We start from the raw sequence: 288358 nt of genomic DNA on the forward strand, positions 1-288358 counted from the left end.
GCAAGGTCGGAAGGACGGCCAGACTAGAGCACTATATAGCTCCTACGGAGCAGAGTAGCGCAATCCTTTGAACCCCGTGTTTTGCCGACAACATGGCCGACAGAGCGGCTCGGCGCGAGTCACGTGGTACTCAGGGTTGAGATCGATACAACACGGCTGATTAAAAAATTAACGGCGAGTTAACACTTTTCAAAACTAGTCTGCCGTGAAGTTAGTAAAGCACTAAACACTTTATCAAAGTTTTAATAATATCGGATGCGTGTGCAAATTTTGAGAAGGCAATTTCTAAGGCAATGGCGTTTGAAGCAGACGAGTTTTGCTCGCAGCGGAGATGGGCGTTTTGGATTGGCCGGAACGGGTCACGTGAATGGAGTGACGTCGCCGTGTCGTCTGCTGCATGATGCCGCTCAAGCAATTTTTTTAAAAAAGTCAGGTCCTTGCGGGGCACAAAACTTAGCGCAAATTATTCTAAAATGTTCCATTATTATGTCAAAACAATTTCCATTCCGAATATTCAAACAATACTGAAGAAACAACGATTTTCTCACGTTCTCCATGCATTTCTGACCGCAGTTGGAACCTCCGGGCGTTCGCCGCTAGTCGCCGAGAGGCGGCGTTCTAGATTGCGCTACTCCAATACACGGCTCTGCGCTACTCCAGAGCCGTTTATCTGCGCTACTCTGCTCTGCTAGGCCAGACCAGCATTGGGCCAGACGGCATAACCGGCACAACTTTCGAACAATGCCTTGGTTTATATTCTGTTTTCCTAGTATAGACACTAGGTTGCGCAAGCTACCGCCCAATACAAAAATTAAAATATTACTCTTTATTTATCTACCTATTTACCTACAGTACTTCCGGCCTTTTGTCGTGTTCTCTTCCGAATGAATATTTTGATGCGTTGGTGTAATTTCACGCAAACGCCAACGATTCAAGAGACGACCGCCTTCCAGAGGTTTCTTCAGAAACTGGCGGCGACCCGGCCTTGGCCTGAGACGTGAGAAAGCTTCAGCTACGAGACGTGAGAGATAAATGTTTTTGAACTCGAGAGAGCCATTCGTTTCGCCCGTCGTCCAGAACGATGTCCGATTGGCAACAAAACCATCCATCAATTCAAATTTGTTTCACAGCTCTCTGATGCCGTGACGTTCTGTGACAGCACATCTTCGTGGTCATAGCCGGTCCCGGTCGCCGCTGAGCGCACGACTTGCCGAGCGCTCCCGAACCTCGCGTGAGGTCAACTGCAGCGGTGAGCCCGGGTCCACGCACGACTCCGAAAGATTTGTTTCCTTCCTCTTTCCCGGAGCGGGCGAAGGCGAGAGTCGAGCTCGAGCCTCGTTAAACGTCGAGAGACGTCCTACCGTGGGTGGCAGAGCGGGTTCTGGGCAGAGATCGGACGGCGGAAGCCGTCGACAGCCAAATGCCACGAAGACAAGATCGGTCCCAAAAACAAGGCGGCAATTACGGCGCCGATGGGGACAAGAACACAGCGGCCCTGATCCGTACTGCCAAGAGGCGGCTTATGACTGCTCTCGGCGACGCCGAAAGGCTGGTCGGACGGCCCCGTGTGCGTCCCCCGCCCGTCCGCCGTCGTCGGAGACAACTCCCGGTCCACCGCAGGCTGTCCGGGCCCCGCAAGGTGTCCGCGGCCACCTGGACGGTGCAGGAGAACGGAGAGCCCGTGTCCTTCGTGTCGCATACCCGCTGGCGGGACCAGCCCCGCTGCGTGCGCGGCGCCGCACCGGACACCCTGGACGAGCTGTTCCGAGGGCGCACGCTCCAGGATCGCCACCCGAACGAGCCCAGGGCTGTCTACTCGGAGGCCGAGGTCGGCAGCCTGTGCCCGATCTGCGGCACGCTCGTGTTCCAATGGGAGGCCCACGCGGCGGGCGCGCTGCACCTGGAGAGGGTGGCCGCTCTCTCTGCGAGCTGCCCGGAGCCGACCGAGAGCGACCTGCAGGCGGCGCTTCATGTGCTCCAGGCTGCGCAACCCTGGATGTTGGCGGCCTCCATGGCTGCGATCCAGCCGCCCCCGCCGCCACTGCCCGCCATTGACGACGAGGAGGCGCAACAGGCACCTGCGGAGTTCTCGCCACCGTCGTCGCACGGGAGTAGCCCCTACCGGCCCGAGTCGCCAACCAGCGAGCCTCCCTTCAACCCGGAGCTTGACAAAGACCCCCCACGCACGTGAGCAGCTGTTGTTGGCTACCGGCCTACGGGGGGGGGAGCAGAGGGCTCTGTAGGCCGTTGCTCGCATGACGAGGCAACGTACGATTTGCACGTGACACCGCTCGGACGACTGTCCACACAGCAGGGATTGATCCTCCTCGTTGCTCACTGTAAGCGAAGCAAAGATTGTCATTAAGGAGAGAGGCATCTGTACAGGACATCCGTTGAAATGGTAATGGATGTTGTGTGCAGGTGTAGCTTCATATGTTTGGGGGGGCGGAGTGACTGAGGCAGAGCTTTGATTCTACATGTGAGCACGACAGCTCTAGTGCCAGAGTCCCACTAGAGTGACATACAGAAACAATAGTCACGGTTATTTCGTGCGCGCCGGGCGGAAGTGAGCGAACGCAAAAGGAAGCGCATTCACGAAGCATTAATCTCGAGAGCCGCCACTTGCTGTCGGAAGGTACAGCCAGTCATTTCGGCTGGCGCTTCCGTCCGCCGCAAACTTTTGCTGCCGACTGTATCTTCCATAGGCTTGCAGTCTCTCGACGCTCCTGGTGTTAGCACGAGAGACTGCGAGCCTGCCAAAGAAACTTTAGCGTGCTTTCTGCGCATGCTTGCTGCTCGTTGGTGTTAGTTATTTTTTCCGGTCACTCCAGTGGACCTCCAACATCAACGAGAACGGCCGACAGTGGTGTCTTCAGTGAGTAGCCAACATCTCGGCCACGCGTTCTTCGCCTCTTTTAGGGCGTCTGGCACGCTTCGTTTCACCTCATAATGGACCATGGCAGATGCTACGAGTCGTCCCGGCCGACCCAGTACTGTCGATATACCGCGTGCCCCACACATTGCTGTACCCAGCCTAAAGGTTATATGACACTGGTGTGGCATTCTCATTATTATTATTATTATTATATTGACTCCGATGGTTTCTTGCGCCTGCTGCGTTCTGTTGTGTGGAATCGCATACAGTTGTGTCTCGTTAATGTGAACGCCTCCGTTCCCCTGGAAATCATCCGTGGTGTGACACGTCCATAATAACGAATCGGGCTCAAAACACTCATCAACAAGCGCAGCAACAACCAGAAATACACGGTTTATTAAGCTGCACTCGCATACTGCACAGATGTGGGAAGTTGTCTCTCTTTTGAATTTGCAAACTTCTCGTTTCCAGTTGAGTGGAAGGCTATGTTCGTGTGCGTTCGACGCCCGACACAGTCTCTGACCTCTTCCGCTTCTCACCTGACATTGTCTCTGCCTTCCAAATGACTAGAGTAGCGTCTGGCCTTGCCTTTTATGCCAACGACAGGCTTATGACTTAAGGGGGCTTTCGCCGTGAACCACTTCGAGAACGAGAATTCCCTCCCCCGTCGTAGCCTTATCTATACTCCGTTTCACCGCAATTTGGCAAAGAGCGAATGCCACTGATCCCTCGAGCTTATCGGAGTGATGGAGGCAAAGCATGTGACAGGCAGGGGCTAGACTGTAGGTGGTTTTCGCATAACCCAAGCAGTTGGAGAAGAGGGAAAGGAGGAACTCGGCACCATCTTTTGTGTGTCACAGACGTCCCCCAGAGCCTGTCACTCAAGATTTGTACAAAATTGTCATTCTCTCTCCTGGCCGTGTCTTCGACAGCACTGTGCACGCTAGTGAGACTGGTGTCTTGACGTGCCAATTTGTTCACTTGGACCGTAGCCTTTGCCGTATGCCAACAGCGAAACGGAGTGTACAGTGCAATCTACTTATAACGATAATAAGGAAACCCAAAATTGCAATTGTTATAACCGAATATTGTTGTATCTGGACTAGAAACTGAAAATTTCCAGTCTAGAAAATGATTGTTATAAGCTGTACATTGTTATATGTGGTATAATTGTAAATGGGTTGCACTGTAGAAAGAATTAGCTTTGTGGGTCCAGTGCTTCTCTCTTATTCTTCAAACAATGACAAAGCCTAGAGTGAGGTGACCTAGCTGCTTTAGGGTTTATTCTTTGTTCCCGGTTGTAGGTCTTACACAATCTCAAACAATAGACTGCAAACAATAATGACCCATTTTACGTACAAAAAAGATTATTTCTTGGTGCACAACTTTTGTTGCAAGACCCGCGACATCCGGGTGCACACTGTGACCTCTTGGGTTCACCAATATCCTAGAAAGTTTTGGGATTTTTTTTTTTCAGACCGGGGTAATGGTATTTGTGACAATGAGACAAAAATGCTTGTATTCGCCCGATCCACTGATCTCTATGACAATTGCTGGATCGCGTTTGCCCGCTCCGCGAATGCGGTCACTGGCGGCCATCTTTAGGTAGAGTTATATCACCTCTAGCCAATGTAAGCTGCTGCAGCCGCTATCATCCATCCATGGCAGATAGCGTTTTGGCAGGTGGGTTGGCAGGCTGCGGTCAAAATAGCGTGGGTGATATTGCGTGCTTGATTAAAATTATTTGACGAAACATGTTTTTGAAACCCGGCGTGAACAGTAGTCTGGTTTCTGAGGACCTGGTAAAAGTTTCACGAAATCGAAGCACTGGGAGAAAAGAAACACAGCACGTATCGAAAGTCGCATCGAAAGAAGCATCGAAAGCAGACGACGGTACGGAGTCTGCTTTTGATGCGAGCTGCGCTGCTTTCCCCCGGTGCTGCGCTTTCGTAGAACTTTTTCCGGGTCCTCAAAGGTGAGGCTACTGTTCACGCCGGGTTTCAAGAATCTGCTTCGTCGAACAACTTCAATCAAGCACGAAATGTCACCCACGGTACAGTGTACTAGATCTACGGCTATTTTTATGGCAGCCTGCCGCCATTGCGCTGTCCGCCATATTACTATGATGGCTAGAGATGATATAACTCTACCTAAAGATGGCCGCCAGTGACCGCATTCCGGTCCATAGGAGGAGCTGGTCAAACGCGATCCAGCAAATAGACATAGAGATCAGTGGCCCGATCCATCCCCAAACTAGCTGTTTATATTCCAGACTGCGGGTTTCCGCGTTAACAAGGCAAAAAAAAGTACACGGCGAAAGATCGGTTGCCTAAAAGTTAGTCCTTGATATCGTCCCATCTTAAAGGGACACTGACGGGGTATTTACGCTTGCCAAGGTTTTTAGTTGTACCTGAAATATGAGAGCCCAAATACCCAGAACACAATTTGCGGCCCGAAATTTGGTTTCTTTCCGCCCGAAAACCGGCAATCAAGAACTGGCCATTTTGAGTTGCGCTCACTCTTTTCTGTGGTCACAGGCCGTTTTCGAAGGTTTAGACACAACCACCGAATTTGATCAAGGTCGTGGGTCGTTGAAGGCACACACTCAGTATTGAAAATAGAGAAAAATTTTAAGCGCATTTTTTGTGGCTTCTAAAAAGCTGCAAATAGGTTGATTGAAAAAAAAAAAAAAAAAAAAGCTACGCAGAGCATTCTGTGCATTCGCTGCATAATTCTCAACGTGACGTTGTTTCGCGTATTGTGGGACTCGCGAGGACGGCAATGGCAGCGGACGACGGCGTGGGACTTGTAAACTGTCGTTTGCGGTACCGGCGAATTCTGTCTACCTTTGATAGAGAAATTTTGGACCGATCAAAAGAAATGGTATTCATCCCGTACGACACTCCTGACCACCAAGCTGATTTGCACGAAGACATCGCCAAGCCGTCGCCTTCCTCTCGTGGCTGAAGACATCGCTCGCGCAAATGTCAAGCGCTAAATGCGTACTTCAAGTTGAATATGAACGCGTACGATTCAACGTTTATCGAAGCAACACTTCTTTTTAATTTTTGTCGTGGGACAGATTAGTATCACTACCTGCATGAGAGGCAGGGCCAAGTTCAAGTGGAGAAATATTGATGCAAGTGCATTTTTTTGTGTCTGGCATGTTTACGCAGGGATATTAGATATTTTTATTCTTGAAAAATAGAAAATACTGCAAAATGAAACTCTAAATTTCAGGGAATCGGGAATCTAACAAAAATAAACTTAGATAAGCTCAGAATGTTTGGCTAAAAATAAACTTTGAGAAATACCCTTCCAATTTAACGAAAACAGGAAAATCGTAGTTATAAAGCAGAAAGTAAAAACTAAATGCAGACAGATTGCTTCACTACAAGAAGACAAACAAAAGCTTGGGGTCCAGAGTGGGGGTTATTCATACTCAAACTTGCTTCAAACTACATTCTTTGGTCTCCTAAATGCAAGCTATCTTTTTCACAAAACAAAGGTTATTGTAGCTATGTTTAGGCTGGCAATTATCATGAAGAATTTAATGACCTCTCTGCCTTAGCATTTGTTCTTCCCTCCAATGACAAGATTCCCTGAGATTTTAGGGCTGCATCCCTAGTATTTCTTGGTACGAAGTAGTGTAAGATGAAGCGACTTTTCTACAACTGACACGTGTTATGTTAACATGGATGAGACACTGTCGAGTTGAATCTAGTTAGCATATTAAATTAGCCTATGTAAATGCCTTCATTTGCAAGCCAAGTGTGTTAAATCTCACCCAATGCTGTCCACTAAAATTTTGGTGACTTGAGATTTTCAAACCAGATGAAGGTCTCCATGTAAGTGCAAGTAACTCAATTTGAGTGTTCGCACGAGGAATGACAGAAATGTTGCATTAAGTCAAGAGGGGATACCAAACAGTCAACAGGCCGGCAACCAAGGCAGCAGCTGGCCACATTTTTTTCAACTTCAAGTAAAGTTACCGGAAGGTTAAACAGAGAGCAAGTGCAGCAGCATTGATTGCCATTTTTGCTGCTTTAAATAGATTCAGAGTTAGAAAGCTTGTCACTTCCGTCATGCTGAGCAAACCGGAAACGATTGACGGGTCACGGAGGTTGCGTTGGGATTGTTCGACATCATGTGTTAATGCGGATACATCTAAACACTGTGGTTAGAGTAGACTCAATGGGTCAACTGTATTTGTCGAGCTAAGGTGTCATTCATGTAAGCATAGCCATGGTCTCCTTGTGGTGTTCATGAGGGTGATCTCTGATGCAGCCTCCCTTTTACCTGTGTGCATTATGCCAGACATGGAACGGAGCATCACTTGTAGCCATAATCTTCTTCACTAACACCGCCTCCATGGCTTACGAATGGAGGGTAAGGTAAAGGACAGAAAAATGGTAATCTTCAGTAGGTACTCCCAAAGTTACTCTAACCAGTTAAGTCATGAACAGACACTCACCTGGACTGCACTGATTTGAGAAATAGTCTATTGGCATATTGAGGAAAACTAATCGCCCCAGTTGCTGTGCTCACATGCTGTGTTGACCTGCCTTGTGTACATCTTGTCCCGTCAGAGTATGTAATATAGACCCTTTTCAAAAGTCCATCAAGCAACATTGACAGTCGCCTTTACTTGGATTTGAGGATTACCATTTTTTTGTCTGATACCCCCAAGGTTCATCTCGGTGATATCCCACACTGCCTGGTGACAGGGGGAGAAAATTGGCCTTAGAAGGGCAGGAGGCACATGTTTTGTCGTTTTAGACTTGGGCTAGGTGGCGCAAGCTACCGCACGTTACAAAGGGTATAGCCATTAACATCCATCCATCCATCCATGGACACGACGCGCATGATCCTGAGTCCTAACCGAACGCCAATGCAACGCTCGTTTTCAATACGAGCTAAGCAGAGTTCACGCCGAACTCTGACACAGCCCTCGTGTCCAAAACATTTTCAGAGTTTGTGATCAAGCAATGGCGGACAGGCGTTGGCATGGACTTTTGAAAACGGTCTATTGTAGGCCTTTTGGTGTGCACAATACCTTGCACAATAGATTATGTGAAAGAGGGGATGGAATTTTACGAAAAGTTCTAGGATAAACTCGAGTCGTTGACCAATGTTTGTAAAAGTAACTTTATTGCTGGCAAATTTAACAGCAAATTGTTATATTTGTGAAGTCTTGAAAAAAATGGTGTATAGGTTGGATGTCACCCTTTGTGAAACTCTTCGTAAAAAAGGAAAAGCCATGAAGGGGTTACTTCTTAGGGGAATATTGAGGGAAAAGTTGTCGATGAACTTTCCCGTGATGAAATGGAAGTCTCCGAAACTGAATTTGGTGCTTTTTGTTATATTGCCTTGGCTCAGTCTTTTGGTCCAAAGGCTAACTATATCACGGATTATCTTTGCTCCTGACAGCACCCCCAGTTTCCTTTATCTTTCACTACTTTTATTTTCATAAATTTTACATTTTCTCGTAGAAGAATCTGTCGTTTCATGTATTTAAAGGTATCTGGGGTAGGTAATGGGCACTTATGTCTTGAGACCGAAGAACTAAATGCCGGGCACATGTGATATTCACTTTGTGGAATGACGCACCATTGGCAGAAAAATCCTCAGTAGTCTTTAAGACAAGGGAGTGTGGCTAGTGCAACCAGTATTATTCTACTTCGTTCCTGGAGTGCTCATGGAAAGCAAAAAAATATGCCCAATGGCAGCAGTCATTAGGGACCCAGCAGAGTTCGACTTTGTGCCTTTTCAGAACAAACAGCATTCGGGGTTCCTTCATTTCACAAATACTACACCATTGCAAAGCATCGTCTTGTATGCTACTCTGACAGGGCAGCAGCAGTCTCTTGGATCCAAGAAGCTTTTTATGGTAGCTTGTGATGCAAGGGGCAAACCAAATGACTGTTGCTGACTGCTTGGACAGGAAGAGGTCACTAGACGTTTGTCTAGGACTTTGCTTAGATGTTTCATAAACAGCTGACCCCAAATTCAAAGATTTCTGTTGCTTGTCCAGGAAAGATTAACATGTGAATGGTTGCAACAAAACTGCTAATGAAGAAGGTCCCTTCACTTCAAGGATTGCCATCTGGGGTGCATGTCCTGTCCTTTTGGTCCAAAAACCTGCAAGAAGGCGTCACAGAAGCGTTCATCTGGGAAGCACCTTCATGGAGCTGCACTGTCAGGCGTATTGGCAAGAATGCCGGTTGTGACCCTTGCTGTATTAGCCCCACTTCACCTCAGGTTGAGCAGACCGTAGGCCTCACCCCCGATACAGCCTTTAACGACCATCCTTCAGCGCCTCTTGCCACCCTGCATCACCTGCTGTGGGAGTGCTCAGCAAGACGACAGGAGAGGGAGGCTGCACTAGCCAAGCTCAGCCCAGCGAGTCGACTTCAGACGCTTGAGGCTTGGACGGCACCAACAGACCCCAATGAAGCAAGGAAGCTTGTCTTCGACTCACTGTTGGCTTACATCAGAACAACTGATGTAGCCGGCCTCAAATAATTCTTCATCCTCCTCCCTCCCCCCCTATATCCCTCTCCCCTTCCCCTTCGTGACAAGGCATACAACCAGCCGCGTCGTACCCTCCTATGCCTAAATAAAACGTTTTCAACAACAACAAACTCAAGTTTGCCACCACAAGCATCAGATGACTGTTCGTGCATCCACTACTTCGAAACACTTACTGCAGGCTAGGTTCTGTACAACGGCGTAATAAGCAGTGTCTGGAGTGTCCAGAATTTGGTTGCTTCCATCCTTCCAAGACCTGTCGCCACTCTGAAACAATGCATTGCAGGCGGCCCCTGCTGGAATGGCAGGCCCAGGACGACGTTTCCTGCTGGATTCCTGCTTTGACCATTTCTCAAGGAATGATGAACTCCCGCTGCCACAGGCTGGTATGGACTGAAACGTCTGTTTTTATTGACAATGGGGCAGTGTCTTATACGCTGTCTGTTGCTGAAGTTATGCCTCAACAACCACCACTTTCTGGGAAATTCTGGCAAGGATTGAAGCTTATGAAAACCCCCATGTGTGTTGCCTCCACTGGTGCAAGATTACATTGAATGGAGTGTCTACAGATGACATAGCAGCTGTTTCATGCATAATTCTCTCTCGATGTGCTCCACACCCACACAGGGAGGATGTGTGCTGGCACCTGAGGCTATCCATGGAGCGAGGAATGCATTGCAGGCAAGCATGGTCATGGTTGCAGTCTACCAAGTGGGCAACATACTGCAGGCAAGCATAGCCATGTTTGGAAAGTGCCGACAGCCACACGGATCACTGCGATGGATCACATCCACATAGGTCAAGCAGGTTGAACTCTCATGCTACATGCCATACAAACTATAGTTCTGTAAAGCACTATATTGAAATTTTAGTGTGCTAGGGGCAGTCTTGGGTAAGTTAATTTTAAAAAGTAATTGGTTACAGTTACGGGCAGTACGCAAAAATGTATTTAAGTTACAGTTACTCAAAAATAAAAGTAATGTGTTACAGTTACAGTTACTTTGTCATGGTAACTTAGTTACTTTCAAGATACTTTTTTTTTAAATTTAACTATAGAGACATTGATGACAACATACAATGACTATGATTTATATATATCACCTTCCCCTTCTTCAAGAGCTCTATTATTCCCCTTTCTGAGCTGACAGGAGAGAGATAGTGGTAAACAGATGGGTCCATTACAATATTAGGGAGGGGAGCAGAATGCTAAACCATTTGGAACTAAATAAAGTGGAAAAGACCGTTAGTATTAAAGAAGATAAAGAAGGAGTGAACAAAGACAACACAAGGTTTTTTCGGAAGGTGTTCCGCTTTTGTTTTTAATTTCTTTTATGTATATATATGCAACGCAGAACAAAAAATTTGACTGTTGATCACGGGCTCACGGCCTCTGGGAAAGGGCAAGTCGGCCAGTAGAAATGTCGTCTGTGGCCCGGGTCAGACAGTGTTTACCGGCCGCGACTCGCTTTCTCAAAAAAGGCTATTGCCAGGACTTCTGCGGTACTATCGACAGAGGCTATCGTTTGGAGCATAATAGAGCCTTCAGGTGTCTATGCGTCGTGTGTTTCCCCATGGTGGCTCTGTCTCTTGTCTGAAGAGGTGGGGCTGTTCGATGGAGGCCAGAAAGGGCGAAGACAAGGCGAGAGAGTCACGCACATAAAGGATGAAATAAAGCAAATGCTAAATGCGCTTTTCCAATCATGAAAAGCTAAAAAAAAAAAGTTGAAAGACGTCTACCCTCATTGCGCCATTTTGCTCGGACAAAACAAGTTTTGAGTTCTTTTTTTTATTTTGTTGTGTATAATGGTGGGACTCAACCTCCGCACATGATCGAACTCGCTGTAGTGTTCACAAAAGAAGGTAATTTTTTCACGAAAAGTATCTATCTTTGCAGATACTTTTCAGTTACTTATTCAAAAACAATTTAAGTTATTGTTACAGTTACTTAGAAATAATGTATAGAGTTACAGTTAAAATTTACAAAAAATTGTAATGTGTTACAATATCGCGATACTACCCAAGACTGGCGGGTGATAGTTGTTTTATGGTAGTGTATCAAAGGGACACACCAATCAGTATTTCCAAATGAAACTGCCCTAAAATACCAGATAAGTGCCTACTGAAAGGGGCGCAGAGAGGATTCTGTGATCATCTGTTCTTTGTCACAACTGATTCTACGAGCCCTTAGCATACTAAAAATTAAAAAAAATTACACACGCGCGACGCCACTTGCTTTAATAAAAGCGTGTTGAAAGGTCGGGACCCACCCCTTTCTAAGCAGGTTTTTTCACTCGGGAAAGGCGGGCACACCCCAGCTGCAGTGTCAACGCGGTGATGATGGGTGCTTGTCGGCCAATAACAAGCCGCCTCTAGAGGCAGCTTGCGATCGGCCGACGAGCGCCCATCGCAAGGGCACTTCTTTGGGCATTTTTTTAGGTCCGAGAGGTATGGTAGAGGTACACAGTATGTTAGTTTTTATCCCACGGTGCGGTAGGGGAACAGTGTAGGGGTCTGGTGGACCACCAAATTCCTGAAACAGCCGTGCCAATCTTGTCAAGCCTGCTTTGCGCTGTCGCTCTTGTGTCGAGCTTCATTGCCTTACTCCGGTGCTCACACAAAAAGCTCTACCGCTTTGCATCGACTTCTTGGAGAAGCAGCAGACGGGAAGTAGCCCTCTGGATAGCTTGATGGGCTCTAAGATTAGCCAGGGTGGATAGGTGATATGTGCCTTGCTTCAATATTTGAAATGTTTCAAAAATAGGAAGGAAGCACTTAATGCGACTTAGGTGCATGGCCGGTATTTTACAGTAAGAGATTTTTATTGAACATCAATTTCAGCACTAATTTTATGTAATGTCTGGTCTGCAAGAACTCTTTGTAGAGTGCATTAAAAAAGGAAAGACGAGCAAAAACAATACAGTGTAATGATAGCAACAACAAGACTGAAGTATGACAGTCCAGCATTGGTACTCCTAATTGAAGTGGAGAGAAACCAGCTACTGGCAAAATACAAAAGAATATAATTTTTAGGACCCTCAGGGTGGTGGATTAGTGTACATTTTGATTTATTTAATGACTTGAGCAAGTTGCATTGAGAAACATGGACTGTGTGATCTCGAAGGTGTGTTTGGTCATCAAGGTAAGTTATTTCGTGTTAAAGTTTATTGCAGTCTACAAACAACAATATTTTCGAAGAAAATTGAGTTGGGAAGCTTAATAATAATTACTAGAAGAGAAAAGGGCCAAGGACTGTGCCTTAGGGTACACCGGCTGTACTGCAAGTTGCACTAGATTCATCATAATGTAGAAAACTCGAGACTGTGGTTGGTAAAAGCAAGGAAACGGAGTCGAAAAAGAGAGACAGGGGAAAAGAACATCTCAAACTCAGCTACTGCGTTTATTTCCTCAAAGTCCTATATACCCACAATCTAACCATCGACCACCGACGTCACAAGGTCACATTCTTTTCCCCTGTCTCTCTTCTTCGACGCCGTTTCCTTGCTTTTACCAACCACAGTCTCGGGTTTTCTACATTATGATCAACATCCACCAGCTCACATGTGCACTCACAGTTTTTTCACTTGATTCATGTCATTTACGACTGCACTTTGAGTAAACAAAACAATGAATACAGTTTCAGCATATCTTCTCTAAAGATGCAGACTATGAATCTATTGAGCCAACAAAGTGTTGGAGAAATGCACATGATACGCTTATATTTTTATAGTTTACGATGGTGATGGTCTCGATTAAGCTCGTAATTATACTGCATGAGTCGAATAGATTGTTGGCTCTTTGAAGGGAACCACATACTAAATGGCTTTCTTAATGTACTGAGCAAAGCATTTGTGCAGATATGTTTGGAGGTAATCCATTGTGTCTACCAAAAACACAAAAACAAAACAAGCTTACCGGGTAAAGAATGAAGAAGTAAGGAGCGGGAATTAGGTACCTATGGCAGCCGTCTGCAAATTAATGTTGCCTGGGTGAGAGCCAACAGATGGTGACAGCTGTTGATGTAGTATAGCCAGAATAGTCCAACAAAGGCTCTTTCTTGTTGGTTTTGTGTTCGCTCAGCGCCTTCAATGAGCGAAAATAACAAAATGATGCTCTATGCTGAAAAAACCTGCACCACATTTTACTTAAAGGCATTGTCTGCTGTTGAAGATAAAGTGCCTTTCCTTTTGCCTGCCTCTGTCTGTCAGTAGCTGTGACGCAAACAAGATGTACATGGTTAAAGTCGGCGAGCAATGTGAGGAAACTAGAAGAATACAGGACACAGGATAGATGCAGTGTAATGCTTACCAGCTAGCCCAGCTCGCTATCCTTCTACAAACCAGAGTCTTTTGATAACAGACGGATGCCGTAGGCAACAAATTTGATCTCCTAATTTTTAATTGTTACTCAGGTAAGTTAATTTGTTGAAATTTTGAGGCATAATATACACCATTTTCGGCCACCTCTGTATAAAATCTTTGCAGGATGCATTAAGGCGTTAATTTATGCAGTTCCTTCCAAGTGCCCAGCAATTCATATGACTCGTGCAGTAGAATGTACCGGGTGATTCAAGGAGACTGCAGGCTCTTTAAATCGACCAGAAAATTCGGTTTCTTAACCTATCGCGCTACGACTTTGTGCAGCGTTGCCCACAGATGGTGCATTTTTTTTGTAAAATTTGCAAAGAGCGAACTTACCTGAGGAAAAAGTAAAAAAAGAAAAAGGCTTAGCTCCTATGGAAACGCAGCGACGTCACCGATCTGCAAACAACACGGCGCCGTTTCGCACGGGAGATAAGAGATGGTGCAAGCGGTCGCGACGCCAACTGCCGCCAACGAACGAGCAGACGACGTTGAGAGCCGGCATATTTAGCAAACAAGGAACTGCAGTTCCTTGTTGTTACCGCGCCTGTTTTTGTTTCTGCGACTGTCGCCGCCTGCGGAACGCGTGCCGCTTTTGAGTCGAAAAGATTGTCTGCTAAGGACGCTGGCTCTCGGCGCCGTATGCTCGTTGGCGGCGTTCGTTGCACCATCTCTTGTCTCCCGTGCGAACGGCGCCGTGTTGTTTGAAGACCAGTGGCGTCGCTGTGTTTCCATAGGAGCTAAGCCTTTTTCTTTCTTTACTTTTTCCTCAGGTAAGTTCGCTCTTTGCGAATTTCACAAAAAAAAAATGCACCATCTGTGGGCAACGCTTTGCAAAGTCGTAGCGTGATAGGTTAGGAAACCGAATTTTCCGGTCGATTTAAAGAGCCTGCCGTCTCCTTGAATCACCCGGTAGTATAGCACTCTACAATGGCAACACCTTATACCAGCGGTTTTCAACCGTTCGTTTCGCGGACCCCTTGTGTATCGGTGGAGATGATGGAGGACCCTGTTCATGGTGAAGGAGGGGGAAGGTATAGGTTAAATACAATAATGATTTAAAAAATTAATATGATTAAGGGCTAGTGTGAAGTAGAGTTTTCTTATTAGCATACCTATACACGAGAAAACTCGCCCGTAAACTGAAAGATTTCTCGATCTGAAGAAAATACAACTTTTATTGCGGGGAAGTTACTGATGAGACAGGGCTTCGCGGACCCCCATTTGAAAACCACTTCCTTAAACTATAAAACCATTATATTCCAGTTGCAACGATGCTTCTGCAATGCATTGCTGTGAAGCACTGTTCATGCTCCCTCTTTCAGCCCCAATACTTTTATTGTCTCACAGAGGCTAAATCCTCAGTATACGTCGGCCTTAGCTGCCGAAGTAATGACAAGATGCCAAAGTACTACCTATACTTTTTTTCACCCTTAGTCGTAGCGTAGTCAAGGGCTAGAAGAGAAAAGCTCCAATATTCAGACCGAAAATGCAAGGTCACAGCACATAGCAGTGCACGATTTGTTTGGTCAGTGTTAGTGTACGTACTGGTAGACAACAAACACCTTAATGTTGCGCTTTTTGCACTGCTTGATTGGCCCCATTGGCTGGGTAGCTCTGACTTCCGATGAAACAAAGTACACATACACAACACCAGAAGCAGTAAAGGAAATCTCCATTTTGTCTCGAAAACCACCCTGGAATCAGGACGGCCATACTTCGTTTCGGCACAACTTAGCTAGGAGCAAAAGCTAAGGCTCAGATGAGCCGATCGGAGCAAAGGGGCAAAGCATGTGACCCTCCTGCGGGAGGTGGGAAGGTCACGTGCTGGGTCTTTTGCCAGGCCTATGGCTTTCGTTTCCTATTGACTTGTGCTGAAACATAGTATAGTGGCACTTGTTGCTGTCTTGTGAGTGATTGATTCAGTCATTCCAACATTTTCACCTGGTACTTATGGTGGTGTGGATACGGTTGAGATGTGCGAATAATACATTTTCCTGCGAGTTGAATATGAATATAAAAGTTTGAGTGCATGCGTCTAATTCGCATTGTCGAATACGAGCATTTTACATTTCGTTTGAACGAAGCATAGATGCTTTAAAAGATCATAGATGGAAATCTTCTCTAGGAAGCACACCTATGAAAAGGGATAGATAGTTACGGAAGAGACATTTCCGTATTTGTAATTAACAAAGAGAGGCCTCGATAAGACGTGCTGGACAATTCATAATTAGGGATCCGTGTTTCGAGGGTTTGTTTTTCTGTTGTGTTGTGCGAATATTCAAATTTTCAAATAGTAGATTCGAATAATGTGCTATTCAATGTTCGCTTCAAGATGAGCTGCGATATTTATACTTTTTGAAGTGTTGATTTCGGGAAGTTAGCCCCGTTGAGCATGCTTCTCACCGAGGACCTGTGCAGTGCTCGGAAGCAACATCCACGGAGCTTGCAGGCTCCGCGGGTATTGCTTTTCCGCAGTGCGCAGGTGCTCGGTGAGAGGTGCGCTTAACGGGGTTAACCCACCACGATTATGCCAGAGTGTGCGTTACACTCTGTTCCACCTTACGTCCAAGCGCAGTGGATGTTAGGAGCCTCCGGAGCCAATCCTAGGCCGTGTGAATGTCACGTGACCTTGGAGGGGGGCTCAGCGATGCACAGAAAGCGTATCACGAGCGGCGTCCACAGAACGGGATTGGCTAGGATAGCTTGTAGCGTCCACTGCGTTTAGACACAAGGTCAAATGGAGAATAGGCAGCGATGTCTTGACAGCTCGGGGTCATCATCCATGCTTTTTTTTTGTGACAAATTTGAAATTGAAGATAGAATATGTGCATATAGCAAGCAGACTTATTAATTCCCTCAATTAGAAAAGCTGCAGCAATTTTCTCATTTCTATGCATGGACAAGTGGAGGGTTGGGAATAGCCTTCACGAGTTCAGCTGAATTTTCGTTTAAGCGTGGTGCACGGTAGTGAAAGGTCTCAAGAAACCATTATTGACTTCGAATTTGCTTCGAACTCAAAATTCACTATTTGCACATGGCTATTTTTCTGCAAATTTGGGGGTGTGCCAGCATCACGTGTGTGGAACGCTTTGTGAGATTGGTCTATGAAAATGCTCAGACTTGTCGGCCGTTTCTTCCTGAACGCCGGTGCAAAGCAGTGAAGCTTGATGCCTGTGCAGAGTAGTGAAGCTTCGCTGTTTTGCACTGCTGCGGAGCAGTGAAGCTTAGTGCAAGAAGCTGGGGAATTCTGTAGAGTTTATTTGCAATTTTCGAATATTCAAAGTGTAGAATATTCGCACACCTCTAGAATACAGGCATGGATTATTGAACCTAGGTGGAGATGTTCAATGACCACGTCCATGGCAAACTCTTTGCATTGGAGGCAGGAGGGGCCGACGGCGTCCGAATCCCACATGAGCGTGCCGGTCGCTTGTCATGAAAATTGCTTCAGCTGAAACTGTCTCTATGGTGATTATTTTGGACTAATTGTGGCGCAGGAAACCGTGGCATTAATTTGGCAGTTTTAGCCACACAGTTGTCCTAACTGGGGTCATCACTTGTACTTTTTGCCTAGCTATGCTGAAAATGAGCTTACTGTAATATACCGCGGATGCACCCATTTCGTTCAAGCGGCCACTATTAGCAATTCTCAAACTTGGAAATTCTGCAAATTATACATTAAACGTCCGGTTCGACCGGGCAAATGCCTGTATCTAGGTTAACCCAGTTTTCACTGAGCGGGGTTCAATCTCCGTTCCTCTGCGTGGCAGCTGCATGCGTTGCCAACTCTGCCACGCACGTGGCAATACGAAAACATTCTTACACATGAATGACTTGGATTTATTTTATGCAATATGGTGCTAGCGCTATTGGTATACAGTAGTAGCAAGACCGGAAGACTTCGCTTGAATCTTTATGACTGCAAGCAAGGCCAACCTACAGCTACCATTGTGTCGTTCGTCGAGGTAAAAGCAGCTCAGTTAACCTTGAAATGCAGAAGCGAAATAGCTATGGCATATAATGGCAGGTGCTCCAGAAATAAGCATCCTTTTGACACTGTGGAAGAGGATTTTGAAAAGTATGTTGGGCATTGATTAAAAAACCAGTGCCAATTATGGAAAGGATGATGCAACAAATATTATTCTTGACTCAACTTTGACGTGTCGGAGATCGGGGAGAGCGTACAAGATTCAGTAAAGTAAAAAGTCCAACGGACGCTGAAGACGCCACAGATGTGCATAGATCATTGATGCGTGGACAGAGGATCAAAGGGAAATTCTCAAAGTATATCATATGGATAAGAATTGACACATCTAGAGTAGGGTTCTATTCACCACTGATTTTTTTTATTAAAAGGAGAAAAGTGGAAGGAATTTTAACAAAGGTCCATAAAGTGTTGTCTTGATAGCATCCTTCAAGAAACTTTCATGACGAATTGAGGTACCAACCATGTCAACGATATAGGGATATTCACAATACTCAGCTGTGCTGCCCATCTGTTTGAAAACAGATTGTCTTCACTCATTTGGGTTGGGGTCCATGGAAAATGAGGTGCCAAACCTGAAAGAAACAATTGTACCTTACGACTCTTTTGTGGCAAGCAGGCCTGCCACATTCTCTGGGCAAGACCTTCAGCAAAGCTGACGAGAGAAGGTGGACGTCAAAATTGGCAACCATGTATTAATTTTGTGGTTGGCACCAAGGCATCTTAGCAATATTCAATCAAAGGAGCAAAACATCTGGAAGCCATACTCAAGAATTATGGATTGCACATTATTTAATATTTTTTTACCACAGTCTCATCAATGTCACATGCTTTTTAAGGCAGACTGACATGAACTCCTTCAGAAGTCTGAAGATGAGCTACAGTTGGATGTGGGCTTGGCCAGCCAAGGTCCAGGATTTCCTGGATGAAGGAAGTGATGCAACCAAGGATGATGATGGATGATGTACCACAGCAGTCTGATGTCTACCAAAGGATCTGACAGGCTTCATTTATATTTCAAATGTCTGAAAGTGAACTCTTCTGAAAGAGCCATCGGTAAGCTCCGAGGCTTTTCACGACTCCTAAAGCGCGTTCCTGGTGTCCTTGCCACCAGCACTTTCACTGGGCTTATGCAGAGAGATATTATTTTTGCCCTCCTCTGCCATAGTCCCATAGAGGACGGGTGTTTTGACATGAATAAATAAATAAATTAGTTTCTCAGGTACCTGTCACCCAGGAAGGAAGAGCCTGTGATCAGCTGTGACCTGGGATGGTAGTCTCTTGTGTAAAGATCTCTGCTGTTTCAGACTGGTGTGTTTAAATATGAATGTTTGTCAAGTGACAATAATGTTATTTATCTGACTTGCATGGGGCTTGCTTATTTTTCTGACTCAGTCTCAAAGGGCCAATACGTCCTGAACCATAATATTAGGACTGTTTTTTTATAGGTGTTTTATTGTTTAATATTGCTTCTCACATTTGTAAAAAGCAAAAAAGCCCTTTTAATGTTGTTTCTCAATGATTTTAGAGAATGTATTCAATGTGTATACGGTTTACATACTTTCTGCGAGAACTTGTGATTTACTCTTATATGAGCTTCTTTTCAAAATCCTTAGCTGTAATGTCTTATCTCAAGCAAAAACCAGGTGATTCTTCAATTGACGCTAAAATTAATTGAGTGCATGCTTTTTTTCCCGCTTACTTATTTGCTTGCGTACTTCGCCTATATGTAACTTCAAACATAAAATTAGTGTAATTGGGTTTACAGTTCTGCAATTAACAATTGTAGCGGTGGCAAGCAAGTCTGCCATAACCAAACCTTGGGACATAGTTTTGTGTCCTAGATAGGACCAGGCCGGACAGGGAAGAAATCTGTCTCGGGGTTTGGGCTACTAGGGATAGGAGTTGCTTGTTTCCAAGTTGCCCATGAGATGGTATTGGTGTGATTAGTAACACATGCCTCATTGACTGACGGCCGATTGCCCACCTTATCTTGCTGGGCTTGCTCTGCGCAACACCGACACCTGCGAATTTCAAGCTAGCACCCAGAAGCTACTGTGAAAAACCCGCACGAGTGTGCTGATTTTGCTGAAGAAGGCTGGGTCCAGTTGGGGCTGATCTAATAACACTAAGCTCTTGCAGGTTGCAAAATAGCGACAGAAACGACGACGGCGACTCTACCGGGAGCGGCGCCACCTTTGGTGTCGATAGAAGTTCTCGCAGGTCGTCGATATTCCCAGAGATAGTCAAATGCTAGGGGAATTATGGCAGAGTTGGCAAGGCTGGTTTTCTCAAGCAGTGCTCTCTTTGTAGGGATTCAAATGCTGCGGAGGAAGGCAAGTCCCACGACGACTACATCAGAGGTGAAGTGCATAATTCTTTTCCTTTTCCCATTCAAGCCAGTTCAGAGGTTAGAAGGGTATAGTGGAATGCGTGTACCACAGCCATTGTATAAGCTAATCTCTGAGCATTGGCTCTTCATTCCTAAGTGGTCTCGTAAAAGCCACTACAGTGGAATTTTGTTAATTTGAACCTAAGGGGACCCAAAACTTTGTTTGAATAATGCAAAGTGTGAATTATCGGGGTTTCCTTCCTAGAAACATGGGCTGACCTACATGTTAGTTTGAATTATCTGCGAGTTTGAATGAAGAGAGTTTGAATTAATGAGATTCCACTGTACCATGTCTGGGTGCTTGGTGCAGAGTGGGTGCAGTTAGCAAATATTATGATTTGAAAATGTGATTCGGAGCTTTCGATACAATGTCGGAAAGCTCGGACGATATTGTTCCACTCTGTCAGTCTGTTATGACATTTCTGGAGGATGGAAACGTGCTTCCTACAATTGAGATAAAGCTTCAGATAGCTTTCGACCATGATCAAGATGGCTGAAGTGTTGTTACACCTTGAAGTGCAGCTTACTTGGTTGCTCCAGTGCATATGTTCAGCATAAGCACAGACTACCGTATTTATTCGAATATAAGGCGGTCACGATTATAAGGCGAGGGGGCAGTTGAAGGACCCAAGAAAAAGAAAAAAAATCGTCCTATTGCTATACTGAGCTTCGAATATAAGGCGGGGTATGACTTTGAGACTAAGGATTTGGAAAAAAAACCTCGCCTTATATTCAAATAAATACGGTAAGTTTTTGCCGTTGCAATAAATGGGAGTATCCGGTCACGCCTGGACTGACCTGTGCCAGAGTTCATACTTTGCGCTTGACCAGTACTCTGAACTTAGTGGGCAAACATTAAGATGGACTTAATTAATAATAATAATAATGGTACCTTCAACAAAAACAATGTTTAAAAAGTGACATGGGAAAAAAGCTGTAAAAACAGCTTGACGAGCCACTTAAACCAACAGTCGCGATGCAGGCACCAAAGAAATTATACAAAAATAAAACATGACATGTGTACTACATGTTTGAGAAACTTTACAAAAAATAACTAACGCTATACAAGATAAGTAGCATATTGATACAATTTACACAATAGTGAAAACATACACAGAAAGTTAGAGCATCACTGAAATAAATGCCGAAGAAAACATTGATTCAAGAGATTTTAGCGCTTATTGTGGACAATTTGGCTCGAAATAAACATTTGAAATAAACATTTGAAATAAACATTTCCCGTAAGACGCGCACTGATATATTGCTCAGTTCAATTCCTTGCCTACTAAGCTGGTTAAGGGTAGTCGGCAAAGTATATTTTAAACTTTGGTGGCTGTAGTTTGTTCTAAAAAAGGGTACTTCCCAAGGTTCTTTAATTCGTGTTGGGTATCTATGAATTTTATCTGTTAGCTTCGCTACGTTTTTAAGGTGATATTGGGATAAATTTTTTTCTATTTTATACCTTGCACATAAACCATATTTATTTAAATCTAAAATTTTCATCACACCAATTTTACTAAAAAGATCATCAGTTGGATGTTCTAGTGGCACATTAGAGATACTTCTTAATATCTTCTTTTGTAACATAAAGATTTTTTGGAGCTTGGTATAGGTAGTAGTGCCCCATATGAGTTGACCATAATTTAAATGTGAAAAAAATAATGAATTATATAATATTAATTTTGTTCTGAGTGGTAGAATGTGTTTATGATGATATAGCATACCGACAATGCTAGCTAATTTTGATATGATATGATTAATACGATCGCCCCATGACAAATTTTCTTCTCATGGGGCAATTTCCCCAATTTCCCCTTTTAAACGTGGGAACAATTTCTATTTGAGAAGAATTTATAAAAATACCTATTCTTGGTAATATTAATATGTTTGTTCTTAGGTTGGAATATAACTGCCTTTGGGGGGGGGGGGAGGTTTTAACTGCATCTATTTTAATGAATTGTGTACTTTTCTAGTGCTTCGTTCGCATTATCAATAAGCTCCGACGTGTCATCACCATCAAACAATAAGCTCGCATCCTCTGCATAAATAAAAAATTGAGTTTGAATGATTAATATTTACGATATCATTTATATATATACATTAAATAAGAATGGCCCGAGAATGCTTCCGTGGGGAATTCTTGATTCAATCGGTTTTATTTCAGATGGGTACTGTCTGCGGAAAGATAAATATGAACGTAGAACTTTTGATACATGACCATGAAATCCATAAGTAGCAAATTATGATCTAGATCAGGGGTGGCCAGGCTGGCCAGTCCTAAGAGCCGCAAACAAAACCACAAAACTTCTAAGAGCCGGGGGGGGGGTGCAAACTTTTGTTTAGATTTGAGAGCAATGCATGAAACTCGGATTACTTTCAATCTATTCTAGTCAAAAGCAGTCCAACTGTACGTAAGGCACAAGACTACCAAACCACAACCTGTGTTTTGATTTAAAACGCGCTTCGTTTTTCTGTTTGGAGAAGTGCTCGTGTGAGCGGAAGGTAGGCGGCGCTGTGTGTGTGTGGGGAGGGGGGGGAGGAGGGAGGGGAGGGAGCCACGAGCCGCACTTTAACACGCGAAGAGCCGCATGCGGCTCGCAAGGCGCAGCTTGGTCACCCCTGATCTAGATAGTCAAACGCTTTAGTAAAGTCTACAAATAAGCCGAGAGTGAGTTTCTTTTTTTCAAAATTTCTAAGTATATTTTCTTTTTTGCGCAAGGAGAGCCAGTTTTGTGGATTAATGTTTTCGAAAACCAAACTGCGACAGGCTAATTAAGTCATGATTATCAGGAAATGTTGTCATTCAAAGTAGTATAACTTTTTCTAAACCCTTAGAGAAAACAGAAAGAATTGAAACAGGTCGATAATTGCCCAGTTTGTTTTTATTTCCTTTTTTTATATAAAACGGTTACCTTCGCTAGTTGCATTTGACGAGGAAATACACCATTTATGAAACAGAGATTGAATATGAAGAGAAATAAGATCAATCGCATATTTAACTGGTTTGATCTGCAATCCATCGGAGTCGCAACTTTTGCTATTTTTTAGTACATTAAAGACAGATATTACCTCTGAAGCCATAACAGGCATAAGAAACATGGATTGATTATTTCGAGCATTGATATGTTCGCAAACATCGAACTCGGGTTGTTCTTTAACTAGATTTGCATAATAGTCATTAAACACATTTAAAAATGCTTGTCCTGACAGCTCTTGACCATTGTGGCTGATCTTTAAAACTTGTTTCGTGGCGCATGAACGACCCAAAACAGAGTCGTTTTTTCTACACAACGTCGACTCTGTTACTACACAAAAGAAAAAAGTCACAAAAATAATTTTCATAGCATTTTGGAGTTCTTTGTTTAATTGGCTTCGATAACATTTAAATACTGTTAGTTGTTCAATTGATTTTGTTTTTACAAACTTTTGATATAACCCATTTTAGTATGAATTTTTGTGAGCAATTGTTTTGTAATCCATGGTTTACGACTTTTTCTATGTGTGTTTCATTTTTTATACGGTAAGCAGCTTTCATATATATATTTTTTAAATCTGTTCAAGAACAAATCATATCCTTTATCTGCGTTCATTTCATGAAGGACATTGTCCCCATCCAGACAAGATAGTTTTGGTCTGAATTCATTCATGTTGTCAGGCGTTATATTCTGAAACTGTATAACTAACTGATCATTATATTTTATGTTTATAGTTTGCTTTTTCTTTATACACAAAAATATACCCAAGTGATAGCTTATATTAGCTATCACTACGCCAGATTTGATATCTGATGTATCGTAGCTTGTAATAAATAAATCCAATAAATCGACGATTCCGTTGTAATTCTTGTAGCAGTATTTATCATATTTTCACATTTGTTCAATCTAATTAATGCATCAAATTGTAATTTACATGTCGTATCAAGTAGCATATTAACATTAAAATTGCCTCCAAAGATTACGTTGTATTTATTTTCATTCGGCAACTCGAGAAAAGACTCGAAGTAAGCAAAAAAGGAAGAGAAGTTCCCATTTGGCGGGCGATAACAGTCAGCTATAACGCTCTTTCCTATCACTAGAGACAGCATCCCGTAGTCTTTGTGAACGCAGCATCTCGCAGGAAATGTCAGCCTTTACTATTAGGGCAACGCTCCCGCCACGACATTCTGTGCGGTTTAAAAAGTAACTTGTACATTGGTAAGTTTAAAACGCTAGTATTATCCATAAACCACGTCTCTGAAAGTATAATTATATCAGACGAAAATTCGAACTGATAAAAAAATAATTCAAGCTCGTCTGTTTTATTTTGAGCTGATCGAGCGTTCATATGAAAGCATTTAAGAGAATCGATATACTCGTTTCCTAAATAAGATTTCACATTTGAAGGAAGAAAATAATCACAACATAAAGTTCTGTTTTTTGAATAAACTATCCATGCCATCCATTTAAAAAGGCCTTGAAGCTTCAAGGAAAAATGCAAACTTTATGGGAAAGACCCAATTGGTTTTATTGCGGCATAATGTGGAAAACAGGCATTGGAGAAGTTGGATGTATTTTTCCTTGAAATTTTTAATGCAGTGTTAGACTAGCAATGCATTCTGCTCATCCAGAGCTTTGCCCAGGTGCTATCTATCTGAATGACAGGACGCCACTTGACTGTCACGCCATATACCTGATATGACACTGACATGATGTCACTTGACTGGCATGCCATATCCCAGTGGCTCTCAAATGGGGTCAACGGATCCTTTGGGGTCAATGAAGGCCTTTTTGGGGTCCCCTAAGCCCTTGACCATGTCAAGCGGAGCAAAAAAAACTTTTTTTATTGGTGCTGGTTGTACCACAAAGCCAAATAGACTAAACCAGTAGTGATGAGTGGGGGGGTTGATTATTTTCCTTTTCGGAGCTTCAAAGTTGGTTTGCGTAAATTTAGTTTCCTTAATTTACTCCTTTGTTATGGTAATCGTTCAATCCCCCCTTCCCCCCTCTTCCCACCCAAAGTGGATGGGGTTTCCCATCACTTCTTTGGCTCCTGAAGGGGTCCCTGAAACTTCAGTAGTTCAGAACCACTGTCATACACCATACCATGAAATACACCAGGGGTTGTTTGTTTTATGTTTATTTCTTGATGCCCATCAACAGCAATGTGTCTTCTTAGTGGTGCATCGCAATGCAGACGAAAAAAGAAACATGCACACACATCAAATGCCGTAATGTTATACACAGAAAATACCAAATTAAAAAAAAAAAAAAAAAAAATGAATTGTTGCAAACTGGAGGTGTGGGGGGCCGGCTGGAAAACTATGCTGAAGGGGTATCGGCCAATAGAAATGAAAGGTAAAGAAACTGCCACAAGCTCAAAGTGATGCACAGATGTTTTCGGGATTTAGGCACATGTGGGATTGCTCAAACTGTCTCAATAAGATTTTTGGTGTTCAATATAGTATCCAAGATATTAACATTGAAATTAAAGTAACGAATCGAGTCGTAAAACTTTTTGGCAGTGCTCGTCCTCATTTTTAAATGGACGTTAGATTTTACAGTTTTCATTTTCGAAAAGTATGTTCACAGTTATACCATAACCTCCTCTATACTGACGAAGCCAGGCAGATTGCCTCGAAACGTGGCTGCCGATAGTGGAAAGGTAGAGCGGCAGACAACGGATCAGAGGACAGTCATGTAACGGGTGCCCCGCTGCGGCGAGGAGCCGAAACACACTTCTCCCGAGCAATGGAATGTCCACTCATGCCCCTCGCGTTCCTTGCACTACCGCTTCTTCTCTCATCATGCAGCGATGTGATTGCTGCGCCAATTGCGCCAAACTGCGCCAAGGAGCTAACCCTGCTACATCCTGCTACATTTTGCCAAAATATGGGTAATCTGCGCCAAGCCTGCGCCAAAGGACCAATTTTTGGTCGCCTTTCTAAACCGAAACTGAACTGAGTACCGTAATTGAGCACGCCTCAGCTAGGTGGCGCAAGCGGCCGCCCGACACAAAGTACCCTGCACCAATCGTTCATCCAGTCTTGCATGGTTTTTCTTGCCATTTCTCGTTCCGCGCCCTCGTCGTCTCGCGTTTCTTTCTTTTTTTTTTTTTTTTTCAACGATAGACGCGGGCATGTGCGGACGCTCCGACGCTAAAACGTCCCGGGGTACCAGCCATGTCGTCATGCTATGAAACAAAACCACGTTTTTGCGCGGCGGGAGTTAGTTTGTGAGCTGAAGCACTCTTTCTTGAAAGCAATGGCCGTGGGAAAACTACATTTGGTCCCTGCCTGTCAGTCACCGTGGTCGCGCGACGTCGGGTGTTGCCGTCCCCGCGTCGCTGCAGATATGGCGCTTTCTAAAATGAAACTAAGTACCGCCGCAAGTTCATCAACATTCCTGTTCTTGTGTAAATCATAGGTTACTACAAAAATCCGTTCTTAACTCAAAGACTTTTCTGTCGAAGTATTGATTAACTATGTTTCTCTCGGTGTGCTTTCTTTCGGGAGGTACCCCGGTACGTGAAAAATCATCTGCCGCGAAAAAAAGTTGGTGAAAAAAAGTGAGCTAAAGCAAAGAAGGCAAATCTGCACGCTGAACCCACACAGCGCGCTTGTTTGTCTCGAATTCAGTCGTTGCACGAAGCGCTCAGGAAACTTTTTGACCCTGCCTCGCGATGTCTTGCATCAATGTGCTCAGGTTCTTTTTTTTTTTTTTTGTGTGTGTGTGTGTGTGTGTGCTTAGCTTGTACCTCGGCTGCCGGACTGATAAGCACGTGCCGCTGGACTGTTTTTTGTCGTATGCTGGACAGTTACACTTTGCATACAATTTTGGGAACCAGTTGGCGACGGAGCGGAGTGGCATGGTTTCGATCGAACAGCCATCTCCGCTCGCGCGATGATTTCGCATTGCACTGCAGTAATTACTTGTTTCATCAGTTGGAGACTGCTTTTATTTGTTTTATCACTAGTCAACTTAATGCTGTGCTATCTATTCTAAGCTGGTCATTTTCAAATAAATTTCAATATGTGCACTTTGATTTTTTGGATACATATATACGTATCATTTAACTGAAGCATTGCAAGATGTGTCATGCCTTTGGCACTTTAGTTATATTTTGAAAGACTCCCAGATGGTCTAACTTGACTATAATATGTTTATTGCGGCAAGCAAAGTGTCCATGGTTTGTCCAGCACTTGAAACAAATATTTTAATTTTTTTTTCTAGGAATATCTGCTTCCAAGGCCACTTCTGCTGCTGCGAAACACTGTTTTAGCTGCTCCAAAAGCCACTTTTGCTGCTCCAAAACACTGTTTTGGCTGCTCCAAAGGCCACTTTTGCTGCTACAAAACACTGTTTTGGGTGCTCCAAAAGGTGCTCCGAAACGGCTTAGGCCAATCACATCACTGATCATGTTTGAAAGTCATGTTTCGGTTCCTCGACGCTGCAAAAGCCGTGCGTTGAATACCAGGTTTTCCGACAAATGCTGTCTGCTACCAGATTTTCGCGCTTCAAATCTGCGACCGGGCACTCTATGGCTCTGTCGTCTAACTGCCAGGCTTTGTGAGTGTAGAGGTGGATATCGTTATACATTCTATAACGACCACTGCAATTAAGGCTGCTGCAAGCTTTCCTAGATTTGAAAACTTTGATTCAGGGGAACGAGCATAAAACTTGATGAAGTTGTTTGGTGTGAATGCATAGTTGGACTTATTGTGTGCATGGTGATCAGCTGATCAGCAAACTGTCTGGTAAATCTCTAGAACTTGAGAACTTGACCGAGGTTGGCCTTAAATAGATTAATGAAAATATGGACGTCGATCAAGTATTTCTGGAAATCAGCAAACAATTGACTTCCAACTCCCTGGCCAGATCATGTAATGTCTTGCAAAACTTTCTTCGTGGAAAAATGAGATCATATTTCCAACAGAAATTCTTCAAATTCAAGATATTTCTTGTTGGTAGAAATTTGAGAGCAGCTCGAGCTTCAGCTCAAAAACATTTACATCGGACAGCGTCCCTGCCATGAGTTTCTCTTCGCTTTGTAATGTAACGTTCAGGTCATTAGGTGTCAAAATGTCCCTGTAATTCTAAGTCACACGCATATTCAGAGTAAAGGAGATCCTGCAAGATCCAAAGATCTTGCAGGATCTCCTTGCTATCTCTTCAAGGATCTCCTAGAATTGCTATCTCTTCAAGGAGCTGAGAAAAAAAAACAATGGATCTTGCATTCCTTATCCATCAAACCTCTGTGGGGTGCTGGTCTTCCCCATGCTAAGCTTCCATGCACAATAAAAATTGTTTAACTTAACAATGTGATTCCAAATAAAATTCATACTAGATATGATGACTTTAATTATTCATACCCAATTCATCATATTGATATGCAACAATTGCTGATAGATAATATGAGGAGGAAACTATAACTCCCAGGGTGTGCCATTTCAGAGTTTACATGAAGGTTCGAAAACACTGCGCTTGGTTAGGAAGTGACGTAAAAGACAAAATTAATGATCAGCTTCCCAACTTTTCGGGGCTAGTTTGTTTTCTTGTGTGTGAGCGAGTGTGATCTTTTTCATAGGTGAGCTCTAATTAAAGACTCACCTGCTAATTAAAGGCTAGCTAGGGAGTAAACTGGTCCTGAAACGTTTTCTCATTAGAGTTTGTAATGTTTGTCTTTTGCAATTTCTGAGTTAATAGTACAGCTGATTGCACCAGGTTTGCAGCCAACCATGGTATTTAATACGCTGTTAGTATTGTTGGGAGGGATGGGTGGGGGAGTCTTCTCTGGTGACGTGCAGGGTGCCGCATAATATTACCTGGCAGACTAGGTCCGGCCTGTGGGCTGGCAGTTGCCAAGCTCTGTCAGATACCATCAGATGTTCCACTTTCATATGCCTGATGATATTTGTGTGCAAGTGGGATACACTCAAACCACATTCACATGGGAAGGAATTGAACAGATCTCAAAGTGTTGGGGTTCTCTTGTCTAAGCCATCGTCTGTGCTGGTGCCTAGTGTTTACTTTCATTCTGATTTCAATTGCAGATGCACCCCCCCACACCTGGAGGAGCAGCAGGTGGCAGTAGCTCCTCTGTACGTTGATTCTTTCCATTTCATGCTAACGATACTGTTCAGTTAGATACAGCTGCAAGGCCATTTGTTGTGGTGGAAAGACAACTGTGTTGGTGCCTCAGGCAGAGCTGTGTGTTCCCCCCCCCCCTCAAGCGGCATGAACTTGAACAAGAAAAGTGACGTGTGCAAGTGTTTCCGGTTTCAGAAATATCAAGTTCCAAATACATATTTTCCCGTTTACTTGACTATTGTTCTTTATTTGCTCTACCTTGCCATCCCATCACAATGTCACGGTAAAAGTAAATCCTTGTTAATCGCTTTTTTTCTTTGTCCATGTCAAAGGGGCTTTGTAATATTTATGCATCAACCTTTTTTGCGGTTTCCACGTCTTTTGGGGTTCGGGCAAGCCAGCGGGCACGGAGAAAGCAACTTAATATCGGTGCATCATATTTTAATCGGACGACGCGGAAACCTCCTCCACCTACGGGGGCGACCCGCGGTGCCGAAAGCGCGCTAAATGTCAAGTCATTGGTCCTGGGCTTACTACTTGTCAGAGCCGCTAAAAGCTTCTTTTTAGTCGCAATACAAACTATAAGTGGTGCAAACCGTTTCAGTTATTTATAAAAGTAGTTTTTGTTCAGTATTTTAGATTGGAAAAGAAACAAATGCAGTTTATAAAGTATGTAAACAAGAAATGACTCGTCGACATACCCGCCACCAAGCGGTGGAAAAGGTGGTGCATACTAGGAAGAGGCGGTGGGATCAGGCACCAACGAGTGGCGAGAGTTGAACGTTCCCGGATGTTTGCGGCGGCTCTGCGGTCATATACAGACTCAAGGATAGGACCGGTTCCGAGCATTCCGAAGGCCTTCGGCGAGAAGGTTTGGCTTGCGGTTTGGCTGTTTGGCGGTATAGCAGCGCGAAGTGGCTCATGTTCTGAATTGACCTTTACGCCGTGTTTGCTTTCGTTTGTGGCCAATGAAGTGTCATGCCGAATTAGTGTATAATCGCGCATCAAATGCAACGCGAGCCCCCCTGGCTGCCCACTTCATACAGCCTATTCATAACATGCTTTAATGGCGCCCTTTCGAGTCGTTGACATGGAGTGCGGCAGCCTTGAGTGCTTGCTGAGCTCACTACCCCTCCTCTAGTTCATGGCCACTCAAGCGACTAAGTACGTTATGAAGGCAGTTATTTTTTGCTTGTTTTTGTAATCTTGGTTGGCCTATAACTTTTAAAATAAAGCAAAATTTGAGAAGGAAAAGTTTCATTAAATTACTACGTTCAGTGCACTCAGTTTCGGTGCAAATTAAAACGAGTAGAAAAGTCCTTGCAGGGCCCCTTTAAAGGGACATTGACGGGGTATTTATGGTGGCCAAGGTTTTTATTTGTACATGACATATGAGAGCCCAACTATATAAACACAGTTTGTGGCTTTAAATTAATTTTTTTCCCACCTGACAACCGCCGATTGAGAACTGGCCGGTTTGAGTCACGCTCACCCTCTCCATGGTCACGTGCCGTTTTCTATGGTTTAGACACAACCACCAAAGATAATCAAAGTCATGGGTCATCGAAAGCACACGTTCAATATTAAAAATAGACAAAAAATATAATACCCATTTTTTGTAGTTTCTAAAAAGCTGCAAATACGTCGATTGAAAAAAAAGTTGCACAACCACATGAGTTCCGGTAACTTTTTCTTCTATATTTCTTCTTCCTCCCCAGTCCAGTTTTGGTACTGGGCAGTTGCATATTTTGACTCTATTAAAAATATATGTGACGCTGTAGCAAAATATTGATTGGGCATTTTTCGGAAACCATAATAAATCGACTGGAAAAAATATATATATATTTTTTTTTTTTATGTGTTAGTAAGTGTGGTTTTTACATTTAATTTGGAGGGAAACATTTTGGAGCATTAAATGAAAATACTGAGCTAGCAGCGAGGCAAAAGTTTGGGATAATCACTAAAAAGCAGGGATGGGTGCTTGTTAGGTTTGAAAGCAAAAAATGCAGAGGTGGTACATTGTAGGGTAGGCCCCCGTTTGATCCGACAGAACGGTGTAGCAGCAGTGGCGGGGTCTGGCGGAACCCCTAGTTTTCAAAGCAGCCGTACCACTCGGAAAGCCTGGTTTGCACCGGCGCTGTTGCGTCAAGCTTTACTTCTACGCACCCGCATAAAGCGCGAAACACATGCACGACGAAACCGTCCGATCCGACGTGCGGACTGCCGGAATGACCTTGGGGGGAGAGGGTTTTCGTAGCATCGGAGAGCGTTGAAAACCCTCGCCTCCGACCGTCGTATTGCGCAGTCGGACGTCGGATCGGACGGTTTCGTCGTACATGTGTTTCGCGCTTAAAGCTTCATCGCTTTGCACCGGCTCCTCAGAAGCAGGTGCCACAAGAATCACCTCGGCCAGCTCGGTGGGCTAAAAAAAGTTTCCTGGGGTGGATGCTTGATATGTTCTCTCCTCTGTCTCGAATATTTCAAAAGTAGGAGGTGCGCACTTATCGCGACACGGGTGCAGGCTCGGCATTCTACGGTAGATTTTTCCACAACCTGAAGTGTGTTTCGAGCCCTGATTGTTATCAAATAGCTTATATTTTGTGCTGTTACAGAAAGAGCAGAAAAGCGAAAGAGTAGTACTATAATAATAAAATCTCTAGGGTGATTTCAGACAGCATATTTCTGGCTCAAACTTTTGGAATTTGTACTGGGACACTTCAACCTAGACGTTTCTCCATGTGAGGGCAGTGTTTTCCCACTCATTCGAGTTCTCTTGCATCGCGATTGACCGCACCTTAAGAAGTAGTTGGCAACATAAAGGTGCATTGGCTGGTGCTGAATTTTTTTATACGTCACTCTTTATTCGAAGTTAAGAGAGTCGAGAAGAGAGAAGTCGGCGTGTCAGCGGCATGGCCTCCGAGATTCTCGGCGCGCAAAGCTCTCCTCTGTCCTTTCCAAATGCTCGCTTGCCCAGCAGAAGGAGCGTATGGGGACTATTCACTGGACACCATATTTGATTTCACTGTGTACTGGGCATGCTCAGAATGAGCTTATACAGTCTAAGCTCATTACAACAGACTTTTGGATATAGCACACCGATTTGTGAAGTTCGGTTGGTTTTCCTCTACATACCATTGACTTAACTTCATATCTGCATACAACATCCTCAACAACAGACCAAAATCTTGGTCAAAATCAATGTCTGTTATCACTAGGGCTCCGCATTGGTGGTTTTTATTTTTTAAAAATTCGGCATACTTCTTTTGGTGTTTATTTTAATACTCAATTTTCGTGGGGTTTTTTTTTTCGGTGTATATTTATGTCCACAGAAGTTTACCATTTTTTTTTTTCGCTGAATGTGAAAGAAACACCATCGGACACCGGATCAGATAATCCTTGTAGCTCTGATATTTGCGCCCAAAAAATAACAACACAGATACATTGAAAAAAAAAAAAAAGAAAAACACATTTAAACTTCATTTGGCAAATGTGTGCGACTGTAAAAAAACAACGCAAAAGTACAAACAAGTCAGTGCCCAAAAAACATGGAACTTCACCTTCTCTACATCAGGATTACGTGACCTTAGTATTGTAAATGCACATATACTTTCCCAGGTTCTCCTCGTTGTTCCACGCTCATTCTTTCCTATTAATGACCTTGGGCTTCGAGAATGCCCTCTAAACGTTAACACTGGACACTGGCAGGCTGAGGAGATGAAGCGCTGCCTCAACCAAAATCGGCCAATCAACCAAATGCGACTACCAATAGAGACACTGTGCGACGTTTTGAAGCACAACATATTTCGTGTACTCACTAAACTCTGGCTGCAGATCTTGCATGAAGCGAAAAACCAAATACTAGACCACACCCAAACTTCTTTTTTTTTTTTAGGACCAGGAACTTGACACACTAAGCCGAATCACAGAAAGGACACAGATGTCCTGCAAAGGACAACCATGGACCTCTTTGTTGCGTGTTGAACCTTGGAAGAGGGCAATCACGAAAAGGTCACACAATGCCAAACCTTGCAATGCCCTCTCTCCCCTTCCCCACCCTCTCCCGCCCATCTCGATGCAGCCCTAAAAAACTGACCATTTTCGGTTACCTAAAACAGAATTTTAGAAAATGGATTCGGCATACTTTTATCGCTTTTTATCGGTTTCAATCGAAAACGGCGAACCTCAAAACTGACCCTTTTCGGTTAAAACCGAATTTCAGAAAGTGGATTCAGCATACTTTTATTGTTTTTTATCGGTTTAAATTGAAAACTCTGAACCCTAGTTATAACGAGCTTAGACTGTAATAATAATAATATTTATTTATTTTGGTTCAAGAGTGCCACTGTGCCGCAGAAAGGCAAGTGTTTCATACCACGGAGACCTGCGGCGCCACACCTAGTGATGATATTGTGAGACAGTAGACAGAGGAGTGTGGACGATGTTGAAATGGAGATTATGGGCGCGGGTGGCGGGATGATGTTGCAGGTGATGAGGGCCCAGCGTTAACGGTTCCCAAGACCAGCAATCTTGATGGTGTGGAATGCATATTGTGAAAGTAGTGTAGAATCTCTCCACCTGCACGTGTTGAGCAGCTATGCTCAACACGTGCAGGTGATATGGAGCCAATATCAGTGCTGATGCAGATCCAGCATCAGCAACTCAAAAGTTAAACACGTGCACACAGTGTAGAGCTCATATCTTCGTTACCACTGTAAAGGCCGAAACGTGCGAGCACATTGAAACGGGATTCAAGTGGTGCTCAGCTCTTGCGCTGGCTCTGACAGTGCTTTCTTTCACCCAGCCTTTGCTAAGATGAGCCACCCCTGATCATCAGTAAACAGCGGGAAAGACAGTCGCAGAAGATTCTGTCGCGGTGAAAGGGCCGATGTCGTCAAAGCTCTGCCAATAGCAAAGGTAGGGCAAGACGGCGTCTGAGGAACGCTCGAGAGTGACGTGAAAAACAACAGAACCGAAATAATGGGTAAAATTAACAAAGATATTGCAAGAAAAAACTATATAATTTATGATCCCAGCAAAGGAGGAGACCAAAGAACCCCTCTTACCTCTTATTCAGTGATATGATCTGTGAGGGAATCGGGAGCAGGATGTTTCACCTGCCGAGTCTTGCAAAAAAAAAAAAAAGAAAGGTATTTCTGGGCCAGAAATTTTATTCAGGCTCCTTATTGACTCGCCTCTATTTTTTTTTTACCAAAATGATTGGGTGCACAGTGCATCTTGAAACAATCGGACACGCATTTATCTTGCATCTTTCTGGTCTAGAATGAGCAACACTCGTTTTTCAGCCTACTGCTTCCTCGAAAAAGTAGTGCGTGCTATGGTGAGAAGCGGCAAGTTGTACAACTTGTGCAAATGAGCGCATCTTTACTACTGTCGAGACTGGTTATAACGAAGTCAACGGGAATCGGAAATCACTTTGCTATATCCGCTTCTTTGTTATATATCAACTCAAATAACATGAAAAAAAAAACAACAAGATAACACGAGTTGTCACGGGACCATTATTTATAGAGCCTGCAGAAAGCGGTCGAGGCTTCCCTGCATGCATCCTCTGCTAGATCGGAGCTGCTTCGCTCCAACTGTGAAAAGCTCCAATCAAAAAAAGATCCTGCTGCATACAGACTGTGTTGACAGCTGCGATGGCCAAGCGGAGGATGCCGGGGATAGACGGCGTTCTTTACGTTTATGCTCACTCTGTTGAGGATGGCACGCTTTAGATTCAAGAAGATTTCCTTCGTCTTCCCCGTCGAGGTGCCGGTGGGGCCGGGACTCCGTTGTTAAGTGGCGATGATTCGCCGAATCGGTGCTTGAGCGAAGTAGACTTTTGCACAAGAGCAACCTCACCGATTAGACGCCGACACAAAGCAAACAAAGAAGCGCGCACGGCACCGAGTTAGCGCTCAAGCTTGTTTGACGGGGGTATAGAGAACCTAGATTGAAGAGATGGGGCAACTGCTCCATCGGGGTCACGTGGTTTGTGAGCCGCATTTGCAAAACGAGCTGCAGCATGCAAGGAGTCAAAACTCAAAAGTGTTTACCTTCTACAAACGTGTCCACCTCTCCTCCAAGCTTCCTCGTCACACTGGCCACGCGACAATCAAATGCAGGCATACTTACTGCTCCCTTTAATAAATTTAGTCTCTCTCCGTCATCTCCGCCGGTACGTTGTCGCTAGTGTTCTGAAAGTCCCTATCAGCATGCCACAACGGCTTCTTCGCGTGCGATGCAGTAAAGCCGCTTCCCAGGTGAGTGTGGAGCAGACGACGTTGCAGAGACTACCGCCAGTGGCCTTTCCAGCGTCTTCTGCAGCCCGTTCTGGGTGGCTTCTTGGGTGTGGCAGCAAAGTGCGGTGGTCCGAGACTTATTGAACTTTCCGAATTTTATTCTTTTTTTAAATTATCACAAAATTTCTCTTCGCTATATCCGCTGGAGCTGCTTAATTTCCTTTGCTAGAAACAAACAAATGCATAAAAAAAATGCAAACGGGAATGGGAAATCGTGATTGCTTTGCTGTAGCCCCTATTTCGTTATAACCGGTCTCAACAGTATCTGGGCAACTAACCAAGCAAGCCTGATGATGATGATTTGTAGCCTTGTACCTAGCACCACTACGCGGCAGAAAGAGCCTCGAGTCATTTTACAGCGACGGCTGTTTGTGGGAACCTCCTAGGGAAATCGAATGGTCATCCTTTGCAAAAAGTCCCGGTTACGTAATAAATTTCATGCTTGCTCCCAGCTGTTGCCGCCACTGCCCAGTTTTTCAGGAAAGAGAGATTTTACCCCCATCGAGCCGGATTCGAACCGGCGACCTGCGAGAGACAAGCGTTCTCTTTTAGAATAAACCTCTGCCAACTGAACTATGGATGCCTCTGCCAACTGATCTATGGACGAAATAAATTTTGACGAATTAAAGACGGTATAGATTCTATTTCTTTCTATCGACGCCTCGGCGTCTTGTAAGCCTCGAGCATGCCAGCGTGCGCGACACCGGAGGACGGTAAAAGGCGACGAGCGTGTGTTTGAGGAGGGACGTTCGAACGAGACGCCCCTACTTTCTTTCTTCGTCTGTGATTGTGCGGGTAGAAGCTGAGAAAGGAGTGTAGACAAGTGCGCCAGTACGTCGCAGCATAGAGTGCTCGTTAGAAAGATTAGCGGGTGGACGAAGGACTAGCTGCCTTTGTCCCTACTCGCTTTCCTAAAGTAAACGCCAAGCGCCGAATGCCAGCATTCAAACGCGTTTGAGCAGCGAGTAGAGACAGAGGAAGCAAGTTTTTCATCTACCCACTAGTCACTCTAACCGGCGCTTGGTGTCCCGTCGTCTCCTCCGCACACCCTCATCTCCTCTCCGTCAGTTTCTACACGTATAGGAGTTGGCTGTGGTCGACATCCCACCGTGCTGGCGCACGCGCACGACCCTCCGATTGGACGAACTTGCATGCCATAAAGCCAGACCTCAGAAGGTCTGCAGCGAGTTTGAAGAACGCGAATTTGAATATGGCACGCTGAGGCAATATCGTCTAGAAGAGGAGGCTTGTGATCCCACTCCCCTCCCTCCCCTCTACAATCATCATCCCTATCAGGTCCATGTAGCACCACTTGGGCTATGTCAGCATCGCTGCCGGCGAGTGTCGTAGCGTCTCGCAGCGAGTGCGACCTTAGCAGGCGGTGACGCCGAGACGGACGCGTCTGCCGGTTTCCGGCGACTCTCGTTGAGCTTTGGCATGTTTGCCACTTGGGGCGGGTCGAGGATCTGCCAATGACGTCAGGAGCATGTCTTGTTTTCTATAATCGCTGACAGGTTAAGAGTAAAGTGGAAGCTCTCCCACCTCTCTCCCCTTTGGCAGAGTGAATGCTGGAGAGGAGGCCACCTCCTTACCAGCGTTTGCTTTGCTGAAGGGGAAAGAAGTGGCCCGTCATCGACTATAGGTGGTATTGGCCGAGGAGGAGGAATAAACTTTATTATGCCTGTATATTGGTCTCTGGGTGGTTCCCTTAGTCCAGGGCCCCAACGCTGTCGGCTGTCAGCCTCGTTCGCCCGATCAACTTTAGTTGGTCGGCAGCAGACGAGCTGAGCAGTGCGGCTTCCCAGTTCTCAGGAGTGGGATCAAGGTGGGAGCGGGGGATGTTAGGGTGAGCAGTGCAAAGCCACGCGGTGTGCGATAAGGAAGCATATTGCCCGCAGTGCGGACATTCGGCTTTGTAGCTTGTAGGATAGAATTTGTGCAAGAGCACTAGGCTGCAGAACGCTCCTGTCTGGAGCTGGTGCCAAGCGACTGCGTCCTTTCTGTTGAGATTTTTGTGTGGCGGGGGTATTCATGCCTCTGGCCGAGGAGGCTTGTCGTAGACCAAGTACGGATAATGCATGGTTGCGGAATCACAAGTGGAAGCGAAAATAACCTGAAAATCCTGGAGAATGAGCTCAGGTGCAGGCGCAGAAATGACAGATAGCAAAAAATTACGCAAGCACTGAGCTGCCATTGCCGTGGAACACAATATACTGTAGCAAAAATGCAATCTGATTTTTTTTTTTTCTTTATGTCAGCCTTTTTATGCAAAAATAAAAATGCTGGAGGACAGCTTTGTGCGCTCGTTTGCGCAAATTAAACTGATTGGTTCTCACCACAACAGAATTACTTTTTTGAGGAAGTGGTAAATCTAAAATTGGGTGTTGCTCTTTTAAAACCAAGAAAGATGTAGAATAAATGTATGCCCGATTGTTTTTAAACAAACATCCTATAATTTTGTTAAGAATAGTAAAACGAGTCTTAATACACTTTTGTAGCCAAAAATAGCTTTTTCTTTTTTTTCTTTTTTTTTGTGGGCCTGAGTAAGTAAATTGTCATGCTCAATATTCCCCTGTAGATTGCGTTACTGAATAGGAGAGAAGAAGGGTGCTTTGGGTTTTGTCATTTGCTTCGGACTTCAGATTACATTGTTTTTTTCGTGATATCTTTCTTTAATTTTACCCAGTGCTTCCGTTCGGTCATTTTTCACATTTCTCGAGTGTTCCTTGGACGTCCTCTCGCCATTACCTGATGGAGGCAGGGCTTTGACAGCTTCGGTACCTTCACCGCTGCGGGGTATTCTGCTACAAACTCTCCTAATGTTTACTGACGACCAGGGCCGGCGTGCTAGAAGTGGTGCCTTAGCAAAGGCTGGGAAAAGAAAGCACTGTCAGCGCTCGAGCTGAGCGGCACTTTACTCGCATCTCAACGTGCTCGCGCATGTCAATGGGCTTGCACGCCTCAGCCTTCATAGTGTTAATGAATATACAAGCTCTATACCGCGTGCAGACATTTACCGTTTGAGATGCTCATGCCGGCTGTGTATCAACACCACCTTGCTGAACTCAAGAGGAGCCGTGCCATATGCTTCTGCTGGTCAAGCGAGCACTTGCAAGGGCCGGAGGGGAGCCTTGCATGCCGAAAATCTCCGAGATCATGAGCACATGCCGCCGTGGCAGTTATGAAGAAAAAGACAAAGTAAGCGAACATAGATTTATGCCACCCAAGTATCTCCCTGATCGTGCTGCTTGAGTTCTGTCATCGGCGGAGCCACTCGCCCTGCTCCTGCTTGTTACTAACGTCAAGCACGATGCTAATGAAGAATCGCTGACATGCAAATATATAGGGAAAAAATGGAGGAAAGCATTAACCGGCATACCCACTTACTGCCTACTGGGAGTGAAGAGGCATTTCATGAAACCGCTCTGTATGGGACGACTGATATAATGGTTATGTTAACAAACTACATAATTTGTAAGAAGGCAATTATCGGAGCAGCGAGCACTGAGAATACCAGCTGACATGCTAATGCTGGTTCAGATATTTGTGTTTGATTGTGGCTGACTGCATTGCATGTGCTTATGACAGCTTACAATGAAATAACACTGGCATCATCTCTGGGATAGCTCTGGCCCAGATGTGTTCTGCATAGGTACACATATTTCTTAATACTTTATGCATCCGTCTTTCACTATGGACTTAATATAATTCTCACATGGGTAAAAAACAATTGTACTTTAAAAGAAGTGGGGTTACAGCACAGGGTCAGTGGTTCTGAGCATAGGCCATTTGAGTTTCTTCTCAAATCTCAGACCGTTGTCCAAAGGGGGTTTACCATTCATTTTGTCAAGGCTCAGTCAGGACAACGGGTCATTGTATTTCTTTGACACGACAAAAAACAATGTTCCCATTCCCAATTTGAACTCTACTGTTTGTGTTTATAGGAAAAAAGGGGTAATGTTCTTATTACAGTGAAAGATATGAGCCCATAGATTGTATAGGAGGAAAGGTGAACTGAAGCTGCCATCCTTCCCAGCGACTACGTCCAAGTGTTCAGTTATTTAAAAGTCTCAACCTTTATCCGGGCAACACTTGTTCGCAAATTTTTTCGTGGGCAGTCAGCATTGTCAATATTAAGGGCACCAAGGATAACTCCACTGAAGGAATACAATACATTTGAATTCTTATGGATCTAGGGCATGTTTGCATCCAGATATCAATTATTTTTATTTTAAACTTTAAAAAATTGGGAACACAGTGAAATTGAACTCAGAATATCGGAGAATTCAGAATACAGCTAAAATGATCTCCGATTAACCCCGAAACTCTAGCGAAAAATAAGCAGAGTGAATTTCACTCAAAATACTCTGAAGTCACGGATCTCTAGTTATAAGCAACAATTTCTCATTAGATTCAATCTCCTAAATACTGCAAAGCCTTCAGTCTTCAAGGAGGGAAGCATTCAAGGGCTACTTGCACACTTGTGCCACGGCACGAGTTTGACACCTCGTAAGCAGTCGCAAGCGCAGTCAGTCACAGTCAAATGCAAAGTTGTGAATTAGCCTTTCGATGTCCCAACTCTTCATGGGTGGTTAAAGGTCAAGATCTTGTCGTTCATGTTTTATAGCGAGGCATTTAGGGTTTTCAATGTGCTTGATCGAATTACTAGATCTAGATAGTTTAGCCCTGCACTGTTGCTGAGATGAAACTTGAGGCCTACATCTTACAAATACCTATACGCAGTGTATCGCATGCTGTAGACTGATGCCACCATACCAATAAAACTAGTAAAAGAAAGTGTGACTCGTATTAGAGCATTACTAATTTCCTGTCATAAATTTAAGATATACATATTTGAGATAAGGTTTTTTGTAGATTATCAAAATATATTTCAATAGAAAAAAGCTTTGCTTTTTGCAAATACCTTTATATCCTGTAAGGATTACTAAGTGCTTGGAAGAAAGAACTGTGTTTTTTTTTTGCCGCAAAAATGGACTATATGCATTGCTGAAAGCACATTCTTTGTCCAAATGTAGCACTAGTGGTTTGGACCAGTTGCCAAAGTTTCTAAACTTACCATAATCTAATAAAAAAGTTGTAAGCCATTTCCACAATTTTTTATGAGGATAAGTGGCCAGTTAGTAGTAGCAAGTGGCAATCATCTCCATGTATTCAGAGACTCTGTTGGTCGACATCTACTTATTGAAAGTTTCCAGAAATCCCTTATAACTCTGATCATGTGACCATAAGTTCTGGAACTCTGACACCAACTGCTAGCACTACATTTGTGCTGAGACTGAGCATTCGATGGTGCTTAGCTTATTTTTGCGGTGGCAAAAATGTGGTTCCCTTGCAAACACCCAATAAACATTGCAGCTTACGAACTAGGGTATGTATAAAACTTCTATGGTGACGAGTCTAGGCAACCACCGTCAATGGCGCAGTCTGGCAGTGGTAATTTGGCATGTGAAGTTCATCACTGTCCTGCCAACATAATGTCGTCATTTTTTTCTCAAACTTTACGAAGATATTCTTTTTACAAAAGTAGGTGTTGTTGGTTATTTAGTCTGTATCTAGTATTTCATCTATACTCTGATCTCGCCAATTCAGAAAGTACAGAAAAGCATTGAGTTTTATTTTTTTAAGGTTCAAATATGAAGATCAGTCATGTTAGAAAACAGCCCTATTCATAGATTTATATTCTGAAAGTTATTTTTATTGATGAAAATTGTCAAAAGTGGTTTCTTTTATTATTATTACTGTGTACTTAGTCTCCATAATAGTCTTTAATTGTCTCAACAACTAAAGAGTCACTGACCCTTCAGCTGTTGAGAGAACTCCAGTTCGCTTCAGCTGATTTGGTGCAAGTCATCTCACACATTGAGGAAGTTGAGGCCGCTGTTGCTGTGCTGCGAGAATCGGGTGATGTGAGAGTCTTAAAAACGGCGAGGGAACTTTGTGAAAAGGTTCACATGACTCCCGAAATGCCAGCAGTTACATCTCGCCAGAAGCACCGCAGCAACGTCCCTGTGACTTTTGTGGATGAGTAGTTCAGACTCGCTGTATTTCTTCTCTTCATTGACCACTTTCTCTTAGTACAGCTCAAAGATGGATTCAAGAATCACCAGAAAATCCTTAAACTCCCATTTGCCCCACCCCCCAGAAAACTCCTCCATAGAGGAGAAAGAGCCTAATTAAGACAAATTCGGGAACCTCTACGTCGACTTCATTTCCTTAAATGAGCTGCCTGGAGAAGTCCTTCTTTGGTCTTGGAAGTGGAAGGACTACGATGCTCTGCACGTTTCTGCCGTGCAGGTGACGTCCCTTTGCCCGAACGCCCTGCACCCAAACATCTACAATCTATTTGAAATTCTGGCCACCTTGCCTGTTAGCACCGCCGAGCCGGAGCGCTCGATTTCAACTCTGCGAAGGCTGAAGACTTGCATAAGAGCGTCCTCGTCCCAAGATTGCCTTTTGGGACTGGCTCTTCTCACGATTCAGAGAGACATCCCTGTCAGCCAATAGAACTTTCTATTGTCTCTTTGCATCGATTGGAGACAGCTTCGATCGAATGTGTTACAAGGTTCTGACCTAATCTGGTGTTTAACAGTCAGCGTAAGGATGCACATTACTGACGACTGTTTTTTTCTCGTGTTTTCTTTCGCTGTCGTGAAAGCAACGCGTTATTATATTCTTGTCCTCTCATAATATTGTTAATATTCCACTCAGTTTTCAAATTTCTTCTTATAGCTTAAGTCGTGAATTTATAGAGTTTATTACAAAATGTATTTGAAGTGCACAAATGAATAAACAGTATCTTGTTGAACCAGTGAGATGAGCCGAAAAACGTGGGCCGGTTCTGGGATCTGAACAGGCCCTCACCGACCCCACCCTCACGATTGTAACACTTTCGACGGCACTGTGAGGTTTTCTGACCTCATATTCAACTGGTTGACCGCTGCGGCAGCTCAAAGTCGAGGCACAATGCACGCCAGCAAGGTTTGTGGGTTCTTTCTGGACACAACCTGGGGACTCGTTGACCCAAGTGCCACTGCTAGGCATGGTAAAATTACACCATAATTTATAAAAGAAGAAAAAAATGGTGGTAGGTGGGGGTCTTGATTTTCTAACCCTGTTTTTTGCAACAAAACAATTTTAAAACGGGACAGAATTGCAACGATATAAATACGAATATATGCGACAATTCTGAATGTGAATTAGAATATTAGTTCATTCGGTTCGCGACAAAAAGTCGTACCTCATTGCTGATATTAGGAAAGGTCGGAGTGCTCCGCAATTTTTTAACTGGGACGTCGGCTCTTTTGAGTGTGCTTCCTCAGCAACACACGTTCACTGCAGAGAAGCAACACCCGCGGTGGTGGCTTTGCACTAGCTATCTTGTACATTCTAGATACATGCACTCTCATTTTGAAAAAAATAAAATGTGGCTTTATGCTTGCACAAGGTACAGGTATACCTTACTGGGAAGTCAATGCCGTACCGCGGCTAGATAAAGGCAGTTTTCGTCGACCGTTCCAATAACTCCTATAACAATACGCGATACTCCGCCGGCACCTCTGCGTGTGCATCGTGTCGTTATTGGAGGTATCGGAACGATCTACTAAAACTCCGTAAAAAAGTGTAGCGGAGGTCACCACATTTTTTTTAAGCACTGTATACAGCTATATGGGATAGTGGAGACTTGATATGAAAAAAATGGAGGACACGATTAGTTGGCCCATATTGAAACAATTGATTTCAGATGACACGCAAAATAATGTGTTAATATTTAAATATTAACACATAATGCATAGTTTAGCTAGTTCTCCATGTAATCAGTGCAGATTTGAGCAGTCATGACTAAGCACAAACTCTTTGATACTCTCCCCAAAGAAGGTTGCCGCACGAGTTCTCAGTAGTTCTGTAATGAGCTCAACAAGACTGACCTTCTTTCGTGACCCCACCATCATCAAGGACGTCTGTTTGTGCTCACCAAAGCTTTATGCGGCTTTCTTCATACACCCACGTCTTTGGCAGGTGACGGACTTTCTGGCGCATGATGAAAGGACTGAGAACCCCGGCAGCAATCTGGTTTAGGGGGTGCAATCAAAAAATTCTTGCACATCGCAACTGCTCCTTTAATCTCTTTGGTGATTACTTAAAGAAGTAGCTAGGATATGTATCTGCATTCTTAGTATATTAAAATATTTTTGTCATTCTTGTTTTTTATAGCCAGATCAAAAGATGTTGAAAAAAACAAACATAAGCATATACTATTGCGGGCAATACGAGCTAAAACGCCGCTTATCGGGGCGCGTGGCGCTACCAGAGCCCCCTGTCGCATTTTTCTGCAGACTGATGCACTTTGACGACAAACTCCCCTCCGGCACTTTTGGCACCACGCTGCGCTTCCTTGTTGTCTGCTACCGAGACGGCAGTTCTCGACTGTGGCAGGACTGTCGCAAACTCCCGCTCCAATTGGACAGGGTTTACCGATACAGTTCTAATGACCTAGTGGTTCTCTTCGTCCCTCGTAACTCCGCAATGCTTTCGTGTGGTGCATTCCCAGGTCGACCTTCATATGTCCGTGGGCATGAACTTTGCGATTCACCTTTGCTAACGACATTACATATGCTATTTTCTTTTGACAATACGTACGTTTTAATGCTCAGATTTTTTTTGCATGCTATTAGCACGCAAATTGCTAGAATATGTTTTTTGTTCTTTTTTGGTGCGAATACATATATATGCAGTTTCGATTAAACTCAACTGTGGTCTGATGTTTGCGTGATATTAGGTCGGGGCTCTGCAAAAAATGTTTTGAGAAAGTTGACGATAGGTATATGCTGCGATGTGCCTAGGTTTTACAGCCCGATTAGACGAAGTCATGCCACCTCCACTTGCTTACTAGCTGATGACATGGAAGTGCAGTGTGGCACCGTGAGCGTTGGAGAGGAGTTATTTTGGTCCCAGCGTGCATCACAGTTTGCAGACAAATGCGATAGGTGGCTCTGATTATACCTGGAACCACACGGAGGGGCCTTTCAGCTCATATTGGCCGTGATGGTACATTAAAGGTAACTAGAATCTAGCCAGTGCAGTTAAACCGCGGAATATTTTGCAAATATAATTACGGTTTCGTAGCTTTCGAGTTTACATCATGAACGATTTGGCAAGTGTTATGCGAGCCCACATTGACATATCCAAAGAACAGAGCTTCATTGAAGTAGGATATTTTTGAAGCATTATAAAATGCTTTGAAGATATAGTTCAACGCTACGTGACATCACCTGTCAAGCAGTGGTAAAGTGCAACACCATGACGTTGGTGCTCTTGTTCTTTTTTGCTCGTATTATTGACATTTTATACAATCGGGCAGTAACGTGCCCAGGGACACTGAAATTTACTGCATGTCTTTGTTCGTGTTCAGATTTTGCACCAAAACAAACGCTCCAGTTTAAGTTTATGCAAACTTTCGACTTTATAATGCATTTATTGTACGAAGCAATGCTTCATGAGCTCAAGGCATGAACACGTTGACCTTTCAGGTTGAATTGGCAACGTTGTATTATTCTATTAATATGCTGGCATGACAAATGGTAGGTTGAAGTTCCTTATTAGGAGGCAGTGATTTGTAAACTGTAGTTCGTTCCACGTTAAGCACCTACACATATGCTTTGAACTTCGAAGATGGACTGAAAATTGCTGTTACTCAAAAGCACAAGTAGCTTGTCTCACAGAGGTTCTTGGTAGAACTTGGCACCATGATGCTTCAATTCCTTTGTTATAAACTCCGTCACCATGTTCTTCCCAAGATTTGCGCGGGGCGCGTACACTGTGCGTGGTCAGTTGTAAGTTAAACAATAGGCGCTTCAAGGCCTTTTGGTTTGACAAATGGCCCAGTTTGCTCAAGCGGCTGGGCAAGAGTTGGGGAGGACGTTGTGGAGCGAAGCCATGTCGATCCACTCGACGCGCTTGTCGTTGACGGCGACGTTGCGCAGGCAGCCCACGAAGTTGTCTCGTCCAAACAAGGCCCCGTTGGTGCTGCCCTCTGCAAAGGGGAATCCAATCAACCGGGTTAAATCGCGCCACTCCCCCATGGGTGGCGAAACTGGGGGAAGTCGCGACAGATTCAGCGTCGGGTTGCCAAAGCGGTTTGGGAACTTGGGAACTTAAAAAAATGCGGAGTAAAATTCTCTGCAATAACGACTATTAAAAAAAAAAAAAAAAAAACAGGCTGCAACTTTACTTCGAGCCTGGACTGAAAGTTGCGACCTTCAAGCTCGTTCCTCGTTTCGAGAAACTGCTCTAACAAGCAAGCCCACTTTACTACTTTAGCCATTAGGATCAGTTGTTGCGCCGACATGCCTCTTATTTTTGCGATGGTTAGCAGCCCAGCTGATTTACTTGGACTACTATAACCGTAAAACAAAACTCTGGCATCAATTTGGTGTATCACTGTGAATGCACTAAAACTGAAAAGTTTGTGGCAACAGGAAAAGCTGAGGGGGTCGCGACGCTACACTTAATGCGGAGCGCAGGTTCGTCTGCTTCCTTTGCAGGGGTTGTGGTGACGTCGGAAGGCCGAGGCCTGATTGGCCCCGATGGAAGGATAGTGGGTAGACTTCAAAGCAAGCTGCCTTGAGGCCTACCCACTATCCTACAATCAGAGCCAATCACAGCTCAGAGCCAATCACAGCTCGACGTTCCGACGTCACCACAGCCCCTGCGAAAGAAGCAGACCAACTTGCGCTCCGCATACGTTTGGCGAGTCTTGGCGTAGCACTGCTTTAAGGTTTACAGAAAGAAGGTGGCACTTGATGAGTACGACCGAAAATCAAAGTTTCAAATAGAGGCTACAGTCACGGACAGAATGACAACGGCAGGGCGTGTATTTTGAACGCCTGGCATGCGCTACGCCTTTTGCCGTGCTTGATTACGTGCGTGCGTCGAGGTGTACGAGACTTCGAAGCGTTCCTGAAAGAAATAGGAAGCTTTGGCTGGAGGCGGGGCAGGAGACGCTCCTCCCTGCCCCTTGTCGGTGACTAAAGAGAATCTATGCACCCACTTTGCTTTTAGGGTAGAGGTGGAGGCAGCTCGTCTCTCATCATTCAGTCGCGGGAAAGATGTCAAACACAAGTAAATCAAGGAGTCGGCTATGAGAAAGCTTGCCATCACACATTATAGTGTGCGGAATACATCTTTGAGCTATCGGAGCAGGCTATGCGAGGCGGGACATTAAATCAGATTTTATAGTTCTTCTCTTTATTTTATAGTTTATAATGAGATGTGCGGGTGCTTAGCCTCATGTTTTGTACTGTATCGAGTGACATCTTAAATAAACTATTGCTCTTGAAAAGGTTACCACCGTCACAGCCATCAATAGCGTGAGTCGGGCGACGATTGGTTCATCTGCAACAGGTATTGCCGGGAGGCGATGAATTAACAAGCGCCCACATATCGAAATAGCCTGCTAGAAGATGAAAAAATCTGAACCTATCTTTGGGGTTATATCGCAATAGATGGGCTTCCGTCTCGGTAGCGTCGTGCGTGAGTATCTGCATGTGTCGCACTTGTGTCAGTATGCTTGTGTAAAGAGCGTAAAGTTCAACCTCAGTAATGTATTAAGGTCTATTTAATCGTAGTTATCAGAACAAAAAAAAAATGTTTGTTTTTAACACAGTAGGAAAGGGTGATGCTAAAGGAACTTTATTGAGGATGCTCATTGCAAGCTCTAATCACAGAAGAAACCGACTTCACAATGTAGTCTACAATGCACCTGCTGCTGGATATAGTCCACCAGTCTGGCACCGGTCACCACTACCAGTACTACTATCCTGGTACCAATGCTAGTACCACAGCATCACCCGTGGAAGTACTGAAGCAGCACTAGCCTTTTACCTGTTACTTGAAAAATGTAATCAATTACAATTACAATTCCTCTTCGTTACTTGAGAAAGGAAACTTTTCGTTTTCGATTATCTCGCGTTTTCAGAACACAGATTTTTTTGGCCGGTTCGAAATTGGGCCTTGTTACTGCTCAATACTGGACTACAGTCACCGAATTACAAGCTACTTATCTTCTCAAACTTCCAGATTGAAAAACGACTGTTTGCATGTAACGAGGAAGTTTCTAAATTCCCTCGATTACTCATACCTGGACATCTCTATAAGTTTGTTTTTATTTCAAATGCGTCATTTACTTGCCATCTGAATGCAGACAAATGGACAAGTGCAAGCTTGGGCCTTCTTGTGTTCAGCTGGATTTTTTTTTTTTTAAGCAGTGAAAGGCTTGGAAAAACTTTGCGGACAAGGATTTACTCCGTTGCAGTCTGAATCCGACCGAAGCAGACGCTACGCTCCGACGGAGCCAGTCAAGCCATGATAAAAGAGCACCGTCACGGCGCTCATCTTCTTTGTGCATCTGCTACCTTTGACTAAAACAATCACGCACAGTGAATGCGTCACGATCCGCGCTTTTTACAGCGTCGGCTTTATTCAGCTTGTCGTACCCAACAAGCCTCGTGTCGCTGAAAACGAATGGAGCATGCGAGCACTCATCGCAGTTGGCTTTTGCGCCGGGAGAGGGCGCCACCCACTCTTCCTCGCTTTTGGTCGCCCATTCGCTCGGTCTCACCATGACCGTTGGGACGGAACGCAATGGCCATTCTGCGTGTCATCGATTGTGGTTTACGGGAGACCCGGCGTCTTTGCCGGCGGCTTGTCACTAGGTCCTTCAATCGTACCCGGACAGCCGGCCGAGTGCCTTCAGGCTGTGTTCAATGCGTACCCATACACCGTCTCATCCTGCGATAGACTAAAGCCCAATGCTACAGGCAGCCAGGTCTAATCACGTGCCTATAGCAAGCCATGTGGAACATTTGCTCCGTCGTATGTATTAGTGCGCCAAGACGCGTCGGCTCCGTCTGCTTGTTACTACTAAAGACTACTAAATGGATTAGATACCGTTTGGAAGCAATGGGGCGAAGAGAGCCCGGGATCAGAATTAGTGGCCATTAGTAAAGCACCTCGATGTGTTTGCGTTAGTCTTTCAAGTAGCATCAAATGCGCCAGTACACGAGGCCCGTGTCTCGAGCGGCCCTTGGAAGCAAATGGCGGCGGAGCACTTGCTCGTGCCACGTGTCTTGCACGTTTCCACAACAATGGTTGGCAATACTTGTAAGCGGGAATTTTATCAAGGGACTTTAGCCATTGGGGACCCTGCAATCATAATAAACGTTTAACTTTTTTGCGGTTTCCACGTCTCTTGGGGTTCGGGCAAGCCAGCGGGCACAGAGAGAGTAACTAAATATCAGTGAGTCATATTTTAACCGGATGACGCGAAAACCTCCTCTACCTATGGGGGCGACCCGTGGTGCCGAAAGCATGCGATTTGTGAAGTGTTTGGTCCTGGCCTTACTACTGGTCAGAGCCGCTAAAAGCTTTTTTTAGTCGAAACACAAAATATAAGGGGTGCAAACCGTTTTATTTATTTTTGAAAGGAGTTTTGTTCAATACTTTAGATCAGAAAAAAAAAAAAAACAATTGCAGTTTATAAAGTTCGGAAACAAATGACCTGTCGACATATCTGCCACCAAGCGGTGGAAAAGGCGCCACATACCAGAAAGGGGTGGTGGGATCAGGCACCGACGAGCGGCGAGTGTAGAAAGGTACCGGATGTATGCGGCGGCGCTGCAGTCGTATACAGGCTCGAGGATCCGAGCGTTCCGAATGCCTTTGGCAAGCAATTTGGCCATTGGGCAGTATGGCAGCGCAAAGTGGCTCCCGTTCTGAACTGATCTTTACCCTGTTTTTGCTGTCGTTTGTGGTAAATGAAGTGTCATGCCGAATTAGTGTTTATTCACGCAGCAAATGGAATGCGAGCCGCCCTGGCCGCCCGCTTCACACATTCTATCCAACACATATGCTTTCGTGGCGCCCTACCGAGCCGCCGACACGAAGTGCGGCAGCCATGGCCGCTCGCTGAGCTCACCACCCCTCCTCTGGTTTGCGGCCACTCAAGCCAGGACCAAGGACGTCATGAAGGAGGTTATTTTTTGCATGTTTTTATAATTTTAATTGGCCTATAACTTAAGGCCCGTTCACACTTTTGCGACCGAGCACGACTGAGAGAGACGAGATCTCTTAAATGAGGCAACACACTGGAATTGTGGCGCCATCTATGCGGTGACCCTGGAACTGCATTTCACAAGAGTGAAGGTTTTGCGGGATTTCCGAGATCAAATGTGCGTATACCCATAGAAAGGCTCGGTTATAACATTGACAAAAGTTTTTCGAGCCAAGAAAGAAAGGATAATGCACGAGAAATAAAAAAATATGTCGGACCATTGAGTTTACACTGCTTCCCAATAGATGGCGCCAGTGTGTTCTCTGGTTTAAGAAGTTTTAAGGAACCCAGGTTTAAGAGGTCACAAGAGTGTGAATGGGCCTTTAAAATAAAGCAAAATACGAGGAAAAAAAAGTTTCATTAAGTTACTACATTCAGTGCTCCCAGGTTCGGTGCAAATTAAATTGCAGTCTGAAAGTTGTTGCAGGGCCCCTTTAAGAAATGAAGATGAGTCGGATAGAGTGTTCGACACGGAGGCGTATGTGCGGACTGCATGTAAAAGGGAAATGCGGGTCCGGGACACAAAAGTTGGATTGGATTGGATTGTTATGGCTAAGGCAAAACGACTTTATGTCAGTGTTGCCTTCATGCAGTCCAACTTCTCCAAACAGTTGACATCGTTACAAAGTATGGCAAGAATGTTTTGAATCTAAATACCACTACATTTACTTCAATATAAAATAGCGCACTATCATAACAGATAACCATATGCATTAGATTAGTGCTCTTCATACTCTGCGTATCAGAATTTTTCTCGCGCGCTCTCTCGCAATGCGTACGCAAGCTTTTCTGAGGCAGCCTTCAGGCCCTAATCCATCGTTCGTACTGGCAAGACTCGAATCTCGCCCGTGCTGGAGATTCTGCCTTAGATTGGCGGCCGTTCGATGCCCACTTGGCGCTCTAGACTCTTTCGCGCAAGGATGGGGCAGCTGAAACCTACGCCGGAACAAGCAGAGGCTGCTCTATGGCGCAAACACGCCCGCAAGAAAGAATGCCGACGTGTAGGCTCCAGCTGCCGCTGTTCGTTCTTATCACGTCACGCGATCGTCTGCTCAACCTTTTCTGCACGTTATCGGTTGAGTCAATAATAGTAAACTTACGAAAACAACAAGCACCGTGATAATGCACTTTTGGCATTCCTCAATGGGGTGGTAGCACCGGCTGCGAGCGGATTTAAAGTGGAACGAAGTATAGCGGCGCGAAAGCATAGTAGAGCAGCAAGAAACACATCTGTGCAGCACAGCTTTGGCCAATCAGCTGGCAATGGTCAATGGCCAGATAATGGCCTGCCATAAGCCAATGAATTAGCTTTCTCTGGCCATCGGACTGCCATTGGCCGATGAATGGCCACTCCTTGGCCATTGGCCAAAAGACCATCGCCAGCTAATGGCCAATGCTTGCAGTCTACCAAAGATCCCCATGACCCGGCAGTTCTTACCGGGCAGTCCTCCGACGTAGAGTGGACTCTCCGTGTGTGGCTCTGGCGGCGTTGCCGGAGCCAGGCCGTAGGCGGCCTGGTGCCGGTCCACCCGGAGGGAGACCTCGCTGCGCGAGACGTGCACCACCAGCGTGTGCCATTGGCCGTCGCACATAGCCTGCTTAGAGGAGAACTTCTTGCGCGCCCGGAAGGGCCCCGTGCCGTTGTGGCCCAGGTCCACCGAGACGATGACCTCGCCCTCGTGCAGCTCCACGGCCAGGGCCGGGGTGCCGTGCGGCTGCTTGGACAGACTGAGGAGGACCCCGTTCAGGCGCCAGGTGCGGAACTCGAGCCGCACATCCAGTTTGTCGTTTACGTTGAAGCGTTCGCCTGCGAGACGCGCCCGTCTACTGTAGTACCGTGCCACGTTCCAAAGAAAAGAGCCACCGATGCAATCCGAGGCGTATCCAGCGATTTGCTGTATAGTCGCAACTCACTCGGCAGGCATTTAATCCTCTTTCGTCCGTTTCACATTTCAGCTACCAGGCTGCGCCGGCTTATTGCTACACACTTGGTTAAACGGTAGTGCCCATGCTTCTCTCCTCCAGATTTTCGCCCTTTAATTGATCTGCCTCCACTTGCATTGAGAAAAGTACTTCTTAAATTCCAGTTTTTCGGCATTGTATTTTGGTGCAATCTTGCGCAACTAGTGGTTTATCAGTGTCCACTTTTTTGTATTTGTGACGACTGCAGAAAAGTAGGCACTGAGTGTTATTATGACATCACGATATTGAGTGTATTAAAATATTTTTGGCAATTATTTTGTGAATTGTTTTGAGGACAAATCGGTGTAAAGCCTGGAGCAGTTCAGTCATAGTGTTTTGCAAAACTGTTGGTGCAAGCTGATTTGGTGGATCGTAAAATCGACAGAAGGATTTCATCTCACCTGCATCATAACCTTGAAGATCAAGACATTTGAGTCCTACCATGACAATTCTTGTGTAAGTGCACCCTCTTTCTCCTTGTCTGATCAAGAATACTACTTATTGAAGAACCAGTGACGCTGGAATTTGAGAGGGGGGGGGGGGGGGGGGGGTGTTTCTAGACCATATCTTTGTGCTCTGCCAAGTGTGCCTGATTTCATGTTTTAAAACTGTGTCATCAAAATAAACCATTCAGAATTGAAAGCTACACTGCGTCCTGTCAAGTTCTCTCTTCGTTTTCGTCCTTGTTGTTTTGGCGTACTATTACACCATGTTTAAAAGTTTGTATTTGGAATGGCACGTAAACTACTGCTCGCCGATCGCAGCATCCAAGATTCTGATTGCCACTCGTGGTAAAAAATAAATAAAAAAGTGCTATCAACTTGATATTAGATAAGCTGCTTATCCATTGTTCCAATTAACCTCAACATTATGCTATTCGGGGCTCGGTGACAAATCCGCAATCTTCTGAGTCATTTTTCTTTTAGAGGTATGTTCTAGATTCCCGATAGAGAAAATGCCTTCCTGAAGCTGTCATTGAATCATGTGTGCACGTGCTATGGCATCAGAGAAGTGTCGGATATACTCAAAAATTATTTGCTCTCCTATTGCATTAAACGAAAAAATAATGGTGAACTGGAGTATACACAACTGCAAGTAGTACAAAGCAGTAGACATAGAAAAAATCAGAAACTCGCCTCAACTGCCCAGAATCGCAGAATTAAAGAAACTGACGTCTTTGAAAGCACAGAAAACGCTTCGGACTTACCGTAGACAGCGTATGCGTCTCCCTCGAAGAGCGCCCCAGGCTCGATGGTGGCGAAGCAGACGCCGATGCCGCGAGACTCGCCCTTTGCGAGATCCACCATCTGGCCGTTGAGGTTGAAGTTGCGGATGCAGCCCTTGAAGCTCTCTCTCTTCTGTTCGGGCGAAAGGGGTGACTCGTGAGCGCTCAGTTCGGGGAAGGAGCGCGCACTGGAACGCCGAGAACAGAGCAGGCCCTGGCACTCACCAGTTCTTCAGGGACGGACACGCCCTTGGCGATGCCTCCGACGTGCAGAGGACCTCGGAAGGGCAGCCTCTTGTGCACCTGCAGCTTCAGGGTCGGCTTGTCGTCCACCTCGAGGCTTATTTTGGAACCCTCCTTGCTCAGATGCACCTGGAAGGAAAGAGGTGCTGAGGACGGGATCTCTCCGACGGCATTGTTGATTTGAAGTTTTTTTTTTCCTTTGGGAAAACCTGATAGATCAGTTGGAAAAAAAACCAAAAGGCAGCGGGCTAAGTGCGCAAAAAGATTTCGAACCGGTCGAATGCCTGCCCTCGCCTGCTCGCCCGGGTTGCCTCGGCCACTTCCATTGTCTGTTCCATCCAGTTCCGTACAGCCACTTCCCAGAAATCCTTTCGGCACTGTGGCGGAGGGTGCTACACGATTTGCAGCGGGTGGGCATTGGGGGAAGGGCGTGTGCATCTAAGTGATAGCTGGACTCCAAGCATAGGTGCAGAAATCCATTCTATGTAAATAACCTATACAGGTTCGACGTTTTTCTTTTGGCTGCTGTCGCATTCTTGCAAATTATTTTAAGGATTAATAGACTGCATAACCAAGTAAGGGATAAATTAGTTAAAACTTGGCATCAGCAACTGATAATTTGGTTTGAGAAAAAATTATGCTTCTTATGATTAGCTAGGCCATTGCGCCGGTAGTTTAGGTACATTGAAACCCGCTCCGATATAAACATATGTACTTCTGGAATGTATGTATTTGGAGTAGAATACAAACACTGGAAAGCATACTTTCAGTACAACTTGAAGTATTTTATGGTGCTAAATATTCATAACAGGCCCTTGTACTGATAAGGTCGTAATACTGTTGGCTCTATGTATAAAGTTTCGTTGCTGGATGAACCTATAGTGGCTTACGTGGTGCCATTGGCCGTTGTTGAGATTTCCGTGGCTGACTAGCTTTTTGGGAGACCTCTCAGCCACCTCGAGCTTCACCCTGCCCCCCGAAAGCAAGAGCGCCAGGTGCCGGTTGTGGCCTGGGTTCTGTGCCAGGACTAGGATGCCGTTCGGGTAGTAGGTGCGGATGTCCAGGCTCAGGTTGAAGCTGCGTATGAATAGAGGCTATTTAATTGCTAAAAACCGAGTCACCGTGCTTATGCGAAGCTTGTCAGTTTGTTTTCAAATGAGAAGTGCAACATAGAGAAGAGGACATAGGCCAAGATGAGCGTAACGTATGACACGGATTAAAATATTTTTAGGGGCAAAGCTCCTTAGGGTCTAGCCTTGTCCGTCTGTCCGTCCGGCTGGCGTCCATGCTCACATAAAAAGAAAAAATGTTTGCGCAGTCAACAGGATTTGAACCTGTGCGGGGAGACCCCAATAGATTTCTAGTTTATCGCTTTAACCACTCGGCCACGACTGTGGGACGAGTAGGGGGCTCTGATGTCATGGATGAAACATTGCATGTAGCCACTCAACGTATATACAGGAGAGGGCGCTGCGGTCAAATGCGTACATAATCGCGTTAAACTTTGCATGCATTGGCTCAATATTTATAGACGAGAGGGCGCTGTGGGCAAATGCTCAAATGCGTATATAACCACGTTCCATACCACACATTCTCTTTGTGACATGGACTGTTCCCACGGCTTCTAGCGGATCAGCTTGGATCCGCTAGAACCACTGGCTCTGCATTTCACCGACCAGAAAGCAGTAATAGTGAAGTCGAAATGCAACCCGGAACTCAGCACTACAGTAAAACCTCGTTATAACAAAGTTGAAGGAGTGGTCGTAATTATTTCGTTATAACCATTAGTTTGTTATAGCCAATGTCCATTTCTTCCCACTATTAGCAAGCAAGGGGAATTATGATTGCTTTGTTATATCCATTAGTTTGTTATATCCCGTTTTGTTATAACGAGGTTTTACTGTACCATGAGCAATAAAAAAAGATTCAGCACCATCAGCACTACCTACGAACAATACAATCAGTATCGTCAGCACCACAAGAGCTTCGCCCCAATTAACATCATTCACCACGTGGAGATGCGGTCTTTGTAGTAATATCCTAATGATGGTAAGACCTGACACGGAAGTTGAATAAAGGAAAACACACAGCGGAAGGCATAAAAAGGGGAGAATTGACAACCTCTCAAAATCAGCTACAAGGTTTATTTCGCCGGACATTTTACTACACCCCCTTTCTAATGTGAAGAAAACAAACGAAAGTGACACGTTTGCGTTAATGACGTTGAATTGCTCGCAGTTGTAGCCAAGTTTAAAACGTTGACTCCGGTTGTCTGTCACCGACCAGGATCGCGGGGCATAACCCAAAGAGGTTCCACTCACTCTGCCTTGAAGTGGACAACGTCGTGGAGCCGGACGTAGCTGTGCACGCTGTCGCCAAACTTGACGGCGCCCTCCTGGACGTCGTGGCTCGGAGCATCCGCGCACTGGTCCTGCTCCTGCTCCGTGAGCACCTCCATGCGGTCGTGCTCTACCGGGGCCGGCCGGGGACGTCGCAGGGGTCGGCCAATGCCCGCCCCCTCGTGGGACACGGGCGAGTTGAAGCCCAGCAACCTGTGTGGGCGTAAACAAGTATCTGTACCCACCGGTGGTTTGCATAAAACGGAGGCCAACACTTGGTTCTTTGCCTACGAAGTGCATTTTAATAACAAAGAAGACATCGGAAGACTGGTGGAAGTTATCTAGGGAGAATCGAATGGCGTACAACTAGGATAGGTGGTGCGAGCTACCACCCAATATAAAGGGTACAGCTGTTAGCATCCTTCCATCGAGGTTAACAGTTCATAATAGAGCTTTTGCGAAATGTGCAGCACCCTCTGTGGCGTCAAAAGGAATTCTCCAACACAAGAGAGGGCAGGCGAGCAAGTGCGTTACCCTGCCTTAAAGAAATACCACAACGAAATTTCGGCGCTTATTTTTTGGTCTATATGTGTTCAAAGGAGCAGTATCACATCGAACACACCAATATCTTGTTAAAAAAGTCACGAAAAGGAATTTTAAAACAAATTATACGATTAGCAAAGAGCACCTGGTGGATGTCACTAACGCCTCGTTTGTAATACCTGTCTAGAACCTTGAGAGGTAGTGACGGTAACTGTCTCGCCTCCGGTTACGACGAGAAAAGAGGGGAAGGAGGAACTCCCCTCTTCCCGAGAATCCCTTTTGCGTGACCCAGAAGTCGCTATTGTCCCTCTACAAGATTATAGAAGATTAACCCGCCACTCAAAATTTGTACAAAAGCAGCCGGTTCGGTGGCTGGAACGACTAGGCCATCCTCTCGACGTCAGCCTCGCCGTAGCTTTGCTCGTCCCGAGACGAAGTATGTCACGATTGCGTTTAATGTCACGTGGTCTCCGCTGACTGCTCTCCGAGCGCTTGCCAGAGTGGGTCATTTATAACGAAAAATACAGCCACCAGGCTCAAAATACAAACGTGCGATTGTCATTTACGGATATTCAACCTATTTTTGAATACGACAGTTATATTTCAAATTTCGTTAAAGTATCCCTTTAAGTTCTTTAGTGTCAGATGGTAAATGCCGCAGGAAAAAGTTTATACAGGGCGTTCTCGAAATTTGTATCTTGATTCGCGTGCAAACCTTTGAATTTTCATAAATGGTCTGTTGGAATAATCGTCTTGGCGACATCGTGAACTAAAGTGATCGTACCACATTGAGTGCATAGCTCACCTAATACCGCGTTTTTTCTAATAATGGATGCACCGTGCACTGGCTTTCTTGCAGACTACTGGGATAGCCAACCACTGCAGATTGACAAGGAGCCGGCTACCTACAGCACAGATGTAACGCCCTCACGTGAAAATGCTATCTGCAGATCACATTTTCGTGGAGAACCATTGTTTTTACTTTGTTATTTGTAACCTTCCTTATTCAAGACTTGGAGATTGGCTCAATGTGTGCTCTTCGAGAAAGCGGACGCGTGGGCCTTGTTTGTATAGACTGTGTCTATTACTCGAGAATATATAAGATATTTTATATTTCTTCGTAAAATGCTTTTTAGGTATTTTCGTATAACGAGCGTGTGCTACAGCTTTTGCTTGTATTTATGATCCTATACAATAGTGCTAAGTCCTTTCGTATTGCCGGTACCCCCCATTTTAGTCACATCGGTTCTGTGTGCTTTCACATCGAAAACTGCACAGCATGTTGCTGAATCGGCCCACATGCTCTAATTCAACATGGCTTTGTCCACTCACACGTCATTGAAGACGGCATCCTTAATGGTGCCCACAAAGCTCTCCCGGGTGGCGGCCTGGGCACCAATAGCAATGCCGCTCCGGATGCCTCCGAAGAAGAGGCCCCCTTGGGGGGGACCCTCCACCTCCAGGGTCCCTTTGGGAAGGCGCAAAGTTCCGATCTCCGTGTCGTCCACGTTCACCTGGACCCTGCAGGTGCCAAGGACCTGTCACCCCTGTCTGTACCACACTGTCCTTATGACACTATAATTACTAGGAAAAGTAATTGTCTTGTACATATGTCTAGGCAGAGGAAAGTTAAATGAGAAATGGTAGTCGATGCAGTACCATTGCTAGCCTTGGGCCCAGGCATGTAGGCGGGGGGGCGGGGCAGGGCGGGGCATGGGGCCTCGCCCCTCCCCCAAAATCTTTCATTTTGCTGGGACCCTCCTTTCCCCCTACCCTCATACAGCATTTTGTCATGGGTAAGACCCCCCACTTCCCCCCTTCCTTTCCCTTCCCTTCCCTTCCCTCCCTCTCCCCTCCCCCCTTCCCCCCCCCCCCCCCCCCCCCCGAAACAAAATCCTGGCTGCAAAGGACAAGGGACTTGATGAAGAAAGACACAAACACAGCCTTTAGTGTGCATCGCAGTAGCGATACACTATCACACGCTGGTACGATGCTCACCCAGATCGATAAGGGAAGAGGTAAAGATTGAGCCCATGATCACTGGGTTGTGCAGTAAGAGCTTTTGGCCCACGTGCTCCAAGCCGTGGTGCGTTAACACCCTCAATCACCGATCTCCAAATTTATAAAACCAAATATATAGATTTCTACTTTACGGTGAAGGCTGCTGACACTTCGTTAGATCTTGAAGGGTTACCAGAAGTTATAGTCTACTCTGTTTGGCCAAAAGCTATTGTGACCTTTATTTGTCTCTTCAGAAATTACACCTTTGTTGGATCAGACCATTGTAGCGATACTTGCACATTTTTGAAAAATATTTTATGGAACTATTCGTTTTATAGAACGCTTTAACGAAAATTTGGAAATGTATCGTAAGGGCACAACGAGACTTTGGCATCAGCCAAGATCCGAACGTTTGGCATAAAGAGCTGGGCGTGGCAAGTAGCAGGTTTTTTTACAAAAATTCGTACCTGTCAATGGAGAGTGCAAGTGAACAAGTGAAGCTGTAATTAAGCGCGTAACTCTGAATCACATTTTAATTTGCGGCTTTGGTTTACTTAAAAAGACCAAGGAATGCAGGATTATTCAAAAGAAAGCCGGGAGGTAATATGTAGAAATATAGCTTCAACGTGTAAACATTACAAAGCTGTATACTTCCCTCTTTTATGTATGAGTAAGGTCTATTGGTTAATAGTTTTTTTTTTTTTTTATCCCAGAAATTCCAGCCTCGAGGCCACGCGTCAAACAAAGCCACTCACTTTCGGTGCCTCTTCAGAACTGTAAGCGTGTGGAACTTGTTGTCATTGTACCGCTGCTCCGAGCGCAGTGCCACCTCGCCAGATCCTCCGTTCAGACGAAGCTCAAGGTGACCGTCCTTCAGGGCCACCGAGTAATAATGCTGGCAAGAATCGGAAGGGAAAGCCAAATTGTGAAGAGCTTGAGAGTATAGTTCACTCCGTTTCACCTTAGGATGGATCGCAGCGATGGCGCTACAAGCCATCGCAGCCAACTTTGCGCTGTGAACTTATGGCATGACTACGTGCTGTGCTCTTTCCGTAGGTCAGGCGGGACTCGCACAGAATGGGAATGGTTTCGAGGGCTTGGCTTCCTCCGTGGTTCATTGTGAGGTGAAACGAAGTAGAGTTGACGAAAAATAGTGAAGGGAGCAAAAAACCCCGTAAGTTCATCACAAACAAGACTTACATCCCGCTTCGCGTCGGCACCTTGGACTGAAGAAAACGTAGAGATCATAAGAAGACCTTCAGTTTGAGTTGATTGGAAGGTGAACCCGTAATTGCCCTCAGCGGCCAGGGTTTTCCCCTTCAGTTCCAAGTAGCCTGTCCCTTTGAAGCTCACCAGCTTCACTTTCTGTTACCAAGTAGAAATTATATATGTATTAGTAACCAAGAAGGAGATCCGGGAGAATGCAATCGAAACCAGACTGAAAAGAAACTTGCCCTGTCCGAGCAGCCAGGATCAACACCGTACGCTTCATATTTGAGTAAGTCCAGCGGTGTAGTCTCAACTTGTAGATCCTTCATGCAGCCAATGAAACTCTGGAAGCCCACAGTACTGAACCTGCATTGAAGCATTACTTTAGTGAGTACATTTTCGAATCGCTCAAAGTCGCTGTTGGATCTCAAACTTTGATACCTTGACCCATCAAAATCGGGGGGCACGGCGCCGAAGTAGAGCTTGCTGTCCTTCAGCTGAAGTTCACCCACAGTGCGCCGCGGGAGCTCTCCTTGCACCTGCTCATCTTCGACATATAGTACCCCTAGGCGAGAAGAGAGAAATATTCGTTCTGAGAACTATAAAATTACAAACATCAACACGCGTCGAGCTTATTTAAAAACAAGTAGCAGAAAGGCCAAACACAACACACTGCAGATGTGCTCTAAGAATTTTACGAAAGGTTTTTGGAGACAATATTACACTTTTTTTCCGCATTGGCCTGCATAGTTTCCCAGCTAGAGCTCCGACCTTATTATGTGGCGTTGAATATCGTGTGGCGTCGAACGTCACACGATATTCAACAGCAAACGCACCAACCGCGCAATTTGCTGTACCAGCTCGTCTGACAAGCGAGTCAGTTCATGGTTTTTATCCGCGATTTGCGTGCGCGTTATCGGATTCCGTATCACTCGAGTTGTTTCCATGTTGCACCGTGAAATGCGAATCTGCTGCGTCCGCGATTTGCGGTATTCGTTTCCGTGAGATGCGAGTTCTCGGCGAGTTTCAGCGGGTCCTTCGCACCTTGAAACGCAAATCTTCTGCATCCGCAACATGCGGTATTCTTTCCCAGGGCACGGGTGTTTGTAGCGAATTACCGGGTGTTTATCGCATCGTGAAACGCGAATTTGCGGTGTCCGCGATCTGCGGTATCATTTTCCGTTTCACATTCTTTGTAGCTGGTGCCAAGGTGTTTATCATTATTTTTGGTAAAGTTTTGCTGTGGTATCTCCAAAGATAGCCCACACTATATTTTTCACCATTTATCTTTTCATTTTGGTTGGGTGTTATTTCGGAACTTTACGTGGGTAGAAGTACTCGTTACTACTAACGCCTTACGTACACATCTGGTCACAATAAATCTTCTGTATTCTGCTGAGGCATAAGAACTAGGGATGCCGCGAACTTTTTTCGAATCGAAGTTTCGATGATCGAATCAAGCGGTTCGAAAGGTTCGAAAGATATCGATTTTTCGAATTGTCTATATCATAAAATTCGACGGTAGTCGAATTTTACGATATAGACAATTCGAATTTTCGAACTTACGAATTTTCGAACTTGTTAAGCTTAGAAGTTCGACGCTTTTCGAACCGTCGAACTTATTACGCTAAAATATTCGATCTTTTTCGAACTTTCGAACTTATTGCGCTGCAAAGTTCGATGCTTGTCGAACTTCCGAACTTGACTGACCAAAAAATCCGATGAATTTCGAACTTTCGAACTTATTTATCAAGAGAATTCGAAAAGTTTCGAACTTTCGAATCCTGAAAAGTCAGAAGTTCGACGAACTTCGAACTTTCAAGGTAAAAGTTCGACGTTCGTCGAACTTCGAAAGACCGGCGGACGCTTTCATTTGAATTCATCAAGTAGTGAGATACATTCGTAATTTTTGTTTTCGAACTTTTACACGCGGTGCTGCGTTCTTTACGAAAGACAATGCCGTTTGTTTCAATGTTCTGGCATGCTTAGTTTTAAAGAAATAAATTCCCAAAGGGGCGAGGAAGGATGACGGGTTTTTGGCGATTATCGTTTGCGCCAGATTTGAAGCGCGCTGTAGCCGAAGCTATTTATGGTAGAGATGTTATACTTGTTAAGAATGATCTATGTATAGCCTAGGTAACTGCCGTCTTAAGATGTGATTATTGTTATTCAACGCGAGTTTCGAAGAAATGTCCAAACATGTATCTACATGCAATTATGCCCTAAACTTGGTATTTATTTTCGTCTAAGTTGTTTGAGGTATCGCATTTAAACTAACACCACAGACAGTACATATCATTTCCATCTGCAGAATACAAAATAATGTATTTATTTTTTTTTTTCACGTTAAGGAATAAATTAACTCATGGGATAAGATTTCTAATAGTGTTCAAGTTTAGCACGTCATTAAAAGAAAACATTTTTTTTTTCGCTTCACGTTCCTGGGACGTGTTTCTTTTAGCCTGTACACATTTCGGAAAAAGAAACTCGTTTCGAAGTTCTGAACCTCTGAATATGCAAGAATACAACACTTCTGGCGAATTCTTGATATTTTTTTTTCTCCAGCTTTTTATCCCCGCATTTATTCTGTTCTTTTTTTTTTTTTTTTTTTTTTTTTTTATTGGCACAGTTATTTAGGTCGAAAAGACATAGCTTTGAACTTCCGAACCACTAAGCATGGGACGAGTAGTGCCTTCTGACGATGAGTTTCTAACAATGACCATCTACGCAATCTTTTATGCAGTGAAGAGCGACAGTAGCTAGACATATGCATAAAAAATTTCAGATTAAAATAAGCTCGACCACGCCCTCTTTCTCCGTATTGTTTTCTTTAACAGTCCAAAATATCTGGCAGGGGGAGAAGGAAGCTGAAGCTCCCCCCCCCCCCCCCCCCCCCCCCGCTACCCTCTTTCCCCCATTTTTCCTCTTGCGACGCCACTTGTATGGTATAACCCTCCTCGACCTCGAGTTGCGTCGGCTTTTTGCGAGGCGATTCCTCCGTCCCAGAAAATAAACCTCCAGGACAATTACAAACTTCTCTTACTATATGCCAGCGTCACTCGGGCGGCGTTCGATCGGATTACTACCAGCGTGCAAGAGGTGCCGAGGTAGTTTGCTAGGTCGCTTCAAGGTTTTTCTGAGCCTCAACCTCCTGCTCGCCCCTGGCCGTTTCGAACTGGATGAGTCTCGTAAAACAGCGTGTTCGTGTGATCACTACTGCGTGATGCAGGTTAAACCCCCCCCCCCCCCGCCCCCGCCCCCCCCCCCCCCCCCCCCCCCCCGTGCTGGTGGTTAGAATTACTGATCTATGGTCACACGTCACTCTGCACTGGCAAATATTCCAGCACATCCGGGACACTCGTCGTCTCATTTAATTGCCTGACCAACTTCGCAGAATCTAGATATCACACCCTAACTTTTCTAAACTTGATTTGTGAAAACCAGTGAGTCGTGAAAACGTTATTTGAAACGGAAACTGTGGCGGAACTTGAAAACCGGACTTCGAACTTTGAAAACTTGGACTAGAAAGAAAGGAATTCAAAATCTTCAAAGTTTTTTTTTTGTCGAATTTAGCGTTAAAAGAGAATAGAAACTTTCGAACTTTTCGAACTTTATGCAGAAAGAAATTCGAAACCTTCGGTTTGTTCGAACTTCATGTCTATAAAAATTCGAAGTGTTCGAAGTTTTCGAATTTTATTTCCAAAGAATTTCGAAATCTTCGAATTTATCGAACCTAAAGTAAAAACATATTCGAAATATTCGAATTCGAAATTTTAGAAACCGTGAAAGCTTCGAAATTTTCGATTTCGAAACTCCACTGTGATCGAAGGTTGCGAATTTTTCGAATTCGAACCTCGGTCGGTACGAAAATATCGAAATTTTTCGAAATCGAACCTTAGTTCGCTTCGCAAATATCGAAACCTTTCGAAATCGAACTTAAGGTGGTTCGCGACATCCCTAATGAGAACTCGTTACTAGTAACGCCTTGGGTAGATGTCTGGTGACAATTATTCCTCAGTATTCCGCTGAGGCGTGCCTGATGCCCTTTTGTTGGTTTGGTACGTAAAACCTCCTAATTTGACTTCGCAACGGCGAAGTGCACTTGTCATAGTTCGCAGAGCGGTTGAATATGCACAAGCGGCTAACACACCTTCGAGTTTGTTGCGGTGGGCAGACAGCCTCGTCCAGTTGCCCGTGTTGTACTTGCGCTTGCTTCGGAGCTCCATTGGGGCATTGGATCCAAGCTTAAACTGAAACACGACGTAGCCGCCGCGCAGTCCCAGCGACATGAAGTCACCCTAAAATGGGAAGAAGGTACGTTGTGGCTCAATGTACTTGGAGGAGGCGATAAAACACAGCTACTTACGGTCACATGGTTAGGACACAGGAAGAGAAGTGCATCTTCATCGAAGGTCTTGATGAGCATGGACACGTCGTAGTTGTGCTTGTCGTACCTGCGGATCTGGGGCAATATGGAATAGCCCTCACCCTTGAAGTTGTATGAACTTGGATCCACGTCTTCGGTAGGGCTGTATAGGATTGCGCGTTTGTCATGTTTGTCGTTTTCTTTGTATTCCGTAGACTGCAGCAGGTACCTACCCAGACTTGCAGCCATCACAACCATCGTTCGTGAGGAAGTTCCAGAGACCGACTTGTTTTCCGTCCAGAATTACCTCGTGCAGACATCCCACAAACGTCGTGGCCGTCAGTTCGCGGGCAGCCTGAAATGCAAATCTCTATCATTATCGAAGACAAAAAAAAAATAATAATAATAATAAAATGGCAGCGCTTTGAAGTTCCGTCATGCATGGAATGTAGCACTTATGGAGCTACCGTTTAAATTTGTTTTGAAGGACACCACTTTCTTGTCTGTCGCTTCCCATTATCACTTCACAGCCAATGAGACAGTGACGTTCCGTTATGAAGGCCAAAGAAGGAATCAGGCAGCGCATGAAGATAATGAGCCCCGCGACTAAGAAAGAACGGCAGGCAGGGCTTATTATGTCCCATGCGCTGTCTGATTCCTTCTTCGGCGTTCATAATGAGTAACTCTGCGATTTGATTGGCTGCTGAGTGATAATGAGAAGCGCGCGGTTCCGAAGAGAGTCATTTCGCGTGCACCTCAGTTGGATATGTGCGCCATCTTCAGCTGCCGCACGCTCCCTAAAGCTCACGTGATGTTAATTTTCTCAGCGGTTAAATACACGGGTGGACGGACGGACGAAGTTAATGAAATTTGGGGGTTCCGTCAGAAAGCAATGCGTAGTTTGAAAAGTCCTAGGAAGCTTCGATCGTACTTACCGGAATGTCATCCGGGATGCGCCCGACGTACAGGTGCGAACTGGCATCAAGGTCCATCTTTCCAAAGCCAGCTGGAGCGGCACCTGTGATCTCCTCGGGGTCGTCACGTGCACCGTCGGGCTTGCGCTTGACGCTAAGCGTCGCTACGTTCCCCACCCTAAGAGAAGGTGCCAGACGTCACTAGGTGTAACAGTCGCACCTGGCAACTCAATTACCGGTCTCGCAAAACCAACATTCCATCGATCGATAACTGACGCAGAACTTGCCTGAACACTTCCACCTTGTACCAGCGAGAGTCTCGCTCCAGCTGCCTCTCGTTGGTTTCAATGACCATATTGTGGGTGATGCTGTGGGTGCCTCCGCCGGCGTTCCAAGAAAACTTGATTTTCCTATTGACCATCTCAATGGCCATAAAGTCATCCTGCGGTACCATACAAGTGCTTTGATAGCGGCACTTAAAACCGGATCTGCTATGTGGGAACAACACTTGCCTTTCCTTTAGAGTTGGCAATAAAGAAAAGTAGGCTGTTTTGATCTTCTTCCTTGATGGCATAGTTGAGGACAATGCTGTTTGTTGTGGTTGATTCAATCTCGGGTCGGAAAGAGCGGGAACACTCGCCCTCTTGGTCGGCGCTAAGAGACACCCTTATCTGAAAAAAAAAAAAAAAAAAAGCTGTTTACAACTTTCTGTAACGCCGAATTGGAGCGCAGCTCTTGAGGAGGAGGATGGAAGCGTACTGAGGGATAGGCGACTCCTTGAGGTCACGTGACCTCAGGGGGGGGGGGGTCGTGTGACATCAGGGGAGTCACGTGACCTCGGGGGAGGGGGGGGAGGTCACGTGGCCTCAGGGGGTCACGTGATTTGGGGGTCACGTGACCTCGCGGTTACGCCGACGCCGCTCAAGCCGGAAACGGGCCCCTAAGAGCTGCGCTCTAAAAATAATGAAACACTTAAATCGCGCGCAGTCGAAGGGTTGTTCAAAGTATAGAGACAGAGTAGTAGTATTTTAGCGGCATATGTATTGGAGGTATCTCCGATCTACAAACTCCTTCGTCCTAAACTTGGGCCCTTGTTGCCCAGAAAGTTTCCAAATGAAGTTCGGACAAAATATGCTCACGCTGGAAGCCCGTTGCCTGGCCAGCAGGACTTTGTCACGCAGTTCCTCCAGGTTCAACTGCAGCTGGTTGTGAGTCTTGCGTGCTCTTGCAGCTGATTGCTCCGAGCGAGTGGCCAACTGGTCTGCTCGCTTTATGCCCCGTTGAGCGTCGTCAACTAGAAAGAGATGACGCCCGCTCTTAGTATCTTTCTGCAGACCCTTACATGAGTAGCTAATCAGCTTCAGAAGGTAGTCTATCTGCAAGAAAATAGTGTTTTCTTTCCTTTCGTCGCTATAATAAACTACCCATCGTGGATAGCTGTCTCCGCCCAAATGTAGCTTTAGCGGTTGGTACCAGAGGTCAGTGTTTCAGGGCTTGCCGATATCTGGTTCAAGAGGTATGACTATTTTCTGAAATATTAAACGGAGAGATGATGGTTGGTGAAGCCCACGAATGCATGGAGATAAATGGCGTCAAATAGCGGGAACGGGCCCCATTTTTTCTCTGAAATTTTTCTGAGATTCCCTTTAGATTTTCAGTCAAATATTTAACAGTAAAGTTTCAAGCTTTAGAATGCATTCCGAACCGCTAGCACTACATTTTGGCGAAGACTGAGCGTTCGCCAATGCGTCGTTGATTTTGCAGTACCGATTTTCCAGACTATATAGTCCGCAGGGGCAAATATGGGGCAAAAAAAAGTATTTGCTTGGATAGTCTGTTCCCGGTACATAGTCCGCACTTAGTGCCTTGTCAAAACGTAAACATTATCATTCACAGCACGCCTGGACAAGTGCCTCCCATTTTAGCTTTGAGAAAAACTTGTATCCTACATAAATCAATGTTAATATACTTCGTTATTCATAAAATCTTTCACGTCTTGTCACAGTGAACGACCTAGGAAAAAAAAATCATCCTCGTATAGTCAACACAGGTAAATAGTGCGCATCGGGTAAAATTTATCCTTTTAAACATGTATAGTCCGCGGACTATAGTCCAGAAAATACGGCAATTAAAAGCACAGCACAGTGTTTGCAGACACATTGCATTTTCTTTGAAACAAGAATTACCCATCTAGCCAGGTAATAGTCAAAATATTCAAAGTGCTTCAGTAGTCAAATGATATCATATCCAGTGAAACTCGAGCGTGGGAGACAAAGGTATTATAACAACAAAAATTCGAGAACCAAAAGGACAAGAGATGGGTGGGATTGATGATTTCAGTATGAAGGGGGGTGTGGAATTCATTTATTCTAGTTTTCTTTTGAAATCACCGTCAGTGAGAGCTTCGGTATCGAGTATGACAGTTGATCGACTCACTGAGGCGTGTCAGGTTATCCAGCCCTTCTGCCGAGCCCGTCTGCAGAGTGCCGATCTGGGCGTGCATTCCGGCCAGTAGGCCTAGGACGCCGTCAATGCGAACGTTGGCCGTCTCCTGCTTGCCGTAGGCGCCCCTGGCTTGCTGCAGTGCCTCTTCAAGAGGACCCGACAGGTCATGGGGCAGCTTGTCTAGTTCCCTGTTGATGGCGGCCACAGCACGGACCCCGTCCCCAATGTCGTTTTCCAGGGCTTTCAGCATGTTCTTCTTGGCTCGCATGGAATACTGCAACTCTGCAAGCGAGTAGACCCTTGGAGTGTAGCTTTCTCCTACTTCCATCTAGACAAAAGGAACCCGCATCAGAGTTGTCATCGCATCTCACCTGGGATGTCGTCATCTCGGAGCTGCTTGGCTTGCTGAAGAAGATCTTCGCTGCGCTCTCTAGCTGCGGCCGCCTTATGCCTCAGTGACTCTCCGTTTCTGGGGTACGCCTGCCCAGTGGGAAAAGGGAAGCAACAAAGGTTTACGTTTCTTGTAGGAAGCGGACAGGACTGGATTCGATACCTCATCGAAGGCTCGGTCAGCGGCTTCTGATGCTTTGCGCGCAGCTTCTTCGGCATCCTTGAGAGCGTCCTCGATGTTCTGGTAAACCTTGGCAGCCCTTAGCGGGTACTCAGAAACTTCCTGAGTTTTCTTGAATTGGCTGCAGACAAAGAAATAAATACGGTTGCGATAAAAAAAAAATGTTACACTCTGAACGGGCATCTGGGCCGTGAGGTAAATGAGACCGGCGCAGGGCAAATGTATTTTCTTTAATGAAGCGCCTTTAGAAATCAGATAATTAGCTGAGTTTCTCAATTCGTTTTATAAGGGACATCGATTTCTGGTTAAAGTGGAATGACCCGAAGGCCCTCCTGATTTCAGCTAGAGAGTATGGAGGGTTTCGGAAGAAGAGTTCTGATAATATTCCATAATCTATGTGAAAGTATTCGTTGCAGCCCTTAAATCGGCTTGCTCTGGGGTAAGCGAGTCACGCGAGGCTTATTAAAAACAAGTTAAGTGACTGGGTCAAATTTCTAATGAACTCATTCGTGGCGGAGCGGGGCTTTGATCTTTTTTTCATGAAGGTATACTGATTGTTGATAACTTCAGGAAAATCTGAACTATTCTATTTCTCTAAACTTCGTTGAAATTCCTAGAAACAGTTTTATCAAATTTTTAGATAATGTCGGTATTCTGTACTTTCTAAATCATAAAATAACTTGCTCGGTTAATTCCTAATGTTATTTGCACAATTAGTATGTATGTTGCAGTGCTTCTTGTGTAATATAGATACTAGGCTGTTTTTATAGTAGCTGTCTCAATACAATGTGGAAAAGTACACGGCACGTTACTAGGCACCATTTCTTTTTAGGCTTGTGATTCTCAGTAAAACCTTCAAAGTTGTAACGCCTTCCAAGACTTGAAAGACGTCAACGGGTGAGTATAGTATGTATAATGCGGGTTCTTTTCTGAAAGTGGTGAGAATCCAGCAATTTTATTTTTATCCTGAGATGGCCGCGGAGCTAGCCACCTAAATATCTTGCCACAGTCGCACAACATCTTGCCACAGTCGCACAACTATGTCGGCAGCTAGAGTGGCAGCGCCATCTTAAGAGCTGGCTGTCGTCAAATTTTCTAAAAGGGGCAGAATAGACCATCCCTCAAATACGCAGCGCCTCCAATTGTCTTTTCGATACATTACGGCAATCCGATACGCGATGCGTCGAGGAGTACCCATAAATAAAAGGAAATCGTTTATGGCAATGTGGTAGCTTTATAGGGCAACAAACCTCAGCAGCTGCGTAAGCACGAAATGTGTAGGTGGGTTAGTTCGCAACCGCTAAACAATAGCGAGTTTTAGTACACCGTGTTTCCCCCTCCGCTAAGCCCCTCCGCTATTTGGAACTCTACAGCCAAGGCCATCGGCGCGCAGGCGCAGTGGCGGTTTCTTCGTAGCGGAGGGTTAGCGGAGGGGGAAACACGCTCTACTAAAACTCGCTAATATTGAGAAAAAAATTAAAGCCGTTTACAACTCCCTGTAACGTCGAATTAGAGCGCAGCTCTTGAGGAGGAGGAGGAGGGAAGGGTGCTGGGGGTGGTTCAAGTGACCTCGGGTGGTGGGGGTCACGTGACCTTGGGGTGTCACGTGACGTCAGGGGGGGGGGGTTACGTGACCTGGGGGTCACGTGACGATGCCAATGACGTCACTGATGACGTCATCAGTGACGATGACGATGTGGATACCGATGACGTCATGAGTGACGTCACTGATGATGTCATCAGTGATGATGACGATGCGGATGCCGGTGACGTCATCTGTGACGTCACTGATGACGTCATCTGTGACGTCACTGATGACGTCATCAGTGATGATGACGATGCAGATGCTGGTGAGGTCATAAGTGATGATGACGATGCCGATGCGGATGCTGATGACGTCATCAGTGACGTCACTGATGACGTCATCAATGGCAATGACGTCAACGAGAGTCACGTGACTTCGGGGAGCGGGTCACGTGACCTCAGGAGGGGGGGTCACGTGACCTGGGTAACCATCGTGACCCTCGTGAGGGTAACCCTAGTAACCCTTGTGAGGGTAACTCTCGTGACCCTCGTGAGGGTAACTCTCATGACCCTCGTGAGGGTAACCCTTTTGAGGGTAACTAACCCTTGTAACCCTCGTGGGGGTTACGAGGGTTAGTAACCCCCCTAGTAGCACGAGATGTTGCAGGAACGTTACTGCAACGTGGCTAATGTTGTGCAACGTTATGCAACGTGTAACAATGTAACGACAATATTACTAAAACCATATTGCAAAAACATTATTTCGAAATATCAACACAATGTTACACAAATGAGATGCAACGTTACACTACTTTTACGTATGTTACTGAAATGTTGCTGCAGAAATGTTAGGGCAATATAATCCAGAAACAAAGAGCCTATGTTTCAAAGGTAACATTAAGGAGATGCATCTGTGATAACTTATAAAATGTTACAAAAACATCCCGCAACTTGAGAGGACAACACACCTTTCTGTCTGCGGAAACATATCTCGCCTGTATTTATTTCATAAGATCCACCACCACAATGACATCCCCCTTTGTCACACCTCCACCTATTGTCAGTCATTCCCGGCTATGTCATCACTAGGCAAGAATCATCCCCCCTACTTATCGCTGGCATAGCTGATTGCACCGAATTTAAAGATGCAGTGTGATAATGAATTCGGGGTCTTGTTAACAATATTTTGATTTAGTTTTTAATCTGTTTGTTTGCAATTAGATATTTCTGTCCACTCCACTCTGTAATGTCTCAATGCCCTAAGGAAATAAACCGCTACAATATTTCTTCGTCCGCACCCAGCGTGAAGCCCACAAGGGTTAATTTTGGCTCGAAAAAAGTGTTTTTCTTATACAGTCCCCACTCGGTGTACAGTCCACAGGGGCAAATTCAAACTGAATATCTGTTTCCTTAGACGGTCCACATTATGGGGAGAGGTCCTTTTGAGCCCGCTTGTCGTGGTGAATCACAGAGCTCATGAGGATTAAGCTTGACAAACAAAGATTGCCTGGAGGCACTTAAGCTAACAGCCAGTCAACCCCAAGACATCAAAGGCCTGGACGACACACTGACAGTATGACCTGTTTCTCACTTCAGCAAAGCAAAACATATTGTAAATATTGTATTGTAAAATATCTAGAACGAAAGACACAAAATGTATTGTATCCTCTGCACCTGCAGATAGTCTGCAGAGCGAAATATTAACTTTTAGGCATGTATAGTCTGCAGACTATGGTCTGGGAACTATTGTACTTTTGTATGTAGAGGGCTCCATTGAATGGATGTAGCAGTTTGGTTTTACTGAAGTAATTTCTGAATTAACTAATGAATATTTAATTAAAATGGACGGAGCATGGCCTCCCAGTAATCAGAAATAGTAAACGGAATGCACAGTCTCCCCAATAGACTACTTCCATAAAGCCCTGCATGCAACACGGCGCGCGTTGCACTCTGGGAACTAGTTGGCCAGGGAGGAGGGTGGCACGGTTTCGGTTTCGATCGACACGTCGACAATAGATTATACACACAGCGTGTTCTCATGTTTTCTGGTCCCGAGCGCGTCATTTTTGGTCTCTAAACTAACCTAAATGGCCAGACCTCGAAGCTTTAGCACAAGCCTGAGACGTATAGCTTGTCTTAACAGATGCTTGTTGTATTTTTGTACTTGAGCCTTCCTGTTAGCGTTCCAATCGAGGTATGTGGACGAGCCAGTGCTGGGAGTCTCGACGCTGCGAAGCTCGGGGATCTTGCTTGTGCGCGAATGAACAAGCTGTGGCAACCAATAAGTATGCATACATCGAGCTCGCGCCTTTACATTAGTGTTGTTTATCAGGAAGTTTTTTTGTTTTTTTTTTCGTGCGCCCATAGACGAAATATTACTTTTTGCAATTACTGGTTTTCTTTATATGCCTGAGTATGCGAGGTAAAACTCGGAGGCGCCATTGAAAAGCTCAATTTTAACACACTTCTTATCTCTTATCTGTAGTGACCCGCAGCACTGTACAAAGTGGTCCCCACCCGCTTCCATTCCACTTATATTCAACATCGCGTATGCGCATAAAGTTATCCTGCAATCATAAAGGCAAATTCGCACATACAGACCGTTTTAAGAAAGCAAAAGTCGAGCACTTGTGTGAAGAATGTCGCACCGTTCACCGGAAGTGCGCCGGACGGGCATGAACCCCTATGCAGTGCGCCAAACGAAAGAATTCAAAGCGCATTTGACGGTTGCTAATGGCCATAATATTTGTTATGTGTTTGCTTTCTTCCTGCCTGAGTATGCCGAGATAATTTCAGACACACCGTTCAGGCACAGATCTTGGGCGTCAGTAAAAGCTCGTCCAGAGAGGCTTAGCGAGGAGTAGGGGACGTTTGTTAGGGCCTCTATCGTAGCTAGCCGATCTCAGCGTTTGCGAAAAGTTAATCTTCTATCAGCATAAAATTTGAGTGTGAGTTATGTGATGACACGAGGAAGACATCATAGTAACTTTTTTCAGTAGTGAGGTCGAATTTATTGCGTTTCCTTAAAAGTTCATGCGTAAACGCTGGGCTCAACTTTGATACCCTGTAAGGATGCTGCTTGCTTTTCGCCCAATGAAGTAAGAAGCGGACGTTTGGCAAAAAAAAATACGTGTAACGCTCCAGATGAACAAATTTCAGTTCTAGTTGACTGGTACTAGACGGGATTATTGAAATTGAGCTCGGACATGCACTCGTGGGGTGAGGTGACTAAGAAACGACTTACTACGTTTGCATACGCATGCACAATATCCGGTGTTTCGGGGACCAAGGAAAGTGCCCCGGTCTTCGTTTTGTATCGCTCGAGAATGAGTGTATTGTACGTTCGTGAAAAGTCAGATTAATCGAAAACGCAAGCAGCGCGTTCGGTCGTGGCGTGATAGCATGAGATGAAGCTGCTCAGTCGAAACCGAAACTGAGTGGCCAACTAGTTCCCAGAGTGCACTGCGTGGTATTTCGCCGCGTTGGGGCGCGTCGGTTTTGGAAGAAGTCCATTGCCACTTCAGTTTTGGTAGAGCTACACCTGCATGCAGCACGAGCAAGCTCAAAAGCTTTCGAATGGCCCCAGTGAGCAAGCGCCCACGAAGCAGGATGCATGCACCACGTGCCCTTTCGCTCACTTATGTCCAAAGGGCCGTCTCACGCTGCAAAGCTGCGGTCTAGTGGCTGTAGCCTTCGCTGCACCTTATTTAAGGGTCAATGCAGTGTATAGTTCTGCAGGAATATTTGTCACCATTGTTTTTGTTTCTGTAATTGTAACTGCGATTGTAATTAATTTGCACACGGATTTGACGTGTATGCGACGACGTGCAAGGCTAGACAAGAAGGTGATAACCCTTATGCATATGCGCCTACTAGCAGGCCGCCCCCTACAGTACAGGAGACAGGAGAAAGGGGACTCAGTAGGGTAAAACAAAACAAGCACACACAGCAACAAAAAAAATAATAATGGTGCAAGTCACTGGTCGTCACGAGCTCAAAGCCAGTTGGCGAGAGAAGAGCTAGCAGTGGCAGGTGGTCCTCCCACGGAGAGGCTCAGGCTACCCAGTTCTTTTGCTTGTCCGCACTGCGGAGTACAACGAGATCCCGGAAAGCGGTCCACCAAGCATCCGGCACAGTGCGCGCATCCGTGAGGCCCGTCGCCTCTCGTGGGGGGTCGCCGACCAAGGGCACCCACACCAGGCGTGCATCGTACGAGCCGTCCGCTGTGCCACAGATGATCCGTGTCGCACGGCGCTGCACACTTTCGAGCCGTTCCCAGAGGTGCTGCTGGGGCGGGGACCAGGTCGCCGAGCAATACTCCAGTCCAAAATGGGAAGTACGAGGGCCGTGTAGAGCGCTCGCAGAGCTTCCGTTCTACAGTTTCGTCACCCGCGATATGAACTCACACATCTGAAGCGCCTATCAAAGAGTATGCACAGATGTAGCACTCGTAAACCTGAGTTTTTAAACTTCTGATGATGAAAAGCTTGTACGCGGATCACTTCGTCTGCTCTCAATCGGTGTCATCGGAAAAACGCTTGGAAAAATGCTTAGGAAGAACGGGAAAACACGGCCGACACGGCTGCCATTTTGAGTACGCTGCCTGGATGGATAGATAAATACCAGAGGCTCTGATAAATACGCTTTGTAACGAGTAGTAACGAGCGGTAGCTTGCGTCATCTAGCGACGTCGACCAATGTTCACCAACACAACCAAACTTTATTATCGACTAAAGTGCTAAAGTGATTAAAAACGATTTTATAATTAAAAAAATTATACGTGTTATTTGGTACTATATACAATAAAATTATTTATTTTGTTCATTAATAAAATGATCGAAAGCGGGGCCATTCTGGACTCTATCGGGCTCTAGGCCTTTCGTCTGTAGCCATAGCCAGAAGTAGCACTTTTCTTTTGTTTGCGCAGCCGTTAGTGTTCCCGCGCAAGGCCGAGGCTTTTGAAAGCGCTATCCGCACCATCGTCACCATCGCCCTATCGTTCAATCGCCGTTCTCCCTGCAAATAACACAAAACAAGGTACGTGGTACTTTGTTACTTGTTATTGTGGAGAATGGAGCACGTTAAGCGTTCGCTGTCGGAGTTGTCCGATCGCCAGAAAAGAAGAATCGCGCAAAACGCTCAGAGGGAACTAGAAAGGTACCGCAAAGAAGATCCCGTGGACTCCAGCACCGATGAAGACGTTTGCGCTCCTCCGGTGACGACAGAAGGTGAGGCAACCGAGAGCTTGATTGAGGTCAGAAGTCAACAAGGCTCCGAAGTTACTTCAAACGAAGACGATGACGTTTCCCTGATAGATCCTGTGGACTCTAGCACAGATGAAGATGTTTGCGCTCTTCCGCTGGCGGCAGAAGCCGAGGCAACAGAAAGTTTGATTGAAGTCCAAAGTCAACGAGGCTCCGAATTTACTTCCGAAGGAGACGATGATATTTCCTTGAATGACCCAGACTACCAGTTGTACTGCACTGGCTAAATATCGCATCTATAGCGTAGACGTATGCGCATCATTTGAATGGCTGATCAACATCAATATCCACAACCCATTTTTTTTTTTTTTTTTTGCAAGCTTTTAAGATTTGAGCATACAGAATGTTTTTTCTTATTTTTTACAAAATCTTTTAAAAATAAGAGCTGATAGCTACGTGAATGCCGCTTCACTGTATGTTTCTGGGGCTCGGCGTACATTAGGTGAGGAGATAAATGTCAAAGTATGTTCACTAATTAACAAAAACTGATAATTAACTTTTTATTTGATGGCTTAATTGGCCATGTTGCAATTGCAGTTTTAAAGGAAGCAATCAATAAAGCCCATCCCAATGGAGGTAATTTGCGAAAAGACAATGAGCTTTGCGATACTCGTCGTTAAAATTTTGCCGTTCTTCGCTTGATTCAAAACGCGCACCTGATTATGCTTGGTAGAAGAGTGACATAGCCACTTCTGTCCATCTGTCACAATCTCAGAAGAGTGACGCCGGCGCGTCTATGAAAGGCACGCTGTAGAGATAGTGACGATGAACCAGAAACAAATCCTTCACTATTCTACGAATCCTAACCAGGCGCGGTTTTCAGCACGCGGTTTTTAATCAAGCGAAGGAAGGCAAAATTTCAACAATAAATATCTTAATGTTTTTTGTTTTTTTTGCAAACTGTATAAATTGGGTTAGCCTTTACTAATGGCTCCCTTTAAAACTGCAATTGCAACGTGGCCCATTAAACCGTTTATGAAAAAGTTAATTAACAGAATTTTGTTAGCCAACATACTGTGACATTTATCCCCTCATAGAATGCCCTCCAAGCCCCGCAAACATACACTGAAGGCGAATCCACGTAGCTATCAGCTTTTTTTTTTTTTTTTTTTTTTTTCAATTTTGTAAAGAATTAAAGAAACGCCCTGTATAGCTTTACTCTTTAATATGCTTTTTGTAGGAGGGCACTGCTTTTGCCTAGAGGTGACTTTGTAGAAAGAGGCAAGCACTTTTTTTACTCTTATTATGTTTATAGTCAGCTTCTTTCACTCTGACTTTCCCTTTTATAACTACTTTCCAGGCATTGAGTGACCTTTGATGTGGAAATTATGTTCCTTAATATGTCAGTTTGTTTTGCTGACTTTGACTGCACTTTAGAAACAGTACTGAGAAAAGTGAGTGTTTATCTCGTTAATGTCATTACCAAGCAACATGAAGCCTGCCATGTGCACAGCTTTTTTTAGGTTAGGGGGTGGGGACCCATGTAATTTATTGATCACAATAATTATGACGTTTATGTTATTGACAGAGGACAAGCAGGACATTTGCCTGTCTCATTGAGGTTCCCGAAAATAAGTTTTTGACTTCTGGGAGTAATCTACAGCTAATAATGACACTTGGTGTAGAGAAAGGGTGACACTGCGCTCAAGATGGCGATAAGGGACTGTGTGCCCTCTAGTTTTATGTAACTGTTCCTCTTCCTTCTCTGTTCATTAATATGACATATGTTTGTTTTATGATAACTTTGAGCAGCAACAGATATGGTAACATCAGTGGCAGGTTACTCTAGTGTTTTTTTTTTATTGAACTTATTTACCACTATTTTCACAATCTAATATCTGTGTATATAGAACTAAGCGAGTAGCTGTCACATTTATTCCTGGTAAACGTCGATACTGCCTATGAATAGGATGTAAACATTTTTGTTATAATTTTCGTCTGTGTAATTACTTTTTTTTTTCCTCTTGCAGTTGCCCTACGGATGCAAGAATGATCCGTTTGTAACACACCTTTGCTTATATATCTAGTCAATTTTATTTAACTCAAAGTTACTTTCAAACTACATGTTTCTTCTGCTAACTTAAGCTTGGTTGTTACCACTCATTATACTTTTTGAGAAGTTGAGTATGTTTCTTAGTGAATCTGCAAATGTTTCCGCAGTATATGTCTGGTCCTGTTGCTGCAACCTTTTTCGTGATGTTTTCTCAGTTTATTTTAATCAAGTTGGCTGAGCTTACAGCTTCTACTGAGTGCAATGTAAAACTTGGAAGATTTATGAAAATAAACCCTATTTCAACAAATCTTTTGGATTCCTCTAAGCGTCCTACTTTATGGTCAGTGACAGGTGCCTCTTAGAGGGCCACTAAAAAAGTTAGAACAAGTTAGAATGACATGGATAGGACACCCATGTCATAAAATGCATTTTCCTTGAAAAAAAAAAGAAAGTATAACTATTTAGGGTGCAAGACTCATTTTGGCAAGACTGATTTTACATGGTTGCCTGAAAAGTGGTTGCTATTTCAAGGAGATAGCTTTCTTTTTGTAACTTCCTATTGGCTGGAAGGAAGTGATGGAGACGGATGTGCATACTTTTCCCAGCAACCCCTGCTTCCTTCTCTGCTTGCCACGAGGAGATGCGAGAGAGAAAAGTAGAGTGGAGGACTGCTTTAAATTGTGTCACAAAGTGAAAATATTGCTGAAATTATACAGTCTGGGGGGGGGGGGGGGGGGATTCCTCTTGTGATATGCATGTTCTATTAGTCAGTCTTCTGCTGTAGAGAGTAGATAATCCACTCCAAAATAATTCAGAATCTTGCAATTGGAGAAAAAATTGTAGAAGTTATCATGCAAATCAATTGCCCAATGGTTGGGGATACTGGTAATCCATGAAACCTTTTACTTTTGTGGGTTGTGAAAGTTTAATATAAAAGAAATGAAAATCAACACTAATTAATTTCGAAATATTGAGTCTGAATAGTTACAGTGCTGTCTCCACTATGCTCCGTTTCACTTTAAGTTAAAGCATAGTGAACGGTATGGGCCATCCCAGCTGATCCAGCGCCGGAAGAGTATCACATGACTTTCCAGTTGTGTGGAACGGGAGGCAGAGCTCAAAGTCGCATCAGACTTGACGCTAAATTGACTGGGATGGCTCGTAGTGTATGCTGCGCTTCAACTGAAGGTGAAACGGAGTATAGCTGCTAAATTTGGCTTTGGAGTTCCGCGAGGCATATATATTACAGGCTACATTTCTGGTAACCGACATGTTGTCAACAAGTGCTGTGCTCAACAGTTACTAAGGTGTCAACTTGGGTATTAAGGCAACTTGGGACAGACATTTTATCTTCAATATACCCATTCATTAGCTAAATGTGTCTAGCCTTTGTTGGTTAGGTTAGGTTAGGTAGCTAATTATTTTGGGAATTAAAATCAATGTTTGTCCTTTAAGATCATCAGAAGTTCTTTATTTCTCTGTCACGTAAGAAAGATTTTTTTTTTTCCCTCACAAAGTTTACTTCACAATTAGGCTAAATGTCTTTTTTAGTGACTTCTCTGCTCAGAAAATTCTTGTGCAAGAACATTGGAGTGACAAACATCTGAAAGTTAAACATTTTGATTGGCTGAAAAAAGTAAAAAAAAAAGTGGAGCTTTTTATAAAAGCTATACCTCGAAATAAAACTGGGATAGATCGACATGATTGAAAGCAGATTACAGAAAAGAGTATTCACGTTTTCTCAAGTGAAGTGAATAACTTCTTAGAGCGGTTCAGCAGCAGTGCTATTTGATGAACGACTTTCACACAGGCGAAGGTGGGGTGAAATCGCTGAGAGAGCTAGTCTGCGACTAATTTGCCCGAGACGAGGAAAGATAGAAACAAAGCTAGCACACTGCGGCTATGTATATGTGCTTGTCCGTTTTTAGCTGTCCTTGTTGTGGGTAAATTGATTTTTTTATAATGTAGCTCATGTAGAAAAGTAGTGGTCAATTGGCAATATATTAGGTGTCTCAAATAGTGGCCAGTCTCTTTAAATCGACCACAAAATTCGGTTTCTTAACCTGTCGCGCTAGGATTTTGTGCACCGTTGCCCACAGGTGGTGTATTTTTTTCTATAAAAATTGCAAAGAGCGAACTAATTGAGGAAAAAATAAAGAAAGAAAAAGGCTTAACTGCTATGGAAATGCAGCGAAGCCAACGGTCTTCAAAAATAGGGCGCCCTATTGTTTGAAGACTGGTGCCTTCGCTGAATTTCCAAAGGAGTTAACCCTTTTTCTTTCTTTACTTTTCCTCAGGTAAGTTCGCTCTTTGCAATTTTTATAATAAAAAAATGCACCGCCTGTGGGCAACGCTGCAAAAACTCCTAGCGCAATCGGTTAAGAAACCAAATTTCGCGGTTGATTTAAAGAGCCTGGCTGCTACTTGAGACAACAAGTTAATGTTACACGAATGTTGAGGACAAAACATACCACAAATGTTTGCTGTGTGGTCATTGGAAATATATAAACAATGTTAATAAATTATGTTCCACTAATGTTAGGGCATAACATACCACAAATGTTGAGGGCATAACATAGCACAAATGTTGAGGGCATAACATAGCACAAATGTTGAGGGCATAACATAGCACAAATGTTGAGGGCATAACATAGCACAAATGTTGAGGGCATAACATAGCACAAATGTTTACTGTGATGTTACGGGAATGTTTTCAGATAACGTTCCAGCGACATGACATTTTGCGGACATTAGCCACGTATACACAACGTTGGCGGACCACATTCCAGTAACATTGTGGCAACATTCGGTGCTACTAGGGCCTTGTAGCCCTCGTGATTCTCGTGAGTGTAACCCTCGTGAAAGTAACCCTCGTAACCCCCGTAACCCTCACGAGGGTTACGAGGGTTACTCGCAGTTACGCCGACGGCGACGGCAACGCCAACGGCGACGGCGACGCCGCTCAAGCCAGGAACGGGCGCCTAAGAGCTGCACTCTAAAAACAAAAAAAACAAATGGCAACTGGTGCCAGACAATCAATCCCGGTCGCCGGCGTGGAAGCCGAGTGCGCTGCTGACTGAGCTACGGACCCAGCATGCAGGAACGGGAGGAGCAGAAGCAGGTGGCGCAGAAAAAGCGCACAGAACGAAGAGGAGTGGAAAGGACAGGAAAGCGCACTTCCCCTCTCTTGGTGACCCAGAAAATTCAATGCAAAGGCTTTCTATCCGGGTGGTGCTGAATGGAAGCGTGCACAGCTTCACAGAGACAATGGTGTGATGTAATCTGTTTCCATACAAATCCCTGCCCTAGGCACCACCTGTGCTAAGAGCACTATCCACCCCAGGCACTGAAGGACTAAGGGTCATCCTGCCCTAGGCATATCCCGAACAAAGAGCTTAATCCACCTATGAAGCATTTAAACGCGTTTATCAGAATGACCAAACGAGCAACTATTTTTTCTTACAAATTTACGATTTAAGAACTTAAATAATAATTAATATTTGGGGTTGTGGGGATATTTATACAGCAGTCAGCCATTTCAAAGTTGCGACGACTCACTCGCTGTAGATGAGAAATTCAGCCAGTTCAGTACAACCGCTAGCCTGCGTGCATCACACAGTAGTGATGGCCGACCGCGTACCCGTACAATGCACATACAGATCGAAATGCGCAGAGGCGGCGATTGAGCCCAGGATCCTGGGTTCTGCAGCGCAAGCTTTCGCTCCACGTGCTCCGAGCTGGTGTACGCTTCCCACTCGGCCACCAAAAAGCAGGACGATAGCAAGAGGGCATGTATCGGCTTTGTGATCTGTTCGCTCTGTTTTCTTTGTGTTCTGAACTCGCTGTGATAAGAGAGAAGGAATTGAGTCACTTCCAGGATGTAGCATACGCGCCGGCCGTACATCGGTATGTCCCCACAATTCACCGTGTGGCGCGATGTGGGGTTGACGAGAGGTCTTGTGGAATTTTCCAGAAATGATCATTGCCCATGATAGCGGGACTCTGGGGCACATGTATCATAGAGAGACATGTAGGATGGCCAAAAAAGAATACATGGGCCAATCACACACATGAGACATCAAGTAATCAGGTGTCTCCCGGGGTTCCTGTACGCGTTGGTGCTTTAGATATCCACAGTGCGTTTGAATGCCCGCAAGCTCTCAAGAACATGTCGGTTGATGAGCCTCTCCTTATTACTGGTACTCACTGTGTCGCGTGCGGAATTTGTATGCTAGTTCTAACGGTAACCGCCGTTGAAACCCGGTACACTTTGTGGTATGTGTGGCTTCTCATTAGTCTGGTGTGAACTGCGAGAAATCGGACCCTCCCGTGGGTGCTAATGTGGACAGGTTGCCAGATAGACTCTAGTGGGGCCTATTTGAAAATGTCTGCAGTTTAAAACTCCACAAGGTGCAGCAAGTTCAACTCACTCGGCCAGGCGTCCGACCTCGGCCATCATCTCAGCAGCGTGACGCTGGCACGTCTTGACGTATTTCTCGCGGTACTCGGGGTTGATCCTGTCCAGGAGGCCCCGTCGCTCCTCCAAGGCGTTGGTGTCGTTTTGCAGCTCCGCAAGAAGCCTGGGGAGCTCCTGCAAAGCAGGCGTGAATCGGAGGGTTACCAGAAATGTGCGGACTAAGGTGCTACAAAACCAAGCCAAACTATGTTAATTCGTTCCATCACACTTACATTTGCTCTACTTCAGAACCTTGAGAGCATGGAAACAAAATAACTGACTAATTATGTTCCGAAATCGTTAATCGATCAAGTGCCTGGTTTCAATTTTGCTTTAAAACTTCGCCTATATGATCGCCCATGTTTTCAGTGACGTAATTTGTCCACCATTTTGTTGTTGTAAGCTGTCTGGCGCTAGCCAGACTCGAGCATTCCAAGGATTTATATGACCCCTCCAATGCGTAGAGCTCAGAAGCTTATGTCTTACCACGCTGACATCTCAACCGGTTGCGATGCAGTCATCCTTCAAATTAGTGAATTAGTTTGAAAAACAAACTAACAACAAAATGGCGGATTGACGTCATGTGCAAACACCCTATTCAAGGTGACAGGGTGCTCAACCCTTCAAATATAGCAAAATAATACATTTTCGTGACACTGAACTAAGCAATAAAGTACAAATAATACTGCTATAGACAGTGTGCAGAGATTTGAACACAAGTGTCCAACATATATCTTCGTTGAAAAGACGCTGAAATGAAGCTTGAATTTTGATTAGATGTAGCAAATTGGCGGCATCCTCTAGAGCTGTTCAATTGTATGGGACCCCTTTAGACAATACCAAATTAATAATCTAGAAAAAGTTCAAAGAATGGCAGCGAGGTTCATTTTAGCTAAATATAAGAGAACCGACTCCGTTAAAGGTATGCTGAAAGATCTCAATCTGCCACTTCTTCCTAGCCGGCGGACAACTGCAAGGTTAAAATTTCTATTTATGTTAAAAAATAATTTGTTTAACATTGACACTTCAAGGTTCTTACAACCCCGCCAATCTAGAACACTTAGGAAAGGCCACACCGCGGAACTTGTGGTGGAAAGGGCGAAAAATGACACTTTCCAGTACTCCTTTCTTTCCCAGAACAATCCTAGATTGGAATAACCTTTCACAGAGCATAGTTGATTGTGATGGCATTGATGATTTTATGAACAATCTGCTTACTTTGTCGACCGAGCCTTAACGTAATTGTATGTCGAACTGTTACTTAGATCATATTGTTGAGTTGGTGCTGTATTGCCTTATCTGTGATTATATTGTCATACATGATTTGATGTATTGTACAGTGGCATCTATAGAAGTCTAGAATTGTGTAATTTAACTCTATACTCATGTTTCCTAAACAATCAATCTTGCTGTTTTTTTTGCTCTGCATATTACTTCTGTGCTGTAACTGGTTTTGATCATTTTTACGCGTCTGATTGAAGAGCGTGCATTTCGTCATACCGGTATTTTGTATGTTTTTGTAACCATTACTCCTGTAACAACCCGATTCCGGGTGAACAGTATTAATAAATAATAATAATAACGCAGTAATACATACGAGAGTACCTCTTTGCGCACAGAAAGATGTGAAGCGGGCGTGATAGAAAGAACACTGGTGGCGACGCACCATCCATAGGGATGAAAACTTGAAGGGAACCGCTTTAGTAACACTTTCAAAGTTTGAAGGTGATGAAAAGGTTAGCTCAGGGTCAATCAGGGGGAAAACTTATGGGTCAGGCAAGGGGGAAGGGGGGGGGGGGGGGGGGGGGGGTCTGCAGAGAAACGTGACTTCATGGGCGAAGCATTGTTCAGTTATATTGTGTTGACATAACAGTTGTTATTAAACCCAGAAATAAACCGTTCATCTTAAAGAAAAAGCTGCTCGATATCGTTTCTTTTATTAAAGAAGTCGCCCTTGGGAGGGTTGGCCGGGTTTTTTTTTTTTTGAAGACACAGGCACCAACCTGCGGCTTTTAAGAATGCATCGGCCATATGTATAGACGGCCAAACTCTTGGGGATCCGCGCAATCCATTGCCCAGAAATTTTCAAGAAAATTAGCTTGACTGTACGGTTAGAGTCAAGCGTTCGGTGTAAAATAACTCGATGAGTGAGAAAGAGGAGCTCGAGGCAAGTATTTTTTTTTTTATTTAGAATTTTGTTTTGTGTAAGCATGCTTCAGATTAAAAAAAAGGTTTTCTTAGAAATACTGGAAAAATTCTTAACACTCATGGCTCTTCTTACCATCGTAACAAGCATTTGGTGTGCAAAACGTTTACGTTTTCTCCAATGTCCGCCTCATGCGAGGAGTGGTTCCTTATTTACTACAGAAAATGCTTACGTCAAATTTGAAGGAGGCATCGATGATGGCGTCCTTGGCCTTCCTCAACCACTCTCGTGCTTCCACAAGTGAGGCATTGGCTTTCTCCGCTTGGCCCACGCTGCCGTCTATCAGATTCTGAAAGAGATATAAAAGGTTAGAATTTCGCGTCTAAATAGGAATGCCAGCGAGGAGATTTCACTATGCACATGCCCAATGACACAATATCGCAACGCTACCCTATATCTAAAAAAGGCACGAAACCAAGAGCATTTAGTAGAAGGAACTTATATATAACAGCCTCAGGCCCGCTGTCGATGGCTCTTTAAAGGGACATTGACCCCCCCCCCCCCCCACACATTTTTTTCAATTATCCCCAGGCGATCTATTATTGTGTCAGAAGAATGTACCCAAACAATATTTTGCTACAGTGTCAGATACATCTCTAATAAAGTAAAAAGAAAAAAAACGCAACTGCTCTAAACCAAACCGGAAACTATAGTGGGGAGGACGAAGAAATATAGAGGAGAAAGTTACAGAAAGTGATGTGACTGTGCCACTCTTTGGTTTTTTCAATCAACATATTTGCAGCTTTTTACAAGTTACAAAAAAATGGGAATCATATTTTTTGTCTATTTTTAGTATTGAGTGTCTGCCTTCGATGACCCATGACTTCGATTATCTTTTGGTGGTTGTGTCTACTCTAAACCATGGAGAACAGCACCTGACCACGGAGAAGAGAGTGAGCGCGACTCAAACCGGCCAGTTCTCGATCGGCAATTTTTGGGTGGAAATAAAACGAATTTCGAGCCGCAAATTGTGACGGCCTGGTTCTTTGTTTTCCCCTCTCCTTCGCTTTTCCTCTACGTTCAGCTGGTATTCAAGGACGCAAATTGTGTTCTGGGTAGTTGGGCTCTTGTATGTCATGTACAAATGAAAACCTTGGTGAGCATAAATACCGTGTAAGAGCCCCTTTAAGTGACTGCTTTACAGACAGCTTCAGAGTTAAATTGGCAGCCGAAACTTTGCTACGAAATTAGCTTCACTGTGTAAGAGCGGTCTTTTATCAAAACATTGTACGGCACTCCGAAGCTTTTAGAGCGCAGCTCTTAGGCGGCCATCTCCGGCTTCAGCAGCATCGGCGTCGCCGTCGGTGTAACCGCGCGGTGCGTGATGGGTAAATTTCCCGCTAAATTTAGCGGAAAAATTTCCCCGCTAAATTTAGAAAAAAAAAAAATTCCCCGCTAAGTTTAGCAGAAAAAATTCCCCGCTAAATTTAGCGGAAAAAATTCCCCGCTAAATTTAGCGGAAAAAATTCCCCGCTAAATTTAGCGGAAAAAATTCCCCGCTAGATTTAGTGCAAAATTTTCCCCGCTAAATTTAGTGGAAAAAATTCCCCGCTAGATCTAGTGGAAAAATCTCCCCGCCAAATTTAGAGGAAAATTTTTCCCTAAATGGGAGGTGAGCATGAAAGGAGGAAAGGCGTAGCCCCTCTTCGCACCTTCCCCTACTCCTCCTTAAGAGCTGTGCTCTAATTCGGCGTTACAGGGAGTTGTAAACAGCTTTTATTTTAGAGCGCAGCTCTTAGGGGCCCGTTTCCGGCTTGAGCAGCGTCAGCGTAACCGCGAGGTCACGCGACCAACCAAAGGTCACGTGACCCCGAGGTCACGTGACTCCGAGGTCACGCGCCCCCGGAGGTCACGTGCCCCCGGAGGTCACGTGCCCCCCACCGAAGTCCCGTGACTCCCCCGAGGTCGCGTGACCCCCTAGGGTCACGTGACACCCCTGAAGTCACGTGACCCCCTGAGGTCACGTGACCCCCATGAAGTCACGCGACTCCCCCCCTCCCCCCCCCCCGAGGTCACGTGACCCCCCTGACCTCACACGACCCCACCCTCCGCCGAGGTCACGTGGCTGCAAGGGTCACCTATCCCTCAGTACGCTTCCATCCTCCTCCTCAAGAGCTGCGCTCTAATCCGGCGTTGCAGGGAATGGTAAACGGCTTTCATTTTTTTTATGAGATTACTAAGCACACTGTAAGCGTCACTCTCTCATCTTTAATCTTCAACTGATCAACTTTAACTATCGGTACTCGCTCTCACATAAGCCTGCCAAAGCCCCAAGCCCAGGCTAATACCTCTATTCTATTACATTTTCTCTCTCTCTCTCTCTGTCAGCTCAGCACATCTCGCTATTTTGTAACCTAGATTTTATCTGTTCTCCCGTATACTTGGTTTTCTTTCCTAATGCACAGTGCTCCAGCGTAGTGTGGGGGAAAGCAGATATGTAGGCCTCTTTTAAAAACGGGCGCGGAAGTGCGGTGTCTACCAAGTGGCAATACAATGCACAAACTCTACTCACTTTCCCCTCATGAACCATGGCAAAAAAAAAAGGCCTGCTCCTTTCGGAGCATGACTAATATGAATTTCTCCCTTTATGAGGAGAATTAGGATATATATATATATATATATAGGTGCATTTGAGATTACATATAGGTTATCTTATCCAGAAGTACACTCTTCCAAGGCCAAAAGCATCGCGCTTTCCTCCGATAACCAAAGCTCGTGAGAACTACTTTGCGCGGTCTATGAACAATGCGCAAAACTTCCTTTTTTTTGAGGTGGAGACGAGCGTATAGTTTGTTTTAAGTGCCGTCTTCGGAACGATAACTTCAGTGCAGGTCAACCAACACAAGACCGGAAGACCTGCTCTGGAGCTCCTAAAGCGGACTAGGGTGACTGAATGGGGGAGCGAGAGTATCGCCTTCCCTTTGATTTCTCCGCCAACTTTTCATTGGCAGAAAAGGGGGCACATGCGCCAAATTTGATGAAAGCGTTTGGGAGGGAGGGAGGGAAGGGGGGGGGGGGGGGGGGGGGAGCGGCTGTGCCTAGCATCGGGTTCGGGAACATATTTTCCGCACTGCGTTCGCGCAATACAGACATTACACTGAAGTCTGTTAAGGAAGATTCTTGAGCCCTCGGACATGGTGTGTGTATGCCTCCTAGACAAGTATAATCGCATTTTTCTTATAACGCAAGCGCTTTTTGATGGCGGCCGTGTACAAACAAACAACAACACAACGCAGTGAGCGCGCGAGCGCGCTTTCGTGGGACTTGGGAGCAGAGGTCGGCATTTTAAGTCGCCCTCACTCACCCTCACCCTCACAGCCACACTCACAGGGCCCTCATGAGTGAGGTTTGCCGAGGTATGCTTGGGAGACGGTGAATCGCCGCCTCCTGTCGTGGTGCCTCCTGTGAGAGCAACGGTCGCTTTCCCGCATTAAATGAAGTAAAAAAATTTAGACCGCTGCGAACTCTGCTTCGCAAGTGGATCATATACGGTTACTCTAGAGCAGAAACTCCTAGCATGGCTCCGTGGTTGAAGACCAGCTGATCAGCACTCGGGCGCATTGCCAAGTGAGGAGCTATACAGTGCTTGGGGCGCGCGAATGTCGTACCTGGATGGCGTTCAGGGAGCGCAGTTGTCCCTCCAGCAGACTCAGAGCCCTGGCCGTAGGCTTCTGCACTTCGTTTTCGATGCGTCGTATCATCTCGCTCAGCAGTCGCTCCACACGGTCCAACCGCTCGGACAGGTCTCCGACTTCTTGCAGGTTCAGCACCAGGTTCCTTACGCGTTCCAGAAGCTGGTGGGCTTTCCTGGGGGACAAATATGCACGCTATCAGCGGTCGACTGGTGGACTTGTATCTAGGACCCTGTAGGGCAATAATACACTTGCAGGGATCTTCTCCACCCCCCCCCCCCTTTTTCACACACACACACACACACACAAAATAGTTTTTAGAAATTTAATGCCTTTAACGTGCAAAAAAAAAAAATCAACGAAATGAAAACACGTTTTGGCAGTTGAATTTGTGCCTCAGCCTCCTTTTTATCTGGATTCCTTCCTTATCCTTTTTGATTTTGTGGTTTAGTTTATATAGAAAGTAAATAATAAGAAATCAAGAAGCATTGAAATTTATCTTCTAATGTAATATATTAATGGAATTCGCAAAATATGTTTTTATGGCCATCAAGAGCCAGCTATGTGTATGTACATGTATCAAAATCTACATATGATTAGATTCAAAACAATAAGCACCATAAAGGGCTAGCAACAACTTGAGTTGCTGTTGCTCTGCCTACTTTATAATGATATCAATAACGATCGTTGCGGCAGCAGACAATAAGAAATATGATGATCTGAGTGTATCTTCTTAGTACGACTAGGATCGACCTCGTGCTACCGTCGTAAGCGACGAGAGCGAAAGAGACGGACCTGTTTTCTCTCTGGGCTTCGTCCAGGGGCTTCTCCATCTTTGTCTTCTGCAGCTCCCGAAGAATGCGCTTGGCTTCTTCAACAATGTGGCCGATGCTTATGGCCGCACCCCCGTGCCCGATGCCGTGGCTCTTCAGGTGGTTGACGGCATCTGCATGGCATTGCCAGAGTACACTCTAAGGATCGTGACTCGCGGCACTCTGAGGACCTACCAATGATCTCCTTCCAGTACTTGTTGATCAGCTCCAGAAGCTCGTTGGCCCTGAGTAGCACCTGGTAGGCCCCGTCGACCACATCGGGCATGTTGCGCCTGGTGTCACGGGCCTGCGAGAGTAGCCAAGTCAGCCATCCTGAAAGCGCAGTGCTTGAGGAAGACAGTATACCCTCTCCAGCAGGATGTCCGCCTGGGTCTCCAGGTTGAAGTGGAAAGAGAAGTTGGACAACACCTGGTTTCCGCTCTCCACCAAGTTCAAATAACGGTCCAGATCCGTCTGAGAGAAGAAAAAAGGAACAGGTCTCTTAATTATCTAGCCTACTTACATGTAGCATGTTGAAGCTAGGACGCTTATACACCGGGTGTTTTTGCGAATACTTTAGAGGGATACTTCAACAAATTTGAAATATATCCGTCATGTTCAAAAAGAGGTTGAATATGATTCACAATATCCGTAAATGACAATCGCACGTTCGTATTTTGGGCCTGGTGGCTGTGTTCGTTATATACGGCAAATCTGGCAAGCGCTCGGAGAGCAGCCAGCGGAGAGCACGTGACATCCCCCGCAATCGTGACGTAGTTCGTCTCGGGACGAACAAAGCTGCGGCGAGGCTGACGTCGAGAGGATGTCGTAGTCGCTGCAGCCACTGAAGCGGCATGCTTTTGTACGAATTTTGAGTGACGGGTTAATCTTCTATAATCTTGACTATAGCGACTTCTGGGACACACAAAAAAGATTATCGAGTAGAGGGGAGTTCCTTCTTCCACTCTACTCTCGTGGCGGCCGGAGGAGAGAGAGTTGCCGTCCTAACTGTCAAGGTTCATAGACGGGCATTACAAACGAGGCGTTAGCGACATCCACCAGGTGCTCTTTGCTAATCGTTTATATGGTTTTAAAAATCCTTTTCGTGTCTTTTAACAGGATATTGGTGTGTCCGATGTGATTCTGCTCCTTTGAACACATATAGACCAAAGAATAAACGCCGAAATTTCGTTGTGGTATCCTTTTAAAGGGATGGTACAACGAAATTTCGAAGCTCATATAAATATTCAGCTAATCAAGGGTTCGTTTCCAGTCCTTGACCTCTGCTGTGACTGGCAGTTGTGTTTCAATTCGAAAGTACCGTATGAACAATGTAGTCCAAACATGACATCAATTTACATGTTTACTTTTCGTGCCGAAGTTTCCAGATTGAGCTTAGCATGCTAACCACTAGCTACTTTAAAATGAAAAAAAAAAAAAAAAAAAAAAAACGATTGGAAGAGCAACGCACGACTGTTGAGGTGAAGCCACGCCTTTCTTTTGAGACTCGGTGATAACTTAGTTCGTTACTTTACGAGCAATTGTAACGAATTACAACATTTCATCAGCCTACTTTTGCTCAGTAGCGCCAACAGTGGCCTTTCTTTGATTTCGAGTAAGCGCAGGATCAGGGTGACTTTGTGTCTTGACTTGAGAATCCCAGTAGCAGGCATCGCTTAACGTCACTGGCAGCTGTAGGGCGTGGCTGATGATATTTACGCTTTGTGATTCATTTTAATAGGCTAATCCGGCAATCTCATTGCTTACGGAAAGAGATCCTTGCCACACCCTCTTAGGTTATCTGCGACAGAAGAGTTCAACCACAATGCAACGTAATCTGCAGTGCGCCAGGCCGATAATATCTATACTCCGCGACAACTTTTCTTGGCAGTGCAGTGGAAGGTACAGGCCTGCGTCCCCTCTCCCATTTTGAGTGTACGCAGGCTTTCCTTTTCTCCCATTTCCGGGGAGAGGAGGAGAGCCTGCGTACACGCAAAATGGGAGAGGGGACGCGGGACGTACCTTCTACTCCATTGCCAAGAAAAGTTGTCGAGGAGTATAGACGCTTTACAGCAGCTGTGCATGGGCGCCGCCATAACTGACCTTCAGTTTTTGCTCCCTCTTATTCCGTTCGCTTCACTTCATCATTACCACAGTAGGACAGGTTATTGCCATTTTAGATGCTACTGTGTTCTTGTGCCCAGCATAGGCCCTTGTGAAGACCCGTCAACGCCCGCTTCAGTGGCTCGGCATCTCGGTAAGACAAGAGAAGGGCAGCTATGGCGGCTCAATCTGGCGCGTGTGTAAAGCGTCTATAGACAACAATCCAAGATAAACGACGATGAATCCTGCTCCATATGAGATAATATCGCCACGCAGCGTTCACACTGCACTTACACGCATGAGGCGGGTGGTTTCCTGGATTGCCAAGAGGTGAATCCAGGGTGCAGAAACAATGTCCGTCGCATTGAGGCGGTCGAGCAAGGCCAGCATTTCCTCCACGTCGTCGAGCAGGCGTCCCGTGCAGTCGTCATCGCAGGCTGAAAGTGGACCGTTTCTGTTTTGAGCCTCACACTGCCACGCTATTTCGCTACCAGGAAACGCCTATATTCAGCTACCACTCTAATAGACATTCTCAAGTTTTAAGTGTCATTCGTGTGTGTTGTTAAAATTCTCATATCATTATAGTAAAGGAATATTATGAAATGCCCCAAATTCCCATGTCATTGAAAAAATCTGCAGCGTGCGGCCCTCTTAAACTTTAAATCACGGCATTTGGCACTTAAAGGGGCACCGCCGTCATTTTTGAAAAACGTCGTTTTTGATCTTATATTGTTTAAAATGTGTTAGTTCCCGCATATAACAAGTCCTATATTACAAAACCGCGTATTCATCTCAGGGCAATAGAAAAACATGTGGATTCTTTTTTTTCTCGCGGACTACATTGTGTGGACCAATGAAAGCCCTACAATACGCGCAGATTCCGAATGATTTTATTAAAACTCGTTTCAAAGAGAGTCTGTTAGGTACACACTTGGATAAGACTCCTCTTTTTCTCCGCGGGCGAAGCCATCGCTTGCAACTCGCCGACAAGCGCCCTCCGTCGTCCACTTCACTGGGAAGAAAATTCTTCCCAAAAAGCGCGTGACGCGATCTTTGAACACGCTTTTAACGAGGAAATAAGCTACGCACGATTGTAATTTCGGGTTTGTTGGGATGCTTAGAGCGTCTAAATTGAGTTATTACCGCAAAAGGACGATTTCAGAATCGACTTCAGTGCCGCTTAAAGTTTGAGATCACGGCATTCTTTATGTTTCTAGCGTCTGTTACAGCTAATTGATCCAATAATGGGAAAATATTGTGTCGTGACACCGAGATTTTAACCTGTGCTTTTGTGCCTGTTTTTCAATTAGCTTTTGCTCACACTCCGACTTATAATGAAACATACTACACTCTAACAAGTGATTGGAAAGCATAAAATTACGTTGTGCTCCACTAAGTGCCGCCTGGCACTTTTTTTTTGTCTAAGCGTTTTTTGGACTTTACTATTTGATAAGACGACTTGAATGATTTGTTTAGCGCTGTAAAGGCTGTAAACGAGAGCGCGTGAAGATAGTTTCTCTGCGAAACTGCTCGACGCAGGGACAAACTGCGCCGATCTATGATTTCAAGCTATACTTCGTTTCACCTTAAGTGCAGACACACCCGACGAGCTGATTTGACCAGTCCGACAGCGTGAAAAGCACATAATCTTGGCATTCGTCATGTTTCTGTGCGTATTCTATCATCGCTAAACCAGCCATAAACAGAAAGGGCCCAGTGACGTTTGTTTTGACGTTGCTTGATTGCTTATATTAGCTCGTAGCGTTGGCTGCGACTGGCCTCAAGCTGAAAAGGAGCGCCTCATAAGCAAGGTTCTCTTGTACCAATGTATGGGTGCGATAACATCAATATGACGTGTTTTAAAGAGAAAGCATTGACTGTCCGATGGAGCGAAGCCGGAATTGTCTGTAACCGTCTGTAGCAGCGAAACGGCACCTGAATTCCCATTTGCCAAAAGCACAGCAACGCAGATTCTTTGTCACGGAAGCCTGCAGGGTACTCAAGGTCAAAAAGGACGCGCCTCAGAAATAAAACACAAAGAAAAGCTCAGCAACGCTGATGCATTGTCACGGAAGCCGTGGAGCCGGCGGGGTTCGCCGCGCCTGCGCAGTGGGGTAGCGTGATATTACCGCCGGAGCGCCGTGGGAAAATGGAAGACGTAGCGCGCTGTTTGTAGGAATGCGCAGCATGTAGGAATGCTCTGGCATTCCTACACGAAGCAGTCTTAAGTGTCTCTGCCAAATTTTTTATTGCATTAAAGGGAGACGACGACGCTCTGGTGTGCAGAAATCAGCGTGAAAAAGGCTGAAATAATGCTGCGTTCGCACTGCGGACGCAACGCGCAAATTTTTCATAACACACGCAAACGTAGGCGCAAGAAGCAGAACGATTTCGTTCTGACTACAAGCAATCGTGGTCTGAACGAACTCGTTTCGCTCGTTGCGCTTAGGTTACCGTGTGTTAAGAAAGATCGACGCGTGCGTCCGTAGTGTGACCATAGCATTAGGAGTCTTTGGGTTTCTAGGGGTCCGTAATACAGTGTAGACCGCATATAGCGTATGTCGCGGGAGTCATGAAAATCCGCACTATAAGCGGTACCGCGTTATAACCAAAACATCAATTTTTCAGGCCAAAATACATGCCATAAGACAACTTACCTTGTAAAACGATTTATTTTATGTTAGATGAAAAATAAAGCATAGTTTGCGGAAGGTCTTTACTTCACCAGAATAGTACACTTCTCTCTTAAGCGTGCCACACATTTTGAAAGAAATTAATGAATTTTGCCTGGCGCAGCCTTTTAACAGCATCGCGGGTTGCGGACGGACGTGGCTAGCGTTCAGGATTGCTAACCCTAATCACTTTTCTCCGGTGATGAAAACGCGTGAAAATTCGCATCCTTTATACGGTATGCGGCAGTAATACCTTCAACTTTAGCACAGGCATGAAATGGTCCAAATAAGAAATCCGGGCGATGTTCGAAAACACAAATGCAGAAGTCACCACTGTAGTCGAAGTAAACGAACACGATGACACGGGCGTTTCTGCCGTCTTGAGAGTGCCGCCACGACATCGCCGCACGAGTAGGTGGATCTTCCCTTCTAGTACGTGTTGGGTTATCATAGCGACACACAGCGAAAATTCAGTCAAGGATAGCGATTTTACGCGGAACGAACCACGCCGTCTACGTCGACAATCACAACCGACGCCACGTTTGCGCATAGAAGTAGCCGGCCCGCGACCGGCATGCAACACGCGCGAACACTTCTCCTCGACCTACGATTGGCCTATCGTTGCGGTTGCGGAGGGACGCACGCACGTGAACGACACGTGCGTGCTTCCCTCCGTCGCTATGGCAACTGAAGCCTCTCTCTCTGTTCCTCACCGCTTCTTCGAGCACCCTCCTTGCCCCGCGAGTGCCGCGTGTTGCGGCTCGCGCCGTTATCTAGTGTCGCGCAGGGAAGCGTGCTCTCTGCGTCGGTCAGTCGGCGCGGTCGCCGGGCTGTTCCGAAAACCGCACTGTAACCGGTATTTCCCTTCGGAAATACCGGTTACACTGGCTGGCAGCGACAAAGGGATAACAAAGGCGCCGCCCGCGGCCCTGGCGTTGGGGGGTCGGGTTTTTCCCCCACTCTTAAACAAGTTGGTACGCCACTGCCTGCAAGATCACGCCAGTAGGTCAAAAGACTGATTCCTTCGTCAAGGGCGTGGTAGTGCTTTTAGACGAGGACGAAGAAAAGACTAGACACACAGCGCCGAAAAAATACAGGGAAAGAGACGAAGGGAAACATTTCCCTTCGTCTGTGTCTCTGTGTTTTTCGCTCATGTCTGTCTAGTTTCTTCTGCGTCCTCGTCTAAAAGCGCTAGCATGCCCTTGACATCCCAATACCAACTAGCCCAGCATTCTGCATTGATGCTTCCTTCGGCTGCTGCTTGCGTGTGATACTAAACAGTTACGCGTAATGCACGTCTGTTACTTTCTTCTTCGTCACTGACGAAGCTGTTAACGCTCTCCAACGAAGACAGGTGACTCACACTTGCAACCGTACTCGGTGAGGATGTGCCGAGCCGAGCAGATGGAACAGTCTCGCCCCTGGATGCCAGGCTGGCAGTGGCACTCGCCCGTGATGGGGTCACAGCGGCGGCCCTGAGCTCCGTAAGGATTGCACTCACACCGCATGCAGCGCCCTCCTTCGACCAGAGGGTTCCCGAAGAAGCCGTCCGCGCACCTGAGCGTTGAGAATCAAATGAAGTTTGTGCAGTTTTGGCGGGCCGAACAAACATGTACCTCCTTGAAAAGAAAGCCGCAGTGCTAAAGCTTTGACGTCACTTACTCCAGGCTAGCGCGTCTGCAACTTTGTTCAATCGGTCAAACCACCCTGGGTGTAATTTAATGCTGGCCTTTAGTAAGTGACGCAGAAACCCCATCACTACGGCCTTGTTATTTAGGAGGTGTTGGTCAAACACTAACAACACACGTCTCCCAAAAGGGTAACAGCCTGAGAGACTTGCGACAGCCGACGTGAAATGGTGGGCGCAGAGTGAGTAGCAATAAACTATAAAATGTGGGCAGAAGAAACAAAAAAAAAAGAAGAGTAGTGAAGGGCTCTGGGGCAGGACTTTGCATCACGCCATCACGCAGTGCAAACCTGGTGAAAAATGAGATTCGCCTTGATTTTAATGGGCCTGGGTCATGGTCATTTGTATTAAATGGGCCGATATGTTATTTTCTGCAACTGTCCATGCGTAAGCTGACAGCACAAAATAATAGTTTCGACGGGTTTCAATCATGGATTTATTTTTTGTAGTTGTTGAGGGGTTCATTACATTCAATCTTTCAAAAAGTCGGGTAATAAATATTAGTGCAAATAGCATTTGATGCTATTTGAAGTTTAATTTTCACTGGTACCTCAATCCTCAAAGTTGATGCTACATAAAACTTCAGTACTATCTTAACTTGCCTACGTATAATATCCATAAAATTGATGCCAGCGTTTGATAACCCAATTTATGAAGGACTGCAAAAGCTAAGCAGGTTTTGTATTTACAAAGCTTCATCAAACAGTAGCAGTAACCGCAACGAAGGAAATAATCATTTTTGTATTAAGTACATTTTCTCCCTTGTATTAACAATGTATACCTCCTCCGTAGAAATTAAATAAATTTCCTCTATAGTAGTAACAATGTACCTAGTATCAATTACATTTCCTCCGTAGTAGGCTGATATAGGTAGGAAGCATATTCAAATACATTGCTCATTGACTTGAACTACACTCTTGCATTTTTTGTAAAAACAGCCGGCAATGTTTTTTTTATTTATTCTCTTGAGATTAGAACAATGACAGCAATTTATTTTATTGTTTTTCCCATGGCATATAATGTTTTGGACTGCCATTTTTTTATGTGATTACTCTTCCGTTATGCATGTTCCTTGAAGGTAAATAAATGTTTCTAAGCAAATTAATAAAAATATTGAATTATATAATCACTAAAATAATAGGTTGATTCGTTCATTAATATCAAATGGTTCTCTGCAGCTTTGTGACTGTCTCAATGATTTTTAAAATTGCCGCTCTTTCGGAAGTCTATGTACAATTATTTGAATAAATAAATACATTTTTAAACTGGACATCTGTGGATTTGCTTTGCTTTCTGTCCCTTTTGTTGAAACAAGTATATGCTGAGTTGCAGAATACATTCCGGCTTTGAGACTGACGCCCCGGTAGGGGAACAAGCAGTGCGCACCTTTCACAGCGCCTTCCGGTGTAGCCTTCTTGACAGTCGGTGCAGATATAGTCCGGTCCATGAGTCTGGCAGGTGCTGCTGAAACTAATGAACCAGAGGTTCCATCAGCACTCGGACGAACGGGCTCCAGTCTTAGGAGAAAGTAAGGGTTCTCCGGACTACGAGGCAGTCCTTTTGACCGACCTGTTGGTAGGAAGTGGGCACGCGCACGGCAAACAGGGGCCTCGCGACGGCGTCCCGAAGAAGCCCTCTTCGCACCGTTCGCAGTGGTCCCCCACGGTGTTTCCGCCGCAGTTCTGTAAAAATAAGCGTCACCTTGTAATGGCCAGTGATGGAAGTGCTGCGCCAATTGCGCCAAATTGCGCCAAGGACGCAATCCTGCTACATGTAGCGCCAAATTGTCATTTTACCGAAGAATTGCGCCATGCCTGCGCCGAGATGAGATGTTGCAATAAAAAATAAAAATTGAAGTCTTATCAGAGCGCGTGGCGGTGCCGCGGTATTTTCCGCGCCGCAACTGCTACGCAAACCGAAACTGCGAGGGTGCATTATCATCATCATCATTGAAAGGAACAACGTTAACAACATCTGAAACCAAAGCCGCAGAGGCTAAGCGAAGAATCATCCCACTAAGCAGCCTATTTTTTTAAAAAAAAAAAAAAAAAAGGCCGAGCTTGGGGATGTTTTTAATGTAGGCCCGCCCTGTTCCCATGCGCTAGCTACCAGCGAAGTCAAAGCTAGCGCGAGCCCAATGCTCTGTGCATTCCTGACTCGCGCGTGGGCTCGTGCAGCGTCGGCACCGTTACGGGCTCCATGCGCGCGGCGCGCTTGTAACTTTGGCTGCGCTCACACCGAAGCTGAAACGAAGTATAGTTGAGTTGCACCAAACTCTGGATGTAGTTCTGGTAAAGCCTCACCGTTCTTTTCGGTGCACAAAGCACTGCGCGACTCGCGCGACTGCGGTATCTGCTCCGCGGGTGTCGCTTCTCTGCAGCGCGTCGGTGCATGCCAAGGAGCGCACTCAACGGGTTAACTCGCCGTAATCCGATCGTGACTTCGCCAGCACATCGAAAATGAATCGGAATTTTTGAAGCGAATATCAGATATCGCAATATTTGAAGCTGCTGCCCGAAAGACAACTCTAATCTGAACTAAAACATTCCACAACAGTGAGGGTCGTTAGATGCTGCTGCAGATACCTTAAAAGAAGTGCAGGCTGATAAAACTAAATATCCTGTACCATCAGAACTCAGTGTGACATATTTAATTGTATTTTTTATCTGACGAGCAGATACACTTTATTTAAAAAAATGTTTTTTTTGTGTGTGTTTACTTTGTTGAATTTGATATACCCTGTCTTAAAAAGGCGACAGGCGCTGTGTTCCAATAATAGAGATGGGCTTTATATGGCAATCCAGCATTATTTCATTTTCAAGTAATATGCCAACATATGCCGGACCCTGCTCCAAAAGGGCCACTACCTGCTCCAAAATAACATTTTGCCTGCTACAAGGCCTGCTCCAAAAGGTCAAATGGCACTTCCATCACTGAATGGCGGACTGGAGGGCGCCAAGAGTGAGGCGATGAGCCTCTCATACTACGAAGACGTGGTGGTGAATTTTACAGTAATGCTTTATATGACTAGGGTTCCGTGGATTTTTCATGTGCGTCAACAAAAACTCTCAGCGGCCTCTCTTTGTCGTCGTTCCAAGTGCTTGCGTGCTTAGTTTCTTTCCGATCTCCCGGGGTGGCGGTCCCGTTGCGCGTGTCTACTTTCCGCCGGATTACAGTGCCGTCGCGCGTGTCTTGTTTGCTTCGGCTTTTCGGGGCGGCGATAATCGTCCACGGGAATTTATATAAAAAAAGAAACAGAAGGTCAAGTTGCCGTTCTCCGTTTTCAATTTCACTTCTCTCGTCATAATGGGGAGGCTGCGTATAGTCCGGACTCCCGAAGAGCAACGTGCCTATGAAGAGCAACGGTGGGAACGGCAACGAGAGTGTCAGCGGCGGCGGCGGGCGGCAAACACAGCAGATGAAGATCGTGCATAAATGTGTTCGTACCTTTGTTCAAAATTCTGTGTCACGTTTGTGTTGTGAGCTAAACAGCTTCGCTGGTCATCCACCTTCACAGAATGGAATGAATGGCTCATGATCTTTTATTTGTTACGACTGAGCACAGACTGTACACGAGTGCTACATCAACATTTGGCTCTGATTCGTGCTCAATTTGTGAGATTCTTAAGCTAACGCTGACGCAGCACTCGTGTGGAGTCTGTGCCCCGCGCTGGACCCCGATGAATTGCGTCGGAACTCCGGCGCTACGTCCTCGCTTTCTATGGGGTATTGGAAGAGCGGCGGTGTGCCACGTACGATGCAGACGCCGGTCTCCCTGTGACACTCGCGGGTGCGATTGTTGCAGTTGCAGGGCTCGGCGAAGCCGACGAGGTCCAGGATGTCCCGGCTGTCCAGGTAGTTCGGCTTGAACTTGCGGTAGTAGCCCTCCGCAGGATCCTGCCCACGGGAAGGGAGAGCTCAGATCAGGTGATGCACGACAAGCGAGCGCCGGGAAACTGGGATGCCCTAAGTCGAGCTTTGCGTGGAAATGGAAAAAGAAAAGCTAGCATAGCGTTCATTTACATTCTGACGATCCTAACCGTTTCACAGCGCCAGCGAGCTGAGGGGAACCTTTGTCATCCTGCTTCCTGCAGTGGTTTCTGGACGACCCCTCTGGTTCCGTTTGTCTCGCTTACGAAGAAAGGTTTCATACTTCTCGTAAAAAGGTGCTATCACTAAACGTATGCAGTCGCAGGGTGGCTCAATATAGGTATGGAAGACAGAAGTGTTAGGCTGAGTTATTTGTCCCGATTTTCTATCTCTTCCAGGGGGAGAGACAAGAAGAAAATGGAGAACGAGTAAACTGAAAAAAAAGCAATACATATATTCGTATAATTAAAAAGTTGGGTGCTGAGCAGTGCAGGCAAGCACGATACTTCTAGACTATCTCTGTAACTATACAATTGTGTGCTTGAAGTCTCGCCGCACTTCATATTACGATTATGTGTGCCGCTGGAATGTATAATGCTTTGGCGTCTTCTAATGTGACGTCAATGGTCGCAGGAAAGCTCACCTGGCAGGAAGAGGCCGTATACTGGAAGGGGCACCGTCCCTGTTCTATGCCATAAGCCAAGTACGGCGACAGCTCGTGTGGAGACAGAGGCTCCGCAGTCTCCAGGGAGACGTCTTCTAGGCTGCCGAAGACACCACATCCTAAAATGAGTCAATGACCCTCCTGTTTCTCGTGGGATCACGAGGTATGACAACCGTCTGTAACCTGGGAGCAATCCTTGATTTCTGGCCAAGCATAAGGAGTCAAGTGTGAGTTCTAGGTACCTTTTTTTGTGCCGTACATGGTTGATGACTCATTCACTCTATTTTTGAGACAAACACTCTGAGACTAACTTTTAAAATCAAGCCACATCTTGATCACTTCCACTACTAATACAAGCTGACGTTTATACGTTACACGAATTGTACCCTGTGAAACGCATTTCGATAGCTAAATGTCACGACTTATGCAAGTTAAAGTTTATAAATTAGTCAGCAGGCGGGGTGTAGAAATTCCCTATCGCCCACTCTACTGCCATACTGGCTCATATGTATATATACACCTTCTGTGGCTCGGATCGCGGAGGAAACAAAAATAAAGGAAAGAGCACCTGGCAAATTTGACGTCCGGACCGTCCGTGGCCCTGATCAAAATCTTCTGGAGGTTCTGGAGAGCCACCATCAGGATGGCGCGGGTCACCGGGATATGCGGGTTGTCCACTTGGTACCACTCGTCCTGCAGACAGAGAGCTTCGTTTTACATTGGAAGCTGGCCGCGGGTAAAAACCATTTCGAGGACACCTAAGCACTTGTTAAGAGTTGTGAATGCGAAATCGTTCTCGGCGACACGAGGGGCAGAGGCGGCCGCAGCAGCGGCAGGGAGTGCGGCGGTGCGCCGCGCCGACCGACCTGGCTTGCTCTTGACTGCTGCCCCCCTGTGAGGCAGCGGCGGGAGTGCGAAGCTAGGCGCGGAGCGTACTGAAATCACGTGTCATCTCATCGTCATCGCCAGCCTAGCTGAGGGTACCGGTGGACGGCGTTAGACTTCAAAACGTAATGTTAAGCCTAACGTTAGGCCTAACGTTAGGCCAGCGCATACCAACGTCCCCCACCCCACCCCCTTCCCGCTGCACCGCCAGCAGTTCCGCTGGCTCCTTAAAGGAGCTGTGCAACGATTTTAACGTTGAAAGAATTGGCATCTTTTACTTTTGACAATTTTTGTCTTGTCACCAAGGGCAGACAACACACCTCCTTCCTTCAAAATGTTGCGATTCCGCCGCGTAATTGCGAAGCAACTTGAAACTGGAATATTCCCCAACCTGCGGCCGCGAGCGGCAGCCATGAGAACTACGCGGCATGACGTCAATGGGGAATCTTGTAGAAAGATAGCAAGTTGTGCGAATACCTGCTCGATAAAATGTAACTTTTGTATAAATCTTGTTTCAACACGAATATAAATGCGTCAAAAACCTGGTGTCATCTACAAAACTTTTATTATACGAAGTTTTAGATGCGCCATCAATCCTAGGTCCACAAAACCGTCTGCTCTATCTACTACCGCGAACAGCCGCCAGAAGCCGGAGGGGGACGGGGACAGTGCCGGAGGTGTGGCCGGACCCGGATGAGACCTTCCTCCTTTCACCATATTGTTCGCGCTGCGCCAGCACGTGGTCATGCGGTCGCGAGCGGATGAGTTCTCGCTGCTCACTGATGGCTCTAGAGAGAGAGCTTCAATGCAAAAATGTTTCAAAAGCCGGGATTCATGATTAAAAACAAATACCTCCGACTTGCATAAATACCAACAATTTATCAAACGTTTCGTCTCCTATGTGGAAGACATCATCAGTGCGGCTTGGGAACACCCGACCAGCTACCAGCAATCCGATTCTTCTCCTTTCTCTTCATCCGTAGCGCTGGTTCTGCCGACTTCTTCGTCCATGGCATACGGGAGACATTATCATCGTCTGCACTCGCTTTAACTTCTTTTACGTAAAAGACGACGGACGTAAAAGAAGTTGAAGCGAGTGCAGACGATGATAATGTCTCCCGTATGCCATGGACGAAGAAGTCGGCAGAACCAGCGCTACGGATGAAGAGAAGGGAGAAGAAGCGTTAAATTGCTGGTAGCTAGTCGGGTACGTTCCCAGGCTGCACTGATGATGTCTCCCGCATGGGAGACGAAACGTCTGATAAATTGTTGGTGTTGTTATGCAAGTCGGAGTTATTTGTTTTTAAAGATAGGGCTTCACCGAAACCCCGCGCGACCCCGATTGACGTCACAGCGCACGTGACTCGGAAGATGGCGAAGGAGTTGAGAGGTGCCGAAAACCTCAATCTTTGTCCATTTTTAAAATGAAAACTAGGACATGCAGGCAAAATCGTTTTTTTTGTTCTTTACTTCAGAAAGGTCAAGGCACCGACTCCCAACTTATTTAAGTAAATCACTGAAATTGTTGCACAGCTCTTTAACAACGACGACACGGTTGCTATGGGGTCACATAACGCGTCGCAGCCAGTGGGAATTTAGGTGCCGTTTCGCTGCTACAGAAAACGGCGGCTTCGCTCCGTGGGACAGTTAATGCTTTCGCATTAAAACAGATAGTCATCTCAATGCAATTCATTTTTATGCTCCACTGTTGGGTTCGATAAGGGGCGCTGTTCGCACTGGATGTGGGCATCAATAGGTCTTAAGTTTAATAATATTTGTGGAAACATCAAAATAAAGATTATTAGGATAAAATAAATAATACTACCTTAAAGGGCAACTCCACTTCATTTTTGATATTTAGAAAACTATGTAGCCCTCTTCAGTATCATATAGGAAGACCCCATGTCAAATATTACGATCTAATTCAGTTTATATATTTAATAAACTGGCCAGCAAACCTTCAAGCGTGCCAAGTCGCCGAAATCTGCCAACTCTAGCGTGCGGCGCGAGGCGCAATCACCAGCGCAGTCAATGCCACGGAGTTGGAGCGGCCAACGTTGAGCCACTACGTCAGAGGCATGCATACGTCATTCTCACGTTTTGTTTGTTTTTACTTCTCAGAGCGCAATTGAACGATGACGTCATGAGTTTCTCCTCGTGGTGTTGGCTGACCGGGCGTTCACGTGATCACCGTAACACGGATGCGCCTGGGATGCGCTGCCCTGCGCGCTTAAGCGCGATCCAAACCAACGCTTCTTTTTGCGCCTGTAGGTCGTGCGGCTGCGGATGTGACGCATTTTCGTGACGTCGCGCCGCTTCTTCGCTCCTTCCGGGCGCGCACAAGAAAGTTGGTTGTTTTCAACTTCTTTCTCAACGCGCACAAAAACGCGCGGTGACGTATAGGGCGCTCCTGTGTCCCGGCCAATCGGTGGAGGGCAAGCTAGTTCCGGCTCCGCGTTTCTCGCCGTCTGGCTGCCCTCTCCTCCCCCGCCCCCCCCCCCCCCCCCTTTTTATTCTCTTCCAACATGACAACGCGATCTCTCTCTCTCTCTCTTTCTCTCGCCGTCTGGCGCAGTTGCACTTTGCTTGTGCGCTCGTGCCGAAGTTTCGCCCGTCCAAACCAAAGCGCACGGTTCTGACTCAGAAAGCGCGCCCGGAAACAGCAAAAACGCTACGAAATGCGTCACATCCGCAGCCGCACGACCTACAGGCGCAAAAAGAAGCGTTGGTTTGGATCGCGCTTTATCGGTCTGTTTCTCCGCTCCTTTTCTCCTCTTTTGTCTTCTCCCCTTCCCCCTCGCCCCCGGGCCATCACCGTTCACGCCATGCGGAGCGACCTGCCCGCGTCCAATAAAAAAAAAAAAAAAAAAAAAGACCTCGCTCGGTTTCTTGCTTTCTCCCGAGCGTCACAAGACCACGTGGTTCGACGTGACCTGCCACGACTCTGACGACCCAAGACCAATGTTGCCTGACGCAACCGAAGTTTCGGTTTCGGTATCTGCTGATGTTTAAATTAGGATTACACAAATATTCCACATTTCGCGAATCCGAAGACGTAGAGTTGTTTAGTAGTGCTTTGTGAATGTGAATCACATGGAAGCCTAAATTTTTCGGAATTGAGTGGAGTTGCCCTTTAAGCAGGAAAATGTTAACGCATAGATGCGACAAAACGTTAAAAAATAACGATATGCAATGTTTCTTTGGTTGCTTGTGCCTTTTTGAATACATGCCTTCAAATGAAGGCTCTAACATATACCACGATCGGACATAAGGCTTACATAAGACCTGCAACATTTTTGTACACTTGAAAGTTCATTGTCCTAATAACTGATGACGCTGATTTTAAAATTGCGATTACAAATCTTTTCGCTGTTCCTTAGTCATTGTTACTATTTTTGCCTTATTCGTTGATATACTCATATATGTTTGTGTTGAAACTCCCTCCTCTTTGTAATGCCCACGTGCCCCGAGAGAAAATAAATGAAATGTATTTTTTCCCGATTCCCAGTGGCCCGTGTTCTTTTGACGACTGTCATGGCGGTTTTCTCAACTCAACCGCTGAATTCAACTAGGTGGTGCAAACATCTAAGGATACGATTTTTTTTTCTTTCTTTTCGCGAACGCCTTTCTTTTTTTTACCTTTGGATGCTTGGACAGGAATCTACTGTAGCCATCACAGTTCGCTGCTCCGAAACCATAGATACATTTTGTCATTTTGGGCTATTTCCAATAACCTAGCTAGTTCCACCGATACCACTGGCAGCGGTGCCGAGTACACTTCGTAAGCAACCTTCTTTATTCTTGAGCTTCGAACGCCTGCTACAAATTAAGAGCGTGTTTATAAACAAATAAAGAACGCGTTCATAAACATGTTATTTATTCTGGTTTTGAAATGCCAGCAATTATAGTATTGGTCCCTAGTTTACGCAGTCCTTCTCTCATTACTACAGCAAACATAAGGAGACTGAGGGTTTAGGCTTTGGAGAAACTTAGACACAGTGCCCAGAGGGCGTTTCCCACTGGTATGTTCAACGTCCTATACTGGTCACGCATCAAAAGTGATTCCGAAGTTGCGACAATTTAAATCCTCTGCCAGCGTGTCACACTGTCGTATGTCAGGATACTGGCAGTTGTTTGAAAACCTTCCGGCAGCAAGAGTGAGCGAACGCAAGTGTCGCTTTCGTTGTAGCGTTCCAGCTCTAGACTGCTGGAGCTTCCGTGGTCTGTCAAGCTCGAGAACCACATACACCAGAACAGATGTCTGCCGCGTCTACCTCCGCTGATGGGCCTTCGCTAGGATTGCAGCATGCAACAATATGACGCTTCTATGGCGTTACCAAGCGGAAATCGAAGGACCATAGATGAGTATGCGATAAGCTAAGCACTTTCCAACGAGTTCCAGCTTCCAGACACCATAGTTTAGGTGTAGAGAACAACGAGGCACATGAACCTCCCTCACCTCGTGGAGGGGCACGGAGTAGAAGCCCGTCTCGGAGGGTTCCTTGGGGCGGTGGGCGAGCAATATGCGGTGGTTCCCTTGCAGGAACACCAGCGGGAACTGGCGCAGCTGGGCCTCTGGGAACACGTCCCGGGAACGGCTCTCCACCCGGAAGCGGAGCTTCCCATTATACGATAGAACCTGGGCACAAGGAGATGGCTGCTGATCATGGCCAACTCTTAAATGGGCACTCCGATTTTACGTAGAAATCTGACAGAACTTTTGTTTGAGTTCTGTTAAATCCTTAAAACGAAACACACTAGGTTTCTCGTTGTTCCGTATATCGAATGGCATTACACAAACTGGCATTATTCTTTCGTTCATACGTACACAACTGAAATTAAATTTCAGTTTGTTCAAGAGTTTTTCATTACAGTTTCTGTGCCCCTTAATAAAGGCAAAATGTATGCTACTTCAACAATGAAGTATGCCCAAATGCAGCCTTGAATACTGGTTCTACATTTTTCGTCGTGTGGATCGTATTGAATATATTTCTGAAAACAGTTTAGAAGTTTTTGGAGGCGATTCAAAATTAGGAGGCCCCCAAATCCTTAAGTATCATAACATTTTCTTTTGAGAACTCGCAAGGAAGCTAACACCTGTTCCAGCCCAGTAAGTTTGTCTAGAGTCTAGACTGTGGTCACCTTGTCACCCAGGAACTGGTCTGGCAAAGACCAGTAGAGCGGCTGGTCCAGAACGTAGGGCACGGGCAGCAGAGTTGAGCCTGGCCGCGTCCCTGGTATGACTCTGTAGTGATGCACTCTGTCCAGCTCTGCTTCGCCCACGGTCATTGTCACGTCCCTTCGAGGTGTTGACACCTGCCGTGGGATAATCCAGGTCTTTTACATTGGGTGCGTATATAAAGTGTCACCTCGAGTTTTTTTTCTTTAGGCAATGTGTGACTTGCCACCTTGTCCCATATGGTTTGTAAAAAAAGTTTCTCTTTGGGTAGAAGCAGAACAGGTATTTTTGGAAAGGCCACCTTAAATTATTACACACAGAGACACACACATACACACTTACAAACACAAACAAAACAACTTTTGTTGCGGGTTTTGTACCGTGACACAGTTCGTGCAGTGTGATGTTACGCTTAAATACAAATCAGCTCTGTTTTTATAGGGAATATATTTGACCTGTCACCTTCTCCCATCTGGTTTGAAAAAAAAAAGTTTAATCTTTGGGGGAGAAACAAAATGGGTACTCTTGGAAAAGACACCTTAAATTATTACCTACACAAACACACACACGCACGAACACTCACCAAAAAAATCTTTTGTAGGTATGTCGGTTTTGTGATAGAGTTCAGGCTGTAATATCGCGCTTAAATACAAACGAGGACTCTGCGAAAAATAACGTCAGGATCAGCTTTACCTGCACAGAGTGACATTTATATATAGTAACTGGTCACCCTGCAAAAGAGGGGTGTACAGACTATGGTGCGCTTGGCAGTGAGTTTACTATGACGTACGCCCATCGTGATAAACTACCACCACATACTTTAACTGCTTGACTGTTAAGCTGTGTTTTTTTACTGAACATAATTATTTTTGTGAAGGTTTTCTTATGGTTAGCACGATGCATTTCAAAACCATATATAAAAACAAATTCAGAGTGACGCATTCATGCTATCACAATACGAGTCAAAAGTAAAGTACAAAAGTAGGATTTAATACACCGCAAACGATGTAAATTGAAACTGAGTCTTAATGCGCTGGACGTAGGTGGAAAAAAGGACAATCGATGGTCCGTTTTAAATCGATGCATCTATTAAACTGCATAAAAACAAAGCAACGAGATTCACAACAACAACAGTAACAAAAAAGACCCACACAGTTTGAGCTGTGGTCTAGAAGAAAAGTATCTTTGTTTCTTTGTTCGCCGCCTCTTGCTCCTACCATTATTCTCAGTGCCCAGCGAATTCGCATAGAAAATGTAGACTTACCTGGCCCCAGACCATGTTGGCCTGACTGCAACGTTCCGAGCGACCGAACATGAAGCACTCGGTGCAGCCTCGAGGGTTGCTCTCCACGAGCGAGAAGGCGCCTTCCCGACAGCGGTCGCACTGTCTCCCGACCACGTTCACCTGCAGACGAGAGCACGGGACAATGTACGCTCACTACTGAGTCCATGGTCGGCTAAAAGGCCGCTTGTTTAAATTGAATCTAATATATTATTGCTGTAGATAGCATCATGGCTGACCTCCACTAAGAGTGTAACGTTTTAAGTCACCTTTCTGTGGTAAATCACGTTATAATAATACGGAAACACCAATTTCGGTTAAAGCTCGAAAACATCACAATCTCCAAAATGTCATTCAGGAGCACACATTGAAATCCAGGACACCCTGGTTCTTCAAAACTGCATTTTATAAGATTGAAACGTGCGTACAAAACATGCACAATGAAGACAAGAAAGAAGACAGGACAGGCGCTTTTTGTGTCTTCATTGTCCTTGTTTTGTTAACACTTTACAGCAAAACTGTTATGCACTAGGATCTGAAAAAAAAAAAAAAAAAATGCGTCCATGGATAGTAGCAAAAGACTCAAGCTTAGACGGCGCTTCTTCGTTCTGATTGGTCGTAGCAAGGATAAATAAAAAGAGGGAGCAACCCACGTGAATCAGCCTTCTTTGGCATTATTAAATAGTGAGGTCTTGATCTCTTTTTATCATCTACGGTCACCGACCTATCTCAGGTAAGAGTGCGCTGTGACGAGGCTGAGGGCAGAACGCGCCGATCTAACCTTCTTTTCTTTCGCCTCCGCGATGCTGATAAAGAGACTTGGGCTCAAGCGGAAATAAAGGCATTTAAACACGTGTTTTCATTGCAATCATATGTAAATTGTATAGATGTCGTATAGTTGTCGTAAAGTTGTCGTAAAGGTCAAAGTTTTGCTGGCATATGTAAATCGTATAGATGTCGTATAGTTGTCGTAAAGTTATCGTAAAGTTGTCGTAAAGGTAAAAGTTTCGCTGGCATATGTAAATCGGATAGATGTCGTATAGTTGTAAAGTTGTAAAAATAAAAGTTTCGCTGGCATATGTAAATCGTATAGATGTTGTATAGTTGTCGTAAAGTTATCGTAAAGGTAAAAATTTCGCTGGTCCTCTATCTTCATGTGAAGTGGATGGGCTCTACAATTTTTAACCTTTGAATCAGTATGAACCAACCAGACAAAACCCAAGGTTTAATGCGGTATTTCAGCCCATCCATGTCCACAACGAAGAGTGGAGGGGCGTGCGCGGGAGGCTCACCTTGCAGGGGCACTGTCCCCTCTCGTCGCACTGGCAAACACCACCGACGCATGCCTTGGGGTCGGTGCCCGCCGGGTGGCAGTCGCAGCGCTTGCAGTTGGGGAAGTTGTAGTAGCCCGCGCGGCACCTATCGCAGCGTTGGCCCTCGAAGCCCTCGAGGCACTGGCACTGGCCGGTCAGTTCCTCGCAGTTGGGGCTCAGGGAGCCCAGCTTGTTGCAGCCGCACAACTGCGAGAAACAGAACCCTCCCGCTTGATTTTTGTATTTCTCGGGTTCATGTCTGGAGTGACCTCTTATTGACGCTTCGTCTTTTTGCTTCCGCGGTTGCTGATTGCGTTGATTGGATTGTCCTTTATTCGTGACACGGCCTGAAATTATACGTTTGAGTTTTCGTCCGGTAAATAATAGGCTTCACGAAAGCGAATATGCCGCTAACAAGAGACACATTTCTCCCGAATACACAGAAAGAATAAAACACATGAAGGTGTAAATTTCTCCCGGCGGCACGTTCGCTTTGCGCCCAGCGCAACAGCTTTTGTTCGGACGCTACACGCAGAGCATACACCTCCGAGCGAAATTCGTCGCCTTTTAGCAACGTATCTGCTTCATGGAGGCGAGCCTTAAAGGTACCCTGCAATCATATTTAAGCGTCTACCTTTTTTGCGGTTTCCCCGTCTCTTGGGGCTCGGGCAAGCCAGCGGGCACTGAGTGAGCAACTAAATATCAATCCGTCATATTTTAACCGGAGGACGCGGAAACCTCCTCCACCTACGGGGCGACCCGCGGTACCGAAAGCGCGGAAAATGTTACGCCTTTGGTCCTGAGCTTACTACTGGTCAGAGCCACTAAAAGCTACTTTTTAGTCGAAATACAAAATATAAGTGGCGCAAACCGTTTCAATTATTTATAAAAGTAGTTTTTGTTCAGTATTTTATATCAGAAAAGAAACAAATGCAGTTTATAAAGTACGGAAACAAGAAATGATCCGTCAACACACCCGCCACCAAGCGGTGGAAAAGGGGGCGCATACGCAGTGGGATCAGGCACCGATGAGCGGCGAGCGTAGAAAGGTCCCGGATGTACGCGGCGGCCCTGCGGTTGTTACGGGCTCGAGGATCCGACCGGTTCCAAGCGTTCCGAAGGCCTTCGGCGAGAAGGTTTGGCTTGCGGTTCGGCCGTTTGGCGGTATGGCAGCGCGAAGTGGCTCCCGTTCTGATCTGATCTTTACCCCGTGTTTACTGTCGTTTGTGGCCAATGAAGTGTCATGCCGAATTAGTGTTTAATCGCGCAGCAAATGCAATGTGAGCCGCCCTGGCTGCCCGCTCCATACAGTTTATCCAGAACATGCTTTAGTGGCGCCCTCTCGAGCCGTCAACACGGAGTGCGGCAGCCGTGAGCGCTTGCCTAGCTCACTACCCCTCCTCTAGTTCACGGCCACTCAAGCGATCTCTGACGTCATGAAGGAGGTTATTTTTTGCTTGTTTTGGTCATTTTAGTTTGTCTATAACTTTCAAAATAAAGCGAAATTCGAGAAAAGAAAAGTTTCGTTAAGCTACTACGTTCAGTGCGCTCAAGTTCAATGCAAATTAAAAAAAAACAAAAAAAAACAGTAAAGAAGGTTTTGCAGGGCCCCTTTAAAGGCCGACGACCAGACTCGATATTCTGCAAGGCAGAAGATCCTCTTCACCATGGGGGAGGAGGAAACAGGCAAAGGTGGAGAGGGTAGAAGAGGGGAGCGGTGGAAGGGGATAAAATGTTGAAAGCGCGAACTGGTCGTCGGCCTTTAAGGATATGCGTTGAAATTAATTGCCCGATTTTTATAATTGCATCGCCACCCCTACTAGAAGTGCACCTTGGTATGCAGTATGCTTCACATAAGAAATGAATACAACACCATGGCGGTACCAGCTATTGTGTGTTGCAATGTAAAATCCACAGGAAAAGCTCCTCCTCCACCACGCACTGATCACTTTCCGTAGTGCTTCGTCTGCGCGTGAATAGAATTGTTATCGAAGGTAGAAAGCTTTTACTACAGGCGGAGCTTCTACTGAACATCTTATGCCGCAACAGACTACAGGACAGTGATGCTTTCAGTTTTGACTAACCGCTTAAATGACAAGTTTATCAAACGTGTTCCTCTCAGCCACCACGATCTGATGTAGAAATACAGCATGGTGGCTGGTGGTAGGTCATGTGCAATCTTCGACGTCTGACGTGTGATCACCTTGCATCCGTCGATGGGGTCGTAGCCCCAGGCCCCCGTGTTGCAGCGGTCGCAGCGACGTCCGCCCGTGTTCTTGGGGCAGACGCAGCGCCCGGTCTCCTCGTCGCACACGTGACCTGGAGCCTCGCACGGCTCACACTCTGCGCGTCCAGGGCACACACGTTCAAAGAACAACACAACCGCCAATGAAGGTGCATGAGCTGACTGAGTATAGCACTCTCGCTCACCTGTCTTGCTACTCTAGGCAATTCTGCCAAGAATCGCAAAGTAATATACATGTGATTCAGATTAAGTGACTTTGTGATGAATTCCACTACATTTGAGAGAGCATTGATTACTACGTCAAAACATTTTTTTTCTTCTTCGGTCGCGAAGTCTCAACCGGAATCATGGTCCAGGACTCTCGATAACCGTCAAGGGATAATTTGCGAAAATTCCAAATGACCACAGGTGAGGCGCGCAATGAATTGTAAGAACGTGTTGTACACGCTGTATGCTCCCCATCCCGTATTTTCTTGCACAGCATCTACCTAGACATATGCTACGCAACACGAGAGAGAGAGAGAGAGAGAGAGCGCGGGGGAGAAACGGTGTTGCAGTTCGGTTGCTCGCCTGCCCACGTCTGGTCACTGATATTTTATAGCCGTTTCCCATAATACCTTTCGGCATTTATTGGAAGTTCTAACTCGGCCAGAATCGCCTATATAATCTGAAGGTTGAGTTTTTCCCTGAAAGTTCAATATGCACAAGAAAGAACATTGTCCAGTAAACATTGGTAGCATTTTCCCAAAGTGACAAGTTACAACATATCAGAAAGAAACGTTATGGACAACTATGGGACACAACAAATTTCATAGAAATGCAGCCTTGTCATCATCTTTCATTCCTTTCTAATATTTTTCCCAAATTGCCACAGTATACCAGCACACTCCTCGTCTTCATCCCTTAAAAGTTTTCTGCCCGAAACGTGTTCTCTACGAGACAACCCGGGAGAAATAATAATAGACCTATTGCTAAATTACCCAATCATCAAAGAGAATGCAGAGAATGGTGTTCCATGCGCTGCACGTGCTGGCGTCAGCAGTTGTAACTTTTCTAAAGCAAATTCCTAAAACAAATGGCACCTTGCCCACGCGTTCGTCAACTCTTTATTTGGTTATTTACTTCGAATTCTTTATACGGAAAAAGCGTGCGCGTGTGGCACGTGGAACACCAGTCCCTGCATTCTCCTTGATGCTTGGGTAATATAGCAATATGTCTATTGCGTACCTTTACAGCCCTGGTGAGAGAACCGGTAGTGTCCCGGGAGGCAGACGTCGCACGCCAGTCCGCCGACGCCCGGCTTGCAGGGACATTGACCCGTGCGGTCGTCGCACTGGACGTTGCGCGAGCCCGTGACGTTGCAGGCGCACGGCTCACAGCCCTTCGGGGAAGCGAGGTTCCAGAAGCCGGGCTGTGGCAGAAGAAACAGCATGAACTCGACTGTTCATGCAGCGGCACTTGCTCGACAGTCTTATTCAATTACAATCGGTTTAGGACATTCTCTAGTTCAAACACACTCTGCCACTTTCCACTCCTTACAGGCTATTTGTCCCAAAACCATTTACCCAATGGATATCAAACGCCAAAGTGCAATTCTAAGTATATTGTTTTCAAGGATAATGGTATTCGCTTCTGACGTAATTGAATAATGTCAGCGTTTTTTCTCTGACGACATGAGCAAAACAGTTTTATCTGTTGGGCTCTTCCAACAATGAATGTTCACATGCAGTCTCACTATAAATAGGGTATCAAATCTTATCAATATAAAAACAAAGAAAAAAAAAGTGAAAGCCGTTCACCACTCCCTGTAACGCCGAATTGGAGCGCAGCTCTTGAGGAGGAGGAGGGGAGGGTACTGAGGGCCACGTGTTCTCGGGGCGGGGGGGGGGGGGGTAACGTGACCCCCCCCCCGAGGGCACGTGACCTTGGTGGGGTCACGTGGGGGCAAACACGTGCCCCCTCAGAGGTCACGTGACCTCGGGAGGGGGTCACGTGACTCCCCAGGTCACGTGACCCCCCGGGTCACGTGACCGAACTTTCCCCGCTAAATCCTAGCGGAAAAAATTTCCCCGCTAAATGTAGCGGAAAAAATTTCCCCGCTAAATCTAGCGTAAAAAATTTCCCCGCTAAATCTAGCGGAAAAAATTTCCCCGCTAAATCTAGCGGAAAAAATTTCCCCGCTAAATCTAGCGGAAAAATTTCCCCGTCAAATCTAGCGGAAACAATTTTCCCGCTAAATCTAGCGGAAAACTTTCCCCGCTAAATCTAGCGTAAAAAATTTCCCCGCTAAATCTAGCGGAAAACTTTCCCCGCTAAATCTAGCGGGAAAATTTTTCCGCTACATTTTACGGGGAAATTTTTCCGCTAGATTTAGTGGGGAAATTTTTTCCGCTAGATTTAGCGGGGAAATTTTTTCCGCTAGATGTAGCGGGGAAATTTTTTCCGCTAGATTTAGCGGGGAAATTTTTTCCGCTAGATTTAGCGGGGAAATTTTTCCGCTAGATTTAGCGGGGAAATTTTTTCCGCTAGATTTAGCAGGGAAATTTACCCATAATGCACCGCGCGGTTACGCCGACGGCGACGGCGACGGCGACGCCGCTCAAGCCGGGAACGGGCCCCTAAGAGCTGCGCTCTAAAACGCACGGAAGTTTTAATTTAAAAGTGCCAAAATCTATAGACGAGGCTGGTCCATCTCGGAGTCAAATGTCACGCTTCAAACCCAAGGAATCCCCTTCAGACTCAGTGATCAGCAGGGCTCTTCATTCAAAACGTTCCAAACCACTAGGAATCGGAGGTAAAAGGCAGAGAGGCTCACCTTGCACCGGTCGCAAGCGCGTCCCACCACGTTGGGCTTGCAGGGACACTGCCCCGTGCGCTCGTCGCAGTGGGTGTCCAGGGATCCGTGGGGGTCACATCCGCACCCTGAGGGAGAGCACAGGAGACGAAATATAGTTTAATGAGAGAGAGCGATGACGTGTAGAAGCTAGGGGGACCCTGCAACGCTCTTTAACCGCACAGTGTCCATAAAATGTTTCTTTTTTTATTACGAAAATAAACTACGCATTAGCGAACGCTATTTCCCCCGAAATGTAGTGCTAGCGGTGCGGATCACATGCAACTTTTTCAGAACTAATCGTTATAATATTCAAAAGAAATAAGTGCTTTTCTTAAACTTTTATTGGTGGAGCGGGGTCCGTTCTCGGAAACATGTGAAAACTGCCCATGTATTTGTGAGCTTGTGGGCCACCATTGCAGCATTGAAAATTAAGAAAAAAAATCGCTTATAGCTTTTGAATAGTGACGGTTTGTTCTGAAACTTTAGCAGCTGGTCAGACTGCTAGCGCTACATTTGAACGGAACGTGAGTGTTCGACGATGCGTAGTTTAACTTTTTGCAAATAAAAAACACTTTTTTTTTTTCGGGATACCCTGTATTTTTTAGCTTGAATTATCTACGCCAGAACTACAGGATCCGATCGAGAAAAGTAAACCCTACTTTTCGGCCCGCATAAAAAAAAACTACGCATCGCAGAACGCTCAAACTCCTCCAGAATGTAACCCTAGTGGTCACAACCAGATGCCAAAGCTTCAGCCCGAACGGACACCTTATTCAAAAGTAATAAGTGATTTTATGAAAATTTCAATGGGAAAATGGAGCCCATTTTTGCCCGTTTTCGGTTTCTGGTGCCATAGAGCCCCATATATTTGAAAACTCTGTCGGCCGCCATTTTCCCATTGAACTTTTCAGAAAATCACTTATAACATTTGAATAAGGTATCGGATTGTTCTGAAACTTTGGCATTTTACTTGGACCGCTAGGGTTACATTCTGGCGGAGTTTGAGCGTTCTGCGATGCGTAGATTTTTTACGTGAAATAGATCGAGAAGTTTTGTCACTATTCCTTATTGATTTGTGAAGTTATCGGTGTAAATTAATAGACAGCCAAAACGACAAATACGTCACTCCCCCCCCCCCCCCCCCCCACACACACACGTGCAGTTCTAGAGCGCAGCTCTTAGGGGCCCGTTTCCGGCTTGAGCGGCGTCGGCGTTGGCGTCGGCGTCGGCGTCGGCGTCGGCGTAACCGCGCGGTGCATCATGGGAAATGTCCCATAATGCACCGCGCGAGCCCCCCACCGGGGTCACGTGACCTCGTGGGGGGGCACGTGACCCCCCCGAGGTCACGTGACCCCGGTGCATCATGGGAAATGTCCCATAATGCACCGCGCGAGCCCCCCACCGGGGTCACGTGACCTCGTGGGGGGCACGTGACCCCCCCTTGAGGTCACGTGACCCCCCGAAGTCACGTGACTCCCCTGAGGTCACGTGACCCCCCGCCGATGTCACGTGACCCCCCAATGATGTCATCGTCACTGATGACGTCACCGGCATCCACATCGTCATCGTCATCATCACTGATGACGTCATCATCACTGATGACGTCACCGGCATCCGCATCGTCATCATCACTGATGACGTCACCGGCATCCGCATCGTCATCGTCATCATCACTGATGACGTTACCGACATCCGCATCGTCATCGTAATCATCACTGATGACGTCATCAGCGACGTCACTGATGACGTCACCGACATTTGCATCGTCATCGTCATCATCACTGGTGAAGTCATCAGTGACGTCACTAATGACGTCATCGGTACCCGCATCGTCATCGTCACTGATGACGTCATCAGTGACGTCAGTAACGACATCATCGGCATTGGGGGTCACGTGACTCCCAAGGTCACGTGACCCCCCCCCCTGGTTAGTTTAACCCCCCCCCCCAGTGCCCTTCCCTCCTCCTCCTCAAGAGCTGCGCTCTAATTCGGCGTTACAGGGAGTTGTAAGCAGCTTTCACTTTTTTGGTTATTGTTAAAGGACACATGCAAAGGGAAACAAACATTCTTTTTAAACAGCTTAGATGGAAAGGGGATATCATAAAACGATTTTACAACGAAGAAAAAACAATTTTAGAGCTATATTTCTGGCGCTATACGAATTTGTAGTTGGCGCCGGCGGGCGCCGCGGAAAAGTGGCCCTTATTTATCACGTGACGGACCCATATTTGTCAGGTGGTGCTGGCGCTCTTTCGGAAGCTTCCTATGGCCTCTAAAAATAACTTATTTATTTTTGTTTGAAGTATCACAAAAAACATAGATGAATAAGTAACTTTTAGAGGCCAAAGGGAACTCCCGAAAAAGCGCAAGCAGACGTGATCGACCTGTGCGCCGGTTGGACGACGGCGGCGGCGCCCCGAAGCAGACGAATTTGTGCGGCGGCGGCGACGGGGGCATGGAAAAACGCGTTGAAGCGGCGTCGACAGGCCTACCACGTGACCAGCGGCGGCTCTCGCGGGCGCCAACTACAAATTCGTATAGCGCCGTAAATATAGCTCTTAATTTTTTTTTGTTATAAAATCGTTTTGTGATATCCTTTTCCCATCTAAGCTTCTCTTTAAATTTTTTTTTTCTTTGCATCTTAAGGAAGCCGGAAATCTGCACTCCCTTACGAGGATTTGAACGACCCGTAGATCTAGTTTTTCAGACGAAGGTGCGAGCGAGAACTAAGTGCCACTTTGAGAGGCAAGTCCTGCCTCGGAATGCCAATGATATCCAACACCGTAGACATAATGTAATTAATCTTTCGTGTTGCCAGTGAGCGGCACTTTATCAGAAAGAGCCTTTTGTGTTCTTCTTGCAGTTAATCTTCAAGGTAAAGACTGAGAGAACCGAAAAATTGCGGCACTCCGCTGCTTCATTGAAACGCATCGATGCTATTGCCTATGGCGAGACGACCCAGGCCACGCGGAAGAGAGCGCCGAAGTGTCCGGTACTGGGCCATCCTCTATGTATCGTCATTCCATATAAACCAGGCGAGCTTAAAATGTGCATCATTGACCTGAAGCGGTTTTAGTGGCGTGCATCTGCGTTTTAATTATTCTTAGTTTTTGGTTTCACTTTGAAGAAATGAGACAATGAAAATGATTTTTTATCGTAATTCTAGAGATATTCAATAAGTTCTCAAGGTTAGTACGGACGCCGTTGACCCAAGAAAAAGCTGCATAGTGTACGGCACTGTCGAAGCAACTTGCACGAGTGCGTAGCTTCGTTTGGCGTCTGCTTTATACGAGAGTGCGTGCGTGTAAGACAAAAACATACACTCACACCCTTCTGGGCATTTTGAAAGATAGATGCCTTGACCGCATCTTGGCCTTTTTTTCTAAATAAATATCTGCAGGAGAGACAGCGGTATGGTTTGAGAGAGACAATAGAGAGTTTTAGTAGATCGTACGCTGAGGATAGCGGTCCCGACGGGCGTGAGCCCAAACCGTGCTTCGAAGGGACGGAACGAGCTCCCGCTAGAAAAGCGTAGCCCTCGAATACAATCTACTAAAACTCTCTTATGTACGAATGTTAAGTTTGCAAATAATCGTTCCATCCTGGCGTGGTTGGCACATGATTTCCTTCAGTGGGTAAGAGCAATTCGCAGGGCTTCGAAGGAAGTGCGAGGTCGCTGAAGATATCTGCTTAAATTAATTTATACGTCAAAGCCAACCTAACACTGATTTTTGTTTTCCGAGAGAGCCTTTATTGCAAATAACTTTGAGAAAGTGGAACTGTAATATGAAGCAACTAGTCGCCTTTTTACAAAGACGCGAGAGGGCGAATGATTTAGACCTTTTCAAGATCACTCGGGCACATGAAGAAAATTCGATTCATAAGAGTCTATCAGAAACCTTTTTGACATCGATGAAACGAGATATTGGCAGCATCCGCAAAACATTTCTCGCAGTTAAAAAAAAAATAATGTGTTGCTACATACTATAATTTTCATTCGTGACACAGAAACCACTGCTTTGTCTACTTTCACAGTCCGTCGCAAGACACCGCAGTGCCAAGGTGAATGGATGCACCCATTTATCCGTGACCAGATCAAACCTTACGGCGCCTGGCGGCCAAAACAGGAAGTCAAGAAAGGGGGTCGGATGGAGACCCGGCGGCTGGAGAAATTAAAACGTTTCAAGAGGGTTTTTTTTACATACAGAGTCCTTCCTCATGCAGCGGCGAAAGCTACGATTGGCGTCCAAGCAGAGTTAATCTAGCTGTCCTTTCTTTTCCGTGACTCGAGGAAGGGGTAGCCCAACTCCCCTTCCGGACGCCAACAGACGCCAACAGACCCCAACAGTAGTTGGAGCTTGCACAGCTTGGTTTCGTCTCAAGCGTTTCCCCAGGAATTAAAATTGTGTCTGTGTGTGTGTTTGGGGGGGGGGGGGGGGGTTGCACAAGGGGGCAATTTTTTTCTCTATTTACTTCACTCTCTTTTGCTGTTTTCTACGTGTGGATACTTGGTGCCCGACTGAGGTTCAGAAACCCCACATTAAACATAACAGTTTACATATTTTATGAAGAATGCGTAATTTCCTTCAGAAAGCACAAAGTAAAGCAAAAGGCAATGTCAGAAAACATCAGTCACTGTGTCAGTACTGTAATACCGCATTTAATGTCAGTACCGAATATATATTCACCGGGAAAACCTCTCCGTTCTTCTTCACGTCAATCAGAGAAGGAGCCAACGAGCAGGGCGGAGGAGAGGCGACGAAACGGCTCGTGCTTTGATGCCACTGGGACGTTAGCTCCATATAGAAACCACTTTCGAGCCAGCGCGTCTAAACAAAGGTTTCGCGCACAATATTATTCTTTTCTGGCGGAAGCAATTTTTTAGGGGTTGCCCTCAGACAAACTTTGGGGGGGGGGGGGGGGGGGGGGTGCAACCCCCCTAGGGGGTGGTAGGGAAATCGCTGTTTTGTCTCGATCAGAAAAAAGATCCATTGGAAAGCTTCGCCTCACTGCTGACGTTGATTGGTGCGGCAGAGACACTTACACTTGCAGCCGTCCACAGTGAAGCCGTAGTGTCCCTCGAGGCAGGAGTCGCACAGGGTGCCGAAGACGCCCGGTCGGCACGGACAGGAGCCCGTGATGGGGTCGCATATCTCGGACAAGGAGCCCCGGGGGTTGCAGCGACACGGCACGCAGCCACCCGCGGCTCCCCCGAAACCATCCTGCGACCAGCGTAATTCAGCAGGCACGGTGAGCGAGGGAGAAAGAAAATCCCCTGGTTTCGCTATCGGCCACCTGGGAGCTTCTGCAAATGCTGCATCTGGTAAGTACATTACTTATGTTCATTATGTGCTGTAATTTATTACTTTACGCAGGCGTTAATTTATGAATGTAATGAGTTAATTCAAAACAGTAATTTAGACAAAATTATTTAATTTTTTTTTAGCTTTCTATTCTTCAAGCGTTCAAGCAAACAGTGACAAATATAATTTTCTTTTTGAGGCAAGGAAAATTGAAACAACTGCGTTTAAGCGAGAAGTTACTCATTACAACTTCCTTTTTTACTCAGAGTTGAGCTATTGACACTTTGTCTAATTCTCTGGGGGTCGACCATGTTTTAAAATTGAAATAAGATACTGCTATATATATATATATATATAGGATCAGAATTATTTGCAACGCTTCATATAACTTTTACAATGCTGATCTGTTCAAGCAATTTGCAATTATAATTTTATATAGTTTATGCACTTATAGGCTAAGCACTTGTTTGAAAGTCGAGGAAACTACAAACCCGCAATTTCTGAGCGGCCTTGCATTTCTGACTACAAGGATTCAAGCACACACCACCCGTCACGCTTAACACTGCATGGGACATGGTCCCTCACCAACCGAATTGCGGAAAAGAAGTGTTAAGGTTTAGAGGTCACGATCTGAGCATGCAATGTCTATGCAATCTCTAATCATTAATCATTGACGAAATTTATTTCCAAATCGTTAATACATGTATTTGATTGAATTGTATATGGTGTCAAACCATGTAAATTCTTTTTGCTTGTATATTTTTCATTTTGATTGAATTTTGACCATATTGTACAATTTCGCAAATCCAAAGTTTTTTTTCTTTCCCCTTGAACCGCTGTTTGTGTGCCGCTGTAAGGAGCCGGGGCTGTCTTGCTGTCTTGCAGTTCCCATTTGTTGCGGCCTCCCCGTCGCCTTATTTTATGAAAAAAATTAATTTAGTGATGCGTTGTCTTGTACCAACTAGAAAGGATGGTGATAAGCTTGACAACTCAGCTCTGTTACACTGTGTATATGGTGTTAAAAAAAGGTGGGTTCTGTCATCTTATGACAGGGAAGTAACGACAGAATATTTATAAAATAATGTAAATAATTTCTGAAAATAATAAAATTATGATTTCGGCACTTTTATTTCTTGGTAATTTGCAAAGGTAATCTAGTTAGTCTTAAGATTTTTCTGGAGTGTAATTAATTGTCCACCTCTGCGTATATTTTGCTTCATAGAATGTCGGGTCATTAAATATGACTACTTGTAATTCGACGAAATGGCAGAACAAGAAGAGAAAAGTTTCAACTTGAAGCTTGACAAGTCATCAGCCTTCTCGGCTGTGACTCAACGAATACGGGAAGTGCGCAAAAAGGCACACAATACTCAAGTTAAAAGTAAAAATTAATGCCGTTGAGTCAGCACACGGGCAGAATTAAACGTTCAGTTATGTAAGGGTAAATGCAGTATTACTGTTCAGTAAAATGAGATCACAAACAAATGTGTTTGTCTCTAAACTAGAACAAGTAGTAAAAAAAAAAAAAAAAAAAAAAGGCACCCTCGAACAACGTTTTTAATCCAAACAACACAGCACACGCTGTTTGTGGTTGCCCACAGTTTTATTTGTCCTATAGTGCCATCTTAAGTATTAAATCCTGCAAGCTTTTTCACTCTTTGTTCATTTAATAAAAATATGATGGAAATTAATTCCAATGTTCCGCTGTCTTCGAAGCACGAATCTCAGCTCCAGGGCCCGATTGACGCCCCGCTTTAAGCACGATAGAACAGAATAGAAAAGAGACAGTGATGCTCTTGACGGGTGGAATTGGAGACGATCGATGTACTAAGGAACGTACAGCGGCTTCGAGCGAAGAGTATTTTCTTGTTTCCGAGTCGCTTTGATCTGTCGCTTCCAATATATACCTCAATAACGGTTCTTAGAACCGGTTCTGAACGGTTCTCAGAAGCACACTCTTCCACCTCGTGCTGCACGAACGCTGTAATGTCGTTTAAAAGAATGTTTTCCTTTGTCCGTCTTATTTCCTGTCTCAATATTTTTCGTCTTAAGGCCGCGGTGTGTGAAGAACTTTGTTTTTCGAACATCAGAAAACAGATGTTGTGTATGACTAAAATGTAAGATTGACCATAAGGGATATTCACGAGGCACCACATTTGAGGTGGTTGGGCGCGGCGGATTCTCAAAACACGCCCCAATTTGTGGCACACCAATAACAAAAAACCTTGGTTGGATCGGACGCGCATTTCTCCACGTTCAACGACGTGCACTCCATCCATTCAGGGTAGTTTTTAATGGAAAATGATGAAATGGAATTGAGCTCTGGGCTTGCGCAGCAAATAGCGGCCTCAAGTATGCTGCCCAGCAAACACCCCTCATAGGTTACACTAACGCGACAATATGCATAGTTCGTTAGGGGCTATGTCATATTGTGCGTAATGATCCAGCTATTAGGTCGCCTTATTATAAGGTATGTTAACTTGTGTTATTTATAAAGTTGTTATACTTCCTTCACTCTAAGAAATGCCTGCGCGTTACTTACCCGCAAAACACTCCAACAGCCATGCCAATTTTTTCGATCTACGAAATCAGCTTGGTGAATCATGAGGCGAAACATCCGTTTCGACCTCAAAATGAAGTCTGTGCTGTGGCATTACACAACGCAAGCATGACGCTTTGCATTGCGTAATGCCACAGCGCAGACTTCATTTTTAGATCTAAACGGATGTTCCGCCTCATCATTTGCTGGTCTGATTTCGTAGATCGCAGAGATTGGCTGTTAGAGTGTTTTGCGGGTAAGTATTCGCGCAGGCGTTTCTTAGAGTGCTGTGTGAAGCCGCGGGGAGCTTGCCTTCGTTGATGAAATTGAATATGAAGTGACTGGTTTTATCTTCGTTTTACGTTTTCTTTTTTACGATCAATATCTAGAACCCATTATTATTTTTCGGCTGTAAAAGAGTATTTCGACTGACTGACTCTGCTTTCCATGTCAAAGATGAAAATGCACAATTTGCTGTACTGTCAGAATAATTGAAGTGTTTTTCTTTCATGCATGTCAGAACCACAAGCTTGCGCAAGTGGTCGGAAATTTTTACCCTTAGCTCTTGCAATTTTAAATGTTGTGTACGTTTTAGGAGTCCATTAAAATTTTATCCCGATAAATCGCCACCCTTTAATCTATGAAAGAATCGATCAATTGCCCAGCCCTAATATACATACATACATACGTATATATATATATATATATATATCGTATATAAGTCAAAACATTTTTTCGTTGCAGAATGTACGATAAACGGCGCAATATACAATTGCGATGGTTAATCCACATCGATATGTAATGGAGAGCAGTACAAAGACACTCACGGTCAAAGGTTATTACTTTAGCTGCACGAGCACAAACAATACGCTCTGTTGCGCTGAACGGACAATCGAACGCCGTTCTAGTGGCCAGTACATTTGTAACCTTGTGCCCTTATCTGGAGCTGCAAATCTTGCCCCTACTGTTCACTTTAGACTAAAATTTCACCTAAAGATTGCCCTTTATACAGATGTACTCATCCATGTGTGTGTGGTGAAAGCCTTATATTTTTGCTTTCTTTTCGTCATCTAAATTTTGCAGATTAATCAGATAAAAATATTAATCGCGATTAAAATAGAGCGGGGATGTGGGCGAGCCGCTTAATGTTTATGCAATTCGCAACTTCCACGACCTATAGGGGGCGGACTGGTGCCCATCAAAATGGCTGTTGGATGATCGTCGTAGAACAGCGGTACGAGGCTGGGTCTACGACGTGTAAGTAGTTCTTGTTTTGCTCTAAATGAGCTCTATTAGAGCCTTACTTTATTTCTTCACGCCAGAGGGGGGATAGCAAGCACCTTTATTCTGAAGCCTATCATCCAGGAGCTAGGGATCGCGACTCTCACACCGCGGTACCACCATCGGTTAAAGTTGCGAATAAATGAAACCGTGCGCAAAACAACGAAGGTGGGAGGGAAGAAGTGCACAGTGTTAACGCACTCATCGATTAATCTGTTGGGTAATCGATCAATTCCCCTGCCCTATATAAAACATATCCCATGACAAGTGTGCATTTAATGCACGTGCAACGATTTCTAGTCTGCGTCTTTTATTAATGGTGTAATTGTTTTCTTATAATCACCATAAAGTTTGATATCAAATTGGAGCTGACGTGCTAATACTTTGTTCTTGTATTTTTGTCCTATACTGTTTCTTGTGACACCATTATCATAGAATGACGAGCGCTCTCAACTGTCGCTAAGCTCAGGGCAGTCAGTGACCGCTAAATTCATAATATTAAACTAAATTACGAATGAAACACGCGATTAAAATCAAACAAAATAAAGTCTGGTGTCACGAGATAATTATAAATAATAACTTGGATGACCGCCTTAGAAGCACTTTGGTATTTGCGATAAGTGCTTTAAGCGGATATTAGACGCCCAGGTCCACCTTTTGAGCATGAAAACGTGTCAAAACAATTTTAAGGGAGCCCCGGCGAAATTGTGATAAATGTGTCTCACAATTGGTTTGACGCGCTAATTAGACAAATCTGAACTAATAACAGAAATTACAAGTCCCAATAGTTTCTTTCGCGAAGTTATTGAATTTTTAAAATTTCTTCCAGTGGCTAAGAGGCTTTATTCTCAACACTGAAAACATGACGCCAAATGTTGAGATACGAAGTTTGGGGTTGTAAAATTAATGGTATCTCACGCAAAACAAAATAGAAGAAATCGTGCAAATTATTGCGTTTCTTAGACTATCTGCTTGACTAGAAAGTTATACATGTGACGTCACCCCGCTGGAAAGCGCGTGATAATTTGAAAGTTGCTTATGGCATAGCATTCATTTGCCATTTTCTAAAATGCTATTTTGAATTGAGAAATAATAAATAGCATGATGGGAAAAGGAAAGCCTGGGTATTCTGAAGATTTGTTTAAGTTCGGGTATTTAGAAAACTGCCGGAGCTCCTCTCTATATAGGCCTATTGCTATATTACCCAAGCATCAAGGAGAATGCAGGGACTGGTGTTCCACGCGCCGCACGTGCTGGCCTCAGCAGTTGTAACTTTTCTAAAGCAAATACCTGAAACAAATGGCATATTGCACGGGCGTTCGTCAACGCTTTACTTTGGTTATTTACTTCGAATCTTTTATACCGGGGAGGTGTGCGCGTGTGGCGCGTGGAACACCAATTGCTGCATTCTCCTTGATGCTTGGGTAAATACAGATGTAAATAGCAAACGGTCTATTGGTGCAAGCACCACTAATCTCTAAGCACTGATATCTATGACAATTGCTAGATCGCGCATCCCCACTTGGTCGCTGCAGGGCGAATACGGCCACCGGACGGCCATCTTGCATGCGGCGAAATCGTGCTTTTTGCTTGAGTTGCAGAGGCTAGCGGGAGCGTGCTGAAGACACGGTTTCTACTCGTTCGTCGTCATTCGCCAAAGACGTTTTTTTAAAACCCCGTGTAAGCCGTGAGACTTGCCGTTGAGAACACGTGGAAATTTGTAAGGAAGCGCAGTGCCGCACGAAAAACGCACAAGACGTCAAAAGCAAGTTTCGCCGGTCTCGCGGCGAGATCAAAGCTTCCTTGGCACGTTGAAATGCTGCGTCTCTGTGCCTTCGCACGCTTGAATACCGAACAAGAATCGTCACCGTGTGTATGTGTTTTGCGAGTGCAATGCGCGTGAAGCCGCATGTGCCTCTGAGGCAGCGTTTTTTTCTTTACTCTGACGACTGTATTTGTAACTTGCGGCACTCGCGGTCCAGAAATGAGCTTGATCCAGCGTCCAGCGGTGACGGAAGAGGGGGGGGGGGGGGGGGGAAGGTACGCCTTTTCTTCGTCAGTACAGGGTTTACAGAATACTGCGCACAACAGCTGCTCATTACTGATCAGCGCTGGTTCATTATCTACCTACTTAATTGCACTTGACGTTTGAGCCAACGAGCTTGAGTAAACTTAGAGCGGTAAACCAGCGGTCAAAAATGGCACCCCTTCGGTTGCCGCTATCTTGCCTGTTTGCCACATTAGTGATCACGTGACGTTAAAATGGTTGCGCCCAGAGGTGGGCCAGATCAGATTGGCCAGATCGCGGTCAGCAGATGGGCCAGATGGGCACTCTAGGGATGCGTTCGAATCTTACTCGAAAGGCGCCGAGTTATTCCGGCGGATCAAGTCACGTGACAAGGCAGATAGATCAACGCTGGACGCGGGTAGGTTTTTGAACGCAACGAGTGCAAGAACTCCACCCAGGAGTGCAGGAGTGAGATAAAAGCTACGTTCGATTTACTTGCACCTCCTGCGCCGGTGCAGAAAAGTGTAGAGCAGTCTACTTCCGGTATATGTATTGAGATACGACCAGAAGTACACCGCCCCACACTTTTCTGCACCGGTGCAGGAGGTGCAAGTAAATCGAACGCAGATTCTATTTCACTCGTGAGTGAAGTCTTGTACCCGTTGCGTCCGAAAACCTACCCGCGTCCAGCGTTGCTGAAACGTCTTGTCACGTGACTTGATCCACCGGAGTAACTCGGCGCCATTTGAGTAAGATTCGAACGCAGCCCCAGAGTGCTCATCTACCAAGGTGCTGACCGCGATCTGGCCAATCTGATCTGGCCCACCTTTGGACGCAGCCATCTTAACGTCACGTGATCACTAATGTGGCAAACAGGCAAGATGGCGGCAACCGGGGGAGTGCCATTTCCGCTGCAGGTAGTGGGTTCCGGTTTACCGCTCTAAGGTAAGACTCAAGCTCGTTGGTTTGAGCGCGGCTCGCCTAATTCAGCTTGGTCAACAGATTGTACACGACCATATAAGCCGCGCTTCAATTACATTCAATCTCGCCGTCTTGTAATTTTGCCTTTGAAAACGGGCCTTGCTCTACAGCGTTGCTCATTTGTGCTGTTATGTGATCTATAAGAGCAGATTGGGAACATAGTCATGGTTAATAGTGCATAGTATAGACCGTTCCATTAGGGTCACAGCAGAAATGGTGAAAAGAAAAAAAAAAAAAAAAAAAGCCCTTCCCCTCTCACTCGTATGTCGTCTGCTCCGCCGAGTGGGCAGTACCTAGCATCCGGCTAGCGTACATACTCTGTTTAAAATCGCGTCATTTTGGAAATTTCAAGCGCAAATGCGCAGATTTTGGTATGCCAGTTATCGTGTATTACTATGCTAGATAAAAAAGACTAACAGAGTCCAATTGCGCTGTTATCCGCGTGCAAATAAAAAAAAAAAGGGAAAACTGTGTCAGACTGGCCGGTCTCTCCGGCGAAAAGTGAATTTGGTGGCTGTACATTTTTTACTATACAGAGTTCGTACTGGTGTAGGCCTTTAGCGACCATGAATCAATGTTTGAAATAATAAATAAAAACGTGCTCTCCTGCCGCAATACTCGCAGTAGTTGAGCGTAGTGCTGCCGGCTGACTCAACTGCTATTTAAGTAACCGAAAAAAGATATGTCAGTTGATCATTTACCGAAGTAGAACAACAGAGAGCTCTAGGCTGATTTTGGAGTAGCCATAACTATTCTAAGAACGCGAACCACCTCACGACGGCAGCCACGAGCGAGAGTTCAATGTTCCGTACAGCCCGCCGATACAGCCCAAAGGTGGAGAATGGCAACCTCCCGTTTTGTCATCTGCTAGCGGAGTCGGGCGCGTGCCCTCTCTCTCATTTTACCGCGCCGAACCCACTGAATTTCCCAGATGTATGGAGAGGGCGCTGCTGTCGAACGAAATGGTGCCAACTAGAGAGCGCTAAATGGAATGGCTTTGCGGACGAGCCTCGCCGCAACTTCGCTCGTCCGGAGATAATCTACATCGCGATTGCGCTGGATGTCACGTGCTCTCTTCTGGCTGCTCTCCGAGCGTATGCCAGGGTAAACCGTTTATAACAAAAAAACAAAAAAAAAAAAAAAAAAAAAAAAAAAAAAAAAAAAAAAACACCGCCTCCAGGCTCAAAATACAAACGTGCGATTGTCATTTACGGACAATGTATTCAGCCTATTTCTGAACACGAAGGGTATATTTCAAATTTCGTAAGTTTCCCTTTATTATTATGAATTTGTTTGGTTCTGCATGTGGGCCTTTGCAGATGTCCTGTTTTGCTCTGTAGTGTAAAGGGAGGTAGAGGCCTCGTCAAGCTAAAATAGCAGCTTTTTTCTTTGTTTTTTTCTACCACCTTCCCTCCCCTTGTTTGGAGAAATTTTTTAAACTACTGTGGCTGGTGAAATTGGTCACAACGCGAAATAACTCTAGGGAGCTGAAAAACGCTGCCTCTACGCATAGAAACACATACGGCGTAAGCTCATCAGCACGTCATCCGACGAGATTGCGAGCCCGGATTACGTCGCGCTAAACGCCCCAAACGCATTGGTTCTCAACCAGTGGTCTTTCGCGGACCCCTAGTGAATCGGCGGAGCTCATGAAGGACCACGTTCGTGGTGAGTGGAAGGGACGAACGGAGAACCAGAGGAGCGGGGACGGCAGCGGCGGCGGCGGCGCAGAGACGGTGACAGGGACTGTCGGCCTTGATGCGGGAAGCCGTTTTAACGAAAAAGGTGTGCGCGTAAAAATAGAAATTCCTGTGCTCCGCCTTGCAACAGCGTTGCACGAAGGACCGGGATGTCTAATTTCATTAGGGACTTTTCGCATATCGCATACACTGCAGATTTCTGGTCTTGTGCATGGCCGCCAGCTCAATCTGTGTTCAACGTGACGGCAAACGCTTCCACTAATAATGAAGAGCTCTAGCGTATAACCTACGGAAAGTCTGTTCTTTGCCTTAAGTAGGAGAAAACTTGTCACGCAACGGTATGTCGAGCAATACACATCGGCAATGGGTTAGCGGTTTAAGGCCGTTACAAGGAACATGACTATTTATTACAAGCACTTTCATAAAACAGATTACGCGTACTTGCTTTCAGGTAATTACAAAGCAAATAAAGAAATGCTCGAAGCATTTTAAGCGTGTCTGTTTTAGCCAGTCGTTCGTGACGAGAGCTTAGAACGGGTAGCTTTAACGAGAGGGGCCGCAACGTTGCAAATAGCAGGGTACAACATGTACGGTATATTAAATATTTATTTTCGATAGAGCAATAAATAAAACCACTAAACACGCCGATTGTGTTAATAGGCAGTTTTAGCATAGCGTTACCGCAAGCTACCGTTGGCTACCGTGAGCACGGCAACGCTCCTGGCACGCGCTAAAAATTGTGCTTCAAAGGCGCAGCGCGAGCTTCCGGTTGTAATGCTACACCGCACGGTAGCCTGCGGTAACAAACTTCCTATCAATAACCAGAAAGCAGTTTGATCACACGTTGCAATACACTAAAACCGAGGCGGTGAGCAACGAGTTGTGAGCCTGTGACGCGAAGACACCAATACTGTGAACGCTGCTCTTCCGGAGCTTGACAGTCACCTTGCGCGGCTCACTTTTTAGAGCACAAATGGCCAGGCAAAGCGCAGACACGATATCTTCATCACCCTCAAAAATATTCTGCCACAAACAGTGACGTGGCCGGTGCCTAAAACGCGCTTGCTCACCACAAAGCTTTGCAAGTTTTTGTTTCTGCTACTTTTAAATATCAGCATGCTCGTTTTCCTAACAGCGCATCAACGTCTCCGTCACCTGCAATATGACCCTGCCCTACCTGTCTCGCATTAGTAGGCAAATAAATCACTTATAGCGCGCTGACCAGCGTCAGCGAGCAGGCCCATGGGAAATCCTGGAGAATCTATCCCCGTCTCTTCCGCCATCTTGAAACTACCGCCCCGCCACCTATAGGGTGTTGGAGTTGCGAATAGGTTCACTACGATAATGATTTATAAATTGATATAACTTCTGGAATTTCCCTTGCTGCTACCTGTCTCGGAGAATGACACAATGCACTGGTTCAACAACACGTAGTCATTCATCGACTGTTATCGCCCGCGCCAGAATCCCCAGCTCCTGGTACATATGCTCCGACGGCCTTTTATCAGCAGCGGAGCGCCGCTCGCGTGGCCAACTGCCCTTAGCCCCTCGCGGTGGAAATGACCAGGGCTGATTTAACATGCAGGCAACCTGGTCCAACGCTTCTGATCCCAAAGTTGCCCACAAACTAATGGCTAGTGTGAAGTGAATTTCTCCAATAGACATAGACACGAAAAAATTACCCTAAAATTGTAAAGTTTATTTTCAATCTAAAAATAGACGACTTTTATTGTTGGGCTTGACTGATGAGGCAGGTCTTGGCGGATCCCTAGAATGCCTCCGCAGACGCCAAAGAGCCAGCGGACCCCCTTTTCGAACCACTGCACTATAGTGTAACTCTCGGCGACTGCGATTCAGCTAACTGTCCCTGCCCTCGTGACAGTGTCATGTGACTGTGTAACTATAAACTCTGACGTTTTAAGAAATGCAGAACGGAGCCTATAATCGTTCTGCTTTTTGATTTGGCGTTCTTATTGGTTAATGCGACTATCCCATTGGCTGCGGAGCGAGGATGATGTGTGCGCAGAACTCCTTCTACCTTGTTTTTCTTAAGAAAGACTGAAGGGCATGAAAGGGTGTACACGGCGCAGAGGTTTCTGCCTACCTAGCCACCCGGCGTCGTGAGTGAGACCAACCTGGCATCTGTCGCAGGTACGACCCGCGAAGCTGGGTCGGCAGTTGCATTGGCCAGTGGTCTTGTTGCATTGTGGTCCCAGGGATCCCGCCACGCTGCAGTCACAGGCTGCGAAAAAGGCTAGTTCTCAGCTCTGTAGGAGCGGAGGCAACAGCGAAAGCTCAGGCATGCAGCGATTGCGTGGAGCCTTTACGCTATGCGTCACATGTCATCTGGTTACTTGGTGTTAGATTTTTCTGACCGATTTTGTTTTAATGCGAAAGCATTAACTGTTTTAGGGAGCGAGCCGACGTCATCAGGTTTGAAGCCGCGCCAAACGGCACCTTAAATCCTTTCTCCAAGTGAAGCCAGCTCCAAGCTATGAAACTACGCGAAAAGCTAGCCAACGGCACCTAAATTCCCCAATCCCAAAGGAGCGGAGCAAAGCTGATGGATTTTCGGCTTCGGTCCCATTGGCCGCTGCGCGTCAGTTTCAACGACTGCCACCCCAAGGCGCTGTGTGTCCGTCAGCGCGCCGTTAACACGCGCGCTCTCCTCTGCGCGATAACCTTGGACGCTCCGTCCAAGGTTATCGCGCAGAGGAGAGCGCGCGCGCTGAACGGCGACGAAAAGTACGCAGCAGACGAAATAAGGGAGTGGACGAGCGGCTTGCATGCTTTCGCATTCACAACTCATAAGAAATGCATTCACAATTCATAAGAAGTGCTTAGGTGTACCGAGACTTTTTAATTTATCGGCTCTTTTATTTGATATCAATCGATCGGGCACCTAGTTTAGGTAATTTTATTACGAACGATTTTGGGTTTCTACTAGAAAATTCAATCACTCTTTTCGCCACATCTGAAGCCGCAAAAATTCTCGGCAACGGTATCTTCAATCATTTATCAACGAGAAGAGGTACGGATCGAAGCAGCGTGTCAACGACAGAAAGTCAGCAGTTGAAACTTCTTGCGCCGCGTTTAAAAAACATGTACGTACATAAAGAAGACGAAGAAAGTAAAAAAAAAAAAGTCTCGGTTACTTTCGGTATAATCGCTCAATCATTTTCGTATCAAGTTACCAAGTAGTCTTATCACGGGCACCGCACAACATTGTTAGCTCAAACAGGATATCCGTGACGTTTCGCAATTTACTTACAGTAATTAAGATATCGACGAGCACTATATTGTGTTGCCTCATAATTAACACTTTCCCCCACACCGGTAGTTTGGAGCGTCTTTGAACCGAAAGAAAGGAAGCGGCAAATCTACCGATCACACATTTGTGCTGTGACACACTCTGTGAGTCAAATAAGGTGGAAGTTTTCTACAGTCATTGATTGCTTAAAGGGGTCATGAAATGATGTCTCTACTTTTGCTGAATACTACTTAGAATCTTTCTCTAACGTTAATAACTAAATAAACATGCCGTTTCTTTTTAGGTATTGGCAGTTGGTAAAAAAAAAAAAAAAAGTCGAGAAATATGAATATCGTTCGTTTCCTTAACTCAAAGCGAGAACAAGCGGCCATGTGGCCTGGTGCCTATCCTATGTCCTCAACGTTAATCATACCCACGCGCTGGGGTTGGCAAAGTAGAAAACGCATCTGAGCTTCAGGCATCGTTAAATTACGGCTATTCTCATCACTGCAGTGGTTGGACACGAGCCACTACCCAAGTGTTCGCCGATTCGTTGATTGTTACGAGCCAAAATCGAGTGCTCATGCAGTTCTCGTGTCCAATCCATGAGCCACGCTCGACTGTCGTCAGGTGAGTGGTTTCGACCCCACAATTACGCCATCAAGCTTTACGAAGGCAAGATTGAAAGAAATAGTTCCCTTTTATCCTCGCGATTTCTCAGCAACAAAGGAACTTCTAAATCAGTGCGGTCTGTGCGAGTATACTTGGGCCAGACTGGGACCAGTAAGTCTCTGCAAAGGCATGCATAACATTCCAACCCGATATCGTTTCATAACCCCTCTGAGTACCTAGCTCAGGACATTAGCTTACTATCCGTGCGGCTTGTGCTTTGTAATTTGTTCTTCCGCCTTCTCCTCAGCTTGCAGCAGCTTTAGTTGCTGCGGAGCGATTATACGGCGAGCATATGCTCCAAAATACGGCTTGGACATATTGGAACGCAAGGACGGGCGCTCTAAAGGACAACATAAAAAACGTTGCAGGATACGCGCTATGACGAGGTGGTCAAACTCGCTCCGTCATTAGTTGAGGTTAGAGGGAAACAAGAGCACATGGACTCATCTGGAACGTAAACAAGCGCACGAATTGCGCAAAGAGCAGGCGGACTTGCACGGTGTATAATGTGCTTGGGAATCGTCACGCCCTGTGTTTTCTCGACTGTGACCGATTCCTCTTCGGCAATGAGTAAAATACATCTCACGCCTGCAGTCTCCCGTGGCAGGGTTTCCGAAGAATCCGTCCAGGCACTCCAGGCAGTTCCAGCCGCCTGTGTTTCCGCGGCAGCGCAGGCAGCGCCCCGTCCGGTGGTCGCAGAAGCCCGGCACAGAGGTATCGGCGTTAGGTCCGCAGCGGCACGGCCGGCACTGTTCCCCGGGCACGCTGGGATTGCCATAGAAGCCGTCGGCGCACCTGCGCGGAGGCAAGGGTAGAGTCAACTGTTATTAAGCATACTAGGTAGCCGCCGCTTACTTTATGGGGTTCAGCCATACGCCCAATCAGGTCTCGGTTTGTGCTTCCAACATCCTAAACACTGATGTCACTGCACTACACACAACTTTGCCCTAAATAGATATCCATAAAGTCAGTGTGCTTTTTTACTTTTTGCTGAATTTTTTTTAGTCGTGAATTGGATCATGAACCGATATCCGGAGCTCACAAAATAAGGCTGGAGCGAAAGGCATGATGCTCCAAAATTCCAAAGCATCACTCACACAGCGATATCTCTAAAGCCGTGGTCACACTGCCTTATACATCATACAAAAGACCGCCTGCGTACAGATTCGAACTCTAGTCACCGCGAGATCCGTGCTTTGATTGCCGCATGGAAATGCGTTCAAGGAGAAACTAATCACCCGGCGCTCGAACCACGGATATTGCAGTCACTCATGTTTGCAGACTGTCTTTTGTATGATGGCATGAGCAGTGTGACCCTGACTTAACGGATGGCCATATTTTTGGAAAAGTGTACGATTGAACACGGCCAACGAGTCACCTCACGTCACGATCTTCCTTCCCTCTCCTCTTCGCCTCGTCCCCTCGACCAGGTAAAACGAAACGAGAAAGAGAGAAGTGAGGCCGCTTCCCCTTATTGTCAACTGTTACCAAAGAATCGTGACGTCACATTTCTCGATTGATCGCGCCTTTCTTTTCAAAAATACAGGCATCCCTTGACGTCGATGTACAAGGGATGTTCTAAAGTTTGTAGCGTCCCGTTCAACGCTTCTGCAATTTTATTTTGTGAAATTCAAATTTCAGTTCATCATTCCTTTAATAATGACAGGAAACATGGATGTCAATCAGCTACATTAGCGTCTTTAGTGTTTCCCAAGTAAAAAGAACATCGTAGAAGCTGGTTCAACGCAGCTGTGAAGATGCCATTCGGTAGCGGCGTTGGGAGGGAGGTTGGAACGAACTGTTACTATTTGCTGTCCATCATGACAGATCGATGCGTGAATTAGCGTGCCAAAAGCCCCCCGTCCCCTGACGCTGATTTGGGCCACTTTATGTCGTCAACTAGCATCCATACATCGCCGATTCGTGCTCTTAAATTTATTTATAAAGTATGTATGTTAGGTCCGGTCAACTTTAGACTAGCGTTTTGTTTAGGTTATGTTCAGGTTCGGTCTTGACTAGCTCTCGGTTAGGTTTAGGCTTAGTTTTGGCGTAGCTTTGGTAAAGTCCGGTTTGTAAGGATTAGGTGACTAGATTGGATTAGACGGAGTGAAGTGAGGTTGGGTTAGAGTTAGGTTGGGCTACGTTAAGGTTAGCTTAGGTCAGTAGGCTTCGGGGGTAATAGAAGTAAATAATAGACATATGCGTCTCAACGAAGCCTGTGACGCTTCGACGTCGTCAGCAGACGAGCCAACGTCTGGGCAAAAACAATCCCTTGCCTCTCGCATTTGTTTCCAGCGTGGTTGGGTGGGCACTCGGTGCACACGTAGTCGCTCTCCCCAGTCGGGGTGATCACGGTCCGGCACTCGGACGAGAACTGGTTCGGCTCCGAGCTCAGAGGGCAGGCGCAGGGACGGCAGTCGTCGGGGAATCCCAAAGCGGCGTTGCCGTAGAAGCCGGGCAGACACTCCCCGCAATTGGAACCCGTCGTGTTGTGCAGACATTCCTGCGAGTAGAGCTCGTGTGAGGGCTAGAGAACAGACACATAGCTTCATCTTTTAGAGCGCAGCTCTTAGGCACCCGTTTCCGGCTGGAGCGGCGTCGGCGTAATTGTGCAGTGCATTATGGGACATTTTCCCTGATGCAACGCGCGGGTAGGAGGACGAGGGGGAGGGGAGGAGGGAAGTAGGAGTGGGAGGGGGAGGAGGAGGGAAAGGGGAGGAGGGGGTGGGGAGGGGGAGGAGGGAGGAGGAGGAGGGGAGAAGGAGGGATGAGGAAGAAGAGAGGAGGGGAGGAAAATGAGAGGAGAGGAGGACCTTGAAGGATGAGGGGAGGAGGAGGTGAAGGAGGAGGAGGATGGGGGAGGAAGACGAGCAGGAGGAGTAAGAGGAGGGAGGAGGGGAGGAGGAGTAGCAGGGAGGATGAGGAGGTGAGAAGGAGGTGTATTCCCTCCCCTCATACCAATCTCCATGATCCCGACATTCGACAGCATGGCACCCCGGCTTTTGTGACATCATTTGTTGCCAGTTCGGAACGACTTTTGATGTATGGGGCGGAAGAGGGCACGTGATTAGACACACCAGCCGGAGACGCGTTCCAGGCACCATAATATTACTGTTTAGAAAGAAGACTAGTATGAAATACCAAGTTTTATACTGGGGTCGATGCCCCATTAATATTTATATTATGGCCAATTTTTTCTTGAAACAGCTAACACAAAAATAGTGTCCGGTTTTTTTTTTCAGCCATTTTAATTGACCGTAACTTCTAAGCAAATTAAAAATTGCTCGGTACTCGTGATGAGCGCGTGCGGTTGTTGCAAACTCACGTGGCATTGTCCCGTGTAGGCGTCGCACGAGTCGGCGTGGTTGTTGCAGTCGCACTTCTCACAGCGGCCACCGACGAGCGTGTCGTTCACGCGCCGGTAGCCCGGAGCACAAAGCTGCGACGAACGACAAAAAGTAGGCATAACCGTCACAGCTCTAACATCTTCCATAGGATCAGACTAGAGCCACTAAATCAGCCGCGCTTCAGAGTATAGACACTTCATTCTCGCATCACCTTCTGAGAGCCGCCATTTTGATGCTTAGCGCAAAGCGGGTGCCATTGGCGATAGTTTCGATTAAAAAAATGCTGCTTTCTGAGCTTTAAATACAATGTCAGACAACTCAGGCTTTATGGTTTCGCTTTGTCGCAGGCTGCAAATTCCTGGAGGGCAAAAAAATCTTTTTTTTTTTGTGATTGCAGATAAGGATTTATCCAGCTGGAAACAATGATTTTAAGCAACAAGGTTCTTGAAATGTTACTGAAGTGAAGCGAATTTAGTGGCCATAGCCCACACAAGAGGTTGGTACGATACCTCGCACGAGAGACCGGCGTAACCCGTTGGACACTGGCACATCTCCACGGAGGTCATCTTTCTCAGGCTTCCCGAGTCCTTAGATGCCGATGGGAGCTCCACGTGATGCATCCTGAACAAGAAAGTCACACATCACAATCTCACAAAAAGGCAAACAGCGCGCCAAAATAGGGACAAAGGAAGCGCACACAGGACAAGCGCTGTTTGCCCTGTTGTCAGTATGAACCAACTACCCCACGTCGCCGTCTAATCACAATCTCAAACTATGTATCCGCACATTTAGGTTCCACGTCTTTCCGGACAAAGATCTGACTTTCATGTTTGACATAGCATGAACCAATAAGTTATATATAAAATCACTTTCAGCACAAACTGACAAAATTAAGCAGTTATATCAAACTAAAAAAAAAACGCGTTGCTGCAAGCTATTGGGAATTTGCGTCCTTAAAACACGAAGCAAGTAACTATTGTTTTGACAATATATTCTCTTTCCTTGTTTACTTTCAACTAATGCCTGATCGAATGACCCACGGTACCATTCTTTCACATTTTTTAGCTATAGCCCGTGACCTAAAAGTTTCAGTATTAACCTTTAGTTGAGGCACAATCTTCCCTGCATAACTTCCAATTTCGAAGTACTGCCGAGCTCAGGGACCGCCAGGAGCTACCTTGACACAACTATCACCGTGCGCTGAATGTTCATGAAAGTCCGCAGAGCACCTGGGTTCCTGGGTTCGATCCCCACCCCTGCTCGTTTTGATCTGGATGAGCATATATGTACCGGCGTGCGGTCGTGTATCACTACTCCGTGCTGCACACTAAAGGCCCCCCGGCTAGCGGTTGTACTGCACTGGCTAAATTTCTCATCTACAGCTGAGACACTAGACGCCCCTTGGGCTGACTAACTTCCGGCTGAATACACACCACAATTAATGCGTAGACCACCTGGACATTCATCTCAGATCATAGCGCAACCGATACGACAACCTGGTGGGTAAAATCAAGTATCGTTAAAAGCGCAACGTCACAGCGTTTATCATCTTTCTTTGAGGGTGGTGTCATAGGCTACATCCTTCCAAAGCAGTGAATGCGCTGCAGCCTTGCACATTTAGTATGTGTTTATGTTGGTATATCTGCTAGCTTTTGACTACGCTCGTTCTCACGGTAGAAAAAAAGTATAGCGTTGACTCACGCTCCTTCGACCTGGTCGCTGTGGTACTTGGCACGCAGCAGAAGACGCTCGACGTCGTTGAGGACCAAGGTGAACTCTGACCGGGTCGCCGGTCGGAGGGGTCGGCCGTCCCGGTCCAGCACGTGCCAGCCGTGTTCACGCAATGGCAGCGCTATGCTCACGTTGTCTGCACTAGGCCGCACTCCCCAGTTGTAGCCCAACTTCTTGCCGTCACCCTGCAGAGGGGCAGCCACGTGTCAAGTGCTCCGAAATCCACATGAAAATCTTTACTGTCAGCCCAAACGATCGGCGAGTTCCTGTCACACTAACGCGCATACATTCATCATGGGGCGTTTTTCGGCGGGTAGAGTAAGTAGCAGATGTGAACATGAATACATGATATTCCCCGAGGGGTCCTCTGGTTGTCTACAAACCGTCCTGACCTCCTTAAGATTTGTCTGCCCACGTGGGGACATATGTTGGCCCTCAATAGTAACCGCTAGTGTTGACGTTCGGTCTAGTCCATAAGCTAAAAAGTTTCGTCACTTTTCTTCACAACTGTTGAAATGCAGTGGTAATGCAGAAAGTATTGTGTGTTTCTTCCAGCAATGTTCCAGGTAGGAACTCCGCACGCATTTTGAGCCTCGATGGCACAAATATCGTCATATTGATTTCAATCTTAGCCATTTTTTCTAATGGCTTCGAGGAAGTGATTTATGTCAGACTTATCAAGTTCTGTGAAACGATTATAATCCTTACCGATTCTCAATATGGCTTTCGAAAAGGTCGCTCCACTGAACTTGTCGTATTACAGCATATATAAATGATATGAAATAATATTGAAAACAGACGTGTCATGCTGTGAATTTTTATTGGTTTCTCTAAAGCTTTCGACCGCCTAGAACATAAAATCATCCTAGAAAAATTATATTCGTATGGAATTCGAGGGCATTTCCTTAGTTCTAGTTAAACGTTACCTGAGCTGTCGTTAGCAAACTTAAAGAAACGGGTATTCTTCAGTGCGGAAACCAACTCGGACAGGGGCACCTCAAGGTAGTTTTTCATGGTCATTGATTTTTAACCTGTATAATAATGATAAAGTCAATATTGCATGCGTGTACCTCATACGTAGCATATGCTAATGATGCTAGTATTTTTTTTTTTCAGGTGAATAATATTGATAAGCTAGTTTCTGATGCAGACATTTGCCTAGATAATACGTGGACGTGGAGTGTATTAATAAAATTAATGCATAGACTGCCTTAAATTCTTTAAAAATATATAAAAAATAAAGCAAAAGGAGTTGCTTTCAAACCAAAAGGTAGATTGCGCAATGCCAGCGCAAAGCTAATATTGAACTCCTCTGAGGTTGAATTTGTAACTACTGTCAAAACGTTAGGATTAGTTTTTTATGAAGATATGTTATGGGACTCTTATATCAACAAAACATTACTCAAACTCGCGAATATTGCAGGTGTTCTATACGAACATCGCCATATCCTGCCAACTAGTGTAAAACCTAGAATTCATAACGCATTATTCAATTCTCGTTTATCTTATTGTAACCTATTTTGGGGAACTACGACAAATACCAAGTTAATTAAATTGTTTTACAGAAGAAAGCAATTCAGGTCATAGGAAACGCATCGTATTGCGCACATACTGCCACGCTTTAAGCATAAGATGATGAAACTTATATAGTACTTCAAGTTTAAATTTCTGACAATGTACACGGCATCGCTTAGTATTCCCGATCATCCATGGTACCACGGATTTCTAAACTAAGTGTAAAAATTATCATAAATGGAATACGTAGGACCGAGTCCTTGAGAATGCCGCGTCCTCGAGTAATTACGGGCTTCAGATGATTCAGCACACGCTTCCAACTGTACTCAACTCTTTAAAAAAAAAAGGATAATGCTTGTATTGACGCGATAAATAAGAAAACAATACGCAACATATTCTGCTCTGGCCGATAATAATTTGATATATATATATATTGTTAAGAAAATCAAGACGGTTTAAAATCCCAGCGTTCGGCGTTCAACGTTCATCGCCATCCGTCCTTTTTGTCGCGCCTTCTTCCTGTCTTCCTTTTCGTCGTCTTCTCATTCGCAGCACCGCCGCAACACTGCCCCCCAACAACACATGAACCTCGTCCAGAGGTGGTGCAAAAAAAAAAAATATTCCGTCAGGTTGATAGGGAACCAGCCGATCAAAATGAACTACGTGAACTTTCCGGCTTAGCAGGTGCCGAACCCAGTACACGACGTCGTTTAGTCGCTTGACGACTTCGTAGGGGCCTTCCCAATTGGGCTGAAGTTTAAAAGCCAAGTGAGGGATGCATGATCAGTCCTTAAGAGGAACTTTGTGCCGTACAAGTAATGATGGAAATGGGTCACGGCTTTTACAACTGCCAAGAGTTCCCTTCTCGTAACGCAGTAGTTCTGTTCTGCCCTGTTTAGAACTTTGCCATAGTACGCAATCACTTTTTCGGAGCCTTCCTGAATCTGGGACAACACAGCACCCAAACCGACGTTACTCGCGTCGGTATCGAGGACGAACTTGCAGTCTGGTCCAGGAAATCCAAGAACTGGAGGGGCGCTAAGGGAATTCTTGAGTGTGAGGAAAGAATCTTGTGCGTGTACACTCCATTCGAACGCCGTATTCTGTTCTGCTAAAGCGTACAGCGGTTTGGCAATTGTGGCGAAACCTTTTACAAATCGCCGGTAGTAGGTCCACAGTTTAAGGAAGCTTTTAACGTCGCGCTGATTTTGAGGTCGAGGCCAGTTTCTGAAGCACTCTGTCTTCTCAGGGTCCGTCTCCATTCCTTTTTCAGAGTCGATGTGACCGAGATAATGCACTCTCTTTTGAAATAGAACGCATTTCTTGGCATTTAGCTTCAAGTTTGCCTTTCTCAGACGGTCAAATACGAATGACAAATTACAAAGTGCTCCCTGGAAAGTTTTGCCGTGCACAAGTATATCACCCAGATAAACCAAGCAAACATCGAGCGGCAGGCCCTTTAGGACCTGGTCCATGAAAGGCTCAAACGTTGCAGGGGCATTACAAAGGCCAAATGGCATTACTTTGAATTGCCACAGACCATCTCCAGTAGAGAATGCCGTCTTCTCGCGGTCTCTTGGGTCCATTTCAACTTGCCAGTATCCGCTCCTGAGGTCTAGTGTGGAAAACCAGGAAGACCCCGCAATCGCGTCGAATGTGTCATCAATCCTAGGGAGTGGATAGAAGTCCTTCTTGGTAACATCGTTCAATCGTCGGTAGTCAACGCAGAACCTCGTGCTGCCATCTTTTTTCTTTACCAAGACGACCGGCGACACCCACGGGCTCGATGAAGGCTCAATAACATCTTGTTGTTGCATATCTTGGATCATCTGGCCGACTTCGTTACGTTTTGCCAACGGAATTCGCAGGGGCTGTTGCTTAATCGGAGCTGCATTTCCTGTATCGATGCGGTGTTGAGCAGCGCCTGTCCGTCCGGTCTCCAAAGAAGAAGCAAACACATCTCTGTATTCGTTGAGTAAACTCAGGAGATGTGCTTGTTGTGCTTGATCAAGGTGGCATTTGGAGCGGTCTGCTAGATCCAGCAAGGAAGCCGGCAATTCCTCTTGTGTCATATGAACAAGATCCTTTCGTGGGGGAGTAAAGCTCACAGCACGGGACCACTTCGCAATGCGATACCCCTTCTTTAGGTGGATAGGTTTATCCGTTAGGTTGGCAATGCGGATAGGAACCTTTTCGTTGCCGAAATCTATTAGCGTTCTTGCTATAATGATTCCTGGAACAGTATCGCACGTGGCGTCGCCTTCAGCGACCGCAGTACCATCCGAGCAGCTATTGCCGTCCGTCACCCAGACAACGTTTTCGCTTTGTGGAGAAATCAAAGTGGACTTGGAGCATAAAAGGAATCCCCCGCCGTTTTCTAAAATTGCTCGTTGGCTGTACAAGATGACGTGTTCGTCACTTACGTCCAATGTGTGACTCTTGAGATCCAGTGAACAACCATTTGCCTGTAGAAAATCGAGTCCAAGGATGCATTCCTCAAATATTCCAGCCACAAAGGCAACTTGCGCAAACTTTTGCGTGCCAAAAAGAAATGTAAGTTCACATGACGCCGTGATTGGCGCTGTTTCTCCTGTGACAGTGCGCAGTGAGCACCCAGAAAGGCGTTTGTATGATGTTACGGGTGTCTTTATTCGTTCATATACATCAGTTCTTACGATTCTGGCGTTGGCTGCGGTGTCAACAAGCATCTTACATGGTACGCCTTGTATTTCCCCATCAACAAAAAGCCCGTTTTTGTCAGCTCGTAACTTTTGAACTTGCAGCGTTGGGACCGGCTCTCTCTTTTCTTTCTCAGCCGAAATTTGGCCGGTAAGCTCGGCTGGAATTAGTTTTCCGGAGTGGAATAGCCTTTTTCTCCTTTACTACGCCAGCTGCAATATCTCTGGATGTAGCCCTTTTGGCCGCAGCGCCAGCATGTTGGAGATGGCCTCTGATGAGGTGGCATCCCTGTTGCCTCGTGAGAAGTTTGCCGATCCGTGTTGAGAAGCGGCACTGGATGTAAAGCAGACGACGTGCCTGGCTGATACCCACCTGGCACTGTGACCCGCCGGGTGGCTCTTACTGCCTTCGTCGTTGCCTCCACCTCCATAGCTCGTGCAACAGCGTCACGCATGCAGGCAGGTGACGACAGGCGGACAAACTGTTGTACTTCAGTGTCTCCGATTGCGTCTAAAAAGTGTCCCACAGCCACAGAGTCCAGTGTCGCAGTTGTGCAGCCTTGATACGAGAGTCGTGCAAGCCTCTCGATGTCAATGGCCAGTTCTGACAACGATTCGTTTCGTCCTTGTATCCGCGTTCGGAGAGTGGCGTGGTAGAGCCGCCCGAGGTGCTTCTCACCAAAGCGCCCTTCGAGTGCTTCCTCAAGCGCCCTGTAGTCCCGCTGGTTGCCAGGAGGAAGGTTCTGAAGCAGCTCCTAAGCTGGTCCTCGGAGTGTAGATGCCAGGAACGCTCCTCGCGAAGCGGTAGTCCAATCGTTTAAGTCCGCGACGAGATCAAAATGCACTTGAAAGGCATTCCAGGGGCTGCGTCCAGCATAGGTGTCGAGCTTGACAATCATCTTCTGCGAAGCCAAAGCCAGCTGTTCGTTAGCATCCTCCAAAGGTAGTATCTGCTGTCTGTTATCATTTTCGGTTTCTGCTGGGGCTTGCAAGGAGAGATCTGCCGCGCTAGCAGTGCCGCCTTCGCTCGTACCTCCAGTAGTCTCGCCGGACCGCGATGGTGGGTGCAGCGCTCCTCGAGGTCCCGTGGATTGGCGTGATGACCCGGTCCCAGGATGAGGCTGGAGTTGCGCGGAAACCTCCCGACGTAGCTCTGCTAAAGCTCGCCGGTCTTCGTCTCGGTGATGATTCTGCTCCTCTCGCAAGCTGGCCAACGAAGCTTGTAGCGCGCCGATCGCTCTCATCACCAGGTCAGGCTGAGAGGTGTTGGGATCTTCCATAATCCCACTTCTGACACCAATTGTTAAGAAAATCAAGACGGTTTCCATCGCGTGAGACAACAATATATATATATATATATATCATTAATTGTTGTTCTTGTATTAAAAGTTTTTATTTTTTTTCTGTCGGTCGATCAGCCAGTAGGGCAGGGGGCCTTGTCAAGCTGCACTTATGCGAGTTTTTCCCTTGCCTCCATCACCAATTTGTGATGTGGGAGTAAATAAAATTAATTGAATGCGTATATTCCCTGAAAGGAAGCCCTGCCAACCAGTGCTTTAACGCTAGCTTTAGCGGTCACGTACCCTGGTTTTTATCCTGCTATTTCACGTCTCCTTATTGTCTTCTAAGTATGTGCTCGTTCTTTTCCCTGTCTCCTTCTGCACCTTCTCCCAGCACACGTGAGAGAGTGGTGTCTCGGCATATTCTATAATTTGTGTCCAGTGTTGGGTAAAGCATATCTAAAAATAACTTGAAGTAAAATACAAAGTAAAGTAGAGGTTATGTACTTCAACTAAAGTAGTCAACACACTGGGTACAATATCCTTGAAGTACTATAAATACAATGCACTTTCAAAATAAAGTACAAGTACTTTTTAATACAATCTTTCTTGATGCCCTTTCAATCACATGTGCAGTGTTTTTTAACGGATGTGCGTTGCCCCAGGGGTAATTGGTGGTGCATCAGTTATGTTCGGAAATGGTGGCGAGTATTGGATGAAGTCAAGTGTTTTCAGAGTTGACACAGCATCATTTTGTGATATATATTTAACATGAGCAAATTTGTGGAATGTACTTTGAAGTGGCGATTTGTACACTCCTCGAAAAGTGCCATAAGAAATACTCTAAGTACAAGTACACACTCAGATGATGTACTTAAAGTAAGGTAAAACTATTCTAAACCTTCTTGAAGTATTTCGTTAAGTGCAACGCACAAAGTGTTTTCCAACACTGTCCGTGTCATAGATAGCGTAGAACACAGAGAAAGCTGCTTGCGAGAGCCCGTGTCTCCATTTAACGTTTTATTTGCACACGATCTCGTGCAAATGAGGCGCTAGAACTAGCTTGACGTTCGAGTCGGTGGCTTCAAGTGCGGTGAAGACTAAGTTTGAAACGAAGTATATAATTAACAACGCCGTATTCCTGCATTTTCAACGTGATCTACTGGAGGACACCGAGGGACATATTCTACACGAGAAACACGCCAGCCTTTGATTGAGACTCGTGCTGAATCAGTGAGGACATAAGCTCGACCACCAGGACGTTGACGCGTCACTCCTGTCCAATCAATTTTTGCGTGACGCTCTTTCGCTGGTGGAAATGGGTCGCTGGAAACTGCTGCGCGCTAAACATATCACACATTTTCTGTTAAAAAACAGCGCTGTGGTTTGTTCCTTATCTTATCTTGCCACAGCTTTATGCACTGTTTGTTTTACTATGGTGATGAGTTGTGAACTCACACCTTCGTAAGCGCCTCTACTTTCTGCTTTGTACGAAGAAATTTTTTTCTTCTTTATCTACTGTTAAGATTCATTGTGATGTGGATGAATTCAAAGACAGGCATTTCAAAGTAGTAAGGCAAGAGAGATGGGGAAAGTGACTAAAGAATTCGGAGCATCTTGCTTTTAAGCTCCATTTTACCCCTTCCTGGGCCGGTTTGCTGATACTTGTGGCATCTCAAATATCGGCTAAAATATTCACAAGAGGTATTTTCTAGTCACGTTGAGTGGCTCAGAGGGCAGAATGTACCTAGCGTTCCAACCAATTTGCTTAGAAGATCTAAGCCTTGCCTGTCGTTTTCTTCTATTCTTGTCAAAAAAGACCTTGCCAGAAATAACTTTACGCGCCGCTTCTGAAGTACACAAATACGGTTTATTTCACTTACATTTCAAGCTCATTCATCCTATTTCTGCGTGTTGAATTATATTTGAATAATCTAAGCGAGGGTAGAATTACGGCAGCAATTTGTCTAGTCTCAGTGTCAACAATTTTGTTCTGCATAAGGCTGATTCATACATTTGTGTCGGTTGTGTTCCTTAGCAATTAAAACGAGAGCAACGACAAAGCCACCAGGACAATTGTTCGCCGTACAAAACGTGTCGAGCAACGCAAGAGGTAGCTTTGCGAAGCAATCATGAGTGACGTTTCTTCCGGCGTTTTGGTCACTTCTGCCGTTTTGGTTGTTGTGACCGTAACCGTTGCAAACGTGTGAACCAGCCTTAACACTTTCAGAGCTACTTGCGTGAGCACATCGCTTTGTTTTGGCGTCACCTTCCTACGAGAGCTTAACGAGAGCGCGCTTGAGACGCCGGGTGACGCCGCGTGCTCCGGCAGTAGTGTTGGGCTGCAGCACTGTGGAAGCCGCGTTAGCCTTGACAACGTAGCAGAAAATAGTTGACGAGGACTTTTTTATACCTACCTTGTCTCCACGAAGCAGGTCATGCGACAAGAAAATCTCCCTTGCGGCTATTTTATCCACCGGGGGAGATAGCCGCATTGATAAGCAAACCGCTCCTGGCTTATTGTGGGGAGATTGTTCACTTCGACATACCGCTTTTAACTTTTTTTACGCTACATTTTTTTTTTTGGTGGGGGAGGGGGGATGATTACCTCGATAATGACGTCAGAACCTTCCACGTATGTTCCGGACGTGTCTCCTCGAGCCACCACGAAACTCAGCATGAATTTCAGGTCCCCGCCGTAGGAGTACAGCTGAAAGAAAAGAGAGAGACCTTGACTCCACACTTATCGTGGAGTGAGCCCTGATGAAACGACGAGAAGGAATCCGAACGAACATACCCTGTTGCCCAGGTACTTCTCGGGTGCTTGCCAATAGTACATGTTGAGGACTACGTCATCGTCGGCTATGGTCAGCTTTCCCGGCTCCTGAGTCGGCCTGAACTCTCGGCGGCCTTCCAAATCCGTTACAATCCAGCCTTGAGGCTCTTTCACCTATTCGACGTGGATTGGGCATTGTAACCCCTTTTGAGACTTAGAGGTGCCCTGAGTAAGTTTGTGAGATAGCCTAAATGTGGCGATAACTCGCTCTGCTACTAAGCATCCTAGAAATGCCTAAATCATGAGAATACGCGGTCGATTTCCATATTAAAGAAGCCATCAAATATCGCAGAACACCGATTTCATCTCAGGCGATGGTAGGAGCAAGTTCCGAAACCAGGACCGTTGTCAGCCAAGAGCAAGCGAAGAACCCTCGCGCCTCTGAACGGTGGAACCGCGGAGTGACATCTCGAAAGCGTGTGGCTCGTTGCCCACACAGCCCGAACTACGATTTGACCCAGTGAGCGCGCGCTCGAGAGCTGACAACCGAACACACCACTCTCACAAAAAAAACAAAAAACAAAAACAAAAAAACATTGTGCGTTGTTTTTGAGATGATTATTGCAGTATTATGTTTCCTCTCCACGAAAAATTTGTTTTCGACTACTCTTACTTGCTTTTATCTTCTACAAAAGCATACACATTTTGTAATAAGGTTGATAGCTGGGCTAGTTGGTGGTAGCTGGGCTAGTAGGTGGGCTGCAGCACTCTGTCCTGTCTGGTTTGTCTCTTCCTTTTTGTAACTTGGCGCTGTTTTATTCCATTACGTACACATTTCGTGCTAACATCGTTTGCAAACTAAATGAAATGTAGCGTTTTCATTGGTCACACGTTGTCCTGGCTACCGGTACAATGCTCCTCTCATCTCCGGAGATGACCTCGGTGTTCACGATCTTTGATTGCTTTTTTTTTAGGAAAATCGGCCGCGCATTCTTATGATTTATGGGTTTCTAGGATGCTTAGATCCCGCAGAAAGAGTTTTCGACATATTTCAAACACCTGCACAGGGTACCTCTAACAGTGTCAAAATAAAACTAAGGAGACATGCTCACGGTCTCGACGCCCCAGTCGCTGGGGCGGCAAACGCTGGTGACGCCGAAGCAGTAGCACGAGGAACAGCCTTCGGGATTTGTCTCGGACAGGTCGTAGTAGCCGTGGGCGCACTGGTCGCACTGCTCGCCTTCCACGTGTTTCTAAAAGAAAAAAAAAATCCTCAGGGCAAAGCACCTCGTGTCACCATAAGTCAGATCGCTGTCAAAGACTAGAGGACACAGCAACACAGATGTGACCTGAAAGTGCAAGGTTTAGGAGCATTTGCTGAGCTTGATTGGATTAGTCAATAGTCAATAATAACACACGCAAAAAGAGGTGAGAAACGCCGTGGCATTGCTCTCTTGGGGCTCCTTGATTCGCCTTACGTGCTTGTGCTGTTCGGCTGTGCTCAGACTTAAAGGGAAGCGAGGCTTACAGGTACAACTTTAAATATTTTAGTAAAAGCCTTTTGATACCATATAACCTCACCTATTTTGTTTTAAGGCCAGGTAATTTATTTATTTACAGCCACGATTCTTGGCAATATGTTTGCAATTCATAAAAAAAAAATCCAGCGAATGATCGCGTAGCAGTAGCGTTTTCACATGTTACTCTTCGCGGTAAACTTCCACCAGCTCGCCGGCACTCCAAATAGGTTTTCACTGTCGCGTGACAACAGTTATACGTGCTTTTATTCTGGCCAGTCTGTGCTGGGCTTTTCACATGGCCGGGGTCGATCACATATAAAATCTGAGGACAGAAATACTTCCTTTTAGTTGCTTGAATGTTTCATTTAGGGCCATTATGCCTTCCGATGATCGCATAGCTTTTCTCGTGAAAGAGGGCTGGAAAAGAGAAAGGGTCCACGACACCTTGCATTTGCACGGTCCCTCGCACTGGTCTGCGTCGATGGTGCCAGCGTAGTGGCAGGGGCAGCGGTCGCAGCGCGGGTAGTTCCGGTAGCCCCGCTGGCACCGGTCGCACTTGGGGCCCGTGAACCCTTCGCGACACAGGCAGTCGCCAGGGAACTGGGAGGGGGAGAGAGAGGAGGGCGCTCTGCTTCAGTGCATCTGGGAAAGGCTCCTGGTGAACCTGAAATCACTCTTAGTGCGCTAAGGTTGCGTATCCAAAAAAAGTCTAGAAGGCCTATAGTCTAGAAACGTCTTGCTTGATGAGTCCAGAACATTTCAATATCGCTCCTCTGCCCGCCGCAGCATGAGCCAATAGGAAAACCGAAGAACATATAGCGAAGTACGAAGCATAAGGACCCACGCCCTGCGGTTCTGAAACTGTGAGTGACCATAGATAGAACCTGAAACTTGGGGCTCATAACGCACGCATTATCTTTTTTGAGGTAAGTCGTTTTAAGTGGAGGTGCTCACCTAAATTTACATTGTCTCTGTTATGCTATTATCGCAAAATGCAGTATCAAATGAGTGATCAACACTATACTAGACCTATCTGGTTATTTCTGTTATATATATTTTTCCTCATGCTATGCCATATTTTCTTTTTATATTTTTACAGCATTAGTTGAATCTAATATTCTTCCACCTCACCTGAAAGTAGTTATATAATTCCGATTTATTTTATTAAAACGCAAGCTCATCCTTTTCTAGGTTCCCTTATACAGTTAGCTTTATGATACTGCTATGAAATTACTTATATTTTTTAGAACGGTATGATGAGCGCTAACGCAAAAAGGGGAAGACATCTGAAACAGTGCTGTAGAAAAGGCAAGGTTAGCTTTTCTTCTTGCTACTAGGTTTCTTTGCTGACGGACCTCCAGTCCATTTTTTCATTCTTTCTAAGCGATCTGGTTTACTCGAAGACTGCGTCACAGGTGACGTACGAGCCCCTCGTGGATGTGTGAGTCGTCCGAAACGCAATTCCCCGTCGCTCCTGGGCCGGAACAGGAGCACTTGCGGCACGGGTTCCGGTGGTCCCTGGGCACTCCGCGGGGCCGGAAGTAGCCTTCCTGGCACTGTTGGCAGTTGATGCCGGCCGTGTTGTGCTGCCGAAAAGGACATCGGTTGAGAAATGCATCCGGCGGAGTAACCGTGTATGCGATGCTATGAAATAACCCATTTCCTTTGTTTTAAAGCATGGAATGCTTGTTAGCGGAACCTCCTCTAATCTCAGATATTTTCCCGTCCGTCGTTCGTCTGTTTGTGCATTTCCTCGCCCAATTTAGCGAACCAACTGACGTCACGTAATATCAGGATATCACGCTACACCAAAACTTGACGCCGTGACGTCGATTTGCCATATAAATTTAGCGTGGAAATTGATTTCACGTGACTATGTCATGTGTCTCAGGCCACGTCACGCAATGAGTTCACGCTGTCGTCCTGGTGCCATGTGATATCATGACGCCACTTTACGACAGGGAATGTGGTATTAATTTTCCCGCTAAGTTTGGCGATGAAATTAATAAACAATGTTTTTTTTCTCTTTTTCGCCCCTCGAAACAATTTGTTCCAAAGAAATTTAAATTATCGGTCTTTCAATATTGCATTCCTGTCTATAACTTAGGAGATAAAAGTCGTTGGTAATCGTTTAGTTCCACTGTAAACAGCTAGCAGAAATGATTCTTCAATGCTTACGGAGCAGTTTTGGCAGACTCCGCCGCCATGGTATTCGCCATGGATGTTGAGGCTGGTTCCGCTTTTCGCCACGTTGGAATCATAGATGCACGAGGTAGCATGTCCAAAGCACTGGCATTCTGCAAAGAGTCCAGAGTCAGCTTTATATAAACTCGGAGAAGGCGCACGAAATCACCTTGACATTCCGCCGCGTCACCATGAGTGCCCATCCTCCATGGCTGCTGGTTGAACATGGGGCAGCACCTCTCACAGCTCGCGCCACAGGTGTTGTGTTCGCACTTGCAGTGAAGCTGCAAAACGTGCCAAGTCCCGCGCGAAGCTCGTTAGAGACGCTATAATGTTTGAGGACTGGCACCTCAAAAGGAATTATGTATTTTTTTAAGGGCCGTCAAACCGAATTAGGCTTAGACCAAGTTTGTGGTTAGCCGAGATTGAAGAGTTAAACATCTAAAATACCGCAAAAAAAAAAAAAAAAGGCAAGCACAAGAAGCAACAGGACAAGCGCTAAACAAGATAGCGCTTGTCCCGCTTACTTTTTGTCCTTGTCTTTTTCTTGGGCTATTTTATAGGTTTAAGTAAAATGATCCAACTAAACCAACAACGCACCCTACAAGATTGAAAAGCCTTACCTCCCCGTTGGGCTTTGGCGGGCACTCCTGGGCGTGTCCGGAGCACACGCATTGTCCACCAATCGAGATGTCTTTGATGGAGTAGTAGTACTGTAAAAAAAAAAAAAAATCAGGTTCCATCGTTTTCTAGAGCTTTTCAAGCGCCCGGCAAGTACGCACCCTGCGCGTAACCGACTTGTCCACCTTGTCTGCCTCGCCGACCTGGAAGCTCATGAGGTCCGCGTTCAGCGTCCGGATCCGCTGGAGCCTCAGTCGTACATAGCGCGCCTTCGTGAAATCCTGCGTTCCGGTGATCCATGTAGATTACCCTCTTCCTTCTTGGCGTCTAGCGAAGCGCTTACCATCAACTTTTCGCTGAACTCTTCGGCACCGGGCCTCCCATTCACGAGAGACGTGTGGACCTAGGATACAAAAACGGTTCAAAGACGTTCAAGAGGTGAAGAAAATAGCTAATTGGACAAATTACCTTTATTCTCTATGGCCATCGGATGCTGCGAAGTGTTATACGGTTTTGAATAAACCGTTCTACTTATTTGGACAACGTCGTGCTCTGAACGCCTAATGTGGAGGCGTGGTTTTGTTCAATCTAATTTCTCGTGAGCTACGTGACTAGCAGATGAAGACTAGTCATCCACAGTGGAGAATGGCAAGTTGTTAGTTTTTGAATTTTTATCTATCGCACAAGTTACAAAATAGGATCATCTATTTCCAAGGCCTCGACCACACGCCCGTAGCCTCTGCTATGCTCTATAAGCTAGGGTAAAACCGAGTGCAGTTCTACTCATGACATCGTCGCGAAACAACCAAATTTTTCGACCACAAAAAAAAAAAAAAAAAGAAGTTCACATTCCTATTGACCCAACTAATCCCTATCCACCGAAGAGACAAAATGCGTGAGCATTTTTTCGTAAGACAGCACAGGAGCACACATTTTTTAAAAGTTTGCTCTAAAGAAGTGCCGTCGATAGGCAGGGTAGTAAAGAGTTCCACTGGGGTACCCAATATCCCGAGCAACCCCGCACTCGCCTCTCCGTCTTCAAAAGGTGTGAGGCTCGAGTAGTAAGAAGTGCAGATGACTTCATCGTCGGTCTTGTAGACGGGTTTTCCTGGTGTGGGTGCGATGCCATAGGCCTCCCAGCACTCGGCGTCGGTGATGGCATAAAACTGCCACGGCCGGTAGAAGACCCCGTCGATTGACCGTTCCAGGATCCAGTTGCCCGGCCGGGGAGAATTGGCCGTCTTGAGAATAATGTACGCCACTTGGAACACCTTGAATAAGTATAAGATAGACAGAAAATCGCGTTAGGGAAAACAAAGAAACATAGGGAGACACTGTTCTTCACTCGTGGACATGCTCTTTTTAAAGCATGAAATGCTTTTTAACGCTACCCCCAATTCCAAAATTTGGTCCATCCGTCCGGGTATTTTCCGTTAAATTTAGCGGGGAAACTGGCGTCACGTGACGTTACGTGGCCTATACACCTTGGAAAAAGTTACCACACGTGACTTAGACGTCAACTTGGTTTCCCCGCTAAATTTAGCGGGAATATTCGCGTCTTGTGTCCAAAATTTAAATTCAGTTTTCCCGCTAAATATAGGGGGAAATTGACGTCGTGTGACCTATCTACCAATTCAGTCACTCGCTAAATTTAGCGACAAAATTCGCGTCTTGTGACTTCCACACAAATCCACTTTCCCCGCTAAATTCAGTGGGGGAAATCGACGTCATGTGATCTATACGAGCATTCAGTTTCACCCCTAAATTTAGCGGGAAAATATACGTCACGTCACACCAATCCCCACGTGAATTTCGTCACCAATCCCCCAAAATGAATTGCGTGCCTTATAGGACTTTTAAAGTAAAGGTCGCAGCCAATATATTTTTTATGTTGAACGGCATTGTTATTTTTATGCAGTGTTGTAGGAATACGAAAGAAAAAAGAAAGAAGGAATGAAATATGTTACATGTCACTTGCAAATAAAAGGGACGGGGTACCGTCTTACGTTACCTCAAAATAAAAGGAACGCGCTACCATTACCGTTACGAAAAAAAAGTAATGCACGTCACTTTTGCGTTACTCTTTTAATTATGAATCAACACGTTTTAGTGTCTAGACGTTACAGATATGCATGAGCACCATATTACAAGAAACATTATGTACACGCAGAAACTGCATGTAATTACCTTATCTTATTTCACGGGTTTACGTAAATGCTCACAAGAAAAAACGCAAAGAGATACGCAACAAAACTAAAACACATTGCTTGTAGCCTACAAACACACGAAAAAAAAATTAAATGTAATTTTTTAAAGTCTTGGCAAGAAACTGTAATGAGTAATACCCTAGTTACACGGGAGCTTTCAACTGCCATTGAGTCAACGACAGTTAACTCAATCGCGATCGGCCGGAGTTACACGGCGGCGCCAACTGTCATCGAGCCGCTAATGACAGTTGAGTTCAACTGAGCTCCCCTACCTCAGTTCAACTGAACGGACTTCCCCAACTGAGGTAAAATGGCGCCTGTCCGCGGAACCGCTGCCGCCGACCATCGTTTCCGATGCACTTACTGTTTCGGAATGCAGGGGGAGGCGTCTAAAAAGAATCGTAGCAGCAAAATATCCGGGAAGGAATAGCTTTATGCGTCCGAGCTGCCGCTAAAACGATCCCGGCTAGCCGGCAAGCCACCAAACGAGCGAAGATGGCGGCGGGACCAGCTGTGTGAATGGACAGATAGTAATGGGTGCACCCATCGTAGCGGGTAGTAGCTAGCTCCACCTAGCCTAAAATATGCGCAACTTAGCCCTGAATCTGCTTTGGTACTGATGTAAACGCCGCTAAAAAGGAACAAAGTATTGAACATAGTGTACGATATACTTATAGCAAATAAAATATGTTTCTCCAAGTAGATTACTTTAACAATTAGACTGGTCACGTGACACAAGAACTAGTTTCGTTTTAGCAACGAGGTAGAGGGGCTTAGAGCGATAAACCGGGGTTCCGGTCTGCACTCGAAAGTGACCCCCATAAGGAGGCTGCCATTGTACGCAAATTTGACCACACGTCACATGACCAAACCAAATACGTGACGTCACAGGAAAGATGGCAGCGCCCATGCAGCGGCTGGCCCCAGCTGGGCCGGAGCTTGTCGGATGCTTTGTTGGTTGTCGTTCGTCTCGGCGAGTTGATTTCAGACGCGGAAGCCGTCATATGAGGCCGGTCGAAAGCGAGTTCAGAGTTCAGCGTGGTGTTTGACGTAGGTATAACGTGAAAATACGGAGAAACTGTGAGCATTTCGCTGGTGACCGACCGGGATATTGCCACGGAAGAGACAATCTGACCTACGTTGCTCGGACCTCGGATTGATTCGGATACCGCTAGGATAAAATTTAAGGCGACGTTTCTGTGCTCTCGTTGACCATCGGAATCTTCGAGGTTTGCAGTGAAGCGTGTGCAATATATTTGGATACACAGTTTAGCGACGGAAATTGCGTGAGTCGTGCTTGGCGGTGTGCAATCGTGGTGCAGCTTCGATCAAATGACCGAGGGCTCACTTCGGTTGTGCGGCGCACCGGAAGGCTGCCTTGAAGCTGGTAGTTCCCGTGCCGTGCTGAATGATGCTGTGCTGCTTACAAATTGTTCCGGCGTAGAAGTGCACTTTCACGGGGCACAAGTGTGCGGCGCACCGAAGAGCTGCCTTCAAGCTGGTAGTTCCTGTGCCATGCTTTAGGTGATACTGTGCTGCTTCCGAAATTGTTCCGGCGTAGACGTGCACTTTCACGGAGCACAGGTGTTGCAGTTGGTATTGATCCCGCTGGTCAGTCGCACGTTCCGTCAACACAAACTTTTCATCCACACTCGTTACGTGAATTGCAAGCTGTCCGGACATTTCACCGAGCGTGTTACGTACCCAGCTCACGCCGCTTTGTAGCAACTGTCTGCAGTGGCTCATTACCAGAAAAGTGGTCCCACATCCATTTCAGTTCAGTTCGTCCACGGCAGTCGCCAAACCCCGAAGGAGAGGATTTATTCGGACAGAATGCCACTAAAGCAATGCAGCTTCTTCAGTGGTCAGGTTAGATTCTCTTCTGCTAGTTTTGTTATACTGTCACGGATCCTTGTTCCAGCCTATCTTCTATCAATATTCACTATTCTGGGGCACTGCAGGTCATGCTCAGCTGTAATCGTATGTTCAGGTGGAGGTGCTGGGCACTTTACCCGTAGCCCTTCACTCTGTGTGAACCCGGCGGCTCTTCAGCCGAGTTACCCGATAATGGGACACGGCTGGCGGACTATTCCGCGTCTTATACCCCTGTCGAGCCGTAGGCAAAGTCCTGACCCGATCCTGGCAGAACAACCGCAAGACGACCGAGTACCACAAGGAGTAACCTCGGAAATACACCACGAAGCACCTGAAATCCGAGCCAGTTGCTGCTACCAGGAAAAACCACCGGAATTCAGTCTCCTGTCAGAAAATCCGAACCTGACTAAGCCAACAATGACAAACCTGTAGCAGCAAACCGTGTCCCCTCCCACCATTGTTTGCATGCCCGTCGCAAATCACACTCCGACGCTTTTTCACGCAAGCTGTATGAAGACGTCGAGGACTGGATTGAACAATATGACAGTGTCGCCCGCCACATTGGGTGGACAGACAACCAGCTCCTGCAGAACCTATACTTCTCATGGAAGCAACTGCCGGCGCTGATCTGAGAACCATGGATCCTCCTTAACGTCATGGGAAGTTTGCAAGATCAAGCTGAAGCGCGCATCCGTCAGCCAACATCAACGAAAGAGAGCCGCATTCTTGATTCTGCCCAGGACACTGCCCCAATGAGAGCGCCACCGAACTCATGGAGGATGTTTTGCGTTTGATCGAGCGCCCACACCCACGCCCACGCCGACCTTGATGCTACAGAAGACAAGAACCTAAGAATCCCATGCGCCTCACGTGAGGGACAACACCTTCGGCAGCCTTGTCCGCAACCCCCCAACAACAGTCGAAGTGTTCATATCACTGAGGCTTCCAACATGGGATGTGCACTGCAAGCCCGAGCCTGCCACTATGAACAACTTCCCGGCGTCTCGACACTCGAGTTGTCCAGCTACTACTTCGACGCCAGCCTCCCAGGCATCCACGACATCACCCACGACGTTGTCTGGGAGGAGATCAGGAAGCTACTTCCTGCCATCAGTTGCCCGGCTTTTATTTTGATTGCCGAGATTGTTTCGGAACAAGTTCGACAGGTATTTCAACCGAGACTTCTGCGAGCGAAGCGGCATCTGACAAACCAAGGGCAACTTACGCCACAATGGCACGACGACCGCCACCGGCTGCCCCTTAGTATTCAATGCCAATTCAATGAGACACTCTAACGCCGAAGCATTCCCGACATCGTGTGTAGGACTGTGCTCAACAAAGTACACCGAGGAAAACGTAGGTGATGCGAATGTGCGACCGAAAACCACTTTGCTACCACTGCATGAAGCCGACCATATCTACCAAAGCAGCCCGTACCAATGAATTGGTCGGCGAGGGTTCGTGCCAAACGACCTTCGATTACGTCTCGAGGAGCGACCACGGGAGATTAAGGATTACCTTCGGCGACCTTTGTCCCTGATGCCGAAGGTGCTGAATCGAAGATTCTGAATCCCTGATTACCCCAAAGCTCCTCATGTCCATCACCTCAACAAGAGGTAAGCACGACAAAGCAGGTGAGCGGCGATGCAGTGACAGTGGATTTGGTGTCGGTTGTCGTCCAAGGACAATACCTAAAAATTTGCTGACACCAATTGTCTGTGTCCACTCCACGAAGCACACAATTTCCAACTTTGAGGGAGAATGCCCCTGAGTGACTTGAAGGAATAGAATGGTTGGTTGCTTTTAAAAGTGAACTGCAAGCATCACCAGACTTGGATAGCAAACAAAAATTGTTGCCAGCTTTCAAGTCAACGGTGCAGCAAAAGGCACAGTCACGTAAGCAATACATGCCCGAGCTTGCGACATTGATGCCGAAAACTACCAGGAAAGTTTTCGGATTAGAAGCAAGCCCTGCAGCTTCAGTGCACATGAATGTATGATTACAAGACAGCATCAGTCGGTCAAAGTTGCCACTCGACCAAACTGAACACCGACGTGCCAGGAGCGTCATCCGACAACAAGGTCCACAGGTACTACGACTGAACGCCTGACACGAGACTGTCGCAGAAAGAACTTGTTATGGAACTATTTACTAAGAATCAATAATTATGTAATCAAGTGGAAATAAACATATTTGATACACTAACCAGATAAACATATTTCCGCTTGCCTTCATGCCTTGAGAGTCTACACACCGAGAATTGTGTCCATTGCACGCTCTGGACCTTACGAGGACGCTCTCTTCTCTGACCCTTCAATATTAATTAAGGGGTCATACCAGACTGGCAGACTTCTTGCAAGGGGCTCCACTTGTTCAACCTTTCCTGAACATATGGTGCATCCGAAAACCAACTCTAGTGATGTGAAAATGTTATTTATTAATTTATTCCTTCCAGGGGCCTTCGTAGGCATTGCAGAGAGGATACTTAAAGCTACACACATGATAATAGCATTAAAGCACACTGCTGTAACTTGTTAATTGGAAAAACAAACACACCTCTGAGCATATAGTTTAATAGTATGTGTTGATGCATTTTTATATAGCATGACACTTCCTATATGTATGACACAATAGACCCTTTGCAGAACCTTATCAAGCAACACAACCGTCACCATTTTTTTCGGCGCTAAGCACACGAATGGGCCCCAGTTCACGTCGAACGCCAATGCAGCATTCGAGTCCAATAGGTGCTGAGCCGAATTCACAGGGATGGCGGACATAACATTTTTGTCGAACAAATACCCAAAGTATGAAAGCCTGGGGTAATTACAGTAGTAGCTACTGTAATTTGTTTCATCAGAATTTGGCAGACGGCAAAGGCTACGGTCTCGGTGAGTCAATACACACATTGGAGAGAGGCACATGACAGCATATCACCAGAGTGCTCGTCTGCACAGATTTGTCACACGCCTTCGCTCCGTCTCTCTGATTGGCTCGAGGGGGCTGTGGCGGTTGGCCTTTTCCAAGTTACGGTGATGGGAAGTATAGACAGCCCACACTTTTAAAAAGAGTCTATTGAAGAGACCGAAAGGAATGGTAGTCAACATTTTTCAACAAGACTGCTGTCCAGGCAAGGGATGAACACAAATATGAATCATCTTATCCAGGTAATTAGAACAATTAAATAATTGACCGACTAATACAACGCACTCTTGATGGAAAAGAGTATAGCTGCAATAAATCCTACAAAACAGAAAAAATGCGCAGTTAACCTATGCATGCACCAAGACAGTTGTTCTTATAGCAAGTCGAATAGCTTTGAAGTAGGTGCCTGCAACGATTTATTCTTCCCCATACTCAAGAAAACGCCAACCACGTAGCTAAAAATAAGGGTGCACTTCACACTCACACACACAAAAAAGGAAGAAAAGCGATCGAATGTAGAATCGTGGATTAGCACAAAAGGTTAAAATCGCAGGAGCTTCCTCGCTAAAAGTTGCTATGGTTGTTAGGTGACGGAGGGCTGAAACAACTTCCCTTAGGCCCTAACGCGACGTATACATTTCGCGTAGATTCTCAGATATTTCAACGTTCAAACAAAGCTAAGAGAATGCGAAAATTTTATGTTAAAAGCACTCAAAGTTCTATCGATCCTCGTTCACATCCCGGAATCCAAGCACCGGTACGGCGATGCAGAGCTGATGCTGTCTCACAGGCGTTAATATCCAGATGATCCAGAGCGATCTTGCGCAAAAACGGTATAAAGTCTCATTCCTTCATATTTTCACATTATACCTGCGTCAGCGAGCACGAAGAAGCCCGAAGTCGTCGGAAAGCAGCTGCACATCACGGCGACCGCGCACCGAACAAACTCGCATCCGCCAGCTCTGGGCGCTGCCATCTTACCTGTGACGTCACGGCTCTTGGGAGGTCACGTGACGAGTGGTCACATTTGCGTAAAATATGGCGGCAACCGGGGGGGTGCCACTTCCGAACTTCCGGTTTATCACTCTAAGCCCCTCTACCTCGTTGCGTTTTAGCTTCAACTGGGTTCTAGAGAGCCGTGTAGCACCATCTCAGTTCAGTTCAGTTCAATCACAGTTGGGGCCGGTAACTGTGATTGAACTCAACGACAGTTCAAAGCGCCCGTGTAACTAGGGTATAACACAACTACATTACCGGTTACTGTTTTGAAAATACAACGAATACATTACGCTCTACCGCAGTTATTGTAACGCGCTACCACCAAAACTAGTTCTGTGTAGATCTTTCCGAATCGCATACTATTTGGGCGACGGGGTGTGCAGTCTTCAAATAGAAAACAAATACTATATGTCCACGGGACAAACCCGGGGAGACAAACTAGAGAAGGTAAAGGGATTTCAATGTGGTTATAAACTGAGGCATGTTGCGCGTATTCTTTCTCTTCGGATTGAAAGAATGATGAAATTTATTTTGATTAGTTCAATTTCAGGCCCGTAATTTTTTTTCATAACAAACTCAAATTTAAAAGAAAAGATGGGTTAAAAAACCACCGAAAAGAAAACATTTTTTTAGGTCTGGTTGAGACACCCGTGTCAAAAAATAAGTTTTACGCGAAAAAAAGTTGGAGTAAGATTGACAGTGCGATATTTATTTCAAATTTTGTGCGGAAAGTCCATGGCGTTGTGGAATGGTCATACACTCTTTCCACCTCAACGAAATGGTCATACACTCTCTCCACATCAACGTGATGGCCAAGCCAATCCACCTTTGCTCCACGCACCCGAAATGCCGAGAGAAAACAAACTCTAAACTTTTTTTTTTTTTTTTTTTTTTTTTGACGCAAATTTTTTATTTTTTTTTACACGCGTGTTCTTAATAAATTGTTAAAAAATATTTTTTTTTCTTTTCAGTGACCTTTAATGCGAGCTGGCGTCATTGTTTGCGATCTGAGTGACCACCTCCCAATATTCATTTCTCTCAAAAGTTTCCCGAAAAAAAATTGTAGGACAGAGCGGACATTAGTACAAAAAATAACTTTAGATCGACTCAACGCTTTTCAGACCGCTGTTTCAAATACAAATTGGAGCCGGGTACTGTGTGAGGATAGTGCTGACGGGGCTTATAACACTTTTATAGAGTTATTTCTTGGACTGTATAAGACATATTTTCCTTTCACTTCTACTAAAACAAACAAGCGCATAAAGAAGCCTTGGATAACGAGAGATTTACTCTGTAAAATTAAGATAAAAAACTCTTTATATGGTAAATTCATAAAATCCAAGGACCAGAAGGACCTTAAAGTATTTAAAAACTATCGCAACAACCTGACAAAAGAACTAAAGCGCGCCAGAACGCGTTATCATTTTGATTTGTTCAAGGCCACACAAGGACGCACTGACATGATGTGGAAGCAACTAAATTATCTTCTTTATCGTAATCGCCCCTTCAGTTCAATTGAAAAAATTCTGTGCAATGGTACTGAACTTACTGGATGTTCACTGGCAAATGCTTTTAACGAACATTTCGTAAATATTCAGAGTACTACTGAAACCGAAACTCCTTTGGTTTTAAATGATAAACGAAACAGTGATTCGATATTTTTAGATCCCGTCGTCGAACCAGAAATTATAAGCGTGTTTCTTCAGCTTAAAAATAGTTCTAGTTGTGACGTCGATGGTATCCAGATAAGACCGGTAAAACATGTTATTCATCTGTTAGCACCTGTAATAACTCATATATTTAATATCTCTTTATCTACTGGAATTTTTCCTAAGCGAATGCAGATTGCCAAAGTTTCAGTATTGCATAAAAAAGGAAATGTAAATGAAATGGGAAACTACAGGCCAATTTCAATATTACCAGTGTTTTCCAAGGCGCTCGAAAAGGTTATTCATACACGTTTGACTAAATTTTCAAATAAGTATAACTTGATAACTCCATCGCAGTATGGATTTATAAAACACAAGTCGACAGAATCCGCCTTACTTGTTTTAAAAGAATTTATTTTACAAAGCTTTGAAAACAAAAATATGGTTCTTGGAGTCTTTATAGATTTCACCAAGGCGTTTGACTGCCTCAATCATAAAATGTTACTATCTAAATTAGATAATTATGGCATTCGAGGGCACGCTTTACAGCTGATAAGATCTTATCTGAAGCATCGAGCACAATATGTTTATATCAATGGGAATTCTTCTACTATAAAACCTATTCCTTCTGGTGTACCACAGGGTAGTATATTGGGCCCCTTCCTCTTTAACATGTACGTGAATGATATAGTCAATATTAATGTAAGCGCAAAATTTGTAAACTATGCTGATGACACGAGCATACTGTTTTCTGCAGATGATCCTGACCTATTATTCGATATGGCGAATCTGGCCCTGTCTAGGTTACAAACGTGGAGTCATAACAACGCATTACAAATAAATGTAAATAAAACCAAAGCCGTGCTTTTTCGTCCTAAAAGTAAACTCGTTACCATTACCAAGGAGATAGTTTTGAATTCAACCAAAATCGAGATTGTGAATTGTTTTAAACTCTTAGGTGTCATGTTTTCTGAAAATATGTCGTGGGAAAGTCATATAAACTCTCTTATTGCAAAGCTATCCCAAACTGTGGGCATGTTAAATCGACATCGTTACATTTTACCAACAAGCGTTAAATTATTAATATATAATTCTCTATTTTATTCTCACTTAATTTATTGCCATTTAGTTTGGGGAACAACAACTTTAACAAACCTAGAAAAGTTACATGTATTGCAAAAAAAAGCACTGAGGGCTATAGCTGCCGTCTCGTATGATTTTCACACAACTGGCTTATTTCAAAAATTTCGCGTATTAAAAGCGCATGCATTATATGATTACAGGCTTAGCACTAGCCTTAAAGTAGAGCAACTTAAAGACTCAACTTTTTTAACAGATCTTGGAAATTTATCAAAAAATGTTCATAATTACCCTACCCGAGGTGCTGAATGTTGGGAGGTGGCTACACCAAGAACAAACTATGGCAAACAAATGCTTAAATACACTCTCCCCAATTTACTCAATTCGTATAAGACTAAAAGTATAGATTGGAATAAGTTATCCCTAAGAGAAGTAAAATCATCTTTTTTCTCTAGCAGCTGAAGGTAGTTGCCTTTCTTTCTTTGTGATCTTTGTAACTAGTTTTGCATAATTTTATCTCTGCTGTCTGTCCTGCCTCAATGTAAAAAAAGGGAAAAGAAATCTAAAATTTGTTTTAAAATGTTTTTAAAATGTGTGATAGCGACAATCATTGTACAATTTTTTTTCTTTTCTCCTCTTGAATATCGTTTTTTCCGGCTCTGTTGCTGCTTTCTGTAGGCGGTCAGGGACCCGTCAAGCTGTACCTGACAGCTTTTTTCCCTGATCGCCACCATCTTATGGTGGAAAATAAACATTATTATAAAGAAGTTGAATTTTTGTTTCACTACACCAGTTTTTGGGTATACGCTCGCAGCCATGCCCAGCTTACTTTTTGCGGTCCGTATAAGCTTGGCGTGGTTTGTATATTGTATTTATTTCATTGAAATATGAAGCATTCAGTTTATTTCCTGTCGTGAATCCGCGGGACGTCTTACAAATTCAATACTAGGATCGACGATGTATAATTTTCAGTTTCAATAGCGTTCCCAGTTATACTACCTGATAATTAATGTTTCTGAGCTTCAGTCATTGTATCGGGAAGCCTATCAATACTTTATATGTCAATAAGACGCAAATGTATTTATTAATGCCAAATTGCGTTCTTACGGAAACTAACTGGGAATTCCCACCAGCGTTCATTGCGCGTTGGCACTATAGAGCTGGCCAAAACTTTAAAACATGAACAGAAAAAAACAAAGAAAAGCACAAGACAGACCAGCTGACGGCACGGCGACACGACGCTTCGAAAATACTTCGACAGCTGCCAAAAGTTTTCAGAAAGCAAGAAAAAAAAAAAAAAAGGTAGGAAAGAGGCAAGGGGCAAAGGTTTGCAGAAACGGCGGTTCGTGCTAAGAAGGCCCAAACTGGACTTTTGCGTGCACTACGGAATAGATCTAAATGCGGCTTCAATTTTTTAATAGAAAGGGAAACGAGTCAGAACTTTTTATTTCTATAGTGTTCCCCGACAAGTGCATAATCGAATGGGACCTGGGTCGCTGACCTGTTTGAGATCGAGCGTGATGGTGACCCACTGGTACTTGCGCCCGTTCTGAAGCGTCGGGCTCTGCCACCAACGGTTGCTGCCGTCGATGGCGTACTCGATCGGATGCCTTTTGTCGGCGTGCCGGCTTGAAGCATCGCACTCTCCGCACTGCGGCTCCCTGGAAGAAAAGAAACTCGTTGACGTTCAAGTCGACTCAAACACGTTCTCGGTAGTGCTGCGGGCTGTTTTCTGTCATCCATGAAAGTTTACAACTCCCCATTCATCAGCAGAGTTTCCCAGTAGACCGCAGAAAGCGTAACGGGTGCGAAGTCAGACTTCATAGATGCCAGTCTTTCGCGCCAACTCTTGAAGCGGAAAGAGCTTCCAACACGCAAAATTTTTTTTATACTTTTTTTTTTTTGGGGGGGGGGGGGGGTGGTAAAACAATGCAAACAGAGACAAACACATTGAAGAGAATTCACAATAAAGGACTAGTTGTGCGTCCTTTCAAACCCATTCAAAAATTAAGTCAGAACTCGAAGCATGCTCCAGTGAGCACATAAACGGAACATGAACTATATATATATATATATATATATATATATATATATATCATTAGAGCGCATGATTTATAAAAACAAATATGCAGGCTGCATCCACGGTGAATGGACTTACTATATAATATAACATAAAGAATACCTTTAATCAAAGAGGATTGTTTATTTGCTAGCCGATTGCACATCGCCCTACTCTTCGACATGCTATGTTTCAGTACTGCTTCGTCCCGTTGACTGACAGCTAGATATTTGCCACATGGCTTATACGGCCCCTTGGATAAGCCCAAAACACGTGTTTAACGAAACATCGTTTATTTCCATCATGAGCGACGGGGGATACCGAAGACAAAAGTCGCATTTTATGCAGCTCGACGAGCCCTGGTACAAGTGCACTTGACTGGGACACTCGAGGACGATAGTCGTTAACAGCTTTCCTCAAAGGGTTTATCCTGGAAGCCTCGTATTCGCAGAAAATATTTCGCCAATATTTAGCTTTTTTAGCTTCATCCTGAACAGTACACAAACATTTAAAAAAAACAAAAAACAAAAAACTTACTTATTAGTCCAAACATATCCCATGCATACTTTGTTAGAAATAACCTCTTTAGAACGGTAGGTGCTAAACTATTAAGGTTGTCTAGTTGGTTCAACATACAGAACACATGAAGCGCAAAGAAGGATACAAAGACGTGTAGTAAAATAAAGAATGTAGCCCTCCCTTGTCTACTTCATGTACTTGTCTGTCCCTTTTTGCTTTATATTTCCAGTCTGTAGAACGGTAGGGATGTGTCCTAGCCGTGCCTCGGGTCTGTGGCCGAACGTCGTACATGTTCTGTGCAAACAAAAAAAAAAAACACGGCTCTTCTGAGTCCTGCGCGAGCTTTCTGCTCTCGATATTGCTCTGCCGGCGCGCAATCAGGGCAGTGCAAAAGTCAGCCGATTCATAATAGAGGCAGGTCAACCAGAAACATCTCTTTAAGCTTCTGATCCTGTTCGCGACTATAGCAAAAAAGGTCCCAAAATGAAATTGTACATAAGTACAATAATACAGGTGCAGCAAATAAAAACATTTTTTTTCGTAACAAAAATAGAGCCGCGAGTTCCAGCAGTATTAAATGAAAGATTAAAACGTTATGATTGCGTACATTACGTAAATTATTTAAACGTAAGAAAATGTTTTCAGCGTTATTTGTGCTGCGGACGCCAGGCAATGTCAGAGCACAAGTTCGTCTGCTTCTTGCGCAAGGGTAGCGGTGACGTCGAAACGCCGAGTTCTGATTGGTTCTGGTTGGAAGGATAGTGGGTAGACCTCGCTGCTAGCAACCTTTATTTCTATCCATTATCCTTCCAATCGAACCAATCAGAGCTCGGCGTCATTCTGACGTCAGCACAACCCCCCAAGAGAAGCAGACAAACTTCCGCTCCGCATATCCTAAAGGTAGCTTGACTTGGTATGTTACCTTTGTATTTACAAGTCACGGTTAAAGAAGCCTTTTCTAACTATAACATTATGACGTATAGCTCCTCGCTGACATCTTTTAGACCTCCTTTTTAAATTAAATATGAAGGAGATGTAAAAGAACGGTGAAAGACAAACGAAACTTGTCATTTGCGATTTTTTATTTGGCCTTCGTCGATGTTTGAAGATTTGTAGATTTATGACCACAGGTAGCTAAGTACAATTTTTTTTATTTGTATGGATCTTAAAGCATCTACAAAAAATGACAACCATAGAAAGATAATAAAAAACATATATGCTACCCATAAAGCGGACAAAATCTCTAAAGAGTTGAGCTGCTCCAACTTTGTAGCTATCTAATAAAAATGAAGGGATCGGTAAAGTCATAATACGTATATCGCGATCTCGCGCTGTAAACTTCTGGGTTCTGGGCTCAAATATTACCCCGTAATAAAACACTGACTAGGTCATCGTTGACCAGGTCATCCTTAATTGATCTCTGACCCGCCCCAAGTGGCACACACGCTGAACCGCAATGTAAGTGCTTAGCAAAGCGGCAGATTTATGTGCCGTTCCAGACGCCCTCGTAGCGACGCGAAAGCAAGCTAGCATGGATTGCGCGGATCCACTAATAGTTAAGAACAGAGGCAAGGTGTGAGCATAGTCTTCTAGACAGGGCTTACACCTTGCCTCTAGACAAGGCCAAGATTGAAAGAGCTGGAGTGCAGTGATAATGGAGGCAAATAAAAATGATAGGAATGCAGCAAAGAGGTTCTGGGGGAACATCTTCGATGGAAATAAAGGCAATTATTATGATTTTATATGATTATTACATTAATGCACAGGGGAGGGACACAGAAGAATTTCACTGTTCCTTCACGACACACAAGAGGATAGGTGTAAAGGGCGAGGAGGCAAGGAAATTGACTAGATGAAGAGCCGAAGCAACATTCGCAGAACTTTAACCAAAGGAGATTAGACAGAACACAGACAGCAAGACGGCACAAGACGGGAACACTAACGACACAACTGAGGCAACCATGGGGGAATGGAACAAAGCAGAAAGTAAAGAACCAGTCAGTGGACACGGCAACCACGCCGTGGCTATGCCTAACCTACTTCCTACAATCACGCAGGTACTCGGTTGCCTCTGCATCATATCGGACGTACGGACGACATCAGTGACCGGCCGATTATGGAAGATTGGCGATCACTCGCCGGTCGATCAAGGCGAGTCATCACAACCGCTACACGTGGACAAGATCTACTACGCATATGCTGGGAGCACGGTGACGTCACACAACCATCAAGATTCCAGCCAGCTGCTGCATATAAAAGCAACGCCCGTGCCTGCAGACTTCAGTGGACACGGCAACCACGCCGTGGCTATGCCTAACCTACTTCCTACAATCACGCAGGTTGGTGATCGTAAATATGGTTTTCGTAGTGACCATCTATGTTTTTTAGTGTTGCCGTGTCCACAAACACTCCTACAATGTGCAAGTGATTGTCTGTCAATGGCAAGTCTGTTGCTGAAGCTATCCGGAGATGTCGAGGAAAACCCCGGTCCAGTCACAGATGAGATACTGGCGCCAATACTTCAGACTCAAAATGACATCCTAAAAAGAATTACCGAAATCCAAGGAAAACAAAATTCCTCAGAAGCCAACTGCTTAATTGTGCAGAACAGGCTGTCGGAGATTGAGAAAAAACTGGAGTGCGTGGACGAATCCAGTAACAGACTTGCCAGGTTGGAAAGTGCTTTCACCGGTCGGGATGATGAAATGTATAATCTCTCTAGACAAGTCGACGACCTAGAAACTCGGGGGCGGAAAAATAACCTTATCATCAGAGGAATCGAGGAAGAACCACTGGAGAGCGAGGATACGTGAGCGAAAATTGTGGTTGATCATGTGTTCGGTGCTAAACTAAACGTAAAAAATGACTCCATTGAAAGAATACACAGAATAGGCAGAAAGTTTCCGCGCGGAAATCGACCGGTTATTGTTAAGCTTGCGGATTTTCGGGACAAAGTCACAATTCTGAAAAACCGTGTCAAACTAAAAGGTACCGCATACAGCATTAATGAAGATTTCTCCAAACGGATTAATGAAATTAGGAAAAATTTATGGAGTTCCGCTATCGAGGAAAAAAGACAAGGGTCAAAGGTAAAATTGATCTATGACAAATTAAAAGTAAACGATACAATGTATGCGTGGGACGAAAATAGGAAGGCAAGGTACCCTGTGTCGCCGGGAGCATCCAGTCTCGGTGAGGCTAATAGTAACTGACTGCACCAGAGTGCACGGATGGACTTCAAGATAATAAACGTTAACGCTAGGAGTATTCTGAATAAAGCTACTATGGTTGAATGTGTTGTGCTAGAACACGAGCCTGACGTTATCGTGATTACCGAGACATAGCTGCACAAAGATATTTTGGACTCTGAAGTTACGCCTCCAAATTACACTATAGTGCGGAAAAATAGAGCTGGGCGTGGAGGGAGAGTAGCACTGCTCATTAAAAATGATATAGTATTCACGGTACTAGAAGTTGTTGCTGAACTCGAAATGATATAGTTGAAGACTAAGCTGAATGGTCGTCCGGTAGTTATCGGAGCCTTTTACAGACCTCCTAATTCATCTATAGACTCTAGGGACTTGTAGTAGATCGTTTTTCTCCTCCGCTACGTTATCCCCGAAGAAAACGCCGCAGCTGCGCAGGCGCGCCCCCAGCCTTGTCTGCATAGTTCAAGGTCTTGTGGCGGATTACGGAGCGTTATCCGGGTGCTTAGCGGGCTGCGGAAACGCTCTACTACAATTCCCTACTATCTTGGAGTTGCGCAACTACGTGGACTTAAAACTGCATCGGGAAAAGAATGTCATATTCTTGGGAGACTTTAACTTACCCGGTATTGATTGGCAGACACTTACTCCTGGACAGGTTGACATTTCGATTTGTGACCAATTGCTGGAACTTGCATTTTGCTATGGTCTGACGCAGGCTGTAACGGACTATACAAGAGTAACCTTAACGACGTCGACGGTACTGGATCTAATCTTTATTTCTACCAACATGATTTCAAACATGTCTAACTGTGAAACATTCGAAGGTTTATCTGACCACAAGATGGTAATGCTGACTTTGAACATGAGAGCCGACGTTGATACTAATCAGTCACGAAAAATGTTTCTCAATTTTAAAGCCGCGGATGACGTGGGCATTTCGGATTGTTTGGAAGGTTCGTTTGATGATTTTCAAATGCTTTATCGGTCACGTGCTGGCACTCAGGCGCTGTGGAATTACTTCTCGGATGTGACTGCACTTTGTATTCGGCAGTTTATTCCCAAGTATGCCAAAAATACTAAAAAAAAAAACAACAACCTTGGATTACAAGGGAGGTCGTGCATGCCGAGAGAAGACTAGGCCGTGCCAGAAAGGCATATTCGCGGAACGTGGATGCTAGTAAAAAGATAAATATCCAGAACATGAGCAGGAACTTAAAACAGCTTATAAGGTCTTTAAAGGCGAAGTTTCATAACGTCACGTTGAAAAACTTCCTTAGGGAGGCACCGGGTAAATTCTGGCGCTATGTAAATCCTCTGGTAAACGCCAAAAAAGATTGCAGGTGTGAAAATGATCTCAGGCAAGCTGATGACTTCAACTCATTTTTTTCATCGGTGTTCACTCTGGATAACGGAGTTGTGCCGAGGAATGATGGCATAACTAATTACCCCCCGATGAACAATATTGAAGTAAATGAACAAGGAGTCCTAAACCTACTACTTAATATAGACATAAAGAAGAGTCCCGGGCCTGACGGAATCCCCAATGCATTTTTAAGAAAGTACTGTAAATGGCTTGCCAGATATTTAACCATTATTTTCCAATCATCACTCTCGGAGGGTTTGTTACCAACTGCATGGAAATGTGCTAAAATTATTCCTATACGCAAAAGTGGTACTACTTCTGATGTAAGAAATTATCGCCCCATATCTCTTACCAGCACATGCTCCAAACTGCTCGAACATATCGTATCAAAACATCTTCTCAGTTATCTAGATAGCAATGATTTCTTTTATCATTCTCAGCACGGGTTCAGAAAGGGCCTTTCTACTACGACCCAGCTGATCGAAACCGTTCACGAGCTAGCCCAAACAATTAATCATCGCGGTCAGACTGATATAGTATTCTTGGACTTCGCTAAGGCTTTTGATAAAGTGTCTCATCAGAAGTTATTACTAAAACTGAACAATTTGTTTAGAAACACAAGCATAACACAATGGTTTCATTCTTATCTATCTTCTCGAGTGCAGTTTGTTGAAACCGGTGGTCGTACATCAGGTTTTGCTCCAGTGCTTTCTGGGGTGCCTCAGGGAAGTGTTTTGGGTCCGCTGTTATTTCTAATCTTTATAAATGACCTCCACAATGTAATTAACCTGCCAATACGATTGTTCGCACATGACTGCGTGATACATAATGAAATAAGAACACCCGATGATCAGGCCGAATTAAATAGAAATCTACAAAATATTAACAAATGGTGTCAAGATTGGCAAATGGTTTTAAATCCAGGAAAATCAGTCTTCATGACCGTTACGAGGAAAAAACAATTTCTGAGGTACGACTACTGTATCAACGAGCATGAACTCGCAAGGGTAACTGAGCACAAGTACTTAGGCTTAACATTCACTTCAGATTTACGTTGGAATGCTCATATAGACATAGTGTCTGCAAAAGCCAATAGATCGCTATGGTACCTAAGAAGAAACTTGTCGTATGCCTCACCGGAAGTAAAAATCCTCGCCTATAAGACCCTTGTCAGGCCAGTCATAGAGTACTCCAAAATAGCATGGGACCCACTTACTGTCACTAATGCATACAAATTAGAAAAAGTTCAGCGCTTAGCTGCTAGGGTCATTTATAACAAATATCGGCGCGATCATTCTCCTACTGAGCTCTGTCAAATGGCTAATATTCCAACCCTCGAGTCTAGGACGCATTTTGAGAGATTAAAATTTATTTTTTTAATTATTAATGAATATGTAAAGATAAACAAAGATAATTATTTCCAAGTTCTTAGAGACGAAAAATCAAGGCACCGGCATAGTCTATACATAAGAGAATATACTGTGAAAAACGATTGCTTTAAATTTAGTTTTTTCCCAAGAGCCGTCAGGGAATGGAATAAACTGTCGAATGAAATGGTGACATCATCATCCATTACGACCTTCCTTCACTGCATTGAAAACGTTTTGATATGTGCGAGTGACTGAATGAGTATCGTGTGTATCGTCTTGATTACGTGCCAGCACGGGAAGTTATCTATGAAGTGTCAGCATTTTTTATGAAACCAAGCGAAATGCGAGAATTGTGTGTATTTACATCTTGTATCTTTTTGATTTTTATCGTTTGTACCTTCCACTTCTGTAATGGCACTGTGATAGGGCTAACAGTATCAATAAATAAATAAATAAATAAAACCGGCTTGAATAGCGACAGGCCCAGATGGCATAGGAATGAGACTACTCAATACACTAGGAACAAAAAGAAAATTCAAGTTAAGACAGGCAACTCATCAAATAATAATGGGGGAAGAGGTACTCAATGATTGGAACTTAAACACAATGAGATTACTATACAAAGGAAAGGGAAATAAGGACCTCACAACATCATACCGACCAATAACAGTAACTTCGATCCTTTACAGACTAGCGACGCAGGTAGTGGAACGAATGAAAGGATGGACAGAAAACATTTTAGGTGAGCTGCAGAACGGGGTACGAAGAAGTAGAATATTAGATTATCACTTATTCTTACTCAATGTAAGAATACTTATTACTCAATGTAAAAAGCGAAGAAAAAAACGCTATGAATATCATTTCTAGGGCGTGCGATAATGTGATTTAGGAAAAACTCGGAACAGCTGACAAAATATGATTTAGATGCCCATTTTATTAGGCTTTTACAACAGGTACACACAAATAAAAAGGTTGTTATAATATGTGAAGCAGAGATAAAACAACCGGCAGTAATAAAAAAAATACTCAGGCATGATTGCCCCCTATCGCTTCTGCTTTTTTTATGATATGCCTGAGTAGAACAGAAAATAAATTAAAGGAGTGTATTTTAGGCATTGATACTTCATTGATGGAGAGAAAAAAAATGTAAATAAATTTATACCAGGAACGTTTTACGCAGATGACATTGTACTGTTAGGAGATAGCCAGGATAGGTTACAGGAGCTAATTAATACCCGTGCCACACGGGCAACTCAAATATCATTTACAACGAATGACATTTGAACGATCGGCCGAACAGCGCGCGACACTCCGAGCGTGGGGCGTTCCACGCGCGACAGATCGCGAGCCGATTCGTTGATCACACGAATGTCATTCGTTGTAAATGGCATTCGAGTAAATGGCATTCGAGTTGCCCGTGTGGCGCGGGCATGAGATAGGTGGAGAGGACGGAGACTCTCTGGGCGTGCAATTCAGCAGCGACAAGTTGGGAATAGTGGTTAATAACGATGAAAAGGGGGCCCACTGAAAATTCAAGATATTTTAATAGCACGCGTAGAGAAATATTAATATCTCGGAGTTGGATGAATGAGGGAAAACAATATTTGAAAGAACAGGAAGAAAGTATGCTGAAGAAAGGAAAAAGGACTGCAGTAATTATGAAGCTTAGGGCTCTCTGGAATTAAAATAGATATGAAGTTGTTAGCGGATTATAAAAAAAAAAGTCATGATGCCGATATTGTATTTTGGCAATGTTGTATTATGCATGATATCTGAGGTCCAGTCGAGTTTAGAGATCCGGCAGACTGACACTGGGGGCACATGGGAATACACCAACTGATGGAGTGCAGGCAGACATGGGCTGGGCATCTTTCGAGGCTAGAGAGGCGATCAGTAAGTTGAAATTAGAACAAACGTTGGACACAATGGAGGATACACGATGGGCGAGAGAGGTATATTTACAATTCTTAACACTAAATGGACAATCAGCCCGAAATCTAAAATTTAAATACCAACAGTCAAGCGCTGGGGCAGAACAGAGCAAACTACCTCTGTTAGAAAGGAGGTAAAAGAAGCCCTGAGAAAAATGTGGGAAAAAATAATGCAGGAAAAATCAGCCTTTAATATGTATAGGGAACGGAAACAGGAAATAAAAAAAGGAACATTGGTATGATAATTCACGGGGGGGGGGGGGGGGGGGGCTGGTTTTTATTTGAGGATAGAACAGGAGTGTTGACGACTAGGGCATATAGGACAAAGTATGAGGAAATTAATGCGCGGTGTGCCGTATGATAAGAGGAATACAAGACAATAGAACATGTGGTCTTTAGGGGCGCAGGACTTGCTCCCGCTTTCTCGAATGGTGCGACTGATTTAGCCGGGACGTTGGGGTTTGCATATGAGAACGGAAGAATGGATTAGTGCATTTTAATAACGAAGATGATATTAGAATACTGTTGGAAATCATCTAGGAAAAATTGAATGATGTACAACTTGCTAACACAGTGGGGGACAGTTGGGACAGAGAAAAATTAGGACTTCCGCCCGCGAGTCTCCGACCAAAGCCTTAACCCTGTCTCCCAGTGGGCACGGTGCTGGGGCAACGCCGACTAGGTTTGACCAGAGGAAAATTGGCAACTCCGCTGGGGGAACAAGGAGGGGGTGCTGTTTTTGTTATTATTTTTGCCCGATCTTGGAAAGGTTATCCTGGTGATACCCCACAGCGCCTGGTGACAGTTACAAAATTGCCGAGGGGAAGCAAGTTGTCTTAGAAGGGCGAAGTGAAGATTCATACTTTCGGTTTTTACTTTCTAGGTTAGGTGGCGCAAGCTACCGCGTGATATAAAGGGTAGCTCCGTTAGTATCCATCCATCCATGCATCCGTTAATTCATCAGGGTATTGACACAATCTTCACACCTGCAGGTCCCTAAATGAGCAAGCAAAGATCAGAGCGCAGTGGTGTAATTAGTGATGCGGGATTTGTATGAACCACCCCAACTTAGCAGTCAAACTACAGGGGCCAAATAATCGCAGTTACCCCTTACAACGGGGACAACAGCTGTCTAAACTTACACCCAAAAAATTTATCGCTACAAATAAATGACTGAATTATATTGTCCTTTCAGTAGGTTTTGATGCAAAATTAAAGATAAAAGAAGATTTAGTCTACAAATAGCGAGGCCTAACAAAGGATAAAATAACTTTTTAGACAATAGATAGACACGTATTTTTGGACTTGCAATTAACGCATATCTACCGCGATGAATAAAACATACAGTTTGAAGGACGTTAGTGTTAACGCCGTGTCACCTATACACAAGAGATGTTTCATAGCTATGCTGTCTTGTTGTGTGCCTTTAGCGCCGAGATGTTTCGGTGGCACCCTCTTATGACTTCCGTTCGTGACGTCACGATCAGATTTGTCTCGCCGTGACGTCCCGAGCTGTAATCTTGACTGCTGATCATCAGTTGCGAGCTACGAATTGAAACTATGACATAGCGCTGATTTCTGTCCATGATAGAAACATTAATCCAAACAAAGACGTCATAGCGAGCCTTTGGCCAGATAGCGAATTGCAACCACGGCGTAACGTGGATCATTATCTTTTCGCTTCGATGTTTGTTTCTTCGGCGTTTTTATCCGTTAATGTATCATAGGCTGTGGAACAATAATATGAAGATTGGCCCCAACCTGTGTCCCTGTCGGGGACTACAGGGTGCGCGTCACTCTGTGGCATGCCGATCTCACCTTAAATTATTTTCACGCAATCCTAGTGAACGTGCACCAATCAGACACAAGCAATCCCACTGCACGTACACAGACCGAACGCCCCTTAAGTTTGTGTGTCCTTCATTTGAGCTACTAGCAAATTAAAGCCAAACTTGAAAAAAAAAGATACTTTAACGTTTAACTGGTTTGTTGGCAAGTTTCGTGTTTTTTTTCCAATAAAGAAAACGAACAATTGATATTGGATGCGGTCCACACGAAGGAGCTGAAATGTTGCTCATGTCCATTCGGTCTGACCCTCCGCCTAAAAGCGGTGTCTGAACGTGGATACCTGTTGTAGATGTGTTCGACGAGTTTGCAGTACGTCTCGGGTCCAGTCTCGCCGCAGGTGGCGTTCACGGTGATGCCCGCGTTGCTCGCCAAGTTGAAGACGGACGGGAACAGGCCCCGCGTCAAATCTGCAGCATACACGCAGAAAATAGATTGCATCAGTACGTACGGAAGCTACTAAAGAAATCCTTTCTAATGGCGTTTCTAAGCGCACAACCAATAAACAAACACAAGTTTTTACTATGTCAAATCTATAGGGTAGAACCGATCCTGAGGTTGACTGTAAAGTGGGTCGGAAAAAAAATTGCGTTTCAGCTTGGCGTGTTGAAAGTTTTATTAATGGTCTATTTTAGCGTGGGTTTTAGCTTATGACAGTTCAACGGGTAGCGACTTTTTCGTAATAGAAGCGAACGATATCTTCGAAAGTCAAAGCGAAGGACGCCGATGCAGACGACTTAACCGAACCAGCAGGAAGATTATTGGCTCGTCTAGAAGTCAACAGGTCACTGCTAGCAGATAGAGATCCTAGATATGCAGAGTTGTACAATACTTATCACAAGCAATCAAATTACTTGTAATCGAGTAGTTTTTGGAGTAATTTTACATAATTTGATTACTTCTATTAAAAAGAGATCACAAAAGTCATCTGATATTTTTGGAAGTACTAAAATTATTCGTAACAGTTAATATATTTCCCTCCTCTTCCTGACGGCGCCCTTTGTTCCTACAAGTTTCCTGCCGAGGAATTCTCGAATCAAATCTCCAAAGGGAAAATGGCCATCAAAATCAGTGCATTGAGAAGATAAGAAGTTCTGTGATTTTGTGATTTTAATGCAATAATAGACAGTACGAAAAGACCCGTGTTCAAACCGGCCAAGAAAAGTGTTGAAAATCTGAAGTAATCTGAAAAGTAAAGGTTTCCTTTTCAAGTAACGATCAGTTCTTTTCGCTGTCAAGTAATCAAATAATCTAATTATATAGTTTATTAAACGAGAGTAATTGTAATTGTAATCGATTACTTCTTTGAAGTGATGGTACGGGACTGTATATAAGAGAGGGAGCAAAATAAAAAAATGGCGAGCGTTTTGCAATTGTAGAATCAACGCTTTCTCCCGCTTCTAAAGGTTGCAGCTGAACGTAGAAGGAAAAACGAAGGATGGGATGAAAAAGAGACACACACAGCTGGACGCAGCTTTCAAAAAACAAATATGTAGACTCCAGGACTCTGAATATACAAGCACACACCTAATACCAATATGCAAAAACCTCTGCAAGAAAGTTTAGCAAAAAAACCCGAGGAAAATGAACAACAAACGAAAAAGAAGCCCCTCAAACCTCTCGTGGTGATGCCACACATCCACAGGATAACGCATCGCCTGGAAAAGATAGCTGGCCGACAAGGTGTACAAGTCGTCTGCTGAGCCCCCAACAAGGCATATGCCATGTGCCGTAAGATGAATCGTGGCTACATAAGGCTACATTCTACATAGCTACATTCATGCTAGATGCATGCACGCATGCTACATGTGCTACACAGGGCAAACTGGAAGCTGTATTAATGACCGCACCTTGGAGCATGCAGCTTCCGTGGGCGCACTAACGTCAGCTGGCCACCCTCAGCGCAATGTCGACTATGCCAATGTGCTCCCTGCTTGCAGGGGAAATACTGGAGTCATTGGCGATTGAGGTAAACGGGGAAGACTGTGTAAGCTCCGCCTCCATTATGCTATTTCCCAAAGAAAAGCTGTTTCTGCAAAGAGCGCCCCATGTGGGAAGCAAAGTCGGGAGCATTTGAAAGCTATCCATCAGGGATCACACCGAAGAAAAAGTTACCCCTGGGAACTCAACGTTTTAATTCGTGCGTGCCGATGAAAAAGATTTTCAATAAATGATTGATAGTCCAGCAGTGTGTGTCTCTTTTTTCTCTCTCCCCCCCTTTCGTTTTCCCCTCTAAGTTCAGCTGAAACATTCAGAAGCACGTTAAACCAACCAGCTAAGCTCCAGGCAACCACAGCTTCCTCCCGCGCAGATTGGTCGCACCTGCGCATGCGCGCGCTCTCTCGTGACGAAGAGTATAGCGGGCGGTGTGAGGAGTCCCTCGCAGACGATTGACGCTTTGTTTAGCGTATTTGCAAGTGCTTTACGAGGCTTCTTATTCCGCGAAAATTCAACAACCTTGGTGCCGTCAGCTCCTGCCCTAATTGGAAGGGCAGAACGCGCCCTGCTCCAGGTTTCCCTTTTTGAATTTGGGAGCTGCCTGCCGCTATCTATCATCGGGGAAAGGCAGCGGATACGGTCGTCTCCGCTGTCTTGGCGCGGCTTTGTCTCTGTCTAATGCAAATGAGGGGGTCAAAGCATACTCCTGGTAACGTAGTACTTGGTATTTCTTTTCATCACTTCCTCGCGTCTGGCATTGCAAACGCGGTCCACAAACCACGTGACCCCGATTGAACAGTTGTAAACACTCTCAAAATCTAGAATCAAAATACGCGTAACAAGCGTCATAGGCAAGGGATGCGGCTAATGAAAGTTTCCAAAAGCGCGTTGCAGTTTCGTTCTTTTATTGTTCTTTAGCGTCACCGGGCGTGAATAATGTTAAGGGAAATTAGAGTACAATCGTTAGTTTTAATTTAGTCGTCCGCAATCGCCTTTATTCATCGACAGCGCGTCAGCCCTGACTGTCGGCTCCACTCGCTCATCTGCACCCATGTTTGTAAGTAGAAAGTTTAAGAATTTCCGATTTTTTTGAAGAAGGTTGTAACGCCTAAAAATTTCGGCGTGAAATCAAATATTAAAATACATATTTCACAGTGAAAAAAGGCACCGCCATGTAATGACTACATTATTCACAAAGGCACATAAATATCAGACCTCGCATGCTTGCAAGTAAGAAAAATAAGTGCCACGCAGGGGAGCATGACATGCGCAAATGTCAAATTCTCAAATAAAAAAAAAAAAAAAAACTGAGCCTGTATATCTAAATTTACTTCACGTTGTGACGTTTTTCCAATAAAAAATAAAATAATTGTGTGCATTGCATTACACTTGCAAGCGTGGCCATGGTCGATTTCATGGCTTCCATTGCCGTTTATACTTTCCACCTCAATTAAAGGCGCGATGTCATAAATGTCAAACGTGAGACGGCTAATTTAATTAGTCTTGCGTGCATGTTTGTACAGCGTAAAATTAGTCAACCTCAGTGGGCGTCTGGTGTCTCACTTGTAGATGAGATATTTAGCCAGTGAAGTACAACCGCTACACTGGGGCCTTTAACGTGCACCACGCAGCAGTGATACACGACCGCACGACGGTGCGGTGCTCATCCAGATCGAAAGGGAAGGGGTGGGGATTGAGCCCAGGGCCCCTGGGGTTCTGCAGGGCGGGCTTTTGCTCCACGTGCCCCGAGCTGGTGCGCGCAAGCCCACCCGGCCACCGATCCCCCCCCCCCCCCCCCCCCCCCCCCCCCATTTTAGGTAGATCTGTACCAAAATTGGTCCCGCGGCGAATCGATAAGACACGACGTCAATGTCAATAATTTCATTGCTATCTTAGCATGAAAGGATAGAGCCTACACCGATTTCAGGATGTAGCTGTATAAGACAAAACGATAATTATAATCTAATAAGGATGTGTCACGTCCTCGTCGTAGGCCTCCACGGGACAAAGAGGAACGCCAAGGTTGGATCTGCTTCTTCTTTACCTCGGCTTGTAATGATCGATCAGAATCATCGAATTGACGTAAATAGCGTCAATTAATGTAACATTGTCATTATTTAAAGAACTAGACACTGCTGAGACATTTTATTTATTTATTTCAACTGACCTTCAAGACCCCTCAGGGAGGGTATTACAGAGGGTTTCAACACTCGTGTTTTTACAATTAGTAAAGAAAACAAGAACAATAGGAATAAGATGACACGAGAAAGTATACATGGTAAAGCTGAAATCAATCAAGAACAAAACATAGTGAAGACACTTTTTTTTTCTTCCCTTCTTTCAACTACGAGCCAGCGGTGAACATGGCTTCGCTCAATTTCCTTTGAAGTAAAGAAAATTAGATATGGAACAGATGCTGTAGGGAAGGTTATTTAATTATTTTGCTCCTAGTGGGAAAAATGGAGCAGGTGAAGTCACTGTTTTAGTTTTGGTGCGCATCACGTTAAGTGGATGACCGGTACAATAAAGAGTTTGAGCAGATGGCATGATGTACGGTGAATTTGGCTGGAAACTGTATTACAATTTGTGAAATAGTGTTAATGTAAAATATTTTCGCCGAAGTCATAGGTTATCTAGTTGAACACATTCCTTTAGGCCGGTGACACTTATTTCATATGAATAACTAGAAAAAATGAACCTTACTGCACAATTTTGAATTGCTTCTAATTTAGGACTGAGGTAATTTTGGGATGGGTCCCTTATATATGTATATGTTAACCATGTCTCGTAAGAGACTCGGTTAACATGTAGTGCCCAAGATAGGTTGCTAGAGAAGTGCACACCTAGGTAGTTGTAACTTAGTGCTGATGAAATTATGGTCTCATTGATAGGGTAGTTGTTGGCTAGTGGGTTAGAGCGCACATGAAAGGAAACCAATATACACTTACTAATGTTTAATGACATTTGCCGCAAATCGCACCACATTTGAACATTATTTAGATATTTTTTAAGTGACACCTGGTCACTTTGGTTAGTAATATTGCGATACACAGCACAATCGTAGGCAAAGAGGCAGATGTTGAAGGAAACAGAAGGGAAAGGTCATTAATGTAAATCAGGAAAAGGAGGGGACTCCAAATGGTGCCCTGGGGGACGCTGGAGGTTACGGATGCGTAGTTAGATAAATGGTTATTGGTGTTTACGTTTTCTTTTTGCGATCCTGCAGGAAATTACCAACCTATATTAGTATCTGCGGGTCTAAGTTAAGTTGAAAACGTCTGAGTATCACTCGTTGATGGGGAACCTTGTCAAATGCTTTAGCAAAACCTAAGAAAATAACGTCGAGTTGGATGTTGCTATCGAGGTTCATATGCAAATCATGGGCAAGTGTGGCAAGTTGAGTTTCGCATCAGAATCCTTTTCTGGATCCATTTTACGATGAACGAATAAAATCATTAGTTTCAAGGAAACGCGGAACATCCATAATTATGGACGATACGCAATTTAGTGAAACGTGACGATAGTTAGGTGGTGAGCACCGGTCCCCTTTCTTAAGAGGGCGCGGTACCTCTATTTATTCGTCCGTTTCAGCCACCAGATGGCGCGCGGCTCGAAACGTGGTTGAACGCGCAACTTCTAGATGGCGCCAGTATCGAGGTGTGAAAAGGCCCGCGTTATGCGCTGCGTGAAATAGATCCCGAAATCTGCCGTGTTCTCCCGGCGGAGGAAGTTTCTGCATCCCTCGCGCGCGCTTGGTATGTACGCGCGGTGACCGAGTCCGGCCTCTGCGCTGTGTGATGCAGTGGGTGGCGCTCGTTTCTGTTCGGAGGTAGGAATAAAAATGCCGGTCCCCTTTTTTACGACGCTCGTTTCTATAGCTTGTTTTTCTTTTTTTTTTTTTATCTCAAGTGACCTACAGTACCGCCTGTTCGAAATCGTCCTTTGCGGTGAGCGATTGAGAGTCAGGTTAGCATTTTATTTGGGTCAGCACTACACGTTTAATGGAGACCTCGGGCGGCGATGTAAATATGCATTGCTTCCCAAAGTGTGTCCAAGGTGCGCAATGACAATTGGAAAGGGTATTGAAGGCGCGCGACCGTCGGTTGGTAAAATACGTGCGTTAGATTGACTTATTCAGTCGAATCATTTTTGCCAACGTCTTTTATCTGTTTCGACAAATGACATGGTCGAGTCTATTGATAACCTTAGCTAGATTGGACGTACGGAGTGTCCGGGCTTTAAATAAATTTGCTTCGTTTATGTGAATGAATAACTGTTTTCTCTTTTCCGTGCTCGGTGCTATGCAAAAATCGCTGAGATGTTATGGTAGCTCAGTGTGGCGGCGTTTTGCACGCTGACTCGCTATTGCATTCGCTGTGCACAATATGTGTTCAGATGGAATGTGCCAAATCGTATTTCCGATCGATATGATAGATTTACTTTGCTACAGTGTTAATTATATTTTCCTGATTTAAACTGGTTCGTCCCTGATCTGAGCCTAAGTTTAAATTCGAAGGGCAGACAGACTTAGCGTCGTAACAGCCGTAATGCGCAACAAGAAATTAGTACCATGAAAGAAAAACAAAAGGATACGAGGTGGCTCAGTGTTATAGAAGTAATGAGTGTGCAAAGGATGGGATACGGTCCATTCGTCACATGCACACTCGTCACAGGACGATTGGTCACAGGACGATTCGTCACACAGGAACATTCGTCATAGGATGACTCGTCACGCGGCCAACCGGTCTCACAATAGTTCGTCCCCCCAAAAATGTATTGTTCAATTTGGTTCGGGCGGACAAAGGCGAAGAATTTGTAAGGAACGTTTTAGCTTCTGATTCGGTCCCGAACATTGAATGTTGGTTGGGCCTCAGAAAGTCGGTCACCTCTTATCTTAGCATGTCTTTCGCTTCTCGAGGTCAAAGAATTTGTAACAGACGTTCTAGCTATCTGGGTCCGTCCTGAACGGTGAATGCGGAGGCCATAGAAGAGCGACTATTTTTGAACTACATTCAAAAGGATGGAGGTGATCGCAACAGAGAGAGCCATGATGCTGCACGAGGGGTACTCGTACACATTCGGCGGAAGGAATTCCGATACTTGTTGGTTTTGTCGAATAGGTGTATGCAAGGCAAAACTAAAAACTAATTTGGCTGCCAGTCGGATTATTGCTCGTTCAAGCCTGCAACTGAGATCAACCTGCTGAAGACCCGTAATATAATGAAAGGAAAAGCGGATGAGTATTGTAATATTAGTTTATATAACCATTGGTTTACGTGACACTGGAAAATTGTGAAACTCCTCATCAGGGTATGTGGGCAGATGTTGAAATTTACAATTTACTATCGTCCCCTGCTCGATCAATGAGACCAGTTGCCCGCATGACGAGTCATCCTGTGACAAATGTTCCTATGTGACGAATCATCCTGTGACCAATCGTCCTGTGACGAATGCGCATGTGACGAATCGTCCTCATCCCGCAAAGGATGCCATCGTACGTTTTTTTTTCTTTTTTTGTTTTTTTAACTCTCCGCATTGCTGGGAAACGCTCAAGGTACCAGCAAAGACAGCGAGCTGGCGTGAAATTTCCATCGAGCGGAAAACGAGTGTGACTTTTATTTCATCATGCGCTTTCATTTTGATATGGCTCAAAATGGGCGCGAAATAGTAACAGGTAAGGCAACAAAATTTAGATGTTAGGTCTGGAGCACCGCCATACTCAGCCGTGTTGGGGGCATCTCTCGCGAGTCAATACGGCAAAGGTATTGCGCGTCGAACTGTACGTGAGAGTTATCCATTTCAGCGAAACCTTGATTTCGCAAAACTATTGTGGCTCGAGTCGTGGCTTCCAGTACTTGAAAGCCACGAGCGAGAAATAAATGACAGTTGATTTTGAAGGACAATCGCGACGTGGAAACCCATAAAAGAGAGTTCCAATAAGACGAGAGCTTCCCCTTCTCTTCAAGTGCGTGGGTTACGCTCTCAATCCTGCACCTGTGGTAACACCGCAGGCTCCTAAAATGGCTTTGAAAACGTTCCTGATCGCAACAACTTTTTTTTTTTTTTTTTTTTTTTTTTTGTCGAGGCGCTATTTCATTTTTTTTATTTTTTGTCTACCTTGATACCCCATCAGCGCAAAAACTACCATAAACTAAAAAAAAAAATAGTGGGCATACAACGACAACGCACCCACTGGGACCCGAGTCAAGGCAAGAACAACTAACTACTAAAAGGGGAAAAAAATCATGTTCGCATACACAGACAGAACGCCTCCATCGAAAGAAATGAATCATGCGCTTGTTCTGCCAGTCTCGTTGTGCGTCTGTCTAAAGCCACAAAGGAGGAAGACAATCAGCGCCTACACCACTCCCCTCCACTCCCCGCCCCCCCCCCACCACCCCTAAAAAGAAGAAAAGAAAGGTTTCTTGGGCGCGCGCGCGGTCGCCCAAGCGATGACCTTGGAAGGGTATGCGATTGTAGCACGTTTGTCCCCGGTTGTGCCCCTGTCTCAAATGCCACGGTCCGTTTCTCCCAAGTGCCCGTCTTATCTTCCCGAGTATCAACTCCGCAGTGATTCTGAATCATTCCGATGCTTTCCAACGTTGCAAAACTGTTAGACGAATATTTGCACAGAAGTATACTCTGTTCGCAGAACTATCTACGGCGCTAAAATTCAAAAGCGCCGAGTTGGATTGGGGAACTCGTGTAGGTTTAGCTCATCGTTGGAACATTCTTATTCGCTCGATGAACTCCACAAAACGTGTAAATATTAGAATGAACGTTCCAGAGAACGAGAGTTGTTGTCGGGGTTCCAGGCGACCGGACAGGTCGCAATTATTGGCTGATTAAAAATTTTATTTCATAATCACAATCGTATCATCAAGGGCACGCCATTTCCTCATCACTTCTTCTACGAAAAGAGTTGCTGTATTCGTAGCACACACAGACGGAAACGGTTGAGACTGCCCAAATAATATCTTCTTTTGGCAGGTACTGCGCAGCGATTACACACAATGCCTCTAACATAAACATGCTGCTCCACATGTCTATTCACAAGATGCAATACATCGTTCTCCCAACTTTGTTGAAATGGGCATGAAAGCGCGTAACCGTCACTTTTTTGAAGTTCTACTTAGAGGTGAAGTGTTTACCGTAAAAAGTCGTTAATTATTTATTTTTTTCCGTTTACTACAAAGCTCGATTCCCTTAAATTTTTGTTTTTATATCGTCTCTACAGCGCTTTTACGTCGGTACTTTCGTGTTAGAGGACATCACATAATGTGCAAAAAAAACAACAAAAAAACGGTAAAATCGATGCTGCATAGCCTTTTTTTTTTTTTTTGTGGACATTAAGAAAAAAAAAAAAAGATAGTAGTTGTCTTCACTTCGCACTGCATGTTTTGGCACGGAAGTTCCTATTTGGTTATGATGTCTTTACTTTCTTAAAAATTATATACAGTAATTTAAATTACCGAATTACAAAAACGTCGAAATTGTATAATTGCTTTTCGTTGGGACGCCATGACGACAGCGACAGTCGTGTTCCCTCGTGGTTTTCGCCAGCATTTCTACGATGAATTGCCAGGATCGCGAGATGCAACAGCGTGACACTCCGTCTTCTGTGACGTCATTTGTTGCACTTCGGGACAACTTTTGATGTATGGCCAGCATAAGACGCTAACCACACCAGTCGGAGACGCGCTGCAGGTGCCATAGTACTGCTCGTAAAAGTAGCTGTCACGTGCTTTGCTCCGCGACTGAGGGTTGCCAAATTACGGTGAAACGGAGTATAGACAAAACAGACTGGACGACATTTACCGGGCATCTTTAGAGCTGCGAAGCTCAAAATCACGCGTACTCATAAGATTTTTTTTTTCTCGCGTGTTTGTGATTTTTATGATGTCCTGCAAGCAAGAAAAAAATATATATGGTGAAGTCACTCCGAGGGGGTAGCGATAACTGCGAGCCACGAACATGAAGGACTCGCTAACATCCGTCAGGAGTGTGAACGGTAAATCGTCACGCAAACATATTCTCACAAGCTGCAAATATTTATTTGGCTTAGCAAGTAGAATGCTAGTATACTAACGACATGTGATTATTGTACACAAGATACCATTTCTCGGTTCTTCAAAACCATTTGCCAAGTCTGAACGGTCGCGCTACGGGCCGCGGCTAGCCGTGCCCTCGATAGACTACGGAGCCGCGTTGTGTCGTCTGCTACTGTACCGCCAACAGGAGAGCGATAGCTCTGTGTGTTCCACAGATGCGTGTTGCGGTATAACTCTGTACGTCTGTCCTAGAGGAAGACAAAGAGATAGGCTCTGTGACCCCCTCCTAAGCTAACAAAAACAAACAGAAGTATACTCGTTTGGACTGAAAGGTTTACAAAATAGTGACCAGACATTGGAAAAGCATATGTCACAGAACTTGGTTTATGAAATGGCATCATTGTTTCGAGCAAGAAATCACCTGCTCACCACTGGGACGATGAAATCGTCACTATTTATTGCGTCAGGTATATTTGCGCTCATGAAGAAAAATCTGAACACATCCTTCTCCCAAAGTCCTATGTCGAATAATAAACACTTTTTTAAACATCTATGCACAAATAACTCATTCTTTTTCTACACTTGTATATGCACGTTAATTGACGTCAAACCGCATTTTTGATTAGATCTTGATGTCTACACCAACTACATTCATATTTTTTAGGGCTTTATTGAACGATAACTTCAACTATAGTTAATGGAACACGATGGCTCGATCTCGACAAAAACCTCAACGTGCGAAGCTTCCACAGACGGTCGCTAGCGAGTATTCTCAATGTGAGACTTCAGAAGCTTTCGCTTGCCATAGGGAGCTTGCTTTCGACTACAGCACTGCACGGGCCCGGAAAGCGCTGCTGTGTGGAGAGGTTGACTTACAAGATGACGTGTTACGTGGTCACGTAAGATGGCGTCATTTCGTGCAGCGTGATCACGTAAGATGACGTCATTTCGTGTAACGAGATCATGAAAGATGACGTGTTTGTGTCACGTCATCACGTAAGATGACGTCAGTTCGTATGAACTGACGTCATCTTACGACAACGCCAACAACATTAGTGCCGTCCGGAACCATTGACCTTAGAAACGCGCTTCTTCGCTTGAAGAGCTGATATGCGTTGATTGTTATTTGTTTCTTTTGCCTACTACAGACCATTCAAGAACTCGCCTTCTGGGTGCCACCAACTTCGTCTACTGGGCTGTGAAGCGCGTTCGAGCGTGCGCAATACCTCTCTAGGCCGAAAGATTGTACACTGAGTATGCGTTCACAGCTCAATGACTTTGGCATTTTTCGTCAGGATAGATGCTCCCACGAGAAGAGCGTAATGGATATGTGAATAGAATTGGAAATTTGAAATGTTCTTGTCCAATCGCATTTTTTTTTGGTTATCAACGCTTTTTAGCGTCATCACAAGACGTTCAACCCATAATACACTGGTGATTAAAAAATAAGCACCGAAAAACATGCACCGATTTTCGCTCAAAAATAAACACCGGAAAAAAACATACCGTAATCATTACCCATGTCACCTTTTTGGGTGATATGTGAATTTCCAGAAGAACAGCGAGTTATCACCCTCCCCTAGGAATACCCTGACTACAGAGCAAGCGACCCGTTTTTACCCGCGTTAGATTGTGGTGACCACGAACCGTACGGAGGTCACAGGACGTCCGTGAAAAACAAAAAGGAGGAAAACAACGATCTACTCTGTGCACGCTTCATCCCCAATTTCCACGACCCCAAGGCCGAAGGACGTTTGTGTGAAGGATAACGATAAAATAAAACTTTGCGTCAAAAAAAAAAAAAAGCCCGTTTTTAAAAGAAAAAAAAAAGTAGAAACAAGCACAACGCGTTGACGGACCGCGAGGTTGTGGAACACCTCGCGGTCCGCTTGCCACAGGACGGTTGTCTTCGACCCATAGCTCCAAGGTGAATTTGCCACTCGCGAAAACACGGAGACCTACCCAGCGAGAACCAGGAAAGCAAGACACGCACACTGACGCCTTGGCGTGCAGAATGAAACAGGATACGGGCGCGGAACACGGCCGCGGAAGAACACCTCGCACAGTGCCGATCCGGCCGATCTCCGAACGGACGATTTCGCATTTCGTGGACAGCGAGCGCCACCGCACGGGAGAGAGAGGTACCTTAAAAACGACGAAAACAAGCACCGACACCTTGGTTCTTTATATTTGCTGTAGTTACGGAACAAATGGACTTACATGAATAATTTGAATATTATTCGATTCCGTAATAAATTTAGAAGACATTAAATGCAATTCTTCTTATGTTTGAATTTAGATAATTTTGTAAATTCGCTCCGAACGCAAGAGTGCCGAATTAGCCGATTTTGACCATTTTCATGATTTTTTTAAAGAATATAATTAAATTTATGACGAAACATCTGTTGCGTTTAGTGTCTCGATAATGACTCAATGTCTTTAAAGCCGAAATTTTCAAGAAGATCCGCGCAGCCGTTATTATGTGAGAATTTTTTTTAATTTGGTGAAAAATCTCATGTATTCTCTATGGGGCTCTGAGGTGCGCCCCCTCTTAACGATAGGAATGACCCACCCCACTTTCCAATACTGTGGAACAAGGTCTACAGTGAGGTAATGAACAAATATCATTGCAAGTGAAACACTGCAGATACTTTGAGTGTTTTTCAACACCTTGGAATTAATGTCGTCAATACCCGTCGAGGAGGAGTTTTATGTAGTCAATTTTGTTAACAATACCAGGCGGAGCAAAAGTAATCGGATCCATCATTGTATACTGTGTGCTGATGATAATTTATGTCCTTGCTATAACGTTTTAGATGTATAATAGTCTTTATGCATCGTTATTTTCATAATTTTCGATTGATACTAATTTATCCCGTGTGGCACAAAAGCCCTTGAAGTGACATTCGCTGAGCTGAAGTGAACTTGGTTGAAATGCATATAATTAGCCCGTGTTACAGGGGTAATCGCAAAACTTCTTGTGACGGAAACCTTCATTAATAACAATAACGACCAACGAAGGGTATTTCAGCAAAAGGGCGTATTGCCCCAAACCACCCAGCCTGGCAAGTTACGCTCTGTAACAAACATCTCCTGGAAATTTTTTTATTTTCGAAAAGACACGCGACAGGAATGAAGCGAATGGGCGGGCAATTTGCAGGCCGCGCAACTAGAAAACCAGGTTCAGTACAGGGACTGTACTCAGCAATGATTTGTCGCCTTCAGTTTTATGTCTTTCTGCGTTTTATTCAAATTCACGACTTTTATGCTATATACTTTCTGGAAACAGAAAGGACAGGATCCGGAGAAATTGGGAAACAGCGCGGTGCGCACTTGTCCTTATGAAATATTTGTAAGCTACAGACGGCGGTATGAGGAACGCTCGAGCCGCTCCGGTTTTAGGAAGTGTTCAGAGGCTGAAAGCAATGAAATTTGAGATCCGAACGAGGCCGACTTCAGGGCGCCCGAGAAACCACGAGTGCTACGGCTATGCCCGATAACCGCGGCCATGTGCCCAGTCTAAACCTACTCGGCGTAGCAGAGTAATACACAACATCTTCCAGCCTTTGATCCGGCACTTTGAATTCGCAGACGCGATGCGGTGTGGGGGTTTCTTTTCCCTCAGCATTTGCTTTGGTACCATGCAAATCCAGAATTTTAGTTAGTTCCAAGGTGAAAGCTATCAATTGATCTGAGGGCTCCAATATAAGTGTTTGTGAGATATTCTATGAGTGTTGACTGGCAACAGTATCCACAAGACAAAAAGTGGTCAATTGGGACTATGTTTTGGTTCCTCCAGTTCCCCCTTTGTACACCACTAGTCATACTATGCTTCCAGGGAAGCCTCTACTGCTACTTACCAATGAATCATTGTCTACAGCAAATATGAGGAATTGCATATATTAGCAGTGCACTCGTAGTTAAGCCATGATTACCCTAGTTTATTCTCTATAATTCGGGGTTTTCCTTCGATATTTCTGTTGCTGCATTTTCTACAACTCATGTGCGCTTTTGTTTTCGATAAGTGCGACCTTAACCACTCAAGTTTACCGCGGGGCGACATTTTTTGTTTGATTTGTGGGCGATCATATTGAAACTGAATGTGGCTCCCGCTTGCTGAAATGTCGTGACAACAATACACATACGCAGGCTTGTCAGTTTCGCCGCCCCCATTGTATACGGATGCAACATACAAAGAACACCCCTTCTTCGTCTTATAAAAAAAATTCATGAACAAGCGTTTACTCATTGTAAACCCAAAAGTATTTAAATCAGCGCGCTAGAGTTGTTTAATATGAGTGCGTTGGCACACATTTCAATCAGGGTGGTCGGAACAGTTGTTCAGGGTGGTTCAGGCAGTACTCGAGGGGTGGCGTTGTTGCGCAGCCACGCGGTGGAAAATTTTCCTTTGCTTCTAAATCGAAAGCAAAGGCCACAAAGGATGCCGCTGTCTATAGCCCGGCCGTACATCAACTTCGCTCGTAAATTCTCCGATTGGCTAGTTCCACTTCATGACTTGAAAAAGCAGTAAAAGCCAAAATGGCTCGCATTCGCCTCTCCACTGACATCTTTGAGAAACGCAAAACCTAGCGAGTCTCGTGCATGCCTTGCTCCGTAACAAATACGATCACGGCATTAACCCATAAGAACGATAAAGAATGAATGAATAAGTCAGGAATGTAAACTAAGTGCCTTGTGCTCTTTTGTCGGCATTCTTATCGACTAACGTCGCAATCTTATTGAATGCGGGGCGATGATAAGGCGCAGCCCACTCACCGCGCCCTGCATTCTTGATCCGTCGTTGGTTACACAAGCGTTTTTTTCTCCCATCCCTCAACCCCCACCCATCTTGACGCTACCATTAAAGTGGTATTAACCGTAAAATCTCCACATATCGGTATTGTTTGTAATTCCTGGAGACGCTTGTCATATTAAGAACGCGAGCTTTTGGTTGTTTTGATTGGGAACTCTGCACTTGGCCATCGGGTGAGGTTCAACGCTACGAGCGTAGACTTTACAACATTGTGCGACGCGGCTTTTGTATCCCCCTCTCACGGCTGATGGCGAAATCCTTCCGATGTATTTATAGGTTTCATAAACAATCCGTGATAGGCCGGAGCAGCCGACGCCCGGCGAGCTTCCACTGCAGAGACGCGAGTACAAGGGCGGCTGTTTCAGCGCGTTCGATGGCAGCGGTTCGTCTGGGACCGCACACCATTCCCATCGCTTCGGGGCTTGAGAGCGTGCCAGCGAGCAAAGAAAATGGTGGCGCCATATGGTGCTTCGATCAGAAACCACGCTGTTTGTTGACGTTTCGCTGCCCGTTCCGCGGACCAACTTGCTCTCCCTGTTAACAATCTTCTCTTGAGGGTCCTCTTTCGAAGGCACAAAGGGGGTGGACTCACACACTGTGCACAGAATAATAACCACAATAAGGGCGTAATTTGGATACCGTGTGTTTCGGGCTTTTTTAGTTCAAACGGTGTGCTGGTTTATCGCTTTATTTGTGTTAACACATTCTGCAAATTTATGTCGTCATATTTCGCTGAGGAAACAATTTCCCGTATTTCCGGCACGTGAAAAAAAGTTCGAAAAAAAAAAGGACAGTTTGACAACACAGCCTCTGTCACGCACTTCTGTAATATTGCTAAACAACGAGCATTACAACTGCTGGTGTTAATCCACCTGGTTGCAATAAAATATTATGTATAAATATTTGAACAAAATTTGGGGATTTTAGAGAAGAGAACATTTATGAACATCACGGCTCTTACAGTTTAGTAGAACCGTGATGTTCAGTGCCTCGTCTGAAAAAAAGAAAGAAAAATGGAAAGACGTTGACAATCCCCTGAACACCGAATTAGAGCGCACCTCTTGAGGCGGAGGAGTGGAAGGTACGGAGAGGATGGTATGCCCCTCCTCCTCATCCGCACCTTCCTCTTCTCACCTGCTCGCCTCCCATTTAGGGGAAAATTTCCCGCTAAATTTATAAATTTAGATGGAAAATGTTTCCTAAATTTAGTGGGAAAATTCTCCCGCTAAATTTAGCGGAAAACGTTTTCCGCTAAATATAGCGGGAAAGATTCTCTGCTAAATTTAGCCGGGGAATTTCGCCCTAAGTTTAGCGGAAAAAATTCCTTGCTGATTATAGCGGAGAATATTTCGCGCTAAATTTAGCGGAAATATTTGCCCGCAAACTTTAGCGGGAAAAATTCTCCGCTAAATATAGCGGGAAGATTTCTCAGCTAAATAAAGTGAAAAATTCCCCCTAAATTTTGCGGGGAAATTTTTCTGCTAAATTTAGCGGGCAAAATTTTTCCCTAAATCCAGCAGGGAAGTTTTTCCGCTAAAATTAGCGGGGAAATTTACCCATAATGTAACGGGCGGTGACGTCACGAGTGACGTCACTGGTGGCAATCGTGACGTCACACGTGACGTCATGTGTGACGTCATCATGGGAAACGTTCCATAATGCACCGCGCGGTTACGCCGACGGCGACAGCGACGCCGCTCAAGCCGGGAACGAGCGCCTAAAAACTGCGCTCTAAAAAAAAAAAAAAAAAAAAAAAAAAGTGACCAGTTAGAGAAGTGACACTTTTTGTGGTGGATTACATGGACTGCCTTTTCTTGAACAGACGGCACGCAACCAGCAGGCACACTCTAAACTTTGTTGAGGGTTTTATCGTCGCTTACAACGACGTTGAAGGCAAGCTTTATGGATTCAGTATTCAATGAGAAAGCTAGATATTTAGGTTCGAGTTCAGAAGGCGCTCCTTAAACTAGCAGACGCCCGAATATCCGCGAGTGCACGTCGTACAGGATGCCGTAGGCTCGCAAGCCATTTGTCAATTGGGTCTCCTTCTGTAGGCAATACAAGACCACTTGAAGATGTCGCCGCGTGACTGATCTGTCGAAAAAAGTCTCGCGTTCACTTCAACGTTACATACGCACATATCGACATTGTTTCATTTAAGTAAAAAAAAAAAAAAAAACTTTTTAGACGATCCTGACAGATCACGCAAATCTCTGTATTTCATCTCAAACGAGAGTTATCTCGGACTCAGCTCAATTTATCAAATCCTTCTGTCGCAAAAAGCAGAGGCACTACAAAAATGGGGCCAGGTTCGGTGTTCATCAAATAGAGTTCTTAGTGTTGTTATAAAAAAGTTCCTTCATTGGAACAACTTTGTTGGCCCGCTTACAGGCTTTGCAGTTGGTTTGCCAAATATTATGAAATATACTTGAAACCCTTCTATGTAAGAAAACTATGGACCGGTAACATCAGTCTTATTAAAAACAAGTGATTCGAGAAAAATACTTAAAGGGCGGTTAGAATTTTGCGGTAAATACAGAGAAAGTTGAACCATCCTTTAGTGCAGTGAGTTATGAAAAATACAAGTTGCCACAGATTATAACACCAAAAGAAACAATATATTATTACAAGCTGAATCCATCGACTGTAAGAAAAAACACAGGTGTATACCGACTTTGCCACGCGCAATAAACAAACGAGACACATAGAACCAAGAAAAAATTAAATTGTGATTTTAACGGAAGAGGGGCCAGAAGCTCTACGACCCATGTTTGTATAGCACTATGTGGCAATATAGAAATGTAGGGTGTTTGATTAAATAATGGTTCAATGGAAGGAGGAACAGTCAAATTACTTTATGCAGCCTGAAATAACCGGTATTTAAAAGAGAAAAAAAGTCGTTTTTTCCCTCTGCAAGAAAAAAAAAAAAATTTACACAACGCCGAGCTTTTTACATTCCCTCAAATGTAGACTTAATTATTTGCACCAGATGCCAAAGTTTCTGAACTTGCCATCATCCCATATAATATTTACAAGCGATTTTCCAAAATGTTCAGCGACAAAATAAGGCACATGCGAGGTCGTGGATGCCATTTATCTTTTTGCGTTATTAATGCGAAAGAACTAAATGACTCATGGAGTGATCCGGCGTTAACTGAGCTTAAAGCCGGCATCATCGTTTGTCTGCAGCAGCGATAAACGGCCCCTAAATTCTGACTGAGCGAAACGGCACCTAAATTTCCATTGGCTGCGACGCGTCACGTGGCTCCATAGCAACGGCGTCATCGTTGCTAAGGAGCCAGCCGAATCGCTGGCGGAGCAGCGCAAAAGAGTAAAAACACGTCAAAACAAAGTAAATTAATGGCTTTGAAAAGAAAATGATGTACATTTCGGTCTGGGTGGGATATCGAACCCGGACCTCCGGGGTGCGAGACGAGCACGCGTCCCCGACGCCACGGAGGCTCCACGGTTCTGGCTGACTAAAGCTGAGCCTAGTGCGTGCGTCATTCTTTCGCATTTCCGCCATTTTCTTATGGGACTTCGTAGAACTGTTCATAACTTTCGAATTAGGTAATAAAACGTTCTGAACCTTTCGCATCTGATCCAGTCTACAAGTGCAACCTTCCGGGCAGAAGCTGACCGTCCAGATATGCATGGCTTAGTTTTGCCGTTTGAAAACCAAGGTTCTTTTTTATCTGAGTAGGAAATGGTACACTTCGTGAAGATAATGTTACAGGCTATTTGTTGACGTGTGTTTACTAAAACAAGATGCAGTAAGTTGTTTAAAGGGAATAACATTATTGAGTATCATTTTCCCTGGGTTTCAGATATCTGTGGTGCATTTAGATTGCTGCTACGTATAATGCGCCAGTTTCTGTAGTAGGTATGCGAATGTTGTTTGGAGTCAAGGGAGCGAAGCGGCTCTGTGTATATGTTCATTGTAAGTCATCCATTAATACTTAAAATAACTAGAACAGCACCCATTGAGTAAAGTAAATACTCATTATTTTGGTTTGGAAAAGTTTTTCAGCCATTGACGAGTAACTATTGGTCCAACTCGCTCATTGGACTAGTGTCTATAGTCTGTTCCAACCCAAGAAGGTAGGGGAGGGAAAGCAAGGCCGGGGAGGAGGAAGCAGGCGGAACGCTGGAGAGAGAAGGTTTCCTCCTCTCAGGAGTTCCGTCTGCTTCCTCCTCCCCGGCCTTTTTTTCCTTCGCCCTACCTTCTTGAGTTGGAACGGACTATGGCTGTCTTGCGGAAATATGAACAAAATTATTTCATTGTACTATGATATGTAGCGCTCCTCATCTAAAATGTGCATGTTGAGAGACAGAAAAGCAAAGAGCTTTTTCTGACCTTTCAATGACATAAAGAGAGCAAGAAATCTTGAGTGAGTAATATGAAGCTTGCCGAACTTCTAAATATTGTGAAATCGACAGGTTCTGATTTTTCATAATATTTTAAAACCTTATAAGCGGTATGAATACATTATACTTTATAATATTTATATCGAGAGTGTTACAAAAACAGCTTTATATTTGTGGGATAACAAGTTAACAGTTAACGGGGTCACGTTTGCAATCTCCGACGTCCGGGAGAAGCGTCAGTTTGTTTTTGTTTCTCCGCTTCAGTAAACAATACTTTTTTAACAAAATATGTTTAATAATAAAAGCTGGCTTGAGATGGGAGTCGCACATAAGAAGGCACTGATAAGTCTTGAGCTTTACCATGATTCTTTTGTCTAATAATAGCTTAGGGCATTGTGTAAGAAAATATATTATCTTAGAACATTGTGTTCCAAATTTGGTCCCACTAACCAACTTTTTCTTTTATTTTTTTTTTGTTGTTATTGAAGTGAAAAAGTCGCAGATTATTATGAAGTTCACGCAGTGTCACGCTGGGACGACATTTTTCTTTGCGCAAGAGAAGTGAACAAATAATATTATTGATACTTTATCAGCCACAGTAAAGGGGGGGGGGGAGGCTAATGCCCCTCATATGCAACAGTGAAAAGGTTTGTGGTTTGATATCGGACGTGCCATTTCAGCACCGAAGATGAGCATCCTAGGAGGACTGTGGAAGAACCCTCTTTAAAAAAATCTGGATACTTTTCACGAAATAATTTTGGAAAAAAGGAGGATATCAGTTAAACGCACAGCAGATAGACTGAACATATGTGAGAGCGCGTTGGCCACGGACTGACGAATGTACTGGATAGGAGAAAGGTTTCAGTCCAGTGGGCCCCAAAATTCCTCAAGGCTGACCAGAAGCTTGAACATGTGACAACTTCTCAGGGCAGTCTTCGACATTTTGAAGCATACGAAGCAAACGTTTTGTGTCGACTGGACGCTGTACATGAGACATGTTGATTTTTGTACAACCTTGAAAACCAAGAGGAGACATAGAAGTGAAGACATTCAGTTTAACCCTGACCAAAAAATTTCGAATTCAAATGTCTGCACGCAAGGTGATGGCAACCGTGTTTTTAGACAATGTGAAACTGTGCAATAAATTGCTGCAGGTTAAGAAAATGCGGGACAAGCTCATCCCACAAAGCCCTCCACTCCTTTAGCAGAGTCAGCACTAAAGTGGAGGCGAGGAGGGACTCGCCTCCTCTCCAGTGTTCCCTCTGCTAAAGGCAAACGAGTTAAGGCCTTTGGGGAATATGCTCGTCCTGCTTTTCTTAATCTGCAATCAAGGTATAGTGAATTATCCACGAACAAAAACAATTCATCTCAGCATTAACATAAATTGTTAGCGATGATTCACTCACAAAGTAAAGAGAATTATCCAGGAGTGGGTGCTACAGGCGCAGCGGCTTATCATACATCACCGTTGGACGAAGCACAGGAGCTGGTCAAGAAACGTGGACGAAAGTTGTCGAACGGAGCGGTGTTTTTGCACGGCAATGCCTCCGCACAGAAAGAACTTTTTCATAATGCAGAAACTGACCCATATCAATTTTGTGATTGTGCAACATTCACCTTATTCACCAGATTTGATACCCAACGACTATCATTTGTTTCCCAACATTGAGAAACACCTGAAGGGCGAGCAGTGTTCTTTCAGTGAAGATGTCATAGGTACCGCAAGCAAATACCGGCTGTCCCAAGTAGCGTCCAGGCTCTTCAAATGGACCGCAAAATTCGGTTTCTTAACCTATTGCGCTACGATTTTGAGCAGCGTTGCCCACAGATGGTGCATTTTTTTGTAAAATTTGCAAAGAGCGAACTTACCTGAGGAACATGTAAAAAAAGAAAAAGGCTTAGCTCCTATGAAAACGCAGCGACGCCAACGGTATTCAAACAATACGACGCCGTTTCACACGGGAAACAAGAGATGGCGCAAGCGGTCGCGACGCCAACTGCCGCCAACGAACGAGCACACGGCGCCGAGAGCCGGCGTCTTTAGCAGACGACATTTTCGACTCAAAAGCGGCGCGAGCTTTCTGCATATCAGTTGCCAATGCATTATTTTATCATCCTTACGAATAAAACACATTGAATAGACACATAATCGATTAAAAAAATGGTTTGTCGGGTTATTTTAACTGTTTCTTTTTGTGTTACTTATGTCGCCTGCTTTGCAGTTCCTTGTTACCTCGCCGGTTTTTGTTTCTGCGACTGGAACGCGCGCCGCTTTTGAGTCGAAATATCATCTGCTAAAGACGCCAGCTCTCGGCGCCGTATGCTTGTTCGTTGGCGGCAGTTGGCGTCGAGACCGCTTGCGCCATCTCTTGTCTCCCGTGCGAAACAGCGCCGTATTGTTTGAAGAACGGTGGCTTCGCTGCGTTTCCATAGGATGTAAGCCTTTTTCTTTTTTTACTTTTTCCTCGGGTAAGTTCGCTCTTTGCAAATTTTACAAAAAGAAATGCACCATCTGTGGGCAACGCCGCACAAAATCGTAGCGCGACAGGTTAAGAAACCGAATTTTGCGGTTCATTTAAAGAGCCTGGCCGCTACTTGGGACACCCGGTAGTTCCGGACAAAAAATCATAATTTTTCCTTGAGGGATCGCAGAAGCTGGAGTTCCGATGTCAAAAGTGCATTCACCTTTGAGGAAAACCTTCTAAATACAGTCATGTCTCGTTAATACAGACTTTGGTAATATAGACACCCCACTATATACCAGGCACAAAGTGGGTAAATACATTATTTTTTGGCGTTATTATGAACAACTTCTATTATGGATGCTTTTTTTTCGGGGAGAGCGAGATAGCTGGCAAGTTTTATTCCCCAACGAACTTTGTTTGTAAATAAACTTCAAGATTTATCAGCTATAGTTATATTTATTTCCTTTGCTAATATCTCATAGCAGCCAGAGACACGGAACGGTAAAAAAGAACTGACAAAACAGAGACTCGTTGTTTTGTCCGTTCTTTTATCGCTCCGTGCCTCCGGTTCCTATGGAAGTTCTTCACCAGGTCGCCTGTGTTTTTACCCTTTCTTTTTTTGCTAATATCTAGGTCCCAGGCACTACGGCCGTGGGAAGGCACGCTTCAGTTCGTCGATCCGTCCCTGCTTTTTCTGGCTTTCTTTAACTGCATAACTGGCCGCGTCTTCGGCTTCCTCTAGGGCGTCGTCCTTTCCGGCGTGTCGACCCTTGGTCGGGCCGAGCAGCGTGTACACAGAGCCGCCCGTTCCTCGGCAAGCTCTCGCATCGGGCGTCGAAGAGCGCGGCTGCCCACGTGCCGATCTGCAGGGGGAACGGGCCCGTCTGCGGCGAGACTGTGCGGGCACTTCGGGGCACCTGCGACGGGGTCGCCTTTCCACCGGCTGCGCCTCGTCGACAGACGCATGCCAGTGCCCCCTCGGCGGCGGCCGTCGCCCTCGATAGGGAGATCGCGCAGACGCCACCCTCTGCAGTGGATTGGATCTCTCGTTCCACCAACACTGAAGCGATGACTTTTGGAAGGAAGCGAATAATTGCGATGCGCGTTCCTTTAGACACTGGCAAGTTTGTCAGCCTCAATGTACGTCAGGTGTCTACTGTAGGTGAGAAATTTAACCAGTGCAGTACCACTGCTTGCCTGAAACCTTCGTTTAAAAACAAAACAACAACAAAAGAGCTGAAAAGGTTCTTGAGTGAAAAAAACAGAAGATGTTAACGTTTAAATGTAGGCACCTTAAAATTATGTGTCTTAAGTTTTCTTTGAATCTTATCAGTAGGAACGTCGTAATCGCAAATGAAAATTTCGAAGTAGCCACGGCCGTTGCGGTGTGCCAAGAGAGCGAGAGAGGAGAGAAAGAGTAGCAAAGGTGACGTCATCGGCGGGGTCATATCACCCTGCTCTCCGCTAAGCTGGCTGGGGGATGTCGAAGATGACGATCGACACTATGCTTTGGACAGATCACAGACGGCAAAGAGGCTCGCCGCATGCTTGCGTTAATCGCCTGACGTGTTGGTTGTTTTCTTGTTTGTTTTCGTTTTTGCGGAATTTTCGTGGCACCGAAGAAGCTGACTCGAGCCGTTGCACGATGCCGCACTCCCGTGTAGCCGACTCCGCCATCCCAAAAACGTTTTTTTTTTTTTTTTTTTTTTTTAACATGATCCGTTATTTATTGCTTGACAATGGAGGGCTTACGTTGTCATAACTGGTCATGCGATTCATCATGCGATCTTTAACGGTGCAACCTGTTTAAGCATGTTTTTTATAGTTGTTGATACCATTTAAGGCGACATAATTTTTAAACGTAAGCATATATTGTGTTATATTTGTCTTCAATAGGTATGCATTCATTTGAGGAACCCATTTTAAAAATACAAAGCATGTAACATTTTTTTTTTGGTGTGAATTGAGTTCTTTTTTGCACGTTACGCAGTTATTTTTTATAATTAGCTCCTGGGTCATAGAATGGTTCATTGTGCCGTAGAAATACGATATGACGATGATAATGCGCGGTGGTCAAATGCAGTCAACAAACTTGAGAGAAGTATAGGAACGCAGAGGCCAGGGAAGCCTTCACGAATTCAATATCAAACTGAGTGCTACCGGGCACACATGGCCGCTTTTCTTTACCGTTTCATCTCAGGGGAAGCTCTCCCGTCGCCCGAAGCCGGTCCCGTCAAGTCACTTCGGCCTTGGTGAACAATGCAGCCTGCACGTCACGTGTCCAATCATGAATGCCGATGTGTGCCTATGCTCTAATGTTTGTTTTCTGACGACCGTTTTGGGGAGGGTCACGTTAATCCGACTTGACGCGTCCTGCCAATAGCACTCCGTCTATTGTAAACTTTTTACACTGCACGTATGAAGTCGGCTATGCCGTGTCGTTAACCTTCGGCGCGAGCCGTTCCTCACGTCTGCACATTTTACTACAAGGGTCCTCTTTCTGCTTTGCCAGCAGTCGGAACGCCTACTTGTCACGTCGAGGATCTTCTGGACAGATCCGCCTTTAGGACACACCGAAAGATTTCGAAGAATAAGACGCCGAAACGTATTTACAAGAGGCTGAGCAGAAGCATCGGCGCCCGACTGCTTCCGCAATCCACGAGATTGTCCTTTAATGACGTAGTTGCGCGTCACGTGTGCATGGCTAGCCAATGGCGTGCCGCTTCAACGACCGCTTCCGTTGTTTTTTTTTTTCGCGTTTAGTGATTATTTGTCTCAAACGGTCGTAATATTTAGACTCAGCAGTCACAAACACGTCAGAATCAAACACAGTAACTCATGTTTGTCTTCGAAAAGCTTTTAGATTCTTTTTAAGGTGAAACGAAGTAGGTCGTCTAGGCCCGACAGGCTTAACCCGTTAAGCAACACAAACTTCAGAAAAAAAAAATCGGCTTCGAACATGTGTTGTAATATTTGCTTGAGGTTTTCGGTCCATCAATCGATAACGTATGCGTTTACAGAAGCCATGCTAAAGTCAGCGTGGCGGATATCTGAGTCCAGTTACGCGGAAGTACGGGTACCACGATATCAGAACATGCAAAAATTCAATCCTGACTCTGCTACGCGCTTCGCTGGCAAGGCGCCATAGATACGTGACGGGCAGTCCCGGCCGGTAGATTTATTGCGGATTCCGTTTGCAGTAAGCGAGTCAAGTGACTCAGGGCCCTTATTCTGTGTGTCTACGTTTTCTCTTCCTTCTGTTATGTTCCTTGCGTTAGTTATACGCTCTTCTTTCAGCGAAAATTACTTTTTACTAGGGCTGGGCAATTGATCGATTAACCTTCCGATTAATCGATTAATGCTTTAATCGCGATCAATTTTTTTAACCAGTTAATCGGTTAAAATGAGGCGAACAAAAGTAAATAAATATACGTTTTTTTCCTTTCTCCTGCTGCCGTTCCCTCTAAAACGAACATACAAACTTGCTCCTTGTTCACCTCGTAGGTAACACCCAACAAACAAATCATTCGTCGTGAGTCACGCGGGATTGGAAGAAAAAAGCGAAAACAGAAGCAGAATGAAAGCAGGCTTTACGGAAGTCCGGTGACCTCGGTCATGAATTTGGACGTTATAGCTACGCGCTCTTTTTGAGCACACGCAGCAGCTTTTTTTTTTTTTTTTTTGAAGGCACGCAAGCATGTTGGCTTACGGGTTTGCAGCGACAAAGCTAGAGCTCTTCCGAAGGCTGCCTTGATCCCCATTGTGGGTTATGCTCCGTCCTTGCGGTCGCTACAACGTGACCTCGCTCGTCTCTCCGCTCGTTCAGCGTGGTGCAAAGCCGGCCGTGGTCGTGGCTTGCTTCAGTATTCGACCCTGTGTTTTATTTGTGTGGTTGGAATTTCTCTCTCTGCGTCGCTTTTGCCTCTTGACGCAACGACCTTGGCGGACCTGCACTGCCCGTGGCAAAGTGCTTCCAGATGTTCCCCCGTTCTCTCGTCGTCTTTGACGAGATGGCGCCGCGCGCAGCCGGATGGGCTCGTTTCCCTTTTCCCCGTAAAAAGGGGCCTTTCCTTCGCCGGGGATTTTCTGTTTGTTGAAAGCTTCAAGGACGTCGTGGAATTAGAGCGTGCGGGTAAAGTTACATGAACGACGAAGATGTTTCATCCTGTTTTTGTCCTTCATGTACTACTCCTATAACACCTTCAGGGACGTCCTCGACGGATCGACGCTCCCCAATTATCCCCGTCTCCCTTGCCCCCGTCTTTCCTCTTCCCTTCATGTCGCGCCGCAGTCACTTGTTTGAGAAGTATCTCATCACAACACCCTGCGCAGGCATGGACGAATACAGGAGTATGAAGGGCAACCTTTCAGGGAAATTCGGGTTTAAAGTAAACTCCCCGGGCGAAGTTTTTGACTTAAAGAAAGTTCACTGCCTCATCTGCAAAAAAGCTTTCGCATATAGCGGAAGTGTAAGCTCGCTTCAATACCATCTCAGAGCTAAGCACCCAAGCATCTCGCTGCAACAAGAATCATCTGCAAAAAAGCAGACGACTATCGACGTTTTCTCTTCGAGGCCGGTTTCTCTCAAGAAAGAAGAAACTATTGCACAAGCCCTTACATCTTGGCTTGTTTCTTCTAGCCGGCCTCTCAACATTGTGGAAGATCACGGACTAGCGAAAGTTCTTCAGATTGCCTTGGATTCTCCGTCTTACCAGCCGCCGTCCCGTCGTTGAGTGCCAAGGTGGATGCCCTGTATACCTCGAGACGGGAGCGTCTTCAAGCAGAACTCTCGGCAGCCAGCTTCATCAGCTTAACAGCGGACTTCTGGACCTCCATCGCCAATGACGCCTACCTCGGGATAACGGCGCATTGGATCGACGACGACTGGATGCTTCGATCGGCACCATTGCAGGTGAGAAACGTACCTGAGCGCCATACAGCGGAACAATGTGCCAGTGAGGTATTGGAGACTGCTACAGATTGGGGAATCGTTGAAAAGGTAAAAGCTGTCTGTACCGATAACGCCCGCAACATCTGTCTTGGGGTGGAGAGAGCAAACTTTCAGAGTCTGAAGTGCGCAGCTCACACGCTTCAGCTGTGCGTCCACAAGGCGCTCAGCGTGACGGGTGTGGAGCGACTGCTAGCCGCCTGTCGTCGTACTGTGGGTCACTTTAAGCACAGTTCGAACAACCAGGCCGTCCTTTCAAAACATGCCGCTGAACTCGGAGCACCTAAGAAGAAGCTTCAGCAGGACATCGCAACACGGTGGAACAGCACGTACATAATGATAACCAGCCTGCTTGAACTGAAGGAGCCTTTGCGCCGCTCCATGGAGGACAGCAGTACCATTAAATCGTCGATTCCCCACCTCACAGGCGTCGATTGGGACATGTTGGAGCAGCTTCGGGAAGTTCTGAAGCCCCTGCTCGACATTACTGAGCTCCTTGGAGGGGACAAGTACGTTACTCGGTCTGTACTTATTCCAGCCTTAAAACTGCTAAAGAATAAAATGAAGACAAATGACTGTGACCCTGCCTTCATCTGCCGCTTCAAGGCCATGCTGGTGGACTCTATTGATGAGAGGCTTCGCGCGTGGCCGCAATACAACGACTACGAACTGGCAACGTGTCTCGATCCTCGTTTTAAGAGCCTCGCATGCATCGAAAAAGATCGCCGCGAACTTGTGTGGGAAAGGCTTTCCCAGCTAACACATGCGTCTTCGGACGATTCTACTGATCTAACGCCCAAGAAAAAAAGAAAATACGTTTTCTCGGAGGAAAATGAAGAACCCACCATCTCCTGCCAAGTGTCGCTTTATCGATCGATGGACGGGGTGACGGACGATGAACTGGACCCACTACAGTGGTGGCGAGGTCAGGGCTCCCTGTTTCCTCAAATTGTGCCAATTGTGAAGAGTGTGATGTGTGTCCCAGTCACCTCAACGCCCTGCGAGCGTCTGTTCAGCGCAGCAGGGATGATCGTCAACAAACAAAGAAACTCGCTCCTGCCGGAAAATGTCAACAAACTTCTTTGCCTCCGCAGCTGGGGTTGTGATCCGTGACTGCGTTACATCAACGTTTATTCTCAATTAAGTTTGTATATATGCGCCGTTTATCATACAATAAAACAAATTGTAAGGACAAAATGTCTACTTTTGCTTTTTACTAAAGTCAACCGATTAATCGATTAATTAATCGATTAAAGGGTAGCGATTAATCGGGTTAAAATTTTTAATCGACGCCCAGCCCTACTTTTTACTCAATGAGACAGACAGAGAACAACTACAAAACAATGTTTTGTCCAGCAAAGAAATATTATACATGTTTTCATATTGTCGCCATCTTGCATTTCTGTATTTTTTTATAATAAATGTGTTTGCGACAGTATTTATATCGTGAAGACGTTTTTTTCTATTTTATGGACACACCTAGGTTTAACATATTAGGAAAACGAAACTATACATTCATGTCTTTAAAAACAAAATTATTGCAATAACATGACTCACAAATGTAAAACAGCAGGCAAAGGGGTGTATTTCTGGAAATGTTTTTTTTTTTTTTTTTTTTTTTACCGCGTACAGTGCTAACTCGGGCAGAATGCAATATTATTTACAAAATGCCCACAAATATTATCATAATAGTGACCAAGAGTCAAGTTCGCAATTGCATTATTAAAATGAAACATAAAACACTGTGCGCTCCGGGAAGCTGAAAAAGGCTGTCACTTGTCCTCAGCTTGATTTCCATAGACAGAAGCTCACCTTTCATCCCAGACGATTGTGGGATAGCTTATACTAATCCAGACTTGTGCCCGTTACTCGAAAAATGTAATGGATTACAGATACAAATTGCCGAGCCTCAAACGTAATGAATTACCGTCATAAATTACTTTGGCTGAAAAGTAACGGATTACTTTACTCGTTACGCGTTGCAAATTACTTTCACGTTAGGTTTGCCCTACACCGAACAAGGAAGCAATAGAAACAATTTTGATGTTTTCAAAAATGTTCTGCAACACTACTTTCCATTTCTCATACGCCCCCATTATGGTAATTTTGTAAAAAAAAAAAAAAAAAAAGTGTATTTAAGAAAAAGAATGTAGGAGCACTCCGTTCATTTGTAAGATGACGAGGCAGAGAAACCTGCTACCACTCCCGCCATCCCGCTAAATTACGGCGACAGGAATGCCCTGGAATTGTGCAGGCAAAGCTAGCGGTGCGCATGCTCAGTAGAAGTATCTACCTCCGTTAGGAGATTCGGAGGTAAGGAAGCGATCTACGAGAGTTGCCTTTTGAACCGGGACTTTTAAACGATGTAAGAGTCGAAAACGAACACGAAGGGCTTTCTCCTGCCCGGGAGAAGAAGAAAAACACCATGGAAGGGGCGATGGAAAGAGGTGGAGCCTACTCCGCGTTGTCTTTTTTTATCTTTTTCCCCCGCATGTTTTTAGATGCCTTGCGTTTTTTTCTAATAATTCTAGTAACCGGTCAAAAAAAAAAAAATCGTGTTTTTTTTTTTTTTGTTATGCTCTGCTTTACGATCTGTTCTATTCAAATTTGTTGAACTTGCTATCTTTATGGTGCTGAATTGCCTGCTCACATCGCTCCAATTTCTGCATTATGTTCATATTTTAAAAAAAGAGTAATTAAAGTAATCCGTTACCAACGTTTTGTAAAGAAATTACATTACAAATTACTGGCCAAATAAAGTAACCTGGCAATTACAAAATTACTTTAAAAAGTAGAAGATTACCAGTAATTCATGACATGCAACGGGTTAATTCTAACGTCTGCATCAGTCTTTTATTGGCCCTAGAGCGTATTTGAAAGGGGCAGTGCTAGGATTGAATAAATATTTTATTAATGTATTTATTCAAAATACCCCTAAAGGCCCTCCGAATGGAGGGTATTGCATGTGGCAGTACATAAAACACAGGAAGTATATGAAATATCTCAAAGGTAAACGTGACAAAAAAAAATAATAAAGAAAAGAAAAAGCGCTAAATCTTTGAAGAAAGTAAATATCAGTAAAATAGACACGAATAATCCTCCTATAATAGTTCGTAAAGCTGATCACCCGGAAAAAACGCTCTGGACGTCAATTTGCATGCAGAATGCGTTGCGTCATTGCTGGGAGGGGACTATTTTTACCGTCGAGCTTTTCGATTAGGAAATCTAAAACCTATTGTATTGCGTGATGATCTTGCGCGTGATTTCTCGTAGTATGTAGAAAAAAGTATAGACAAGCAGAGGATAAGAGCCCTAAGGGTATTAAATCATGCGTGAATAGAGCTCTTCAAGCCATCGTCGCATTTTAGCGTACGTTGAGCGCTCAGGTCGACTTGGTTCTTTGATAAAGGAGGCACTTCTACGGATCGGCTCCCCAGAAATTCTTTTGAAAAATATTATTTTTAAAATCCAGGAGCATGTTCAGGCAACCTGAACCACCTAGACAACGCTCTAGGCGCCGGGGCGTTCTCCAACAAATCTAAGATTGTGCAAGAGAACACGCGTGAGCAAAACATCACCGTGCTCACTGCTGGGATGACAAGGCACACTTTTAATAATTTTCATAATAAAAAAAAAATAAAAACTAAGGTGCGAAACTGCGTCTGAGACAATGTTTCGCCGGTTTGGGTTTGAAATATTGTTACGATTGCAGTCTATCGCTAACCTTTCGTGTTTTTTTTTTAAATTGGCATTTAAATATTAAATTAGGGAAACAGCGCTTAAATAACAAAACAAAAAAAACGCGCTTTTCTTGTTCAGCTTTTTATTCTCTGTCTTAGTTTCTTTTGCCGCAGTGTTTAGCCTTTTTAGTGACTCGGAACTGACTCTATAGCAAACATTTCCATTTTGATACAGCGCATTTAACTACCTGTACGCCGTCAACGTGCCTGTAGAATCAAGCCCCACTGTATAAACGGGAAATATAAACGGACCTGAACTAATCGTATCACCGATCACCCCCGTCGAGTAAGATGACATCAGCTCAGTACCAGAGTTGATGGGATCTTGTTGAGGTCTCAGCAGCCCACCGGTGTTTTAGTCTCACATACCCTATTGATATATACCGTCTGTGTCAGTTTCACCGAGACCGCGATAGGAGATTGTGGAGAATTAGCGGACGGTTTGAAATGTCAAGATACCGCTAAAGCCTGAATTAGGCAAATAAGTTGTAGCGTCTGATACGGATAGCGTTTTGAGCAAATGCGATTTCCTAAAGCTCTAGGATAGAAAGATTCAAGATATCGCATTCTCGTTAACGCCCCTGACTTTCGCTTCGGAGCATGCTTCGGAGTGAAAACGCGGTCGCAAATGCCGCTGTTTGCAAACACGATGTGCTTAAACTGTCCCATTAAGAAGGTAACACGATCAAATACACTAAGAAAGATCTGCAGCCACAGACCTAGACGAGAGACGGCAAGAACGTTCTTGAAGAGGTTTTTGCCGCATGAAGGCACCCATGCTTGGGTCACCCCACCCCTACTGCGCACGTGCCGCTCCGCTTGGAGCGCAACGCTTCATTTTCCAACAGAAGTAAAAATGAATTCCTACACTTCTTCTAAAGTGTCAATCACACAAGGGATAAGGATGTAGCAGCGTCCACTCTGGATCTCAGTGTGCGTAGCTTGACCTTGGTAACATAGAGAGGGCATGATGGTTAAGGAAACTTCAGGTACAAGCAACATTATCCGGTTGCCATAATGCAGCAACCACAAAACTGCTCCGGTCTTAAAAAAATTCAACAGTATTCGCGAAGGTTGCAATTAGGCACATATAGGTAACTCGGTGCTTGCATTTGGGCGCTTCTTGGTAAGAATAGCTGCCTGTTCGTGGCGACAGAGTCTTTGAGGATTGTGGAACTATGGTAACCGACTTGAGAAATGCGAGGCGCGGCGTGTCCGGGGCGTCTTATCATCGCTCAGGAGCAAACTAAATTCAAGCATCAGACGTTGAAGGACCAATCAGAGAGCAAGAGGTGGGAACATCCGAATTCATGCCATGCGCTTTGAAGCTTTCAATGAATTTAGTAGATTTTAAAGAAAGCAGTTATATTAGCCATAATTCAGCACGGCTGAATGTACTAGTATAGTGTTCATTACTTAGAGCTCCAGCTATTGAAGGGAAGTGTTTTTTTTTTACTTAGATTCGTTCAGCAATCGAACCTCACACATTGATCAATATTTTCTTATAAAGTTGAAATAGTAAGAGACAATTTTTTTGCGACTTCCTTAAAAATTAAAGTGAAAGCTATATAATATCTGGAACATAATCTAATCAAGGAGTTTGCTTCACCTCTTGTGGACATAATTCCAAAGTATACATTAGATGTTTCGAAAGGCGATTGGCATTAGACAAGCTGGGGGATATTTTTTGGGAAATTAGAAGAGTGATTGCTTTTTGCCGGACTTGGGAAGTAATCTGTTACTTTTTCAAGTAATTTTGTAATTGCCACATTAATTTTTTTCCGAAGTAATTTGTAATGCAATTTCGTTAGAAAATATTGGTAACGATTACTTTAATTACTCGTTACATTTTTTTATAAATATGAGCATAATACACTAACTGGAGCAATGAGAGCACAACATTCAGCAGCATAAAAATTAAGCTTGACAAAATAGAAAACATCAGGGAGGGGAGAATAGCCGGAAAGAAAACACGATTTTTTGTATGACCGGTCACTAGAACCCCTGGAAAAACGGGCAAGGCACGCAGAAATATACGAAAGTCAAAGATCAAGTAAGGCAACGTCGATTAGGCTCTCTGTCGCCTTCCATCGTGTTTTTCTTCTTTACCCGGGCTGGAAAAAGCTCTTCGTGTTTATTTGTTTTTGTCTTTTACACAGTTTCAACCTTTCCAACTTCTTCGACGTCTCCCGCCACCTGCACAGACATCAAACGCGGGTTCGTACTCCCTCGATTCACGGGTTCACAACTCGCGTAACAGACGATGTTGCCTCCCGCGAGGAGTCAAATTCTCGCTTTCTTAGATGTGCGCTACTGTATTCTATCATGCTCTTGAGGCACGGCTGAAAAGCGCCCGGCGGGAAGCTAAGAGCATTGTCTTCGAGGTATGCGGACGATATTTCTTTTGGTTTACTTGTCTGGGCATGGTGGTGGAGTCCACTCCTCACTTTACAGGCATCTGTCAACATAAAAAAAGGGGGGGGGGGGGAGGTTAGGCCATCTAAGGAGTGTTGACAGTGAGAGAGAGAGAGAACGCGTAAGTGGTGTGGTCCTCTATTTTTTGTGAGACGGATGGCCTCCGCTTCTCTCGCTCTCTATGCCCTCCCCTCCCCTGGCCTCCACGAATACTGGTATGAAAGTGAGAAGTGATGAACGATCGATAACCCGTAACCGCCACTTTTTCTCTGACTGGTCGAGTTTGCGGTCACGGAGTGTCCGTCGTCTCCATAGCCATCTCTTAATGAGATGTTCAAAAATCAAGGCAGTAAGGAGAACGGAAACCTAGAGTTTCTGTGCATACTTTGCTTGCCAAAAACAAACAAACAAACAAACACACATTGTCATCAGCAAGAACAACGAACTCTAATCTACGGAAATATGGTAAGCTGGGACACCTGCACTCTGCATTGGCTATACATTGTAACATTACAATCAAGTTTTTCTTTTCTTGTGAATAACAGGCGAGACACCCTATCAAAAGGAAGCTTTCGTAGATCGCTTCTTTAGCTTGGAATCTCGCTGCGAAGGTAGAGGGTGCTATTGAGCATGCGCACCGCTAGCTTCGTCTGCACAATTCTAGGGATCATTTAAGGAGGCCGTAAACTAGCGGCATGGCGGGTGTGGTTGCTGCTTTCGGTGCCATGTCAGCTTACAGTCTACAAGTGAGCGCAGTGCACCTACACTCTTTCTCATAAATACAATATTTTATTTCTCAGTACTCGTACATGATAAAAACACAAACTTTGTTTAATTTGGAAGGCAATGAAAGTTTCTACACGTGGTATTATTTTAAAAGCAATACTAAACGTAGTCGACTAAAAAAATATTTAAAAAATCCGCAATTTAGGTCACAGTTGTTTGCGGATGCATGTTTGGGGATTTTTACAAAGATTGGAGCGACGAATAATAAATAGTAGTTATAATGTCGTTTTCCCTACTTGCATATATATTACACTAAAAAATATAGACGCTCTTTTTTGAATACTTTGAGATAGAGAGTGATTAAAAGACGCCACACACGACAATCGTCAAAACCTCGTCGTTCCGTCCCGCTTCTTTGAGATTTTTTTTTCTCAGAAACTAAACATGTCAGGACTTTAAAATAGAAAGGATTGTTCTTCCTGGAACATGCTCCACAAAATATAAAAATTGCAAGCAAAATAAAAAATACGATTGCCACTCGTTGCCTGAATCGAAATGAAACCGCCCCTCCCCCCCCACACACACACGCACACACGCGCACACACGCGCGCGCACACACACACACACACACACACACACACATATATATATATATATATATATATATACCGTATTTTCTCGCACAATGAACGCACTCGCGTAATGAACGCACCCCCAAGTCGGCTCTCAAAATTTCGACTTTTTTTTTCACTCGCGTAATAAACGCACCCCCAACTCGGATGTCAAAATTTTGACCCCCTCCCCCCACACGCGCGAAATGAACGCATTATTTTTATCCTGGTGCAGCGAGGTCGCGAATGCATGGGCAGAATGGGCGAACAAAACGCCTTGCAAAAGGCGTTAAGAAAATGCGAAAAGATCCAACGGAAGCAAGAAAAAAAACATGGAGAGGAGCTTTTTTTTTTTTTTTGCACAGCGCAGTCTGGATTAGTCTGGACTTTGGGTTTGCGCGCCGCCGCGCGCAAGGAGGCAAGAAAGAGAAGCGGAGAAGCGCTCTAAGCGAACAAAACAGCTTGCGAAAGGCGGCAAAAAAAAAAAAAAGAAAAGCCACGGAATTAAGAGAAAACGAAAACAAAGAAAAACTTTTTTTTTTCGCACAGCGCAGTTTGGTTACGGCGGGTCGCGCGCCGCGCGCAAGGAGGTGAGAAAGAGGAGCGGAGAAGCCCTCCAAGGAAACGAAACAGCTTGCGAAAGGCGGCAAAAAGAAAAAAAAACCACGGAACTGAGAAAAAAAAAAAGAGGAGCTTTTTTTTTTTTTGCCCAGCGTAGTTTGGTTAGGGGGGGTCGTGCGGTCGAGCGCCGCGCGCAAGGAGATGAGAAAGATAAGCGGAGAGCCCTCGCTAAGCAAACAAAACAGCTTGCGAAAGACGGCAAAAAAAAAAAAAAAAAAAAACAAACAAAGAACAAGGATTTAAGAGAAAAAGAAAACAGGAGTTTTCTTTTTTTTTGCACAGCTTAGTTTCGGTACGGGGTCGGGCGCCGCGCTAAGAGATAAGAAGTTACTTCGATTTTTCAGGATAAAAGGTCCGTTCATTGTGCGAGTAAATACGGACGCAAAAATTTTACTTCGCGTAATGATCGCCCCCCCTAACTTTGAATTGATTTTTCGGAAAAAAAAGTGCGTTCATTCTGCGAGTAAATACGGTATATATGTATATATATATATATATATATATAAAAGTGAAGCAAGGTAAATATAAAAACAATGGACCGGGAAACGTTAATAAGTCAAAAATGCGTACTGTCGGAGTTACTAATTCGAAGTTTATTACGACGTTTCGAGCGGGAACCGCTTTTCATCTTCACCTGATGAAGAGGGGTCCTCGCTCGAAACGTCGTAATAAACTTCGAATTAGTAACTCCGTCAGTACGCATTTTTGACGTATATATATATATAACGCGTTAGTAGCCTTTGGGGCTCATTACAGCTTTCCGGGCGCCGGTCGGCCTTGGCGTTCTCAGTCTGTCTCAGCGCGCGGTGCCGTTTTCCCGCCAATTCTGCCTAAACTGAAATCGGTATATAAAATGCACCAAGTCTGGTGTTCGCGTCAAATTTGCCTGTGAGGCCGCGACGGACAGGCGCATACAATCTTACAACTTCATTTCCGGAAAAAAAAGAAAAAAAAGCTATTGCACTAAAAAAAAAAAAAAAAAAAGCTATCAAGAAGAGACAGCACTCGATGTGTACGCTTATCTTCTGCTCGTGCGTGGTTTTTTAGCACGTCAGTCGATTTGTGCAACGTAAATAATATCCACGGATATTTTTATCCGCGGATGAACCACAGAATATTCTCTCGCATTTCCGCGGGTGACCCGCGGATCGTTGGTGGACATTCACAGTAAACTGGCAAAAGCGGATAAAAATGAATTATATTTGACATATATGGCGGATCGGTTGTGTACATTTTTGCCGAAGCAACCCATAAATGTGTGCGACCGCGCAGTGTATAGGGTGAATGGTACTATGAAGTGTATCATCGAATGTTTTGGCGAAAGCAAATTACTCTTTTACAAGAAACGTACCAATCGGGGGAAAAAATTGTTATTTACGCCAGTAAAAACCTAGTCCTGCAAAATATCTTTTCAGAGCGTTCTATCTTGTTAAAAAAAAAAAAAAAAAAGATGTCCCCAAAGACATAAAGAATACAGGGGCATCAATCGTCCCAGGAAGGCGTGTTATTGTTTGGCAGAGAAAGAGCGGAAACGTACTTTGGGCATAGAAAACCCCAAACATGTAAGCCGCATGAAAGTAGAAAAAAACCTCTTATTACAAGAGTAAAGCCCATATTTCCGCACCTCATCCTTGTAGCGCAGTTCGTACATTCTATCACAGCATCAGGTGCACCAGCAGAAATAGAGAGTTCTAATTAGCGGGCCTTGTAATTTAAGAGAGGCGAACCAGTGGGAATTAGTCAATCGTTGACGATATTCTATTTCTACACAGCGAGCTCGAAAAAACGTGCTGATCTGTGCGTTATTATTATTATTCTTTTTTTTTACTAATGGCAAGTTGCTTTGAAGTGTATGGTTCGGAGCACGTTACTACTACTTCGTGCTTAAAACTAAAACTGATAGGTGTTGCTATTATTGAATATTGTGATATTTTCCTTGTGATATACTCGCGTCTTCGCTTCGGTGAGTGACCATTTTTCCTCTGCCTTTTTTTATCATTTGTCCTAAATAAAATGTCACCGTGTTATTAGTCCGTCACTTATTAATTGAAATCGTCTGTTGCAAATGAATATTACAAAAGGAAAAATAAAATGACGCCCTTTTGAGCGCATCTATTGGGCAATGTGTCGCACACACCCAGGCGCGGTCTCATGAATGCCATAATCCTTCCACAAAGTGTCTCTGCAAGGATGGTCGCTTATAAAATAAATTCGATATAACAGAATATGATAAAATTACTTCCACCGTAATCTAACTCGAAGAGCTGTTTTCTACAGCAAAAGCAAAAGCTTTTATGCGACGAGCTTTTCTTATTTTTCTATTTACATTCGATGTTATGATGCGAAATGAACACGCAAACTGCTTGTCGTATAGGGTTCCGAATTATGCGGATGCGGATCGGGTGAAGGTAAAATCATTCCCAATAAAGCTTTATATTAGGTTCCTAAAAAACTGATGTACATTGGACGATTACTTCACAGATATGTTCGTTGAAATGTCGTGGTATGAAATTCTGAGAACGTAGCTTAGCGCATTAGCTCAAAGCGTTTTTTTTTTTTTAATTTTGCTTGCATTAAGTTTACTCTATATTCAGTTCTATTTTTGTGGACGATGAGCAAAATTTGTTTGAAAGTACTCGTTTTACCAATTCATATATTTTTTTTAGCGTTTGCCATGAAAAAAACAATACAAAAACACCTAAGGGTAAGGATTACAAGGAGCAAATTCAAACTTATCTTAAAAAGCAGCTATATCAGGTGTTCTATATTAAAAAAAAATATATATAAACGAAACACGATTTATGATTTTACACAATCCGATGACTTCGCGCGTACCCTTCAAGTCCACACATGTCAGGCTCGCCCTACCCCGCCCGCGTGTGCCGAGAAACGTCAGCGTCGGCGGCATGCATGCCGTTGCCCAGGTGAAACCGCACGCTTAGTCGACGCCGCTATCGCCGTGCCGATAAGCGAGTACCGACGCCGGCCTGCGTGACCAACACAGCCGCCGCAACCTGAACCGGCGTCCCGCCGCGTCTCGCAGCCCCCCACGAGACGGCACGCTGACGGAACGACCGCCCCGAATCCGGACTCCGGACGCTTCCCGAGCGCGAACCGGGGGCCCAAAACATTTCGGAACAGCTGGTGCTATAGACGCGAGCTGGGAAGATCATCGGTGCTCCTAGGAGTCGGAAATTTTTTCTTAAGGTTCGCGGTTTGAGATTTAGACTCTTCGGGAGTAACGGTCCCGGGCCGGTGTTCGGCGCAGCTCACCGTCGTAGTCCTGGTCGTATCCGCAGGGTTCCCAGGGGTGCGCGTGCGCGAGGAGGCAGGAGGCGGCGAGCAGCGGAAGAAGCAGCCCACGGCCCATGGCCCCCCTCGCAGGGCCCGCTGCTCTTCGAGTGAGCGCCCGGGCCGCCGCCACATCGAAACAGAGACGCGCCCCCGCAGCGCCCGCGCTCCCTCCGGGCTCCTCCAGGAACCTTCCCCAGGTCTCCCTAGGGACCCCTAGGAAATGTCCCTAGGCACTGGCTTCCGCACGAATGAACGCTGGCACGTGCTTTACTCTGGTGGGAATGCACCTAATTTTACTCGGGCAACGGTGATGAGTATGATGTAAGCGCTCAGTGCTCCTTACCGATTAAAAATAAAATACTACAGAGTTCTTATGGCTAGTGATACCGTATTTAAATAGAAAAAGTGTATAAAAAAGTTATAGCGTTTTGATTAGTTGTGTTTTGCACTGTTTGATACAGATCTAATGTTATACATATATTTGATAACTTGAATTTCCTCTCCACTTTAATTTTTCTGATGTTCCGTTCCAGCACTGAAATGTCTCAGAAGTATTCATTATATTCTCTTGCAGTTTTTCAATAACTCAAGAGAATCGTGCACATGGTCTAGAGTCTAGACTATACGAAGTTTGCAGGATGACGCGCTATGCGATGAGCTAAGTGCTGAATAAATCTAAACTCATAAATTTCGTCAATATTACGTGCGCGTACGGAGAGAATATAGGCCATGCACGTAAGGGAACTATATCAGTTTCTTTTACTACTTTTGACTTTGCCGTGCTCATGTTACGCATTATGGAAATCACGGAATTCGATCGCGTTGCTAATAGGCATTGATCGCAGTTCCTCCGAGTAATTTGAACTGACATTTAAATTTTGCTGATTATTTGTTTCTAGGGCCCTGGCAAGGAGGTTAAACGTTCGTTTTGTTAATTCCTTCATGACGTCGCGGTTTATTTTAGTCGATTCATTTTTGCCAGAACTTGAGTGATATCTTTTGGAGCCAGGAACAGACCCTGTCCTCGATATGAACGAGACTTGTTAATGACAGTCTACAATCTCGACGCCTCACCTTCTTTTCAGATTTAAACAGCTAAAGTAAGCACCGTTGTCTTCATCGTACCCGTGGCTCTTTTTTTTTTCAAATTCTGCACTCTTTAATCTATTAATCCATTGACTAATGTAACTGTCAACCCAAGTAGCACAGTGTTTGACCCAGAATTTGGCATTTAAGTGGAAATTTTTGGCCTTAAAAAGACCGAAAGAGCCAAGGTAAAGTAACACTTGACAAACTTGGCTCGAGTCTGGATGTCTTGGCCCTATTTCGTCAAATAAGAGCCAAAGTTAGGCATCACTGCTGGTAGATTGGCTGTCATCCGGTATCTTTGGGCCTAAATCGCGGCACAAGTGTTGGAGTTAGGCTTCACTTCTAGTTGTTCGGTTTTCATGTGGAAACATTGGGCCTAAATTTCCAAACAATTGACAGATTTAGGCTTCAGTGCTGATTCTTCAGTTCATACGTGGCATCTTTGGCTGAAGTCTGGTACTTTGGCAACTTTGTGGTCGAGGGCCCGTAAAAAGTCATAGAAAGAAAAAAAAACACTCTGGCACTAACGCCTTTGAGCCAAACCGTATTATGCCCAAGTTAGGCCCCTAGTATTTATTGCCACGCTTGTGCTGAGTTAGTTGTTTGTCTGGCGTGATACTTGGAAAGGTTTCGTTTCGGTTTAGTGAGTCTCTTAGGAACCTCGCAAAAACTCAACGAGGATTTTTTTTTTGAGGGGAGGGTGGTGATTATTACTTGAAGAGTGGGTAAGGAGTGCGTTATGGCATTATGCATATGAATATAGGCTAGTCGGCTGCATTTCAGGCGGGGCATTAGCATTATCAGGCGCTACTCCCCCCGGGCCGACCATGTCATTGCTTTTCCTATAAGCAGTATCAGCTTAAAAACGGAAGAGGTCATACGCAGCTGTCAAATGGAGCGATTGCTGGACCTCCGCAATCCAAAAAGTATTCTGGGATTTCCCTACTGCACTTTGAAATTGCTGACTGCTTTTTAATTTTTTTCCCAACTTGTCGTAAATATGACAACAAATACGTATCGTTCGCAGGTTTATCAAAACAACATCCCATACTTAGGCCGATATTGCTCGATTCTAAAAGAAAAAGGACACGGCAGCAAAAAACATTTCCTGAAATAAAGTTTTTTCAACAACAATACCATCAGGAACAAATGAAATTCATATTTTAATTGCAATGTGTACGGGATTGCCCACCTACATATATTGCTACTAAATTCTCAATAAAGCAAAAAGCTTGGTTGCTATGATTAGTGATCTTGTCACCAAAATTCATTGTTATCTGGCATATGACGGAGTAGAACCTGTATATAACCCTATAACTTTGGGTATTGTGTCTTCTAAGCTTGTTCAAAACGCACATTCTGTTCAGAAACTAAAATTTAAGAAAATGCTCTCCACACAGTGCTTTGTCGTGTAAGCAATTAAAATATGTAAATGATAATATCTTAAATGGTCCTAGCTTGGCTTGCAATAATTATACAGTTAGGCAAGCTGAAGCATTTTAATGTTTTTCTCAGGTAACGACAACCTGACCGATACAAGAGGAGCAATTTTAGTACAGCAATGGAGCTTCACTTGTGTGAGACATGTTCTCAATTCAACAAGTCACTATAATTGTAAAAAAAGCACTCACAAAAAACGGATGTATTACGTGTGTTGTGTAGAGGGATCTTGATGCAGCATGTCCCACACTGACAAACACCCGGAAAGGTATGACGCGTTCTCACTACCTATGATTCATGACTTTCTTTCTGAACTTGAGGACAACATATTGAGCACTGCCATCGAGCTTCAAACACGAGATTTTCAAGAAATGTGACAAGCACGCGAGTAAATAGAATGCGCATGACGATGACGGGCTGGTCACCGATCGACTCCCTGATTACCTGGTTAGGACATTGGAATACGCATATTCTTTCCGTTTTGATAACGCGTCACAATGATTACAAAACAAAAATTATTTCTACTCGTACTTTTGGTAGACTGCTGTAAGCCTAGATTAAGACCGCAGTTTCATTTCCACGCACACGCCTCGCCTTCATTCACAGAAAAAAGAAAAACAAAATATAGGAGCTAGAACAAAAAATTTTTTTGGTCATTACCATGCTCTGTCGGCCCATGCTGCCTATAAAAACAAGCAAATTTGCTTTGCTATTAATAATTGGAACAAATACCACCGTGCTGGGGGTCGTTTTGTAGATCTGTCCAGTTACATACCTGCATCTGTGATCCTGCAGCAGCAAATAAGTATGCGTCACTTTGCCAAACACTGGTCGGCTAAGGGATTTACGAATCCAGTGCTATTTACGTTACAAAAGAACACATAAACGAGACGCGCAGATAATAACCAATCACGCAGAAATTAGGCTTTTCAGGCCGCTTTTTTGCATAGTTGTTTAGCGCACCTTCTCAGCACAAATAGTTCGCACGCTTTCCTCAAGAACATTGGGAGTTTTTTTAAAGCCCTTCCGGATTTAAAGGGTCCTGTTTTCGAATGCTGCCGTTAAAAGGACACTAACGCCCCCTAAATTTTTTTTCAAATTTTTTTTCGTTAGGCGATTTATTATGGCGTCAGAAGGCAACTTATCAGTATTTTGATACAGCGTCCTGTATATTTTTAATAAAGAAAAAACAACAACAATTGTTCAAGACCGAAACAGAAACTGCACTGGGGAGGAAGCAAAACTATAGAGGAGGAAAAAGTTACCGGAAGTCACGTGGCTGTGCTACTTCTTTTTTTTTCCTTCATTCAACGTATTTGCAACTTTTTAAAAGCCACAAAAGCGTCATATTTTTCGTCCAATTTTAGTATCGAGTGTGTGCCTTTGATGATCCACGATTTTAACTATCTTTGGTGATTCTGTCTAAACCCTAGAAAACGGCACCCAACGACGGAGAAGAGAGTGAGCGCGAATGAAAACGGCCAGTTCTCGATCGGCGGTTTTCGGGTGCAAAGAAAACGAATTTCGAGCCGCAAATTGTGTTCTGGGTGGTTGGGCTCTCATATGTCATGCACAAATAAAATCCTTGGCGAGCATAAATGCCCTGTCAGTGTCCCATGAAGGGAAGCCTTGACAAGCTTTGGCGGTGCGCAACGTCGGAGCGAACTGCCGGATCCCGGTAGTATGCTAAAGCGGGCCAGTGGCTTCCTATTTATCTACGCATTTCATGATTAACCTTTATCTTATCTTTAAACCTTACCAGGCACGTAGCCAGGGGGGCGGCCCATGGGGCCCGGCTCCCCCCCCCCCCCCCCCCAAAATCTTCCATTTTTCTGGGACTTCCTCTCCCCCCTTCCCCTCATACAACATTTTGTTATGGGCGGGAACCCCGCCCCCCCCCCCCCCCCCCCCGAAACAAAATCCTGGCTACGTGCCTGAACCTTACCCTTCAAACGACGAGAGCCTACGGTAAGTTGAACTCGATAGATACGAATTTAGAATTCTAGTCAGGGGCGCAGCCAGGGGGAAGCTTATGGGGCTTCAGCCCTCAACCACGTCCCCTCCTCAAAATTCAGCCAACTTTATATTTAGATGCTTTACACACGTGCCAATTACAGCCGCCATGGCTGACCTTCTCTTGTCTCGCCGAGATACCGAGCCGCTGAAAAGGGCATTGCCGAGCCTCCACAGAGGCCAATGCTGGGGCGAAGGACACGAATCTAACATGGAAAAAAGCCTGGCCCGCTATGGTAGTGATGAAATGAAATAAAGATAATAAGAGGGAACAAAAACTGAAGGTCGGTTATGGCGGCGCCCATGCATAGCTGCTGCAAAGCATCTATTTATACGCACGCATGTTGCCCCCCCCCCCCCCCCCCCCCCCGCCCCCTCCCACCCCTTTATTCACGAAGGTTGTAGTCTGTCAGTTGTGTATTTGTTCACAAATTAAAATGCTCATTGGCCACGATTCCGGGAAAAACAATAACGAAAATCGTTTGACGTCAAGTTAACCTGAATTCAAAAGCCATTTCGATACAAAGCGGCAAATTAAGACACAAAAGTTCCTAATATTTCTATTTTATTTTTAAAATAAACCGGCACGAAGGCTGTTTTTGTTTGAAAAATTTTCTTGTGGCGTTTGATTCCAGCTTTGACCCATCACGACGTAGCTCCAGCGACGCAATTCGCTTTACGAGTCCTTTTCGGATTCTTCAATGGTAGAAGCCTGCAACTTGTGCACTACCTTTATTCAAAAACAAACAGTAATGACGTACCCAGACAGGCGTTTTTTTTTTATTTCCGCAACTAAAGAATCGTTTTGAACAAAACAGTTTTTAACAACAAATAGCTCTACGTAACTGCGCTAAAACACCCATTCACATCAGGGACCGCTCAACAGCATTACCATGCTATCTGCTTTGTTAAATAGCCTCATGGCATATATAGTGTTTGACGCAGGTAATGTTACGCCTCATATTTTAAGCAATACTACACGAAAGAGCACAAAGATCTGTTCTAAGTGTCCAAGTCTCAAGAACCCCTTTAAGAACGGTTTTTTCTTAGCTTGTAGAAGTATCAGAACAGAATCAAGTGAAATTATGGTAATTATTAAGAAACAAATCTGTAGCGTTGATTAGCTCTGATCGTCTACCGTTAATCAAACCACCCAAGCTAAAGTAAAGCTTACGTAACGTTTTGAACACTTCTTTGTAAGCTAATACGTTCTGCGCGTGAAAAAAAATGTTCACGGAAGATAACTGTTCCCACACAACTCCACTTTCAAAGCCGACAACTTTCCCGCTGTCTAAACGTTCACACAAGAAATGCTCATTCAAATGGACTTTGCCTTCGCTTACAGTCTGTCTTCCGCGTTTCGTTTGTGCAGTGGCTACTTGGGCGTCAGTCAGGGCGTTGTTCCCAGGCAGAGCGTAGAGTCCACAGCGGCTGCTCTACTTCCTGCCCTTCCGTCTCTGTTTGGGTTAAGTGTCGGGTTGCAGAAGCCATCGTGTGCTAGCGGGAGTATCGTCGGGGTAGTAGCATAGGCTATGCATTGAACGCACTGCGATCATTCAGCACACCGCGCCCTTGAGTTCAGGTCATCGGGCAACAAGATAGCTAAGTTGCGGAGGTCGATAATGATGATGATGATGATGATGATAATAATAATAATAATAATTGTTAATGTTTAAAGCGAAAGTAGCAGTTTTTGCGTTACTGTATATCAGGCGTTTCCAAACTCCGGCCTGCGGGAGCCTTCTTACCCGCCCTTCCTGGCCGCGGTCTTTCCAGTGACGCCCGGCCAGCGGCAACGTTCCAGCAAGCCGCCCAATGCTACCATCTCAAAAAAAAAAAAAAAAAAAAAAAAAAAAAAACGCGGAAAGGAACGACGCCGCGACGCGCACCACATGTACTGTATACGTTATTAGTCATACTTCGCTAATAGTTATCTGCCATATTTGTCGCGTGGTTGCTTATTTCATGTCTGCGTATTGTGGTTAGTGCACTTGAAATAGTGCACATTGTCAACATCCAGTTCTACCATCCTCATTCTACCCCGTGTGAATACACCAGAGTTGCTAGATGCACTTTGATTTATACCCGGGGAATCTTCTGGGCCACAATCGTTGTATCTCATAATTAGCTTAATATTAAATTTCAAGATATAATTCAGTCTTAAATTGTAATATAATAAAAACATTCAAAATATAACATGATACGAATCTTCAAAATATAATCAAAATATAAATTAATAGAAACCTTCAATTATCTTTTTGTGCGTCTATAATTCATCCTGAATTTCCGTTTTTAAATGCTTATCTACGTTTATTTATCCAGCATTTCCTCATTTATCTTGCGCTATCGAGAATGCAACAAATCTTAAGATCCTCAATCTGGCCCCTGAGCCGAAAAGCTTGGAGACTCTTGCTGCACTTGAATAACGCTTCATGATTAAATAAATATTTAGTTATTAATTACTCGATTTCTTAGTTTGTGACTTAATGTTTGACAGTATCCCTGAACTTTTGGCATCTGGTCCGAACCGCTTGCGCTACATTTGGGCGCAGAATAAGCGTTCGGCGATGAGGCGTGTGTTTATTTAGGTGCAAACACTGTATATCTGGTGGGTTTTTTTTCGGGGACACTCTGTTTGGTAGTAGCAACTTGAATTACAGATGTTATCGCATTAGTTTCGGAAGTTATCATTTTATGGCCTTATACACGTGTGCGACATCCGCTAACTTGTGAGGGTGCAACACTCCGACGAAGGCCGTGTTCCAAAATTTACTCGATCTTACTACAGGGTAAGAGTGGATTTTTCAAAGGTTTTTGACTTAGTAAATCATGACATTTTGCTTGAAAAGCTGAACTGCTACGGTATCCGAGGACGGGTTTTATTGCTTCTAAAATCTTATTTATATAATCGAAAACAGGTTGTCCAGATTAACAATATGCGCTCAGAGGCGCAACCAATGCTTTGTGGTGTACCACAAGGCAGCATGTTAGGGCCACTACTCTTCAACGTTTATCTTAACGATATTGTAAATATTAGCCCCACAGCCAAATTTATAGTATATATGCGGATGACACTAGCATATTTTTCTCTGGCCATGACATTCATGAACTTATAGATCGATGTAATAATACAATGAAAACACTCGAGAACTGGTCGACAGCTAATGCTATGCAGGTAAATGAAAGAAAAACAAAGGCGGTTATATTCAGACCCAAAAACAAGCCCGTTCCTACATATCCAGAAATCTTCCTTAATTCGCGTCCTATAGAAGAGGTAGATAATTTCAGGTGTCTCGGTATCATATTTTCCGCCGACATGCTATGGGATGTTCATGTAAACTACTTGCTAACAAAAATAGCGCAAATTACTGGAATAATTTGACGCATTCGATACCTCTTTCCCGCACAAGTTAAGTTGCTTCTTTATAATTCAGTTTTACTCACACTTAAACTATTGTCAACTAGTGTGGGGGACAACTACATCTTCAAACCTACAGCGTATTCGTTTATTACAAAAGAAGTATGTTCGCCACATCTATAACGCCCCTTATGGAACACCAAGTTCAATTTTCTTTCGTCGTTCTCGCGTTATCAGGGCGCACAACCTATACAGATATCGTTTGAGTGCTCGCTATAAAGTAGAACCACAGAGAAATATAAGTAATATACGCAATCCTTCCCAACTGCAAATAAACACCTCTAGTTACTCTACAAGACACAAAGAGAGCTGGGTAGTCCATACAACTCGACTGAACTCCGGAAAAAAATGTCTCCGTTATCTTTAACCATCCCTTTTAAACAACTATAATCACGTTAATTTTGATCTGTACACTTCCAAACATAGTGAGCTACGCGCAATGTACGAAACATGAGAACACACACATATATATGTCTATATGTAAGTATGTATGTATATGTGTGTATGTATGTATGTATAATATACGTTTGTGTGTTTGTGTATTTGTATGCATGTGTGTACGTGTGTGTATAGGTGTATATATATATATGTATGTGTGTATGTATATACATATATATATATACTGTGTTGAAGCATCTTAGAATATTTTGGATAGTTTTCCCTTTCTTGTGTACAACTTCCCGATTTCTTTTATAGGCAAGTGTTACTCTTGCTTGATCCATTGCTGATAGTTGTTTGTTGGCCATTGTTATGATGAAAGTACCTTGTATTTTTATGTAATTTTTTGTGCTCTTTTTAAAAGTCTCTGTCGCCACTGTGTGTACCCGAGGGGGGCTGAGGACCAGTCAAGCTGCTTGGACAGCTTTTTTCCACAGCCCCCACCATGCTTATACATGGTAAATAAAGCTATTATTATTATTATTATTATTATTACCTTGGCATTCCAAAACCTACCCACGTCCAGCGTTTTTCAATCTGTGTTGTCACGTGACACGACCCGCCGGAGTAACTCGGGTTCATTTACGTAAGATTTGGAACACAGCCTGTGAGTTGTGTGTATTCAGAAGGAGAGCGAAGGCCACTTGAGCATCGCAAAGCGAAAAGAGGCTCCGTGGCGCCATCTCGCCACCGAAGGAAGAGGCGCGCTTCACCGGCACGTGCGTCGGCGGGAAAGCCCACGCTCTATCGACCTCAGGAATCCTGGCGTACAGATCTTTCTGGTTTCGTCCAGTGATTTCCCTAACACCCACTAGGTAGGCGGGTGTACACGTCACCCTTGATTTTCTAAAGGCACCCCTTTAATTAGCAACGACTCCATTAGTCCCAATGCCCCCTCTCCCCCCCCCCCCTAACTCCCCTCCCCCCCCGCCTAAAAATGTAAACGCCCATCCTAATTTCAATTCCTAGGGAAACTCCTGGTTTTGTCGCTTAACCCTTTATTGACAAAAAATACAAAATTTAATGAAAACATTTGTTTATTATGATATTAACGTTTAACAAAATCAAATAAAGAAACACGACTAAAATAAAAAAAAATATCGTAAGCTAAACTTGCAAGTTAGAGCTTTGTTGCCTATGTGAGCCACAACAGGCCAAAAGTTGAAGGTGGCTTCCTTGCTTAACACCTACGGATCAATATAAAAGAAGTCAATAATATCTGCGCTTACGATAGCCTCAAGTAAAACGGTCACCCATCGTAAAATATTAGTGGCAAGAGAAAAACACATATTCAGATTTTTCGCCATTACGGGTTGCCAGGTATTTGCGCGCCAAACTTATTTTTCGCGTCAACTATTTGTGTATCATTTCACTAGATGGCGCTGTATTTTTCATCATCAAGACTCTTGCCAGAGTACTAAAAGTAACGATAAAATTAAAAGTAAAAAAAAAAAAAAATGTGGCTTGTTGTATGTAGGCAACACCTGTCACCTTTGTGTGCCCACCTACCTCCGGACTGAATCCATTAGGTCGATAATAATTGGTTACTTATAAACGCGACTTTGCAATACACCTTCGTGACTGGTGCAGAATCGCATACACCTGCTTGTTTCATACACGATAGAATCGCATCTCTTGTTAATTTCCTGCGACAAAATCTTTAAAATGCAATTTCTCCATAGCGTAAATTTGACAGTGCACGCACACTTAATTCACGTTTTCAGTTTTTTAAATATCTCGTTTTCTAGATGTGGTCCCCCCCCCGTGCGTTCTGTTGTTCCATTCAAGTTGCGCAGGAGGTTAAAATTTTATATTTTATATTGATTCGAGCTTAAGCCACGATACGGCGAGATGGAAGAGGTGCAAGTTAGAAATGTGATCTTTTTCCTTTAATGTCCCTAGCAAGGCATTAAAAAAAAAATCCAGCTAAAATTTATTTTAAACAACACCGGGTTACCAAAATACATTTACGGTGTTTCTTTTGTGTTTTTGTTTCACCGCAGAAAGAAACTACGCATCGCGGAACACTCGGTTTGTGCTTAAAAGTCAGTCTAGCGGTCCGAACCAAGTGTCAAAGTTTGAGTACTTGTCGGTATCTGATGCAGGCGTTATAACTTAGCAGTGATTTTATGAAACCTTCGATGGGAATTCGGAACCCGTGCACAGTGGTTGGCGCCATTCATCTTCGTGCGTCTCTGGTTTTCGTCAGCCAAAATTTTTGCATTGAAAATTTAAGCACATCCCTTAACACTTTTGAACCAAATAAAAGCAGAATCCGATTCTTTTACATTTGGTCCGGAGAGCTAGCGATACGTTTGGACGATACCTCTAAGCGTTTGGGGATGCGTAGTTTATGATATAAGAAAAAAACACATCTCTTTTTCTTTTTTGTTTTCGGGGACAGTAGATGGTTCTTTGTTCTTCTCGATGCGCCACGGACTCCCGATGTCATCAGCGAGAAGGCTCGGTGAGGTTTGGTATGGGGTAGGTATATTTTATATACAGGGAATCACGATACACTGCAGCAACTTTCACGAAGCAGGAAGGGAACTTTCTGGCCGCCCCGCGGACCCTCTCCGTGGCTACTCGAGGTGAGGCCTGCCCACCTAGCTCCAGACACGAACCCCTTTTCCAGCCAAGACCACGCTTAAATACCAGCCCATACGCGCTGCTTACAATCCCCCCAAATGAAAGAACATAGAAAAAAGCTCCGAACACTGACATCACTTTTCTCCAGCGCCGTTCGTCAAAACTGACATCATTTCTTCAGAGGATTTGCTATTTGACAAAACTGACACCAATCCTTCAGGGGCTTTTTCATTCGTCGGTTCTGATGTCAGGTCTTGCGCAACTCTCATACAACCTTGGCGCTCCGGTATGCAATGCTGCTCGTCCATCCATCGGAGCACGGAGAGGAAACATGACACACCGGCCAGCTTCCCGCAAAGGGCAATCTCTTTACGGGGATACATTAGTCACGAATGTGAAGGTGGCGGCGCCCGGCAACTCATATCACCGAGAGCACGTCGAGAAAGAGATAAACAATGACGCCAGACCTTACAGGGGACATTTTGTTAAAATAACGTTAAGAACCAGACAGCTGGTTAATTTTGAACTTCGAGCAAAGCGAAAACTGAATCGGTCCATCATTTCATGTAAACTGCATCTGACTAAATCTAGAGAGCAAAAACAGATTTGTTTCTACATCAGAAACCAAGTTGCCGGTATTATGCGGCCATTTATGACAACATGTGTCGTTTGCTCCCAAGTACCTGTAAAACGCTTATCAGTGTGATTCGATCTAGAAAATAAACGTGGGAAACAAAATGAATCACACTCCGTTTCACATTTGGTCTGACCGGTACGATTCGACGGAGAAAATCAAGTAGCTCTAAACATGCTTCGCCATGGCGCTCGCCATCTTCGTGCATTTGCTCTCTCCGGCTGAGCCAAACTGGTACAGCCAATGCGCCGTCCTTTTCTCTGCAGGCGATTGGATAAGCTGGTCACAATAAACCCACAAAGAAGAGAGCCACGACACCTTTGCGGTGTTGGATTGGTGCATCGTAAATTGTAGGCTAAAGTGAAACAAGGTACGCGGGTGTGGAGACTGAGGGAGTGGAGGGGACAGGTGAGCGTGCGGGGACTTCAGAAGACCGAGCTCCGATTCGAATGTCCATTGGGAAGACGCAAAGCTAGCTGCCTCCGTCTTTAGTCACTCTTCGAACGCTATCCAACGCCGGTGCCGGGCGTTCGGAGTTAGGATGCTTTCGAAGAGTGAGTAGAAACAAAGGCAGCTAGCTTTGCGTCTTCCCAGTGGACATTCCAAACAGATCTCGGTGTCCTAACGTTGAGAACATATGGTAGCGCTTTTTGACACGGACGACAGGGGAGAACGGGCTAACACAATGCGCTAACCTCAACTGTTTATTAGGTGCAAAAACAAAAACATGAATAAAAGTACTTGTTGTTATCGCGTCACTCAACCAATATCCTGCACTGCCACTGCTCGCAAGAACTGGAGGTCTCGGTATGCAAGGTCAGTCGAAGCCGGGCTGAAGCGCCGATCCCCGTAACTTTTTATCAGGTCTGCCTCTATGATTTCCCGTACCGTTTTATCCTTGTCCCTACTCATGATCGTGCATGACTTGAACTAAGGCTTGGATCTACAATCGTGACAGTGCATCGACAAATGGCCATCCTGGTACGAACTCACTTTCTGGTTGCGCTCGCGTAATCTACCTTTTACCCATGTTTTCCTGCATAATAAACGGTTAAAGTTAGCGCTTTGTGTTTTCCTATTCTCCCCTCTCAACCGTCTCAAAAAGCGCTATAGTCGGTGACAGATACAGGTTAAAGTGGAAGCTCCTCCCACCTCTTTCCACTTTAGCAGAGCGAACATCGGAGAGGAGGCGACGTCCTCTGAAGCGTTCGCTCTGCTAATGTGGAAAGTGGAGCTTCTTAACTTGTCACCGACTACGCCATGTTCTCAAAGTTTGAGCACCAACTCGTCCAACAAGCAGCATTGTTCGAACGTCCCCGCGCTCTCGTCTCTTTGTCTCCCTCAATTGCTATACTCGCATAGGTAGCAAGAGCGCAGGGCTAGACTTGTTACATCCCCCACCGGAAGCGAGCGAAAGGAAACGGATTGGGCCATGCATGAGTGTTTGACGAAAGCGAGATTGAAGAATGAGTCGTACAGTCAACAGATAAGTTCCGGGGCGAGAATTCATTATCTACTGAGAGTCCTTCTATTGCACAGTTTATCGGAGGTTCTGGTGAGCGCGTGGTGACACCTGTCTTTTGCAGAGCCGTTAATGTAGAGACCTTGGTCATTAATGTGGCGCGCAAGTATGTCTGCTTCTTTTGAAGGGGTTGTGGTGACGTCAGAACGCCGAGAGGTCTGATTGGCTCTGATTGAAGGAGAGTGGGTAGACCCCAAGGCACCTTGCTTTGAGGTCTACCCTCTATCCTTCACTCAGAGCTAATTAGAGCTCGGCGTTGTTCTGACGTCACCGCAACCCCTGCGTAAAAAGAAAACGACTCCACATTGGTAAGCATAGGGCAAACATAAGAGAACCTCATGGGCTGAAATTGATTCAATGACCTTGGGCGCGATGATTGACGGATATTGTGAACGACGACTAGCCACAAATATTCCCCTAGCGGAGGCAATGAGCTAAACAAAGACCCTCCAATCACAATTTCTCGGTAAGGATGTATTCAAGCATTTCATTACAGCACGCAAGAGTTGAAATTTGCGACTCTTTATAACTGAAAGGGCAATGCACGTGCCCTTGTCGTCACGGCACGATTCAGAACGCACTCAATCTTTCTTTTGACTGCACGACAGAGTGGACGAAAAAAAAAAAAAAAGAGGATTCGGCCCCGTGGGAGGTTTTACCCAACCCCGAACGCGCAGCCCACATTTGCAGTTGCGTCCCATGTTTCAGAAAAATTTTCTGGGCAATGTCACGTTTCCTGGCTCAGTAAACAGACTCAGCACCTTGAAACTCCCCTTTTCCACCAATCTCTGATAATTATTCATCAATGTACTTTAAGTATCATCCCCCCCCCCCCCCCCCGAAAAAAAAAAATGGAAAAAAAGAAACATGCGTTGTGTTTCGCGAATTTTTCAAGGCCATTTCAGCACATTCTTGATTTGCAACATCATCAGTAGGGGAATATACGGCGCTGGTGGCGCCGCCGCTTTCGCCTCTCCACCCCGGCTCCCGACGGGTCCTCCTATTGACCAGACTCTCTCTATACACGGGTCTAATCTTTTGTTGCCCTTTACCCCCGGGTGGTGGTTTGCGCAACTAACGGTGTGCAAGGGTTGTTCGATGCTCAAGGTACACATTCTTTGCTTGATAAGAGCTCTCTTACATGGGAGAACAGTTCTTGTGCAGTTTCATGGAAAAAAATATACAAAACTAGAAAACTGGAGGGAAACTATTCTATAGCATTCCATAAGTGACAAAAAAAAATAAAGATATAGTATAATAGTTTGCAGTTAATGGCGACTGCGCGAAGACCACCGTCGCGAAGACCGCAGCTGGGCCTAACGCTCTTCACCCCACCTGTAACGTCATCCCGCCACCCTCGCCCAAAAGCTCCATTTAAACATAGTCATCACTGTGAAATACCAGTGCATTATCATTAGACGCAATGCCGCAGGCCTTCATGGTATGGGCGACGTGACTTTCTGCGGCACCGCGGCTCCCCTGAGCCAGAATAAAATATCAGTATTATAATATAAAAGGAATGTAGAATTGACTATTGGAGTGGGCTGACTTCAGTTCATCGAAAAAGTATTTTGGAGCGGTTTAAAGATGCCGGTCTTCTCTTATATTAGGTTTCGAGGGTGCATGCTTCTTTCTATTCAACCTACAAAAATGACTTGAATGAATGATAGTAATTTTAGAGTGAAGCTCTTAGGCGCCCGTTTCCGGCTTAAGCGGCATCGCCGATGCCGTCGCCGTCGGCGTAACCGCAAGTTGCATTATAGGACGTTTCCCATAATGACGTCACGAGTGACGTCACGAAAGTCACTTGTTAAGGTCACGACGAAGGTCATTAACTTCACAGTAAAAATAACCTCCGCGTGAAGTAACCTTCCCCCGAAGGTTACTTCACAGTAACCTACACGTGAAGGTTACGACCTTCAAAGTGAAGGTCACGACTTTCACAGTGAAGGTCACGACTTTCACAGTGAAGGTCACGACTTTCACGAGTGACGTCAAGGAGGAGGAGGGAGGGAGGGGAGCAGAGGGAAGGAAGGGGAGAAGAGGGAAGGGGGAAGGGAGGAGGGGCATACCGTCCTCTCCGTGCCCTCCCCTCCTCCTCCTCAAGAGCTGCGCTCTAGTTCAGCATTACAGGGAACTGTAAACGTCTTTCTTTTTTTTTTTAGAGCTGCATCGACCAATTCTAATGAGTTGGGACAGCACATGCTTTAACTTAAGATTTTCTCTAAGCTGCTGCTGAATCGCGTGTTTCGTCTGACACTACCAGACGACCGCAGTACATCAGCAGGTTTCAGCTGACTACAGACCTTCTCGGATTTCCGTTACGATAGCTACTCTAAGCAAACCGTTTGAAAGATATCGCCGCTGTTTTTTTATACGAGTTTTTCCGACTTACATATATCATGCAGAACGAACGTGTTAAAAGCTACAAAATTAAATTGTGTCCATTACCCCTACTAAACTGTTTTTAGTGGTACGTTGACTATTGTCCTCTTAATTTATGCTTTTTTATAACGTTTTAGCCTATATATTTATCTTTCAATTGAAGCTTGTTGATGCAAGCCAAATTACCTTAGATTTGTAACGTTTTGAAAGTATATTAGCATCCCTTCCTTACAAAATTGCTTTTTACCAGGTCCGGGAAGAGATACGAAGTAAAGTACCCCAGAATAAAAAATACTGAGATACATGTATTTAAGGTCAAAATACATATACTGATATGCATTTGTCTTTGAAGTAACAGGATATCCCTCAGATACTTTTGCAAGAACGAAAAAAAAGTTAACACAGAGTTTCGGGCGAGCTGGTTGCTCGTGATGTACAGGGGGAACAGCGCACCCGCAAAACAGTCACTCGAGTCAACACACACGCGCGAAAGAGAAAGACACTTACGCAGCGCTGACTGACAATTCTCGGGTATATTTACACTTTTTCTTTCTCTTCGTCTATTTGTATTATATGCTAGGACCAGGGAAAATAAATGGTCTTTTTTCTTTTCTTTCGATATGAAGCTTAATTTAAAGCCAACTAAATTGAAATGAATGTGTGGCTAGGCAGTCCAAGTTTTTTGTGATAAGGTTAAAGACGGAGTACTAACACATCTGTCGTTATGTTTGCGATATTCCCTGCCTCGATAATTTCTCTTGTGAGCTGGTTGTGGTGCTTGCCAGGCACGGCGCTTGGCTAACAAACTTCGCAGCTTGTGCAAAAGTGTGAATACCCCACCAATTACGACTGTCAGCTGCAAAACAAGCATAAGAACACCTTTGTCCCTTGTACAGAGATGGTGGTGTACTCATTTGCCCTCTCTTGTGGGAAACTCTACGTAGGTCAGACCGTAAGGTGTCTTAACGATCGCCTTGGTGAGCATTAGAACACATTCACCAACAAAAACTCCGGACATTTTGACATTCACTGTCGAGACTGTGGCTGCTCAGTGCTGCTTAGTAACTGCGCCATGCTCGGCAAGCACCACAACCAGCTCGCAAGAGAAATTATCGAGGCAGAGAATATCGCGAAACATAACGACAGATGTGTTAGTACTCTGTCCTTAACCTTGTCACAAAAAGAATTAGACTACTTAGCCTTGCATTGATTTCAATTTAGTTAGCTTTAAATTTAGCTTCATATCAAAAGAAAAGAAAAAAAGACCAGTTATTCTCACTATACTCCGTTTCACCTTATGTTGTACCTCAAACAAGGATAGAAGCGCGAGCTCGTAGCGTTGGGAGCTACTCTTAACGCACGAGAGGTTGTGCCGCCGAGATGGGCCTAGAGCAATGAGCTCGCGCTTGTAGCCTTTCCTGCGGTACATCATAAGGTGAAAAAGAGTATAGCCTTAGCCACAATATAAATAGAAGAAGAGGAAAAAGTGTAAATATACCCCAGAGTTGTCAGTCAGCGCTGCGTAAGTGTCTTTTTCTTTTGTGCGTGTGTGTTGACTCGAGTGACTGTTTGCGGGTGCGCTGTTCCCCTTGTAAATCATGAAAAAAAGCATCCCGTAATACAGATACAGACACATACTGAAATACCTTTTTTTTTCCGAAACGAGGCCATGCTCTGCACACACACGATAAAAGAATGCAGCGATTTTCAAACAACGTCATTTTGCAGAGCAAGTATCAAATGGGAAACAAAATAGGAGCATTCGAAGTATCAAGAAATGCACATGTTCATTCCATCAGGAAACGAATATGCTAACGTTCATATGAGCTTATAACTTAGCTATACTTCAGCATGAATAACGTTTCAATTAACTTATTAGTGATGCACCGATGATTTGATCGCAGTACCAGACTAGCGAACAAGAAAAGCCTCTCTACCGCCGCCGAAACGAAAAGTCCTTTCTCCTATGCGTTCCTCCCCAACTCAAAAGCGACATGAGAAATCACGTGGCCGTGACGTATATTTCGCCAAATGCGATGACACCAAGCTTCCACGGTGTTTTTTAGCACACCATAAAACATGTCATTCGCAAATGATGATAAGTGCTGCCACTGCACTCACTGCGAGCTGGTCGCAGAGCATCCTAACGACGCCATAAACTCACTCCCTGAAGAGGCAAGACCAGCTACGTACGAGGACTGGACCCGCCCCAGGCTCGAGCACCCGCACCCCATCACATACTCAATTCCCTGATTAGTTTCGTCCGCTCATCGGGGATCGCCTGTTACATTTAGCCTCCTCCCCCTACCCTTCCCATAATCCCCTTCCTCCGTCACGACTGGATGACTTTATCAAGAAATCGTGATGTATCCCATTCCTTTAATAAATACGTTTTCTCACTGGCCACGAACGCTAACCTAAACAAGCGTCGTCGGATGGACTGCATTGACTACTGACGAGCGCATACGTCCGAGTGACGCAGTGCCCGTGTCTAATGTGTGAGTTCGGGTCCGCTGACGTGCTTTGGGTACCGCAGATGCATGACAGTGAAAAGGCGGAGAGTTCTCGAAGGAAATTAGATACAAAACAGACCACTATACTTTCAAATTTTTTCACCGAAAACAGGCTCTTGACATTCCCCCCACTTGTTTTGGCCCACTAAACGAAATGCGATTACTAAATCCCAATATAAAAGAATTTATTCCAGCCCGCAAAGGTTTCTACTCTTTGTACTTTAGCGAGCGATCGCTGGAAAGAAGAAAAGAGAGGAGGCTACTAGTGCATGAAGAGTGGATGGAGCATTGAGACGTCTTTCCTGGGGTTCGTCAAGGATGCGAAAGTTCTTCGCCCTCACATGGGCCTGTCCTGATCTTGCTAAAACCAGAAATCACCATGTTCGACCTCAAAAGACGTGAACGTCGTCTGTTCAAAATGAGCCCTGTTTTGCCTCATGCCATGTTTTTAACATTACGATTTTCAGTTTTGACGGGTAACTTGAAATGCGAGGTGCGTCGCAAACTGTTGGACCCACGGAATCTACAGGAAATTAGAGACCAGAAAAACACGACTACTGGCCATTCTTCAAACCACTTTTCTTTTTCAATATTGGTAACTTTTTTCTGCAATTGGCTATGCAATCTCTCGGTCCCCCCCCCCCCTTCCCCCCCCCCCCCCTTTTTTTTAAATTTTTCTTAAAGGATGTCATGTGGTGGTCTCATCCCTCGCAGCAGTCAATTTGACACCAAATACATCAAGACACTTATGCCTGGCGTAGAATCGCGATACAATCGACCCTTCGTAAAAGTATGTCACTACTGAGATGTACATACATTTCTCAAATGTATCTCGATAGAGAGATAAAGATACTCGAAAGTATCTCAGGATACCAGCGATACTGCCCAGCCCTGGCTTTCACACACTGAGCAATTAGGAGTTTCTGATTTCACGCAAACCTTTTGCGAAAGCCAATCGCGGGGATCTACCGAGAGATCACAGAGAATGACGGCGCTAAAAAAAATGAAAGACGTTTACAATTCTCTGTAATGCCGAACTAGAGCCCAGCTCTTGGGGAAGAGGAGGAAAGGGTACTTAGGGGAGGGAAGGGTATGGAGGGGAATTTACCGGAAAATTGTGGGACGATTCCCCGGTAAATTTGGCTGGAACATTTCTTCGCTAAATTTCGCAGAATTAATTTCTGCCAAATTTAGCGCGTGTGACGTCCCGAGGGTGACGTCACACGTTAGGTCACGTGCGATGTCAATTTGGAAAGCGTCCCATAATGCAACGCGCGGTACCGCCGACGACGACGCCGCTCAAGCCGGAAACGGGCGCCTGAGAGCTGCGCTCTAAAATATATTTGAACCGAACTAAACACTCGGTGCAGTGGCGCTGGACTATAACGATTCACCATGCTCAGTGCCACAGCGCAGACCTGTTTTAGAGCGCAGCTTTTAGGCGCTCGTTTCCGGTTTGAGCGGTGTCGCCGTCGGTGTAACCGCGCGTGTTGCATTATGGGAATACTGCAAGCGGGCGTAACCGCGGGTTGCATTATGGGAAAATTTCCCCGCAAATGTAACGAAAAATTTTCTCCAGCTAGCGGAAAAATTCCCCGCTCAATTTAGCGGAAAAAATTACCCGATCAATGTAGCGAGAAAATTTTTTCGCTAAATTTAGCGGAAAAATTTTCCCTTTAAATCTAGCGGAAACAAATTCCCCGCTAAAATGAGCGGAATTAATTCCCCGCTATGTTTAGCGGCAAAATTTAACCGCTAAACGGGAGGCGAGCAGAAGAGGAGGAGAGGAGGGGCATACCCTACCCTCCGTACCTGCCCTCCTCCTCTTCAAGAGCTGCGCTCTAATTTCACATTACAGAGAATTGCAAACGTTTCTCATTTTACTTAAAACTGAAAGAATAAAACACGGAGGACAAGCACAGACAACCACGTTCTTTCATTTAGCAACAACCTTTATTTCGGGCAGGAAAATTTTAGCCTGAACGACATCCTAACTAAAATATGGTGATAAGGGGGAAGGGAAAACTGTGGGATAGAAAGGAGGAAGAAGAAACCACGAGGAACGGGCAGAACTACACTGGTGTGGTTTTTACGGGGAGTTGCGACATTGTTCAAGATATCGCAACTCCCTGCAAACTCCCCGCCTTTCATTTTTTTAGTTCTTAACATATATTCATACTAGCCATTAGCTGTAGTTTGCGGAAAAGTGGGCGCTCTCCGGTTTCTCACGCTCCTGCATGACGATGAAATCAAATTTTAGTTCCACCGACTGGCATTGTCTGATCGGCGAATGAGCGCACCACCACTGGTGCAGTACGGTGCACGTGCTACGCTCTCGGTCAAGATCGGCGAGGGACGCATGAATTTCGCCGCGTGGCAGAGGGTATCGGAATACAAAAGCAAACGATGATCAAACAGGCTTCTTTCGTTAACCCGTAGCGCCCCGGGGCGTTGAGCGAGGTGCACGGAACGTCAGCCAAATCAAACGGTTCACGTATCCGTCCATTCACCGAGCGCACTGAGCATGACGCATGCATCTGGAAACATCCGTCAGCCATCTTTATTTTGTCGTTAAAACGAAGTCATTAACACCGTCTTTGTTTTCTTTTCTTTTTTCAAACTTTTTTTGAGTGTCTGGCAGGATAATATACAGGAAGGGCTGTTTTGGTATCTATAAGGTTGTTTTTAGTCTGGCGGCGAATTTTGCGAATAAACATTTGGTAATCATTTTGGAATTCACATACGGCATTTTTTGGCCAGCAATCGACACTATTCGATTTCAATTTGATTCGAGTTGATATTTCAGTATCCGCACAGACCTGACAGATAAGTATAAAAATAAAACGGTAAACCCAATGTACACGTTGTTTCTATTCCCTTACGGGGCCTCCGGTCAAAGTCTAAGCCCTCGAGGAAAGTCGCGGATTAGCCGTTCGCGCACCTCTGCGCGCTGACTCGTTAGCAAACTTGCAACGACTTCCTGCGGTTATCTCGACTTCGATCCCGTTGACCTCAGACTGCGGTGGCGACTGCCCGCCCCCGCACCTCGGGGGGATTCCGCCGTCTCGGAGAAGGGCGGCCCCCGCGGGGAGGAAGGGGCTTCTCGGAAGCTAGGCGCCGACAATGACCCCTCACATTCCCACCGGAAGCGCCGAAAGGGGCTGCTGCTTCGCACCCCGCGCCCGGGTTGAACCAGCTGAGCCAGTCAGCATGGTGCTCCGGCAGGGGGCTTGAAGACAAAAAACAAGCCTTTTCTACCCCACATACATGGTTTGCACGTGGTGTCATCGCGCACCATGCTGGTGGTCGCTTCAACTTGTCCTCGCCGAGAAAAACAAGTTCAGTGGAGTAAAGTGTATCACCGCGGATATTATGGGCGGAAACACCCTATCCGACCCTCTTCTCCGTGTGCGGTCCCCACAGGCTCCAATATTTCTCAACTTGTCAAATAATGCAAAATATGGGACCTGAACTTCGCATTGCCTTCCTAGTTTGGACCACAGCTCTATGCAAGCGAAAAAATCCAGGACTGTTTCAGCTCATATTGTCCTCGATAGTATACTCTGCGGAAGGCACACGCTCAGCAGCAACGCCCCAACAATGGCTGCTTATGTGACGTCAGTGCAAGGCATGTATAGTAAGTGTCTTAAATTCGCTAGGTCTGGGCAATTGATCGACTATTCGATGAATCCTTTAATGCGGTTCACGTTTTTACCTGGAGGATCGGTTCCGTCCTGAACTATAAATATCGAGGAGAACGTGAGATTGCTACTTGCGGAATGTTTACCGATTCCAGGATGCAGCATGGTTACATTCTGTGGTGCAGCCTTTTAGCATCCCCATGACTGTCGTCCAGAGTGAATGTGGGATTTAAATAATTCAGAATATTTCATTGAATATTTGGCAGGTGTTTTTCTTCTGCGTCACGGTGTCGTTTCACACGAGTCTGCACAGTCCGCCATTGATGACATAGCAAGAAAGAGCAAAAAGAAAGTATAGTGTTGACACTTTTTAAAAGATAAGATGCCTGAAGTCTAACGAAAACGAATAATAATTAATTTGTCACCTAAAGGGTAGCAAATAATGTGGTAAAAATGTTTAATCGACGCCCAGCACCACAATTTTTTTTTCAAAGAACTCTTCGTTAGTGGACTGCACCCAGGAACCGCCTTGACGCCGAAAAGCAGTGCAATATTCGCTCCTTGATTTGAATGAGGGGCAAGGTTTAGAGCAGTGTATATAAGCACCTCCATCCAGCTTTTCACACTCTTCCTATAGCCCACCTAGGACAGGAACTCCAATCTCCTTAGTTTTGATGTCCGATTGCGACTTAACAAGTGCATCATTCTAGTTATGTTCGCTCACTCATTTTTTTGCCACTAGAAGCCAGAAAACCAAGTTCACGTACCTCGAAACATGCATAGAAAGGAAATTATCAAGATCCTGAAACGTTTTCGACGCGATTAATCTTCCTGCATAAGATAAATATTCCGTGCCCGAATTTATTCACCCAATAAAGCCAAGACACGCAGAAGAATGTGCTTTTTTTTGCCTTTCTGCAGAGAAAACATGATTTGGACTCCGTGAAAGGCGAACTTCATAGTTGCTATTATGGTCGAGTCTGTGTCGTTTGAACAAGATACAGCTATCACGCGTTTAATTGCATTTGTATACGCCCGTTCGATTTTCATGTCGTGATAGACGAAAGAATGTTGTGACCGACCCTAAGCAGAAGTAAAAAGGGTATATTTATTTATTTCAATTGACCTTCAAGACCCCATGAGGGGGTTAGTACAAAAGGTTTTAACACTCGCGCTTGTAAAATTAGTAAAGAAAACAAGAACAATAGAAATAAAATGACACTAGAAAATATACATGGTTAAACTGAAATCAGTCAAAAGCACAACATTGTAAAGGCACTTCCTTTTTTTTTTCCTTCTCTTTATCAACTATGAGGCAGCAGTGAGAATGACTTTGCTCAATTTCTCTTTGCAATGAAGACGATAAGATATGGAAACGATGCTGTGGGGAAGGTCATCCCATTCTTTCGCTGCGTCGGAAAAATGAAGTACACGAGCTCACTGCTTTAGTTTTGGTGCTCATCACGTTGAGTGAATGACGGGTACGATAAGAAGTTCGTGCGGATGGCATGATGTACGGTGATTTTGGCTGGAAATCGTAATCGAATTTTTCAGAGAGCGTTAGTGTAAAATATATTCGGCGAAGTGATAGGTTATCTAGTTGAGCACGTTCCTTATTTCATATGAATAGCTAGAAAAAATGAACCCGACTGAACGATTTTTAATTGCATCTAATTAATGATAAGGTAATTTTAGAATGAGTCCCATATAGCGACAGCGTACTCTTGGTTCGGACGGATTAGTGCTTTATAGGCGGCAAGTCTTAAGTTTAATTTTGCAAATTTGAGGTGATGTTTTAGTTGACCGAGTGATCAGTTAGACTCAGATGACATGTTTAACATGTAGTGCCCATGCAAGATAGGTTACTAGAGGGGTGCACACCTAGGTATTTATAACTTAGTGCTGATGGAATTATGAAGTTAAGGCCTGCGCCTTTCCCCCGAGTGCCATCACCAGAGCCGTGTATGTAGAGAGTTCGGCCATTCATTGGGAAGTATAGGAGGCAAATGAGGAGACGCCATTGGCCGAAAGCGTGCTGGGCGTGTTCCAGGGCGTCTTCACAAATTCGAATGTGGCCAGTCAGAAGCCGGAAATAATACCCTAGCGGTGGTTGCGAGAAACAAACTTAATAAGTGCGCGGGAGTATTCTCCCCATTATCCGCGAACACGAACTCCGTTTTTGATTCCCCCTCTATCGGTGATTGAAAATATGGTGTGCGTGATGTTTCCATCACAATCTCCCAAAATCATGGTGGAAAAGTGCGACCAGCGGAAGGGTGGACATAATCCTTACTCCAGGCGCCGAGGGCAGGGAATCTGCCGTCCGAGCGGTCACAGTCTGTCCGAGCAAAACAGAGTTGAGCGGCACATTCGTTTCTTACATCTTTCTGCATGATCACAATCGAAACATCACGTGAACCCATTTTCAACCATGAAGGGTTACTACATTAAACTACTTACGCGCTTATTAAAATCATATACCCATGACTAAAACTGTTTCTAGCTACCGCTGCTAGAGGATTCTTTTCGGCTTCTGGTTGGCCAAGAGAGCATGTCAAGACCTCTTTCCGCGTCTGGTGCATGCCCTGATTCTGCCCGCGCCTCCCATTGACCAAACTCTTTCTATACACGGCTCTTGTTATGACCAGTGGATCCAGGGAGCCCGGCCTAGCTCGTGTCCGCGTCGCCACCAGCGCCTCTTGCAGCGTCTCACAACGAACGCGGCGCTAGCACGAGGCGACGCCAAGACGCGTGCGTTTGTATGCTTGCGGCTACTTTGTCAAGCTTCAGTGTGTTCGCCACTCGGGTAGGGTTCGGGATTTACTCACGATAGCGTCATTTTCAGGTATTGTTTTCTATGCATGTCCGTCCCGATGGCACATTGACCCTTTAAAGGGTCAACGCGCGCCATCGGGATCTCGATGAGTTTTACAAATTGAATATGCAAAGGCTAGACAGTTTATAAATCTCACCGGAAAAGTGTAATTGCTGTGGAAGTTCGAAACAGCGGCTTACCGCTGCCAAATATTGAAATCCAAAATAACTCAAAAGTGGCGGTCTTCAGGTCTTGGATGCAACGGCAACGGCATTTTGTTACATTTGCCGTGCGGCAATAAATCTCAGTAACGCGTTAATTGTTTTTATGAATTAACACATTTTCGGCAACGTGCTTTTGGTAACAGGCATAACACTACACTTAAAAGAATCAGCTCCTAAAAGGGTTCTTTGACGCCCCAAGAGCTCTTTCAGCTCGTGGTGTACGGCTTCCCCTCAAGCACCATGCCTACTGGCACACTAGAAAGGCAATTGGGCGATGAAGAAGTTTTTCGCACAAAAATAAAGGAGCTTCAAAGTACCCCTATAGGTTTTTCACGAAGAGCTTATTAGGGTGCAAAATATGGACAAGCCGAAGAACCCTAAGAGTTTTTTTACGACCATATTTCTATTTTGTGTATCCGCTCTGAACGTATACTATAAGTATTAATTTTGTTACCGGCTTTTTAATGGAAGCAAAACACTACATAGGTCATTTAGAACAAAACCTTACATTAGTGATAACATCAGGGAGATGCTGTACTGGGGCATGTCTCATGGGATTTCTCTAAAGCACTGGAAATATTCGTCACCTCCACTCTTCACCAGGACTTTGTGTTAACCTTAGGATGCCAAATAATAAATCTTATTCCACAGCGTGTAATCAAAGCCTGCATTGTCTTTAAACAAACAGTTTGATTTTTTCTTCTACTTTAGGACGGTAAATATAAGCCACTCTTATGCAAATGACCGGTAGTTCTCTGTTCCCGCTTTAATGCGAATTCGGCCTACTTTCGTTCGGAAGTGAACTTAATTGTAACGGTAAATTGTGACCAAAGCGCGTATCACAAAATAGCAAGAAAACACGTTGATGGAAAAGAGAAACCACAGCCAACCAATTGAAGATAGCACCATGATTCGTTGAACAATTGGTGCAAGTACGTAATAAAAAGGAACCATGGCGGATGAGAATTAACAGAACGATATTTAATAGCAAGCTGTAGCGTAAACGACACAGAGCGGATAAATACTTCTACCGAACCATCTTTGTTGGTGTGACGTCAGCTTATTCAGATCATCTTTTGCAGCGAATGATGAGGCAGGAATAAACACTTTTTTTCAAACAAAAAATGCCACCAACGCTTCGGCACAGCGTACACAGAATTTATACAGGATTCAGCGAAGCTACCGTTCTTTCAGGGGACCGTAGTTTCCTACGCCTCGCATTCTCTACGTTCGTTCGGTTAGCCGCAATAGTTGTCTAAACACGTTCTCAATGGAATAGTAAATGAACGCGCTTCCTCCGGACAAACTCTTCGAGTTTGAGCGCGGAGAGATAAGGAGTGTTGTATTGGTTAGTTCTGTTTCCCCACCAGCCGGGCCTTGTACGTAAACGTATTGGACGAATCTACCGGTACGTTGAGATTCCACAGAGGGGTTTCATTCGACGAGCGTGTGGGGGGCCTCCGCGGCGCGACGGCGGTCGGGGCGCGCGTCGGCGGCCCCGTTTCCGCGTGGGCGACGGGCCGCTCCCTTCGCCTGGTTGGCGCGCGGACGCACCTGTGCCGTTTAAGAGGGAGCGCTCCTCCAAGCCCCATAGAGAATACACGCGATTTTCTGCCATTTTACGAAAATTCTCATTTAATAACCGTTACACCGATTTTTTCAAACTTTTTGCTATAAAAAGATTGATTCTTCGTCCAACTATCCCACCGAGCATATTTTTCATAAAAAAATTTATTATATTTTATATTAAATCGTGAAATCGGTCGGAATTGGCTGTTTTGACATGTTTACGTTAGAACGCGTTTTTAAAAACCTGTGAATTTTTAACTACAAATGTGTCTGGTGGGATATCTGCGGAATTTAACACGGAATTCAATTATATTAAAATTATAGCTGTAAGTACATCCGTTCTTTAACTACATCGAAAAAACTGAACCAAGGTGTTGTGGCTTGTTTTCCTCGTTTGGACGGTCAAGACTAGTTCGACGAGCGCCGCGTGAGGGCGCCACCATTTCGCCACGCACGCTGCTCTGATTTTGTATTACTCCGCGCGCATGCGCTCTTCAGTAACGCGCTTGTGGTGGTCCAGAGACGGCAAGACCCGTCCAGACAGAGTGGTTTTGTTTCTCGGGGTGGGATGTCAGGCGGATAGCTGTGCGTGTTTTCATAACTAGAAAGGCCGTCCTCGCAGCTATGGGTCCAAAGAGGTATAAATATGGCAAGCGAAAGGTCTCGAAGTCGCAAAAAGAGTTTGCACGTAAGCGACCCTCTGCTGAAACTACGGATGGTGAGGTTTGAGGTGAGGTTGAGTCATTGTGTCGTCGCGCTGCGAGAACGAATTAACTCGGGGTGTTGAAGATGCCGCTTGGGAAGCCATGCAACAGGCCGGAGTGGAAGAAGCGAGGCGCGCGAAGGAATCTGGCGAGATCGATGCCGAAGGCTATCCGCTTGTTACCGTCGTTGCAGACTGTGCGTGGTCAAAGCGATCGTACAGGCACAAGAACGACGCTCCTTCTGGTACGGTAAGTACTACATTTCTTCCTCTAAAAGGGGCGCGAATTTTGATCGTAGATATAATATACATTTCTTTAGAGTGCGTTCGAAAGAAATCCGAAGCATGTTTTTCTCGCCACGAAAATACATTAGTCTCTGTCGCTAGGCTACATTTGGGCGGACGCTGAGCATTTGGCAATGCGTAGTTTATTTTTATGGTGAGATGACCGTGGTTAGAATCCCTCTCTGTTGTATGTGTATTTCTGTGAATGCAAGATTTGTTTCGGCAACTGGGGTGACGATTTCTCACGAAGCACTGGAAACAGTTATGCTTTTTGTGTGCCTGTTTTAGTGACCGCTGTTTTATGTACTATACATTCCGAATATACGCGGTGCCATGCAGTCAGTTCGTCAGACGACGTTTTAGACAGCTCGTTTCTTCGAAGCTGCACTTTTTCAAGGATAAATCGTTCCATCGGAAATAGCCGGCGTTCGTTTCATCGATACACCTTGTGACGTTTCGTCTAGTTTTTCTATTATGTGCGTGCTCGCGCTTGCGAACGTAATTGCGCGTCCGTGTCTGCTTGCGTGTGCGCCTGCATGAGCGAGGATGCTTATGTGCGTGCCCCCCGTGCACATGCGTGTTTTCATGTTTACGCGTGAGTATATATACCCGCGTATCTGTGTGCGTGTTATACGTGCATCTGCGTGCGTGTTTGCACGCGTGGGCGTTTGCCTGCTCATAAGTGCGCGTGCCTGTGCGAGTGCGCGCGTGCACGTGCGTGTGTAATTCGTGCGTACGTGTGCGCGGGTGTGCTTGTGCGTGTGTACGTGAATTTGCATCCGTGCCTGCGCGTGCATCCGCGTATCTGTGTTCGCGCATGCGTATGAGTGCCTTTCGTGCGGGTTTGAGTGGGCGCATGCATACTTGGGCGTACGTGTGCCCAAGTACGCACGTTGTCGGACTTGCGGGAAAGGTTCGAGAAGCTCGAACCTGGTCGAACTCGAACGTCGGCTGGTTCGCGACACCTTTAGTATTCACGTTGCGGACGGTTGGTGATTGGCCGCTGATAACTTCACCGTAACTTTTTGCTTTATGTTTAGCGCCATTTTTTATATTTCTATTCGTGCGATTGTAATCTTTTGCGATTAAACTCTCTGTACCCTTTCCTTGTGACCTATGAAACGATCTCGAACGCCTCGAACAACAGCGACGCTTGCGTTCGTTCTCGGGGCTAGTAGGTAAGGAGGTTACAAGTATTTATATGACGTCAGACTGCCTTTTGATGCCGAGTCACAACACAGAAGTATGGCCACCGAAGGCAAAAGCAGTTATCCCATTGGCGAGTTTGCTTTGTCTTTCAATTTTCACAACTCTCCCGAATCAGTTTTGCTTTATCGTTTGGTGGTCATGTTTGTGGGCGATGACTCAGCACGTGACTAGACCCTATAACCGTTCATGGTGTTTTTCTCTGTTTTTATTTTTTAGGTTAAACGATTCTGCTGCAGTGTGGAACGAACTACACGAAAGTGCTCAACCTTCTACGAAGTCTTCCGAGGAGCAGAACGTGTGGGGATCAGGACTATTGGAAGATATGTTCTCAAGTCATGAAAAACTGCCCGGTCGCCAATCATTACAAATTGTCTATGAAATGCTATAAGAAACAATCAGTGTCGTGAAAAATTGTATAAAAATACTTTGTTGTGCAGTGCTGGTGGCTAGTTGTGATGAAGTAACGAAGGTATATGCCGGTAGTTTGTGATATATGTATTCGATTATGTATTTATTTTTAAAGTACCTAATATACAGTGTTGTTTTTACTTAACTGGAACGTGTTTTTCTTTTAGAAGAGGGGGAGGCATTTACCTTGGTGCCGTATTCACTGTGCCTTTAGGGGGCTCGGCGAACACTACATGGGAGATCATTGTAGCGATAAGCTGGGTGGGTAAATAACTAAAATCTGCTAATCAAGTTTCCCACGAGCGGGTTTATAGCTCGTGTTGCAATTATATATTTAAAGTCATTAGACGGTAAATAAATTTGGACGTATTGCTAAAACCCAAAGGGATTTTAGGTATCTAGGTTTTCAGTTTTTTTATGGCCAAAACATAATTGGCTCGTTTGGCCACGGGAATCGCAGTACCGCTATTTCTGCATAGTTGAATAAAGCAATCACTCGCTAACACATCGTACAAAATAAATAGCGTGTTAATTGCAAACACAATGGTTATAGTGAGAAATAATATTCCGGAGCGCCTCTCGCGGCACAGATCATTTGATAGTGTTTTATCAATGCCATTTATGTAATACAGTATCGCGAGAAATATATTGTGTAATTAAAAAAATATTTATTATATATTGACAGTGCTACTGGCGAACTCTCCACGCCGGTCCACTTGTAAAGACGGATTTTGAAGTAATGTCTTGTGATTGTCTTTGTCGCCTCGTGTCCCATGTGTTTGTAGTTGACAAGTGTTTATTTGAATCCACGGTCAGTGCATTCAACCGTACGTTCAGTGCAGTTTCGCTTATTTTGCTCGAATTATTAAATTTGCATTTGTTTTAATTTTCTTCCCTTTAGTTGTGTCTGTGCGCCGCTGTTTTTACTCACATGAACACATATACAGGGTGATCCTCGAATCAGCCGGGACCCCTTCAACCGTCGCCGCGGACCACAGTTTGAGAACCGCTGAACTAAGATGTGCTAAATATCTCGAGTTAATTCCGTGATTCGTCATGTTGCAACTGCTGTTTTAGAGACAATTATTATGGGCGGCTTTATCTTGGCAGTGTACTTTGAAACGAGTTTAAATTTATCCTACTCGGAATTCGTTTTATCGTTTGGAAGAGCAAGGCTGATGGATTTTTACGACTCGTTAGAGCATGAATGAACTGGCTTAGAAATAATTACTGAACAGTGAGAGCGTCTCGTGAATTGGACTATTGGGGAGCGGATCGAAATATAGGGGCCGCTTTGTCTAGATTGTTGTCCACACAGTTGGGTGTTTATTTTGAGAGCATACACGTTGGTTATGCTCTGCAAGAGCCAGATGGGCTCTGCAAGAGCCAGACGAAGATTAAACATTGCGACGGCGAGGACGCAAGCCCCGCGTCGCCGTACGTGACGACGGACGACGTTCTTTCCCACGAACAACGGCAGTGCATCTTCAAACCGAGAGTACTGCGCGTGGTTGCCCGACCGATCCTCGCTTCAAACAACGTGCCCATTCGCGAAGCGAGTTTCTTGGCCGTTGCACGCACCTTACGATGGACCGGAACTGGAGCTACAAGTCGTAGCAGCCAATCCAGCGCATATGAACGTGCCACGCGCCTCGTGCTTCGTTGTGTCTGTCCTAAAGCTGACGTGACGCTCACGCGGCATTGGATTGGCTCCGATAGCTCGTACGGTCCTCTGCGGTCCATTGTAAGGAGAAACGGAACATACCACGAACCCGGGGATAAGGAGGGTCGACGAAGAGAGGTAACGAAGGGGAAATAAATAAAAACAAAAACACGCAGAGAAAGAATGAGAGAGAGAGAGAGAGTGAGGAGACCCGTCCGCGCGCGTGGAAGACCTGCAGTTGTCTGCGCCCGCGTTCACCCGGCAGGCTTTTGCGGGTTGATTTTGCGGGGAGCAGGCGTTTTTTCTTTTTCTTTTTTGTCTCGCCACCGTTAATAGGGTGCCTTCGTACACATTCGCTTGTGCGGAGTGGCGACATCTCGGCAATTTCACTGCCCGACCTTTTTTTTTTATTTATTTATTTTATTTTTTTGTTTATGCAGAGTATACGTGCTTTGGCATCTCTCGGTGCGAGCCCGCAATTTTGGCTATAGACGAGCGCGCGAAGACCGCCCTGTTTACAAACACGGTTTTTGCTTTGCCCACACCGGGTGTGGGCACTGCGGAATCGCAGCGTCTCGTTTTTGAAGAGAAGCCGCCTCTGCGTGGTGCGCCGTACTCAAGGCAGCGCCACCGCAGAGGGACGGCGTCGGAGCCGCGTGTCGGTGTATATAAAAAAAACTTCGTTTCACGTCATGTGCGAGCGAAGTCAAAGCTAGAAGCGCGAGCCCAAGGCTCCGAGCGTGCCGGCTTCGCACGTGCGCACGTGCACCACAGGCGCTGTTACAAGCAGCATGCTCACGCTTGTAGCGTTGGCTTCGCTCGCCCATAAGGTGAAACGAACTAGCCTTTTGATACCATATTCCCTCTAGAAGTTAATTTATAAACCGGGTGTTCTTTTTTTTCTTTCTTTCATTAAACTTTCAAGTTGTATGATAAAGCCTCAAAGGCAATACAATGTCTCTGTCAGTTACTTCAAAATATCTGTATTCCTTGGCAGAGTCCTGCCTTTTCCGTGCGGATATATATATACTTCGAAAGTCTGACTGATTATTGAATTCCTGTTTCCCACGAGGATAACAAAGGAATATGTGCAGAGAAAGACGCTTCTTTTGACGCTTACAAAAACAAAGAAAAACGGTTGCAAAACTTGTCCTCGGATCCCTGGAAAAGGTCAAGACCGCTCAAGATTTTACAACTGACAGCCGTCGAATTCGGAGTTGTTCGGATAAATCCGAATTCGCGATAGTTTCACCGGCGAGTGTTTCACGGAGTTTATAGCATTTGTCCGAAAGTTAAAGTCCCTATCTACAACCTAGGTTAGGGCCCACAAGTCCAATCACAGACCAGTTATAGGCACGTGTGCATTAGCGTGCTTTTCTTATACGCGCGTCGAAGTAATGCATTACGTGACTGGCTCCCGATTGAACCTAACGGGCCGTGGCGTCGGCTGACGACCATCGCAGGACGAGACGAAATCATAGTGCTAAATTCTTCTCGTTGATAAGACTGAAGGATGTGAATGAAATGTACTGTACTTTTTGCTTGGTGGATGTTTTAATGATTTCGCGTACATAGAGCTGACTATCATGTCATGATTCGTGTGGCACCGAAATCCGGCTGGTGGATTGCTGAAATCATCACCTCATCAACCCTCCCGGAACCCGCTAGGAACCCACTTGCCAGTATTCGTTAGACCCACTGTGTCCGACCAAATCCGATCAACTGCCTCGCGCTTCGACACCAAGGCGGTTTTCGTTTGCAGCGTCTAGGCGATCTGAACCGATTATTTTATCTATACTTCAAATGGTGCAGGTGTCAACGATTTGCAGTGTTGTTCAAGATACTCAACAAAAGTATTTAAGACAAGATACTAAATACCCAAGTGAGAAAGTATTTAGAGTAGTATTCAAGTTACTTTTGCGCCAAACTATTTTGAGTAAAGTGCAAATACTTTGAAAAATAATTGAATTACTTTCGAAGATACTTTATAAGCGCGCGACGAGCTGAAGTTATTACAACTAAATAAAAAAATGGGGGCATCTTGATTATATTAACTTAGCTGAAACGCATATCGTTCGATGACCTCCTAGTGTACACCTCATTTGTCCCCCTAGACACGTGCAAAGGAGAAAGAAAGAACATTTAGTCTTAGTACTTCCCCTTTGGGGACAAACTTCTTCGTACGCCGGAAAAGGTATTTGAGATACTGAGTAGAAGATACTAAGCAATGTAGTTAAGATAGAGTGCTAATTACTCTCAATCGAATGTATCTTCAAGATACCGAAATACCGACAAAAGTATCTTAATTACAGTATCTTGAGTAGAGTATTTGAGATACGTAGAAGCCTTGCTATTTGCTTGTTTCAAGCGAACCTCCTGCCGTCATATTGCTGGCGACACAGGAGAAAAGGGGTTTACCCGCCCTCTTGTTCAACATACCATAAAATACGCAGTATAATTACGAAATATTTACATATATCTTTACTGACATGCGTATGTACATATACAGAAAGCTGGTGCACAACTGCTGAGGAAACGCACTGGTCGACACTTTTCAATATTTTAAAGATAAAGGTAAAACAAATAAACAGTGGGCGACACCAGTCCAAAATGTATACCTCGGTAAAAAAAAAGTTCCCGTGTGTCTGTGTTTCCCCAAAGCAATTCGAGAGCCAGTTCTGTAAGCTACGGAGGACGCTCGGCGAATGGCGAAGCCATTGATGTGTCTAGACTGAAAAATAGTCGCCGAGGGGACACTCAGAGGCATGACACGGCTGTCGTCTGTCCGTCATAAAGACATCGTTTTTAGAGCGAAACAATAATTCGGATTCGCCATTCGCCGAGCTTCCCCCGCAGATTACAGAGATTGATCCTCAACTCTAGGAAAAGTAGACGCGCAGGAAGTTGTGCGAGGAAAGAAAAAAGGTAGCGAGTGCCGAATATTTGTGATTGCGTGTGCCGGAAAAATATAAGAAGAACCTGAACAATACTTAAAAAATTAAAAATCTCGACCAGCCAGCAGACTTCACTGAGGCCTGCATTTTCATTTTCGGAAATTTCGACAAACTCCAGTCGTGTGGCTTTAGCCCCATAACTTTTGCAACTGTGAATCCGTGGGCGTCAATCAACGCCAGGCCGCTTCGTCATCCATAGCCCAAAAGCGACGTTCACGGCGCCCACCAGCGTAGCCAAGGTCGCTGTACCGGGGCCACCCGATACGTGATACTTGTCCGCCGCCAGCAGGCCTTTTTTCGTCTTTTTTCTCTCGGTCGAGGCAGGGCCGGCATTTGGAGTGGGCGACCTATGCAGTTGCACCGGGCGCCATTCATAGAGGGGCGCGGAAAGGGCCGCCAGGTCATGCAGGGCTCAAACCTCGAGGGGATAAAATCAAAAACAAAAAACGACCGCATCGCCGTTTGGCATTTCGGCCGCAAAACCAACGACTAAGTTCTTGTTATAATTGGCGTCCATCAACCCGCAGCCACCTGCGAATGTTGTTTTACTATAGAGAACCTCTCCCCCATGAGAATCAAAGCGCCATTGAATGAGTCATGAACGACTGGGCAAGCGGTCACCTCCGCACAGCTCTCAAATTACGAGCGGAGCAAAACCTGACTGGCAAAAAGCGATGGAGCCAGCATGCCGCACTCTTAGCGCAACTTACTAAACGGTGGCGCCAAACCCATCGGCGAGCAAATCAGTGTGTCGGAGCGAGTCACGGGACAAAATAGTATTGGAACGGAGTTTTGCTCTTAGTTATCACGTGCTTCGCTCAGAGTCTCTGATTGGCTCGCAGAAAACGTAGGCTTCACCCTTTGCCAAGTTATTCTGAGCCGAAGAATGACTTCGCTCAGTAGGTCTGACCGGGGGTAAAATGAACCCGATTCCTCCCGACATTCGAGCTGCGCTTTGGGCAACGCTCGCTGTGGAGTCTCTAGCAGTAAGCTGAACGAACCAATGCCCCCTCAGCATCCGGTGAGTCTCTGTGCCCAGAGGCTTCAACCTAACTGAAAATAATATGTGTAAAGAACTTTGGATCCGCAGCTCTTTCTTTTTTTGTGTGTAAGCGACCAGCGACGACTACGGACTTCCAATGCCGATCAGTGTTGCCAACTCAAAATTCAGAAACTCGCCACAAAAATCCCGAAAACCGCGAAAAATATAAATTTATAATGTTGCGCAAGAATGGCCGCATCACAGCAGGCAAACCTGGTGTCCGACATGAAGCTCTAACTCTTGCAGTTCAGTTTCTCGTTTACATTGTTGTGTGGTACGACATTCTTTTTACAAGTTAATGTTGTAAGCGAGAACATGCAATGCAAAACGAAGGACATCGTAGCAACCACCCAGCTGATGAAAGCATGCAGCGATTGCATCGACAATTATCGCGATGTCGGGTACTGCAACTGGCAACTGCGAACGGTCTTCCCGAGAGCATGGGTATTGACAGTGCGACGAAACCGGCCCCTCGACTGCGGCGGAAAAAGCGCCAGTTCTGTTATGAGTGCCAAGACGAGGTTGATGATGTCGAGACAAAATTCAAGCGAGAGTTCTTCTACGAGATGATTCACACCGTGGTTTGATTTTGCGGGGAGCAGGCGTTTTTTTCTTTTTCTGACACCACTCCGCTTGTGCGAAGTGGCGACATCTCGGCGATTTCACTGCCCGACCATTTTGTGTTTTTGTTTGTTTGCATCTGTAAGACGAGCGCGCGAAGACTGCTGTGTTTCCAAACACGCTTGCTTTGCCCACACCGGGTGTGGGCACTGCGGAATCACAGCATCTCGTTTTTGCAGAGAAGAAGCCTCTGCATGTGCGCCGTGCTCAAGGCAGCGCCACCGCAGAGGGATGGCGAGCGAAGTCGAAGCTAGAAGCGCGAGCCCAACGCTCTGAGCGTTCCGGCTTCGCACGTGCGCTCGTGCGCTAAAGGCGCTGTTACAAGCACCCTGCTCGCGCTTGTAGCGTCAGCTTCGCTCGCACATAACGTGAAACGAACTAGCCTCTTGATACGATATTCCCTCCCGAAGTTGATTTATATACCGGGTGTTTTTCATTTTTTTTTTTTTAGTTGCACCAAACGTATTGCATGAAAAATAAAAAAGAATGGCATTAGGATGCTTTCAATTTTGCCTACAGCTTACCCGACTTGGGGGTCACTAAGCACAAGGTTGTTTCTGGAATTAGGTAGCTAATTAACAGAGATATTTAATTATCATTTTAATTAACACTCTAAGACTCGCAAACCATAAAGTAAACCGATTCAGAAGTCAAAGTGAGCTGGTGGATGTTCATCGTGATCGAAGGTAGTCTAATACCCGTGCCACACGGGCAACTCGAATGCCATTTACAACGAATGACATTTGAACGATCTGCCGATCAGCGGGCGACACCCCGGGCGTGGGGCGTTCCACGCGCGACAGGTCGCGAGCCGATTCGTCTGGCATTCGAGTTGTCCGTGTGGCACGGATACTAGTGTCTGCATGCGCGCATATAAAGGCGCATAAAGGTAGACAATCCGTCCACATTTTTCGCTTCCTTCCGTTTTCTCTTTTTCTTTCTTTCATTACACTTTCAGGTTCTATGATAAAGACAATAAAATGTCTCTGTCAGTTACTTCAAAATATCTGTATTCCTTTGCACAGTCCTGCCTTTTGCTTGCGGATACTTTGAAAGTCTGACTGATTATCGAATTCCTGTTGCCCGCGAGGATGACAAAAAAATATGTGCAGAGAAAGATGTTCCTTTTGACGCTTACAAAAAAAAAAAAAAAAAAACACGGTTTGCAAAACCTGTCCTAGGATCCCTGAAAAAGGTCAGGACTAGGGTGCCTCAATGTCCTTCTGTTTAGGGTGATGCCACCCTTTGTAGTACCCGATGCCGACAGCACGCGCTCACGGTCAAAACACAAATAAACCGACGAAAACAAAATGTCGCCATAGCACAGTCAGCGCCACAAGCGCGTGCAGGGACACGCTCTTTCACGCGTTTCTCAACAAAAAATAAAAATAAACGTGTGTGACAAAATGGCGAGATGCCACCACCCTAAGCAAAGCGCACATGAAGGCACCCTAGTCAGGACCGCTCAAGATTTTAAAACTGACAGCCGTCGAATTCGGAGTTGTTCGGATAAATCCGAATTCACGATAGTTTCATCGGCGAGTGTTTAGAGAGTTTATAGCATTTATCCGAAAATTAGAGTGCCTATCTGAACCTAGGTTAGGGTACACCACGTCCAATCACAGACCAGTTATACGCACGTGTGCATTAGCGTAGTTTTCTTATACGCGCGTCGAAGTAATGTATTACGTGACTGGCTCCTGATTGAACCTGTGGGCCGTAGCGTCGGCTGACGGCCATCGCAGGACGAGGCGAAATCATAGTGATAAATTATTCTCGTTGATAAAACTGAAGGATATGAGTGAGATGGGTACTCTACTTTTTGCTTGGTCGATGGTTCAATGATTTTGCGTACATAGAGCTGACCATCATCTCATGATTCGTGTGGCACCAAAATCCCGGCTGGTGGATTGTGTTATGGAGTCGCCGACGCGCCGACGCTAGAGAGCTCCAAAGTCCAAAGGGACCGAGAACAAGCGTTCGCGCGCGGAGCCCGAGATATAAACATCCGTTGGTCCGCTTCGCGCGTAACCTGAGCGCCCCGTACCAGAGGCGCCTTCCTTTTATTTCGTTTTATATTTAATAAACGAGACGTCAGTCTTCAGTCTGGCTCCGACACGAAAGGTTGTCTGTGTGTGCACTTCGCCAAAGAACGCAAAACGAAACAGATGGCTGAAATCCTCACTTTATCAACACGCCTGAACCCACTGGGAACCCGCTTGCCAGTATTTGTTAGACCCACTGTGTCCGACCAAATCCGATCAATTGCCTCGCGCTTCGACACCAAGGCGGTTTTCGTCTGCAGGTTCAAGGCGATCGGAACCGATGATTTTATCTATACTTTATATGGTATAGATATCAGCTATTTGCAGTGTTGTACAAGATACTCGACAAAAAGTATTTAATACAAGATACTAAGTACCCAAGTAACAAAGTATTTAGAGTAGTATTAAAGTTAATTTTGCGCCCAGCTATCTTGAGTTGAGTGCAAATACATTGAAAAATATTTGAATTACTTTCGAAGATACCTGACAAGCGCGCGACGAGCTGAAGTTATAAGAACTAAATAAAAAAATGGGGCACCCTGATTATCTTAACTTAGCTGAAACGCATATCGTTTGATGATTTCCTAGAGTACACCTCATTTGTCCCCCTAGACACGTGCAGACACGTGCAAAGAAGAAAAACGAACATTTAGAGTTAGTACTTCCTCTTGGGGACAAACTTCTTCATAAGCCGGAAAGAAGTAGTTGATATACTGAGTAGAAGATACCAAGAAATGTAATTAAGAAAGAGTACTAATTACCGTCATTCAAATGTATGTTCAAGGTACCAAAATACCGACAAAATTATCTTAATTACAGTATTTTGAGTTGAGTATTTGAGATACGTGCGATTCGTGCTATTTGCTTATTTCAGGCGAACCTCCTGCCGTCATATTGCTGGCGACACAGGAGAAAAGTGGTCACCCGCCCTCTTGTTCAAAATACCATAAAATAAGAATAATTACGAAACATTTACAGATATCTTTATTGACACGCGCATATACATATATAGAAACTTAGTACACAACTGTTCAGGAAACGCACTTTTTTGTATTAACGTTACCGCCGTCGTTAGCTCGTCGACACTTTTCAATATCTTAAAAATAAAGGTAAAATAAACAGTGGGTGACACCTGTCCAAAATGTGTACCGCGGTAAAAAAAAAAAAAAAAAGTTCTCGTGCGTCTGTGTTTTCCCAAAGCAATTGGGCCAGTCCCTGTAAGCTACGGAGGATGCTCAGCGAATGACGAAGCCATTAATATGTTTAGACTGAAAAATACTTGAACAATACTTAAAATAAAAAAGTCCACCTGCCAGCAGACTTCAGTGGGGCCTGCATTTTTATATTAGGAAACTCCGGCAAACTCCTGTCGTGTGGCCTTTAGCCCCACAACTTTCGCAACTCTGAATCCGTGGGCGTCGAACAACGCAAGGCCGCTTCTTCACCCATGGCCCAAAAGCGACGCTCAGAGCGCCCACCAGAATACCAGCCAAGGTCGCTGTGCCGGGGCCACCCGATACGTGATAGTTGTCGGCCGCTAGCAGGCCTTTTTTCACCGTTTTCTCTCGGTCGAGGAATTTGTGCTGAAAACGAGCAGAGATTTAGAGGATGTTTTTGGACAAAAGCAGGCCTATTCCACTATAGTACCGCAAGATTGAACCGCTTATTATGATCATGGTTAATGCTGTTTCATTGGAGGGGCCATGCAACGATTTTGCTACTTTCACCGAATACTGTTCCGAATAAGTACTTGAGGTTCATTATCGGCGGACAGCGTGTGGCAACCCTCCACAGACCTTGCGTATTAGTGTTCGGTCGTGCCCTAATAAGTGATCGGTGGGCCATTGCCCGTGGGGTCCTGTGCGCCACGTAACCAAATTGCGAATAGCGCGCCTATGGTGGTCGCATGATCACGTGACCTTGTTGCGTGGGGTCACGTAATTACGCAACGACGATTAAACTTGTAGCTCATTGGCGTTGCGCATGAGTATGCTTGCGTGACACTTGTGTTAGTATAGTTGTACAAAGTGCCTGAAATTCGAACTCAAAATCGTTGCAACGCCCCTTTAAACCGCGTGGTAGCAAATTAGTCACGGTCTCCGGTTTTAGCGCACGTGCTCGCCTTTGTCCCTACAATAGGCGAAATAAAAGCCAGTAATTAATTGGGGGATAAGCGAGTTAGGAGAGGGCAGTGCAGCATGTACACGCTCATGGTAGCCAGCAGGTAGACCGGAATAACATTTTTGTTTGTTGTTAAAAACATTTTTAATAAGTCTAATAAAGGAAAAATGGAAAGGGAGAACGATGGGTGGCTGCCCCTATTCCGGGTCCCATTGAATTTCTATCGAGGTGCGCGCTGACCGAGACAGAGCGAAAGTTCTTGCGTTCATGGCTTTTATTTTCAGCACTCTAACAATAACAGTGTTGAAGACTCAAATAAGTCCCTAAGATTATCAAAATGTTTTTCCTGCTTCTCCTGGCTCATGGAAATGTACTTTACCATTTGCGAAAATAAATGCCGCTATTCGCTAGAATGTAATGGGTCTAAAAAAGTAGGCGTAATTTCGTTAAACTGAACAAAATTACGCGTAAACTCCTCTCAATAGTGTTTACGTTTGCTTCTAATTAGCTGCTTAGAACATCTAACGACCTTGCCTTTACAAGAGACGAGCGATTTTATGAGAAAGGGCAACTCGGAAAGATACAAGCTTACGTCCACAGTCAAGGCGATCAAGTTCCGCTCCTTCGCGCGCTTTATTGCACGTGGCAGCGCCTTGTTGAAGAACCGCACTTCGGGGTCAACTGACTTCTTTCGGAGTTGCGGTATCAGCTTGTAGCAGAACACGAAATCTGCCCTTTGCCTGAGCCATAGGAGCAATTCCTGAAAAGCAAAGTCCAGATGCTAGCAGCGCTTTGCAAAAACGCGCACACTAATTGGATCATTGGAAAATTGTAATAGTATTTCTCGATAAAAAGGACACAAAAATATAAAATTTAGCCCAAATATGTAGATACGTCATGTTTTTCTTTCGGAACTATACCCATTTTCACCTCAAGAAAAAAAGCAAGTTTTGCGCAGTGTTCATACGCGGCGCGAAGTAGTTCTTACGGAATTCGGTTGTCGGAGGAAAAAGCGGTGCTTTTGGCGTTTAGAACGCGTACGTCTTGATGAGATAACATATATCTAATCTAAATTTAACCTATATATATTTTTATTATAAGCATGGAGGGGGCAATTAGTAGTGCTCCGCGAAGAGCCGGACTTTTTTTACTACGTAAAAAAGGTCCTTGAGGTGAAAACGGGTATAGTATAAAACTAAAATAAAAAGACCTCGAGATAGTTGCATGACTTTCGTTTTACTCAACGAACTTTGTTGTTTGCTTCAGACGACTATTAATAGTGTCCACAAAAAAAGAGAAAAAAACGGCTTTACTACGGTTGATCGAACGTCGTTTTATCGAGGCTCATTTTAGCGAAAGGGGTACGGTTTATCGAAGCACGGTTTAGCGAAAATGGATACGTTTTATCGAGGCCTCCGTTCCAGAAATCCTGCTTGTAGGCGGCGGCGAGCTAGGCTTCCAAACAGACCGCGCTTCGTGCGGTCACCCCTCGCTGTCGATCGGGAGCGTGGATCGCCAAGGGTTGGTTAGGGTTCGGCAAGCTACCGGCATAGCCATTTTCTCTAAACGGCGATCCGATTTACTGTTGTCGCCAAAACGGCGTTCGCTAAACCAGCTTCGCTAAACCGCACTTCTCCGAAAATCAGCATATTTTTCTCCATAGTTTACAACGGGTCCATATCATAAGAGCGAATGACATTTTAGCGAACGGCGACATTTGAGCGAATGGTCGTTTTAGCGAATAACGGGGGCGCGCGTTAACCCATCCGTCGCGCTGCGCTTTACGCCGCTACGCGGCGACAGTCTGCGGAAACTCATTACAAAAATATTAACTCACTTAGCCCAACCGAAAACGCCGCTTCGCGGCGTCCGACTATTCGCTAAAGTGTCGTTCGATGAAACGTGGGCGTTCGCTAAAACGTCATTCGATCAAGTGAGTGCCTCCCGTTTCCTCCTATGTAGAGTGCCGCAAAATCCAACTTTTTGAGAGGCAACCCGTCGATGTACTCCTTGAGAGCCTGAACCGTCGCTCCCGACAAGCTAAATGTGCACACTTGTATGCGCTCATCTAAAAACAAACGGTCGCGGCAAAGCCATTTCACTTGGCTGCTCCCGAAGATTGCGCCTTTCATATTCGTCCGGACCTCAATGACATGTTCTAAACCTCACTTCTCTGTATGCCAGGGTCGAACGCTAGAGCACGTCTTTTGAAAGCAATACACCACAAGTCTGTTTTACGGAACGTGCAGATGGTCTCCACCGGAAAAGAAAATTGTGGGGGAGCGGTTATTTGTACGTATTTTACTTGTTTTGATGTCTAGCATTCAACAATGCTGCGGAATGAACACCGTGAAAACTAACACCAAACAAAAACTAACCCAAAACAAACAAAAGAGCCAAAACCCGTGCAAACTCCGCGCGAGGTCTTTCCTTCTGTTTTTACTTTGCGCACGCGACCCAACGCTGCCCGGTGCCGCCAGCTCCCTGCAGACGGACTTTGCGGGCACTGAAAGTGAAGGGAAACAAAAGGAGACAGACGCGCGCGTCTCCAACCGAGAAAAAGGAGGCAGGAGACTTTGAAGTTGAAGTTGAGCGCAGACGTCTCTGTCGAAGAGCGGGCCCCGGACGGGCGAGTTCACGCGAAGTTGGAGGGGAGGAAGGCGAAAGCAAATTCGCGCAACCTGCCGATCGCGGCATTTGCACCCGCAAATGAATGGGCTTGCCAACTTTATAGCAAGACTTCACACCCAGTGAACCGAGCAAGTTAACCAGTTGATAAAAAAAAGTGAAATATACAAAGTAAAATATTTTGCTCCGCGAAAGCGGTCGGTTTTGTACTAACAGCGACAAAGCGCATTTACTACGGCTGATCGAACGCCTTTATATCGAGGCTCATTTTAGCGAAAATGGTACGGTTTATCGAAGCACGGTTTAGCGAGAGGTGTACGTTTTATCGAGGCCTCCGTTTGAGAACTGTTGTTTGTAGCGGCGGCAAGCTAGGCTTCCAATCAGACCGCGCTTGGCGCGCGCGCCCCTCACTGTCGCTGGGGGAAAATTTAATATAATCTCAAGCTTGAGCGTGCACTACCAATAGTTCACCGCCAAGGGTTCGGCAATCTAGGCTAATGAATCGGGGGGATATCGGAAACGGCTCGCCGGCTGCCGCTATTTTCTCTAAACTGCGATTGGATGAACTGATATCGATAAAACGGCGTTCGCTAAAAGGAGCTCTTCTAAACCGCATGCCTCCGCGACAAAACGGTAATCCGCGTAGGTAAGAGCGACGTTGAAATGCGCACATCTCTGTCCATTTGGGCTGTTGGCGTTTCATGTCATTGCCAATGGGCGACGCAGCGCAGGTAATGCTAACTGCCCCGTGCCGCGCCCTTTTTTTTTTTTTTTTTTCATTTCTTTCCGATTTTTTGAGGTGTGCGTGTGCTGCTTGTGTTGCTTGAAAAGTATGCCGATTATTGAGATTCTAAAAGCAAACGTCTCGCAAGATGAGGTAATCGGATAACACTGACATTATGTCAATGTGATAACCTTTATCTCCCTAGGTTTACCCCCGAAATTCCCAAAACGTCCTAGTACTTACACAAGATAATGACTTCGGAAGGCATTTTAGGTATGCTTTGCAACTTTTTCTTTTACTTTACGAGCCACCTTGCGGATGTTAGTTTGGAACAATACAGGGGCGTGAACTCCAAAACGCCAAGTGATCAAGCGACAAATGCCTAACGTATAAATGCCGAAAAAGATATAAAAGTATGTCGTGCTAAAAAAAAAAAAAAAACTCGTTTGTTTAAAGGTAACCTAAATCGATACATGGGGATTTAATTACCCATGTGTAATTTGTTCGGAAAATTCATAATCTCGCGAAGAGAGTTTGTGCAATAAGAATTGTTTTTTTTTTGTTTGTTTTTTTATTTCCGCAGTTCAATATTGTAGCTTATCATCATGTATGTCAGCATAAATGACATTCACCAACCAAAACAAAATCACCCTTTATTCCAACACATTGCTACATGGTAAAAAAAAAAAATATATATATATATATATATATATATATATATTTAGATCTCGAAAACAATTATAGCAAACAACGAAGACAATATTTATTTTATTTAATCTACGCGCTTCTATATGCTTTGCACAATGGGGAAGGGGCATATGCTAGAGGGTGTTCTCAGATAAGAACGGCCGACCATATCCGGTGACCATTTTTAATTTTGACTAGAAAAATGCATCTTGCTGTCTCAATGCCCAGGAAAACGGAACCGGTCGTTGTTTTGTTGGTTTCTTTTCTTTTTTTTTTGTTTGTGTGTGTGTGTCTGTGGGGGGGGGGGGGGGGGGAGAGGAGTTGCCTTAAAAAAAAAAAAGTCAGAAACACCTGCTCAATCTGAAGCGTTGTTTGCGGATTTCAAAACATTGGCATTTCAGGGAACTTTCCCCCAAAATGTGTTGTGGCTACTGGCCCACAAATATTTACCGACAAAGTAAGTATGAGAATGGTTGAGCCAAAATATTTATCACGAAGTGTCGACGTCGTTATTTTGAAATAAGAAATCGCACAGACGACTGCACATTGAGCCATTCTGCCTAATACCCGTGCCACACGGGCAACTTGAATGCCATTTACAACGAATGAGATTTGTGTGATCGGAGAATCAGCTCGCACTCTGTCGCGCGTGGAATGCGCCACGCCCGGAGTGTCGCCCGCTCATTGGCCGTTCGCTCAAATTTCATTCGTTGTAAATGGCATTTGAGTTGCCCGTGTGGCACGGGTATGAGTTTCATCTTTTTTTCTCCGCATTTATTGAAGACAGGATTTTCAAACTTTGTCAGCGTGTTGTCCTCTATTTGGCTAATCTTCGTGATAAATATTTTTGTCCTGGTTAGCGGCAAAAGTTCCCGAAAAACGCCCAAATAAAGGCATTTTCCTAAATGTGCATAATTGTGAAAATCAATTTAAAAAGAAAAGGCTATCTTCGATTTTTTTTAAACTCTTCCAAGTTAACGCCAATGATATGCACTAACAGGATGTGCAAAAACACGTTGCATTATTTGTGTGGCTTTGAAGTTACAAAGCAAGAAACTGACTAAATGGAGGCTACCGCGGTTGCCATGAATGAGGCCTGTGCATACGCCTAGTTGACAATTTCATTATTTTTACACAGCGTAAAACTGCTCCCGGGTGGTCAGATTGACAGCACAGAGGTGGAGGGTACTTTTGAAGTGATAATTCGTGATACGTCTTTTTTAGGGGCGAACCTCCTTAGGGGCTAGCCATGTCCGTATGTCCGTCCGCCGTCGGGTGCACGTGCTCCTGCTCCTGAGCTCACGCGCTCACGAGCACGTGAGCACGTGCTCGTGTAGGGCAAAAAAAAAAAACGCATCTCCACGTGGTGAATGATGTTGATGGGGGCGAAGCTCTGGTGGTGGTAGTCTGCGTAGACCACTGAAATCAATGACAATTGCTGGATCGCGCTTGCCGCTCCCGCAAGTGAAGCCACCGGGCCTCACTCGCTTGGGATACGATTTGCCGTTTTTGCTAGCCTTTGCTGCGGTTTTCCAGCGTGCTGTGGACACGTTTTCTACTCGTTCGTCGTCATTCGCCGAAGAAGTTTTTTGAAGACTCTGTGTATTGTTGAGACTTGCCGTCGTGAACACGTGGAAAATTTTACGAAAGTGCAGTGTCGCAGAAAAAAGGCACAACGCGTCGAAAGGTAGGGCTGGCGGCGTGTTCAAAACGTCCTTGGCACGCCGAAGTGCCGTGTCTGTGCCTTCGCACGCTTGGATACCGACTAAGAATCCACGCCGTGTGGATGTGTTTTGCGAGTGCAATGTGCGTGAAGCCGTATCAAAAGGTACAACTCGTCGAAAACAAGTGTCGCCGGTGTCGCGGCGTGATCAAAGCTTCCTTGGCACGCCGAGTGATGCATCTTTGTGCCTTCGCTCGCTTGGATACCGGTCAAGAATTGACGCCGCGCCAAAGTTCTGAACGTGTGTCGCGCGTAGAAGCCTTTAGATCATTTATATATATCGGCCACGGAGTTCTGGATCGTCCAGCTGTTCCGGTGAGTTGCTATCAATAAAAGGGAGAGATCTGTACGTGTTCTTATGTACTATATATTATCCATGGCTATGTCCCAAATCTACTCTAATAGATTCCGTGGGAGCACGAATAGGGCAACGTTGTGGAGCCAGGGGAGTTTTCGAAAGCAAAAGTACAAGACGGCGAGAATGAAAATCTTTGAAGCGCGGCCGATATGGTCGTGTGCAATCTGCTGACCAATTACAATTAGGCGAGCCGCGCTCAAACGTAAGTGCAATTAAGTAGGTTGATAATAAGCCAGCACTGATCAGTGATGAGGAGCTGTTGTGCACGGTATTGTGTAAATCGTCTAAGGACGAAAAAAAGACGTACCTTCCCCCCATCTTCCGTCGCTAGTGGACGCTGGATTGAGCTCGTTCCTAAACCGCGAGGGAAAAAGACGCTGATTCAGAGGCACGAACAGCTTCACGCACATTGCACTCGCTAGACACACACACGGCGTCGGTTCTTGGTCGGTATCCAAGCGTGCGAAGGCACAGAGACACGGCACTTCGGCGTGCCAAGGAAGCTTTGAACACGCCGCCAGCCCTTCCTTTCGACGCGTTGTACCTTTTTCCTGCGACACTGCACTTTCGTAAAATTTTCCACGTGTTCACAACGGCAAGTCTCAACAATACACAGTCATCAAAAAACTTCTTCGGCGAATGACGACGAACGAGTAGAAAACGTGTCCACAGCACGCTGGAAAACCGCAGCGAAGGCTAGCAAAAACGGCAAATCGTATCCCAAGCGAGTGAAGTCCGGTGGCTTCACTTGCGCTGCAGCGAACAAGCGGGGAAGCGCGATCCAGCAATTGTCATAGAGATCAGTGGCGTAGACCATAGAGATCGTACATACTAACTCTAGAGGAAAAGGTCCGCCCTTTTCCCATGCATTCTGGCTGCCGCAAGCGGCGGAGCATGCAGGCAGACCCTCGGGGTCCCACACATTGTTACCAACTGCCTTCGATTTCGCGAATATAATTATATCATCAGAGCAGTGTCATGAACTTCAACAATCCACGAACTTACCGGTGGAAAGATATTCGCGTTCCTTTCGAAGCTTTCTTTTTGCATAGCGCGGAGATGTACGGCCTCGTATCAACGCTAAACTAAACCAGATAACCGTCCTCCCAGGCGGGGCGCGAGTGGGCGCGCCTCAGGAATACGAAACCAAGCAAACACAAGATTTCCTAGATTTCAACAGAAGGGAAGTTAATGCAGCGTAATGAGTATACTGCTTTTTATAAGCGTTAGAATAGCTCAGAATTTAGTTTACAACGTTAAATTATCACTGTTTATATTGCTGAGAGTTTTCAGTTTTCACGATTACCATTGCGACTGCTGTCCTTCAGCTGGCAACATTGGTTTCTTTCTCTCATGTTCTGTCGCTCTCTTTCGTGATCTTTCACTCGGGACCCAGGATGCAGGCCCTTGATGTAGGCGCGCGGGATTTGCCACTCCTCCTCACCCACCTTTACCCCACCTGGCGTAGACAATGAGCCATGTCAGAAAGAGAATGTGTGGTATCGAACGTGGTTATATACGCCTTTGAGCATTTGATCGCAGCGTGAGATGGATGAAAACGAACGAAAGGCTGGGCATGCTGCGGCTCAGCGTCTACGCAGACAAGCACCACCAGATATTCGCCTCAATCAACATCATTTACTACGTGGAGATGCGGTTGTTTTTTGTCCTTATTATTAGTACAAGAGTCACAAAAATGCGCAGAAGCTGGAGCAATCGCGAGACGCTAGCCTGTCGCACGCTTCGCAGTGCCCGTTTTCTACAGCGGGCGTGTAGCCTCTGTGCGCACGCCACGTAGGGGAAACGATCGGTGCGGCTCCGATAGGATAGGGCGCCGTACAATGGGGGCACCTTCGCGCGGCAATAGGGCCTCGTGGTGGGCCGCACACCGCACACCGCGAAGAGAATAAAAAGAAAAAAAAAAGAAAGACTTTCGTTTGCTTGAGACTTTTTATGCTCCCTTTTCATCACATTTTTGTCTTAGACTCACTGTAGCCGCTTCGCACTAGACTGCCAGCAGGCCTGGGTGGAATCGTGCCTTTATTGTCCGAGTGGCTTGTTTGCAGACGCTATCGTTCTTGCTACCAGCAATTCGTGTCGCAGTGGGTTGATGCATGTATACACTGTCAGCAGTGCCAGAATTGAATTCCAGGCACGGGATGGAGGGAATCCCAGGCTGTGGTTTTCATTTCAACTGAACTCCTGAAAGTCAGCCCTTGCGAACCAATGCCACATTGGGTAATTTGGTGCTGAGGACGTCCTCCATATCTGACGCACATTTGATATCTGATGTAGCCGGCCCTCGAAGGTTGTAAACAGTTGCATCATGGTGCTTGACGAGGCCTCCAATCCCATCGCAGGCGTTCTTACCTCCCAGTAGCGGAAACTTGTTACTTGGCCGACAGGTACTCGGTCTTAGCGAGCTCATGAAGTTCGTACCTATTCTTGAAGTAGCTTGCTCCGCCGTCACTGACCTAGATAAAATGTGCGTAGAAAGGAGCAACGTCCTCAGCCACTCGTGAATTTTCCCAAGGCCGTAGCATGTGCGGGAGGAATCGTGGCTGGTATCACCACTGATCGGAGCGCAGCTACAAGCCCCTTTTTTGGTTGTCACTACGCATGACGTCGCTTGTGAATATATTCTCTAATAATATATGGCAACCGAAGAGTTTGTGCCCTCTAATGGTTTCGCCTCCCCTCCTTTTTCACCAATAGACGCACTCCTTCTTGTGACGTGATCCTCTGGGTGACTAATTAATCAAGAACGCGAAGGATGCAGCTAAACTGCCTAAAACGTGGACTGGAAGGAAAATACGACGTTTCGGGCGAACGTCCTTCAAGTGATAGTTACGAAACACGGTGAGGAACAAGGAAAGGGTTGTATACGTCACAAGAAAAGGGGGCTATGCTTCTTACTCACCGATTTTTTGTTTCTTACAAGAAGATGGGCGTCCACCCGAAACTTCGTGTATTCCTTCCCGTCCACGTCCTGTTTATTGTTGCACAATATATCTTTTGTGATTACGTGCCCAAGCTCATTGTTCTCGGCAGCCCCATTCTCTTACACGCTGAGATAAACATCTGCTATCGGAGCCACTTCGGTTGATTCCTTTGCTTGGCGTACACGCCGACTACTGGAAACGTACCCTGCGAAGCGTGCGACAGGCTAGCGTCTCTGGATTGCTCCGGGTCATGCGGATTTTTTTTTTTTTTTTAAATCTTGTACAAAGAAAACATGACTTGCTCAAAATTATCACTTAGAAACTATCGCCCACCCGAGCGCTGTCCATCTGACCACCCCGGAGCACTTTTACGGGCTGTAAAAATTATGAACTTGTCAACTACGGGTATGTATAATACACGCAAACAATGCAATGATATTTTTGCTCATCATGTTCATAGATATCATTGGCGTTAATTTGGAAGAGTTAAAATATCTAAGATAGCAATTTTTTTTAATTGATTTGCAAAAGTATGCATATTTAGTAAAATGCCTCCATTTAAGCGTTTCTCGTAAACTTTTCTTGCTAATCAGGACAACAATATTTATAGTCAGATAGAGGACAACACGCTAGCAAAGTTTGAAAATCCGGGCTTGAATAAATGCGGAGAAAAAAGAAAAGTTAAAACTTAGGCAGTACGGCTCAATGTGCCGTCGTCTGTGCGATTTTCTATTTCAAAATAACGACGTCAATACGTTGTGATAAATAATTTAGGTCAACCATCCCCATAGAGGCCAGTAGCCACAGCACATTTTGGGGGAGAGCTGCCTGAAATGCCAATTTTGCGAAATCCACAAACAACGCTTCAGATTGAGCAGGTGTTTCTGACTTTTTTTCTTGAAGGCAAGTTTGCTTTTTCCTAAAACAAAGACCGATTCCGTTTTTCGGGGCATTGAGGCAGCAAGATGCATTTTTCTGGTCGAAATTAAAAACTGTCACCGGACACGGTCGGCCGTTCTTATCTGAAGACGGAGTCGTCTTAGAGAAAACTGCCGCGGCATAACATAACACAACTGCGTGTATATTTGACAAACAAATATCAGTAAGCTAGGTGGCCTCTGTACGTTTTATTTATGTAGAATACGCATGCACCATCACATTTTATTGCGTTCTTTTAGTGGGTAGAGGAAAATCGGACCCTTCACGTAACATATTTTAGTAGCTTTACTTTTTCGAGTACAAAAGAGGGATCTTAGTAGTCGAGGAGAAGTAATCAAACTTAGGAACGACTATAGAGACACGACAAGAAATGTAGAAACGAAAACTGGTGGTCAGTCAAGTGCAAAACAAGCACCCAGGAGATTTTATTCACATTGCACGGTCGCATTTTAATATTGCAATTATGAAATTCATCTAAATTTGGAAAATAGACGCAAGTGGAAAACGTTCTCGATTGAAAGAACGCATGTTCTTCCTGTCCTCACTCAGAATACTGTAGTGGGACTTCGTCCTTCCTCCAAAACACCAACACAGTGAAGACGATAACGAGTTGATGTTTGAAAGGCCTGCGCATAGAATGATAACATCATGTCCCTTGATTGCAGATTAGCGCAGTCTTCAGGCACGAAACCGCCCAAGTTGAAGCACTGGAGGCGGTCACAAACTGGAGTCGATAAGACTGTTTGCCGAGCCGACCAAGTCTTGCGCTAGAATGTATAAATAGCAGATTGGTTAAAAGCAGAGTCAATAATTATGTTCAATGCAGGACACCAAGTAACAATTGCGAGCTTTCATGAAAATTTCAAACTAGCTAATGATAGCGACGTACATCGTCCCTCGAACACATCCGAATCTGGAAGCAATCTGTTTACAATAGATGTTATACGTTTATTCAGTGTGTGGTTCGCACCAACCTGAAGTACACAAAGTGACTCTCAGTTGATCGTGGCAATCGCACGATTTTGATAAAGTGAAAATGTACATCACTTGCGACAGAAATCATAACTGAATGGAGACGTCATAAAAAAAAGTTCTTACCTCTTGATTTTGCTTCTCTTCGGGAAGGCTAGCCGACTGACATATCGCGACTGAAAAGTCTTGGCCTTCTCAACCAATAACGACCAAAACAAAGCGGTCGTGCGCGAACAGCCGTCACCGCCGGACGGACAACATATCGGCGTTCAGAGTTCTGCGAATCCTCCGGAGAAGTCACTCCCCGCGAACATTCACCGACCGCACTCCTCACCCCTCTAGCCCCTCAGGCCCTCAGGGCGACTGCCGACCGCGGCCCGCCCGCCGCCGCCGCCGTGAGCGACTCGGCACGAGCCTCACAAACCCGCCAATCCGCTGCGAGCATCGAATGCGACGTCATCACGTGTCGTTTACGTCACCCTACCGAAGGAGACGTGAAGCGCCGTCCGCGAATTTCTCGGGGCACGGAAGCACTGTGAAGGCTGTCACTAGCGGCGTTTTGGTTGCGTTTCGACTACACTGAAGGAAATGCAACTGTAACGAACCAAAATGTGGTTTACGTTCTTTCCCGAGGAGTTTTAAGGGACACGAGCTCTCATTTCGCTGCTAGACCCAGATACGTTACGCACTCATTCGCCTCGGAGGGAGAGCGCCTTTTCACGCCTTCGACGCGCGCGCCATCTGGATGCTTGAAAAGTTCCTATCGGAGATGAAATTCGAGGAGCGCTCCCTCTTAAGGGCCCGGACCCCCAGACAGGAGCCCATCAAGGCCTCGAGCTGAATCCTAAAAATCCAGATCCGGTGTTGGTTTGATACCCAGAAACAAAAATGCTATTTGGAGTCCGGCAGTAACATACCTCTCTGATTTCATTCCTATGTTCCGTTTACCGAAAAGCTTTGAGGATGTCGGAAGCTACGTGCTCGTAGAAGCAGTCGACCGTCGGATTTGCACCACGTTATCACACTTTATGAGCATACTATCGATCAATACCTCGAATATGTAAAGCCCGTAAATAATCTCTTCTACCTCTATTGAACGTTACCACACTAGAATGACACCAACTCAGCAATTGGGCCCCCAATCTGACCCCGAGCGGCCATCGAAGCATCGATTCAAGGCGAAATTTAGCCAAATGCCGACACCGCACTCGTGTTCCATTTGTGCAGTCGAAACTCTAAACAAATTCTGGGCGAATTTCTGCCCGAAAGCGCGTCTGAGTCATTCGCTAGAAGCCCCTTGTTGCCTCGTACAAAGGCGGCCGAGTGTTCCACGAAAAAAGCGAATCCAGGCTTCGTCTTTCGGTTTAGCGAAAGGACAGACGGGGAGCGGGGTCAGCAGCAGCGGGTGAAGGTGGGGAAAAGAACCGGCGCCTTTGAAGAGGCCGGGCAGCTCGGTTCTCCAAATCGGGGGAAAAGGTAAACACCTCCGTCCTCCTAATCACTACCCCGCCGGGGGCGGCTGTTAAACGCGTCTCGAAACGCCGCCTTCCTGGTTATGCTCTGTTCATCCCCAAGGTGGCAGTACGGTGGGAGCTACGTGCTCGCCGGTCCAACCAAACGCCTCCCGTTCAGCACCTGACCCGATCAAGTCGTGAAAAGCAGGCCTATGACCGGCCCAACGAGCACGTAGTTTCCATCGTAATGTCAGCTTGGGGTGAATGAAAAAAAGCTCCGGGTACCGGCGAACGCTCTTCTTTACCTCCCATTAACGGGGGTGTCTCGTTTCATTCGTCCTCTGCTCGAGGGGCGATTTTCTAGAGAACGGGAAAACACACCGAATGCTGTTTCGAAGGCGATTCGCGTACGCAGACGGACTTTGTAGGTTGTTGCGTAGAATCAGAGCTCTGTGACGCTCCGCAAGACCTTACCATCTTTGCAGCAATGCCACTCGTCAAATTGTTTATTTGGCGCACGAAAACCGGACCACCTTCCCGTTGCCCAAACAACCGCTCTGCCGCTGCTCCTTTCTTGCCTGCCACTCAGGCCATCCTGAACCTCGTAGATAACAAAGTGCTCAATTTGCTACGTCATCGATCCGATACCAGCGCGCTGGAAAGATTTGACGGGAGTGCTCCGTCTGGCTGGGACTTCTGCCATCAGCCATTGGACAAGCGTCCCAGCCGAACGATAGCACAGCATTCTGTGCCTGCGCTGGCCTCCCGTATCTGACCTAGAAAATCGGGCACTACAAAGCCGCGTTATCTAGAATGTGTTACCGAAACTCGCAGGTATCATCAGGTGCCCAGCGTGCACCGAGCGTTCAGCTGAAGCTATGAGAGTTCGTGCGGGCGGTTCGTCACTCACGTTTCTTGTGGCCCCTGGCGCTGACCCCGGGCCCTCCGGCGAGCGAGGCCAGCAGCAGCAGGAGCGGCAGCTTGAGCGGGACCGGTGCCATGCTTGTGCGGCCGGTCGGCGGCTAGTCACGACTGTGTCGTCGTCGTCTCCCCGCTGCTGCCCACGGACGGCCGTTCGCGTGGGACGCCGCGCGCGTGGGAGCAGTCCCTCGCGCAGAGCGCCGCCGCCTTCTCTGGAAGAATACGGGCCCCTCTGCGCGGCCGCCCTGCCCGACTTGCCCCGTCGGGGTGGCGCGCCGCCGGCCACGAACACACTCTTCAACCGGAGGAGGCAGCTGTCTGCGGGGTGTCTCCGCCGGTGCCGAAGCGAGCAGCTGAGAGACGCCGGAAACAGCGGGTACTTTCGGTACGGTTCCGGAAGGGGGTCGGTTTCCGTGTACCTCGTTTGACCTTCTGGACAGCCAACTAGATAAAACTTTATTTTTTCCCTTTTTTTGGCGTCACAGGTCTTCGAACGCTTCATGTTCATGGTTAAAGCGAGGTTAACAGAACCTACTAATTTCAGACAATAGAGAGCTTTAGTAGGCGGTTCTATACCTATAGGATAACAATGAGGAGCGCATGTTCGTCTGCTTTTTGCACAGCGGTTGCGATGATGTCAGAATCTCGAGCTCTATCGCCTGATTAAAAAAATAGTGGGTAGATCACAAGGCATCTAGCATTGAGGTCTACCCACTGTCCTTCCAATCAAATCCAATCAGAACTTGGAGCCGTTCTGACGTCACTGCAACCCCCGCGCAAGAAGCAGACGGCTTGCTTTCCGAATACGATGTGCAGGCTTTGACGGAGTATCGGGAATCGTTATCGGAGTCATCGGAACTATCTACTAAAACTCCCGATTTGTTTGCTCGTCCGTGAATTTTTCCGCTACATTTAGCGAGGTAGCTGAAGTCACGTTACCTGATGTCACATGACCTATACACCAATTCAAAGTCTCCGTTAAATATGTTGGAAAAAAGTGACGCCACGGAATCTATGTACCACTACCCTTTCCCGCGCTAAATGTTGCGGGGAATTTGGTGTCGCATAAGCTGACGTCATTTGGCCAATTCAGTTGCCCCCGTTAAATGTATCGAAGAAATTGGCGTCCTGTTACCTATACGCAAATTTAGTTTATTCGCTAACTTTAGCGGGAAACAAATAAAGAATATGATATTTTTCAGTCCCCGAAACCAGCGTGTATTGTCTTCTAAACAAGTGGAAACTATATTTCCTTAAATACTGTATTTCACGAATAACACGACTTTGGAGATAAAAGGCGCTGCCATGCCTTTTAAACACTGAATTTGCAGTAATTGGTATATGTTATGTTTCTATCTATCGTCGCAGCGCAAATGTGTGCCCGCTTGCAGGGTGTCGAACCGGAACTGAACCGAACCGAAAACCGGAACCGAACCGTTATTTTAAGCCGACCGGAAGTGAACCGAGCCAAAATCTTGGCCGCCATCTTGGAACTGAACCCGAACTGAACCAGAAAAAAATATAACGGCAACCGGTTGAGAACGGTTCACGGTGTTTTTTATTTATTTTTTTAGTATTACAAATTGAATATTTGGGAATAAAAAATTGGGCACCTGTATTCCTACGTATTTATCAAATCGTCATATACAGAATTGCAATGTATAATAAATTCTAGGTTTTTGCGGCGCTTTTGTATTTGCACTATGATCATAATCATAATGCCAATACAAAATCGCCGCAAAAACGTGACCACGTGACACATGGCTATAGCCATGTGTCACGTGGTCACGTGACGTCATGATGTAAAGACATGTTGTGAAGTAATGTCACGCCACGTGGCCCCGTGACGTCACGTGACCGCGTTAAGCCGATTCAAATTGAGTACGTCACTAGATCTCTTAACGTTGTTGACACCGTGACGTCACATGACATCACGATTTCGCGCTGAGAGTCACGTGACACAATGATATGCCCGATTGTTATGACCCCGAGTCGTCGAATGCTCGGGTTCATGACAACCAGCATCGCCAAACATTCGGGTAACGGCTCGTGTTCAATTAAAGATTATAATAAGCCGGAGTCCCACTACAGCGACAAACAGAAACAAGCGACAGCGACAAGCCAACATATGCAGCATGCTCGCAATGATACCTTTGGTAGGCGTCTAGTCGTTCGGTGCTCGTGAAGTAAGCACGAGTAATTGCAAGCCTGCAAATGGTGCCCTCGTGTGCATGATGCTCGTGTTTGAGCATAGCCTCCTTTATTCTACAAGGCCTGTCAAACCGCGGAAGACTCTGGTTTGGGGCTTGCTGCTGTCGTTTTTTTTTTGTTTGTCGCTCTAGTGGGACTTTTGCATTATAGCCCAGCTAAAACAATATCTGAAGATCAGCCCATGCTCTATGCTTTGCCAACCCTGCGTATGACTATGATGAACACTGACAGTGTATATATTAGCATTAGGTCACTTGGCTGATTGTTCTAATTGCAAGTTGAGGAGGGGAAAGCTGTTTCTTTTCTTTCTTTTGTCTGCGTCTGCCATTTCACGGAGGGGAAAACTAATGGATGGTTTTGCAAGTTATCAACGTCAGGGATTACATCTTAGCGGTATCAACTAAACTTAAGGTAAAAAAATGCTGCACGACCCATTTTACATATGTACACACCATTGAGGCACCCAAACATGTTTTCGTTGTTGCTGTACTGCCTCAGAAAGTTGTCCCCGAGAATAGAAGTGTTGAAGTTGAAAGGTCTAAATGTGACGTATTAGTTCGACGTTACCTATAAAACTATAAGTGTGTACGGGAGGGATACCTGAAAAGAAAGATCCTAGTGGCCTCAGGGGGATAGCCGAACGTTGGCTGCCGCTCTAAGTCTCACAGGAGTTTCGTTCTCAAGTTCTCCAAGTTTCTACCCCCTCTGTATTTTGTTTAAACTTCACAGTTTTGTGCAAAGTAAAAACAATGATGAATTACTGTTAACAAGTGACACAAATATAATCTTCTATTTATCACCCCTCAATACGGTGCAGGCAACCCCTCAGGAATAAAAGTATTCCCTTAAGAAGCAACCAAAAATTAAAAAAAGGGAGTAGGGAGGGGAGGGGGTAGTTTTGAAAGCATTGTGTGCCGTAAAGGTTCCTCTGCCCCGCATTTTTGGCGCAGACCAGAAAGCGTGGCCCGGAAACTATAGTGGCAGAAGAGTAGTTGATACAACTTTTTTTTGCAAAAACACTCTTGCCAAAAAGCACGTTTTCGTCGCGCCAGATATTCGCGCCGTGCCTAACGACAATGCACCAAGAAGAAGAATTTGTGCCTCTCAAATACACAGCTTGCACTGAGCGCGAACCTTTTGCAGCGTGCATTTTGCCCCATTGAATTTGATTTTATCAGCAAGAACAACTCGCAAGAACCACCAGCATATAAAGCGATTACGTCACCTGCAAACCATGTTAAACTCACCAGCTTTCTGGTGAAGTGCGACGTTCGCAACACTAGCAATAGACGTCCAAAGTGTAAAGTAGTGTAGTATTTATAGGAGACTGCAGTCTCGCGATGATATACGGCAGCCTAATGAAATGTTACATGACTGATAAAGAACAGAGTTGTGAAGTGAGGTCCCAAAACAAGTGCACGTAAAGCCTAATATATCATTAGCGTCCCGAGGCAGTATCTCGCGACATTTCGAGCTGAGGCAAGCTGATGACCAAATGTGATTTATATTAGGATTCTAAGAATCTTCGTTTGCACTGTGCGCAATTTATGTTTAATTAGTAACGTAATTTTATGCATTTCTATGCATCTCTTTTTGCAGTAAAGCGTTGTATAAGAGATTATTGAAAAAAAAGAACTAACTGTCATCTCCTTATTTCTGCACATTTCGTGTATTAGCCTTCCGATATATCATGTAACCACAGTCTCTTTTGGCATACCCTGCAACCCAGTATTTTACATTGCAAAACAGCGAACGAAAACACGTTTCCGGAGATTCAACAGCTGGCGTATTTTCGAGTATCGTCCTTCCTTGTCGTTCTCAAGCGGTTATGTGAACTTCATAAAGTCAAATTTATCAATGATAATAAAAATATATTTAATTCCTCTCTGAAAATTTGACAACATATATAGAAGATACATCATTTTAAAGGTATATATTAAAACTAAATGCACCTTCAAATTATTTGAAAATATTTTCTGCAAATCTTTTTGGGCTTTTTTGTCCTCGATTGTCACGTTATAAGTGATTTGGGAAAGTCTTAAATAAATATCTGAATTTAAAGCTAATTTAAATAACTATGTGTTTCTCAGGCGTATATACCTTCTCAAATATATAGAAGTTTATTATCGTCTCTTTTGTGTGCTGAACAGAACGTTTACGTGTCTATGGGTCGGACAAAAACCAAATACACTGGGACGAGTGGTGGAACGAGTGGTGGAACACGCAAACTGCCAGAAAGTTCGATTAAGTAGCTTACAAATCGAGTAGAGCAAGAAACACCACGTTGTTCTATTTAACAAAAAATCATCAATTAGCGAGGGTGATGCTTATTTGCAAATTAAATTGACCGGCACCTTGTCAAGCACAAACATCAACATCCAGGCTATGCCAGTTTATCCAGTATAAGAAAATGTTCACTTGGGTAAGCACTGTTTCAGGCCCGATTCGATCTTAGTGCGAAGGAGCTTATAGATGGAGTAAACAATTTCAGTCACTCCTTTCTGCGCAATTTGTTGCTCGCATCACGGCGCCGAGTGTAAACCCCAATGTTGGTTTGAAAAACAAGCATTGTGATTGTCGCTCAGTGTTTCTATAAAATATAGACTGGAAGGGCTTGTCCTCTAACTTTCGTGACATTTTGAAATTTGTATTTCTTTTAGCTCAGTCGTGTCGTCATCATATATATATATATTGTGAAATGAATTTCGTAAAGCACATTTCATTATATATATGGCGACGAGGTGCCCATGTAATGATTTTATGCGCTGTAATTAATTCCTTAGTTCAAGGGCAAAACCACGATTCAACTTCTAATACTGCGATGCAAGGTTGTACCAATCACGGGTATTTTGGCGACTTACTTCACTTCGTGAAAACATTTTGATTCATGTACAATATATGTGACTCTGGTAAACAAAGGGATGTTGAGTCGTATGAACACGTCGTTTTGTATGTTAATGTAGATTTTCCTTTCTTGTTATGTAGGAATAAATAACAGGATTTTATTATTCTGGTACCTGAAAATAAAAATGAATTGAACTAACGATAGAAAAAAAACAACAAAAAAAAACAACCATATACTGTAAACGACTTATTTTTTGCGGGCTCAATATTTCCCGGTTTAGGTCAAAGCTGAAATTTTGGAATAATTCGAGGGTTCTAATTTTTGCGACGCTTTGGGATCTCAATATAAACTCCAATGTGTTTACATTTCACCGAAATTGTACGCGGGACCTATTTTTCGGGAATCGTAGGCCATCCGGGAAATCGCAAGAATTAGGTCCTCGCGAAAATTAACTCTTTTACAGTAGTTAGTTTCACGGCGTAAATTGTGCCTATTGACAGAACAACGCGGAAAATATATTCTCAAGGCGGTTCAAACCGGTTCGAACCGGTTGAAATCGTTATTTTTGCGCCCCGGAACTGAACCGAAAGCCGTGAGCCCGAACCCGAACCGAACCAATAAAAATATCGGTTCGACACTCTGCCCGCTTGTAATGCATTCTCTAATGAATATTTTTCTGTCGCGTGCTTTCCTGGCAATGATGTTATGCCTTTTTACTTTCAATCTTTAGAATATTTACGTACATTCTATCCTTTTCCGAAAATGTTTGGATATCATATTCGTATACTTCCTCTTTAGCGAATGGTGCATTTTTTTTCCTTAGAACAGGATATCGTGCGTTTCTTTTGTTTTTATAATTCTCCGTGAAAAATAAACCAAGTATAAAAAAATGGAGTATAAAAAAGTGTATAGGCTGGTTATTATAGCGCAAGAAAAAGTTAAATTTTATATTTGTGAAAAAAAGTTTTATCGGGATTGTCTCTTCAAAAAGTGGAGCAAACGCGGGAAAAAGTAGAAACATAAAAGAAAGTCATTTCCACATCGTTTGGTTGTTGTATTCTGTTGGCTTCTCACACGTAAAAAGCACTGCGCTACCATGTGGTCTATTACCTTATTGACCGTGCAGTACATGGACGAAAAATCTGGAGAATATAACAAAACATAAGCACCAAACGGTCGATATATTCGAGGCAGGGTGTCGAACCGGAACCGAACCGAACCGAAAACCGGAAAAGAACCTTAAGAGGCTGGAAAAAAAAAAAAAAAAGTATTTTTCGCTCTGCGAAGTCAAAACCAAACCCATGTGCGTGGGAAAGGTACTACGAGGCCGAAGAAACATATTTAAACGCGATCATTGAAGCCAAGCGCTCATTTTTCCTTATTGACTTACCAAACATATTAACCAATAACCCAAGAAAGTTCTGGCAGGTCATAAACCCTCAGCAGACTCCCGGTTTAACTCTTGCCGATGAATCGGGGAATGTGCTTAGCGATAGTGAGTGCGCTAACATGTTTAATATCGCGTTCTCATCAGTGTTTACTCAAGAGCCCGACGCACCACTCCCACCCGTAATCGAAACTATTGAATCGGAAATGCACCCCATCTCATTTTCCACTGCCGGTATTTCGTCTATTATTGATAACATCAAGTTGTCATCATCAGCGGGCGTCGACAAAATCACCTCGAAATTTTTGAAGAATTGTAACCATGTATGTTCATAATTTTTCTCACTTATGTTCTCGCAGTCACTTTTCACAGGCGGCATTCCAGATGACTGGAAGGCGGGGAAGGTCGTTCCCGTTTTCAAAGCAGGCAACAAGGACTCTCCATTAAATTATCGACCCATTTCCTTAACAAGCGTACCCTGCAAAATCATGGAACACGTCATTTATACCCACGTTATGAACTTCCTGGACTCTAACCAATTCTTTCACTCTTCTCAGCACGGGTTTCGCAGGAACTTCTCCTGCGAAACTCAACTAGCTCTCTTTCTCCACGACTTGCATACCTATCTCGACTCTAACTGCCAAACTGACGCTATCTTCCTGGACTTTGCAAAAGCCTTCGACAAAGTACCTCATAGACGCTTGTTACTAAAACTTTCTCGGCTAGGATTAGACCCTGACGTCTTGAAATGGATACAGGAATTTTTGACTAATCGCTCTCAGTCCGTCCTCGTTAATAACCAGTCCTCCAACTGCCTTCCAGTATCATCAGGTGTTCCCCAGGGCTCCGTCTTGGGCCCACTGCTATTCCTCATATATATTAACGATTTACCCTTACACGTTACTTGCCAAATCCGTATGTTTGCCGATGACTACGTTATTTACCAACCAGTTACTAACATTTCTGACCAAATCAATCTACAGGAAAACCTCAACCGCATCCAGGAATGGTGCGACCACTGGCTCATGTCACTTAATCCTAAAAAATGCAAACTCATGTCCTTTCATCGCCGAACCAACCCTTTCCTTTTCCCCTATTCAATTGCTAACACTCCCGTCGAACTAGTACAGTCCTATAAATATCTTGGTGTCACCTTAGGTAGCGACCTATCATGGCGCGCACATGTCACTAACATTATCTCATCAGCAAATAAAAGTTTAGGATTTCTAAAACGCCATCTACGTACCGCTCCTCAAAGTATAAAACTGCTAGCATACAAATCACTCGTAAGGTCAAAGCTGGAATTCGCATCCCCCATCTGGAGCCCGCACCAAGCCTATCTCAGTTATGCACTCGAACAGGTTCAGAACCGCGCCACCAGATTCATCCACTCATCTTACTCGTACAAAGTTAGTATCTCATCCTTAAAAGCTGAATCGGGCCTTTTAGACCTCTCCTCTCGTCGCCAAACTGCTAGCTTATGTGTATTTCACAAGTTTTTCTATTCTCCGCTCCATCACGCGCCCTACATTGTACCCCACGCCCGCATCTCTCTCCGAACAGGTCACCCATTGCAGGTCACCCGTCACCGCACTCGAACTGCCACTTTTTTCAATTCCTTCTTCCCCCGTACTGCAACAGACTGGAACGGCCTTCCCGGCGATGTTGCTACGATCACCTGCCCATTAAAGGGGCACTCAAGTGCTTTTTGGAGAAGTTTGTTTTTGAAAGCATATTGTTTGTTGGGCTTCAGTCAATGAAAATGACCAGTCATAGACGGCAAGACGCCGAAATAAACTCGCAGCAAAAGAAATACGCAGGCACTATTTCCTCTTGGGGAGTCCATCCTGTGTCCCCACCACCGCCATAAAATTCAACCAATAAAAATTGTCAATTTCGTGGAGATTCCGAAAGTTACTAATATTGCTCTTTTTAGACACATGCACATTATCTTTTGACAACCACGTCAAATCGTAGGGTGTAGGTGACGTAATGCAGCTATTATTGATTGAAAACGAGCGAACTATGTTTTCTCCTTGCCTTGTTACGCGGGAGTGATGTGCCCGCGCGGCGACGCGGCCACGCGGCTGCGTCGCTCCGTCGTCTGCCGGGTTTCTTCCCTATGCTCCCACTTCATCCCGTTCTCGAAGCAAGGTTCGCGAGGACGCGAATGGTTACGTTGCACCGGGCAAGAAAACGACCGCCGAGGACCTCCTCCACATTCCTCGTTTCCGTGCGGACACCTTCGAGGCGTTCGCCAGCGGTGACCGTAGTCTGCTGTACCGACGCTTCTGCTTCCCGTCGCCGACGGGCCCGAGCGAGGGACCCGCGAAAAAGTCCTGGTAAGTGTTTGGTGATTTTTGTGAGTTTCAACGTCGCATTGTGCAGCAGTCTGCGTGACATACGTATTCGAAGGGTGTTTTGTAGAAGAGAACCGTGTTTTTCTATCCGCGTAAATAAGCTACGCATCGTAGAAAGCTGAATATCGCTGAGACACTAGTGATGGCGACAGAATGCGAAAGTTTGCGAGCATGACGTTACCTGAATCAAAAGTATACTAATACTTTATTTTTACTCAGTGTGGGAGGATTACACACGCGTACAGGGTCACAAAAGGCTATGCTGCCCATACCGGAATGGAGCCGATGTCCACCTAAGCCTAAGAACTCCACGATTTTTATTTTTATTTTTTCTTCTAGGACCTAGGTTTTCTCCCTTTTACCACAGACTCGGGTAATTTTGAACATGATCAGCATCTACCAGCTCGCCTGCACACTCATTGTTGTCGTTTCTGCGGTGCAGTTTATTTGCTTGGATCAGAATGGCACGGCTGTTTTCTCAAACAGCTGCCACATCTCGTAAGCAATCCCGGCCTGCCGGTTCGAGCTTCATAACTGAGAACACGCTTCGTTCGAGAGCTTAGAGCCTGTATGCGCAGCCAAAGCGCGGCGAAACGAGCGAATGTGCCTGTGCCTGTGCTTGTCGTGCGAGTTCCCAGGAGTGGCTCGCGCATTGAACGGCCAGTGCGCGAGCCACACGGGACGAGCGCAGCGCTCGTCCCGTGCGGTTCTTTAACGTCCTCGTCTGTTTTTGCTGTTCCCTACGATGAATTCCCACCAAATCGCCCGACTCTCCATTCTTCTAAGTGTTAGAAACCAGGCATTGTGAAAAACATTGTAGTATAAACGTGCTATTTGCAGGTCCTAGTCTCAGCAGCTGGACTGCTGCATCCTGCAAGGCAGAAAGGATCCTGAGGGACTGCACTGTCGAGATGAATCTCCCTGGTCGTGGAGGAGCCAGTACCGTTGGATACTTTCGACTCTGCCGTCCCCTACTGCAGCAGCGAGGTGCCATACAACTGCATATTTCCTGCTCCCAGCAGCACGCCAGACTCTGAGGCGACATACTCTCCATCCAACCCTGCCAAAGGTTTCGAGAGGTAAGCTATGCGTATGTGCGCCTAGAACTTAGAAGTTTGTCTGATCTTTGCACGCCTTGTGCATTTGTTTACCCTCCCTCCGCATGCGTCCACATGCTTGTGCCCGCTTTAATTTTGCCCAGTGACAGTGCTTGCTTGCTTGCTTCGTCATCGTGTGTTCCTCATGCCTTTTATGCTATCCGTTGCTTGTGTGCCCCTCCTTGTGTTCCGATGCGCCACAGACGAGTATTGAAATACATGCTCTCCGCATATTTTTTTATGTCCCTCGCACGTAATACTGCATTGACTTTTCTTTTCATGTGCTGCCACAGACATCCTGAAGAGGCTACACCTTGGCAAAGCAGCTCTCCTGTTGGTCTTTAATAAATGGGGCTTTCATCGAGGAGGTAGACTGGAACTGTATAAACCAAACCCAGGCAACTGTGCATGACAGCACAAACATTTAGCACAAGTTCGATGCCATTCAGACTTACAGAGCTAAACATATTTTCCAGTCTACACTACGGTTTCCCCTCCCATCTGCAACATTGTCTCCTCTCGATAATTCAGTGGTTCATGCCTTGCTAACCTTTGAGGAAACAAATGAAAATAGTTTTAGCCAAAGCCGAATGATTATGCAGAGGTTTGTTCGGAGAGTAGAACTTTTGCCAAGCACCAAGAAGCATGCTGGAAGTGCATTTACGCTCGGCATCTACAAGAGTAACTGTTGCAGATGCCAAGACATGCGCACTCAGCATTTGCCTATGTCCCCACCATTCTCTTTTGTGCCTTGGCAAAAAGGTTTGATTTCAACCACTGAAAGGAATGTCAGTTATTCATTTACTGGGTAACTCGTATGTGCCTTGAAGGAGCAAAAACAAACCTTGTTCCTAAACAGCGTAGTGTATGAGCCTTCCCAGCCAATGTGGCTCTGCGAACCTCACAACAGACTAGTATCGAAAAGTGTGAACTCTGAGTTTATGTTTTAATAAACAGTACCACGTGACTTGCGGCGAGCTGCTCTGTCGGTTATGTTTTCAGTAAAACACCCGGATTCAAAGGGTTGCGTTGTTCTGCTCTTAGGGGCTACATAGTGCTGTGATCGCTACTACCCAACCTTGGTGTCACACCACTTCTGCAAAAAGTTACTGTAAAATTGCCAGTAATTGCCGCCTATACAATTGCTCATGTTGTTGTGGATGCTCCACACTTGCGCACAATGCAGTAAGTACCCTTTTTTTCTCGTTGCTACATATCAATCGCAGCGAATAACGAAACAATTAGGATTTTTTCTGACACGGGGGACGAGCAAAAACACCATAACGGTGAAGTTAAGTGAATGCAGATCGAATGCCGTGCCAGCTTACCGCGTGCATTGGTTTGCAACCTTGAGAACAGCCACTGAGACTAGTACTTTGTTTCTATAACACCCTTGTTTCCGCGGCCAATTTTCACACAGCAACATAGCAAAGGGCGAAAGTTTGTGCTTGAACGTTCTCATACAGCTAGCTTCGTCATGTATTGTGTTAGCCCAATTGGAAATATCGATTGGCGAAGCAAGTGCTATAAAATGTCTCAGTGGATGTTTTCGAGGCGGCAAACAAATGCACGCAGCGAGCTGGCACGGCATTCGGTGTATGTCGCTCTACGTTCACTTCAGTTCGCCGTTGGAATGTTCTCGCTCAAAACCCGTGCCAGCAAAATAAATTGTTTCATTATTTGCTGTGTCAGATTTGTAGCAACAAGAAGAAAAGGGCACTTAGTACTTCGTTCACAAGTGTGGAGCAATCCACGACGACATAATGGCACTGTGGAGATGATAGCAGACGACAGATTCACAACCCGGTGAAACCAAAACTACTTATTGACAGTCTCCTGCTCCCAGAGTGCACCTGAACCGCTAGGGGCACTGCTATTTTACTTATTGCCCATTGGCTCCAATAGCTCATAGCGTTTGCTGCAGTCAGTTGTAAGGTGAAACGGAGTATGGAAATATTTGCACAGAAGCGCCACGAAGATGGCAGCCAACAAAACCCCGAGTGTTCTTGGTGAGAAGTTATGCAAATCGATTACAACTTTGAAGTGGGCAATAGTAAGTTGTCACTTGGTTCTCACGGCTAACAATACATTTGTGTGAAGACCGACCGTTGGACGATGCAATGTTTACTTTTGTGGTGAGAAAAACATGGTTCTATACCCAGTATAAGAAAAACACTTTTATTCAGTCGCACAATCAGGGCACAGGAGCCCGGAAAATGTGTCGCTGGCGGTCAGTCCCCCATTGTTTTCACAATGTAGGAGGCAAGTGGTCGCCTGTTGCTCTGCCCCAGTTGCAGTCACAACCATAGCATCCACTGCCTATAGGCAGCGTACCAGAAGCACCTGAAACAATATCCATTGACTGAATGTAAGAAAAAAACACCACTTTAATTAACCACATAAACTGAAGCAATGGCCACACTGATCAGATCAGATTATAAGAAGCAATACTCTATACTCTCAAGTGTACACGTCTTGTGTTCGTTTCCCTGGGAAATTAATAATATATTATGCTGCTTTTATGTTCCCTTTCGCTGTGCATGTGATGCATCTGCCAACGAACAGCTAGTCTTCACAACAAACTATAAACACTGCAGAGAAGTGAGCTTGTACTGTATGCCAAGCACAGCACAAATGTCGAGACAACCTTGCTCCGGAAATATGATCCACCATGAGCTCTGTAAGAAAGCGTAATCTGGTAAGGACGGCAAGAAGGCGATACCAGATTTTTTGCGAAAGAAGCTTCTGTAAAGGGAACAATTCAACCAATTTCGTGAAGTGATCAGTCACGACAGGAAGATACTGATTACTGTACGGATTATGAGGAAATAATCCCATTACAAGTCGCAGGAAACAATCTGCCAAGGAGAGTGGTTTACGATTGGTTGCATAAATCCTGGTAGGAGACCTTCGTGTGGCTTTGACTTCTGACATCCTGGGCAAGTGTGGGCATACTTCGTATATCCTGAATGATTCCTGATCAAGTCTCGACATGACGTAACTTATTGCAAGTAATACTGCTGCTGCTGTGGCCTGATGAGGCTGAATCATGGAAGTGACTGATGAACGGCGTTCGAAGTTTCACAATCCTGAAAGGTGAGCCATGGGCGGCATCGTCTGCTTGAAAAATGTAGCTGAGAAGAAGTCCATTCTCTCTCAGCAAATATGAGTCGTACCAATCGTTGCTCTAGGTGCGGCCTACCCTTTGTTCTGCAAGCTTCTCGCACACCTGTAGACGGAGCTCCCCAACATCAGTCGGCCACAATGCCAGTTATTCGCACCAATGCATCTTCGTCCTGAGTGGGAAGGACCTGCAAAGGACCATACGAGATTACGTCTGCCGCAACAAAACTCCCTTCTTTTATGTAGTGGCTTAGTGGTATGCCTGCAATGTCGGAGCTCATTGTGCAAGACATCCGACTGGATTCCGCAAATCATTCGGCCAGGAGAACACTTGATTGGTCTGGATTTGAAAGTATGTGCCATTGAAATACATGTTAAATTTTTTTAGGGCAAAAATAATGGCGAGACACTTTTTTTCCATTGCATAATAGTAGTGTTTGGCCGCTGTCGGCATGCGGCTGGTGAAGGTAACTGGCCAAAGAACACCGTTGTGTTCCTGAAGCAGGACAGCACCAAGGCCAGAGTCGCTGGCAGCAGTTTGATCAACGAACGGGTTAAAAAGACCCGGAAACTAACGAAGCAAAGTCAATGATTCCCCTCGAGAGCCGAGGGAAAGCGTCTTGTTGCTTTTGTCTCCAATGCCAATCTTCTCTTTTGCACAAAAGCAAATACAAAGGTTTAGTTATCTTGGAGCTGTGTGGGACAAGTTGGCAATAACATCCAATCAATTCTAGAAAGCATTGCAAGCTCTTGACGTCTTGCGGCTGCGGGCAATCGGTTATCGCGCGTATCTTGTCCCGATTGGGGTGAAAAACCCGAGTTAACAGCAAAGCCAAGAAGGTTCATTTTCTTTTCAGGGTGAACTGTCAAGTTGGCATATTGCATTTGCTCGCGGGCAATCCTAAAATGTTCGCGGTATTTCTTGAAAGATTGGGGAAAATGACGCCCTTCATGTACGCCATCACAAACTTGCTCTTTGCATCATCGACACCAATGTCCATTCGATGTTGAAAGGTATCCGGCAAATTTGAAAGGCTCGAACACTCCCCTGTGACAGGTGAAAGCGGCTGTCGAAACCTCCTCTGGGTCTATCTCGATTATCCTAGACTGCAGTCAAGCATTGTGAACATTTTTGCGTTGTCGATCGCGTACATGATTGAGTCGATCAAGGGAAACTGGTATGAATCTCTCGCCGTTACAGAGTTGGGGCTGCGACGGGAGAAGCCCAACGACTCTGGGAGTTGCAAACAGCTCCGGTGTCGATCCACTCCTGTAGTGCTGCATTCAGGAGAGCTCGTACATGGACGATGAGGGGCTTTGGGTTGCACCGCAGTTGGTCGAGCGTCGCCAGTCTCGATTCGATGCAGCAGCACATCAGTCTTACCCGCAACTCCCGTGTAGTACTTTGGTGGAAATGGCTGCAACATACTCTCTAGCTGCTACTTTTGTTTCCTGGACCCACCTACAGGGTGTCTCAGACACCGGCAGGAAAGGCTGCAGCAAGCCTTGTTGTACAGAGAGCCGGGAGAGCTGCGCCGGTAATGCAATCCTCTCGCCTCGTGAAAGGGGTAACATCCAGCTGAACGTCCATCCGGCTAATAGCCGCCAACATCAAAGTCGAGCAAAAGTTTTTCGCCTGCAATAAAATCTACACCAAAAGGTAATTGGCATGTTCAATCCTGGCAGTTAAAGAAAATGCTAGCGTGCCTCTTCGTCGAACAGAATGCCGAGCATTGCAGCGCACTGCAGAAGTGTATTTTAGGAACAAAGCGATTCTTTTTTTGTTTTGCACAGCTCAAAAAAGTCTCCAATAAACAAACTTTCTGCTCCATTATCAAGAAGGGCGGCAAAGGGAACAGCAAGTAGACAAAGTGGCATGTAAGGCTCGATGTACTGATATGTAGGTCGTATGCGACACAGACGAGAGAAGTGCTGGCGACTCGCTCATCCTGAGGCTGGAACTCGCTGCTGCCAGCTTGGGCCGGCGGCAGCGAGATCTCCAAGTTCAGCGTCGCAAGCCCTGTTGGTTTCCCTGGTTCCTCTGGCCCCGGCACCACCAGTGCAGGCATTGGCTGCGAGAATGGCCACGCTGTCCGTAGTTCTAGCAGGAACTGGGCCGCCAACGGTCTTCTGCCGCTCTATTTCCCATGTTATACCAGTCTCTCAAACACTGGCCGCTGCCTCTCAACTCCACTAGTTCATTCCCTCATTGCCAGCCACCCCTTGGCCCAAGCTTGGGCATTTGTTGGCCGTTCAATGATCTCGAACACGGTTAGGCAGCCGGCCTTCGCCGTAGGGAAACTGCAGCCAGCCGCTTGAGAAGGTCTGCAGCATCTGCGGCAAAATTTCGCTCTGGTGCGGGCTTTCGGGGGTAGGGGGAGCAATTCCAGCTGCCTGGGGCTTCCCTGGATTAGGAATTTAGGCTCTTGACGACCCATTTTGTTGTAAAAACATTGGACCTCCCGACGACAGTCAAGGGGGTTCAGGTCGAGGGGCAAGTAGGCGAGGTTGGCACAGACCCTTTTAGGAAGGTGTCGAGTCGTAGTTGCTCGTTCTCGGTTGACGCATGTGGGGGGTACCCACGCACAGGACGGCTCGGAGGCTTCTGCAGCTGGGGGCTGGAGGCCTGTAGTCCACGCAAGCCGCGATGGTTTCCTACACGAGGTCTTCAATGGTGTCATATTTGGACCCATGAAGACACATGTTGTAACAGGGGTGGCTGACGAACAATGCCAGTAACCCTCTGCGACTTGAGAGCAGCTTGCACTGCTCGGTTGAGCAGTTCCTGCATGACCCGAATATGCTCCACAAGGCCTTCTTCTGGGTTCTGTGTACGACACTCGATTTCCCACCGGACTCGGGACTCGTACCCCAGCGCCAGGAACTCCTCTCGGAAGCTGCGGCGGAACGCCTCAAAAGTTGGAAATAGAATGACTAATACCCGTGCCACACGGGCAACTCGATTGTCATTTACAGCGAATGACATTCGTGTGATTGATGAATCGGCTCGCAATCTGTCGCGGGTGGAATGCCCCACGCTCGGAGTGTCGCATGCTGATTGGCCGATCGTTCAAATGTCATCCGTTGTAAATGGCATTCGAGTTGCCCGTGTGGCACGGGTATAAGGCCATGTGCATGACATTGTGCACCTTGACCGGAAGTTGCTATACGCACGACGCAGAGAGCTCACGCTGGACAGAGCGTGTATCACTAGGAGCTCGTTAACCCCCCGCCTGCGTTCACGTCGCTTCGCTGCGACAGTATGCGGCTGCTAATTACGAAACTACCGTATTTACTCGAGTAATAGCCGTACTGTTTATGAAGAAAACCTGAGGGTTCGCTTTTCCGCGGAGCAGGCAGGTTGCCAATCATGGCGATCGAAGGCATGATTACAGCTGTTTCCAGGACAGAGATAATGTTTTCGTGTGAAGGTACCATCTGTGAAGATTGCACTTGTATGGAGAATCGTGTTCTCGATCTGGTTATTCGCTATGTTATTTATGCGCAAAGCAATGATTGGCTGTATATGTGTTCTGTGGGAAAGTAGACGGGAGGGCCTTGTTCATATATAGTGCGGCTATTACTCGAGTGAATACAGTATTAGCCAATTGGCCCAACCCCTCCCCCCCCTTTGCGTCGTCCAGCCGAAAACCAAAGCTCTGCTGTTCCCCATGCACCTCTGGAAAGGGAAGGCCATACCATTTAGTTGAGCGAAGTTTCGTCGAAAACATTCATTCTTTTCACTGTTAATCATAAAAATGTAAATATTGCTAAATGCCTCAACAAAACAATGTTCGAAAAAAAAAAAAAAAAAGGTAAACCTACAAGGTTTACCCAGAGCCTTTTATACTGCTCTGGGTTTACCTGGTCTGCTGCGTACGAGGCAGACGCGTTACCCCTATGCATAGCCTCCTCTCTATGCTACTTTACAGCTTCGGAAATCTTGTTTTGACAGTTAGTTTTATACGAGAACCAAAACGTTTCGCGTCGTGCGTATAGCCCTTTTCGGTCGAGGTGCAGTCAATTAGAATCTGCAACACCCACCATCGTCTCGCGCTCGCCGGCAAGGCAAGGGGAAGATCCGCTTCAGCACGTAGGCATCCGAGGCGCTACGCGTCCGAGGCGCTCGACGCTCTTGCGTATACGCCCAGCACCGCCACGAAGTCGGCGACGAACTTGCGGTCGTCGAGCTCCTCTGGCTCGCACTGCCGCTGGCCGCCGGTCCCGCTCGTGACGGCTGCTAAATGCTCCATCACCAACTCGAGGGCGGTAGACATACGGTCACTGCAGGGTCATTGAGGGCCAGGATCTCAACCGAAGACGGACCGGAGCCCAACTCCGACTCCGTGTCGCTGGAGGGGTCCTCATCCGCGGCTCGCAGCTTGGGAGGCATGGGCAAGAAAACGAAAACGCAAGGCAAACAAAACAAAAAACAATAAACCGACACGTGAAGCGAACATTAAAAAAAGCAATTGATCGCTAAGTGTTTTCTATTGAAAGGTTTCCCGTGCGGACGTGGGGCAAGAAAAACGGGCGCCGATGATTGGAACGCTGTCGACGCCGATCGCAAGTTTCACGATCGGCAAGTCGTACTCACTTGTTCCTTGTCGCCTCGCATTTTCTTCTGCCCATAGTGGCGTCTATTATGAAAAGCTAGTCATAGCACACCCCTGCTGGGGCACAGCGAGTCGAAATCCAAGTGGTTCGTCACGCAGCGCGCCGGCCCTGCTGCTTGCGTACGGCGGCAGTGTACATCCGGCGGCAGACAACCTGACGACGATCTCCATCGGCATGCAGCAACCGCACTGGCACCTTAAAACAAAAAACCGGCATCAATTATACATGCGAGTTTTACAATAAAAAGCGTATCACCTATCAGTCCGTGTTGCGGAGCCGCGGAGTTCCGTCGCCGAGTGCGTTCTTCTCTTTTGAGTCCGGAGTCCGGTGTCGATGCCGAAGACGCTTCGCTGGCTTCGCAGCGCCGTGGAATGCCGTCGTCTACGTTTGCGGCGCGTTCGAGGCGTCGGCGTCGCGCGTAGGAGCGGCGTCGCACGGGGTGAACCTGATATCTGCCGTCCGCCGAAGAATTTCCATACGACGACACCACATTCGATAAATGTTTTAAAATGAGTCCGTCCAATACGCGCACGTTCGAACAAATCAGTCCGCCGAATACTCGCACATTTCAAAATCAGTCCGCCGAATACGCGCGCATTTCAAAATCAGTCCGCCGGGACTCGTGATTGGCTGGCGCACGCCCTTCCCTGCTGCCTTCCCGTCCGACAGCGCCCCTGACGGCGTGCGCCTAGGCGCAGAACACCGATCTTTGATTGGATTTTTAATAGGGAAATCGGCCGCCATTGAATGTAATTTTAGGATTTTTAGGATGCTTAGAGTCCGTGGATTGCGTTATGACAATAAATAGACGATCTCAGAATCCACTTGAGTGCCCCTTTAAGGTTTGCTGAAGCTGTGTCAACCATCAATCCAACGTAACAACCTATTGTTCAAGTTATTGTTTTTTTATATTCTCCCACCCCTTATGTAATACCCCTCCCGAAGGGGTCTTTAAGGAAATAAAGTGAAGTGAAGTGAAGTGAAGTTATTTTTAGCCGAACCGGAACTGAACCGAACCGAAATCTTCGCCGCCATCTTGGAACTGAACCGGAACTGAACCGGAAAAAAATATAACGGTAACCGGTTCAAAACGGTTCGCGGTATTTTTTTTTGTTAGTATTACAAATTTATTATTTGGGAATAAAAAGCTGGCAGCTGTGTTCCTATATTGATCAAATCGTCATATACAGAATTGCGATGTATAATAAATCCTGGTTTTCTGCGGCGCTTTCTTATTGGCACTGTGATTAGCCATGTGTCACATCGTCACGTGACGTCATGATGTCAAGACATGCTGTCAAGTAATGTCACATCACGTGACGCCACGTGACTCACCGCGTAGATTCAAATTAAGGACGTCGCTAGATCTATTAACGTTGTTGATACCGTGACGTCACACGACATCACAACTTCGCACTGAGAGTCGCGTGACACAATGATGTACCCGATTGTCATGATCCCGAGTCGAATGCTCTGGTTCATGACAACCAGCATCGCCAAACATTCGGGTGACGGCTCGTGTTCAACTCAAAGATTATGATGGGCCCGAGTCCCACTAGAACTAGAAACAGAAACAAACGACAGCGATAAGCCTCAGACACATGCAGCATGTTCGCGATGGTACCTTTATACGGCTTTGAGTTGTTCGGTGCTCGAGAAGTTAGCACGAGCGTTTACAAGCCTGCAAATGGTACCATCGTGTGCATGATACTCATGTTTGAGCATAGCCTTCTTTATTCTACGAAGCCTGTCAAATCGCGAAATACTCTGGTTTAAGGCTAGCCGCTGTCGTTTGTTTCTGTTTGTTGCTTTAATGGGGCTCGGGCATTGTAGCCCAACTAAAACTATATCTGAAGATCAGCCCATGCTCTCTGCTTTGCCAACCCTGCGTATGACTATGATAAACACTGACGCTGTGTATATTAGGATCAGATCACGTGGCTGATAGTTCTAATTGCGAGTTGAGGAGGGGAAAGCAATTTCATTTCTTTCTTTCGACTGTCTGCCATTTCGCGGAGGGGCAAACTAATGGATGCTTTTGTAAGTTATCAACGTCAGGGATTACATTTTAGCGGTATGTATTGAACTTAAGGTAAAAAAAAATGCTGCACGACCCATTTTACATGTATGCACACCCTTGAGGCTTCCAAGCATGTTTTCGTTATTGCTGAACTGCCTCAAAAAGTTGTCCCGAGAATAGAAGTGTTAAAGGGTCTAAATGTGACGTATTAGTCCGACGTTACATGAAACTATTAGTGTGTACGGGAGGGAAACCTGAAAAGAAACATCCTAGTGGCCTCAGGGGGATAGCAGCCGCTCTAAGTCTCACAGGAGTGTCGTTCTCAAGTTCTCCAAGTTTCGACCGCCCTGTATTTTGTTTAAACTTCACAGTGTGGTGCAAAGTAAAAGCAAGGAAGAATTACTGTTAACAAGTGACAAAAATATAATTGTCGAGTGAACACCACTCAATACGGAGCAGGCAATCCCTGAGGAACAAAAAGTATCTTGAGGAGCAACTAAAAAAAAAAAAAAAGGGAGTGTGGAAAGGGGTAGTTTTAAAGCATACTGTGTCGTAAAGATTCCTCTGCCCCGCATTTTCGGCGCAGACTACAAAGCGTGGCATGGAAACGGTAGTGACAGATGGGTAGTTGGTAAAACTTTTATTTGTAAAAACTCTTGCCAGAAAGCACGTTTTCGTCGTGCGAGTTACTCGCGCCGTGCCTAACGCCGATGCAGCAACAAGAAAAATGTGTGCCTCTCAAATACACAGCTTGCACTGAGCGCGAAACTTTTGCAGCGTGCATTTTGCCCCACCGAATTTGATATTCTCAGCAAGAACAACTCGCTATGACAACCAGTATCTAGTGCGATTACGTCACGTGCAAACCATGTTAAATACTTCAGCTTTCTGGTGAAGTACGACGTTCGCAACACCAGCAGTAGACGTCCAAGGTGTAAAGTTGTGTAGTATTTATAGCAGTCTCGCGATGATATACGGCAGCCTAATGAGATGTTGGAGCACATGACTGATAAAGAACAGAGTCGTGAAGTAAGGTTCCAAAACAAGTGCACGTAAAACCTAAGATAACATTAGCCTCCCGAGGTAGTATCTCGCGGCGTTTCGAGCTGAGGTAAGCTGATGCTCAAAAGTGATTTATATTAGGATTTATAAAATCTTCGTTTGCCCTGCGCGAAATCTATGTTTAATTAGGAATATCATTTTATGCATTTCTATGCATCTCTTTTTGCAGTAAAGCGTTGTGTAAGGGATTATTTAGAAAAAATTGCGTGTCATCTCCTTATTTCTGCCCATTTCGTGTATTTGCCATCCGATATATCATGTGACCACAGTGTTTTTTGGCATACCCTGCAACCCAGTATTTTACACTGTAAAACAGCTAACAAAAGCACGTTGCCGAAGACTCAACAGCTGGCGTATTTTCGAGTATCGTCCTTCCGTGTCGGTCTCAGGCGGTTATGTGAACTTCATAAAGACAAATTAATCGATGATAATAAAAATATACTTAATTCCTGTCTGAATATTTGGCAGCATAAATAGAAGATCCTCACCTCAAAGATATATAAGTAAATGCACCTTTAAATTATCTGAAAGATGTTCTGCAAATCTTTTTCGGCGCTTTTATCCTCTATGGACACGTACGTTATAGGTGATTTGGAAAAGGTTTAAATATTTTTTTTTTTATTTTGAAGCTAATTTAAATACCTATATGTTCCTCACGCATATATAACTTCTCAAATATACAGAAGTTTATTATCGCCTTTTTTATGTATTTATTATCGCGTTTTTTTACTGGAACGAATGGTGGAACTATGACGATTGCACACTTAAACTCTCAGAAAGTGTCCGATTAAGTAGCTTCCGAATTGAGTAGAGCACGAAATACCACTCTGTTCTATTTAACAAAAATCATCAATTAGCGAGGGTGATGCTCATTTGCAAATTAAATTGACCGGCATTTTGTCAAGAGCAAACCACAACATCCAGGCTATGCCAGTTTACCCAGTATAAGAAAATGTACACATGGGTAAGCACTGTTTTAGGTCAGATTCGATCTCAGTACGAAGGTGCTCATAGATTAGAGTGAACAATTTCAGCCACTCCTTTTCGCATGACTCGTCGCCCGCATCATGGTGCTGAGAGCAAACAATGCTAGTTAGAAAAACAAGCATTGCGATTGTCGCTTAGTGTTTCTATAAAATATAGACTGGAAGGACTTGTCCCGTGACTTTCGTGACAGTTTGAAAATTATATTGCCTTAAGCTCAGTCGTCTCGTCATCATATATGTATATAGTAAAACGTATTCCGTAAAACACATTTTATGGTATATATGGCGACGAGGTGCCCATTTCATGATTTTATTCACTGTAATTAATTCCTTAGTTCAAGGGCAAAACCACGATTCAACATCTGATACTGCGATACAAAGTTGTACCAATCACGGGTATTTTAGGCAACCTACTTCACTTCGCGAAAACATTTCGATTCAGGTACAATGTATGTGACTCTGGTAATCGAAGGGATGTTGAGTCGTATAAACTCGACGTTTTGTATGTTAATGTAGATTTTCTTTTCTTGTTGTGTAGGAATAAATAACATAATTTTATAATTTTTGTACCTGAAAATAAAACTGGATTGAACAAACGATAAAAAAAAAAGAAGAAAACTATATACTGTAAACGACTTATTTTTCGTGGGCTCAATATTTCGCGATTTAGGTCAAAGCTGAAGTTTTGGAATAATTCGCGGGTTGTAATTTTCTCGACCGCGGTGGAATCTCAATATAAATTTCAATGTGTTTACATTTTACCGAAATTGTTCGCGGGACCCATTTTTCGCGAATTGTAGGCGATTCGCGAAATTCTCAAGAGGTCCTCGCAAAAATCAGATCGTTTACAGCAGTTAGTTTCACGGCCTAAATAGTGCCTATTGACAGAACAACGCGGAAAATATATTCTCAATTTAGCGGTTCAAACCGGTTCAAACCGGTTCGAACCGGTTTGAATCGTTATTTTTTGCGCCCGGAACTGAACCGGAACTGAACCGAAAGCCGTGAACCCGAACCCGAACCGAACCGATAAAAATATCGGTTCGACACTCTGATTCGAGGTGCCTTTCTGTTTGTTGAAATAAATGAATAGGAGGTAAAAGCGCTAAAAAACGACGGACAAGTTGAAGAATGACGAACACCACAGAGTGCTAACTTGCAACTGAAGTTTATTACTGAAAAACACGTACACATATATACACCGTGACATCAAAAAGACAAGTGGCAATAATGCCGCTTCATCTATGTGAAGCGGCATTATTGCCACTTGTCTTTTTGATGTCACGGTGTATATATGTGTACGTGTTTTTCAGTAATAAACTTCAGTTGCAAGTTAGCGCTCTGTGGTGTTCGTCATTCTTCAACTTGTCCGTCGTTTTTTAGCGCTTTTACCTCCTATTCATGAATAACCAACTAGCCCAAGTACACACCCTTCTATTGTTGAAATAAATTTGGCACACAAAGCGAAAGAGTAAACGCAAACAAGACATCACTAGTTTGTGTGTTTTTTTTTTTTGAAGATGTCTCTTAAATGTTGTTAGGCAAGGGAGCGTTCGTGCATATATAAAGACCTGTCATTTCACTTTGCCTGCCTCCTACAACGAAAGGCTAGTCGCTTGGTTGATCCTGGTCATCCTGGACGACTTTAATTTGTTTCACCTTAAACTACGAGCTGATGACACCATTACACAGCTTTAAAGGGCCAAGGCACGCCAACATGCTGTGCCTTTGTGCACCCTCCGACCAGCGCGTCCGCTCCCTGTCTGCGCGCATTGCATGCCGCTCGCCATTACACGCGATTGTGAAATCCTCCGACGGACGCGGCGTCAAATGTTGTCGTGAGCGTGGTCTTCGCAGTATTCTCGATGAGAGTTTGTGTTTCATGTGAGGTGGGATTCTTTGTTGCGCACCCTAGTCGCGTGTCGGGTTGGTGAATCAGGAGTTCCAAGAAAAAACTTACCTGCTCGAGCGGCGATATTGTGTCACAGTGCGGCTTCAAGACTGCAGAAACGTTTGCAATCCGTGTTTTTTTACCTCAACTATTCTTGTGATAATGTCGCAAGTTTCTTACTCGCAGCTTTCAGCGATGATGAGCGCGGTGTGAGAATTCCGTTCTCTAGCCGAATGATCGGCTGAAGAATGAAGGTCTTGGTTACCCCTCCCTGAGGTAGAAAGATCAGGTAGAGTTCTTATATCACTCGTATTTTACGAAGGTTAGAAATTGCTTACATGGTAGAAGAGTGACGCAAAAAAGACGGGACACGAAGAAGCAGAACACAGGACGAGCGTTACCACGTCTGCTGACTAACAACTCACCCGTCAAGCTACTATTGTTTTTGGAATTACGCGTCGCAGACCCAATGTCGTACTGCTCTCCTACGGTGATCGTCTAGATAACAGACATTTTGAAAGGAACAAACGCGCTCCCTATAGGCCGTGAAAGTTGCGGATTTTCCAGATATATGCGCGCTCATCATCAAGGTATTACTGGTACGTACTCTTCGTCTGTATGTGTGTGCTCGCGCGCGTCTGCGTGTGCTCGCGTGTGCGTGTGTGTTGCGTGTATGCTTGCGTGTGCGTGCGTGCGTGCGTGTTCGCGTGCCTGTGCATGAGAGAGTGCGTAGGTATCTATGTGGAGCGTGAATTTTCACTGCCTCCTTACATTTCATCGAATGGGTAAGGGCCAGCATTTCTGAACGTTAATGTCGGTCTGTGTGATCTCGAAAGCATATCGCTCTCCTGCTGTCTCTCGGCGAGACTGATATCCGCTTCTGTCGTTGCAGCGGAAGGATGTGGTGAGACTTGTACTCGTGGGAAGATCGCGTTAATATCGACGTCGTCCCGGAGGGCGCGTCGCTATGTTGTCTCTATTCAGCCCTGCAACTCTGATACCTGAAAATAAAAATAACTAACGTTTTTGTTAACTAAAAGTCGCCTGTCCGCTTACTGCTATCATTGTGATATGCCGGAAAACTACAACGCGTCCACGCTTTAGATGCGCGGCGAAAACAGCTGCCGAGGACAGATAAACTATTGTAGCGACTCGCGAGACCCACTGCCATTTATGTTGAGAGTTCCCGCGCTTGTCGAGCGTGTACCTAGTGCGAGGGGTCGTAGTCCAAAATGACGCAACCGTGGCTAACGCACTTGTGAATATCTCAACTGGCCACAAATGTGCGACACCGGTACTGGTTTTTTTTTTTTTTTGCGTGGGATAGTTCCATTTCGCGATCCAAGCAAGAGCAGACACAAGTGCTTCTTGACTCGCGTTGAAGAATAAGGTTTGTTAAAAATTTCTAGGCGTTGACTGTGGCCGCAGTCATGTTCAAGACGATTACATTAAAGCTACGGGCCACATAGAACAGACAAGAGTTTAATTAAAGAATAATAGAACCATTCTAAAATGTATTTTTCGCCCACAATGTGCGAAAAAACGAAAGGGATAGCCGTAGCACGGTCACGCAATGGCGGTGGAATGGCTCCGTCACGTACCTGAGGAAGGAAGTGCAACGTGGTTAATTCTCACAACCATCGGGGTTGGCGTCGTGGATGCCACTGATGGCTCCGTCAGTGCTCGGTGATCCGCGAAGTGAGCAAGCTCGGTGGAAGTTTCTAAAACCATCCAACATTACGCGTAGCACCTGGATACTGCCAAAGTGGGACTTCGCATAACACAAGGAATGTCTGAAAACAAGTATTTCAACCAGACGATAGGAAAGAGTCCTTTCGTCGTGCCAAGGGCGGAGAGCGTTTTTCAGCAGCAGCGACGAAAAGGGACAAGGTCGAAGTCTCTCCAAAGTGTCGCCCGTAAAGCTATCGCTTTAAAAGTAAACATCAATGTCAAGGGCAGCACTACCGTCCGGCTTGCTAAGCGACTGGTAAATGTACCCATCCCAACATGGCGGAAACACTCAGCATGCAGGCGGCGCCAGCTTCGTCCAAAATGGAAGTTGTCTGGAGCCTCCTTTCCAAACAAGCTACGCTTCAAAGCATGGAGGTAGGAAGCTTCCGGAGGCGACATGACGCCATCAGAAGTGAAGACGGGGGGAGGCTCCCGGTTTTGGAGAGACACGCCCTCAAGGATGACCAAGAACGAACGAAACCAAAAGACGCTTTGGCGCGTAGAGGCAGGACAGAAGGACAGCTGATTCGGGGCCAACAGTTGTTTGGGCCAGCATTGGGGGCGTTCAGTGCTTAAAGTCTGCTGTAAGATAAGGGGGGGGGGGGGTCTCTATAAGACGGGGGGGGGGGGGGGGGGTGTTTGACGGGATGTACTATAGATGCAAATAAAGTAAGCTCCACTGCTGCCTCTACCCACGCATACCTGCAACCCTTAAATCGCTAATTCCCAAATGTCACATCCCTGAAAACAAGCTATTTTTTTGCAAGATATGATTTTGATTTCACTAATGCTGGGGCTGTGGTGAATGGTCCGAGACCATCCGTTAAAATCAGTGGGGTGTCTGAGACCACCTGAGACCCCCCAGACTTTAAGCCCTGGGGCGATTGCTCCGACCACGACCTCTATACTTCCGGCTTCATTTGGGATTTTCTTGTTTGGCTGGCTTGAGCCGGTATGTCACCTCTTCCTACCTCCATGCTTCAGAGCGAAGCTATTAGAACAACTAAGTCAAGAAACTGCCATAGAGCCTGTTTTAACAAAGTGGCTTCGATCCGTACTCGAGAACCGAACTAAAGGCGATTGCAACGCCGCGATTTGTCCCGCAGCGGCCACTCCGGCAGCTGCACGTCTGCACGCATGGCCTCCGAGATCCCGACGCGCGCGAAGCCACGAAGGCTGTTCGTATCTGTTCAGGTCGAGTCGTGGAAGGGCCGGTGGCGTCATCTCTCACTGCCATTTGGCAGAAGCAACATTTTTAAACTTTCATGTTTTGACTCGTCGATAAAGGGTGGCGTTGCTATCGTATTTAGTTCGGTCTCGTTTACGGATTTCAAGGGTGAGCTTCCCGACTGAGTGTTTTAGTATCATTGCTTCAAAGTAATAACAGTACAGGCATCTTGGTGCTTAAAAAGTTGTTATCAGTCATCTGAAGACTAAAAATTTATCTGAAATGGTAGGAAGTGCTCTTTCGTCCGCCAAGTATATTAAAGAGCAATAGGATATTGTCTGAGCATTTTGACACAGTACCAAAAGCTTAGCAGGTTGTATTTCTGAATCGTAACGTTCGTCATTTGTGTCCACTATGCATTAGGTAACAACACGACGGCGCCCACAAGCCAGCGGGGGAAAAAGTGTAGACGCTCTAAGCATATCCAGTGGCCCCCATATCGCTACCTTCATGTTCCGGATACTGATATTGAATCTTGCCGCTTCTATTAACATTGTTTATTCCTTTGCGGTCGCTCTCTAATAGTTCCTCGAGTAGAAACGGCTTGCTCCGCTGGATCATTTCCCCTCAGTTATGGACGCGTGACTAAAAAAAGAAAAAAAAAGTAATCGATCCAAGCAAAG

The 288358-nt window shown here is 45.2% G+C and overlaps 2 protein-coding genes across 2 annotated transcripts; one reads left to right on the forward strand and one right to left on the reverse strand.

Moving 5' to 3' along the window:
- The first annotated feature begins 844 nt into the window (after window positions 1-844).
- LOC8027154 lies at window positions 845-29444 on the forward strand. Its single transcript, XM_042286732.1, has 4 exons — window positions 845-1021; window positions 1131-2187; window positions 20066-20115; window positions 29173-29444. Exons 2-4 carry the CDS (start codon window positions 1421-1423, stop codon window positions 29211-29213), a joined length of 858 nt encoding a protein of 285 aa, XP_042142666.1. The 5' UTR covers window positions 845-1021; window positions 1131-1420; the 3' UTR covers window positions 29214-29444.
- A 15523-nt stretch (window positions 29445-44967) lies between these two features.
- On the reverse strand, window positions 44968-208678 carry LOC121833524 (laminin subunit alpha-1-like). The gene is made up of 62 exons (XM_042286910.1): window positions 208468-208678; window positions 170782-170908; window positions 159704-159863; window positions 148495-148737; window positions 147810-147869; window positions 147628-147747; window positions 147469-147558; window positions 147015-147129; window positions 146840-146958; window positions 146086-146247; window positions 145106-145261; window positions 144254-144394; window positions 143163-143315; window positions 142974-143075; window positions 134863-135077; window positions 133671-133782; window positions 133140-133253; window positions 132091-132317; window positions 130401-130609; window positions 128028-128134; window positions 117125-117302; window positions 112060-112166; window positions 110472-110655; window positions 109203-109342; window positions 106979-107206; window positions 105669-105809; window positions 104368-104541; window positions 103685-103864; window positions 98909-99033; window positions 98320-98440; window positions 97563-97703; window positions 95376-95488; window positions 95193-95276; window positions 93483-93676; window positions 89742-89884; window positions 87711-87818; window positions 87540-87651; window positions 87328-87478; window positions 86509-86707; window positions 83073-83189; window positions 80669-80829; window positions 67440-67578; window positions 67258-67366; window positions 66878-67168; window positions 65581-65735; window positions 64954-65112; window positions 64729-64883; window positions 64463-64619; window positions 63761-63882; window positions 63528-63690; window positions 63312-63459; window positions 59603-59726; window positions 59407-59527; window positions 59153-59317; window positions 58708-58847; window positions 57284-57472; window positions 55391-55621; window positions 53960-54146; window positions 53052-53198; window positions 52809-52959; window positions 51078-51446; window positions 44968-45562 (listed from the first exon to the last, which is right to left on the reverse strand). Exons 1-62 carry the CDS (start codon window positions 208562-208564, stop codon window positions 45420-45422), a joined length of 9495 nt encoding a protein of 3164 aa, XP_042142844.1. The 5' UTR covers window positions 208565-208678; the 3' UTR covers window positions 44968-45419.
- Between the last annotated feature and the right edge of the window lie 79680 nt (window positions 208679-288358).

The sequence above is a fragment of the Ixodes scapularis genome, unplaced genomic scaffold (assembly GCF_016920785.2).
Source record: "Ixodes scapularis isolate PalLabHiFi unplaced genomic scaffold, ASM1692078v2 PGA_scaffold8__174_contigs__length_109621045, whole genome shotgun sequence".
NCBI classification, from domain to species: Eukaryota; Metazoa; Arthropoda; class Arachnida; order Ixodida; family Ixodidae; genus Ixodes; species Ixodes scapularis.

Excerpts from the sequence above, each read along its gene's own strand:
- LOC121833524 (XM_042286910.1), bottom strand. The coding sequence starts at position 208,564 with ATGGGCCGTGGGCTGCTTCTTCCGCTGCTCGCCGCCTCCTGCCTCCTC. Across the intron at positions 159,864-170,781 it reads GTCGAACACATCTACAACAG|GGAGCCGCAGTGCGGAGAGT; the intron begins GTATCCACGTTC and ends CTTTTCTTCCAG. Across the intron at positions 65,736-66,877 it reads GGATAACCTGACACGCCTCA|TTGACGACGCTCAACGGGGC; the intron begins GTGAGTCGATCA and ends ATCTCTTTCTAG.
- LOC8027154 (XM_042286732.1), top strand. The coding sequence starts at position 1,421 with ATGCCACGAAGACAAGATCGGTCCCAAAAACAAGGCGGCAATTACGGC. Across the intron at positions 2,188-20,065 it reads GACAAAGACCCCCCACGCAC|GGATTCAAATGCTGCGGAGG; the intron begins GTGAGCAGCTGT and ends CTCTCTTTGTAG. Across the intron at positions 20,116-29,172 it reads CCACGACGACTACATCAGAG|ATGCACCCCCCCACACCTGG; the intron begins GTGAAGTGCATA and ends TTTCAATTGCAG.